This window comes from Musca autumnalis, unplaced genomic scaffold (genome assembly GCF_047663935.1).
Source record: "Musca autumnalis isolate F117 unplaced genomic scaffold, ASM4766393v1 scaffold_1, whole genome shotgun sequence".
Taxonomy (NCBI): domain Eukaryota; kingdom Metazoa; phylum Arthropoda; class Insecta; order Diptera; family Muscidae; genus Musca; species Musca autumnalis.
This window is the reverse complement of record NW_027411644.1, coordinates 316,234,763-316,512,215: the sequence shown is the minus strand read 5'-3', so window position 1 is coordinate 316,512,215 and position 277,453 is coordinate 316,234,763. Positions and strand designations below refer to the sequence as shown.

The 277,453-nt window shown below is 37.3% G+C and overlaps 9 protein-coding genes and 1 long non-coding RNA gene across 13 annotated transcripts; 7 read left to right on the top strand and 3 right to left on the bottom strand.

Annotated features, from left to right (window-relative positions):
• The first annotated feature begins 208 nt into the window (after positions 1-208).
• LOC141391498 (uncharacterized) lies at positions 209-957 on the top strand. The gene is made up of 2 exons (XM_073964378.1): positions 209-301; positions 364-957. Exons 1-2 carry the CDS (start codon positions 251-253, stop codon positions 796-798), a joined length of 486 nt encoding a protein of 161 aa, XP_073820479.1. The 5' UTR covers positions 209-250; the 3' UTR covers positions 799-957.
• A 20,891-nt stretch (positions 958-21,848) lies between these two features.
• On the top strand, positions 21,849-37,004 carry LOC141391497 (uncharacterized). Its single transcript, XM_073964377.1, has 2 exons — positions 21,849-21,968; positions 36,507-37,004. Exons 1-2 carry the CDS (start codon positions 21,930-21,932, stop codon positions 36,858-36,860), a joined length of 393 nt encoding a protein of 130 aa, XP_073820478.1. The 5' UTR covers positions 21,849-21,929; the 3' UTR covers positions 36,861-37,004.
• Positions 37,005-48,408: 11,404 nt separating this feature from the next.
• Positions 48,409-49,157, bottom strand: LOC141391495 (uncharacterized). Its single transcript, XM_073964375.1, has 2 exons — positions 49,065-49,157; positions 48,409-49,002 (listed from the first exon to the last, which is right to left on the bottom strand). The coding sequence occupies exons 1-2, from the start codon at positions 49,113-49,115 to the stop codon at positions 48,568-48,570; spliced, it is 486 nt and encodes a 161-aa protein (XP_073820476.1). The 5' UTR covers positions 49,116-49,157; the 3' UTR covers positions 48,409-48,567.
• An 11,713-nt stretch (positions 49,158-60,870) lies between these two features.
• On the bottom strand, positions 60,871-61,523 carry LOC141391496 (uncharacterized). Its single transcript, XM_073964376.1, has 2 exons — positions 61,376-61,523; positions 60,871-61,310 (listed from the first exon to the last, which is right to left on the bottom strand). The coding sequence occupies exons 1-2, from the start codon at positions 61,424-61,426 to the stop codon at positions 60,885-60,887; spliced, it is 477 nt and encodes a 158-aa protein (XP_073820477.1). The 5' UTR covers positions 61,427-61,523; the 3' UTR covers positions 60,871-60,884.
• A 10,583-nt stretch (positions 61,524-72,106) lies between these two features.
• Positions 72,107-108,059, bottom strand: LOC141389986 (uncharacterized). The gene is made up of 3 exons (XR_012409241.1): positions 107,867-108,059; positions 99,789-107,813; positions 72,107-72,370 (listed from the first exon to the last, which is right to left on the bottom strand). It is a non-coding gene; the product is annotated as an uncharacterized lncRNA (long non-coding RNA).
• On the top strand, positions 75,066-93,337 carry EndoA (SH3 domain containing GRB2 like, endophilin-A). Its single transcript, XM_073962350.1, has 2 exons — positions 75,066-76,976; positions 92,077-93,337. The coding sequence occupies exon 1, from the start codon at positions 75,610-75,612 to the stop codon at positions 76,723-76,725; it is 1,116 nt and encodes a 371-aa protein (XP_073818451.1). The 5' UTR covers positions 75,066-75,609; the 3' UTR covers positions 76,726-76,976; positions 92,077-93,337.
• A 9,695-nt stretch (positions 108,060-117,754) lies between the features above and the next one.
• Past1 (putative achaete scute target 1) lies at positions 117,755-173,363 on the top strand. 2 transcript variants are annotated; one of them, XR_012409240.1, is made up of 4 exons: positions 117,784-119,503; positions 162,949-163,087; positions 171,801-171,974; positions 172,043-173,363. XR_012409240.1 is itself a non-coding variant. In XM_073962349.1 (3 exons), exons 1-3 carry the CDS (start codon positions 118,279-118,281, stop codon positions 172,243-172,245), a joined length of 1,602 nt encoding a protein of 533 aa, XP_073818450.1. In that variant the 5' UTR covers positions 117,755-118,278; the 3' UTR covers positions 172,246-173,363. The 2 variants fall into 2 exon arrangements, 1 of the variants encoding a protein (XP_073818450.1); XM_073962349.1 differs by lacking the exon at positions 162,949-163,087 and having other exon boundaries at positions 117,755-119,503.
• A 10,813-nt stretch (positions 173,364-184,176) lies between these two features.
• LOC141392761 (transmembrane protease serine 9-like) lies at positions 184,177-214,745 on the top strand. Its single transcript, XM_073965730.1, has 12 exons — positions 184,177-184,328; positions 184,403-184,578; positions 188,413-188,620; positions 188,679-188,900; positions 193,469-193,564; positions 193,633-193,950; positions 207,051-207,223; positions 208,126-208,330; positions 208,406-208,454; positions 213,973-214,160; positions 214,234-214,329; positions 214,404-214,745. Exons 1-12 carry the CDS (start codon positions 184,262-184,264, stop codon positions 214,727-214,729), a joined length of 2,124 nt encoding a protein of 707 aa, XP_073821831.1. The 5' UTR covers positions 184,177-184,261; the 3' UTR covers positions 214,730-214,745.
• Positions 214,746-220,630: 5,885 nt separating this feature from the next.
• On the top strand, positions 220,631-241,076 carry LOC141389981 (serine protease grass-like). 2 transcript variants are annotated; one of them, XM_073962346.1, is made up of 11 exons: positions 220,631-220,902; positions 220,965-221,125; positions 221,217-221,379; positions 221,452-221,609; positions 224,301-224,469; positions 224,531-224,691; positions 228,948-229,092; positions 231,489-231,696; positions 238,737-238,930; positions 239,804-239,902; positions 239,972-240,972. In XM_073962346.1, the coding sequence occupies exons 1-11, from the start codon at positions 220,848-220,850 to the stop codon at positions 240,286-240,288; spliced, it is 1,830 nt and encodes a 609-aa protein (XP_073818447.1). In that variant the 5' UTR covers positions 220,631-220,847; the 3' UTR covers positions 240,289-240,972. The 2 variants fall into 2 exon arrangements, with proteins under 2 accessions (XP_073818447.1, XP_073818446.1); XM_073962345.1 differs by having other exon boundaries at positions 220,633-220,902; positions 221,449-221,609; positions 239,972-241,076.
• A 10,580-nt stretch (positions 241,077-251,656) lies between these two features.
• Positions 251,657-277,217, top strand: LOC141389982 (serine protease grass-like). 2 transcript variants are annotated; one of them, XM_073962347.1, is made up of 7 exons: positions 251,657-251,885; positions 251,958-252,118; positions 267,926-268,049; positions 268,107-268,314; positions 276,233-276,426; positions 276,558-276,656; positions 276,727-277,217. In XM_073962347.1, the coding sequence occupies exons 1-7, from the start codon at positions 251,816-251,818 to the stop codon at positions 277,041-277,043; spliced, it is 1,173 nt and encodes a 390-aa protein (XP_073818448.1). In that variant the 5' UTR covers positions 251,657-251,815; the 3' UTR covers positions 277,044-277,217. The 2 variants fall into 2 exon arrangements, with proteins under 2 accessions (XP_073818448.1, XP_073818449.1); XM_073962348.1 differs by lacking the exons at positions 251,657-251,885; positions 251,958-252,118 and adding exons at positions 264,180-264,280; positions 264,356-264,516.
• Positions 277,218-277,453: the final 236 nt, after the last annotated feature.

Sequence of the window (277,453 nt, the reverse complement as noted above, 5' to 3'; positions counted from 1 at the left end):
ACAAGATCAAACCACAACAAACCTATGGAAAAATGTATAACCTCTAATAGCCTCAGATAAGATCTATGTTATCTATTGTTGTCTTTGGCAAAAGTGAATGCGTAAACGGTAGCTGTCGGGATGACACAGATGCATACTTTGATAGGGATTGGATCGTCTATAAAAGCCATAACCATAGCGAGTATTAACATTATTCACTTAACAAACTTTCAAAGAGTCTCATCTTTTTTTTTCGATACAAGTTTTCAAAATGAAATTATTCTTGGCTCTATTAGCGATTTGTGCTACGACCTACGCTCAGGTAAAAATGTTCTGATACACTGGATTATCTTTAAAATAACTAAATTGTATACATTTCCTTAGGCCCTACCACCCGTAGGCATGTATAGCGGTTTCCCAGCATCATTTGCTGGGGTTTCGCCCGGACAATTCTACCAAACCATGATTTTGCAAAAGGAAGCTGGCAAACTTTTGGTTAGGCCAGATTTACCCGATGATTTGAGACAGCGTGTTATGGAAACTATGGCCAGAACTGAACAGGCATTAAATAAATGTAACGCTCCTGCTGAACCGGCTACCACTGTCGCAACTGGTCCTTCCACCGCTGCCGCAGCAGCTGGTCCTGTTATTTTACCCTGGATGCAAATACAATGTTCTGCATTGCAAATGAAGCTGTACAAAAGTCAACTGAAAGCCATCAAATATGAAGCCAATGCAAGAGCCATAGCTGCCAGAGCTGTTCCTGTTGCAGCAGTCGTTCCTGCTGCAGCGGCCGGTCCTGCTCCAGCTGCCATGTAAATTGTATATTAAAAATGAAAAAGTGTCGCTTAGCTTCCTATACTTCACCACTCTCAATATGAACAACTATTACAAATTATTTGAACACACCAAAAATATGTATTTAAATAGAATTTAATAATTGCAGAATAAAACATTAAAATATGTTTACTAATTAAATTGATTCTAATATGTAACAACAGCATAATGCTCAGAAGACAAGATATATACTCCAGCCTGTGTGAATTGAGACTTTCATCTATTGACGTCAAAAAGTTGTTAACGTCGAAAACGTCATATAACTGTATAAAACGTATAACAAGTTGTAAACGTCCCCCTATTTGGCCAAAGAAACGCCATAAATTGGTAAGTTCTGTATTTTTTGCGATCGTCACTGTCCAAGTTTTCGGGCAGCAATTTTTATTCCCAATAAACGTGATTCATGTAAATTGATGTGCTTTTGAAATATATTTCTATAACTTTCTTTCAATGAAGAGAAAATTCGTTTGATCGGCTCACATATCACTCTTTAATACGATCTTTTGTTGTTCTATCTCCGAATCTTTGTTTTGTCTGCCAGTGGCAAAATCGCCTAATCATCATGTTGGGATTTATTTTTTTCTTGCCAACCAGACGTTTTAGTTGGTCATCGAAGCCATTTTCCTGTAAGAAGCGTGGGGCCACACAATTAATACCCTTATGTATTTAGGGGGTTTCTGAATTTTGTGGTCTATTTTGAGCTCAAAAACTGTTGCGGAGGAGGTACCATTGTAGAAGTTGGTCAAAGTATAATTTAGAGCTTTTGGGCCACTACGTCAGGATGTATGCACTTGCGCGGGAAAACATAATATCGCTGTAAACAGAACCACAAGGCTTGGGATCAGTCATTAAAACAAAATCTGCAATGTTATCCCATTTTTTGAAATGCTTTTTCTTGAATAGTATCGTTCTTTTTTAACCTAGAAGCTTGAAATTTTGTATTTTGACTTTTAGGAGATACGACTTCGGGCATTTATGGTGACGATGTACCCCCGTTAGCATAAATGCTGAGGGTATAAAAAGACCAAAGAATCTAAAAGTGAAGCTCAGACATTAATGGTTCGTATGGCATTTCAAGAACTATTGAACCACTACCTCCAATATCTTTACGCATGGTTCCTCAGCAAATACTGATATACTAGGTCCAATGTCACTGGAATGGTATGCACACGCGCCTTGCACACATAACGTCGTGGGTTCGATTCCCCGGCCAGGCAACATCAAAACACTTTTCAACGGTGGCAAAATACCCGTCAGTAATGTTGGCGACATTTCCTGAGTATTTCAGCCACGTACAACTTCTCTACAAAAGTGGTGTCTTAGACACGCCGTTCGGACTCGGCGATAAACTGTAGGTCCCATATCATTGAGCTAATACGAATCGGGGTGCACTCATTGATATGAGAGAAGTCTCCATTGTCCCTTATGGGATGTTTGTGGAACAATTATATATACATATGTATGTAGATATATTATATGTCACTAGTGACTTTCAAATGACATGTTCTTACAAAATGTTTGAATTTCATACAATTATGTGAAGATTACAATATGCTGATTTTAAACGGAATAACGAGAGGTGATTCTTTACATACGTAACAACATTAGGCGAGTCTGTAAATGACTTATGTGCGGTTTCTAAAGAAGTCCTGGAAAGAATTGAAGAATTTAAGGTTGATGAAAAGATATGATCCGATCACTTCCCTATTTTAGCAAGGATAAATGTAAAATCTGACATACAAAGTGGAGAAAAGATGTCATTGTTGCCGAAACTTATTTGGAAAGAAAAGGATAAGAATACATATCAGCGAAGAATAAACATGAATCTGAACGTAATTGCATAGACACAGCAGATAACCCTTAAGGGAATTTGCAATGTGATAACAAATTCTTCACCAAAACAATAACAAAGATGAACAAAAACAAAGATGAACAAAAACAAATATGGTATAATATGGTATAATGGTATGGTATAATAACTGCAATAAAGCTGGTATTAACCGTTTCAATCTGCTCAAAGTATATAGAAGAACAAATGATGTGAAAGACAGAAGAAGATACATATCTGCACAAAAACAATACAAGATCATATGTGAATCTAGCAAATCTGAATATTACAAAACCATCAGTAATAAACTAAACTGCATAAGAAACTCCGGGGATGGTGGAAAATGGCACGAGAACTACGGAATAACCATGTGTATTTATGAATCTCGTTTCCGAATTTAATTAGCGTAGAATTAATTGTTCACAGTGTCTTTAGTATCTTCTGTGGGGCATATCAATGTACGTGTCTTACATTGCTCTCGAATCGAGCCATTATCACACGGTCAGGTATTGGTTTCCATGTCTGCAATGACCTCTTAGCGTTCTTCGACATTATCATTCCAATTCCATTTTACCACCATTTGTAACGTGACAAGTGTCACATACATACAATGACATCTACTGTCTTCCCATACCATCATAGTAGCAATGAGTCGATATGCACTCAGCAGAATCTCCATCTACGCCAATTACTCAATACACAATAATTCGCATTCACTTCATTCCAGTTGAGCCTTTAGTATTCCAGATTTCGCCGTTGAAGTGAGCTTCTTGCTATCCACCAAGGTGAGGTGTTGGTAAATTTTGGAAAGGGCTACCTATTGATACATTGCACACAGAGACTTATTGTTTACTGTCCCACAATGAAACTTTGATTTTCTCTCCCTCACGGAGGCTTCGGCTTTCTGTACCACACAGAGATTTCGGCTTTCTGTACCACACGGAGACTTCAGCTTTCAGTCATACACAGAGGCACCTTCTTTCTGTACCACACAGAGACTTCGTTTTCTTTCCCACACGGAAGCTTTGGCTTTCCGCCCCACACAGATAATGCGGTAGTCTGTCTCTCACAGTAATGTCGGTTCCCTGTTTATAGAGATACGTAGTAGTTTGTACGAGTTCGTAACAGTAACTATAGTAGCGTTAGTTAGTTATTACATCGTCGTTCCAGATCGTGATCAGCCGACCTCCAGAAATCATCAGTCAACACGTTCCCGATCATCACTAAATCGTAAAATTAACCAGCTTCATAGCTCCCGTTCATCGACAGTTCTCATCGATCATCAGCCAAGTTCACGATCATCGTCAGCCAAATTCCCGAAGTTCATCATATCGTCATCAACCGAATAATCAGCAGTCAACGCGTTCCCGATCATCGTTTAATCGTAGAACACGAATATCAAACAGCTTCGCCTTCCCAACCAGCGCATAACCCGATTGGCAATCAGGCTCGCCGTACCCGACCAGTGTAGATCCTGATCATCAACGCAGTTCGTCATTAAACGTTTAAACACCCCTTAATGTTCGTACGCGTAGCACAGCTACAAATCAGATGTTCACATGATCAAATCCAGCAGAGAGCAAAATAAAATAAAATAAGTAAAAAAGCGTTAAGATCGACCGCGCCGAACCTTTTATACCCTCCACCATAAAATATTCTGAACTAAAAGGGAATTATTATTTTCTTTCCGGACATATTCTGTGACCACTGATACCTAAATAAGGTAACAAATGTATATAGGAATGTCTTGAATCGGCTGGTAACATTATATGGGTATAAATCAAAGTGTGGACCTACAATGTTGACGGTTTTCGGTGGAGAAGTTTTGTGACCACTGGGAATCTCATATGTCGAATTACTAATAGTTCGGTTTAAAATTATCGCTAAAATCCTTAAAACACCGAAAATCGGGAGGTACCGTTATTTGGAGGCTATAGCAAAACTTGGACCTATATTGACAGTCAAGTTACAGTGCTACCGTTGAAAATTTCATGTTGCCTAGCTGCTTAAATGCCCTAGCTGGACTTAAATGCCCATCATGACTTGCTGCATTCGGTCCTCGGCAATGACCAGAGGGGCACAGTGTTGGCTGAGCAGATTGATAGCTCCACGTTTTGCACGGTCAATGAGGACGCCTCTACCAAAATTAACGGAGAGTATCACAGTCCGCTAGATATAACCATCGTGTCACTTGGTCTGATTAATGACGTCACTTGGCAATCATCTACCCATATCAGACCATCTCCACACATTCGTCAAGCTTGAGAAAGGTACTTTCAGAGAGTTCACTAATAATCGCTTCAGAACTCTGTTCAACACTTCTGATGTTCGACTAGCAGAAGGGACGTTTCGAGACATCTTCACTGCTGCAGCCTTTCGCCATATACCTGCTGTTTGAATACCCGAAGAGATAGCAAATTTCCCAGTAGCGACGACGGGATTTGCAAACGAGCGTGATGAGCTTCGTCGTGCCAACTCCAGTGACCCAGAGACAGGGAGCTGGCGTAGGAAGTTAACAGCTTAGTCGATGATCATAAGCGGAACAACAACAACAACGAATATGTCATGATAATAAACGATTATTAATCCACTAAAAAGTTGCATAAATATGGATGGTGCACGAAGAACAGGACGCCAAGGCTACGAAAACAAGAAAAACAAGATATATGGAATTGGAATCGTAAAGCAACAAATAGAGAGGAATGGAAATATTTTCTTAGTGCAGCTTATAGGACAAATGTTCTGTAGAGAGCCAACTAAGTAAGTATATAAACACTCATATTCTTTAAATATGAAAAACTTCTAACTCAAAGAAAATTTGGGAGTTAAAATACCTTACCATTTAAAACGAACTTTATTTCAAGATCTTAGTCAGCTTTACTCGACTCCAAATACGATACCATTTGCCACGGTTCACCAACGAATTATGGCATATTTAATTTCACTTAAATTGCAATTATTTTTACAAAACATTGCCAATTTTCATGCATCACTAACAATCTTTGTTTGAAGGCTCTCGCTCTCCGTTTCTGTCTCAAAAGAAAACAGCAACAACATGGCCACAACGATTACCAGCCAAACAAAACAAAAAAAAAACTCAGCAATGGCATGGCAAGCCAAAAAAGGCCAATTCAATAAGGCGTCAATTGCAGGCAGCGACAGTAAAAGTCACTCACTTCAAGTTGTAGTGTAGCGACAACAAGCGGCAACATCAATGTCTAAATATAAGAGTTTAGTAGCTACAGTTAAGTCATCATCCATTCTTCGAAAAAACGAAAAATCGAACAAACGAAAAAAACTGCCATACTTTGTTTGACCCTCTAAACCACTTGGTCTCCTACACTCACTCATAATATTGAAGGGAATGAGTGGAAGGAACGACCACAACTATGTACTTGAGCAGCAAATCCATCTAAATTGGCTTCACTACACACACACGTACGCAGTGCCATGGTTGCTGGTTTTTGGAGGTCCATGAAAACGGAACGGAAACTGCATTAAATAGTTGATGGCATTTTAGTGGCTCAGCTGCCAAATACGGATTTTTCTTCGAATAGCTTAAAAAAGGAAAATTTGATTTTTCTCCCTCTCTAGGAACTAACCAATACACACCCACGTTCACACAGCATACTACACCACTCAAGGCTAATCTCGTGAAAAAGAAATATTGCAAATAATACTCGCAAGAATTTTTGGCACATTTCACTTAACGTTCATCAAAAATTTGTCCCATTAACAAGAAAAAAACATTGAGGAGATTTATTCCAGGAACTACGAATTTAAAAACAAGAAAAATAGAAATACCAAAAAAATTAAATCAAATCTTTAAAATTTAGAGAATAAATACATTATGTGTACACGGTGCTCTTGACCCAACTTTAAATGAAAGGAGTTTACACCTGGGAAGTTTTCGCTGATTTTGAAACTACAATGTTCATAGATGAGAAAAATCAAAAAACAAAAAATCCCTGGAGCGTTTTTTAAATAAATCTCACATTTTTAGAGTTTTTTTACATTACTCTCTGTAATAGAGGGTAATAAATGAAGTTGAGCCAATGGGGGAATACTCCACTCAAACAAACGAAAATGAGATTGAACTTCAACAATAAACAAAACAAACAAAAAACAGCCGAGGCACGGGCGAATTGGAGCTTTGTTAAAAACAAAAAAAAAAACAAAGTTCCAATAAACAACCTCACAAGTAACTGTGTTCGTGTTCTTTTCAACTCACAGAATTCGAAGAATTCTTAGTTGATACGTGCTGACATGTTGCAAAATATTTTGATTTTGGTGTTTCTTTGGAAAAGCCGAAAAGTGAGTGTGATTCTCATTCATATGAGAATACTAGACACTTAAAGAGTTCGGTTTTTCGCTAAAAAAGGCATCATTTCAAAACTGAGAAGCCAATTGATAATTCCCTTCGCCGGGATGAAATCATGATATTGGTAGCGATCAGTAAAATTTTGCAACACTGTCAGTTCGTTTTGAAAAACATTACTCTCTGTAATAGAGGGTAATAAATGAAGTTGAGCCAATGGGGGAATACTCCACTCAAACAATCGAAAAAAAGTTTTTTAGATTTTCACACTTTTGCTTGGAAACCACAAGTCCTATCGAAATGAGATTAGAGAAAAGGTTGTAGCAGTGAATATTCTCTACAAGATTGTCCTTTATGATATTTTCGTAGGTATTACCGTTTTGAGATATAGGAGTTCAAATTGGAACAATTCACTGACTGTATCGTCTCCTTATAAAACAATGTTATGTACGGTGCGCCTTAACTAACATTAAATGAAACCCGCTTACATCTGGGAAGTTTTTGAGGATTCTGAAACAGCAATGTTCATAGATGAGAAAAATCTAAAAACAAGAAAAGCTTATAGGGCTTGCGGTTTCCCAGCAAAATCGTGAAAACCTAACAAACCCTAACAATGTGAAATTTGACCGCGATTTATTTATTGTTTTTTGATTTTTCTCATCTATGAACATTGAAGTTTAAGAATCTGCAAAAACTTCCCAGGTGTAAGCTCCTTTCATTTAATGTTGGTTCAAGAGCACCGTGGTGTAATGTTTTGATTCATGGAATATTAAACTTATTCTGAAACCGTAGCGTGATAGAAGACCAAACAATTAATTACACATGTCGTAGTTGAGCCTAAACTACCCTGGTTTGCAGTGGCAGCTAACGCTCTTCAACTGCCACAGATGGGGGATGTTCTCCGAGGATCGCATTCACACGGTAGTTGTTTATGGCATCCGCGACTGCATCTGTGTGAATGCTTTTAAAACCTGCTTGATAGCCCTGTTGATCTAGGGGTTATCTCTTGTAACGTTGGACCTCCCTTTCTAGATCATGAGGATCCCTACTAACATGTATTAGGGACGAGCAATCCAAAATATGGTGATTGGACGGATATTGCGGTAACACCCGAGCAAGTACTGCAACTTGAGCATGTCATTGAGTTGCTATACTGGAAGAATCTTTGTCTGCTCGAGTAGATGGTCCACTGAAGACATGAGGAACCACCTTGTTGCAGTTCTCATTTAGGCATTCTGAATATTTTTCCATCGCGGACCACACTGGCGCTGCATAGCTTACCACAAACCGACCTACCGCGTTATATATATAATCAAAAAGGTTTCGTCTCAACTTGTCGCAGATAGCTATGACATGCGTGGACAGTCGATGTGGTAAACAGAATGGCCGTAGATATAGTGACGGATATTTGCATATTCCTCACGTGGAAAAAGGTGGTAAGATCAGTCAAAGAGGAATCCAGCCTCTAAGTAACGACAGGTACCTGACGCCAAGATCGTACAAACATCCGCATACGTTACGATCTCAAGGGAAGGCTGAAGAACGAAATCACTTCCAACTGGCTTCCGGTATACTGTGGCATTGTTGCAAATTAAATTGCCGATGAGCTGACATGAACAGGATCACAGTCTCCCGATATTGAAATTGAGCATGCTGTGGATTCCCCACTGTGTCACTTCACCAATAAACTCAACAACTTCTACACAGATCTATCTGCTCGCGAATGGCAGAACGGTTTTGGGATCTCGAGGCTTATCTGGCCGGTTATTTCGACGCGTAGTCTACGGGACATGGACTTCTTGTTCCTGAATTCCACATACGACTGGCGTCCACACATTTAATTGATTTTCCGGAGAGTAGTCTGCTCAACATCTTCAAATAGCATGCAGTATCAAAGGCTTTTGATAAGTCAAGTGCCACTATGACTGTTCTATCGCACGGCTTGCTCTGGTTGTGTCCTCGACTTAGGAAGAATAAAGTCTCAAGGGACTTTGCTACGAGCGACAAAAGTCAAATCGGTCTTTGTGATTCACCTTTGCTGGCATTCTCGCTTGGCTTCAATAGCAAGACCACCCTCCCATTCTTCAGAATTCGGGAACTATGTGGAAGGCTAGCGACACGACTCATCCAGCTGTTTCAGCATTACCATGGATATTTCAACAGAGCCCGACGCGTTGCACGATTTAGCGTTCCTGATGGCATTCGCAATAAATTGTGGCTGAAATTAGGTCAATTAGCCTTCCCATGAATGATGAAAGTGCTTTGTTCAGAGATGATGAAATCGTTCGGTTTACTGATGGAGATAATTATGTGAAGATGGTCCAACCCATGAGAAACGACGGGTTGCCAAACGTGATTGAGATCCTACCTTCCTTTTTTCCAAGGTTCGAGAGTGATTTAAACGTTGCCACCAATTCAATTATTCCGGCTCTAATGCTGCAACTCCACCAACCTGTTAACTTGACACGATGAAGCTCATCGAGGTCAATTGCTAATACCATCGCTTCTGCTAGAAAATTTGAACTCACTTGAGTATTCATCGACCAACCTCTTAACATTCAGTGTTAGCTCCTTTATTCTGGGGGTGTTGGTACGACGAAGCTCATCACGTCAATTTTAAATGCCGTCGCTTCTGCTGGGGAATTTGGTCTCACTTCGACCAGCAGGTATATGGCGAGCGGCCGCAGTATTCATGATGTCTCGGAACGTCCATTCTGCTACCCGAATATCAGAAGGGTTGGACAGATCTCCGAAGCGGTGATTGGTGATTAAACCAATTAGCTTTCCCATGATTGATGAAAGTTCGGCGTTCAGAGGCGATTTAATCGCCTGGCCTGTGGATGGAGGCCATTACGGGGAGATGACCGTGCAAAACGTAAAGCTGTCTATCTACTCAGCCAGCATGACCTCTGGTCATGCCCGAGGAGCGAATGCCACAACTCATGATGAGCGATAATATCCACCAAGACCAGGCGGTTTTGATCTTCAAAAGCGGGCTGATGCTGGCTCTATAAGCTGGAGTACAGCTATTTATCGGCGGAATGTATACATTAAGTAATTCTACCTCGGCAGCTCCACACCTTAAGCAGTTCTAAACCTTTTTGCTACACCCATATATTCCATGTACGGGTCATTAGAGTCAGGCTTAGTTAGAGTCTGTATTGAACAGGCTGGTACAATGGGGAAGTTAATCCTCCACGTCCACTTCTGGTGAGATCCTTTCTCTGATCATGCCCAAGGAGCGAATGCCACAACTCATGATGTGCGTTAAAATCCACCAAGACCAGATGGCTATGACCTTTAAAAGCGGACTGAGTACAGCTATTTATCGGCGGAATGTATACATTAAGCAATTCTACCTCGGCAGTTCCACATCTGACTGCTACCACCATACATTTCATGTATGGGTCATTAGAGCGAGATAGGTATGTATTGAACAACTGGTGCAATAGGAAAGCTAATCCCCTACCCAAAAGTGGTGGTGGGTGCGATCCTTCCTCAGTACGTTGTGACCATCACAACGCTTTAAGCTGCAGTTGCTGTTGTGCTGGTTTCCTGCATGATATGTTTCCGATTCATAAAATCCGCTATTTCTTCGATCTTACCTCGGAGTCCATTGCAATTAAATTGCAAAAAGGATGCATTTTCAGGGATTGAAACAGCTTTGGCTGGTGTTAAGTGCTGATTGTGCGGCTGCTGTGGGCGAGTCTTGTATTCTGTTGGCGACGAAGAAGACTTACGTGGGTCTGTGTTCACGCAACATGCAGCAACATAGTTCTGCGTCCCGGCACGGACCAGAAGATTCACATGAAAAGCGATACAAATACAAGGTGGCAGCCGCTGTTCAGAACACCATCCGGTACTGAAGAACCCTCGCCGTGGGATCGCCATTATTGTAATTGATTGTTTTCTTGAGATTTGAACGGTGTAGTATCTATGGACCAGGGCCAGAGAAGAAGATAACAATTTGTGTTTCTTAAAAGTAAATTTACTTTTTATACCTTTAAGAACGGTTTCTTAAGAGTTCGTATGTTCTAGAAAGTTGATTACCGAGTTCTTAGGTTCATTTTTGTAGTTTAAAGTTTGCTTAAATTTTGAACGGTTTAATATCTGTAGACCAAAACCTAAAAAAACTACACCCTCAGCCACTGACCAAAAAAGTTACATCACTTCTTCACGTCTTCTCCCCCGTCTCGCCTGTGAAACGTCTCACCAATGTATGGAAATATATTAACATTTATCGATATCTCCACAGTATTTTAATTCCTCCCTTAAATCTTTCTCATTATTAATTCAATTTTATAGTTTCGCTTAAATATCATGAACAATTACAAAGTATTTTCCATTCATCATGTGTGAAAAATGTCAAAGTGACAAAGTTCACTTTCGAAAAAAAGGAAGAAAAATATTAAGTAGACGATTATTTCCACCTCGTTTTTCGGATTCATCAATTTCATGGAGTTACAGTTTGTCAAGTGGTAGATGAAATACTTTGGCGCCTTTTCCACATGCATCCGCATGCATTCACATCCTCTGCTCAAAATCTACTCACACAACTCAGACATTCCTCCAACAAATATAATTCGCTTAAAAATGCAGAGGATTTTAATGTGTCAAATGGAAAAACGAACGACACGGGAGAAAAACTTTTCACATTCGAAATGTTCACACGAGCATTTTATTGTAAATGTTAAGAAAAAAACTAATAAATTATTCTTCAATCTGCAGCAGCAGTGAAGGCAACAAAAAATCTGCAACGTTCAAATTGTAATTGTAGTTTGTATTACTTTTTTTGCTCACTCTTTTACTTCAGATTTAACAAAAACATCGCCGAAAAACAACATAAGGTTTCTCTCTTATCATAGATTGCAGTTGAATTGTACTTTTATTTTTCCTATCCTCGAGTCTGAATGCTAACAGGAACATAGTACAGCTCTAGCAGAGGAGATGAACATGGTTTAAATAGATGGGAAGCTTAAGCCAACTTTACACTGACAGTTTTGAAGTACCGTTGCAAAATCTGGGGCCTAATTATGGTATTCACGTTTCAAAATACATATTCAAACGTAGGGGATGGAAGATACCAAGGAACGGTCCTGACCGGTTTTAACATGGCAAAGCCCAGGATATATCTCGGTCCCTCTTTCATCTCCAGTGGACACTGACCTCCCCGTGGCGTCACCTGGGCAACTGCCTTTAACATCCGTTAAAGGTAGCGAGCTAACATGTGCCGCGCGTTCAGCCATAAGAACGTAAAAAACTTGGGTTTGGGCGTCGGGTTAGTAACCCTCCCCTAGAAAAAAAAAACAGCCTACTATGAAAAAACGAAAGAAAAGAAAAACAAACCCCTCTAAAGTTGACGAACCCCGCAAACGTTTTAAGGACCATGATCTGCGAATCTGCACCTGGAATGTTCGCACTCTTTATAGAGAAGGTGCAGTCTTCGCATTGGCAGACGTACTTGACAAGTACAAGGCCGATATTACTGCCATACAGGAAATACGATGGATTGGGAAAGGCGTCACAACAACACCTAAAGGTGACGCACTGTATTATAGCTGCAATGACGTAAAGCATGAGTTTGGTTGCGGATTCGTAGTTAGTCGGAGACTAAAACATCTGGTATCCAACTTCACCCCAGTGAATGAAAGACTTTGTGCAATTAGAATAAAAGCTAAATTCTTCAACATCAGCTTTATTTGCGCTCATGCTCCCACTGAAGAAATGGACGAACAGACCAAAGATATATTTTACGAGCGCTTAGAAAAAACATATGACCGTTGCCCTGCCCATGACATTAAAATCATTTTAGGCGATTTAATGCCAAAATTGGAAAGGAGAAAATCTTTGGCCCAACAGTCGGGAAATTCAGTCTCCACAGTGAAACATCTGACAATGGTATGAGGCTGATAGACTTTGCAGCTGCAAAAAACATGGTAGTTAGCAGTACCAGATTTAATCATCTCGATATTTATAAGGGCACCTGGCTGTCTGCAGATCAAAGAACAAGTAATCAAATTGATCATGTTGTGATAGATGTAAGACATTCATCGAGCGTGTTGGATGTACGATCGTTCCGAGGCGCAAACATTGATTCGGAACACTACCTTGTTACATCAAAGGTACGTACCCGTCTAAACGTTTCAAATAAAGTACGAACAGACACAACGCGGAAGTTGGACATCGATAGGCTGCAAACACAGCAGATAGCCACAAAATATTCCACTCAACTAGCCCAATTGCTTAATACGAGCACTCCTTGTCCCGATAACATAACAACACAATGGCAACATATTGCCCACTCCATGCAAACAGCCGCAAAATCCATAATTGGATTCCGGAGACCTCCACAAAGGAATTCATGGTATGACCAGGAGTGTCGTCCTGCTACTGAAGAGAAAAATGAAGTCCGAAAATTCTACCAAAGAGTGAAAAATCAAACAGATGGCTTTGGTACAGGCACATCCTCCTGTAGAGACCAGCAAGGTAATATGGTAACAAATACAGACGGATCATTTCTCCAATCTGCTGGTATCCAATAGTAGCGAAGACGATGATACCACAGATCCAATCCCAGAAGATGGTATAGAATGTATACCGCCCGGCCAAGATGAGGTAAAAACAGCAATCAACCGGCTGAATAATAAAAAACCGGAGGCGACGCGCTGATAAGGTGTATGCATCAGCTAGTTAGCACCATCTGGCAGGAAGAACGCGTACCGGACGATTGGAACCTGAGCATCCTGTGTCCCGTCCACAAGAAAGGAGATAAGACTGTATGCTCCAACAATAAGGGCATAAGTCTTCTCCCTATTGCCTATAAGATAGTGTCAGGGATATTGTGCTAACGACTAAAGCCAATGGTCAACGATATAATTGGACCATACCAATGTGGCTTTAGACCTGGCAAGTCCGCCATTGACCAGATATTTACCCTGCGGCAAATCCTGGAGAATACCCAAGAGATGCAGATCGACACATATCACATTTTTGTCGATTATAAAGCAGCATTCGACAGTCCCCTCCGATCAAAGGTATTCCATGCAATGTCTGAATTTGGTATCCCCTCAAAACTCATCCGGCTTTATAAGATGACTTTAACTGATACTAGGTCCACAGTTAAAATTGGAAAGAACCTCTCCGAACAGTTCAGTACCAAAAGAGGTTTCAGACAAGGAGACAGCCTTTCGTGTGACCTATTCAACATTTTGCTGGAAAAGGTAATACGAGATGCAAATGTCAAAAGAAATGGCACAATTTACACCAATAGCCACATGTAACTTGCTTCTGCTGATGACATAGACATCATGGGACGATCAGTAAAGGAAAAAACTGATACCTTTAGGAAGGTCGAAGCAGAATCTGCGAAAGTGGGTCTGGCGTTAAACGGCGAAAAGACAAAATTGATTGTGTCGACGCGCAAAGCGTCCATAGAGCTCGGACCAACTGTGAAAGTTGGTACCTATAATTTTGAGGTAGTTAAAGACTTCGTTTACCTCGGCACTGCCATAATCACAACAAACAACATCAGTTGTGAAATAAGAAGAAGAATTGTATTGGCCAACAGATGCTACTATGGTTTAAGTAAGCAATTTAGAAACAAAGCCACATCTCGTCAAACAAAAATAACACTATACAAAACGCTGATACTACCCGTGCTAATGTATGGCTTCGAAGCAGATAAGCCAGTGCTTGGTGTGTTTGAGAGGAAAATTCTTCGAAAGATCTACGGGCCGATTTGCGTTGACGGTGAATATCGACGTCGTATGAACCACCAGCTATATCGGCTATATAAAGACATGAATATAGTTAAACGTATCGAGATGCAACGATTGCGTTGGCTAGGCCATATCATAAGAATGAGCGATGATGAACCCGCTAAAAAGGCGTATGAATACATGCCACATGGCGGTGCACGCAGAATCGGCAGGCCTAAGCTTCGATGGAGCATACAAGTGGATGAAAAAATGAAAAGGAGCGGTATTCCAAAAAGCGAAGCGAAAAAACAGAGGGGATTGGAGATCTTTTCTTAGTTCGGTCTATGGAACAAGTGTTCTGTAATGGACCAGCTAAGTAAGTAAGTAAGTAATTACGGTATTCGATTCGATCGAGTATTTGCTCGTGAATGAAAAAATCGAACTATGAAAACCTATTCGCGCCACTAACAGTACATTTGGTAAGGTAGATTCATTAGCAATCTCTTACAACAATGTCAAAAAGTTTTACAAAAATAAGTCATTTCGTAAATTTTTGTAACACAACTTTATTCCGAAATTATAACCCAAAGTATTGTTCAACGAATTCAACAAATATTTAAATTTTTTAATTAATAGTACTGTGCAACATTTTCAAGGCAATTTTGTGCAAACAACTTCTAGTACGGTTTTTATGAAAGTACAGACCCAATAGATAAAAACCGTCTTTGGGTTTTGTTTTGTTAGATCGGGTTTGGATTTTATGGCCCTATCTAAACATGGTTAAATATTTTTAAATATTTTAAATATTTTTGAAACAAATCGGGGCTATATCTTTCAAACCAATGCGAATCTTTCCATGACATATGCAGCAAACTTGTATATAAGAACAAGAAGAAAGTATTTGCAAAAATAATGAACATGAATAACCTCATTTATTGCCTCAAATTTTATAATACATATATCTAAAAATTCTGTAAATCGTATATATTTCGCAGCGTACCTCCAAAGCGGTTAAATTTTTCTTAATGTTATCTTTGCGAAAAATATTCGCTGGAATGTAATACACAACTCTTCAGAACATATCATTGTTGTAAAATGTCTCTATCGCATTGTTTCTACCTATTATTCAACGACAATTTAATAAATATATCAACAATACATTGAAATTTCAAATATGAGAATAAACAGCTGTGTTGTTTGAAATATGTTTTATAGAAAGTATGATATGAAATACCCCCTAAAAATGAAATAAGTATTATACATGTTCTGAAAAATTGCTGAGCAAATTATTTGGCAAATTTTTGCGAAAGGTTGCTTGGCTCAACTCTCAATAGTTTGGCTGTAACTGACCATAATTCCAGAAATTATGTAAACTTTCATATATTTTTTAAATTTTGATGCGCTAGGTGCGGTTTTTCCTTGTTCGTTTATTTGACACTTAAGTTCTACTACTTTAGGGCTACAATATTGCAGACGACCGGAAAGCAAAATTCTTATTAGTATCGGAGATAAAGCCCGGGTCAATGGAAAAAAGTGTCGTTTTAGCCCGGTACAGATGAGGCCATAAAATCCAAGCCCAATCTAAAGACACGAAGACACGAAGACACGAAGCCCTACTAGGGGTTTTGTAGTCTCAATATGTGCTTTCAGAAAATGCCCACTAGAAGTTGTTTGCATTTTCAGTGTTGCACAGTGTAATTTTGTTTTTTTTTAGATTTTACTTAAAAATATACAATTTTTTTACCACCTACCTTCTTAATATAAGGTAACAGCAATACTCAGCTGATATATGTATATGTACATATATAGTCTCGATAATCCGGACACTCGTTAATTCGGACAACGCGGTAATCCGGACACTAGAATTTTTTACATTGTAGACTCTATAATCCGGACATCTCACATTTTTCGTACCTCGATAATCCGGACATCAATATTTTTTCCTATGTTGAGTATTAGATTTTTATTTATTTTATTCACGTTTTCATTCTTAGCAATAGCAATTGGTTACAAATAAGCCAAATTAAGTTTTTCAAAGTTTTCTGTCCTCATCTCGCCTTGTTGGCTAGCCACTGTTGACTCATTTATACAGTCAATATGGAATTAACTATCTGAATCTGTCGATTGATTTTTCTACCGTTCAACCCTTTATGGATGAATATGAAAGCAACAGTATTTAAAAGCCAGCACAAGGTAGTCTAGTTCCCTGAAAATTTGATGTTGCGTGTTCCTTTTCTCTAAAGGAATTAGTTCATTAGCCCTTAGATCAGTGAGAAAGTCCCTTGGGGGCATGTAATGTATTCCAAGAATATTTTAGCCAGAAATGTTTAAAACATTTAAAGCGTTGGGACTAACAGCTCAGTTTTTAGAACTAGATTTTTTAGATTCTCTAACTCACTTTTTGACTTACTGTCAAAAATCGGTAACATTAATGGCATGTTCCTCTAAGACGATTCGAATTCAAATTCGTTCGAATTACTACCAAACTCCTGTTGTTGTAAAAAATGTTTGTTTGCTTGAAAACAAAAATTAATCAAATATTCTCAAAGAACGGAAGTTCGAACGAATTTGAATTCGAATCGTCGAATCAAGCCATACAAATTATGAATGAAAAATTTAAATTAAAGTTGACAGCGTTAATTACCGAAATTTTAATTTTACCAAGTTTTGTAGGCAACGCAAGAAATGAGTTAGAGAATCGCACTACTTATATAGAAATTTCAATAAATTATAAAAAAAAAAACGTGTGAGTTTATTTTCATTCTTTGATATACAAAATTAAAAAAAAAAAACTAAAAAAAAATACACACCAAAAGTAGAGATGTTTTAGACTATAAAAATACACGGGAAATGTTACTTTATTACCCTGGAGGAGCAAAATTAGCCAGGATAGCTGCTCCTCGTTTAAAAATTGACACAGTCCGTGATATTTGCTTAACATGAATTCGTTTTACTTTGATGTCAGGTTATTATCTAGTAAACGTCCGCACAAAATTACAAAATTATATGTTTTTGTAACTACTCGGTAATCCGGACAATTCGATAATCCGGACATCGCCCAAACATGTGGTGTCCGGATTATCGAGACTATACTGTATATTATATATATATATACATATACATATATACATATATATACATCATATATGATCGATGTATTTTAGAGATATATATTTTTGAAGAAAAAATATATCATTCAGAAAAAACTATTTTACGCAAAGACTTCTTCATTTCAATGACATGTAACCTCCTCCAAGTCTTAACGACGTGCCGCACACTAAAGCACGGGACAACATTTGTTAATATGTGTGGTATTCTGTTAAATTTGGAGAAAAAAACTAAAGCCCTAATAAACATGGGATTTTTGATTTCAAAAACAAAATGTTCAAACACCTTCTCCTTTCTCAATGATTGTCCAGAAACCGCAAACATTTTTGCAAGAATTCTACTTTCTGCAAGAAATTATCCATTTAGTGGAATGATATGGAAACATGCAAATTGAAAACGGAACGCATTTTCATTCTTGTTTTTCAAAATATTCAATCATAATTAAAAATATTAGTTTTTTTTTAAATTCCATTTCCTTGTTTTTATACCCTACACCACAATGTGGAAAGGGTATTATAAGTTTGTTTTGGTAAAAATTCATGTAACACCGCGAAATATTCGTCGGAGACCACCAGTATAGTATACCAATCTTCATATCTCGACGAGATAAAGCGATTTTGAGATGTCTGTCCGTCCGTCCGTCTGTCCATTATAAATTGTAAACACGCTCCAGGCCGCAATTATGGACCGAGCGTCACGAAATTTTGTATGGAGGTCGGGTTCAGGCCAGAATAGATCCCTCTTCTTATTGGTGATGATCGAGAAATATTTAGCGGGTGAAATGGACCAAAAACATAATTTTTATCCAATTTTGTAGCGGCTCTGTAGGTCGCAATAATAGTCTTAACAACGCGAAATTTTAAGTAAGGTATGTGTATATGACAAAGAAATAGCTTGCAATATCTTTATTCCTAGAAGAGATATTCCCGGCAAGTAAGCTACACTTGGAAGACGATCTCTTGACCTTTACATTGATGCCATTTATGTTGATTTACGTGCTCAGATAACAGACTAATATATCCAGTTATTTGTTTGTAGTGCAATCAGAAGCACGCTAGAGGTCGCAATTATAGCACAATAGTCACGAAATTTTGCACGATGTAAGAGATTAGGACGAAGAACATGCCTACAATTTTGAATGATGCACTCATATTATCTAGTGGGTTAAATGGACCATTACTTTTGTATGAAAAATATAAAAAAAAATTATTTTTGGTCCATATTTTAATGCCTGGAGGGCATATACCGGCAAAGTAGCCTACATATGGACAAATAACTACTGACATTTCCCCTGATGCAAATTGCAATAATGTGTCTGCTAGATAACGGACCTACTGCCTAATATATAATGGGTTTTGTGTAGAGAACCACAATTTCCTCCCATACTACAAATTGTCTCTATCATGACAGAGAAATTTTCAGTTCAGTTGGATTTTTATACAAATATTGCAGCACGGGGTCGCTTCGCCACCTCTTTTATACCCTCAGCCTTTAGAATGAAGGAAATATATACAAAATACGACCAAAGATGTACCTCATCGAAATAATGGTTTTAGACCCCACAAATATCCCAGTAGAGACGAGTGAGGCTTATCTTATATCAACGGATTCATGTTATGGTGATATGTGACGTAGTTTTTATCGCTGAATCCGAAAGGCGTGTCCTATGTTGCCACTTGTAGAGAAGTTTTTCATGGCTGAAATACTCAAATATCGCCAACATTACTAAGGGGTATTATGCCGCCGTTGAAAATTTGATGTGGCCAGGCTTGGGAATCGAACACGGACATTCAACGTGCAAACTGGTTGCACATAGCTAATTACTAGAGGTGGTGGTGTAGGGTATCACATGGTCGGCCCCGTCCGACTATAGCCTTTGCTTACTTGTTTTTACATAAATCGATGACACTAACATTACAAACAAAAACAAAATTCTATATGGTTGTTGTTGAGTTGTATTTGTTGTAGTATTTACTTTACCTTGTTTGTTCAGTCATGCATTATGTGGAGGTTATGCCAAAATATGGACCTATACAGTCTGATTTATCGCAAGTAATGTTTTATACCTGTAATAATATTTTGTACCTTTAGCGAAGACTAAATACTAAATTTGAGGCATATTCGTTAAATAATGTGGCTAAAACTAATAAATTACCGAAAATCGGACATACCGTTCCATGGAGCTGTACATGAAGTCATGTGTCATGAAAACGTGGACCAATAAGAAGACTAACTTTCAGCCACTTCGGTAGTATATTGATGGTACAACCTTCAAAATACCGAACATCGAGAGGTACCTTTCTATGGGGGCTATATGAAAATGGGGGCTCTATACCGACAAATTTCTAGTGGAAATTTGTATACCCCCAACGAAGACTAAATACCAAATTTCAGCCATTTCAGCCTTCAAAGTACCGATTTTAACAGACGGAGAGACAGATTCCAACGAAGACTATGCAGCGAATTTTATCCATTCCTGTAGTTTAATGCAGCTAAAACCTTGAAAATATCGCAAACCATTCTACAGGGCTGAACATTTTCTGGGGGAAAGTTTGGAGCACTAACCGACTATAATCTGTTAAATTAAAACGCAAAATTATGAATGAAAATTCAAATAAATATTGACAACACTGTTGCTATCGGTAGAACTTTGCTACTATTTTCGCTAACTTACCGAATAATATCGTTAATTACCGAAATGAGTTAGAGAATCGCACTACTGATCAAGAATGTTGTAATTTATATCATACATGATCACATTTGGCACGGCGGTGCCGATGATCTTCGGCAATTTACACGCACACGACCCGAATGCACAGAAAGAGCGTACAAAAGAGAGCAAATGTTTTGATTTGTTATTGTTTTGTAGCTTGCGCGAATACAAACTTACTGACACACTGTTATAAGTTGCACATATTTTGAATACATTCACAAATTTCCATGTTCTCTTCTTGGTCATGTCTGATTTATATGGTATCTGACTAATATTTTGATGTGTTACAAACAGAATGACAAAGTTAATTATACCCATCTTATGGTATATATAAAATTTTTGACGAAACTATATTAAAACGTAGACCGATATAATGGATCAACACCAAAGAACCTCGCTCCCGAAAATGTGTAAAGGGTAACGGGATTTCCACGAAAAATTTTACATCAGGGAAGTTACGAGCATAATTACTACTCACAGTAGCTACGATTGCTTGAGTTTAAGATGAAAGATCTTAATCATAGGAGAACGAGAAGATATATATATGGTTATATTCATACTGCACAGTTTACTCGAAATATCTCTTAATGTACATTCTACATCGTCTTAAATGTTTAAAATCAAAGATTAAATTCTCAAGTGCTATTGATCTCTGCAACGTGATCTCAAAGAATAGATATTTGGACTCAAATGATCAAATTTACCCACGTCTGCGAGACGAAGATCGCCGAGCCCACTAGTCATATATATTTACATATATATATTTTAAGTAAATGTTTATTTCTTTTGTTACATTAATTTGCTCCGCAGCTTGAGAAAGGTCTAACCATAATATTTTTGATAATGTTGTCAAAACATCCGAACATTTTATAATATTTATTGCTAGCGAAAAAATAAAATAAATATTTTTCTTCTTGTAATTTATTATATTTTAATATCTATACAATGTTTCCCAAGATAAATTCTGAGTCATGGAGGATCTATTTAAACGACGTAAAAATCATACTCACCTTTTTTAATTTTAATACAATCTATGAGTTGACATAATGTAAACGCAAATCGCAACAAAAAAAATAAACATAAAAGACTAACAAGTGTCACATTTTTTCACTTCTCCTAATTCAGTCGTTGATGAAGGCGGGAGACGGTGACACAAAGTAAATATAAACACGGCGTAAATGCTTTGTACGAGACAGGTGCAGACTTTTTAGTCTTCATCTTCTTCTTCCCGCCCATGATTATAATTTTTTTTGTTTTCTCATAACACTGTCTGTGATATCTAATCTTAAGTTAATAAAACATCTCAGCAAAAAAAAATGAATGGAAAGGTCCGAAGATTCAAAAAGATAAAGTAAACGTTTCTATCAGAAAATATTCAGTACATTTTAATAAAGTCGGCCAGACCACTAAGAAAGCAATTGGGAACGGAAATAGCAAAAATACACCAACATGTTGCAAATTACAACAGCTTCTTTGTTACTTTGTGTGGTGAGTGAACATTTAATTAATGAATATACTTTCTTTGCAATCCTCATATAAAGATGGCAATTTGCATATCGGCGAATCAAAGGATTTGCATTCCTAATTGGGAAGATACTTTATTGTAAGAAAATTTATCGTGGAGAGGACATTAGGATGATTATTAGTTTTTATTATTATGCCACAATAGCAGTTATCGAGTCGTGGCAATGAAAATTTACCAAATATTTGTATCGTTATACTTAAAGCTAATAAAATGGTTCGGAACAGGATATTAGCTGAAGTTTAAATACATTACATTAAGATATCAACTCGAAATTCATACGATGCCGATAATCACCAAAGATCTTTTGGTGATTTTTTAAAATATAACATCCCAGAAATATCGATCCAAAACCAAAATCGCTGGGCGACCAGCTATATGCAGCGAATTCACTCATAGTAATTTTTGAATCATGGCCCCTCGGGATGACTTACGAGAACATTTGTTCCATAGGCCGAACTAAGAAAAGATCTCCATTTCTCTTTATTTTTTGCTTCGCACTTAGGAATACCGCGCCTTTTCATCTCATCATCCACTTGTTTGCGCCATCTATTCCTTGGCCTGCCAATTCTGCGTGCACGGCCAAGCGGTCTGTATTTATACGCCTTTTTAGCGGGTTCATCGTCGCTCATTCTTATGATATGGCCTAGACAACGCAATAGCTGCATCTCGATACGTTTAACAATATTGATGTCGTTGTATAGCAGATACAGCTCGTGGTTCATGCGACGTCGATATTCACCGTCAACGCAGATTGGTCCGTAGATCTTTCGAAGAATTTTTCTCTCAAACACACCAAGCACTGCCATGTCTGCTTGCGCAAGTACCCAGGCTTCGGAGCCATACATCTTCCAACTTCCACACTCGGTCCGAGCTCAATGGACGCATTGCGCGTCGACACAATCAACTTGGTCTTCTCACCGTTTACCGCCATACACACTTTAGCAGATTCTCCTTCGACCTTCATCAAGGTATCAGTTACTTCTTTTACTGATCGGCCCATGATGTCTATATCATCAGCATAAGCAAGTAACATGTGACTATTGGTGTAGATTGTGCCACTTCTTTTGACTTTTGCTTCTCGTATAACCTTTTCCAGCAGGATGTTGAAGAGATAACACGAAAGGGTGTCTCCTTGTCTGAAACCTCTTTTGGTACCAAACTCTTCGGAGAGGTTCTTTCCTATTTTAACTGAGCTAATGTAATTTTGCAAAGCCGGATGAGCTTTGCGGGGATACCAAATTCAGACATGGCTTGGAATACCTTTGAACGCAGAGGGCTTTCGAAGGCTGCTTTATAATCGACAAAAAGGTGGTAGGTGTCGATCTGCATCTCTTGGGTCTTCTCCAGGATTTGCCGAAGGTTAAATATCTGGTCAATGGTGGACTTGCCAAGTCTAAAGCCGCATTGGTATGGTCCAATTATCTCGTTGACCATAGGCTTTAGGCACAATATCCCATAGGCGCACAATATCCCTGACACGATCCTTTAGGCAATAGGGAGTAGAGTTATGCCCCTATAGTTAGAGCTTACAGTCTTATCTCCCTTCTTATGGACGGGGCACAGGATACTCAGGTTCCAATCGTCGGGTACTCGTTCTTCCTGCCAGATGGTGCTAACTAGCTGATGAATACACCTTATCAGCATGTCGTCTCCGGTTTTGAACAGCTCGGCTGGTAAGCCATCGGCTTCTGCTGCCTTATTATTATTCAGCCGATTTATTGCTGTCCTCCTCTCTCCTTTTCTCCCTGTATCTCTCGTGCGCTACGCGTTGCTACGGATTGTAAAAGTAGCCCTATATGCCGCATTTTTCTCTTCGGTGGCAGCACGACACTCCTGATCATACCATGGATTCCTTGGTGGAGGTCTCTGACATCCAAGTATGGATTTGGATTTGCGGCTGTTTGCATGGAGTATGCAATGCTTTGCCATTGCGCTGATATGTTATCGGGATGAGGAGTGCTTTGATTAAGCAATTTTATTTCTTGTTTTCTGATCTGGAGACAGCCAGGTCCCCTTATGAATATCGAGATGATTAAATCTGGTACTGCTAACTACCATGTTTTTTGCAGTTGCAAAGTCTATCAGCCCATACCATTGTCAGATGTTTCACTGTGGAGACTGAATTTCCCGACTTTTGGGCCAAAGGTATTCTCCTTTCCAATTTTTGCATTAAAATCGCCTAGTATAATTGTAATATCATGGGCAGGGCAACGGTCATAAGTTTCTTCTAAGCGCTCGTAAAACATATCTTTGGTCAGTTCGTCCTTGTCTTCAGTGGGAGCATGCGCGCAAATAAAACTGATGTTGAAGAATTTAGCTTTTATTCGAATTGCAGCAAGTCTTTCATTCACTGGGGTGAAGCTTGATACCAGATGTTTTAGCCTCAGACCAGCTACTAATCCGCAACCAAACTCATGCTTTACGTCATGGCAGCTATAATACAGTGCGTCACTTTTAGGTGTTGTTGTGACGCCTTTCCCAATCCATCGTATTTCCTGTATGGCAGTAATATCGGTCTTGTACTTTTCAAGTACATCTGCCAATGAGAAGACTGCACTTTCTCTATAAAGAGTGCGAACATTCCAGGTGCAAATTCGCAGATCACGGTCCTTAAAACGTTTGCGGGGTTGTCAACTTTAGAGGGGTTTGTTTTTCTTTTCTTTCGTTTTTTCATAGTAAGCTGTTTCTTCTAGGGGAGGGTTACTAACACGACGCCCAAACCAAAGTTTTTAACGTTCTTATGGGTGAACGTGGCACATATTAGCTCACTACCTTTAACGGGTGTTAAAGGCAGTTCCCCAGGTGACACCTCGGGGAGGTCAGTGTCCACTTGATATGAAAGAGGGACCAAGATAAATCCTGGGCTTTGCCATGTTAAAACCGGTAAGGACCGTTCCTTGGTATCTTCCATCCCCTACGTCACCCCCCTCTGGATGACACTAATATTTATTTAAAAAAACCCAAATATCGCTTTTGAAGCTTATTTTAGTAGACTTTGAATTGGCGACTAAAAATCGAAAATCCAGTTTTAATTGAAAAGTCGACTTTGGTTTTTAATTACATATCAGTAAGTCTGTACCGTTTGCAGGATTGAAACGGTTTCAGGATTACTAACATAGCAGTTATTTATGGTCTCATTACCAGAAAATATATCTGAGGGTCCACAACATTATCGTCGTTGGAAGCGAGATGCCCCACAGTCTGCTTAACAGTCACAAACGCAGCACCTTAAATCGCATATTACAGTTGTAATTACAGTACATTTGTTCCATAAGCCGAACTAAGAAAAGATCTCCATTCCTCTCTTTTTGTTGCTTTATTTTCCCAATCTGGGCTATGGAGTTTTCTGATGTTATATTTAACTTGTTCGCTCCATCGAAGCCTTGGCCTTGCAGTTCTGCGTGTGCTGCCACGCGGCCCTTATTTATACGCTTTTTGAGGATTCTGATTCTTATGACATGGCCTAGCCAACGCAGTCGTTGCATCTCGATACGTTTAACTATACTGATGTCGTTTTATAGTTGATACAGTTCGTGGTTCATAAGACGCCGACATTCAACGTCAAATCGGATTGGCATATAGATCTTCCTAAGAATTTTACCCTCGAACACACCAACACGCTGCTTTATCTGCTTGCGAAAGTAATAATGCTTCGGAAGCATACATTAGCACGAGTAGTATCAGCGTTTTGTAAAATTGTATTTTTGTTTTCCGAGATGTGGCTTTGTTGCTAATTTGGATTAAGTAAGCAGTTTAACTTAACACAATAATCTAAATTAGCATCTGTTGGCCCTTACTATTCTTCTTATCTCACAGCTGAGTCTATGACAGTACCTTCTTAAAGGTAGCAGTTACTTCTATACTGATCGGCCGATGATGTTTGTATCGGTGTATTGGTGTAAATTGTGCCATTTCTTTGTTAACGTCAAAATCCTGGGTCATAGAGGTCCTTGTTGACTTCTGGCAACACACGCACCACTCACCCATTTATACATGTGTTATGCTTTCTGTTTCGAATCATGTCGTGTGTGCTTTTCGGAATCTTCTATTTGTCACTCACTTCACTTTCTATTCAACCATTTTCAGATTCAGTCAGGTTTGCAAAACGTATACTTCTTTCGCAAATAGCGAAATTGTTAGATCCAGCCGATTTCTTGGTTTTCTCCATGTGTGATTTTAACAAACATTCTGATGCAGAGGATTTTGGCTTCTGGCATAGATTGGGATGATGCTTTATGTCATGACATAGTGTCTGATTGGCTGCTTTTCCAGACTAATTTTTCTTCCCTCAATAAAATCTGAATTCCACGCTGGATAGATTTCACTCCAGCCAGCAATATTAAATTTCATGGCATCTGTGACGCGTCGTAGAGCGCTTGTGCAGTGGCGTTGTACGTTTGCATTTCTTGCGGTGCTTCTATTTCGACGAACTTAGACCATTCAACGACTACAGTAGCTCCCTTAAAAACTCTGCCCATTCCGAGACTTGAGTTATGTGGATCAGCACTTCTTTCGGACATTATCGATATCCTTCTTCCACTTTTGAACGTTCAATCATATTCCATATTCTGTTGGACAGACTCCACAATTGTTCTTTGGTGATTGACTAAGCCACCTTGTTTATGCAAAAATTTCGTGGCGATTAGAGTTTCCAACATAATTCAATTTGTTGATTCTTCTAAGTGGCGTCGTGCCTCTTCCGAGACGAATCCTGCTGATCTGGCAAGCAGATGCGTTCTTCTGTCCGACTTAGTCGATAATCGGACATAACTCTAGAGAGAAAGTCCATTCACGCCTATTTTGCCGAATTCGAAGACGTTCTGAAAAGGTTATCTAGCCTATAGATTCATCTCTCATACGCATCCAAGGAATCGTTCCAATTCCTTCCCTCAATCTGTGTTTTGACTAGTAATGAACTAAAAGTGGAACCTCTGGATTCAAGTGTGTTAGAAAGCATTCTATTCGAACGAGCTCAATGCATTATGCGCTAAACGTTCAAGTCCTGCTTCTAGTTGTATTAGAAATAAGTATACCTTCATCGATCCAGAAGAAATAATTCATTCAAGTGGCCGCCTTTCTTCCACACCTGGATTGTCCTACAATGAGAAACAACCGATAATTCTTCCTTCCGGCTGTCATTATTCAAAGTTGTTGGTTTCATTCGTTAATTCGACCTCAGTACTGTATTGCTATGGTCAAGAATCTCATCAAGGATACTATCAATTAATGTAAAGCTTGCATTCTTTAAAGCAGCGTTGTCAGCGACAGTTGATGGCAGCCCTCCCTTAAGAAAGGGCTGAGTTCTCTCGTCCGTTCACTCGAACTGGTCTAGATTTCGCTGTTATCGGCAAAAATAGTAAAAATTAGTAGATTCTTGCAGTTTTGGAACATACCAATTGTCCACTGCATTCACATTCTGACAATGGTACATTTGTAAATGCTTCGAAGCTCCGTACTCGTAACTTCCCTCAGGTCGCTCGTTAGGGCTCACTTTGTAACTCAGCAACAAACGTGGGACTTCATTCGGCCATGTGCTCCTCACATTCACAATTACATGGTATGTGGGAGGCAGGGGTGAAAAGTTTCAAAGCCCACATCCGTAAATCCGCAGCAAATGAAAACACCAAGATTGGACGTCGGATGCTTTCCTGTAGAGAATGGAAAAGCTTGAAACAACAACCCAGAATTTTAAAGTTGACAATCTGCATTTCGTATAACCTTCTCCAGCAGAATGTTGAACAGGACACACAAAGGGCTGTCTTCTTTTCTGAAACCTCTTTTGGTATTAAAGTGTTCGGAGAGGTTCTTTCCAAATTTGACAGAGGAGTGAGTATCAGGTAATGTTATCTTTGCGGGGCTTTGCGGGGATACCAAATTCAGACATGGCTTTAAAACCTTTGAACGTAGCGTACTGTCGAATGCTGCTTTATAATCGACAAAAAAGTGGTAGGTGTCGATCTGCATCTCTTGGGTCTTCTCCAGGATTTGTCGCAGGGTAAACATTAGTGTTGGGGAATCTGGTTCGTTGAGCGGATCGATCTTTTTCATTCCGTTCACAAAAAAGATCCGGATCTTTCACTTTGTTCTTTGGCTATTTTTCGTTCAATAAAACATTTCAGTCTATAATTTTTTGTGAATATCGTTAGTTATCTGCATCAATATTCATTAGTCGTTTTATCAGTCTTTGGCCATTAGCGATCTAAATTAACGATATAAACGAATGTGCTGGACAGTGTGACCATTTTAGCCTTTTTGCAGCTAAATTTAGCATTATTTTTTTGTATTTAGCCGCAAAATTTCCATATGGCATTTAGCATTTTTCTTAGCATTTTTCCATTATAAATTTAGCATTATTTTATCCACGAAATCTGAGATATTTTAGTACTTTTTTATTTAAAAATCTTATAAATGTTGGTTGAATTGAATAGAATAGCTGTTTGAACAGCTCAAAACACCAAATTTTTCGTCTTTGCTCTGATTTAAAGGACTAAAAATGTGAATAAGCAAATAAAATAAAACAATTAAAAAACGTTAAGTTTGCCCGCGTCGAACTTGTTATACCCTCCACCACGAAACATTCAATACTGATATGGAGTAGTTATTTTTTCTTTTTGATACGAAAGTACCAATACCACTATTTTAGATGGAGAAGTTTTTTGACCACTGGGAACCCCAAATACTTAATAATTCAGTCATCTAAAAACTTGAAACCACCTGAAATCGGGCGGTACCGTTATATAGGGGCTATAGCAAAACTTGACCCTATGTACTCAATTTTCGATGGAGAAGTTTTTAACCACAGCGAATTTTAAATACCAAATGATATCCAATTTTGCCCGAAGATGTAAATAATAAAATAAAAAAAACCGATGGTGCCGTTATATGAGGCCATATGCAAAAATTGGGCATGTGTCCTTTATTTATGGTGAAGAAGTTGTTTAACCACTTTGAACCCAAATGACACCCAAAATAACTTTAATTAGCCGGTACCTTTTTATGGGACCTATTCGAAAACATGGGCTCTCTTTTTGGTGGAGAAGGTTTTTGGAACCTCAAATAGCAAATTATAGCTTATAAAATGTAAAATGTAACCGTTTTATAGGGGATATATTAAAACATGGACCGATCTAGTCCATCTTCGAAATTGACCTGACTGCAAACAAAAGACGCATCTTTTCAACAATTCAGTGCCCTATCTCAATTTTTGTGGATGCTAGAGTGATTACCACAGACGGACAGACATGCTTAGATCGACTAATAATTTTATCATGAATATATCACGAATATTGTCAAATATTTCATATTCCATTTCAGAAAAAAAGGATAAATTTTTTTCGCGCTACATCACCGATTTTTGATATGTAGGTTAAGAAAAAAATTCCCAGTATGAATCTGGTCGCGAGCCAATTTTTGGTTGTTGCGGAAATAAGTTATGGCGCTTTTATTTCGCTTTTTAAGAAAGAAAATATTATAAAAACGCTAATTATTTTAATTATCACAATTGTTACAAAAAAGTTCTCTCGAAGTGACTTCAGCGAGTAGATTGCATAATACCTGCAAAATGTTACACAGAATTCGCGGAATGTACATAAAATTGAGAAATTATTGAATATAAGTCAACTTTTTTCAAAATTAAGGCCCATTTAGTGGTCATAAAATTAACTAAAAATTTGTTGTGGATCAAAACTTCACGGCGAATCAAATGAGACTACAATCGTACATATTGGTGTTATAGTTTTGATGTTACAGCCAAAATAAGCACATATTTTGGCCAAAAAAGATTTTTTTATTTGACAAAATATTTTTTCACATGCATTATGTAGTAGAAAATATTGGAAAAATCTATAGGAATACTTCCTTCATTTTGTTTAAATCTCCCAATACAATAGACGGATTTTGCTTTATTGACATTCATATTAAAGCTTTCCCATTAGGGAAGGTAATTGGGTTGATGAGGATATATCTCAAAGCTTCTGAAATGGAAACAGAGGTCAAATAACCCATTTTAATTTATATTAATTTTAAAATACGTGTAAATCGCGTAATTATCAAAATCATTTTGTCCGCATGTGATTTTCATGTACAGCAAGACCATATCTTTTAATTTATATACATTTTACGAAATTTAATTTGAAGGCTAAGATGTAGCATTGGCAGCATCTAAGCACTAAAAAACCTATAAAATATCGCTAATTTGCGCAAAGTGAATAGAATTTTTGTCCGCATCCGATTTCAGTGTTCACCATGAAAATCTATATCGAAATATATCTATTTCAAGGCGATCAATCAAGAACCGTGGATGTAGCATCACACACTATTTTTTCGGATAAAATGAATATAGCTCCCTTATCAGTGAAGTTTTCAAATCTCTGTTTCCGCTAAAACGAAGATGCTCTACTAGTTTTTTCATTGCAGTGGAAACGAACCGTAGAAAACGTGACAAACTACGCGATATTTCCAAAAACAATTTTAGATGATTTTTCTACTTTGGAATTTCTTGTAACTCGCGTTTCAGTAGATGGATTTTAACGGGGAATGTTTTATTGGATCAGGAACGTAAAAAACTAAAATGTGCAATCAAGTACGAAGAAATCGAATGACAATTGTTAAAATCAGGCCCGAAAAATACGATTTTTAGAAAAATGTTCGCACAAAATGTTCGCATTTGGATACAGATTTCTATGAATCTGTGCAGACTACATTCACAATATACGTATCAAATAACTCAGAATCGCAAGTACTACAATCCTATATATGGTTTTTTTAAAAACCTGTTTGCGGAATGAAATTAGAAGATAATTTCAAAAAACACTGTAAATCTGGCTTCAAAATGTCAGCATCATTTAATGGTAGAAGCAGATGAAATTTTGAAAAGTACTTCACTAGTGAGATAATCCTTATTTAGTTTGCTTCTGCTTTTACTTTGACAGGAAACTCGAGAGAAGTGTGGTTTACTCACAAATCCAGAGAAAACAAAAAAAGACATGGTGGCTTCAACCCATTTTCATCAATTTTTTAACATAAATATAGCCACAGCTTCCACGCAAATTATCTTTTAAGGCCAATATTTTTTGCCACGTCCAAAAACATTTCATTTTATCCAAAAGTATTTAATTTGTATAATATACAATCACGAGTCGCGTGTTCTAAAAGGGTAAACCTTGGCTTCAGCTATGTTAAATTTTCAAAAATATTGGTGATATACGTTATGATTAGTTCAATGCGCTACTAACGGAAAAACGGACCTTGTATACCTTCTACACTGTGGTGGAGGGTATATTTTATTAAAAAACTAGCTGACCCGGTCCGCGTTGCCTGGCCCGTTTTTGAGGTCCCGGTATAAATAACTTTTTTATACAACGGATTTCTACAACCAACACACCAACTACTGATGCAGACCACAATTACCAATGTCATGTTTACCAATAATAATATCTGAAATTTCACGTTTTGGTCAAAACAGCTGTGGGGGAGGTCACCCGAGATCACTACTTCCCGTTATACTATAAGAATTTGCATTGAAAGCTGTTATTTCGATATTTTGAACAACTTTGGCTGATTTCCCAATCGATTGTTTTGGAATTTTGGTCAAGTGCCATTTCAAATTATCGGAATTTTACTGTGAAAATTGTGAAGTTGACCGCAATGTCTAACTTATTGAAGGCAGTGTTTATAGCGCTTTTAAAGACACGCGTATTAACATTAAGGGTATTATCTGCAATTATACATTTGTGAAAAAAAGAAAATTGTGGACCGCGATATTTCACTTACGCGATGACCATTCAGGGTCAGGGCAATAATTACCATAGCATTGCAAACAATTTTTAAACAATAGGTTGAAAAATATCTTCGATTTCACGTTTTGTCAAAAAAAATTTGTGTGGGAGGTACCCTGGTCACTCCACTGACCACTATAAAAAGTAGTTCAAAACCTATTCTCAGACCTACAAACTCCACATACAAAATTTCATCAAATTCGGTCCAGCCGTTTCGGAGGAGTTCAAAGCCGAACACCGTGACAGGAGAATTTTATATATACAGTATCGGCCAAAACTAAAGCACCCCCTCAGTAAATTTTTTTGAAATGATAATTTTTTTATGAAAACTAAATTATAAATTTATTTTTTATTTTTCTTTTTATTTATTTATATCTTTATAATTGAAAAATACAAAAATAAGGAGATCAGAATTTAATAAACAAAAGTTAAAATTCAAAAAACATTTTAGGTCGCAAATATAAGCGGACAAAACTAAAGCACCCCCCCATTTGAGGTACAGCAAAAACTATTGAAATCAATATTTCGTTGCTTATCCTCTATTCTGGATGACACAATCACATCTTTTAGGCATAAAGGATACTAAATTATTAATTATTGCAGGCGAAATAATCGGTTTTCGGAAAATTTAGCTTAAATCCTCAAAATACTGAAAATCGGAAGTTACCGTTATATGGGGGCTATACCCAAACGTGGACGCAGGTCCACGATTTTTGGTGGATATGTTTTGTGACCACTAAGAACCCTAAGTACCAAATTACAGCTAATTTAGTAGGAAAATGTGGCTTAAATATCCGAAATACCGAAGATCGGAAGGTACCGCTATAAGGGGGCTATACCAAAACATTAGCCGATATTGTTCATATTCATCCAAAAATGATGCTACAGCATCCACTAGTCAAATACAATACGCTTACGTTTAAAAATTAGCAAAAGAACGAATTGCAGAAGAACGACAGACGCCGGCTTATTCAGTAGACGACCAGCAAAAAAAAACCTTTCATATCGTCTAAAAATGAAGGAGCCAGACTGGCATTCGCCAAGACCCATTTGAACTGTTTTCCGATAAATCTATGTTTAATTTATAGTATTCAGATGGTAAAAGGCTTGGACCAAATGGGCAAACGTTAAATCCAAAATATTGCAAAGGCGCTGTAAAACATGGAGGTGGAAGGTTTTTGCTGGTCGTGGACTGAATAAGCCGGCGTCTACCGTTCTTTTGCAATTCGTTCTTTTGCTAATTTTTAAACCTAAGGGATTTAGTATTTGACCAGAAAATGCTGTAGCATCATTTTTGGATGAATATGAACAATATCGGCTAATGTTTTGGTATAGCCCCCTTATAGCGGTACCTTCCGATCTTCGGTATTTCGGATATTTAAGCCACATTTTCCTACTAAATTAGCTGTAATTTGGTACTTAGGGTTCTTAGTGGTCACAAAACATATCCACCAAAAATCGTGGACCTGGGTCCACGTTTGGGTATAGCCCCCATATAACGGTAACTTCCGATTTTCAGTATTTTGAGGATTTAAGTTAAATTTTCCGAAAACCAATTATTTCGCCTGCAATAATTAATAATTTAGTATCCTTTATGCCTAAAAGATGTGATTGTGTCATCCAGAATAGAGGATAAGCAACGAAATATTGATTTCAATAGTTTTTGCTGTACCTCAAATGGGGGGTGCTTTAGTTTTGTCCGCTTATATTTGCGACCTAAAATGTTTTTTGAATTTTAACTTTAGTTTATTAAATTCTGATCTCCTTATTTTTGTATTTTTCAATTATAAAGATATAAATAAATAATAAATAAAAAGAAAAATAAAAAATAAATTTATAATTTAGTTTTCATAAAAAATTATCATTTCAAAAAAATTTACTGAGGGGGTGCTTTAGTTTTGGCCGATACTGTATATAGATAACGATTTTAAATTTAGCATTATTTTTTGGCATTTTAATATTTATTTTAGCATTTTTAGCATTATTTTAATACTAATTTAGCTGCACCACTTTTTCAAATCTGGTCACACTGGTGCTGGATACGGATTAGAGATGGGCGCGTGCCTAAAAAATTGGGCACGAACACGGACCAAAATTTTTATGCACATTCACGCACAAACACGGCGTTTTTCAAGAAGGCACATTTATTTGTTTTTAAAAAAATATTCGTATGTATATTCGTTACAGAACATACAAAAACACAAAACACAGTTTTTTTCTGAGAAAACAGGGGTAAATGTCAAAAATGACTATAAAAACGCGACAAACTCGATTAGTTGCCAATGAGAGCCGTACCTCACAACATTTTTGCAGAAACGTCATCTAGTGGTATTTTTTTCTTAAAATTAATGACGAAAAGGTCATTGACGGAAGCGAGTGAGAAGGTCGAAGTGCTCTACGAAAATAATCCTCATTCGATTCGACTGAAGACATGTAATCTCAAAAATAAGCTAGAGCAACAGTGAACAAAGATATAACGCTAATTCTTGACGGCTTACAGGGTCTCTAGCTAAAACTTCATCACACCATAACGTGGAGGTTCGACTCAAGGCGGATCTGTCCTTTAGAGTTCTTAATATACTTACCAATGCCTTTCTTCCCCAAGAGGAATTTTCAGTGTCCCAGACTTTCATCTCCATTTTGTTGCACAGTGTAATTCGTGTAAATGTGGCATTGTAATTTCCTGCTTATCATATGTTCTCACTTTGTATATCAAGTAACATTGCTTTTACATTAGCTAATAAAAAATCATATTCTTAAACGACGGAAATGAAAACATCCCTATTAGATGTGTCATTGTTGGTACAAAGCGTTTAAGCAATGATTGTTTAGTTTTAGCTTTCAAATCTTTCATGAATTAAGAGTCAATGGTATCAATTGAGCAGACATTCAAAAGTTTTTTAAACCAAAGGGCAAACATGTGCATAGTAGGGTATTTTTCTGAGCTTAATGTATCGGAACACTCTTTTAATATTTTATGAAAACCCAATAGAAGTTCTAGAAATGAAAACTTTAAGTCAGATATACGATCCAACTCATTCTTTACTTACAAAATACTCTTAAACTCATTCTGGACTTGGTATATGTTCTCAAGCACAATATATGTTGAATTCCAACGTGTTCTTATATCTTGTTTTAACATTTTTGACAATTTGTTGTTTAGCTCCGAGTGTTTAAAATATCTTACAACGTTTTTTGGGCAGTCAATCATTTTTCTCAATTTGGGAAGAATATGTTTTTCAATAACATCATCCAAAGCGAATATATTGCGTTAACCCTCAGAGTAGTTTTTGTATTTGCTTCTCTTATGAACAAAACAAATGGCAAACAAACATCATCTTTTTCACTCATACTCTGGCCTCTCCATAACGGCAATAAGTACCAGACTACAAAAACGAAGCAAATAATTTTAGGAATATTTTGGTCGGTTTTATATACATCTTCGATGTTCGTGTTTAGTAAGGTATCTTGCACGACTTCTAAAGGGAGACCAAAAATTTAGCACGATCGTGTCACATAGTGCAGATCGTGTTTAGTCGTGTCGTGCAAAACCGTGTCGAACAAAAAAACAAGATCACGCACGGCCAAAAATGCATTCCGGCACGACACGCACAAACACGGCGTTTTTCGAGAAGGCACGAACACGCACTACTCACGGCACGACTCGCGCCCTCATCTAATACGGATCCGTTCGTTCTTTTCACGGAGTCGTTCCTTTGACCCGGTTCGATCATGAACGACACAACTCTAGTAAATATCTGGTCAATGGTGGACTTGCCAGGTCTAAAGCCGAATTGATATGGCCCAATTATTTTGTACTATAGGTTTTAGTCGATCGCATAATATCCCTCACACTATCTTGTAGGCAATAGGGAGGAGATTTATGCTCCTATAGTTAGAGCATACAGTCTTATATCCTCTCTTCGGGACGGGACACAGGATGCTCAGGTTCCAATCGTCGGTTTTGAACAGCTCGGCTGGTAAGCCATTTACACCTGCTCCCTTATTATTCTTTAGCCGGTTTATTGCTGACTTTACCTCATCTTGGGTGGAAAATGCTCTTTCTATATCCTGAGCACACTATCTGTATCAGTGACCAAATTACCTTGCTGGTCTCTACAGGAGGATGTGCCTGTACCAAAGCCATGAGTTTGATGTTTTACTTTTTGGTAGAACTTTCGGACTTCATTCTGGCTCCTACACATCTCGATTTTTTCTCACTCTCTCTTTTCCATTTCTCTATTTTTCCTGTGGATATTGTGACGTCAATATCCCACCGAAATTGCTGAAATTCGTTATTTAGTTCTCCAAGAGTTATAAAATATTCCAGAAGAGTATTATCAGTATAGGTCCGCGTCTTCCTATATCCCCATACAAGCGTACTTCTTGATTTTCGGTATTTTTTTAAATTTTAGCCACATTCTCTTACCGAAATATAGGAAATTTGGTATTTAGTCTTCTTTGAGTCTAAAAACTTTCCGTCAGATATTTGTCGGTATAGATCGACGTTTTGATATAGCCCCCATAGAACGGTGCCTCACATTGTTTTACCGGAATTGCTGAAATTTAGTATTAAGTCTTCTTCATACACGAAAGGAAACTAATTATTCCATTTTACTTCAATACAACTTGTGGTGGAGGGTATAACAAGTTCGGCCCGGCCGAACTTAACGCCGTTTTTACTTGTTTTATATTATTTACATCTGTTCTTTTATTTCTTTTCAGATTTCCATTAACTTCATTGTGGCAAATGGTCAATTGTTAAGTAATTCCACTATTCAAGATCCGGAAATTCAAGAAGCCTTACAATTTTCTCAATCAATTTTGAATACAGCTCAGTCGTACATTCAATATGATTTGCCCATCGAAGCCAGGCCAGAAGGTGAAGTTATTCTGGCACAGGTTAAACAAGGTCTAACTAAATGCGAAAATCTTATCGAATCGGCAGTTAACATATGGGAATATAAACAATGTGCCAGTATTTTACTACGGGATGCAATGGCTGCTCTATCGTCGTTGCAAGGCAAATATCGACCATATGCCGTTTCGTCTGCTGCACGACCATCGTTATTTTGGTAAAATTTAAAATAATTAACTTTTTCATGGAGCTTATAGTTGGATGTATGGTGTTGTATAGTTTGATTAAAATTAGTGTCCATATATGTATATAAGTTTAAACATATGCAGAAAATATAATACAACCTAATGTTTTGAAATTGTTTAGATTGTGGTTTTTAGAAATTGGATTCATTTGCTGAAAATCATTATATTTTAAACATCGATAACCCAGCCTTCAAATGTCCTAGATACTAATCCTTAGTTAAACTGTTAATATAAGATAACAATTGATTTCATAAGCATACTTACCCACTAAGGTGACCCGATGCAGATCGTTTGACGAACTATACTTATGGCTTAGCATTATGGCTAAGGAGAGCACAAACACTTTGATACGATCAACAATGTATCTCATCGAAATAATATACATGTGCATATCTTAACTACATACATTGTAATGGGTTATTCGGCTCATGTGGTTAAAGTACTTATTTAAATTCTCATGGATCAACATTTTTAATATGACCAATAAAACTTCAATACCTCACCACTAATTTAAAATTGACATAATATTATTTCAGAATATATAATTTGAGAACCAAATGACATTTCCAAAAATAAGAAAAATATTAAATGGATATTTTAATCCAACATTTTTTGGGATTCATCAATTTCTTGGAGTTACAGTTTGTCAAGTGAGAGATTAAATACTTTGGTGCCTTTTCGACATGCATCCGCATTCATTTACAACCTTTCCAAACTTCCAATCACTCACTCATACGCTCACCCAACACAGTCTCTACTCGAACAAATGTAATTCGCTTAAAAATGCACAGGGTTTTAATATGTCAAATGAAAAACGTTGTTGGGGAAAACTTTTTACATTCGAAATGTTCACACGAGCATTTTATTGTAAATGTTAAAAAAAAACTAATAAATTATTCTGCAACGTACTACTGCAGCAGCAGCAGTGGTGCAGCAAACAGTTCTTGAAAGTTGAAATTGCAATTTTTCGTTGGATTTTCTTTGGCGGCAAAAGAAAGATGCTATGCGCATTAAGCAAATTTGTCACAATATGTACATTTGTCTCAAGTTTGAAAACAGGAATAATTTATGTTGGTCTTCAATGGTATCATAAGGTTAACTAACATTCATTGCTACCACAAATGCTAAGTAAAGTAGGCAATTAACATATTTGAAAACAAGTAGGAAAGTGTCAGTCAGCTGTGCTGACGGAGATATACCCTCAGCCACTGACAACAAACAACAAAACCAAACAAAACACAAAAACTATGCCGTATATAAAATATATTGATTTCGAATCATGAGCTTGCTTTAAAATCTGTAGGCACTGTAATGTGGGGCTATGCCAAATCATTAACATATACCAAAAATTTTTAGTAATTAAACTTCTTCATAAAGGACTCGAAATATTTATTTACTTTAAACTAAGTTTGGAATAAATTTTTGAAAACGTTTTGGAGTTACCTTGCGCAATAGCCATGTGCCGGCAGGGGTTTGGAGCTTTTGGGCCATTATTTCAGGAAGTGTTGTCTTATTCCGGAAAAAAGTTGGATCGTTGTAAAGGAGGCCGCTAGAACAACCTACTGGAAAAAGAATCAAAAGATGCAAGAGCAGCTCTTAAACTTCACATTATCCGAATTTTGTGTGGAAGACACCCAAAGGAGTGGACCGATATAGTTCATATTCCAACCTTATACAAATACTGGATGAAATAATACGATCTTCCAAGTCTACACCAATCAAAAACTCCCTGCGTGAATTATCTTGGGGATTCGCAATTTTGGTTGGTGCCGTAAGGGTTTCTTGGAGCTTTTAGACCAATATCTCAGGAAGTATGGACTTGCGCAAGAAAAAAAAAATACCGTCGTAATCGAGCCGCAAGGATAATCTACTGAACAAAATTTGAAAACGGTCCAAGAGTATAGCTAACGACGTTGAACACATCGGTATATCTCATTTGCCTAGGTGGCAAAAAAAGCGGTGTACGCGATAATAATTCTCGAGAATCAATTGAATCATTGATCAAATCAATAAGAAAGAGAGAAGAATGAATTTTTCTACGATGTTTAAGAGTTTGTAATCCAAATAACAAACACTTAGAAATGTAAGTGGGAGCGCAAGCAGAGGGAAGCGATTTTAAAGTTTAAATTTAAAGCATGTTTGGTAAAAACTCGTTGAATTCTTTCAACGCGAGAAGTATGGGTTATAACCAGTGTTGCCGAATTTGACGATTTATCGTCATTTTGCCGATTTTTTGACCCAAAATTGTAAAATGACGATTTTATGGCCTGAAATGACAATTTTTCACGTATGCCAAAATTGGGTGAACGAAACCAGGATTACTACATTTTAACCAAAATTTACCGAAAGAATTTCAGGGAAAAAAGTCTTGCAAACTCGATTTTATGAGCTTTTTTAATGTTCTGAGCATTTCCAGCCAGATTGGCTATTTTAAGTACATATCTGGACTACAGGTAGTTTGCCTCACATCCAATTTTTGTGAATGGATAAAAATAGTCTATCTTACTTACTTACTTAGTTGGCCCATTACAGAACATTTGTTCCATAGACCAAACTAAGAAAAGATCTCCATTCATCTCTGTTTTTCGCTTGACTTTTTGGAATACCGCGCCTTTCCATTTCTTCATCCACTTGTGTGCTCCATCGAAGCTTAGGCCTGCCGATTCTGCGTGCACCGCCATGTGGCATGTATTCATACGCCTTTTTAGCGGGTTCATCATCGCTCATTCTCATGATATGGCCTAACCAACGCAATCGTTGCATCTCGATACGTTTAACTATATGCATGTCTTTGTATAGCTTATATAGCTCGTGGTTCATACGACGTCGATATTCACCGTCAACGCAAATCGGCCCGTAGATCTTTCGAAGAATTTTCCTCTCAAACACACCAAGCACTGCCTTATCTGCTTGCGCAAGCACCCATGCTTCGGAGCCATACATTAGCACGGGTAGTATCAGCGTTTTGTATAGTGTTATTTTTGTTTGACGAGATGTGGCTTTGTTTTTAAATTGCTTACTTAATCCATAGTAGCATCTGTTGGCCAATACAATTCGTCTTCTTATTTCACAACTGATGTTGTTTGTTGTGTTTATGGCAGTGCCGAGGTAGACGAAGTCTTTAACTACCTCAAAATTATAGGTACCAACTTCTACGGTTGGTCCGAGCTCTATGGACGCTTTGCGCGTCGACACCATCAATTTGGTCTTTTCGCCGTATACCGCCAGACCCACTTTCGCAGATTCTGCTTCGACCTTCCTAAAGGTATCAGTTACTTCCTTTACTGATCGTCCCATGATATCTATGTCATCAGCATAGGCAAGTAACATGTGGCTATTGGTGTAAATTGTGCCATTTCTTTTGACATTTGCATCTCGTATTACCTGTTCCAGCAAAATGTTGAAAGGCTGTCTCCTTGTCTGAAACCTCTTTTGGTACAAAATTCTTCGGAGAGAAGAATAGAGTCATCTTACAAAGCCGTTCCATTGCATGGAATACCTTTGATCGGAGGGGACTGTCGAATGCTGGTTTATAATCGACAAAAAGGTGAAATGTGTCGATCTGCATCTCTTGGGTCTTCTCTAGGATTTGCCGCAGGGTAAATATCTGGTCAATGGTGGACTTGCCAGGTCTAAAGCCACATTGGTATGGTCCAATTATCTCGTTGACCATAGGCTTTATTCGTTCGCACAGTATCCCTGACACTATCTTATAGGCAATATGGAGTAGACTTATGCCCCTATAGTTGGAGCATACAGTCTTATCTCCTTTCTTGTGGACGGGACACAGGATGCTCAGGTTCCAATCGTCGGGTACGCGTTCTTCCTTCCAGATGGTGCTAACTAGCTTATGCATACACCTTATCAGCGCGTCGCCTCCGGTTTTAAACAGCTCGGCTGTAAGCCATCCGCTCCTGCTGCTTTATTATTCTTCAGCCGGTTGATTGCTGTTTCTTGGCCGGGTGGTATACATTCTATACCATCTTCTGGGATTGGATCTGCGGTATCATCGTCTTCACCACTATTGGATACCAGCAGATTGGAGAAATGTTCCTTCCATATCCTGAGCACGCTGTCTGTATCTGTTACCAGATTACATTGCTGGTCTCTACAGGAGGATGTGCCTGTACCAAAGCCATCTGTTTGATGTTTCACTCTTTGGTAGAATTTTCGGACTTCATTCTGGCTCCTGTACATCTCGATTTTTTCACACTCCCGCTTTTCCATTTCTCTCTTTTTCTTGCGGAAAAGACGTTTCTCTTCTCTCCTTTTCTCCCGATATCTCTCTCGTGCGCTACGCGTTGCTACTGATTGTAAAGTAGCTCTATATGCCGCATTTTTATCTTCGGTAGCAGCACGACACTCCTTGTCATACCATGAATTCCTTTGTGGAGGTCTCTGGAATCCAAGTATGGATTTTGCGGCTGTTTGCATGGAGTGGGCAATATTTTGCCATTGTGTTGTTATGTTATCGGGACAAGGAGTGCTCGCGTTAAGCAATTGGGCTAGTTGAGTGGTATATGCTGTGGCTATCTGTTGTGTTTGCAGCCTATCGATGCCCAACTTCCGCGTTGTGTCTGTTCGTGCTTTATTTGCAACGTTTAGACGGGTACGTACCTTTGCTGCAACAAGATAGTGGTCCGAATCAATGTTTGCGCCTCGGAACGATCGTACATCCAACACGCTGGATGAATGTCTTCCATCTATCACAACATGATCAATTTGATTACTTGTTCTTTGATCTGGGGACAGCCAGGTGCCCTTATGAATATCGAGATGCTTAAATCTGGTACTGCTAACTACCATGTTTTTTGCAGCTGCAAAGTCTATCAGCCTCATACCATTGTCAGATGTTTCACTGTGGAGACTGAATTTCCCGACTGATGGGCCAAAGATATTCTCCTTTCCAATTTTGGCATTAAAATCGCCTAGAATGATTTTAATGTCACGGGCAGGGCAACGGTCATATGTTTCTTCTAAGCGCTCGTAAAATATATCTTTGGTCTGTTCGTCCTTTTCTTCAGTGGGAGCATGAGCGCAAATAAAGCTGATGTTGAAGAATTTAGCTTTTATTCGAATTGCAGCAAGTCTTTCATTCACTGGGGTGAAGCTGGATACCAGATGTTTTAGTCTCCGACTAACTACGAATCCGCAACCAAACTCATGCTTTACGTCATGGCAGCTATAATACAGTGCGTCACCTTTAGGTGTTGTTGTGACGCCTTTCCCAATCCATCGTATTTCCTGTATGGCAGTAATATCGGCCTTGTACTTTCCAAGTACGTCTGCCAATGCGAAGACTGCACCTTCTCTATAAAGAGTGCGAACATTCCAGGTGCAGATTCGCAGATCATGGTCCTTAAAACGTTTTCGGGGTTCGTCAACTTTAGAGGGGTTTGTTTTTCTTTTCTTTCGTTTTTTCATAGTAGGCTGTTTTTTTTCTAGCGGAGGGTTACTAACCCGACGCCCAAACCCAAGTTTTTAAAGTTCTTATGGGTGAACGCGCGGCACATGTTAGCTCACTACCTTTAACGGGTGTTAAAGGCAGTTCCCCAGGTGACACCACGGGGAGGTCAGTGTCCACTTGAGATGAAAGAGGGACCAAGATAAATCCTGGGCTTTGCCATGTTAAAACCGGTCAGGACCGTTCCTTGGTATCTTCCATCCCCTACGTCACCCAAAAAAAATAGTCTATCTAGTTTTGAAAAATGTAGGAGTCCAGCTTCCTTCCCTCTTTAAGCGGACAGCTAGTCCATCAGTTTGGATGACAATTTTTATCGATTTTAGTGTACTTGGATAACCGACAAGCATGGACGGTTACACGGTCAATCAGTCGACATTTGAGGAAAGATGTCATTCATAACTGGCACTGTTTTTTAGCTTGCTGCATTACTGCAAACTCGATAACCATAGGAAAAACTCTCATTTTGTGAAAGCTTTTTATTGCGGTATTTAAGTGAAATTGAGTTATATTTCCTACTGCGGGCTGTATATTTTATACAGTCAGTCTTCTTGTCATAACTATCAGCGAAAAATTCGCATTAAACGGTAACCAATCCTATTTTTAGAGCATGTCGACGATTTTTGACGATTTTCCAAATTTTATTGATGATTTCACGATTTTTTTTTTGACGATTTCCGATCACAAGCTGTCGGCAACGCTGGTTATACCACGTGAATGCCAAATTGAAGCATATTGAACTCTAGATCTCACAAAAGCGATGTAAATAACTTTTGGAGTATAAGGATCTGAAAAGTCCTCTCAATTCCTTTTAATAAATTCTAATGTCATTTATTTGTTTTGCGCACGCACGCAGTAAGTTAGGTATATGCTTTCGGAAGTATGTAATCAATATGAGGCACAAATGACGTGGCTGAATCAAAAACAACTCCAAGATCACGAATAGTTCCAACTATTGTCAATGTATAGGATGATGGAATTTATTATACGACATGTGAGAACATTTATCAAAATCAGCCTGTAGATAAACTGCGTCGAATAATGAATCTATTTTAGAAAAAATCTTCAGATCATCCAAATAAAACAGGAGATGGGGGATCTGAAGAAACAAGAAGAAATATCATTCAAGAACAAGGGGCCTCTACTGTGGAACACCAGATGCTTGAACATATGGAGTAGAAATAAAATCGGAAATTTTGATGGTAAAACTCACGCATAAACCCATTTTAAATTTTTATTTATGAGCATTTTTGACAATTTGGAGAGGTCCCGGGTTCGAATCCCGACGGGGGAGGAACAATTCTTTTAAAGTTGTTTTGGAATATTTGTAAAAAGAGGCTTACATCCTCCTCCAGGTGAAATCCATTCGAAGCCCCCTGACAACCTAGTAACCAATCTAGGCATAAACACCAACACATGAGGATAACACAAAATAAGAATGGCAACAGATAGCGCTACGTAGAAGGAAATGGTACCACTAAATAAACAAGGACCGCAACTACTGCACAAAATCAAGGATTAAGCCCCATCACCAAGGACATCATCTAATCATCATCCAATCATCTATTTACTTGGAATGACTTTTGGCGCAAAATTGGACGCGCTTTGCGCAATAGAATGTACGAAGTATTCCTGAAGTATCGACCAAGGGCATGTCGCTCTAAATAACTAGTACCACTAGAATAACTAGTCTTTTTTTACCACTAGAAGTTGAAAAATAAGCTAAAAACATATGTTCTATTTTTAGAACAGTTGGGTTGGAATTTATTTTCAATTTCAACACACTTCCTATTTATACCCTCCGCCATAGTATGGAGGGTATATTAAGTTTGTTTTCTGTTTGTAACTCATCGAACTAATCATTTGCGACCATATAAAGTATATATTCTTGATCAGTATAAAATTCTAAGACGATCTAGCCATGTCCGTCTGTTGTAATCACTCTTGCGTTGGCAATAATTGAGCTAGAGCGCTATATTTTTGCACCCGAGTGTCTTTTTTCCATAGGCAGGTCAAATTCGAAGATGGACTATATCGGTCCACGTTTTGGTACAGCCGCCATATAACGGTACCTCCCGATTTGCGGTATTTTATGGATTTTAGCTAAAATTTTTAACCGAGCTACATGTAATTTGACGTTTGAGGTTTCCAGTGGTCACAAAACATCTCCACAGAAAACTGTCAACATTGGTCCATGTTTTGCTATAGCCCCCACATTTAAGGATTTAAGCTAAAATTTTTAATCGAACTACCTGTAATTTGACGTTTGAGGTTTCCAGTGGTCATAAAACATCTCCAACGAAAGCTGTCAACATAGGTCCACATTTTGGTACAGCCTCCATATAACGGTATCTCGCGATTTGCGGTATTTTGGGGATTTTAGCTACAATTTATAACCGAACTGCCTGTAACTTGACTGTCAATATAGGTCCAAGTTTTGCTATAGCCTCCAAATAACGGTACCTCCCGATTTTCGGTGTTTTAAGGATTTTAGCGATAATTTTAAACCGAACTATTAGTAATTCGACATATGAGATTCCCAGTGGTCACAAAACTTCTCCACCGAAAACCGTCAACATTGTAGGTCCACACTTTGATTTATACCCATATAATGTTACCAGCCGATTCAAGACATTCCTATATACATTTGTTACCTTATTTAGGTATCAGTGGTCACAGAATATGTCCGGAAAGAAAATAATAATTCCCTTTTAGTTCAGAATATTTTATGGTGGAGGGTATAAAAGGTTCGGCGCGGTCGATCTTAACGCTTTTTTACTTATTTTATTTTATTTTGCTCTCTGCTGGATTTGATCATGTGAACATCTGATTTGTAGCTGTGCTACGCGTACGAACATTAAGGGGTGTTTAAACGTTTAATGACGAACTGCGTTGATGATCAGGATCTACACTGGTCGGGTACGGCGAGCCTGATTGCCAATCGGGTTATGCGCTGGTTGGGAAGGCGAAGCTGTTTGATATTCGTGTTCTACGATTAAACGATGATCGGGAACGCGTTGACTGCTGATTATTCGGTTGATGACGATATGATGAACTTCGGGAATTTGGCTGACGATGATCGTGAACTTGGCTGATGATCGATGAGAACTGTCGATGAACGGGAGCTATGAAGCTGGTTAATTTTACGATTTAGTGATGATCGGGAACGTGTTGACTGATGATTTCTGGAGGTCGGCTGATCACGATCTGGAACGACGATGTAATAACTAACTAACGCTACTATAGTTACTGTTACGAACTCGTACAAACTACTACGTATCTCTATAAACAGGGAACCGACATTACTGTGAGAGACAGACTACCGCATTATCTGTGTGGGGCGGAAAGCCAAAGCTTCCGTGTGGGAAAGAAAACGAAGTCTCTGTGTGGTACAGAAAGAAGGTGCCTCTGTGTATGACTGAAAGCTGAAGTCTCCGTGTGGTACAGAAAGCCGAAATCTCTGTGTGGTACAGAAAGCCGAAGCCTCCGTGAGGGAGAGAAAATCAAAGTTTCATTGTGGGACAGTAAACAATAAGTCTCTGTGTGCAATGTATCAATAGGTAGCCCTTTCCAAAATTTACCAACACCTCACCTTGGTGGATAGCAAGAAGCTCACTTCAACGGCGAAATCTGGAATACTAAAGGCTCAACTGGAATGAAGTGAATGCGAATTATTGTGTATTGAGTAATTGGCGTAGATGGAGATTCTGCTGAGTGCATATCGACTCATTGCTACTATGATGGTATGGGAAGACAGTAGATGTCATTGTATGTATGTGACACTTGTCACGTTACAAATGGTGGTAAAATGGAATTGGAATGATAATGTCGAAGAACGCTAAGAGGTCATTGCAGACATGGAAACCAATACCTGACCGTGTGATAATGGCTCGATTCGAGAGCAATGTAAGACACGTACATTGATATGCCCCACAGAAGATACTAAAGACACTGTGAACAATTAATTCTACGCTAATTAAATTCGGAAACGAGATTCATAAATACACATGGTTATTCCGTAGTTCTCGTGCCATTTTCCACCATCCCCGGAGTTTCTTATGCAGTTTAGTTTATTACTGATGGTTTTGTAATATTCAGATTTGCTAGATTCACATATGATCTTGTATTGTTTTTGTGCAGATATGTATCTTCTTCTGTCTTTCACATCATTTGTTCTTCTATATACTTTGAGCAGATTGAAACGGTTAATACCAGCTTTATTGCAGTTATTATACCATACCATTATACCATATTATACCATATTTGTTTTTGTTCATCTTTGTTTTTGTTCATCTTTGTTATTGTTTTGGTGAAGAATTTGTTATCACATTGCAAATTCCCTTAAGGGTTATCTGCTGTGTCTATGCAATTACGTTCAGATTCATGTTTATTCTTCGCTGATATGTATTCTTATCCTTTTCTTTCCAAATAAGTTTCGGCAACAATGACATCTTTTCTCCACTTTGTATGTCAGATTTTACATTTATCCTTGCTAAAATAGGGAAGTGATCGGATCATATCTTTTCATCAACCTTAAATTCTTCAATTCTTTCCAGGACTTCTTTAGAAACCGCACATAAGTCATTTACAGACTCGCCTAATGTTGTTACGTATGTAAAGAATCACCTCTCGTTATTCCGTTTAAAATCAGCATATTGTAATCTTCACATAATTGTATGAAATTCAAACATTTTGTAAGAACATGTCATTTGAAAGTCACTAGTGACATATAATATATCTACATACATATGTATATATAATTGTTCCACAAACATCCCATAAGGGACAATGGAGACTTCTCTCATATCAATGAGTGCACCCCGATTCGTATTAGCTCAATGATATGGGACCTACAGTTTATCGCCGAGTCCGAACGGCGTGTCTAAGACACCACTTTTGTAGAGAAGTTGTACGTGGCTGAAATACTCAGGAAATGTCGCCAACATTACTGACGGGTATTTTGCCACCGTTGAAAAGTGTTTTGATGTTGCCTGGCCGGGGAATCGAACCCACGACGTTATGTGTGCAAGGCGCGTGTGCATACCATTCCAGTGACATTGGACCTAGTATATCAGTATTTGCTGAGGAACCATGCGTAAAGATATTGGAGGTAGTGGTTCAATAGTTCTTGAAATGCCATACGAACCATTAATGTCTGAGCTTCACTTTTAGATTCTTTGGTCTTTTTATACCCTCAGCATTTATGCTAACGGGGGTACATCGTCACCATAAATGCCCGAAGTCGTATCTCCTAAAAGTCAAAATACAAAATTTCAAGCTTCTAGGTTAAAAAAGAACGATACTATTCAAGAAAAAGCATTTCAAAAAATGGGATAACATTGCAGATTTTGTTTTAATGACTGATCCCAAGCCTTGTGGTTCTGTTTACAGCGATATTATGTTTTCCCGCGCAAGTGCATACATCCTGACGTAGTGGCCCAAAAGCTCTAAATTATACTTTGACCAACTTCTACAATGGTACCTCCTCCGCAACAGTTTTTGAGCTCAAAATAGACCACAAAATTCAGAAACCCCCTAAATACATAAGGGTATTAATTGTGTGGCCCCACGCTTCTTACAGGAAAATGGCTTCGATGACCAACTAAAACGTCTGGTTGGCAAGAAAAAAATAAATCCCAACATGATGATTAGGCGATTTTGCCACTGGCAGACAAAACAAAGATTCGGAGATAGAACAACAAAAGATCGTATTAAAGAGTGATATGTGAGCCGATCAAACGAATTTTCTCTTCATTGAAAGAAAGTTATAGAAATATATTTCAAAAGCACATCAATTTACATGAATCACGTTTATTGGGAATAAAAATTGCTGCCCGAAAACTTGGACAGTGACGATCGCAAAAAATACAGAACTTACCAATTTATGGCGTTCTTTGGCCAAATAGGGGGACGTTTACAACTTGTTATACGTTTTATACAGTTATATGACGTTTTCGACGTTAACAACTTTTTGACGTCAATAGATGAAAGTCTCAATTCACACAGGCTGGAGTATATATCTTGTCTTCTGAGCATTATGCTGTTGTTACATATTAGAATCAATTTAATTAGTAAACATATTTTAATGTTTTATTCTGCAATTATTAAATTCTATTTAAATACATATTTTTGGTGTGTTCAAATAATTTGTAATAGTTGTTCATATTGAGAGTGGTGAAGTATAGGAAGCTAAGCGACACTTTTTCATTTTTAATATACAATTTACATGGCAGCTGGAGCAGGACCGGCCGCTGCAGCAGGAACGACTGCTGCAACAGGAACAGCTCTGGCAGCTATGGCTCTTGCATTGGCTTCATATTTGATGGCTTTCAGTTGACTTTTGTACAGCTTCATTTGCAATGCAGAACATTGTATTTGCATCCAGGGTAAAATAACAGGACCAGCTGCTGCGGCAGCGGTGGAAGGACCAGTTGCGACAGTGGTAGCCGGTTCAGCAGGAGCGTTACATTTATTTAATGCCTGTTCAGTTCTGGCCATAGTTTCCATAACACGCTGTCTCAAATCATCGGGTAAATCTGGCCTAACCAAAAGTTTGCCAGCTTCCTTTTGCAAAATCATGGTTTGGTAGAATTGTCCGGGCGAAACCCCAGCAAATGATGCTGGGAAACCGCTATACATGCCTACGGGTGGTAGGGCCTAAGGAAATGTATACAATTTAGTTATTTTAAAGATAATCCAGTGTATCAGAACATTTTTACCTGAGCGTAGGTCGTAGCACAAATCGCTAATAGAGCCAAGAATAATTTCATTTTGAAAACTTGTATCGAAAAAAAAAGATGAGACTCTTTGAAAGTTTGTTAAGTGAATAATGTTAATACTCGCTATGGTTATGGCTTTTATAGACGATCCAATCCCTATCAAAGTATGCATCTGTGTCATCCCGACAGCTACCGTTTACGCATTCACTTTTGCCAAAGACAACAATAGATAACATAGATCTTATCTGAGGCTATTAGAGGTTATACATTTTTCCATAGGTTTGTTGTGGTTTGATCTTGTCTTTGCTGTAGCTGTCATCCTTTGTTTGTAGAATGCACATGTTATATCCTACACCACACTGTGGTGAGGTTATTATACGTTAGTCATGCATCTATGTATTGATCTAAGAAATTTTCAGTGCACTTTGGGTTCCAACCAATATGGCGAGACTTCGCAAATATCAATGATGGCCTAATTTCACCGAGTCCGAACGGCGTATCTAAAGACACCACTTGTAAGAAGTTTTACATGGCTGAGGGTATATTAAGTTAGTTTTTTGCCGGTTTATAACGCATTGAAAAAATCATTTGCTACCCTATAAAGTATATATGGGGATTTTTGAGTGACACTTTTTTAAAAAGTGGTTTTGATTTCCTTTTTTTTTTGCTGTGGTGATACTGCTCATCACCAAAACATTTTATTTCAGATTTTTTTGACTAACCGCCTTGAGAAAGAAATACTTATACCTCCTTTAATATTGGTCCAATTTGAAAAAATCTTTATTTTTGTATTTTTTGTTGTTTTATCAACTATAATAGACAATAGAAAAGCTTGCACAGTGGGCTTGAATGCAATTTTCGCGATTTAATATTTAAAATAAATTTTTAACAATGACTGTACTCTTCGATTTACTTGAAAGTGGGATCAAATAATTACTATTTTTTCTAAATTTTTTAAAATTTGTCAATACAAATTGTCATTTATATCAGTGTGAAACATTAAGTGTGTCTGCGTACTCGATAATTTGTAATAATTATTACAAATTATTACTGAATGTTGTTTTTTTACACAAATGTTCAGTAAAAGAGAATGAATTGAGAAACTTGTTTTGAACTTTTTGTTACTGAGAACTTATAATTTTTACTGAAGGAATTTTGTTCAGTAACATTTTGTAGCTTTAGGCAGTTGTCAGAGGTTTAAAATATTCAAATATCATTATCGTAAATATTAATCAAATTGAAAATTTTTACTGAATGTTGTCTTTTTACTTTTTTAATTTTTTGCTTTGAAAGAGTATAAGATGCTTTACTCTCTAAAAAGAAGTTACTGAGTAATATTTACTGAGAAAGTACAAGGACAAACCTATTAAGTGTGTCTGCGTACTCGATAATTTGTAATAATTATTACAAATTATTACTGAATGTTGTTTTTTTACACAAATGTTCAGTAAAAGAGAATGACTTGAGAAGCTTGTTTTGAAATTTTTATTACTGAGAACTTATATTTTTTACTGAAGGAATTTTGTTCAGTAACATTTTGTAGCTTTAGGCAGTTGTCAAAAGTTTAAAGTATTCAATTATCATAATCGTAAATATTAATAAAATTGGAAATTTTTACTGAATGTTGTATTTTTACTTTTTTAATTTTTTACTTTGAAAGAGTATAAAATGCTTAACTCTCTAAAAAGAAGTTGCTGAGTAATATTTACTAAGAAAGTGCAAGGACAAACCTATTGGTTATTTTACAAAAAAAAAAAATAAATTACAAAAAAAAAAAATCAAGAAAATCAAAGAGTACCTAAAATGTGTTGGTTTAGGTTCAGGCCTTCATATAGCCCCCATAGAACGATAACTCCCGATTTTCGGCATTTTGAAGGTTGTGGCTGTGGTTATACATTTCTCTATTTTATTGACTTGTCTGAAGAGAATTTTAAGCATAAAAATTGTACATACAAACATTTATGTACCTATTATTGAAATATTTGCTGCGTAAGAAGAAAACATGTAAAATGCATAAATTTTGCATATGCAAAAATTTATGCATTTTGCATGTTTCATATGTTTCGATTGCAATGTAATCAGAAGCCAAAAACATGCCCAGTCCCAAAATTTGACATGAATCGGACCAAAAATAGGGGTTGCATAAAATTCGGCTGTCTAATAATAATCTGTTGGAGTTATTGAATACAATGTAAATAGCCCTAGCAAAATGTTCGATGCCAAAGATGCCATTCGATCATGGCGTTGACCCCAAAAAATGCTATTCATTTTTAGATCCAAAGCATGTAATTTACACCAATGCTTTGACATGTCATTTTCACCAATGCTTTAGCATGTCATTTCTACCAATGCTTTGGCATGTCATTTTCACCAACCCACGATGAGGCCGATGACAGGTTTTTGAGGCAAAAAATCACAGGGGTAAGCTAGACCTTCAAAATTTCGTGCAGATGTTTATAATCGGCCTAGAAACTAATCTGCCAAATTTGGTTAATATCGGTTCATATATAGATATAGCTCTCATATGATGATATTTGGAATATGTGGCGGAATTCGGAATGTGGAAATAAGTTTGCCAAGTTATTTTGAAATCGGTTCAGATTTGGATATAGCTCCCATATATATTTTCGCCCGATTTGAGGTATTTGGTGCAACAAACACGCAAATTCTGTCCAATTTCGATGAAATTTAAAATGTGTGACGTAATTAGGTCTAGAAAAAAGTATGCCAAATTATATCGAAATCGGTTCAGATTTGGATATAGCTCCCATATATTTTCACCCGAGTTTAGGTATTTCGTGCAGCAATCTCTATATACTCGTATGTCCAATTGTCATGAAATTTAAAGTGTCTGACGGAATTTGGTCTAGAAAACATTATTGAAACATCATATTGAAATCGGTTCAGATTTGGATATATCGTTCATAAATTTTCACAGTCGAAATTAATTGTTTTCTCATTTTAGTTGGTTGATACCGAACTTCCTTGAGAACATAGTTTAAATATTTTTCTTTTGACAAATTGGCCGAAACACAGGCGGCATGAATCAAGGGCTTGGTATTGTTGCTGTGTTCATAGGAGACTTCCGAAGCATGTTTTCTTCCTTCACTATAATCCACATTAGGTCGCCCTCTCTTCTTTGTATCATTACCTTGTTCTAGCGTAAATACTGTGTCGCTAGCTAACCATAAGCTTTCAAAATTTCTTTTCAAAATCTGTTAGAAGACATTGTCACCTTTCACCTGATACATATGTATCTTTACGAGAATACACCCCAATGCCGAAAGTTCTACTCCAAAGAACACATGGACGATTCCACAGACTACATCAAAAAACATCACTTACTGACACAACAATTTATAGACCACATCTAATATTACATTTATATTTTTAATAATAATCTTAGTCCCAATTTACATTGGGCGAGTTTACTTGCGGCAATTGTCATTTTGTAGGAGAGAGAGGTGAGGCATATGGTAACCCTTTGCCTCTCAGCACCCTCTCTCACCTACAAATTGACAATTGCCGCAAGTAAACTCGCCTAATGTAAATTGGGACTTAATTTACACACCATTACCCGTATTTTCCATTTTTAAAAAGTATATAATCAAGGCATATTTATATAAGGTAGAAGTGACAATCAGCTGTATTTCTACTTTTTTTGTAAATTTAGTTTTCAAAATGTAACAGGGTCTACTCATGAAATTTGAAATTTGCTACCAAAAAATACTTCTTTTCATCCTAAACGTGTAATAAAAATGACCTACGAGAGTTTTGAATGTTTTATATTACATTTTGATTCAAATTTGTTCTATTTTAGAGGATTTTCAAAATGTATTTATGTTTTTCCTGAAACATTTTTTTGGAACGACCCTATTATTCAATATTTTCTTTGACAATTAATTTTCAATAACAACAATGTTGTTTTTGTAAATTTGTTTGTTGTTGTAATTCATGCATATACCTTGTAATAAATGTACCTTGGTATATAATATCAACAGATCAGGTTTTGGCGCCAAAATACTTAAATTGTTTAATTACGACTGAATGTCAGAAATAAACGGAATGAAAATTATGACATCTTTGGCAGCTTGGCATGTCCCTGGGGACAGTTGCCAGATTGTAATTTCTATTGGATCGATGGAACGGGTTCAAATACTGATGAAAATATCGGATCTTTCACGACTTCCTTTGCATTGTTTCAAATCTTTCACGACTTCGTTTGAACCAACGCAAAAGATGCCATGAAATCACGTCATCACATGGAACCCCTTCCTTCAAATTTTGCTGGGTACGTAAGCTGTAAATATTGCCATTCATATTCATTGCGAATAAAGTTATCAAACAGACAAGAAGTGCGTTTCATTTAAACTCGGCAGCAAGAAAAAACAAGTGACCAAAGGCTATAGTCGGGACGGGGCCATGTGATACCCTACACCACTACCCCTATGCATAAACTTTTCACCGGTAAAAATTTCTTTTAGGCAATATAATCTGACTACCACCAAACATATTATGCCTCTTTCTCTCTGGGACCCCCATAAGCAACCAAAATTAGTGGCAATCCGATCAAAATTACGACCTGTAGCGTGATTGCAAAAAAATTAAGAATTGGATGCATTACCGACTATTGTGGTATCTCTCTTGTTTGACCACCTTCGCCAACCAACTTTACACCAATGTAAAGGTAATATTTTCTTCTTCCATTGACAGGCTTTGCCGTTGGAATACCCCTACTAAAAGCCGATATATTCGCAAAGAATAAAACTTTAAATTTGAGATTTTCCCCATTCCGACCCCTAAATATTATCCGACTATCACAAAAAATAATAGGCTTCCTCTGTGTGGCCCCTATTCGCCAAAATTTCGTGACTATCCGATCAAAATTCCAACCTGTAGCGTGATTACAAACAAGTAAAAAAGTATCAGTCGGCTTGGCCGACAGAGATAAACCCTCAGCCTATGTGAATTGAAACTTTCATCTACGGTCAGATCGAATGTATTTATGATCTTTTCATTATTTTGTTGCCTTTTTTGGACCTTTGAACTTGCCGACGAAAATATGGATTAGGATTAAAGTTCAAAAGTGTTGCAGAGGAGGTACTTAAAGGAATGGACCGACATAGTCCATTATGGAAGTGGATATTATTTTGGGAGTCATATCTTTTCGATAGATATCGCGCCCACTAGCCATTTCAGTGGGTCATCGTATAACTTATGGACCAGTATGCCAGGAAGCATTGAATTGTCCGGTTGATCCGTTCGAGAGTTGTCTTGGGCGCCAACCGGTACACACGGTGTCTCAGGGTTTTTTTTTTGCATATTTCAGGATATTTTCTTAGGAAGTTTGGATTTGCCCCTAATGAGACATGTTCCGTCGTAAGCGGGGCAGTGAATACAAGTTGCAACAACAAAAATCAAAGAGATTCGAGAACAGATCCTAAACTGAACTTTTCCGAAATTGTGTGTGGGAGGTACCCAAAGAAGTTTACCGATTGAGTCCCACTAGAACCTTATCTATCTATCTGGTAGAAATTTCACGATGTGCACAGTATGGACCTAATCGGTTACTCCCTTCAAGAGTTATAGTGCGCACAAATTTTCCGAACATTTCCGAACTTTTGTGGGGGAGGTACCGGAAGGAGTATACCGATATAACCCATCTTCGAACTTAAACTAAGTTTGGACAAAATATTGCGAAAGCCAAATTTTGGACCAAATCGGTTCATCCGTTCGAGAGTTATCGTGCGCACCAGCCAGACAGACGGACGGACATTGTTAAATCGACTCCAAATTGTCTGAAAGACATTTCGTCCAAACGTACTTTGGGCCTTAAACGATTATTTCGACGAGGCACGTTTTGCCCGTATGAAAGTGTATATACCCTCGTTAGCATAAATGCTAAGAAAAACAAGTAAGCCAAGGCTATAGTCGGACGGGGCCGACCATGTGATACCCTACACCACTGGGAATAACCTTTTCACAAATCAAAATTTCTTTATGGAACAAATAAACTTATCACACAAGCTTAAATAATAATAAAATAATTGTTTCACAAACATCTCAGAAGGGACAAGGGAGACTTCTCTCATATCAATCAGTGTACCCCCATTCATATTCGCTCAATGATCTGGGGCCCACAGCATATCTCCGAGTCCGAACGACGTGCTTGTAGAGAAGTTTTATATGGCTGAAATCCTCAGAAAATGTCGCAAACCTTACTGAAGGATATTTTGCCACCGTTGAAAATTTGATTTTGCCTGGCTGGGGAATCGTTTTGTAAAAAGGTGGCAAAGCGACCCATGCTGCAATTTATGTGTAAAAATCCAATTGGACAATTAAAACATTAGGACGCCATGTAATTTGCAATAATGCAACAACTGGGAATGGGAAAATGTGATTCTCTACAAAAAAAACATTATATGTATATTAAGCCGGGTTAGTAACCCTCCCCTAGAAAAAACAGCCTACTATGAAAAAACGAAAGAAAAGAAAAACAAACCCCTCTAAAGTTGACGAACCCCGCAAACGTTTTAAGGACCATGATCTGCGAATCTGCACCTGGAATGTTCGCACTCTTTATAGAGAAGGTGCAGTCTTCGCATTGGCAGACGTACTTGAAAAGTACAAAGCCGATATTACTGCCATACAGGAAATACGATGGACTGGGAAAGATGTCACAACAACACCTAAAGGTGACGCACTGTATTATAGCTGCCATTACACAAAGCATGAGTTTGGTTGCGGTTTTGTAGTTGGTCGGAGGTTAAAACATCTGGTCTCCAGCTTCACCCCAGTGAATAAAAGACTTGCTACAATTCGATTTAAAGCAAAATTCTTCAACATCAGCTTTATCTGCGCTCATGCCCCAACCGAAGACAAAGACGAACAGACCAAAGATATATTCTACGAGAGCTTAGAAGAAACATATGACCGTTGTCCTGCCCATGACATTAAAATTGTTCTAGGCGATTTTAATGCCAAAATTGGAAAGGAGAATATCTTTGGACAAACAGTTGGGAAATTCAGCCTACATAGTGAAACATCAGACAATGGAATGAGGCTGATAGACTTCGCAGCGGCAAAAAACATGGTAGTTAGCAGTACCAGATTTAAGCATCTCGATATTCATAAGGGCACTTGGCTGTCTCCAGACCAAAGAACAATAAATCAAATTGATCACGTTGTGATAGATGGAAGACATTCATCGAGCGTGTTGGATGTACGATCGTTCCGAGGAGCAAACATAGATTCGGACCATTACCTCGTTGCAGCAAAGGTACGTACCCGTCTAAACGTTGCAAATAAAGCACGGACAGACACAACACGAAAGTTGGACATCGCCAAGCTGCAAACACAACAGATAGCCACAGCATATTCCACTCAGCTGACCCAATTGCTTAATGATAGCGCTTCTCGTCCCGATAACATATCAGCACAATGGCAAAATATTGCCCACTCCATGCAAACAGCCGCAAAATCAGTACTTGGATACCAGAGACCTCCACCAAAGAATCCGTGGTATGACCAGGAGTGCCGTGCTGCTACCGAAGAAAAAAATGCGGCATATAGGGCTACTTTACAATCAGTAGCAACGCGTAGCGCACGAGAGAGGTATCGGGAGAAAAGGAGAGAGGAGAAACGTCTTTTCCGCAGGAAAAAGAGAGAAATGGAAAAGAGGGAGTGTGAACAAATGGAGATGTACAGGAGACAGAACGAAGTCCGAAAATTCTACCAAAGAGTAAAGCATCAAACTGATGGCTTTGGTACAGGAATATCCTCCTGTAGAGATCAACAAGGTAATTTGGTAACTGATACAGATATTGTGCTTAGGATATGGAAAGAACATTTTTCCAAACTGTTGGTATCCGATAGCAGTGAAGACGGCGAAGATACCACAGATCCAATCCCAGATGATGGTATTGAATGTATACCGCCCAGCCAAGATGAGGTAAGGACAGCAATAAACCGGCTGAAGAATAATAAGGCGGCAGGAGCAGATGGCCTACCAGCCGAGCTGTTCAAAACCGGAGGCGACACGCTGATAAGGTGTATGCATCAGCTAGTTAGCACCATCTGGCAGGAAGAACGCGTACCCGACGATTGGAACGTGAGCATCCTATGTCCAGTCCACAAGAAGGGTGATAAGACTGTGTGCTCCAATTATAGGGGCATAAGTCTGCTCCCTATTGCATATAAGATAGTATCTGGCATATTGTGTGAGAGACTAAAGCCTATGGTCAATGAAATTATTGGACCCTATCAGTGCGGCTTTAGACCTGGCAAATCCACCATTGACCAGATATTTACCTTGAGACAAATCCTGGAAAAGACCCAAGAAATGCAGATCGACACCTTCCATCTGTTCGTCGATTATAAAGCAGCATTCGACAGCCCTATACGTTCAAAGGTGTTCCAAGCCATGTTTGATTTTGGTATTCCTGCAAAGCTCATTCGACTTTGTAGAATGACATTAACAGAGACGAGATCCTCAGTTAAAATTGGAAAGAACCTCTCCGAAGAGTTTACTACCAAAAGAGGTTTCAGACAAGGAGACGGCCTGTCGTGTGATCTATTCAACATCCTGCTGGAAAAGGTCATACGAGACGCGAAGGTCAAAAGAAATGGAACGATATACACGAACAGCCACATGTTACTGGCTTATGCCGACGACATTGACATCATGGGTCGATCGGTAAAGGAAGTAACTGACACCTTTGCAAAAGTCGAAAGAGAATCTGCTAAAGTTGGTCTGGCAGTAAACGGCGTAAAAACCAAGTTGATGGTATCGACGCGTAATATGTCCATAAACACCGCACCATCTGTGAATGTTGGTACCTATAATTTTGAGGTTGTAAAGGACTTCGTCTACCTCGGCACCTCCATAAACACAACAAATAACATCAGTTGTGAAATACGAAGAAGAATAGTGTTGGCTAACAGATGCTACTTTGGGCTGAGTAAGCAGTTTAGGAATAAATCCACCTCTCGTCAAACAAAAATAACACTGTACAAAACACTGATACTACCCGTGCTAATGTATGGTTCCGAAGCATGGGTACTTGCTCAAGCAGATAAGGCAGTGCTTTGTGTGTTTGAGAGAAAAATTCTTCGAAAGATCTACGGGCCAATCTGTGTTGACGGCGAATATCGGCGTCGTATGAACATCGAGCTGTATCAACTATACAATGACATCAATATAGTTGAACGAATCGAGATACAACGATTGCGATGGCTAGGCCATGTTATAAGAATGAGTGATGATGAACCCGCTAAAAAGGCGTATAAATACGGGCCGCATGGAGGTTCTCGCAGATCTGGAAGGCCAAAGCTTCGTTGGAGCGAACAAGTGAAACGAGATATCACAAAGCTACATATCCCAGATTGGGAAAATACAGCAGCAAACAGAGAGGATTGGAGATTTTTTCTTAGTTCGGCTTATGGAACAAATGTTCTGTAAAAGGCCAGCTAAGTAAGTAAGTATGTATATTAAGCAGTAGGCCCGTAATCTAGCAGACACTTTATTGAATTTTTCATCAGGGGGAAGATCACTAGTTCTATTTCCATATGTAGACTACATACCGCCGGCATATGCCCTCCAGGAAATAAAATATAGACCAAAAATATTTTTTTGTATTTTTCATACAAAAGTAATGGCCCATTTCACCCGCTAAATAATATCAGATCATCATCCACAATTGTAAGCATCTTCTCTTACCTAAACTTTTACCTCGTGCAAAATTTCGTGATTATTAAGCTATAATTGCGAACTCTAGCGTGTTTCTGATAACGCTACAAACAAATAACTGGGTATATTAGGCTGTAACCTTTGTTATCTTATCATGTACACTAACACAATTGAAATCAATAGAAAGGTCAAGCGTTCCTCTTCCAAGTATAGCTTAGTTGCCCAGAATGTCTCTTCCAGGAAAAAAGGTATAAGCTGTATATTAAACATTTTCACAATTTTCACACAACAGTTTTGGTCCATTTAACCCTCTAAATACACTGTGAACACAAATTTTGGGGCAGGGTCTCTAGCAAAAACGTTATCACGTCATAACGCGGAAGTTCGACTCAAGGCGGATCTGTCTTTCGGGGTTCATAATATACTTTCTTTCCCAAGAGGAATTTTCGTGCCCCATACATTCACCTCCATTTTGTTGCACAGTGATATTATCTGATCGCCATCTCAAATTGCATGCTTCTTTTTTGTCATATAATCTTACCTTATTTAAAATTAAGGACGAAATGGACATTGAAAGAAGCGAGTTAGAAGGTCGAAATTCACTACAAAAATAATCCTCATTCGATTTGACTGAAGTCATGTCTTCTCAAAAATAAGCTAAAGCAACAGTGAACAAAAATATACCGCTAATTCCTGATGGCTTACAGGGTCTCTAGCAAAAACTTCATCACGTCATTACTCTTGTCATATACTCTTACCTTATTTAAAATTTCGAGGCGATCGGACTATTTTTGTGACCTACAGGGCAGCTACAAAATCGGATAAAAACTATGTTTTTTGGTCCATTTCACTCGCTAAATATTTTACGATCATCACCAATTAAAATAGCGTTCTATTCTATGTGTAACCGACCTCCATACCAAATTTGGTAACGATCGGTCCATAATTGCGGCCTGGAGTTTGATTACAATTTATAATGGACCGACGGACACACATCTCAAAATCGCTTTATCTCGCCGAGATATGAAGATTTGTATACCACATTGGGGGTCTCCGACGAATATTTCACGGTGTTACATGAATTTTTACCAAAACAAATTTATAATGCCCTTTCCACATAGTGGTGTAGGGTATAAAAACGTTGAATTTTCTCCACATAAGCTTTTTGCTTAATCCGACTCCTGAATATTATCCGACTATCTCCAAACTTAATAGGCTTCTTCCTCTGAGGTGCCCGCATCAAAAAATTCGTGACCATCCGATCAAAATTGCGACCTGTAGCGTGATTACAAAAAAATCAGAAAATGGGATGCATTACCGACAATTGCGATTTTTGGTTACCGACGAAAATCGATCAAATTAAAATGCAAAATTATGAATGAAAAGTTCAAATCAAAGTTGACATCACTGTTGATATCGGTAGAACTTTGAGACTACTTTTTATTGATCGCTAACTTACCGAATAATATCTTTAATTACCGAAATTATACGCATTTCAATTTTAACGATTTTTGTCGATAACCAAAAAAATGCGTTAGAGAATCCCACTACAGATGGGCTGATTAGTCTACCTTGGTAATTGTGCTATGAACAAAAATCAGCTGACTGGCATTTAAATCCTCCAAAGGTATGTATATATAACTGCAATGAGATTTGTACTGGATTTATTAAATCCAGTAGATGATTTATGGCTAGTGTAAATGAGCTATTACTTCTAATGACAAACCCTAGCTTTCCACCAAAATTCAGCTTTGTGGGAATTTTTGCTATTTCAACCTTATACGCATGTCAATTTTGACTATTTTGGACTACCAGGCCTTTATGAATTTATTCTTCTAAGGCAGACGAGATATTTTATTAATTTTGAAAGGGTATAGGAATTTATCATTGGAGCCAATGCCGAGAACGGATTTAAAATTTTTTTAATCCTCAGCCATTTGTATTCCTCAATGTGGGTACATGATCTTAGCCTCATTTCAATTCGTAAACATATTTTAATGTGTTACTTTGCAATTATTAATTCTATAAAAATACATATTTTTGGTGTGTTCAAATAATTTGTAATAGTTGTTCATATTAATGTGTGGTGAAGTAGTGGAAGCTATCTGGCAATTAATCTTTTAATATTCCATTTAAATGGCAGCTGGAGCAGGAACGGCAGCTGCAGCTGGAACAGCGGCAGTGGCAGCGATGGCTCTGGCATTGGCTTCATTTTTGATGGCTTTCAGTTGATTTTTGTATAGCTTCATTTGCAAGGCGGAACATTGTATCTGCATCCAGGGTGGAATGGCTGGACCAGTTGTTGCTGCATCAGTTCCAGTTGTTGCGGCAGCAGCTGTACCAGTTGCCGGTTCAGCAGGGGCGTTACATTTATTCAATGCCTGTTCAGAACTGGTCATAGTGTCCATAACACGTTGTCTCAAATCATCGGGTAAATCTGGCCTAACCAAAAGTTTACCAGCTTCCTTTTGCAAAACCATGGTTTGATAGAATTGTCCGGGTGAAACACCAGCAAAGGAGCCTGGGAAGCCAGAATACATACCCATTGGTGGTTGGGCCTAAGGAAATGTGCAATGCAATTTATGTATTTTAATGATAATCTAATGTGTTGAAATATTTTTACCTGTACATAGGCCATAACACAAATTGCTAAAAGAGCCAAGAACAGTTTCATTTTGAATACTTGTTTCGAAAAATATGAGATTCGTTGAAAGTTCGTTAAGTGATAATGTTAATGTTCGCGGTGATTACTGCTTTTATAGACAATCCAATCCATATAAAAGTATACATCTATGTCATCCCGATAGCTACCGTTTACGCATTCACTGTTGCCAAAGACAACCATAGATAACATAGATCTTATCTGGGGCTCTTCGAGGTCATACATTTTCTATCGGTTTGTTGTGGTTTCAAATTGTTGTTGCAGATGTTGTCATCTTTGTTTTCAGAATGCACTTTTTATGATATTGTTTTTTAAATATCTTTAGAGTAGCATTTCATTCATAATCTCGAAAATAACATGAACTGTTTTTTTGCAGATAATTTACGATTTCCTGTTGTAGACATAAATGATACACTACGACTAATTCAAAGAAAATTTTAATTGAATTTTACATTTTTAACCAATACAAATAAATATATCCACATGTGTATGTAGGTTAGTTTATGTTATAGGATACGCAATCGCCGTTGCTTGTTGCAACTTCACTCGGAGACCAGCGTTCCACTGTTCAGTCTATTCGACATCCTGACGTAGCCTGCAATACTCCCACTTGTCACAGATCTAATGATGTAATGACCAGTAATGACCCGTACAGCGTTCCTGATCTCGGATTTACGTAGTGAGAGGAGGGAGGCAATTCTACGTCATGAGATTGCCAGCCAGATTGACTTCGATGCCTTACAACCAGATATGTATTCTAAAATCTTTGCAGTTTTCTCTGCTTAGAGCTTACCGAGTTTGTCGAGGAAGAAGCAGCTAACGCTCCTCTGCTGCGATGGATGGGGAATGTTCTCCGAGGACCGCATTCACACGATAGCTCTTTATGGCATCTGTGACTGCATCCATGTGAACAACACCTGCTTGATAGACTTGTAGATCTAGGGCTTCTCTCTTGTAACGTTTGACCTCTCTTTCTAGATCATAAAGATACCTCCTGAGATGCATGGGTGGGGGGGTCCTATCCACCATATCGTGACTACGATGGCTCTCATGGAAAGAATCTATTTTTGTCTCCTAATGTAGATGGTCCACTGAAGACTGTTGCAGTTCCCAGGACGGCAGTCTGACAGGTTTGAATATTTTCCCATCGTGTTGCACTTATATTCACCGACCAAACTGGCACCGCATAGCTTACCACACACCGGCCTATCGTGTTATATGTGGTCAACAAGGTTTCTATATATTCACCCCATGTGCTGTCGGCTAGGGGCTTGAGGACCTTGTTCCTACGGCATGCTGACATGTTTGAATATTTTTCCATCGCGTTGCACTTAAGGCCTGCGTACATAAGCTGCTCTGCCTGATTGCCTTGCTTTCCTGCTTCATTTTTGACATAATACAAATAAAAGAATAAAGAAGGCCGAGGAAATTTCGAACTGGGTTGCCCTTTTCTCTTTTATTCTTTTATCAGAAGTAAGCAAGGTAAGCAGGCAAGGCAGCTTATGTACGCAGGCCTTTATATTCACGGACCAAACTGGCGCCGCATAGCTTACCGCAAACCAACCTATCGCCTTATATGTGGTCAACAAGGCTTTGCAGGCCTTTAAGGCCTGGGTACATAAGTCGCTCGGCTTTCTTGCTTAATTCATTTCTGGTAAAAGACCAAAGACCAAGTTCGACCTAATTGAAATGTAGTTCTGACATTTCCTTATTCATTTACCAGAAATGAAATAAGCAAGAAAATCGAACTGCTTATGTACCCAGGCCTTTGGAATTTTGGGGTAGTTTGTGATCGGAATTCTGCTACCATCGACCAGGACATTCAACTCTGTTCTCCATGTCGTGAACAGAGTGGCCATGTCGCCAAGATCGTACAATCATCCGCTTGCGTTACGATCTTAATGCGTCTGGAGGGGGCGGAATACAGGATAGGTAAAAGTTAAACAGTTCCGGAGATATCATCCCACCTTGGGGAATTTCCTGTTATCTTCTGGTTCCTAAATTCCACGTACGACTGGCATCCACACTTATAATTGATTATATAATGTTTCAAACATGGCCGTAGGGTTATCTGCTCGATGTACTCAAACAGCGTGGAGTGCTTGACACTATCAAAGACTATCAAAAGCCTTGCAATGCGCCACCATCATTGTTCTGGCACACTATGTGTGGAGATGACGTGCAGCGCTGTTGTCGTGCCCTGCTGCTTACGGAATCCATGCTGATGATCGGCAACTGGATGGCTATTTCTGACGCTGAGGAGGACTAAGGTCTCAAGGGTATTTACTACGGGCGACAAAAAAATCGGTTTGTACGATTCACCTTTGGGGCATCCTTGCCTAACTTCAGCAGTGGAACCACCGGGGAACGATGTGGCTGGTTAGCGGCAGGTTGAGAACTTTAGTGAGATAATCGACTTCCGACAAATTCAGCTGTTTCAATGTTACCATGAAAATTCCATCAGGTCCCAACTCTTTGGCTGATCTCAACATCATTCATTGTAAATTGTGCTGGTTCATCCTCGGCAGGAAGAAATCTAATGCGGCCTAGTACTCTTCTATTCGCTCACTCCCGGGGTGCTCCACAAACTGTCGATTGCCATAACTTGCGCACCTCTTCGGATCACTCAGCATAATATCGCCAAACGTGACTGAGGTCATACATATATTGCTTCTCCCCAGTGTTCAAGAGTGACTTATCCGTTGCCCAAAATTTACTTATTCCGGCTCCAACTCTTTGCATGATGTAGCCACTGGTTCCGCTTATGCACAACGACCTACCTGGTAAGCTCCCTGACTCTGGGGCCACTGGGGTTGGCACGACGAAGCTCATCACGCTCACTTGCTAGTCCCGCCGCCCGTGCTGGGAAGTTTGGTCTCACTTCGGGTACTCGACCAGCCGTGATGATGAGTCGGAACATCCTTTCCGCTACCCGAAAATGTTTGTTGGAGACGTTTTATGGCCACTGGGAATCTCAAATGTAAAATTCTCAAAATACGTATGGTCGGGAGGTACCGTTATATGGGGCTATAGCGAAACATGGACCTATGCGGGCAATTTTTGGTGGAGAAGTTGTGTGACCACTGGGAACCCTACATGTCAAATTACTGGTAGTTCGGTCAAAAATTTAGCAACAATTCTCAAAATACCGAAAATCGGGAGGTATCGTTATATGGGGCCTATACCAAAACGTGAATGATGTAGCACGTATTCGAACTTGACATACCTATGGGTGCATATACATTGCCGCTTCTGAGCGACTTGGACTTTAATTTACTTCACCCTAAATACGCCCGACAACTTACAAAGAGTTCTTAAACAGACATTGTCAGCAGTGAGAAGCATTTTCGGAAGTCCGGATTCGAAATTTCATCATGATTTTATAAACTTTTGTAAACTTCGAGTCGCCAAAACTTAAATTTTTCAGAAGAAATGCGGATATCCTGAAGGGGCAGCCATATTATACAGTGGTAAATATTATCTAAAGTAAATGGGAAGGACTCATGCGTAAAATAAACGATTCTAGGAGACAGTACTCTTCCAAAAATAAACTTGTTGAAAGAATATGTCAAGCTTTGTTAAGGCCTGCGTACATAAGCTGCTCTGCCTGACTGCCTTGCTTTCCTGCTTCATTTCTGACATAATAAAAATAAAAGAATAAAGAAGGCCGAGGAAATTTCGAACTGGGTTGCCCTTTTCTTTTTTATTCTTTTATCAGAAGTAAGCAAGGTAAGCAGGCAAGACAGCTTATGTACGCAGGCCTTTAGGCATTACACTTGACTATAACAAGAATCCTTGCCAAAGCAGGATACTTTTACTGAATATTACTGGAAGTACTTCGTTTTCGATATAGGGGGACTATTCTGAAATTCAAATGAGCCAAATTTTCTACTTCAATTTTTGAGTTTATTTTGCTTTCGTTGTATAATTCTTATATAAATTGGATTTGAATACGAATGAATATCTAAGTTTACTCAAAACACATGAAACAAAAAAAAATTGAGGTTGAGGTGTATAGCGTTCTAGCTCAATTATTGCGGATGCTAGAGTGATTACAACAGACGGACTCTGAATTCTACCCTGATCAAGAATATATGTATATAAGGGGATATCTGTGTGAAATCGTACACTTTTTAAAATGAGATTTTTGATTTTTTTATTGTAATTATTGCTGTGGTGATGCAAAACTTTTCAGTATATTTTCAGATTTTTTACCAACGGCTCCAGAGATATCGCGCCTTAAAAAATTTGAAGTCTGTAAAAACTATATGCAAAGAAATACTCATAACTTCTTTAATATTGGTCCAATTTGAAAAATGTGTATGTTTTGTTGTTTTATAAGCTATTTAATAAAAGATAAAAAAAAATTGTACAGTGGGCTTGGATGTAATTTTCGCGATTTCATATATAAAATCAATTTTTAACAATGATTGACCTCTTCGGTTTTCTTGTTTTTTTTTTTGTATTAAAATACGATCAATTACAACCATTTTAAGTCCTATTTGGTAGTGAGATTCGAATGATAGCTATTTTTCTTTTTTTTTAATTTTTCTTTATACCAGTGTGAAACATTTGTTACTTTACCAAAAAAAAAATACAAAATTAAATTTTTTTTTAACATTTGTTTTGTAGTTTTATTTAAGTGTGTTCTACACAGTATGTTTTTTACATATTTGTGCATACCAACTGTCACTTTTTACAAATCTGAATCTTGTACACATGGTGTGAACCATAAAGAAATTTCAATGCATCAAAGTGTTATGTGCATACGTATGTATATTTTTCGAATAGAACGCGCTCTATTCTTTTCTGTACAAACAAAGGTAAACAGATGTTTTGTTTGTACGCGATATAAATAAAGAAAACAACAGAAAACGAATGAAAAATAAAATTTTGCCGTGCAGATGGAATTACATATGGGCAAAAAAAGTGACAGTTGATATGCATGAATATGTAAAAAACATACCGTGTAGAAACCCCATTAGGAATTTATCTTAAACATCTTATACCCCGGTTACACTTAACCGGATTAACCCATTAGGTTTGGGTTTCAAATGTCAATTCCATAGCGCAAACGTCAAATAAATCCTCTTGAAGTGGGTTAAACTGGAAAAAAACTGTAATGTAACCGTACTATTAAAAAAATCATTTTTCCATTTTGAAAATCTTTCAAATTATCGCGTTTTACTTAATTGGGGTTAATGGAAATCCACTATAAAACGGCGATTGCTTTTGTAGGGATAACCTTCATTATGAGGATTTATTTGACGTTTGCGCTATGGAATTTAATTTGAAACCCAGTGGGTTGATTAAATCCGGCTAAATGCAAACGCACAGATGGGGGCGATTGAATAAACACCAAAGCATCATCTACATGTCATGGACATTCAATTAGCGGCATCTAACGATTAATAGTATAATCAACAAATATACCATGTCAGTTTGTGTTTTGCGTCAATGTGGCAACAGTGAATTTAAACGGTTATGTTTGAAATAATGAATCAATTAATATTTAACATTTTATTATTAACAACACTTATATTTTCTCCATAGTCTTTTTAACCATTTTTAACATAACACACGCCATACCTTTAATCATCCCTAACAAAATTACATAACAATTGTAAAATTTTCTTAAAATAATTTTTATGAATGAAATTACTTTTCCCTCCCTCCCACTCCAATGGAAAATTCTTATGTACCCTTTAGCCTTGTGACTACGTAATAGTACACTCTGTTAGTATGTACACACAATGTTATCGATGTACATACATTTTTACAATAAAATGACGACATTCATGCGTAGCAAAAATCAGAGATTTATCTCACATTTACAATGATTGTGGCAGAAACGTTTTTCTCACACAAAAGTGAATAGGCGCCCGCCGCCCCTTCCATTCTTGACATGGCGTCAGCATGTCTGGCTCTATATTTTTTATATATTAAAACCTTTTTCGCTTTGCTTCGGATTGTTTTTATTACTCATTATTTGAAATTTCCTTTTTGTAAAACTACGTGAAAGGAAAAACCACCCCCAAATCCCAAATAGGCCCACAAATAGTGGCCTTCATCTTGACATTTTTCTCAATGCTCAGTGAGAATGTTTTGATACGAGAGGATGCCGTTTATTTTTCGATCTACAGATCCATCCGGCCAGTTATTTTTCGACCTATAGATCCATCTAGGCATTTATCAAGAAATCAAAGCTTGTTATATGGTTTCAACGGCGAATTTGTTTATTATAGTGAATTTGAATTTTATATACAGTTTGTCAACTATATTATTGCAAACGATGAATTTTTACAAATTTAGAAGTTTAATTGGGAATTACTACAAGAAATTCTTTCAATAATGTTGGGCTTTTTGTAAATATCTGTTGATTTATCGGTTAATGACAACATCAAGCCAATAGATCCAGAAATCGGTTGGAAATAACGAAAACAACGGGAAAAAAGGATATGTACCTGGTTTTTGTGGTGTCAACTAAATAATTTCAAAATGAATTAATGTGCAATAAAATCGTGGGGTTTCCCCGCGGTTTTTTGCATTTAAAGATTTTTAAGACTTTTATGGTATGTGGACATTTAGATCCATAATTTTTGATCATAAATTAATTTTTGTGTGTGTAACATAGACGGTATCAGGGACGTACGCAGGATTTCATTTCGGGGGGGGCCCAACTTGACCAAAAATCATGAAAATTAAAAATGTTGTGTATCGTTACGTAAAGCTATTTTAAAGGGGTATTAATTAATTTTATGTATATTCAATATTGCCACAAAGTATATACATTCAAAAGAGAGAGATCGCAATATTTTAGATACAAGATTGAAATTTGGAACTGATTATAATATATCAGTCCTTGGATGAACCATATCAGACCACGTTCGGCATAGTCTCCTTACAAAAGTTTTTAACCAAATTCTCCAACAGAACTGAAGCAATAACTAAAAAATCTTTCAAATTAATATTACCCATATAGATGTAGGTTTTGGTGTAGCCCAGAATTTTCAACCACATTACGTCTTATTTGGCATTTTGGGTTCTAAATCCCGCAGCAAATAGCTTTCGAAACAATTTCCATATTCGAGGCTATTAGCATAGTTTTTAAAAATATCGTCAGTAATATGCATTTTGGAAATCATTTTGTTGCGAGAACTTCCATGCAAAAAGTGGTGAAAATAGATCCACGTTCGAACGCAGGGATTGCATTCGCGAATATGTCGAATAGATATATACATTGTTTGGAGGATATAAACAGTTCGATCCGAACATAACGCCGTTTCTTCTTTATCACACACTAACTTCAGTGCCATTAAAAAAGTTTTGTATTATTGTAAGAAAAAAATATTCTTTAAGTGCATATAAACACCAAAACTTTACTATTTTACAAGAAGTGATAGAGTCCGTGAAAGCCAACTAATAATTCAGAAAATTACATTAAAAAAAGAAAAAAAATATCAGGATCCGGGCGATGCAATCTATGACTCATAGACTCCGAATCCAACTCGCAGTACTGTTTGAGACTGCGCTAACACATGGTCGAAAAATATCTCTAAAAAAAGCTCGGCAACATTTTAGCTAAATCCTGAAAAAATAGTTTAAGACGAAAAAAATCCATCTGATACATCAATGGTTGTTGTTGCCCCTTCTTAGCCAATTTTTTTCTATAAATTGTATAACCAAGAAGTTTCAGAATTTGATATGTACGTAATTTTAGGATGTTTCGGTCAAATCGGATAATTGAAATTTTGTGTTGAAGGTATCTGAAGGAGTGAATCGATGTAATCCATATTCGAACCTACTCTAGGTCTCGAATAAATCGGATTGGACTTTGCTCAAGATTTTAGGGAAAATTTTTGAAGTCTGGTGTCCAAAGGAAGTTTGGACAAAATATTGCGAGATTCAAAATTTGGACCAAATCTGTTGATCTATCCGAGAGTTATAATGGGCACGAGCCAGACAGACGAACGAACTGGGATAAATCGACTCCAAATTGTTTGACGCGTGTTTCGTCAAAACATATGATTAGTCTAAGAACATTATTTCGATAAGGTACATTTTTATCGTTAGCCTAATGACTGAGGGTTCAATATCACGGTGCTCTTGAACCAACATTAAATGAATGGGGCTTACAACTGGGAAGTTTTTGTGGATTCTGAAAAGCAATGTTCATAGATTAGAAAAATCCAAAAACAAGAAAAAATCGCTGGAGGGAATTTTGAATAAGTTCACATTTTTAGGTTTCGCGATTTTGCTTAGAAACCACAAGTCCTATCGAAATGAGGCTAAAGAAAATGTTGTAACTTTGAAAATTTGTTTCATTTGTTCCTAGATTTTACCATATTTGAGATATAGAAGTTCAGGTCACATTTTTAGTTTTTTTTGTTAAGTTTTCACGATTTGCTTCAAAACAGTAAATCTTGTCGAAAAGGGACTTCAGAAAATCGTATAGCGGTGAAAATTCTTTACAAGATTGGGATTCGTAATTTTTTTACTCGGTTGTACCATTTTTGAGATATATAAGTATAAGTTAGGAAATTGTAGTCCTGACATTGTTTTATAAGGAGACGATACAGTCAGTGAATTGTCCAAATTTGAACTTCTATATCTCAGAATTGGTAAAAACTACGAAAATATCATTTATAAACAATATTGTAGAGAATTTTCAGTGCTACAAAATTTTCTTTGGTTCCATTTTGATAGGGCTTGTGGTTTCCCAGCAAAACCTAAAAACCCTACAAATTATTTTTTTTTTTTTATTTTCTCATCTAAGCTTCTTTCATTTAAAGTTGGTTCAAGAGCACTGTAATATACAATACAAATAACAGCAGATTTTAATACAATACCATATAACGAAAGTTTGAGCATTCATTTCGTTTACGGTTGTTTTCAGCTACAAATTTGTTACTGATAGGAAAAAATTCAGATGGACACGCTATTTGTAGCAGATATTATCACTTTATAATGCACAACAATACATTTTTCTCCATTATTTTATCCCACTGTTTAGCAACAAGTTTTGCATTCATTACAGAATTCCAAAACACTGGCATGGCATAAAGAAGGAATTCAGTTTTACTGGAAGTTTCTCTAAAAAGAGTATTCAAACAAAAAAAAATTGAATATTTCTTAGACAACTTGATGAGTACAGAACCTTCAGAGCAATATCAGTTTTCATTTGAAATTTAAAAAAAAAAAATTATTTTAGAGAAAAAAATCGTAATAATTTGTTAAAGTAGCTCAAAAAATTGTAGTCGACCAAACCATTTGGGGGGGCCCGGGCCCCCAGTGCCCCCCCCCCTGCGTACGTCCCTGGACGGTATATTCAGAAAAAGAGAAAGTCAGGTAAACGGTTTTGGAAAATATGCTACATTTGGTCTATTTCAATTATAATAATGGTAAATCCGTAAGATAAATCCCTAAAATCACCTTTCGTAAGCTGAGAAGTGTATGCAACATCATATACCGCACCGAGAAAGAAGCCAGGCTCAAACTGAGGGCGTTACATGGCAGGTCCAAAATAGTAACCACACAATTGGCTGTAGAATGATTAAAGAAATTATCGAAATAGCCCAACGCAGCATCAGAAAATAGCCTTTTCTAATTAAAAATGAATTTGGACTAAGTGTCACATTGGAAAGTCAGAAAAGTGCTACATAATAACAAGCGCTCATCACGAGTGACTAGGTAAAAGCCATTGACCTCCCATCACAATATATAGAAACTATTCAGACTGGTCATAGACAACTTTTCACGCCATCTTTAGTATTGGGATGGCGTTATATTTTCTGATGAGACTAAAATTATGTTGTACTATCACAATGGACCGCAAAAAGTATAGGGAAAACCCTTGAAAGCCATAGAAAACAAAAATTTAATACATACCGTAAAGTTCGGAAAACTGTCAGTTATGGTATGGGGTTGTATACCAAGCAGTGACGTTGGTAAAATCCTCATTTTGGAAGAAACTATGACAAAGGAGGTTTATTTAGATGTTTTAAGAAAAGCGTCAAGAAATTTGGGCCTGTTGGCCTTGACAATTCAAACAAATTGCAATATAAGTACTACCAAGACAACGACCCTAAGCATAAATCTAATTTATGTAGGACTTGGTTGTTATACAACTGTACTAAAGTCATTTGCATCCCGTTCCAGTGTCTAGACATTAACCCCATCGAAAATTCATAGGTACACCTGAAGTTAAAAGTCGGGAATAGGTCGACCACTAACCTGGGGGACTAAATAAAATGCAATAAAATACCATTGGAATATGACATTCCGAAACTTATTTTTTAAATTCAGATACGTTTACAAGCTGTTTTTGATGTCAAATATGGGCATACGATATATTAGAACCAACTTTTCGAAAAATACCGTGAAAAACTGAAAAGTTGTGAATTTTGCAAATCTTTAGTTGACAGTGCAAATAATGATTTTTACTCATTTTTGTTAATTTTAAGAAAATGTTTAGTGAAAATTAAGTAACTATTTATTTTATTATATTTATAAACATGTGTAAGAATTATATTGTTAACAAAAATATTAATAATGATATTTATTTATACCAATAATATGATGTTTTATTTAAAATATTGTAATAAGTTTGGTTTGAATTTAAAAAAAAAAATAAATAAATAAAATAAAAATAATTCAATTTATATTTTTTATTATATTTTAAAGAGACTCCTCTACAATCTTGTTAAATTTTATATTTTTTAATTGGTATTTCGGTTGATGGATAGTTGATAACGATTTCGGGATGAATGACGATTTCGGATGTTTATGTTTTTTGCGGTAACTGGTTATTCGCTTGGACAAAGTTGGGGCACCGACTCCATAAACCGCAGCCGCTCTCCTAGCGCTATAATTTTTTTTGTATGGCCAACTTCAACGCCATTTCCAACCTTTTATCATATTCCTCAATCGAAATCGACGTATATTCTGCGCTTGTTTCTGGAATAAAAAAAAACACAATATAAAGGTAATTAGAAATATTAAAAAAATAAATAATAAAATAATAATACCATATGCAATTTGCGCCCTGTGAAATCTATTAACTTCATAAGGAATCTCAGGATCTGGTACATTTAGCGAAGCTGAGGAAGATTTATTACCCACAATAAATACTTCAAAACACTCTAGTATATCAAAATCTTTAGTCCCACTGTATTTTAGTAAAGTACTAGACTGAAAAATCAAAGCTAACCGCAAAGGATCATTTTACGAGCTATACTCGATACCTGTTATTGTTGTAGCAACGCAAATATGTTCGTTCATGTATTATTTCAGTTATTAGGTTATGCTTCCTCCGTATCCAGGCTAAACATAAAGCTGGACCTGGACTGGAAGATAAAGCTGGGATCTAAACAAATGTAGAGTGTTGTGTGGTCTCAATTCACATGCAGGGCATAAGTTAGGTATCGTGGCATCAATTCGGGACCAATCTTAACAGGGCTAAAACCACTCGTGTTTGCCTTGGCAGCTGGTGTTCTCCTGCTGCGATGGATGGGGTGGCGGTCCCCAAGTACGGCATTCACACTGCGTAGCGACATATTGCTTTTTAAGAGCTCAAAAAATGAGTTAGAGAATCGCACTACAGTTATTCTGAAATTTGTATCTATATTTTCGGTCTAAATTGGTTGTTGGCATTTAGGATTCCTAGTGACTATAATCTTCTCCGCCTAAAATTTTGTACTATATACATACGTGGGGCACTAAAAACCTTCTGGCCTAGGCAACACGCAGTGTCGCCAGGCGTCATTTGATTTTTTTTTTTTTTTTTTGGAAAGTTTGACAGTTTTAGCTTAAGAGTACTCAGGACAGTTTGACATACGACCATGTGTTGTGTTGTTTACAGTGACTTGAAAAAATCACTTTGCAAAAAAATGGAATTTACTTGTGAACATTTTCGTCCTATAATTTTTCACAAATTTCGACATGGATAATTACGACGGCAAAGTGCATCGTGCATCCTATCAAAGACATAAAATACAACAGGCCTAGTCATTTTTCTATGTCTTTGATCCTATATCACTATGAAAAACTGGCTTAATGAATTCAGTCGTGACCACACTCGCAAAAATACGAAGGTCATGAGGGTTGCCCAAAATCGACCGTTGTGCCAGAAAAAAATAAGCCGTGCGTGAACGGATAATGCAAGATGGCCATGTTATATACCGTGAGATAGAGGCATCTTTGGGCATTTCTTCCACCTACTAAGTTTTGGTATTGCATGAACACCTGCCCGAAAAAAATGGATTATTCTCTCTGGATCCGGCAAAATTGGTCAATCGCTCAAAATGGCTCTTTGGATGTGTGCAGAAAAAATTTGTATAAAAAAAGTTGGGGTGCCTCAAACGACAATTATAAAATCGTCACAGACGAATCTTGGATCAATACATAGAAGCCCGAAACAAAACAGGAATGCACCATTTGCGTCTTCGAAAGCGAGCCCAGTCCAACGAAAGCTGTTCATGGAAGAAGACCTTCTAAGCAAATGGTCCCCTGCTTCTTCGGCAAAACTGACCGTGTGTCGACTATACGGCTTGACGGTTAATTCTGAGTGTTGCACTACAATTTGTTTGCCTGAAGTCTCCTGAGAAATTCGAAAAACGAACAAGAGAAATCGAATCGTTCTGCATCATGATAATGCGAGCTCTCACACATCGATTCAAACCAGCGCCTGTTTGACCGGACAAAACGGGGATCCAATGACTTCATTTGATTGCATCAAGAAAAAAAGGCGAGGTCAACGATTTTCGTCGCCAGAAGATGTTGTAAAAGTGTTCAAAAACCATGTTTTGGAGATGTCTCAATCAAGCCACTGAAAACAACCCAACACATATCCTACGTACGCTTATGCTTGGTTTACATTACGAAATCCACTCGATTTCAACTGTCAATTCCTTTGCGTATACGTCAAATGAAAACTCATCCGAAACCCATTGGATTTCATTTGATGTTTCAGCAAAGGAATTGACAGTTGAAATCGAGTGGATTTCGTAAATGTAAACAAAGCATTAGGCTAAAAGCTGTCAAACATTCCAAAAAATGTCAAATGACGTCTGGTAACACTGCGTGTTGCCTAGGCCAGAAGGTTTTTTAGTGCCCTTGGAAAACCACTGGTTTTCAAATGTCAATTCCATAGCGCAAACGCCAAATAATAACGACATCGCCCAATTTCAGGTACATATTTTTTGACATAAATAAAAATTTGGGCCGGCCGAACTTACTTACTAATTCTTTACTCGTTGTTTTATAAAAAAAAATGTATCTTTAAATAACTGTTTATAAAATGTATCGAACGGAGTGCATTTTTCATGACTCTGTGTGGACTGCATCGAAACATGCAGTGAAATCCTGATTCCACATTGCACCACTTCCAATTCTTTTTGCTGGGATGTGGACTCACTGTACACGAGTTGTGAAAAAGACACCCATTTCACAAAATTGTAGCAGCAGTTGTGGAATAAATAAGATTAATTGATCCTTTTTTTAGTCCTTCCCTTCCAAAAACCCTGTTTTTTACTTTTTTGATCTGTGCGAATTACTGTAGTATGAAATTGAATTATTTGCCACTAAGGCGGCTAACATGAACCACTAGCAACGGCGTCCATTTTTAACGCATCAAACTTCTTCTGACGGCTTTGTTCTCTAAAGAGTATCTTGTCAGAAGTTGCTCGTGAAAAATTAAATTGTGTAAACGTCCAGTAGAGAGTAAACCGAACTTGCGAAAAAAAGTAGAACACACAGAAAAACGGGAAGAAAAAACAATTAGCAATAAACGCCTAACAATAAAGAAAAATCTGAAATTATCTACAAAAAAATTGCACAATAACTAAATTTTAAGAGATAAAGTGAAAACATTACGAATCGGAAGTCAATTTATCAATAAACAAGAAAAAAAGAAAGAAAAATTAAGCTGAAGGTGATTGATTTTTCTCGTAGTTTGCTGCTACCGTTATTGTCGTTGCCGTGAGTGTGTGTATATCTCGTTCGTTCGTTGGTCAATTGGTGCTAGTGGAGGTATTAAGGAGAAATCAAGCAGAGCAAAAGACAAAAAACTGGCAGCAATTCAGTCCGCTGCCTCGTCGTCGTAGTAATAACGAAATATAAATCCATTTCTCAAGTCTAAACTAGAGACTGAACCTTTTCTCCATTGATAAAATTGCGAGACAGACGACAGCATAACCATGGCCTTTGCAGGATTCAAGAAACAAATTAACAAAGCCAATCAGTATGTGACGGAAAAAATGGGTGGTGCAGAGGGCACCAAACTCGATTTGGATTTCGTGGAGATGGAACGCAAAACAGATGTAACTGTCGAATTGGTTGAGGAACTGCAGGTGAAGACCAAAGAATTCCTTCAGCCAAATCCCACGGCCAGAGCTAAGATGGCAGCCGTCAAGGGCATTTCGAAATTGTCTGGACAAGCAAAATCGAATACGTATCCTCAGCCCGAAGGCCTTTTGGCTGATTGCATGTTGACTTATGGCAAAAAGTTAGGTGAAGACAACAGCGTTTTTGCGCAGGCGCTAGTTGAGTTTGGCGAAGCACTGAGACAAATGGCCGATGTCAAATACTCACTGGATGACAATATCAAACAAAACTTCCTGGAACCACTGCATCACTTGCAAATGAAAGATTTGAAAGAGGTTATGCACCATCGAAAGAAGCTGCAGGGACGGCGACTTGACTTCGATTGCAAACGTCGCCGGCAGGCCAAAGATGATGAAATACGTAGTTCCGAGGAAAAGTTCGCTGAATCGTTGCACCTTGCCCAAATGGGTATGTTCAATTTGCTTGAGAATGACACCGAGCAAGTATCGCAACTGGTAACTTTTGCCGAGGCTCTATACGAATTTCACTCCCAGTGCGCTGATATTTTGCGCGGTCTGCAGGAAACGTTGCAAGAGAAACGGGAAGAAGCCGAATCGCGTCCTAAACCGGAATTTGTGCCCAAAACCTTACTCGATTTGAATTTGGACGGACCGGGCAATGACACGGAGAGCTCGGGCACACCAGCCCACCACAGGGCGGCTGGTGCTTCTCCGCTGCCATCGCCTATGCGTTCACCGGCAAAATCGATGGCCACAACACCGTCGCGACACCAGATGCAGCCCTATTGCCAGGCGTTGTACGATTTCGATCCGCAAAATCCCGGCGAGTTGGGCTTTAAAGAAAATGAAATTATTACGCTTCTGAGTCGCGTCGACGAAAATTGGTTTGAGGGCTCAGTCAACGGTCGCACTGGCTACTTTCCACAATCGTATGTGCAGGTAGTTGTACCACTACCAAATGGTAATTAAATACCAAAAAAAAACAACCCAAAAGGATTATGAATGATGCAACTAAATATCGAAGACGACAATGATGATGATGAAAAAGACTCAATCTCAACAAAATACAAACATCCAAACACCATGAGGCTTTTTCTCTCGATAATGAATATAATAATGATATTAATGATGATGATTATGCTAACAATGTTGATTTATGCATATTATATAGCTTCAATGATTATGATGATGACATGCAAAAGAAAATATATATTGGAAATGTAAGTTTTATATAAGACCATCTTATATTGTATTATGTATGTATTATTTGAGAGGAAAGGGAAGAGTAAAAATTAAATTCATGAATTTGTTCAGTGTCTATGGAACAAAAAAGTAAAATAAATTAAAAGAAAAAAAGAATTGGCAAACAATAACTAATTTTTAATGAAACCAAAAAACAAGAAAATTAATTCAAATTAAATTATTACAAAAACAACAACTTTAATTACAATTAAATTTTACAATTTAAATGTTAATTATAAACTACAAAAGAAAAAAGAAACTAAAACAAATTATGAAAAAATTGAGATAAAATCTAGCTAACAAAAAAAATGAAATTTTAAAAGAATCCAAGAACACAATAACAACAACATTTAGTCAAACATTTTTAAAATGATAAAAAAACGTGAAACAAAAATGCTTCAATTTTTTGTGACAAAAAGAGTTAACGACATTTATAAAATACTTTTTGGTTATTTTTTAATATTTATTTTTGTTAGTTAATGTAACTAAATAGTTTAGTTAGAGTTTACAATAGGTTTGGGGGTGAATTTTCTAAGGAGATATTTTTGCAAATATGTGACGTCATCAATTTTATTACGATTTCCAGATTAATTGATCTATTCTGACTTTGTATAATCAAGTCTTATCGCAAAAATAGACAATTTTTTATCAGATTTCTAATACATTCCAGAAATGTATATATGTAAGGGTCATTATCGATTGATTACACGGCTTTGTAGTAGATGAGAGTACTTTGCTTTGTTTCAATACAAAACTATTATGCGAATATTATCTCTAGTCTTCATATGTTTATAGATGGTGTTATTTTACTATCTACTCAGTGGTGAACTCAACATAGAACATGAATGTCATTAATGCTTCAATTTTTTTCGGTCCAAGGAATCGGAAATTTTTTCGATGGCTGTTGACTGACAGGGAAGAACTGTCACATTTTCAAGCAATGGAAATTTGAGCAAAAATGATATTCATTTTCAATAGTTAAGTCACTCTATGACCGATCTTTTTATAAACACACCAAGTACGTTTGGCTTAGCCGATTTATCATATGTTGACAAAATCTCTCTAGCATTATGTCAGGGATCGAGGCATCTACGTTCTCCCTCCCAAAGTTCACCAAGACCATTATTGTATGCTACAAGAAATGCATGTCATATCTGAAAACTACTGACTGTCCCCTTGTTTTACCTTCGTAGTAATCAGAAGGCATCTACTGCTCGCTGATTTTCCCAACGGCAGCTGAATATGAATGATTTCTACTTGAAGGACACTCTGAAGGTCCTTTTTCCCTTTTCCTATGTATCCAATACACACCATGATCCACATGAGAGAAGGAAATTTACAAACAAAAATAGATCTGTATTCTAATAGACGAAGGATGCAATTCAAAATTTTTAGTACATCATAGTACTCAACTCTTCTTTTTAATTCCCTCAGTGGAAAAATAGAAATTGTTTTTGAAAGAATTCGAGTTTTGTCTTCATATCAGAAGATACTGGTTTCACTGAGAGCCCTCAACCCTGGGGTTTTTCGATTTAGTCTTTCGAACTAGAAAATATATAATATAATAAAATATACCTACAAAATTGCGGAGATATTGAACAGAATGTAATGATGTTTTTATGTTATTAAAAACATTGGTTGCTGGAGGATCAGCTGAAGCGGGTCTGTAACCAGCTGTGCTGTCAAGTCCACATTTCCACTTTCGTCAGATAGGTAGGTGCTATTTAGCATGTTTTTTTTACTATGTTGTTTTCTAGGTCGTTCTCTCCTACTACTTCGGTTCTGTTGGGCGGGCGAAGGCAGACTTAAAACAGCCATGGTTCTATCCTTATGCTATTCAGCTGATGTTTCTTAGACAACCACAACTAAGTCTGCTGGGGTACAATCGCTTGACCCTTGACGGCACATGGCTTGCGGTTGCACCAACATCTTCCATCGATTGCACCAACATCTTCCATCGCCAGGGTTTTAACTTGCAGTGATGCCGAGTCCACTTTCCACCATTCTTCTACTTCCACTATTGTCAGATTGGTTGTTGTTGTAGCAGCATTTAACCCTACGTAGACGCATAGGTTGGGCAGCCGCTGGCCGAAACACTATGGTTCCGGGTCAATCCGGTACGAAAGAACCAGATGCCGTGGGATTGTGTCAGATATGGTTGGAATAATTAGTTTTCAGCTGGAGCACAATCGTTTGCCTTTGACGCCATATGTTTTGCCGTCACACCAACACCTGTCGCCTATATTACGGTCCTTCAGAGAAACTGTCCCAAGGTTAGATAACATGCTGGGTCAAACCTATCACGGGTCTATTCCCAGACAGAGTTGTCACTCGAAAGATTTAAGAATCCCCAGAATTCTGAACGAATGATGAATTACTCCTGGAAACCACGTCCAGGGAAGTTGTCAGTATCCTGTTGGGAACCAGTTTACAATTTCTGGGGTCTATTCCTCTCTGTCTCTTCATATCTTTGAAACCCGAATGATTGAACAATCGCCAGGATTCAGAGTGAATGAACCAATCCTAGATGTTATGGCCAGCAAAGTTGTCACTATTCTTCTGGAGGCCCCCACGTACCCCTGGCTAATTTTCTTCGAACCATTCGTCTAAACCTAATGCACCAAAGGTTTTGGAACGGAGTTAAAAGACTAGTTGATAACATTTCTTCATAACCTTTAGATCATGGCAAACTATTGCTTGGGTGTGTGTGCCTGTCCATAAGGTGATGATTCTAATGAATCGACAGCATTTTTTGTGTTGACGTACAGTCAAAACCTTCGACTCTACCAACCGACTAATCGCATTGTAAGAGATCAACAATGTTCCTTCTTCTGTTTCCCAAATGATGCCGCCTTTGGTTCTTGGGTCAAAATGGTTTGCTTGTACCAATCCAGATTTTTTTATGAGCACGTCAAAATTGAGCATAACCATCACGTAGTGCGGTCAAGTCCTTATACAGGTATTTCAATTCGGTTCCAATACGACCTGGTGTGGGTTGCCTGTCCACAAAATTCTCGCCAGGTTGCTCGTGGTGATAGAATACGATCTGGCACTGTGTTCGACCTTCAATAGGTAACGAACCATCATGACTGTTTGATCCAACGGTTGATATGTTTAGCTTCAACTGAAATGCGTAGCTAATGCTTTTATGTAAATTTTTCTGAAGCTATTTTGATGCTGGGAAATGCTTTCTCATCAAGGGGAAAGGAATATTCGCTACCCGTGGCAGTAGTGTAATAGACGTGTTCGATTTGCCGTGAACACCCTGCAAACTTTTGAGGATTTGGGAACAACTTGTGTGGTAAATGATAAATTAAAACACAATATTGACTTTAACGTGATTATAATGCACACAGATGAATGAGTTGTAATGGCTAAATTACTAACTAAGAATTTACAGGACAATTTTGAAAAAATTTACCAAATTTCGGCATGGTCATCGCTAAAATTCATACATTCTTGACCAACAAATTTAACAGACAAGATTCGGTTAATCTGTAGTTTTCGTGAGATTTCTTTATGATTTGAAAATAATATATGTATGTATATGTACTTATTGTATATTTCAATTCTGTTTTTTTATAATTTTACTATTTACTTTTAATTGTTATTGTTATAATTGAGATATTCGAATAGTGCCTGACATCGAATATTTCAATTATATCACTAAACAATCAGAACCGCCCCCAAAAATCTATAAGAATTTTTTTAAATAATTCCTTAAACCTCTCAAATGTATAAAATATACAATTTATATTTTTATTATATAATAAGAATTACTTTTAATGTGTCCATTCCAAATGATTTTTTTTTTCTTTCTGTAATTGCCACAAATAACAAATTAGAGTTTTTCGATTTATTTTTTTAAGAATATACCCAACCTTTACCTAACTAAATGAGATAAAAGAAAATTGTATTATTTTTCTATAATATTTAAAATGTCTTTAAACAGCAATCCTCAAACTTTATACAGAACACAAGAAACTACCAAAGTGATTTTACTTACCAGTCTTTTAAATGTTTACAATAGCGGTATTCACTCATCGTTGTAAAGTGGCATTGTAGATCTTGTACATGTTGTTAATATTGTAGATCTACAAGTGTTTACAATACCACAACAACAAAATACATGAAAGTTTAATTTACCACAGGGTTGTTAATTTACTCGACCTAAAAGTCTTGTAAACATTCCATTGTACTTTTACAAGGGCTAGCAGGCAGCTGATTGTTGTGCCGTTACTTTGTTGTGAGTTTTATTTTATGTTGGAGTTTTGTTTTTTTGGTGGAAAAATGGGAAAAATAAAAAGAATAAAAGATAATAAAATAATGGAGGCCAAGAAAAAAATATTTTTTTATGAAAAAAGTGTAATAAAACTGAAACTAAAAGATAGACTTACGACGACGTTAAGATGCTTTGATTTGTTTACGATATTCACAAAAAAGACATTCACACTTCATTGTAAAAAACCCTGGTACATATAGTACATTAACAAGAGTTGTAAATCTACCACAATGAGTGAATACCGCTTATGTGTATTTTTGACCTCATTGTTTATTATATTTCTTTATAAGCAAGCAGTTATGTGGGTACCGCATATAAAACACATATTTTGGACGCATACCCGTTACACATCATTAATTTATATTTTTTATTTTATATAGTGGCCATATCTACAAATGATAAAACACCTTAAAAAGTATGGACATTATCTATTTTTTTCTTTTGATATTTTGCCAATTTTTCAAAATCAATTTTATGCTGACTAAGTCTGCATCATCAACGTCATTATTGTCACCATCAAATTTGTCTATATTCTACATTGCAGATTTACACAGTGCAACAAAAGGAGATATTTTTAATTGTAGGCTAAGAGAGAATCTACTGTGTCAAAAGGTTGTCTAAGCCATAAATTGTATTTTTTTTTCAAAAGTTCAGCTTTTAGAGGCAATGTATGTTTTATTAAAAAATCATACGTGTATGTCTAGTTACTTTTTTGTAGCTTAGTGTAAAACACATAAAATGTTATTGCATTTTTTTGTATTTAGTATTTTTTGTTTACTGTGGTGTGTCGCCTACAATTTTATAAATATATTTTATTTATAAATTTTGTTTTGACACATTCCCTGTTGTATTTATATTGAACATTAAAAAATATGTTTTAAAAAATCCCTTACTTTTTATTGCAAGCTGTGAGAATTTGATTAAAAATTAGTCCAATACTGAAATTAAATGACATTGAAAACCACACAAAAATCAAAACAGTGATAATAACTGTGTCTGATTACTCGATATATGTGTAACAATTATTACAACATTTTAACAGGTGCAAATCTCGGCCACGGAAATAAAATTTTCTTTTAAATTGTAATTTTTTTCCACGTAAACAATGCAATTTTCGGAACTTCAGAGGCCCATATCTCGGGAAGTATGGACTTTGCTGAAAGGAGAGAAATAGAAGATGATGTTATAGAAGAAAGTGAAATATTTAGGAGGATAGAATTGAAGTAGAAGTTGGGAAAGAAAAGCTTAATTGTTCATTGTGGTACTGCAAATTCTTCTTGCTGCAGCCATTTCAGACTCATGGCAAAAAGAAGAAGACTTTTTGGTTCGGTTTCACAGAAGGATGGGAGAGACTGGATCGTGTGTTCACCTGTTATCCGTAGTCTTTTGCTCGTGAGCATTGGACAGCGGCACAGTAAATGTTCGATTGTCTCTAATTCTAGTAGTGTATGTTTTGTAGCTTTTGGAACCGCTCTTGGCCCTATGGGCTAGGTTCCCATTTATGAAAATAAATTGAATAAAATTGAATAAATTGAATTCCTCCTCATCCTCACAAAGTCTACAGTAGTCGGCGCCTTCGGTTCTATCCCATTTATAAGACATTGCTCTGATATTGCAGTGACCTGTGATTAGACCAACTATTAGTCTGAGTTCGATCTTTTTCAATGAAAGTAGAGATGATCTTCTGCGTTTGGAAAAGAGTGGCCAGATTGCTTTGGAAACCCTACAACCAGTTTCGTTTTGCCAAATCTGGCTAGCCTTATTCCGATAGCCCTGTTCTAACAGCCGCACAAGGGTGGCTTGACTGAGTTTTCGATAATGATATCTTGTGACTCTGATCCGCGGCGTGCCAATTCATCCGCCATTTCATTTCCTACAATTTTGCAGGGACCCAACACAGTGTTACTGCTGATTTTAATACTTTTAAACAGTCCAAAACAACTGCAAACTTGATGGAATAGGACATAAGTGATTTGAGGGCCGCCTGACTATCGACGTAATGTTCTTAATCAGTTATGCAGCTTTTTTGATTGCAAAAATCTCTTCTTGAAAAACACTACACTCTTTATTCAACTTAAAAGAGAGTTGAAGATTGAGGATGTCGCTGTATACACCTGCCTCTGTTCCATTTTCCATCTTAGATCCATCGGTATAGACCTCTATACCGTCTAGTGGTGGAGTGTTGTGGGTGGGTCCAGGCTTTTCTGTTGGGAATGTCCACAACTATTTGCTCGAAGTTCATTTGTGGTGATATGTAGTCACTTAAATCCTCCTTGCTCGTTGGCACATTCGTTCGGCTGAGAATCGCAGCGTGGCCCTGTTGGGAGCCGCACCACTGGTTAAGCTCCTTGAGACGTAAAGCGCTCTAAGATGCCTGCTCCTCTACAATGAGATCTAACGGAGTAAGATCCAACAGCACGTTAAGGGGTGCCTATGGAGTGCTCCTAGCAGCACCAGTTATGAGCATTGATGCTGCTCTTTGGACTCTGTTTATTTCACGCAGATATGATTTCTTGCCTAGAGCATTCCACCAAACTAGAGCTCCATAGGTGAGAATTGGGCGTACGACTGTCATAAAAACCCAGTGTATGACTTGTGGTCTCAGTCCCCAACTCTTACCAATGGAGTTCTTGCAAGTGTACAGTGCTATTAGTCCTCTCTTGGCGCGTTCTTCGACATTTCTTTTCCATGATAGCTGATGGTCCAGAATTATGCCTAGATATTTGGCTTCCAAAGAGAGCAATAAAGTGACACCATTTAGCGTTGGTAGAGTGATTGTATCAATTTTCCTCTTCCTTGTGAAAAGGACCAGCTCTGTTTTAGAGGGATTTACCCCTAGTCCGTTCCGATGGACCAAACCCACTAACTTGATAAGGGCTCCTTGCATGAAATCCGATATGGTCTGAGGGAATTTCCCACTTATCATCAAAACAACGTCATCGGCGTAAGCGGTGGTTTTAATACGAAGTTTGTCAAATTCTTGGAGCATTCCATTGATCACTAGGAGCCAAAGTAATGGAGAAAGTACTCCTCCTTGAGGTGTGCCTCTGGGGAAAGACTTCCTAATGGAATTATAGCCGATTCGCGAATTTATTATCCTACTACTAAGCATATTGTCAATCCAACTGATTAGAGTGAATTATGGATTAACTCCAAATTGATGTTATTAAAGGCTCCTTCTATATCTAAAAAGGCTATTAACGTAAAATTTGAGTTGTCCATATTCCTCTCGATAAACCCGACAACATCATTTAGAGCAGTTTCTACCGATTTGCCCTTAGTGTAGGCATGCTGGGCAGAACTGATAGATGAAATTGGTAGTTTGCCTCTAATTTCAAGGTCCAATAGTCTTTCCAAAGTTTTTAGCAGAAAGGATGACAGACTGATCGGCCTATAGTCTATTGGAATAGCGTGACTAGGTTTTCCTGCTTTAGGAATAAATGTCACTGTGACTTCTCTCCATAGAACCGGAATGTATGACAAAATCAAACACGCCTTGAAAATACTCTCCAGAGAAGGGATAAGCAACTCAGATGCATTCTGCATCATCGCCATCTGGTCCGGGAGATTTATAGGGTTTTAATTCTAGTGATTCTAGCAATGACTAGTGATGATGCCTACAGCAATTCTGATTTGCGAAGTGATCGAAGGGATGCAGTTCTAGGTCCTGAAATTACCGGCCAGATTGACTGTGATACCTTGCATCCAGGTTCCTCCTACCATAACTTTAATGTTATCTATATCTGGAACTTATTGAGTTCGTCGAGGAAGAAGAAAAGAGGTGCCTTGAAACAGTTCTCAACCTGAAGGTCAGGGGACTGGGAACTCCTTGTTACTAGTTCATCTTCGGACACGATACACACCGGCTTCCGCGTCTTCTTCCATGCGTCAGAGGATCTATTGGACCAAGGATGGTTAGGCCATTGCCTAACAGCAAAATCCCCCATATGTGACCTTTTCCTATTTTTTACAATACAGATAGATGTTAGAGAGTAATAGTCTGCCCTCATTCGATGTTAGTGTGTAGGCTTGGTTTAGCGGGTTCAAATGCCATGGCCCGAAATAAGTCACAAGTGGGCGACTAAATCAGGCGGCCAGTACGCGCACATAACAGAGGTGGATGGTAATCATACGATAGGTTCTTATGTCCCCGACGACTTCATAAGTATGAATATCCGTCTCTCTTCTATCCTTGGACCTCCCTCTCTAGATCATGAAGATCTATTCTGCATGCCTGCGCGGCGGTACCTATCCACTAGATGGTGATTTGGATAGTTTTGCATATAGCATCCATGCACATATTGTATCGATAACATCCTGTTGTGCCGATGCACCCGCAAAATCTTAGTCTCCACGTGTAAATAGTATACTGAAGACATGAGGAGAGACCCAATGGTTGTTGTTGTAGCAACGCATGTATGTTCGTTCGTGTCTTATTTCAGTTATCAAGTTCCTCTGTATCCAGACTCAAGAATTCTGCAACCTGGACTGGTTGCGTCCATAAAGAATGTGGAGACAGGTGAGTGGGGGTAACTGGGCAGTTGAATTAATGCAGAGTATCGTGTGGTCCCAATCCACATGCTGGGCATATGTTGGGTATCTGGCGTCAATTCTGGCCCAATACGAATTGAGGCGGCTGCATCGTCCGGATCTTAACTGAGCTAAAACCACTCGTGTTTGCCTTGGCAGCTGGCGTTCTTCTGCTGCGATGGATGGGGGATGGTTTCCAAGTACGGCATTCACACTGTATCTTCGTACTGCTTGCGCAACCATGTTGGTGTGAATGCGATTCAAGCCTGCCTGATAGGCTCGTTGATTTAGCGGTTCTCTTTTATACCTTTGGACCTCTCCCTCTAGATCATGAAGGTCTCTCCTGACGTGCCTGGATGGGGGGAGCCTCTCCATTAAATCGTGACAGGGATGCTCACTGCGGTAACACCCAAGCAGGTACTGCATCGACAACATCTTATTGTGCTGACGCACCGGTAAAACCTTCGCCTCTTCATGTAGATGGACCACTGGTGTCATGAGGAGGCACCCTGTTGCAGTCCTCAGGGCGTCATTCTGGCAGGTTTGAATCTTCTTCCACTGCGATGCGCTAAACTTGGCAGACCACGCTGGCGCCGCATAGCTTACCACAGACCGGCCTATTGCATTGTAGGTGGTCAACAAGGTTTCATTGTCAGCTGCCCAAGTATTGCCGGCCAGCGACTTGAGCACCTCGTTCCTACTTCTGATCTTATTGCAAATAGCTGTGGCATGCGCGGACGACTTGAACATGCTATCGAACGTTACACCTAGTATTTAAGGGTAGTTAGTGGTCGGAATCGGTGCACCATCGACCAATATGTTCAGTGGGAGCCTCATCTCAGCCGTCCATGTGGTGAACAGCGTGGCTGTGGATTAAGCGGCGGATATTTTCATATTCCTCAGATGGAAGAACTGCACTAGGACAGCTATGTAGACATTTAACCTATCACATATGTCATCAACGGTAGGACCCGACGCCAAGATCGTACAATCATCCGCATACATCACGATCTCTATGCCGTCCGGAGGGTGTGGAATTTCAGAAAGGTAGAGGTTAAACAGTTCCGGAGATATCACCCCTCCTTGGGGAACTCCCTGTTTCACTCTACGGGTTTTGGACTTCTTGTTTCTGAATTCTACAAACGACTGGCGTCCACACATATAGTTGATTACCCAACGTTTCAAACATGGCTGGATGTTAGTCTTATCTACATCCTCGAAAAGCTTGGCGTGGTTGACGGTATCGAAAGCCTTCGATAGGTCAAGAGCCACCATGACTGTTCGGTCGCACGGCCTTTTCTGGTTCAATCCTTTACTGATATGTGTGGATATGGCGTCTAATGCTGTTGTAGTACTATGCATTTTCCGAAATCCATGTTGATGTTGGGCAACTGGAAAACACCTTCTCATCGTGGGGAGAAGAAGCGCCTCTAGGATCTTTGCTACTGGCGACAGAAGTGAAATCGGCCTGTACGATTCACCTCTGCTGGCATCATTGCCATGCTTCAGTAGCGGGACCACCCTGCCAACTTCCCAGGCATCCGGTACAACATGGGTGGCTAACGATAGGTTGAGAACACTTGTTAAATACTCAACTCCAGGTTCATCCAGCTGCTTAAGCATTACCATCGATATTCGGGGCGGGCCCAACGCTTTGGATGATTTAGCGTTTCGGATGGCATCTGCAACATCGGTCATCGTAAATTGTGGTGATACCTCCTCGGCTGGAAGAACTCTTATACGGCGTAGTACACTTCTCTTCGCCCTATCACTCTTGGGGTGCTCTATGAACTGCCGGTTAAAATAACACGCGCACCTCTTTGGGTCAGTTACTGTCACGCCGTTGAAAGTAACAGCCGTTCTGTCATCCTACTTTTCCGGACTCGAGAGTCATTAATCAGACCTGGTGCCACAATGGTGATATCTGGCGAGCTATGGCAGTTTCCTCTAATCCTCGTAGGAGCGTCTTCATTCACCGCGCAAAACGTGGAGCTATCGATTTGCTCTGCCAGCGCTGTAACCCTCTGGTCATTACCTAGGACGGAGTGCAAAAGCTCATGATGAGCATTGAAGTCCCCTAGCACCAGACGGTTATCGCCCTCTAAAAGCAAACTAATATTGGGCATATAACGCCCATTAAGCAGCTCTACTTCGGCAGTACCACACTATACTACTACCCCCATACACTCCATGTATGGGTCACTAGAGCCAAGCTCAAGCGAGATAGGTCTGTACTGGACAGACTGGTGTATTAGGAAGGCAAGTCCCCAATGGTTGTTCTTAGGGCTGCATACTGGCAAGTTTGCAAGTTTTTCCATTGCGTATCAGTTACGTTGTCAAACCACACATTAGCGTAGCATAGCTTACCACAGATCGGCCTATAGCGTTGTATGCAGTTAAAAGGGTTTCTTTATCTGGTCCCCAAGTGCTGCCGGCTAGGGACTTAAGGAACTTGTTCCTACTTCTCATCTTAACGCAGATATCTGTGGCATGAGCGGAAGACTTGTATAACCTATCGAATGTGATCCCAGGACTTTGGTGTAGTTAGTGGTCGGAATTACATTACATTCAGTGGCAACTTCATTTCCGCCGTAAATGTAGTGAACAGTGTGGCGGTTGACTTCTGGTTGAGACCTTGGCTAATATGTATAGAAATAGAGTGCAGCGCTTTTGTGGTACTATACTACATCCGGAACCCGTGTTGATGATCGGCAAGGAATAACACGCTCTGATACTGGCGACAAAACTGAGATTCAGGTAATCGACTCCTATTTTATCGCCTTTGAAATTCCGTCAGGTTTGTACCTCGGATAACATCTAAAACATCACCCATCGAAAATTGTGGTGTTTCCTCCTTGTGGTGGAAACCTTTTCGGATATGTAACAACCACGCCGTTAAACATGGCAGATGTCCAATCACCTTTTTTCCAGGGTTAGGGTGTTTTCCACAATTTACTTATGCTCCTTTTTCTGCTTGTACTCACCGTTGACTTCCATTGTCGACTCCTCGGGTCGCTGCGGTTCATACGGCGAAGCTCATCACGCTCATTCGCTAATCGTGTCGCCTTTGTTGCGAAATTGGGCCATATCCCAGTTATAAGACCAGCAGGAATATAGCTAGCGGCTGAAGCAGTGATGATGTCTCGGAAATGAGTTGGAGAAACGTCACTTAGCCCATACTAGTTGTTGTTGTTGTAACAATGTTTTATTATAATGTTTGTATGTTCGTTCTCCTGTTCAATCTGGCTCTGGGTCTATCTCCAGTTCCAGGAAGTTGGCTACTTCGATGTGATGTAACCACAGATCCACTGGAGTCAGATGAGTAGGCTTGGCGGGGCAGTTGAATAGGTGCTTAGTATCGTACGGGCCCATGCCGCATACTGGGCAGATGTCTTGCACGGTGCGATCGATTCCCGCCCAATAGGAATTTAGGCGACTGCAATATCCCGAGCGTAATTGAGCCAAAACTACTCTGGTTTGTCGTGGAAGCAGCACACAATAATTACGTATAGTCTTAGCAACTGTGTCCGTGTGTCCGCTGTTCAAACCTGCCTGATATGCCTGTTGATCTAGAGGTCCTCTCCTATATTGTTGGACCGTCGTCTCTAGAGCGTGAATATCCTTCTTGATATGCCTGGGTGTATCGGTGGCCAGCAGATGGTGATTGGGATGGCTCTCACGGTAACACCCGAGCAAGTACTGCAACGGTAGCCTCTCATTATGTTGTCGTACTGGAAGAATCTTTGCCTCCTCATGTAGATGGTCCACTGTAGATTTGAGGAAGCACCCTGTTGCTGTTCTCAGGGCGGCGTTCTGACAAATTTGAATCTTATCCCACTGCGTGTCACGTAAATTCGGGGACCAAACTGGCGCCGCATAGCTTACCACAGACCGACCTATCGCTTTTTACGTGGCCAACAAGGTTTCTTTATCTGCACCCCAAGTGCTGCCGGCTAGGGACTTAGGACCTTGTTCCTACATTTCAGTTTATCGCAGATAGCTGTGGCATGCGCGGACGACGTGAAAGTGGTGTCGAATGTGACCCCTAAGATTTTGAGACAGTTTGTGGTCGGAATTCTGCTCCCATCGACCCTGATATTCAACTCTCTTCTATACTGCGCCGTCCATGTGGTGAACAGATTGGCCGTCGATTTAGTGGCGGATATCTGACGCCAGGATCGTACAATCATCCGCATACGTTAGGATCTCAATGCCGTCTGGATGTGGGCGGAATACAGGAAAGGTAGAGGTTAAACAGTTCCGGAGATATCACCCCTCCTTGGGTAACTCGCTGTTTCAATCTACGGGGCTTGAATTTCTTGTTCCTGAATTCCACATATGACTGGCGACCACACATAATGTTAGTTGATTATCCAACGTTTTAGACTTGGCCGGAGGGTTGTCTGCTCGATGTCCTCGAACAGCGTGGACTGCTTGACAGTATCAAAGGCATTTGATAAGTCGAGTGCCACCATCACTGTTCTATCACGCAGCCGCTCCTGGTTGAGTCCTCGACAAATATGTGGAGATGGCGTGCAGCGCTGTTGTCGTGCTGTGCTGCTTACGGAATCCAGGTCCAACGCTTTGGATGATTTAGCGTTCCTGATGGCATTCGCAACATCATCCATTGTAAACTGTGGTGGTTCATCCTCGGCAGGAAGAGATCTAATGCGACGTAACACTCTTCTCTTCGCCCTGTCACTCTCGGGGTGCTCAACAAACTGTCGATTGAAGTAACTTGCAGTCAACGTAACGTCGCCAAACGTGACTGTGGTCCTCTCATCCCTCCTTCCGGGGTTCGAGAGTGACTTAACCGTTGTCCATAATTTGCTTATACCGGCTCTAATGTTGCAACTCGTCAGGTGATTTAACCACTTGTTCCGCTTATGTTCGCCGACCAGCCTGTTAACTTCCAGTGTCAGCTCCCTGACTCTGGGGTCGTCGAGGTTGGTTCGACGAAGCTCATCACGCTCATTTGTTAATCCCGTCGCCTCTGCTGGGAAATTTGGTCTTACTTCGGGTATTCGACCAGCAGGTATATGGTGAGCGGCTGCAGCATTGATGATGTCTCGGAACGTCCTTTCCGGTACCCGAACATCAGAAGGATTGGGCAATTCTCTGAAGCAGTGATTGGTGAACTCTCTGAAACTCGGCCAATCAGCTTTCCCATGATTGACCGAATGTGCGGCGTTCGGAGGTGATGAAATCGGGTGGTCTGCCGATGTAGGCAATTATGTATTTTGTTCGTTGTTCATATTGTATAATTTTTTGGGGAGAGTTACTTCAGTGCTTTCCCGAGGCCTTCTAAAGGGTTTATAGTTTTCCATCTAGTTTCAGCCGCTCCTCTTGGAGTTCAGACGCTGTTTGCTGTCGCTTTACTTAAACACAAACGCAGCTACCTGTTGGCCCGCGAGACGCATTTGATTTCTGTCTTACCATCCATATCTGGGAAGCATTCCCCTATCCCCCACCTGGGGACGCGTTCATTAGAGGGGTTACAGTTTCTTGACGAATAGTTGGTTCAATTGTCTTTGCTGGATTCCATTGTGAGAGTTACTAGGGCACATTGCATCAGTTCCGATTGCGTAGGCAACATTTCTCCACTAATTAGGATGATAACATCATCTGCATAGGCAATGCTTAAAGTTGGGTAATCTAGTTCCTAATTCCTTGTACTAGTTCCAAAACGTATGAGTAACATTATATAATGTAACGTGTGATATTAAGTATACGCAGTTTGTTTATAGAAAAAGTGTGGGCATTAGAACTGTAAAGTGAACTAAATAGTTCCATATCAATATCAATGAGTCATTAATTGGAAGAAGGCACATATTAGGGAAAATATTGTGTTAATCCATTGTCCAGGGTTCCTGATTTTGGTAAGAACCATTTATGGATTACTTCCAAACAGGGGAATAATGGAATAGACTTTTCTAACTATAGAAATATGGAAAATAGGAGAAACCTTATTATCTGTTATGTTTTCAAATGGTTTCCAACCATTAAAATAGTTACCCAGCTCACCCGGAATGGTGTTGAAATGCATTTCTTCATTGATGTTTTAAAAAGAGTCTTCTCAAACTCCACCTGTTAAGTCAACATTTTAATTGTTCAAAATGTTTAATGTCATCGTTGAAATCAATTTTGCGCATTCTTTGCTCAAAAATACATATACATGCACACATATAATATAAATATTTTTATTTTTGTTGTTATAATTTTTTAATTTATTTTTCTTTTTCTCTTTTTTTGCTTATCCTTTACAGATTCCATCATTCGGCCCGATATTGCCATATCCATAGTATATAAACAAATTATTGCGTTTTTAAATAATTTTTTTGTTTTGTTATTCATATTAAAAATTAAAAATATTTTTAATAATTTTAAGGCCTACCACCTTAGACATAAGGATTATTTTGCGCTTATTTCCATCACATACCCTACATTACCTGGTAACTGCTTGTTTACAAGGCAAAATATTTATGCGTTTTTTATATATACAAAAAATAAACCAATAAAAACAAATCAAATCAAAATTCTATGGTCCTGATCCTCCTTTTCTCCTTTACTACAACAATTCTCTCTACCTTTATTAATTATATTATCATAAATGTGTGTTGTTTATTTTGTTATTTATTATTATGTATTATTAAAAAAATTATATTAAATTATACAATATATGGAATTATTAAGGCTAAAAATTTAAATTAAAATTAATTATTAATAATAATCTAAATTATATACATGTATATTTATTAATAAAAACAAGAAAAAAAAACAATAAAAAAAATATATTTATTATAAAAAACAAAGAAGACAACAAACTCTTTTGGGAGTTTTTAGGTTAACCCAAATAGACAAATGACAAATGGTCAATAAAAGGCTCCTAGATAAACAAACACATAACGAAGATTAAGAAAAAAATGAAAACAGCAACAACATATAACACCTAAAACAATACCTTATTTATTATATCTTTAAACGAAAACCCAAAAATTACCAATAACTTATAATTAACCAAAAAACAAATATTAACAAAAAAAGACACAATACCAATGTCTAAAACCTTTTTCCCATCTCCCCCTCCTAAAATTTAACAATAATAAATCTGAATGGACAACAACAAAAGAAAAATAAACAAAAAACCAAACAGTCTCATGTTGGAATATTAATTATACAACATTATTATATATTATACACCTATTAAACTACTTATATAATATCTATTAAACAATTAAATAAAATAACAACAAGAAAACAATAATATTTATAATATAACAGCAACAACAAAATAAACCTATTAATGAACAACGTTTGGACTCATGTATGGAAAAACAGAGATATTATATTAACAGAGTTTCGCTAAGGAGGTATATCCTTAATCCTTATTAGGCCTATCTATACAACAACAATAATAAAGAAAACAATATACTCCGCATAGAATTACAGCAACAGCAAACAAAAGAAAAAGAAAAAAAGACAAAGACAAGAAGTAAAAGCAAAACCACAAAATAAAAATAAAACAAATTGTGTATGATTTATGATATAATGAAATAACGGTACTTTTTGGGATTTAAACCACAAATGAACTCAAAACAATAATAATTGTAATTTTCAAATAAAAAAGAGATAAATAAATTAATAACAACAAACATAAGAAAACTAACACAGTTATATTTATTAAAAGTAATATTGAAACAAAAAAAAAATAAAACAAACAATTATTATTAAACAATAGTTTTCATTTTGTAGAAATATTATAAACGAAAGAAAGTTTAGTTACCATTGCACACTGGTCCCAACCTGCGACAAAAATCGAAAAATCGATATCAGCAAATCTCTGCGACAATTCAGCAAATTTTCTCTAAACATATTATATTTTAACCCATTTCGTACTTGGTGTTCGAATTTTCGAACAGTAAAATCACTTTTTTCAAAAAAATATTTATGGATGAAAACGGTTAAATTTTAAACAAGTTTTGGTATATGTATAAAGTCTAATCTGTCAGCAAATAAAAAAATTGTTCCCTTGAAAACCATCGATCAGTGTTTTTTCAAACTTGTGAACTCTATTAAATCCAAAAGGCACAATTCGCCAAAAAAAAATATATTTTAAAATGATAAGGCCATGTTTATATTATAGACTTTTGCATGGTTAACCTTCATAATGAGGATTTATATGACGTATACGCAAAGGAATTGACATTTGAAACCCAGTGGGTTTGTTAAATCCGGTTAAATATAAACATACTATAAGTTCAGTGGAAAGATCTGTATAATCGGTAAATTATTTTAGGTTTAACGCGTATTTTCGATTGCCAAAGGATGCCGTAGTTTACATTGTGGAAACGTTAAAGGATGACTTCAAAGTAAGTTAGTGCGTTGCGTTGAGATTTTTTGCGGAGGGAAGTTTACAAAAGTCCCATGACAATGATTACAACAATTACACTGCTCAATCTATATTGTCGAACGTATTGAAGGAAGTTGTCCACTTGATAGATGACAAATTGTGACAAATCGTTCGAAGTTGAAGGAGGAGGAAAAAAGACAAAACAAAAATCATTTTTAATCAAAAAAGAAATTCCCTGGTGTAGTCGGCTGTATAGATGGAACCCATGTGCACATTGGATTTGCACTCAATTTATCAATTAATATTTCAAACTGTTGTTATTTTCACCATATTTTTTGATACAAAAAACTAGTTAGTCATGCAAATAATCAAGAATTGTTAAGAAAATATTTTTTCCTTTCAATTTTAGTTCTTGTTTCTTCGAAAATATTCACTGCAACTGAAAATAACTGGTTGCTGGTTCGTCAACTGAGATTCGCAACTTCAGTTGAAGGTAGCCATACATAAACAGCCCTATTCTGAACGCATGGGAGTTGGGAATTTTTTCCCATTCCCACATTTTCGTATTCTGAATAAAATTTTGTGGGAGTTTTTTTCCCATTTCCCATCTCCCCTCATTCTGAATGAAGTTCGAATTGGGAATTGGTTCCCATGGGAAAAAAGTATACATTCTCTATCTTGAATTGTGGGAGAATTTTGTGTCTTTTTGTGGGAAAAATCTCCCCAGCAAACAGTGTGGGAGTTTAAAAAAAAAAATTCAAGAAATTTCATATTTTTATGAAATTTCATATTTTAAGACATCTACACGACAAAATTATTGCAAATATTTATAATCGCCATGTTTTTGCTTAATAAAAGCATACAAAATGTACTGTAAAATATGTCATTAGTAACTTCGGATTTTGCATATTCTTATATGATACAAAAACCTGCAAGAATCTAACATGTTTTACACCGATAAAAAATTTTCCTTTATGTTATCGAACAAAACAAAAAAAAGTAGTAAACATTAGTAGATTTTTGCAGTTCTGGAACAGACCATATGTATTGAAATACAAGAAAAAGAGTCACGGTTGATTCTATTAACGCAGCACAGCAAGTAAAAACAAATCAATTTAAAAATTTTTGGCAATAATTATTAAAATATATTGGAAAATAACCATAATATATACAATCTTTACAACTTTTATTCATTTTCGTAAAATAACCTTCGGGTTTTTTAAATCAGACGACTAACGTTCTATTGAAAACGTGTTAGTCTTCTCAACGACACGACAACGATCACACAAACGTGTACATACATATATGCTAAATTATTGCAATGTTATTCCATTTTCCGAAATGCCTTTTCTTGAATAGGATCGTTATTTTTGAACGTAGAAGCTTTAAATTTTGCAAGGCATGAGTTTTAGTTTTAGATTCAATCAAAAACTTTATCATAGCGATTATGAATCTTCACGTAGGGAGCTACTCACAAGTGAGTTGCAGTTCACTTTCACCTGCTCGAGCTATTATGATTGAGCAGGGAGGAGCACAAAAAGTGAACAAGGGTTGACAAGTCGGAAAATGGAAAATAATGGCGCGACTTGTGAACCCTTGAAATAATAATTTGTGTTGCCATACCGTCATTTTTTGCACAAATAACTTTGAGATTAATTAATTCTTATTTTTTGTATAAAAAATAAATAAATTTTCAAATTAATAAACATTTCTAGCAAGAAAAATGTCAGTTATTAACAATCCACTGTAAAAGAACATGGATATTGGTAAAAGAAAATACAACATTAAAACAACATGGCAACATCTGCAACAGCTGTTCTTTTGTTTTGGCAGATATGTGAAAATTGTTTATTTACACTGAAGAATTCGTGAAATTTATTGGAAAATCGTAAAAAAGTGAACAAATGTCGTTTAAAAACGTCATTAAATGGCTACAATAAGTAAATGTTTAATGTTGCATTTTGGGTGATAACAGAAATGGCAAATTCTGAGGAATACCAAGGAAATGAAGTGGAAGTTGTGTTTAGCACCATCTCCCATTCTTACCAAGACTGCGACCCCAAAAGATCCAAATCGTGTACATTACTCTCTCTAGGAATAACAATTGCAGACATGGGTTGCTCCTGATTGGGTCCTTGTATAGTTGTGAGCCGCTTTATGCAGAATGTACCTTTTTGATCTGTCCATACCTGAAAACTCGATTTAGGCCTTCCTTCACTGATACATACCACGGGCAACGTTTTAGTTACAGTACTTGCTCGGGCATTACCGTGAGATAGGGATGGCTCTCACGGTAATGCCCGAGCAAGTACTGTAACTAAAACGTTGGGTGGGTTGGCCCGACACACTAGGTCCATCAAGAATGATCTTCACGTTCTAGAGAGGGAAGCCCAACCATACTGGATAGAATCCCTTGCTCAAAAAGCATTTCAAGTAGTTTTGAATAGCTTTCACATAGTCGCAGGTTCTAATGTAAACAAATATAGTGTGAATAAAGTCCACAACAAACCAGAGTAGTTCTTGCTCAACTATACTTGGGATATTGCAGTCGTCCAAATTCTTAGGCAAATATTGATAGCACCATGCACAGCACTCTGCGTCTTTTAATGGTGCGATGCCAAACCTAGTCATATAACTCCAGTGGATAGTTACATGCCATTCTTGGAACTGAAGGTAGACCCAATTTTGTACCAAATTCTGAAAGAATTCAGAGATTCAGACCGAATTCGTAAAGAACTCTGAAAAAATGTTAGCGGTCAATGTCCTAAGCTTTAAAAAACAAGAACATTCGTTTTATGCAACTATAAACATTATGGTAGAAATTTATAATAATGATATTTCTTTCTTTTTATAAGAATAAAAACAAAAACGCCCATTTGTTTTTAAATTTTTAAGTTGACCTCAAACCAAATTAAAACCAAAGAAAATGGCGTCCAAAGGTCAACAATAACCTCACAACATAAAAAATCTCTTATTATTTTTTGTTACTTTCAACCTAAAATACAATTAATTGTCATTACAGATACAAAATATTCGTATTTTTTAAAATAAATGTTCACACTTAAATTTTTTTGTTCAACTCACTTTGATTTCGGTAGTGAGAAATTTCAGCAGAAATTTGCCTCTTTTTCTCACTTTTGTTACATTTGTAATAGCTAATTTTTTCACGAACGTGAGTTTTGCTCACCCTCTTGTTGTTTATAATAAGGGAACAGTGAGAACATAACATCACTCACGGCGATATGATGTTTATAATAGGGGAGGAGGCGAGAAAGAGAAAACTCACGGTGTGAGGCCGTTCATAATTGGGCTGTATTTATTTTTTTTTTTTTTTTTTGAGATATGTACGTCTTCTAAATATGTAATAATCGAGAAACATATCCGAATTTATATTTTTGAATTTTTTTAAAAATATGCAAAATACGAGTTCTAGCGATCATTAGGAATAAGTAAAACTAGCGATATACGCGTTAAACCCCTAAAGGGCTGTTTACACCATCTATCAATGTCATATGAGCTGTCATTTCTTTCACCCATTCGACATTCTCTATGTTTGTCAAAATTGAAGTCATCCATACAACTTTCAATTTGTGCGTTCATACCTACAAGTCTTATTTTTGTATGACATAACCTATAAATATAAAAACAGCTGTTTTTGTCATTGTTTACATTTATTGTTGAGTTACAAATTTGCGCAAATTTTTAATTTTGGTTGAAGGAAAATGAATATCTAGCATGTTTGTTGTGGTAGAATAGGTTTTTGGGGTTATAGAGGCATTCATGTTTTGCCACAAAGCAATAATTTCCAACACTGCTCTTTTCGACCCATCGATCTGAAAATAACATTATAAACACCCTTTATTTACTTTTCTAAAGACTTAAATATACATAACTTTCCATTTTTTTTAAGATTTTGTTTTTCAATTTTTTTTTTGAGAATGCCAGAAAACAGGTGATAAATTTATGTTTACATACGAGAATGCCATATCAAATAGAGCGCTCCCTAAATGAAAAATTTACATATGAGTTGCCAAATCATTTTGATAGATGAAAACTTTCATAGTGGTCACACTATGTGTACAACATTCGCAGGTAGAAAATTTGACATCTCATACGACATTGATAGATGGTGTAAACAACCCTTAACTAAAATTATTCCGAATCAACATACAATTTTTAAATTCGTTGCAAACTTAAAAAGTTCAAGTGCATTATTAATTGGCCTTATAAGGCTTCCTATGTATTGATATTTATAATGAAATGAAAAGTTCCTATTACTTTATACACAAAACTTATGTTTGCCTTCTAATTAAAAAAATGCTTACACCAATTCGCAAATTCTGAAGAAAATGTGCTTATTAGAACAACGCCACACATCGTTGACTCCATTCACTTAAAAAATCCATAAATCAATGCACGGTTGTTGAATTAAGTGAGTTGTGCTTTGCTAATCTAATTCAAAAACCGCGAATTCAATGCAAATAGGCATTTTCTATTACAAAACAAAATTACAGCTCCCAAAAGTATGCTATAGTAATTTGGTGTCACTGATTTCGAATTTCGAAATTTCAGCTCCCATCTTTTGATGTTCCCACGTCGTTGAGAATATGGAAAACGTGGGAATGGGAAATTTCGCTCCCATGGGAAACAGTTCCCATGGGAATGTTCAGAATAGGGCTGAAAGTAATTTTGACAACTGACGACTCCACTCAACGATAATTGCTATCGACAATCGACCCCTTTATCTTATTGTGAAGAAATATGACATAACTGTGCGACTCCTATTGACAATATCTGTCAATTTAAACCCATTAACGCTGTTATTTCGGTGTCCGCGGAATAATTTATAGGTTTTCTTTGGTGAAAAGTGATGTGAAAGCCTTACTTTATCGACTTAAAGAAAATTCGGCGTTAATATCTCAAAAGTTTGCGAAAATAAAGTACTGTTCTATCCTGATGACCAAAAATAAATACCTATTTTTCATAGTACTATCCGAAAAATGACCAGAAAATCATTTCGCGAAGAACTAGAAACATGATAACTCTGGACGATAACTCCAGCCTTTGTAAATCGTCTTGTTTAGTCTAGGATGACAAGCCCCATAGCCATTTAAGGTTCCTGCAGTAGGTTAAGATGGCTGTGGGGCTATGGAGAGAAAGTAAGAGAGATACCATCCCTTGTGTACAGATTTCCCCTAAAGAACGAGGAATCCTCAATTATTTGTTCTAAATCACAGGCGTAATTTAGAGCCTTGAATATTGTAATATTTGTTGCCACCACAAGTATTTAAATATTTACGTGATGTTGGTTTGGCACAATAAGAAAAAAAGCACTTTGACTTTATAATAAAAACACTGCCAGACGACAGATTTTATTTTTTGATTTTGTTTGGGGGTTTTGGTTTAGGTTTTTAAATTTGGCGATCAGGGCGATCTTCACACTTCACGACTTAGGTACGAAAAGTGGTTAGAGATGGGGCCATATCGATCATTACAGATCGATATCGATCAAATCGTCATCGATGGATCCTGTCTCCATTGGTGTGGATCGCATTGCTGGATGGGGTCGAACTTCGACATCCTCCCCCCCCCTTGCACGGGTGCAACCTTTATGATGGACGCCATTACCTTCATTTGGTCCGCAATCTCCTTCAAAATCTTCTTTGTGCATTCCTCTTCAGACATCTGAGGCTCCATCTTTGGCACTGCTACTTGAAGAGTGTCCTGTTGTTGTCGTAGTTCGTTGTTGGTTTTGCCGCTCTGTTGTTTGTTTGGACCTCGATTGGCAGTCTGTTGGCTGTTGCCCCGCTTCTAGTTGTTGTTGTTGCCTCGCTTCTGGCTGTTGTTGTTGTTTTGGGGGCGATTGGACATCCTTTGGCTGTTGTAGTTATTGCCCCACTGTTGGTTGTTGTTGGACCGCTGTAGGTGGTTATTGTTGCCCCGCTACTGCTGTTGGTTCTGTTGTTGTTGACCTCTACCAGTTTGCCTTTTCTTCTTCGATTGGAGGGCCCCTTGGTTGTTGGGATGCAGCTAGGTATGATGCCTCACCCTGCATATCAGGCATCTTCCGGAGTTGCAGTCCCTCAAAAAGTGGTCCCTAGACAGACAGTTGAGGCAGTATTTGTGAACTCGAGCCGCATATAACCTGTCCTCAGGAGTCATTCGCCTGAACATCGCGCATGACTTGAGCTGGTGACGTTTGAAGCAGACGAGACAGTTGGGGGATGCTTCTTTCGGACCATTCATGTTCTGGAAAGAGATGTAAAGAGCGAAACACACAAAGGGTTTGACCATACGATATATGGTCCGTTAATAAAGTGGGATCTTTCCAAAACACATAGACGACACTTTGAACTACTTGTTTTCTACGGGTAAGACTGATAACTTGGAGATAGGCCTCGTTATTATGCCATCGGCAGTTTTTATATCTGCCACCCTGACATGTTCGTCGTCACCTATGTAGGTCATTACTACGCGCCCCATTTTCCAATCGTTAAGGGGTAAGTTGTCCTCTTTGATGAGAACAAAGTCGCATTTTTCTACATCACGTTCGGGATATTGTCATTTATACCTCTTATGCAGTTCTTGCAAATATTCAGTTTTCCACCTCCTACTGAATTCATGATGCAAGACCTTGAGCTTTTCCCACCGATTTATATCCGAGATATTATCTAGGGGTAATTCTGGTGCGAATAATAAGGGACCCCCTCTAAGAAAATGAGCAGGAGTCAAAGCTTCTAACTCTTCAGGATCTTCGGATAAGAGAGAAATAGGACGCGAATTCAACACACTTTCTATTCTAACTAGAATCGTAGTGAATTCCTCAAAATTGTATTTTTGCTGGCCAGTTAATTTTTTGAAATGAGCTTTAAAACTCTTTACTCCTGCCTCCCATAAGCCACCCATAAGTGGAGCACCAGGAGGAATAAATCTCCATTCAAACCTCGAAGCGCATATTTATTAGAAATGTCTTTTGCTGAAATCTTGATAAAAATATCGAATTCTTTCAACAGTTCCCTGCTCGCACCAACAAAATTGGTTCCGTTATCAGACATGACACATTTTGGCAAACCTCTTCTTCCTACAAATCTCGCAAAGGTAGCATGGAGCGCATCAGACGTTAAACTGGTACACGTTTCCAGATGTATTGCCTTTGTTGCGAAACACACGAAAACACAGGCATATGCTTTTTGAAAGGGTGAATTTTTTAGGTTCCTAGCATTAACCTGAAACGGACCAGCAAAGTCCACACCTGTATAGGTAAATGGCAAGGTAAGCATTGAACGTTCTAGAGGTAACGCCGCCATCAATTGTGTTTTGACATTTTGTTTGTGCTGAACGCACACTAAACATTTTTTAACGGTTCTTCCCAATCGAGGAATATAAAATTGGCTTCGAATCGTTGACGTCATTAGTTTGGTGTCGGCGTGCAATGAACAAAGTTCACGAAAAGACCACATAAATGTGAGTTTGTTGGTACAATGATTGGAAATCTTTCATCGTGTATCAGCCTATGTTTTTGTCAGTTTCTTCAACACTCTCACATAGCGTACAATGCTCAATTTTGTTGTCCTCCAACTTGTCATAGATCTAATGCCACGGTGCAGTGACCGGTAATGGTGCCTACAGGTCTATATCGGACAATTCCTTAACAAAAGTTCAACATTTTCACTTACATATGTGCAGCTCAAAGACTGACCGGGGATAGTTTTGAAATTTTTACTGAAGGTGGTTCTTGTGATCCTGATTTGAACCATATTATTTATCCGTGTGGCAAGTCCATACATGCGATATAAAGACACGATAACAAAGGAATGATTACTTTGGCCCAAACTTTGGGCATCATAGTAGTTCTTACAAATTTTATTCAAGTTCAAAGATGATTCTCCTATCGTGAGTTTAGATATTTTTTCAATCAATCAAATTGCACATTATTTTAATTATAGCTCTGTTCCTTTACGTGCAAGAATCTTACATTTTTACCACTTTTTACTCGAAAAACGTTCCTTTACTTCAGACACAACACAATTCATATGGGATCAGTTTACAACTTTTGCCACTTTTGCCGGTTTTACCATTTTCAAAAGTAAAGGAACAGACCATATGTTAAGATAGTGGTCCTGTGCGAGGGTTTTTAAGTTTTCGTTTCAAATTTAGTCTGAAATATGTCAAGAAACTCCGTTTACCACTAATGAAATAACAACCGGGTTTTCATATGACAAGAAAATCTAATATCACTATCCACTCTCGCCCAATTTAGCAAAATATTCACCTAACAATATTCCAAGGTATAAATTTATAATAGTTATAGTTTGTTTCCAAAGAAACAATGGACAATGTAAGACATAAAACTAACTGCAACCATACTTATTGAATTTCTTATTGTTTTCCCTCCATTGTTTGTTTCTAATATCACAGATCGATATCATAAATGTCTATTAAATTTTCTATGTCTGGAGGGAAATGACATTATATAAGAACAGCAGCATTGCATCAGATAAATTGACCTCAATCCTTTTATGTCCTAAAAGCTACCACTTTCAGGCTGTTTGTTGTTCTTCATTGAAAACACGTGCTGTTTGGTGTTAAAACCACCCCCTATTTGTTGGGGGTATAAATGGAAATATTGTATATTGTATTTATTTATGTATGTTTCTTTGTACATGCTGATATTAATGTAATAGCAGTGTTTTTTTTTAATGCGGTTAAAATTCAAAAATTTTAAATTTAAACATTTAAGTAGAACTAAAGCTTGGAACTTTATTTCCATACGTTAGTGACACTGTATTTGTAATTAGTATCAATTATGGTATCATTCAACATGGCTAGTATATGACAATTACCCTGTTGACTTATTTGTTTAATTTAGTATTTATTAGTTTTTGGTTTTCAATCAATAACAATTTCCACTTACCCCTTCCTCTGTGTCCTGTTTGTCCTTATTTTCAATAATCGTTGCCATGTGTTAAATAAGCATCCCCTTTTGTCCTTTTTTGTTGTTACGCAGAAAGCACGTTAACATAGACATGGTGGATACATTTTGTGGGCGTCTTCATTCATCGTTTTGCTCCATTACATTTAGCTGTATTCTAGCTTAATGTGTATGGTGGGGTCTCTTCGTTTTGTCCACTGTATCCTTGCTTTGCGTAAAGGTTCCTTGTTGACATTGGCAATGAATGAAATGTGAACGTGTTTGTATGTATGTACATACGATTTTATATCGGATACATACAAACAATAATAAAATCATATAACCATACATATATACATGTGTATGTATGTACATATAACATATATGTATACGCATATGTACAGTATTAAGTTCATGTAACTTATATACTAATATGTCCTTATGTTTGTATATATTGACATACATAATTTCATATCATGTTGTTTTGTTCTCCTTTTGCCGCCGTTGCTGGGTTTCACATCATGGCAGTTTTGAAAGTAATCATGACTAATTCCTATTTGTTTTATGTGCTTCTCACATCCTTCCATCATCCATAATGCGAACAAAGGATGAGCAACAGCATGAATGTACGAGTATGTAAATATTTCTACAGAGTAATACTTTACTAAAGGCATTAGTTGGAGGTCATGATTGTGGAAATCAAGAATTCATGAGAGAAGGCCACCAGTTATAAAAGCTAAAGCCTTAGTAAGGACATATTTGACCTATTTTGTCATATATGAGCACAAAATTGCGTCTAAGTATTTTCTTGTTATTTTTATCTCTAGATATTTAATTGGAAATAGTATGAGAAATGGTCAGAAAGAAGATTTAATGGGTATGGTATGATTGCGCAGTCGTCGCTTGCAGGTCTTTGTTTTCAAACGGTTTATTTTTAATGGAATGGTTGTTATAGAAAATAGTGTCGCAGGATGGAGCCATTTGCAAAGATTTCTTCGCAGATTTGAGACGTCATTGACTATATACAGTGAGCGTCAAAATAAAGTTGCCACTTCTTAACATTTTTTGATTGCATTATTACACGGACATAGAGATATTATACGTATAACATATAAATGTAACTTTTTTAGGTATTTTGTGGTGAATTAAAATCCAGAAAATATTAGGCCCTTCCAACGTTTCTATAGGGAATAAATGAAGATTGCCAAAAAAAACCCAAAATTTGACGCGTCAAAGTTTATACTTTTGCCAAACTCAAGATTTTTCTTATTTCTTTAACAAAATGAAGGGATATTTTGGTTTTTGAATTTCTTTTTATTACATTCGATCCTCCAAATAATAAATCATCGAGTCTTTTGGTGTAATCCGGCGATATTTCCCACCTTTGGACCCGTGGAACCGCTTTCGTGTAATTTTTGTAATTTTTTAACTTTCTGTCGAATTTTTTCGGCAAGTACTCAATGGATTTGAAGTCTAGAGACTTCAATGAGTGATCCGATATAATATAGCAACTTGTTATTCATAAATATGGGCGAATGCGTCAGATCCCTGCCCATACGTTACGTAAACTTTTGGTATTAGCCCCATTCCTCTAGACTAGGGTCTTTAATATCGTGTCAATAAAGGTGGAAGATATTGTTCTCATATTCCGGAACCCATAAGAGTCATTTATCCTCACTCTGTTACTGTCATGGACCCCCTGAACATACAGAAGACTTCTCAATATTTGATTGTGTATACATCATTCTCACCGTTAAAATCATTGTTCATACTTTTTGTACAGTTTTGCCATTTTTGTCAACCAATCTGTGAAAATGGTCGGAATTATTGAAGAACATCGTTTCCTACACAAATTTTGCTATAAAATCCGCAAAAATGTCGAGAAATGCATAGGAAGCTTTCAATGATGGGAATGTGGTAGATATACATAAACAGTATGCAGTCTTATATATATTCAGGGGGGGCATGACAGTAACGGGGTGCGAATTAATAGCTTATATAGGTTCAGGATTATGAGAATAATATCTTCCCCTCATATTGACACGATATTCAAGACCCTAGAGGAATGGGGGCTAATACCCAAGGTTTACGCAACATATGGGCAGGGATCTGAAGCACTCGCCTATATTTATGAACAACATGCTGCTAGATTTGACTCCTATGTATATGGGATCACTCTTTGAAGTCTCTAGACTTCAAATCCATTGAGTACTTGTCGACGGGTCCAACGAGGGAAACATCGCCGGATTACACCAAAAGACTCGTTGATTTGTTGTTTGGAGGCCTCGAATGTAATAAAAAGAAATTCAAAAGCCAAAATATCCCTTTATTTTGTTAAAGAAATAAGAAAATTCTTGCGTTTGGCAAAAGTGTACACTTTATTTTGACGCGTCAAATCTTTGGATATTTTGGTAATCTTCATTTCTTCATTTAGTTTTATTATTTTATTTTCTTCTTCCGTTTGGCGATCATCATTAGGGATTTCTGACATTAAATAAAACATAAAAACATTAATTATATAAATGTTAACAAAAATACAGTAACTGGTAATTACTGGGTAGATTCCGTATTGCGACGCGAGTCGTGTCGCGTTGCCAGTTGCAATTTTTCCATTACGTATGGCAAAAGTCGCCCGACGATGTCAAATTCTGTCGCCATAAAGTTCATTTTCCGGCGACAACAAATTAGCTGTCGCCGTGCATTTTTGCAAACGAATAACAACGAAAAAATGAAACGTAGATCACATTTTCATTTATTTTAAGTGAATTTATTTAATATTTGGTTCTTCAGTACTTATATTGGTAAAAACAAAACAGCAATTTGAAATGCTGCTTAAAAAATGAAAGCCCACCGAAACGAGCTCGTGGAGTCAGACTTTTTGGCGAAACTAAAGCCACTTTTGATGAGGTGTGGAAGGATGTTGTGGAGCAATTAAATAGTTGTGTGCGTACACCAGATGAATGGAACAGAGTATGGACACATTTTAAATCCAAACGAAAGAAAAAAATTTCTTTAAAAAAGAACATTACAGCTACAGTAGGTGGACCATCACAAGAAATATCATTGTCGTCGATGGAGCAAGCGGTAGCAGACTTACTGCAAATTAATATGGTTTCAAATCCTGCAGGTGCGATCTACGGAATTGAAGAGACATGGGATGATAATAACAGTGAAATTGGACAATCTGCTGAGGTAGAAAATGAAAAACCTCAAAATGAAGTAGAAATTGACAACGTACTTGCCAACTAAACGTTTAAACTAAAAACTTTTCTAATTAATTAATTGGATTAATCGAGCTAATATGGCCTAAGGAGTTTTTGTATTGAAAAATGAATTCTAGCGAAATACCACACACTCAACCATTACGCTACGATCGTTTCGCCTGGTGGTTTAAGCCAGGCTCATCAGGCGTATTTTGAATGCTAATGGCTAGAAGACAAAGGCTGATTTTGATAACTTCTATTTATACAAACATTTTTACAATTTTGTAATTATGAAGTATTTATGGAAGTCTTTTTCTTTATCAAGTCACCCTAGTGTCTTGTCTAGGAATCATTTTCTCAATACATACACATAGCGTAGCGTAATGGTTGAGTGTGTGGTATTTCGCTAGAATTCATTTTTCAATACAAAAACTCCTTAGGCCATATTAGCTCGATTAATCCAATTAATTAATTAAAAACTTTCATAAATAATGGCCTTCGTCCTAAAAAGACAATAATAAATAAAAATCTTCACAGCAGAGCCCGGCTGCCCCGGCTGAGGTTTGAACCTGGGTCCTCTCCAACAAACAGACAATGTTGTCGAGATCTCAGCGTTCTAAGCCACTGCCAATGTATCATATCAACAAACTAGTCGACATGATGCCAATGTATCATATCAACAAAACTAGTCGACATGATATCCAAAACTTCAAAAACTGAAGGCATTACAATTCATGAAGGAAACCCCCCTTTGATTGTATATGTGTATGTATTGAGAAAATGATTCCTAGACAAGACACTAGGGTGACTTGATAAAGAAAAAGACTTCCATAAATACTTCATAATTACAAAATTGTAAAAATGTTTGTATAAATAGAAGTTATCAAAATCAGCCTTTGTCTTCTAGCCATTAGCATTCAAAATACGCCTGATGAGCCTGGCTTAAACCACCAGGCGAAACGATCGTAGCGTAATGGTTGAGTGTGTGGTATTTCGCTAGAATTCATTGTTCAATACAAAAACTCCTTAGGCCATATTAGCTCGATTAATCCAATTAATTAATTAAAAACTTTCATAAATAATGGCCTTCGTCCTAAAAAGACAATAATAAATAAAAAACTTTTCTATTCAGATATAAATGGCGAACATCTTCCTTTGGTCCCATTATACAAATGTACGTGTGTTCCGTCAATGCACCCGACAACGCCTGGAAAATTTGTTTTTGAATAAAAATAATTTTTATTTTGACGCGTTTCCTCTTCTGTTAATTTGGAAACAATCCAAATTGTACACAGTTTTTCCTCTATTAACTCCAGAACTTCGCTTAATACCTTTTACAATGTGGGTTGAGCCATCCCGAGGTTAAAGTCATTGCCATGAGATTTTTGTAAGCTTCCTTCTGCACAAAACATTAAAGCAGCACACACTTTAAGTAGTGGCTGTATTGCTGTTGATCTGTGGGTTTTTTTTGAAGTCATTTTTAATGCCTCCACTATATAAATAACAGTGTATTTTGGAATCCGAAAATAGACTTTAAACCTAAAAAATTAACAATTATTTTGATGAAAATGTTGGAAACCAAACAAACTCACAAAACTGATGGCAATTCTAAAGGATTAGATTTATCTCTTAAGTGTCGTCTGATAGATGCTACGTTAACTATATTTTCTTCATTGTCATCAAAAAATAGTTCCACTGAGCTTATCATTTTAGAAAACTATAACTTTTGTGTACAGCTTGTTCTGATATTTTTTTCTAAGTCCTAATTTACATTGGGCGAGTTTACTTGCGGCAATTGTCATTTTGTAGGAGAGAGAGGTGAGGCATATGGTAACCCTTTGCCTCTCAACACCCTCTCTCACCTACAAACTGACAATTGCCGCAAGTAAACTCGCCTAATGTAAATTGGGACTAATTTATTGAAATCAAAACAAAAAACGCTCCGCTACATCGCCGATAACTTGTTATCGACGATTATTTTACATCGCTTTACGTAGTGCGGTTTTTAAATTTTGTCACAGAGACGATAGACGACGCGACATGACTCGCCTCGCAATACGGAATCGGCCCATACATTTAATAAAAACTTCACTTTCTTTCTAAAGCACAGGTGATTTGCTACTGAAGCATTTTAGAATTTGTCTCTTAATTGCTGTGTCTTTTGAACATAGATGGATAGGCTTTCTCGCACGCCAGCGTTGTTGTGGTTTGTTTCTCTTTTTTGTTGTTACAACATAAATAAACATTTACATGTTGTTTTGTTATTTTATTTTTACTAGGCGTTTACACAAGACAGACTGTCTGCAAATACAACTCTGATTTACTAATACATACAAACATTTGGCTAGTTGCCTCGGCACTGTCTGGTAATTTTCGTAGACAGTAAACATGGACATTTTTGAATAAATGAAAACAAAACTATTTCAAATAACAAAAAAGACAACAGGCAAGTTTACCTTTTGGCATACGTTGGACTTGTCACCATTACATTCAATTTTATAAACCATTTGATTTTTATTACAGTGTTTTATTTAACATGCTTTGGTCCGTTTAGTTCGAATCTGGTAACTCATTTTTAACACAGTTGCAGTCATGGCAGAACTACCAGGTAGTGGTATCACACCAGCTGATCAAATATGAAAAGTCAAATCCCTTTATAAAAAAAAATTATTTTTGTTGTAATTTCCCAACAACATAAAGACATTTTTGACATAACATATTCAAAATTTTACGATGCCACTACCTGGGTAATTGTGCCATGGTTGCAGTTGACCAATCGAACTAATGGGTACTTTACACGATATGTATTTTACATATGGGTTGTCACTTTTTATATACAAAATGTATACGCAAAGTGACAACCTATATGTAAAATACATATCGTGTAAAGTACCCATAAAACTTTGCACACTTTTCAGATTTAGATGACAATACATGAATATGAAAGTTCTGTTCCTTTACGTGCAAGAATCTTCAAGTTTTACTACTTTTTACTCGAAAAGCGTTCCTTTACTTCAGACACAATACAATTCATACGGGAGCAGTTTACAAATTCTACTACTTTTGCCGGTTTTACCATTTTCAAAAGTAAAGGAACAGACCAGAAATTAAAACAAAGGTTGGTCAATTTCACAGTGTTTTAACGTGTTTTATTTAAATTGCATTTCAAATCTGGTAACTCAATTTTGGCACAGTAGCAGTTGACCAATCGGACTAAAACTTTGCACACTTTTCAGATTTGGATGACAATAAATGAATATGAAATCAAAACCAATATTAGTCCATTTTTTAACATTTTTGCAGTGTTTTACGGTGTTTAGGAGGATTGGCGTTTTTTGTTTGGGATGACGACTTCTATTTTGTTTTTCAAAATAGTCAGGCTTAATCCCATAGTCGTTGTTTTAATATTTTATTAAAACAACTTTAATTTATTAGTGGGAAAAAATTGGCGATGTTTACCAAGGGGTAAGGCAGGGAATACTATAGTTTCAGATCTCGCCACAGATCTTCATCAGTTCCCTTATTTCTTGTTTTTCAACAAGAAACTTTTTATACCCAAGTGTCAATTGCTAGCTCAAATAGATACGTGCGCAAAGAAACACTCTGATCGAGAATTTCTCACTACCTAAACTCTAGCAACTTCACTTGCAACCAAAACCGGTGTTTTATTTAAATTGCATTTCAAATCTGGTAACTAAATTTTGACACAGTTGTAGGTGACCAATCGGGCTAAAACTTTGCACACTTTTCAGATTTGGATGACAATACATAAATATGAAATTAAAACGAAGATGGGTCCATTTTACAGTGTTTTAACGGTGATTTATTTAACTTGCATTTCAACTCTGGTAACTCATTTTCAATACGGTTGCAGTTGACCAAACGAACTGAAACTTTGCACACTTTTCAGATTTGGATGACAATACATGAATATGGGCCCAATTTTTCCTACAGTCCCCATATCGCGGTACCACCCGATTTCAGGTATTTTGAGGGTTTTTGTCTTCATTTTTGCCCGAATTAGATGTCATTTGGCATTTCCAATGATACAGACATTTCCCCACCAAAAATTGTGAACATAGGTCCAGGTTTTGGTATAGCCCCCTCATAGCGGTACCACCCGATTTCAAGTATTATGAGGATTTATCTTCATTTTGAGGCCGAATTGGCTGTAACTTGGCATTTGGAGTCCCCAATGGTACAGAAACTTCTCCACCAAAAATTGTTTACTAGTTCCAGGTTTTGATATAGCCCCCATATAGTGGTACCACCCGATTTCAAGTGTTTTAAGGATTTTATCTTCATTTTTAGCCAGAATTGGCTGTAACTTGGCATTTGGAGTCCCCAATTGTACAGAAACTTCCCCACCAAAAATTATGGACATAATTCCAGGTTTTGATATAGCCTTTATATAACGGTACTACACGATTTCAGGCATTTTAAAGATTTTATCTAAATTTTTGGCCTACATTGACTATAATTTAGTTCTCAGTGGTCAAAAAATGTATTTACTAAAAAGTTAAAAATAAAATATAATTTAAAAAAAATTAAGTTTTAGTGTTTTATTTAGAAATGCACTTAAAACTAGGAAATAATTTGTCACTTAGCCTCAACAAATATATTCTTTCTCATGATGCAATCTCCCAAATAAAACGCTTGCATTTAAATTATAAATGGTGGCACAATTAAACGGCAAGCGTTTTATTTGAGAGATTCCATCATGAGAAAGAATATATTTATTGAGGCTAAGCGACAAATTATTTCTTAGTTTTAAGTGTATTTCTAAATAAAACACTGCAACTTAATTTTTTTAAAGCTACGCCCACACCTTCCAATATTTTGACAATTTTGTTTGGTTTCCTTACCAGGCGTTTACACACAGACAGTATTGGCAAGACAATAACAAAGTTACAAACCATTTTCATCAATACATTCATTCTTTTCTCTATACATATTTAAAAATTTATAAATGTATTTGTGAAAAAGGTTTGTATTTTTGCTATTGTATTGTCAATACTGGCATTTGTAAACGCAGGGTTATACCCTATACAGACGGCAGCGTTAATTAAATTCGTGTATTATACACCATGGTACAATAATACAGGTAGCATTATCAAGCCAGCTGATGGTAACATAATGTGTCAATTGCATTGAATTGATGTCAAATTTTGACGTCTTATGTTGCCAACAATTGTCGATGCGGCTACCTGTGTATTTGTACCATGTTATACACATTCTTAATGCACAAAATCAAACTGAATTTATGGGGCATTTAGGTATTTCAATATGGCAATACCGTAGAAGAGAGCCCATATCCATATGAGAGAGAGAGCATATTCATATATTCATGCTCTGAGACACAATTTACATAGCAAACAACAACAAAACAGTTGTTTTCCAGCAATCAGTCTGTCAAGCATTGTTGTCCAAAATAAATGAGAGAATTGATGGGAGAGTAATGTCCCTTTGTTAAACAACGGCTGACATAGCTCTCATTTGAATTCGTTATTCTCTATTGTTACGACAACGTGCAGGCGTTGACATCAATAGCTGTGTCTGGTTACCCTAAAATTTGTAACAATTTGTACCAATTGTTGCTGGAAGTCGTCTGTTAACACAAAAAACCAGCAAAAGAGAGCGATTCGAGAGAGACATTTTGACAGTTCTTTCACTGAGAGCTTGCAAATTCTTGCTGGACAAATTTCTTCTAGCAAGCACTTGCAAGCTCTTCTTCTTCCTGAAAACAATCAATCAGCCGTTTTTAGTTTTTTGTTGATTTATGTTTGTGAACATTAAAAACAATTTTATTGTGGAAATAACATAGTCTAATTGTATTGTTTTATGGAGAACAAATTTGTAAAGTGGAAAAATACTTTTTTGTTTCATTTTCTTTTTTATTTTTAATAAAATACAACGTGTTTGCTTCCTTTGTTGGCGGACAAATTGTTCTGTTTTGGCAAGTCAGCTGATTGCTTGCTGGTTTTTGCTGGGAAGGTGTCTGTTTACTTTTTACAATTTTCTAGCAAAAGAGAATAAAAACGCCTTACTCTCTGAGAAAGTTCTTGCTGGACAATTCTTGCTGGGAAAGTAACCAGACAGACTTAATGCTGTCAAGTTAAAATTAAATGCAGATCATAATGCAAATTAACGCTGCCGTCTGTCTAAGGCAGGTATCGGCACTGATACAAACGCATTGTTTGCGGTCTCACGCATACGACTCTCTCTCGCTCTCTTCACAAACAGCGTGTGCGTTAATGCATTGCTAAAATTAAAAATCATTGAAACAAGTGATAGCAGAACCTTCTTCATTGACTTTTGAGCTGAGTGGTGGTTGTTCTGTTGTTATTCTCATCAAGGGCACGTGTGCCCCTTTTTGCCGGATGCTGGTCTAGGATATTAGTTACTTACCCATTAAAATATTTCCTGGCAGTTCAGTTTTCTGGAAATTAACGAGAAAATTCTGCCGATGTTTAAGGCCAAGTTCATGATCTTATGATAAACATGTCTATATGTAACTGCTAAACCTAAATAACGACGGGGCGTACACAAATATTTCACCAACCTAGCAAAACAACGCTCTCTGAGCGTCCGTATTACCCAAATACGTTGAGTCCTAAATCACATTTAAAACACAAAATCCGCGACCGAAACTTACTTAAATGTTTTCATTCGTAAAACAAATTATTTTCCTTTGCAATGAATTGTATTTCATGTTTTGTTGGGCTTTTGTTTTTAAAATACACATACATACAAACAATAACGTTCTGTCAAAGTTAAACTTTTTCAACTTACACAAAGTATACGCTCGACGTATTTCGGTAGTTCGCATAAGAATACATGTGTTCTACTTTTTTCACCACACACGCCCTGGGTATACGTCCGTATATAGGTAAGGGCCTAACACTTCACAATGGATGTCTAACTTTTTGGTTTGGAATACATCCCTGCGGGACTTTTCTCAACCGGTTTACAAAATAGTTAGTTAGAAATTCATTATTCTACAACTAACTAGAAATAGGGTGAAAAGTCATCGATAGATCAACCAGATTGAAAACTAAAAAATGGAGAACTGACTATCTCTGCATTACTTTTCATCTAGTTATTAACCAGTTGGAAAATAGTCGGCTACAAAGCAATTTTTCTACAACCAACTATAAATTAGTTGAAAAGTCATCTAGAGATCAACCAGTTGAAAACGTTAATGTTCAATAGTGTGTTTTTGACGCAAATAATTCTTATATACACTTTCGTAATTATTTCGATATAAATGCAACATACAATTATACAAGCTAGTTTTGATAGACTCGACATACAAAAAGAGGAACAACAAGGGAACATAACTGAGAAACAACTGGTGTCAAAATAAGAAGTCAAAGATAAAAGCAAAAAGGAGATTTAAAAGGAATAAAAAATAAATAAAAACTACTTTTTTCTCTCTCTTTAAGACAAAAACAACATTTTTAAACTGACTATAAAAAGTCAAAAAATAGTTAGATATAAATTAGTTAAAAATAGTTGGTTTATAACTAGTTAAAAGTAATGCAGTGATGGACAATTGTCCACTGCCTACCTCATCCCCATGTTAAAATAGTTAGTTGGCGTAAAGGAAAATAGTCAGAAAATAACTAGTTGTTATTATTTTTAAACTAGTTTTAAATTACTTTTAAACCAATATGTTTCCCCGCATGGATAGTCCACTTTTACACAGCAGACTTAAGTGTCGAATTTCTTGCTCTCCGTTCTGTCTTCATGTTGTATTTTTTTATTTAGTATTTTTCTCCAACTGCAGTAGAAAAAGTAACACTATTGTGAGTAGTTACTTAACGGTCAAAATGTATTGTGAATTATTCATATTGTCGATAAAAGTGTTTCATTGTTAGTTGTCGACAATAGCTTCGTTCCCGTACTTTTTAATAGTAAAACTCGTAAAAGAGAGAACAGCAAAAAATTTGTTGTCACACACAAGTTTTTTGAAATAGTTCGGGAACGGAAAAATGGAAAATACGTAAAAAAAACTGGAACAAATGTCAAAGTCGGTGTATCAGCCAATCAGACGCCGGCAACCATGTTACTATTTTTTTACTCGCCCAAATTTGTCGTGTAAAAAGTTTTTAAAGAGAGCGTCATTCAGCGCCATTTTTGTTTAAAGAGAAGTGAACATTTTACAACTTTTATGTGTACGGGAACGGTTTTTGGAGTAAAATGTGTAAAAGTCGTAAAAATTGTAAAAACTTTTTAGTTCTGGAACACAGCTAATAATTGGTCTGTTCCTTTACTTTTAAAAATAGTAAAACAGGCAAAAGTAGTAAAAGTTGTAAACTGCTCCCATATGAATTGTATGGTGTCTGAAGTAAAGGAACGCTTTTCGAGTAAAAAGTGGTACAACTTGAAGATTCTTGCACGTAAAGCAACTCTTATGCTACACGCTGAAACTTTCATACGAAACTTTCCCATTATTTTGGCGTTCTTAGGTCGAGTTCCCCATTACAGTAATTTCATAAAATTACTTTTGTATCGAACTCGATCTTTGAACGCCAAAATAATGGGAAAGTTTCGTATGAAAGTTTCCCATTATTTTGGCGTTCATAGATCGAGTTCCATACAAAAGTAATTTTATGAAATTACTGTAATGGGGAACTCGACCTAAGAACGCCAAAATAATGGGAAAGTTTCGTATGAAAGTTTCAGCGTGTAACATAAGAGTTACGGAGCTAATGTGACTTTGAAATTGCTCTGTCTGGTATCTCGATATTTAGTCCCAATTTACATTGGGCGAGTTTACTTGCGGCAATTGTCATTTTGTAGGAGAGAGAGGTGAGGCATATGGTAACCCTTTGCCTCTCAGCACCCTCTCTCACCTACAAACTGACAATTGCCGCAAGTAAACTCGCCTAATGTAAATTGGGACTTAGTAACATTTTTTACTAATGGCCTGTTTCACTAAGACGACCAAACTTCTGTTTTTTGAAAAATATTTGATTCATTGTGTTTTCAATCAAATATTTTTTTCTACAACAATAGGAGTTTGGTAGCAATTCCAACGAATTTGAATTCGAATCGTCATAGAGCAACAGGCCATAAGTCTTCTGCCAGACTATGCAAATTTTCATTAAAAACGTTTTGCCATTTTCTTCCAAATTTTCATTGACGTCTACACTAGAGTTGTGCAAATTGAACTATATTGAACTACCTAGTTCACTATCTAGTTCAATGGACACCGGTCGTTTCTTTGAACAAAATGCGTATACTTATTATTTCACGTTAGTTTGTTTGATGTTACTCATACGTTTTTGAACTAGGATATTGAACTAGGTCGTTCAATTGCCCAACTCTAGTCTACACACATACATGCAAATTTTGATATTTTCATTGCTTTGCTTTGTTTTGAGAGTTACGAATTTAAACTCAAAAAATAATTTCAGATTACAGAATCTTGTGTACAGAGTTTCACCCCCTTCACACCTCTTACATATATGCTCTGTTCCAGAACCTGCAAGAAGCTACTACTTTTTACTATGATAACATATTTTCCTTTATGTTATCGAAAAAATAGTAAAAATTACTAGATTTTTGCAGTACTGGAACAGACCAATAAACTCATTTTCATGTAAATGAAAATGTTCATAGTCTGTCAAACCTGTGCTACACTCTGAAACTTTCATACGAAACTTTCCCATTATTTTGGCGTTCTTAGGTCGAGTTCCCCATTACAGTAATTTCATAAAATTACTTTTGTATGGAACTCGATCTATGAACGCCAAAATAATGGGAAAGTTTGGAATGAAAGTTTTAGCGTGTAACATAAGAGTAAGTGATGGTTTTTGATGTAGTCTGTGGTATCGTCCATGTGTTCTTTGGAGTAGAACTTTTATTTCTCGTAAAAATATGTATCTGGTGAAAGGTGACAATGTCGGCTAACAGATTTTGAAAACAATTTTTGCGTATACTTGCGAATAAAAAAATTATCAACTTCCAGATTTCGTAAAACTTAAAAATTTGGATATTTTTTATTTTTGGTTGGAAAATCAGCGAAAACCTAAACACATTATAGAATGGATTTCTGCAAAATTTAATCGAGGTGTCAAAGACAACTTCATGACGGAAGTTTAAAAGCAAATTTATAATATTTGTGCACGCCTTAACCAAAAATGGATAAAAAATTGGAGGTCAAAAAGTCGTGTATTACAATTTGAAAGCTTATGGTTAGCTAGCGACACAGTATTTACGCTAGAACAAGGTAACGATACAAAGAGGAGTGGGCGCCCTAATGTGGATTATAGTGAAGGAAGAATACTTCTTCGGAAGTCTCCTATGAACACGGCAACAATACCAAGCTCTTGATTCATGCCGCCTCTATTTCGGCCAATTTGTCAAAAGAAAAATATTTAAACTATGTTCTCAAGGAAGTTCAGTATCAACCAACTAAAATGAGAAAACATTTAACTTCGACAGTGAAAATTTATGAACGATATATCCAAATCTGAGCCGATTTCATTATTATGTGTTAATATTGTTTTCTAGACCAAATTCCGTCAGACACTTTAAATTTCATCACAATTGTACATATATAGCGTGATTGCTGCACGAAATTCCTAAAATCGGGTGAAAATATATATGGGAGCTATATCCAAATCTGAACCGATTTCGATATAATTTGGCATACTTTTTTTTTAGACGTAATTTCGTCACACATTTTAAATTTCATCGAAATTGGACAGAATTTGCGTGTTTGTTGCACCAAATACCTTAAATCGGGTGAAAATATATATGGGAGCTATATACAAATCTGAACCGATTTCAATATAATTTAGCAAACATATTTCTAGACCGAATCCTGTCACACGTTTCAAATATCTTCGAAATTGGACAGAAATTGCGGGTTTGTTGCACGAAATACTTCAAATCGGGCGAAAATATATAAGGGAGCTATATCCAAATTTGAACCGATTTCAAAATAACTTGGCAAACTTATTTCCAGTCCGAATTCCGCCACATATTCCAAATATCATCATAATTGGGCAGAATTATTTTTGTTGTAATTCCCCCAACAACATAAAGAAAGTTTTGACATAACATATTCAAAATTTTACGATGCCACTACCTGGGTAATTGTGCCATGGTCAATTCAATAATTAGTCTATGATTCATGTCAAAATTGTTCACAATAACGCATTGCTGTGAATTGAAAGGTAAACAACCTTTTGTATGTGATTTTATTCACAATAATTAATTTTGACAACTGGTGTGATAAACATCTGCATTATCTTCTTGCACGCAGAGTGGAGTAATTTCATTGAAAAATTTCATGAAATTAGGTGTTTCGGAAGTCAGCCTCAATAGACACCCTGTTTCATGTTGGTTTTCTGTGTGTTATCATTTTACTTCGAATGCCCCGATATGAACAAATGTCATTTATACCGGTGTCGATAAAACCATTTCTTATCAGCTGTTTCTGCACACGTCGATAACGATGTTCCTCCATTACTGTCAAAATCTGAATGACGTATGATTCTAGTATTTTTTTTGTCAGAGTTGTACAAAAAATTTCCGTACGTGTCGATTTAGTTAAGCGGACGGGTCGGGAGTGTTCATTTCTAACAATTTTAATTCCAATCAGAAATAAATTTTGCTTCTAACTAGAAGAAAATACCCATCCCAGCAAAACTAACTTTAATTTATCAAAATTTTTCGTTTTACTTTTCGAAGCAATTAAAATTAGTTTTTCAAAAGGCTATCAGACGGGAAGAGAGCAAGTGGTAGTGCTGGTTGTGTGTGTGGAAAGAAGAAATCAAAAAGCATAAAAAAGAAGTGACGGAATTTGTCCAAAAATAAGTTATCGTTCGCCTGCCTGTCGTGAATCATAAAACAAACAACTAAACCTAAAGGCAGTGTTTAATTTTGGGGCGGTACAGCAAAAAAACAGTGCTATCCGGAAAACATTTAAGTCGAAGTATTTCACTTTATTGCGGAAGAAAGAAGTCATCAATAAAAAAGAGTTTGCAAAATGTTTAGTTTTTTGAAACGCGAAAAGAACCATCAGGAGGTTGTGGAAAATGTTATTGGGGAGCTGAAGAAGATATACAAAAGCAAATTGTTGCCTCTCGAAGAGCATTACCAGTTCCATGACTTCCACTCCCCCAAACTGGAAGATCCTGATTTTGATGCTAAGCCCATGATTCTGTTGGTCGGCCAGTATTCAACAGGTAAAACAACTTTCATTCGTTACTTGTTAGAACGTGATTTCCCTGGTATCCGTATTGGGCCTGAACCTACGACCGACCGCTTCATTGCTGTTATGTACGACGACAAGGAGGGTGTTATTCCCGGCAATGCTTTGGTTGTTGATCCCAAGAAACAATTCCGTCCGCTAAGCAAATACGGTAATGCTTTTTTGAATCGTTTCCAATGTTCATCGGTCAATTCGCCAGTATTGCAGGCCATTTCCATTGTTGATACTCCTGGTATTTTGTCGGGTGAAAAACAACGCATTGATCGTGGTTATGACTTTACTGGTGTTTTGGAATGGTTTGCCGAGCGTGTCGATCGTATTATACTGTTGTTCGATGCCCACAAGTTGGATATTTCCGATGAATTCCGTCGCTCCATTGAGGCTCTGAAGGGACACGATGACAAGATACGCATTATCCTCAACAAAGCCGATATGGTTGATCATCAACAGCTGATGCGTGTCTATGGTGCTCTTATGTGGTCTTTGGGTAAAGTTTTACAAACTCCTGAAGTTGCCCGTGTCTATATTGGTTCATTCTGGGATCAACCTTTACGTTTCGATGCTAATCGCCGCCTATTCGAAGATGAAGAGCAGGATCTCTTCCGTGATTTGCAATCACTGCCTCGCAATGCTGCATTACGTAAACTCAACGATTTGATTAAACGTGCCCGCCTCGCCAAGGTACATGCCTTCATTATATCTGAGTTGCGCAAGGACATGCCATCTGTATTCGGCAAGGATAGTAAAAAGAAGGATTTGATTAAGAATTTGGGTCAAGTCTATGATCGTATTCAACGTGAACACTCTATTTCACCTGGCGATTTCCCTGACATTAAGAAAATGCAAGACGTTCTACAACATCAAGATTTCACAAAATTCCATTCGTTGAAACCACATCTTTTGGATATTGTGGATAATATGTTGGCAAAGGATATTGCCAAATTGATTGAGATGATACCACAAGAAGAGATGTCACTGGTTTCGGAACCCATGGTTAAGGGTAAGTTGGAATTTATAGAAAATTTATAGATTTTGTTTTAATATAGAAGAGGGTGGGGAGTATCTGTTTAAAAATCAAGAAATAGATATAGACATTTGGAACTGGGGTCTCAGTTCTGCAAGTATTTAAGTCGTTGTAATATTTTGTTCCTGTTTCAATGAATACTAGGTATTCTACTTTATTACAATTTATTTTGTAGAATAAAATAGACATAAACTTGGAGCTTTTGCTTGTCATGCATAATTTGCACCTGAGAAATGCAATTTTATTAACACATTGCACTTTTCTTTTCGAATACTTGTCATTTCCAAATGAATCATCATTGCTCGTTCACACGTGAATTGTCACATAGATTTGACTTTTGACAGGCTGTAAATACTTGAAAATCTGAAAGATTTGATTAAATTTTTTAATATAATGGTTTCGCGTTTTGTCAATCCTTATATACCTATAGCTGCGGAAAAATTATAGCACCACTGTTGTTGTAACATTATATGACATTTGTAAGTTCGTTTATCTGCTTAATCCAGATCTGGGTCTATTTCCAGTTCTAGGAACTTGGATGCTTCGATGGGATGTAACCACAAACCCACTGGAGTTGTTGAGTGGTTTGGCAGGGCAGTTGAAAAGGCGCAGTGTGTTGTTGTTGCAGCAGCGATTTATATTATATGTTTGTATATTTGTTCTTCTGCTTAATTTGGCTCTGGGTCAATCTCCAGTTCCGGAAAGGGGCACTTGTGCGGGCCTCTGCCGCTTGCTGCTTTGCACAGTGGCGTCCATCCTTTCCCTGTAGGAGTTTAGACGGCTAAACTTTCCTGAGCGTAGTTGAGTCAAAGCTACTCTGGTTTGTCGTGACAGCTGACGCTCCTCAGCTGCGGTAGATGAGGGATGTACTCCAAGGACTTTATTCTCACTGGCCTTAGCTATGAATGCTATTCAGACCTGCCTGATATGCATATTGGTCTAGAGGTTCTCTCTTGTAATGCTGGACTTCTTCTAGATCATGAAGATTCTCCTTGACCTGCCTAAATGGGCGTGGTCTATCCATCATATGACGATTAGGACGGTTCTCACGGTAAGACCCAAAGAAGTACTGCAACCATAGCATACCATTGTTTTTCTGTAGTGGAAGAATCTTTGTCTCAGGTAGGTGGTCCACTGAAGACATGAGTAGGCGCCTCTTTTAGTTCTCAGGGCGGTATTCTGACAGGCTTGAATATTTTTCAAGTTTTCTTTATCAGCACCCAAAGTGCTGCCGGCTAGGGATTTGAGGACATTGTCCCTACATCTTAGCTTGTCGCAGACAGCAGTGGCATTTGCGGACGACTTGAATTTAGGGACACTTGGATTTGGGGATAGTTGGTGGCCGGAATTCTACCATCGACAATGGCATTCAACTCTGTTCTCACCTCAGCTGTCCATTTGGTAAAAAGAGTGGCTGTAGATTTAGTGGCGTGAAAAGGTGGTAAGGTAAGGCAGTCAAATAGGAGTTCAGAAGCCAATATCGTACAATCATGCACATACGTTACGATCTTATGGCGTATGGAGGGGGTGAATTACAATACAAGTATATTTTAAACATTTCCAGAGATATCACCCCACCTTAGGGATCTCCCTGTCTCACTCTACGGAGCTTGGACTTTTAGTTCCTGAATTCCATGTACGACTGGCGTCTTCACATTTAATGGATTATCCAATGTTTCAAAATTGACAATATCCCCAAAGGCTTTTGATTAGTCAAGCGCAACCATCAATGTTCCATCACACGGCTTGTTCTGGTTGAGTCTTCGACTAATTTAATTATTTATATGTGTGCAGATGGCATGCAGCGCTGTTGTCGTACTGTTGTGCTGCTAACGGACCCTATGCTGATGATCGGCAACTGGATATATATTTTTGACGCTGGGGATGAGTGACTCTCAAGAGTCTGCTAAGGCCAATAAAAGCGAAATCGGTCCGTACGATTAACCTTTGCTGGCATCCTTGCTCAGGAGTAGGAACACCCGACCCATTTTCCAGACCTCGGGAACGATGTGTTCGGCTAGCGAGAGGTTGAGAACTATTGCGAGATACTCGATTCCCGACACATCCAGCAGTTTCAGCATTAGCATGGAGATTTTATTAGGGTTCAACGCTTTGGATGATTTAACGTTCCTAATGGTAGTTGCAACATCATCCATTGTAAATTGTGGCGTTTCGTCCGCGGCAGCAAGAGATCTAATGCGACGTAGTACTCTTCTCTTCGATTGAAAAAACTTGCGCATCTCAGCACTTTGCTTGAGGTCCTATTATCCTTCTTTCCAGTGTTCGAGAGTGACTTACCATTGCCCACAAATCACTTATTCCAACTCCAATGTTGGGTTTGGACGGGCGAAGCTCATCACACCCATTTGCAAGTCTCGGCTCCTCTATTAGGAAATTTAGTCTCTCTTCGTGTATTCTACCAGCAGGTATATAGCGAGCGGCTGAGGCAGCGTCAGTTATCTCAGGATTCAGGAGGGAGAGATAACTGTTGAGGTACCTAGAGTTACCAGATCTGAGTTGGGATAGAGTCGATCTGGTCTCACTAGCTAGGACCCTCTCATCCTCGCTTACAGGAGGGGGTCTCCCACCGAGCACAACACAGCTCGTATAGGAGGAGATTTGGTCTTCAACAGCCTTTGTGTGTTTTTTTAAGGGCGTTTTTTATGTCATCATCTGATGGATTATGGGGATTGGGGGGATATTTGGTAGCTACTTACGAAGGTCGTATCTAATGGGTGTGGGTCTTTCAGAGGGGGGTCTATTGCAGCTCTCATGGTTGGGGTGGTCCCGTTTCTTGCATTTAATCACGTCTTGTTGTGTTAGGAGGGTACAGTGGGCACGGTGCTCTTGAAGCAAATTTAAATGGAAGGTGCTTACACCTCGGAAGTTCTTGCGGATTCTGAAACTACAATGTTCATAGATGAGAAAAATCAAATCGCCGAAGCGCTTTTTAAATAAATCGAGATTCAAGATGGAATTTTTAAGGGTTGTTTAGGTTTTAACGATTTTGTTTGAAAAACGCAAATGCTATCTAAATCGGACTAAGGCAGATGTTGTAGCTATGCAAATTCTCTACAAGATTGACCTTCATGGAATTTTCGTAGATTTTACCGTTGTTGAGATATATAAGTTCAAATTGGGACAATGTATTGACTGTATCGCCTCCTTATAAAAAAATGTAATGAAGGAAAATTCTCATATTAAACTTATATATGTCAAAAATGGTACAGCCTGGGTAAAAATTACAAACGCTAATCTTGTAGAGAATTTGCTCTGCTACAATATTTTCTTTATTCCCATTTTGATAGGATTTGCAGTTTTCAAGCTAAATCCTGAAGACCTAAGAAAAAAATCGGAAAGTTTGATCTGAACCTCTATATCTCAAAAATGGTAAAACCTAGGAAAATATTAATCAGCCAATCTTGTAGGAAATTTTCACTGCTACAACATTTTCTTTAGCCTCATTTCGATAGTACTTGCGGTTTCCAAGCAAAATCGCAAAAACCTAAAAAAACCCTAAAAATGTGAATTTTGATCGCGGTTTATTTAAAAATCTCTCCAACGATTTTTTCTTGTTTTTGGATTTTTCTCACCTATGAACATTGCTGTTTCAAAATCTGCAAAAACTTCCCAGATGTATGCGGTTTTCACTTAAAGTTAGTTAAGGCGCACCATGTATGAAATTGTTTTATAAGGTAGCGATAGAGTCAATGTATTGACCCAATTTGAACTTGTATATCTCAATAACGGTAAAACCTACGAAAATACCAGAAAGGTCAATCTTGTAGATAATTTTCTTGGCTACAACATATTCTTTAGTCCGATTTCAATAGGATTTGCGGTTTCCAAGCAAAATCGTGAAAACCTAAGCAATCCTTAAAAATGCCAACTTTAATCGCGATTTATTTAAAAAGCGCTCCGGCGATTTTTTTTTTGTTTTTTGATTTTTCTCATCTATGAACATTGTAGTTTCAGAATCCGCAAAAACTTCCGAGGTGTAAGCACCTTCCATTTAAATTTGCTTCAAGAGCGCCGTGTGGGATTTTACCGGGAGGAGTTTGGTTTCATGCTGTAGGTGGTTTTCTGGGGCCTTGGAGTGGCAAGGCCGTATTCTGGACCGTTGCAGCTGCAGTTCTTGTTGAGCTTGGTTTCCTGCACCACCGCGACCATGATATGCTTCCTACATATGAAATCACTATTTCCTCGCTCTTACCTCGGCGTCCATTGCAATTAAATTGCCAAAAAGAGCCATCAGGGATTGTGAAACCATTTCGGAGAGTAGCGTATTCTGATGACGAGTCAATGGTCGATATATGCATGTCCGTCCGTTCACAACGTACAGGTCGCATTTATTTCCGATTCAATTGATCATTATTTTAGCTATAGGAAGGACGCTATTGCTTTTGTTGAAAACCGGTTTAGATTTGGATATACCTCCCATATATATTTCGTCCGATTTGTGAGTGACCGAATTTGCTCTAGAAAAATGTTTGCCAAATTATATTGAATTCGGTTCCGTTTTGGATATAGCTCCCATATACATATATGTTTGTCCGATTTGAGATATATGGTGCACCAAACTAGCAAATTCTGTGCAATTTCGATTAAATTTGGAAAGTTTCACTGAATTCGATGTAGAAATAAGTTGGCCAAATTATATTAAAATGGGTGTAGGTAGGTATATATAGCTCTTATATTTTTGGTCGATTTGGGGTATTTGACCCACCAAAAACACTTTGTCTAATTTTAATAAAATTTAGAAAATTTGGTCAGGAAAAAAATTTCACCAAATTTCGAAATTGTGGTGTGTAGAGAGGGTATCATATAGTCAGTCGGTCCCGCCCAAATTTGATCCTTTCCTTACTGGTTTTTAACATAAGTGGTCCTTGTGGTCTTGATCACAATGAAATTAATTTTTTGTAGCAGAAGCCCATAGTGTTTGAGATAAAAACACCCTCATTCACAATCTATAATCACACTACTGGATTTCAAATAATAAAAAAATAATGCGCAAATTAATTCCAAGACAACTGACACAATTTTTGAAAACTTGAAAATTAAAATCATGGAGAATTGCAATTATTTTGGATTAAAATTTGTTTTACTGTCATACGGTGAAGTACTGTCTACATGTATTATTCCTGCAATAGGTATTGATAATATAATTTCCCATTCAAGTCCAAAAATCCCATTCAAACCTATTTCTCTGTTATTTTATATTTGATACAAAAAAAAGATAAACACAATCTGTAAACATCATATTGGAAAATTCTAAATTTCATGTATTCACCTGTGTTTTTTTCGTGTCTATGCTCTCTTGTGTACAAATGTATGTATAAATATGTGTAATTAAAAACCGCTGATATATGCTCTTTGTACTATCGCTTAAGCAATTGACCCAGTTAATAGTAAGTACAAACAAATGAATAATCAAAAAACGTATACACACATACATATACGCACAGATATGTATAAATGTTTATAAGACAATTTGTAATTACAATGAATTTAGAGTGAATTTTATACAACTTCAATGCAAGTTTGAAACAAGTTGTTGTTTTTAGGATTTGTGTTTTTGAGAAAGTTAAAAGATTTTGACAAAACATTCACTTTCAAGTGTTTCATACGTCGGTGTTTTTGCTGTTTTTAAAAACTCTTTAAAACAGCGTAAAGTTTGTTGTTTTTAAAAACGATGACACAATTTTCGGGTAATCTTTTGAAACTGAAATTGCGTTAGGTGCATGTAAATTGACCACGAAATCGATTCTATCTTTATCTCTCACAAAACAATTCCCCATCCATATGTTTATTGAAAATTGAGGTAGACTTTGATGATCACTTGTTGATTGCCGTATTGGTTGTTTGTTTGATGATAGATCGGCGGCGGCATTCGATTTTGTTACCTATTACCTAGACCTGTGATAGCAACAGTAATGAATGCATAAGTGCTTGTAAAAACTGGGAATGTATATTAGGGTGTACAATTAAATAATTAAAATAATTTTTATGGAGCCGAAGCAGATTAAGTCTAAACAAATTGCTATTTCAAATTGTGGAATATGTAATGTTTGGAGAAAATATTGAACAACAGTCTATAATTTTCTAATCAGGACCAAAAGGGTAACACTTTTGGTCCTGATTAGAAAATTATAGACTGTTGTTCAATATTTTCTCCAAACATTACATATTCCACAATTTGAAATAGCAATTTGTTTAGACTTAATCTGCTTCGGCTCCATAAAAATTATTTTAATTATATAATCTTCCAAAAAATGAAGTTAGATTTATACGTAATTCTGAATACATGATTTGCTCAACATTAAATTAGCACCCCACCCCACCCAAAGTTTATATCAGAATATAGACAATTGTTTTTTATACTTCTTATCTATTATTCGGAATACCCTTATATTCATACGCATACATGTGTATAGTTGAGTATCAATAGTTATTTATTTTTAGCAATTAGTACATGGAGTATTTATTCTCAGTTGCTCATCAACATCAGTTCAACAACAACAAACAAAAAAAAAACGCCATATACAACACTTAAATATTTGATGACGAACTTGAAATCGTCATTTGTCGTCTATGACATATAACCAGTATATATATGGTATTCATTCGTCGACATTTGATAAGATATTAAATGAAATCATATAGCAACTGTATGTAAGGAATGGCAACGAAAGGAAGAAGGAGCATTTTAAGGAAAATGACAAGACAGGCATTGAGTGAAATATCATGGAATAAAGTAAAAACTATAACGGACAGCCACAAAATTTGTAAACGTAAATGATATTCAGGTATACAGGATATGTAGAGAGTAATAACGGCGTTAAACTATAAAAGGTCTAATCTTCACATAAAAGGACATTCAAACCCGATGGATCATCTTAATCTCTAACAAAACAGCATGTGCATAAGTGCATATTCAAAACTTTTGAAACTTAACGGGCGAATTCGTAGATTAGTTTCTGCAACTTTTCTGTTACCCCCAGCCTTTAAGCAATCGAGCATATATACACTTCGATACTATCAAAAATGTTCCTCATCGAAATAATGGTTTTGGATCAGCATTGGCACACATTTCCTATGCTCATGAACCTAAAGAAGATGAACATTCGGTTGTTTTTATAACCTAGTGAAAAGAAAAATTGAAATAGGTAGACATCTGAGCATACACATCCAGTCCTAGAAAGCGAACCGCTACGACTGGGTGTGTCCATAGTGACTCCGGGGTCAGGTGTGATGGATTGGCAGGACATGCGAAGAAATGTCGTGTGATGTGTGGTGATTGGCAGTATTTTGGGCACGTGTCTGAGATCTCAGGAATCGGGAGAGATAGCTATTTAGTTACACAGCGATTATAGAGTGAAGTTGCGATAGTATCAATCTGGTTTCTCTAGGTTTGACCTTCCCTTTGTGGCTTATGAACAATGATGAGGGTGTCCTTTACCCAGCTTGTGTTTGACTACTTCAGGGCATTTGGTATGTCATCATGGGAGAGGTCTTGGGGGATGTTTTGGACATTTATTTCTTGATAGCATGTTGCCTCGTTAGTAACATGCAGTGGGATCTTATCGGAATTATTTTAGCTTCGTAATGAAGGTGTTTTTTCCGGGACCTTGGAATGGTACACGGTAGCAATACGCAGCAGTGCTGTAGTCTGTACTGTATGGAAGTTTCTCCATTGAGTATTGCTTATTCCCTGAGACCAGATTGTGGTTGCGTAGTCCATAAGGGGACTGACAATTGCTTTATACGCAGTTAATATGGTCTCTTTTTCCCAGTCACCATCTCAGCATCTATACAGAAGAGGTACTGATTATCGAAAGTGACACCAAATATTTTGGGGCATAAACTGCCCGCGGATATGGATACGTAATTCGGCATTTAACTCTTTTGTCCGCCATGTCAAGGTTGTAGCTGTGAACTTTGGGGCAGAGAACTTTAGGTTACGATTTTCGAAGAAATCTTTAAATAAGGGGAAACAGTTCTCGATGTATGACACTATGTCTCTAATGTCCCTGCCTATTGATGGATTGTGGATGTCGGGTGGATTGGTGTCCTTCGATATGTAAAAGTTGAAGGGTAATTCTACGCCCTTGGGATACCCCTTGTTTGTTTTTTTTATGAGATTTCTGTCCTTGGATTTCGACCGGCCAAATAGTTTGCCATCCATCTCTTGAAGTGGTTGGGGACAGAGGTCTCCACGTCCTCGTCTCTCAAGAGAGTGGTAGTCTTTCGACAAGAGAGAGATAGCTATTTAGGTACACAGAGATGACAGAGGGAAGTTGCGATAGTATCAATCTGGTCTCTCTAGGTTGGACCTTCTCTTTGTCGCTTATGAGTGGGGATCTCCCGCCGAACAAAACACTGATTGTGTACGATGAGGTGTAGTCCTTTACCAAGCTTTTGTGTGCCTGCTTCAGGGCATTTTGTATGACATCATGGGAGAGGTCTTGGGGGATATTTTGGAGCTCATTACGAAAATCGAATCTGACTGGGACGTTTATTTCTTAATAACATGTTGCCTCGTTAGTAACGTGCAGTGTGATCTTATCGGAATTATTATAGCTTTGTAATGAAGTTGTTTTTCCGGGACCTTGGAATGGTACACGGTAGCAATACGCAGCAGTGCAGTAGTCTGTACTGCCTTCAAGTTTCTCCATTGATACTTATTATCTAAGACCAGATTGGGGTTGCGTAGTCCATAAGGGGACGGCCAACTGCTTTATACCCAGTCAATATGACATCTTTTTCCCAGTCACCATTTCAGCATCGGGGTAGTTCCCTTAAATAAATCAACTAAGATGGGTAAAATACATAAAAGGATTAAAGTTACGGTGCAGGGAGTTAATAACCCAGTACCGGCGGTAAGCGTTGGTGAGATCACAAGCCACGTGCCGTCGAGATCAAGCGATTGTGATCCGGCTGTCTTAGGTGTGGATACCTTGGCACCTACAGCCGTAACAGCTACAAGTGCAGAAAATTCAATCCAAAATATTGTTGACGAACCGGAAATTTCAAAGGACAATGCTTTAGCCATAACTGCTGTAAATCAGTCCACGGCTGACAGCACCTGAGTTTTGGGCGGGGACGACCTACACGGAAATCTCAAAATGATTGGAGACAGTCTTGAGAGACAAGAGTAGGGAACTCCTTGACCAACTGGAGATACTTGTTCCGACCATGCCACCAGAGGACATGCTAAATAATCTTACCCTCATTGACGACGAACTGGACATTACGGTGATCCCAGCTGAGTCAACTAGGAGGTCTGATGATGACATGTCCACTGACGGTGATGTGGTCGAAGAGGTTGTGGACCTTGGTTCGCAACCCCCAACAAATCTGATCCAGTCTGGTCCTGTATCGGCACCCGCCGATACTAATCTTCGGAGGCAGATTGCTACTGAGTCAATGGATGTTGATGGTGAATCTAAAGAGGATCCATCAACAGCCACTGACTCTAAGTCGATGGCCAACGATGAGGAATCAACGGAAACTCCAACAATAGCCACTGACCCTAAGTCTTCGGCCTGCGTTGAGGAATCCGTCTCCTTGGATTCCTCAACGCAGGCCGAAGACTCGAAGAATTCATCGACGGACACCAACTTAATTGCATTATCCGCCAAAGCATGCAGATACGAGGCACTATAAACGTGCGATTTCGTATCTGCGCAAGTTCGTGGGAAGGGACGCGAACTCGCATTCAAAGAGGGAGATTACCTTCATCAAGAGTAAGCTCAAGTATGTTAGGAAATTCGAAAGAACTTATCCTAACGCACCCAAATGCGAACTCTTGGTGGACAAAATCTTCCTCCCAGACCAAAGACTCAAAAGAGCCTGCGGTGACAAGCAAAAAAGCGGAGGTGAAGTTTGTTGCTTCTGGCAACCTAAAGCTGTTCCGATGCCGAACCCGGATCAGAAAGGACTGGAAAAGGATAAGGGGCATAATCCGACACCAAAAGACTCTCGTAAGGGTAGTCAACTGGGGAAGATGACTGTCCCAAATCCGGATCCTACCCCACTGACGAGGGTAAAGCGGATGAACAAAAGGTTTCTGAGACCCGCGCAAGCCATTCGGGAGTAACGACGGGAGGGTCGACTGGGACACCATCGACTCCTGAGAAGGCGAACAAGTCCTCGCAGCCAAAGACTGTGAAGCGGGTTCGCTCCTCAGAAGCCCCACATCCTTTGCCAAAGAAGACGATGATCTCCCAGGCGTCCACCTCCTCGGGAAAAGCTGCTACCAAGGCACGTGATCAAAGACGTAGGAAACCCTACGACACTGAGGTAGACCAGGGTGACCGTCAGTTTGGCGGTGCCGTCCTTCAGAAGGGAGTTAAGGTTATTAAATGTCTCAACAGGAGCTCGCAAGAGTACCTTAAGAAGACCGTTAATGGCTTTAACGACCTTTGGGTGGGGTAAAAATTGCTGCGGTCTCTGTAGCAGAGATTCCATCTAGGAAGGTCTTCCCAGCATGGGTTCCCCCACCTCCCGTGGACAAGGAACTATCGTTGTGATCGCTGTCGTAAAGCTTTGTTTATATCGGATTCCAAAGCTATTATTTTGCAAACAATTTGTGACAAATAACACAAAAATTATATTTTAGTGACCGATGTAAACTTAGTTTTTCCAGATAAATCAAATGCTCAGTGAAGTATGGGAGGAGTATGGACTCAAGGACTTTCACTACAGGTGATAATAGTGGTATGGGGAGGTAAGAGTTACTTGTGATGGTGTCCGATTCTGTTTTAGACATTAAGTATATTTAGACGAAATCCAGTTCAGACAATTTGTAGTCAATTTAGCCGTCCGTCTGTCTGACTGGCTGGTGTGAACGCATCAACCAATATTTGGTCCTTGTAATATTTTGTCCAAACATAGGGCAAGTTAGGGTCCAAACATAGGGCAAGTTATGGCGGTCCACGCCTTCTGGTAGCTCCCTCCACAAAAGTTCAATGTTTTCCCCTAAAATTTAGTGCAAAATCTATCTTCAAGGCAAAGATAAGTTTCCAATATAGGCCCATCCCTTCAGATACCTCCTCCAAAAAATGGTAAAATTGTTCGCCAAAGTGCGGTTTAAAGATAAAGACATGTCTCGTATCGCTTTAACATTTCCACATTTCCATACCTTCTGACATAATGGTCCCAAAGCTATAAAAACCCTGCCGGCACCAACTAAAATAAGTGATGAGCTCGTTAACTTACGAATTGAGTATCCATCCGTTTTGAAAAATTTATTTCAAGCGTACATCAAGTTCTAAAAAGGTCTATATCGGACAACACCTTCGAGTACCTCCCTCCAAAAAGTTCAAAATGTATGCTTAAGGGCTGTTCGAAAATGGCTTAGCTTTGTCTGTTTGTGGTCTTGTTTGAAGAAGAAGGTCTATATCGATACCTTCGGATACCTCCCTCACAATGTTCAAATGTTCGCGTAAGCGGAGTTTAAGGGCTGTTCGGAGACTGTTTTAAAATGTTCATCGAAGGTAGTCCTTGTTGGTCTAATATTATTTTCTAGAGGAGATAACGAACGGTTCAGGGATATGGGTCTTACTACATATTCCGGGTCACTCCTTCATACATCACTCACACTAAAGTTTTAGTAGTCTGTTATAATAATAATAATTGTTCCACAAACTTCCCAGGCGGGACAGAGGAGACTTCTCTCATATCAACGAGTGCGCCCCGATGATATGGGACCTACTGTTTATTGCCGAGTCCGAACGGCGTGTCTAAGACACCACTTGTAGAGAAGCTGTACAAGGCTGAAATACTCAGAAAATATCGTCTACATTACTGAGGGGTATTTTGCCACCGTTGAAAAGTGTTTTATGTTGACTGGCCGTGGATGTGAACCCACGACCTTCAGCGTGCAAGGCGAGTGTGCATACCATAGCACCAAGGTGGCACCCAATTTTTATTCTGTGTAGACTCTGTTAATTAAGTCTCAGTGGAATAATAGTCCCACTGTTTACGATACCCATCCTACAAACGACTAACAAGTTACGCTGGAAACTTCCAGAATATTTTTTGACAAAAAATTAGGAATCTTGTCCGCTAACTTATCATTAATGTCGCCCCATTATGTTGTTGCAAAACTAAATAACCACAATATTGGATTGAAGGTTATATTTTACTTCTTTTATTTTTTACGAATTCATTTATATTCAATTCGAAATTAAAAATACTTTAAAAGTAACAGTTTTCTAAAACTTGGCGTAAAAACCACTAAAACCAGAAAGTGCATGACTCATCTCTTACCACCAAATAAACGAACCAAAAAGAAAAAATTATTCAAACTCATCAGCCACTTACTGCCGCCAACGTCACCGGTCGGTCGGTGGTACCTCCAAATAACAGCTCTTCAAAGCTCTACACTTTTTTACACATGAAAGCATTTCATTGCATTTACCACAATTTTTTCTCTAGTGGAGAAAAAAACGAAAGGTAACAACAACAAACAATTGTTGAACAAAAACAAACAAACCATGACTTTATAAATAAATTACATACAACCACACCAACGAACGACCACCACCTCCACCGCCTTTTTGGAAAAGCCACAATACTCACAAATCCAACACCACGTCTACCACCTCATTACTAGTAGTTTTTATTTATTTTTTTGCTTCTAATCACATTCCATGCTACGTTAAATATTTTAAACAATTTTTTTATGTTTTTTAACACTTTTATTAGTTGTCTTCCTATGCCGACAACTCACGATTTTGTCATAAAATCACCCTGTTTTTATTTGAATTTTATTTTAAATAGGAAAATGCCGTCTTGTATGTTTCATCATTGTAATAGTGCGGTAATTGGGGGGAACATTTTGTAATCTCTGTATTTGCATTGTAATTGTAACAAATTTTTAGAGATTTTTTTCGAAATTTAATTAATGCTAGAAGTGGTTGTTGTCGACAAACTTTTTCAAGTTTAATAATTGTTAAGATTTCTTGAATTTTTTCGTTAGTATGTGGGTTGTTGCTCCAAAGGGACTACTAAAGCTGTTTCCAAGGAACATGTGTGCTGCCTGATTCCATTTTTATCTAAATAATATTGAACCTTATTTCAACCTTTTATCTCCCTTGGTACAATTTTAAATGACTGAAACACTCGTTGTTGGTTGAGGTTTTTACCACGGTTGAACAAATGTTGTCCTGTCTGTGACTCGAGTTCCGGCATTCAGTGTGCAAGACGTGCCATGGTTCCACCAAATGTGTGCCTTCAGAGACGCACCACGCCTTCAAATATCTTGATGTAACTTCTTGGCTACCTTAAGTTTGATATGTTTACTATCGAATCCCTATTTCTAAAAGGTGGGAATTTTTGCCAGTAAAATATAAAATCTGACCTCAAAGAAGATTTTCCTTTAAAAAATAACAATTAAGAGGTCCAATGGAATATTTTTCCTCTGCGTGTTGGCTTCAATTACAACATGAGAGAGAATTCCTCTCTCTAAAGAATAACATGTAATGTCGCGTTCCCAGTTATAAAAGTCGTGCTAAATGAAATCAAAGGTATGTATTTTTTTAATTTTCTTTTAAAGTATTTAATGAAATTTTAGTACTGATTTTGCATTATGCATTATGCATTTTCTCTTTGGACTTAGTTGAACAAACCTCAAGTTTTTTTTTATGGAAAAAACAATGTCGATGTAGTTCAAGTTGAAGGTAATGGAAATAACCATGATGATTTGCTATAGTATATGTTATAGGGTGATTCCATTTGTGGTTCTTAATAATTTAAATATTTTTTTTTATCAATAAATAATGTAAGCAAATTTGTATACCTTCAGCCTTTGGCTAAGACCACATCGAAATTATGCTTTAGAACCCAACTATCTTTGAATGACAAATTTGGAGTCGATTTGGTCATGTCCGTCGGTTTGTCTGTTGGTGGATAACAAAATATTTTGAAAATGTGCAGTTTTTGACCCGCTCACGGATCGTTTCTGATGAGCTAACTGATTGTTTGGAATTTGGGTGCAATTTTTTGAGGTACAAGTTAATACTCCCTGAGATAATGGCCCAAAAGCACAAAAAAACCTGCCAACATCAGCTAAAGTGGCTGATGAGCACCATAACTAAGGGTAACTTTCCGATTTGACCGAAACTTGGCTAATCGAAATATTTATTCCAATATCTTTGCATGACAAATATGGAGTCGATTTGTTCATGCCCGCCGGTTTGTCTGTCTGGTGGATACGTCAATTATCAATTAGATAATGACCCAAAATGCACAAAAAACCCTGCCAACATCAACTAAAGTGGCTGATGAGCACCATAACTAATCGAAATATTTATTCCAAACGTACATCAAAGAATCAAGAAGGTCAAAAGTCATACGGTGACAAACTAAATTGGCTTGTGGCCATGATGAATATACAAAGAAATGACTAACATTGGTCCAATCTCCACATCGTAATAGTTTTCCCAAACTTAAATCAAGTTAGGATATGGACTATAAATGACAACTTCTTGCGGTAGTTCAAAATTGCGAGAGTTCAACATTTAAGGTTACCTACAGCCTGCGCAACTGCATTAGTGTAAATGAAATTCAAGGCTACCTGCTAGGCTCGTTAATATAGAGGTTATCGTTTGTGCCTTTGGACTTCTCTTTTCAGATCATGAATATCTCTCTTGACGTGCCTGGGTGGCGGAAGTCTGTCCAATTGATCGTAACACCAAAGCAGGCACTGCATCGACAGATCTTGTTGTGTTAGTATACCGGTAAAATGTTGGTTTCCTCATGAAGATAGTCCTCTGTTGTCATGAATAGGCAGTACTCAGGTCGGAATTCTGGCAGGTTTGAATATTCTTCCACTGCATACCACACTGGAGCCGCATAGCTTACCACAGATCGGCCTATTGCTTTATAAGAGGCCAACGAGGTTTCTTTGTCGGCACCCTAAGTGCTGCCGGCCAGCGAGTTGAGGACCTTGTTCCTACTTCTGATCTTGTCGCAAAAAGCAGTGACTTATACATGCTATCGAACGTTATTTCCAATATTTTGGGGTAGTTAGTGGTCGGAATCAGTACACCATCGACCAATATGTAAAGTGGGAGCCTCATTTTAGCCATCCAAGTGGTGAACAGTGTGGCAGTGGATTTAGCGGCGGATATTTTCACATATCTCAGATGGAAAACTGCACGTCGAACGAACGTCGATAGGACCCGACGTTAAGTTCGTACAATCATCCGCATACATTATAATCTCCTTGCTGTCTGGAGGGTGTGGAATTTCAAAAAGAGATATCACCCCGCCTTAGGGAACTCCCTCCGTAAGGGTCTAAGACTTCGTATTTTTAAATTCCAAAAACAACTAGCGTCCACACATGTAGTAGAATATCCAAAGTTTCAAACTTGGCCGGAGGGTTGTCTACTCGATGTCTTCCAACAGCGTGGAGTGATTGACAGAATCAAAGGCTTTTAATAAGTCAAGCGCCACCATCTCTGTTCTATTACAAGCCTTGGTCCGGTTGAGTCCTCGACTAATATGTGTGGAGATGACATGCAGCGCTGTTGTCGTGCTGTGCCGTTTTTCGGAGCCCATGTTGATGATCCTCCAGTTGCCGACCATCAACAAGGATTCCCTTTCTGTTCCTATGGAGGACTAAAGCCTTAAGAGTCTTTGCCACGAGCGACAAAAACGAAATCGGTCTGTACGTTTCACCTTTGTTGACATTTTCCAGACTTATGTAACAATGTGAGTGGTTAGTGAGAGGTTTAGAACTTTAGTGAGAACTCGACTTCCGGCACATCCAGGGTTCCCTTTCTGTTGCTGGGGAGGACTAAAGCCTCAAGAGTCTTTGCCACGAGCGACAAAACCGAAATCGGTCTATACGATTCGCCTTTATTGACAGTTTCCAGACTTAGGTAACGATGTGGGTGGCTAGCAAGAGGTTCCGGCACATCCAGCTGTTTCAGAATTAGCATGTAGATTCCATTAGGACCCAACGCTATAGATGACATTCGCAACATCACCCAGTGTAAATTGTGGTGGTTCATCCTCGGGAGGAAGAGATCTAATGCGACGTAGTACTTTCCTCTTGGCCCTGTAACTCCCGGGGTGGTCGACAAGCTGTAGATTGAAATAACTTGCGCACCACGTGACTGTGGTCCTATCTTCCTTTCTTCAGGGTTCGAGTGTGATTTAACCGTTATCCACAATTCAATTTTTCTGGATCCAACGATGCAACTCTTCAGATGACCATTTGTTTCGCTAATGCCCACCGCCCGTCTTGTTGATTTCCAGTGTCAACTCCCTTACTCTGAGGCCACTGGGGTTGGCACGACGAAGCTCGTCACGCTCATTTGCTAATTCCGTTGCCTCTGCGGGGAAGTTTGGTCTCACTTCGGGATTTCGACCAATAATTGTTAACGTCGCAACGTGTTTTCTGCTACCCAAACATCAGAAGTGTTGGGCAAATTTCTGATTGATGAAAGTGCGTCGTTCAGAGGAGATGAAGTAGGGCGATCTGCTGATGGAGACAATTGTGGGGAGATGGAGTGATTCAAGAGAAACGACGTCTTGCCAGGTGACAATATGATTATGTCGGGAGTTATTTAACCGTTACCCACAATTCGATTATTCCGGATCCAACGTTACAACTCTTCAGATGATCACTTGTTCGCTTATGGCCACCGGCCAACCTGTTGACTTCCAGTGTCAACTTCCTTACTCTGAGGCCACTGGGGTTGGCACGACGGAGCTCATCACGCTCATTTGGTAATCCCGTTGTCTCTGCGGGGAATTTTGGTCTCACTTCGGGTTTCTGACCAGCAATGCTTAACTTCGGAAAGTGTTTTCTGCTACCCAAACATCAGAAGTGTTGGGCAAATCTCTGATTTATGAAAGTGCGCCGTTCAGAGGAAATGAAATAGGGCGGTCTGCTGATGGAGGCAATTATGGGGAGATGGAGTGATTCAAGAGAAACGACGTCTTGCCAGGCGACACTATGATTATGTATGGCGAACTGTGGCACTATGCGCTAATTCAGGTAGGGGGTCCTCACTGACCGTGCAAAACGTAGATACATATATCAATCTGCTCAGCCGGCAGCACTATACCGCTCTGGTCGTTTCCGAGGACCGAATGCCATAACTTATGATGACCAATAAAGTTCCGAAAGCGGATTAATGTTGGACATATAACCTGAAGTACAGCTATTTATTTGCGGGATATATATGTACGTTCAGCAACTCAACCACGGTCCCATACATTTCATTTACGGGTCATTAGAGCCAGGGTCAAGCGAGATAGGTCTGTATTGAACAGACTGGTGAAATAGAATAGCTAATCCCCCACATCCACTTCTGGTGCGATCCTTCCTTCCTGCACTAATTCAGGTAGGGGTGTCCTCTTTGACCGTTCAAAACGAGATATATCAATATGCTCAGCCAACACTATACCGCTCTGGTCGTTTCCGAGGACCGAATGCCATAACTTATGATGGCCAATAAAGTTCCGAAAGCGGGTTAATGTTGGACATATAACCTGAAGTACAGCTATTTATTTGCGGGATATATATGCACGTTCAGCAACTCTACCTCGGCCCCATACATTTCATTTACGGGTCATTAGAGCCAGGGTCAGGCGTGATAGGTCTGTATTGAACATACTGGTGAAAAGGAATAGCTAATCCCCCACCTCCACTTCTGGTGCGATCCTTCCCTCCTGTAACCGTGTTGAGCTTGGTTTCCTACACCGCATTGCAATAGTTGTTGTGGACAATAGCTACGACTCTACTATTCTCTCAAATAGAAAATGCAGAGTTTGTCAGTTCGTAGAAGGGGCGGTGGTAAAGGGGTCGTTGGCTTGCATCCATCGTAAATTCAGCTTTCCGCTGGAACCATATCTTGGAAGTCCGTTTATATTAGGTTTAAATGATCTCTACAGTCACATGTCAGAATCGCACAAGAAGAAATTTACTTAACGATTGCGATTAGCTTGCAGCTTATCTCGGGTCAGCAGTGCAGCTTACCAGTTTATTTGGAGAATTTGTAAAGACTGGGGAATACGTAATTATAGCATAATCTATGTTATGATACACCGCGCGAACGGATGTAGATTACTGAGCATTTCCGCGATTTGTTGGAATGAGAGTGGGGCCATTATAAGTGGATGAGAAGCATCATTAATGTATTTCTTGTGCAGCCAAGTAAGTTCAAGTGTAGGATTCGTAAGTCGGATCCGATGAGGAAGGTTCCGCTTTTGAGGAAGGAGAGGGGGGGGGTTTGGGAACGACTCCTAAAATTAGATCCAGTTCCAAGATGGACAATGTCGGCTAATTACTACAGGTTCCAAAAGTTCAACACGTATGTACTTTAATTCAGCTTAAGGCTACTTCTCGGATCGTATTAAAATGTTAATAGCTAGGGGAAACCAATTCTTCCTGAGATATGGGATCGAAATGTCCCAATATCTAGGGTCACACGTATCCGCCTTTGTCGATTAGGTCGAACTAAGAATAGATATAAAAAGTCGACAATCTTTTTTTTCCATAACATCGGAGTATTTGTGGGGATTGCCTTATCGTTCCATTTAGGTTACCCTTTATCCAATTTATACAACTTTGCCCTACTCTAATTATACCTTGATTTTGTTTTTGCTCTGGAAAAATACTTGGATTTTCTTCATTTCAAAAATGCTTTTCATTTTTTTGTTGTTGTCGAAGGAAAAAGTGAATGTGGGACAAATTGCACGTTTCACCAAAAGCTGGCTTATTGGTGTTTCTCTTTTGCTTTTCTTGGTCGATACAAAGGTAAATGCCACCAAGTGGCCATTGTTATTAAACAGTTTGTGGCGTAGACATTTATGAATATTTCAAATAATTTGACCTTAAACTTAGACGTTAGTCAAATACCAGTTGTTAACCACAAATACAAATAACAGCTGTTGTTGTTTTTGTTGCTTTTGTTTTTTATTTGTTCTATTTCTGTATGAAACTGTAATTAACATTCGATTCGTCGTTAGATGAAAGTAAAAACATGGCAATTTATTGGATATTGATTGAGTTGCTTGTGTTATTTTTTCAGTAGAATGAGTAATGCACGGCAATTATTTTGGAATTGATTTTGGTGATGGCGACTGAAATTTTTCACGTGTATTTTATCTATACAATAGTGATATTTGAATCATTGTTATATGTGTTCTATGCATATTATATTATTTTGTGAATTCGAAACAAATTTCTGCTGCATAATGAAAATGGTAACACGCTTATTTATCTATTTTAAGCTGCCGCTACATTTTATCTAACTTCAATTAAAACAAACGCTCGAGAATGCTGACAAATTTTATGGTTTTTTCAAAAGAGAACCTTGTCCCCTGCATTTTTTGTTTCATAAAATCTCTTATCATTTGCAATTCAAACCCAAAGACAAATGAAAAAGTCACGCACTTTTAATAATATTTTGAAGCAATTCTAATAAAACAACTTTGTCTAATTCTTAAGTGTTATGCCTTTTCGTGTTCCTAACATTATTTTATAAGACAAAAGCAACAACTGTATCAACATTATAATACAATGTTCAACTCCAAATGGAAATGAAATACAAGTCTCATAAAAAAGCAAAAAAAGTGTGTCACTCGTTCTTCTCTTCTTTCAATAAAAAACATCATTTATGAAAACGAGGATTCCTCACATATTCACTGCCGACTGCCATAGCTCACATAATGCTTATCATCAATGAATGGTATGCTTTATCAGTGTCTGTATTTGTTTTAAGATTTCTTTCGTTTTCTGTTATAAAATTAAAATAAAAATAAAAACGCAAGCAAATAAAATGATTTTACTTTTTTTCTGTTTTATTCAATGTATTACATAACAGTTTGGAAAAGTAAAAATAAAATTAATATGAATATATTATGTATTTTATTCTGAGTAAATATAAAAAATAATTATTGGTCTCTTTCTGCTTGTCTCCAGCAAAAAATATCTCTCTGTTTATTTTGCTTCTTATCGCCATGACTGCTGTAAATTCCCGTACCATATAATATTGACAAGAGTGTGTGATAAGGTATTTCCCGCCTTGTTTTACGAGAATGGTTATTACATTTTTCAGAATACATATCATGACGTTTGGCTATACCATGGGCTTTGTTTCAAATTTTGTTCTCCTTCACTTAACGGCCCACTCAAATAGACAATGGAATATCAGAAATTCAAACAAAGCTGAATTTTGGTGGAGATCTCAGGTTTTCCATTAGAAGTAATGCCAGAAATGTCCTCATCGATCCCATGTAGGCAAAAGAAGCTCTTCGTGGTCACAAATCAAATTTTAAGGCTTTTTAGGATTTGGAAATTTTCATAAAAACGATGCGTCTAATAAAATAGTAACTAGAGTAAATGTTGTAGATGGAGAAATTCTTTGCAGTTTTTAAGGGGAGTATCCGTATTAGGGCGACAATTTGTTTTGGAATTCCTACTCCCTAATTTGTTTCCATTTGATCCAAAAACCTTATATATGAAACTTTATGGTGAGCGGTTAACGTTAGCCCGTGCCACCCAAGCAATCTATGTTTCCATAGTAATTTGTATGGGGCCAACGGTGCATTTTCAATAATATTATCTAAAGGCCTTATGCACATATTCAGGCGAACCGACTAAAAGAATCGGGGTAACCGGATTTTTTTAAATTTCTTTCAGAGTTAGGGTTTATTGCGCGACCCCAGTATGGGTTGTTTTCCAAAGCATTGTTGTAATGAGACTGCGAGAACTATCCGATCTCAACCTGTACATAAGCCTAAATGTTTAAACTTTTGTCAGGGACGTACTGCAAGAAGTGAACCGGTACAGTCCATCTTCGGATTGATGTTCAAAGATTGGACTAAATCGAGGACTCCCTTAAGAGCCATAGTTCTCGGCCGTTTTTACAGCTTTTGCGTAATGTCATGAAGCTGTAAACAGCACCACCCTTGGTAAAAAAAAAATTGAAAACGATCCTTAAACAGCTCTTGATGCAAAGTTTCGGGCAAATCAGATACTCAATTCCTAAGTTTTCGCTATTTAGGCATTATTTTATGAAGTACAGGCTTGCCCCTGAAAAAATTGTACCGTTGTGAAAGGGGCCACGGGAATAATCCGATGATATAAGTTTCATGCCGATCAGGCAAGAGTCCCTAAACTATACATCTGCCAAAAATTTTGAAAATTTGTGTGAGAGGTATTCGAAGCTGATCTATGTCAGAAGGAAATATTATTTGGACCCAATCGGTTACTCCATTCGAGAGTTATCGTGCGGAGGAGTACCCGAGGTACCCGAGTTTGCAGTGCTTGACAGTATCAAATACTTTTTGACTAAAGTCTCAAGGGTCTTTTCTCCAGGCGACAAAAGCGAAATCTGTATAATTCACTTTTGCTGACATCCTTACCTGGCTTTAGAAGCGGGACCACCCTGTCCATTTTCCAGACTTCGAGAACTTTGATGAGATACTCAATTGCCAGCTCCCCCAGCTGTTTGTGCATTACCATGAAGATTCCATGAGGGCTCAAAGCTTTGGAGGGTTTAGCGTTCCCAATGACATTCGAAACATCATACATTGCAAATTGAGGTGGTTCATCCTCGACAGGGAGAGATCTAATGCGACGTAGTATTCTTCTCTTCGCCTTGTCCTTCAAGGGGTGCTCGACAAACTGTCGATTAAAATAACTGCGGTCCTCTTCGGTTGGGTGCCGTGGTGCAATGGTATGCACAACCGCTTTGCGCGCTGAAATCCCGAGTAATGTTGGCGACATTTCCTGAGTATTTCCGCCATTTAAACTTCTCTACAAGTGGTGCCGTTCAGACTCGGCGATAAACAGTAGGTCGCATATCATTGAGCTAATATGAATCGTGTTGCACTCATTGAGTAGTAATCTCCCTTGTCCCTTCTCGGATGTTTGTGGAACAATTATTATTACCTCTTAGGCTCAGTCGCCAAACATGTCTGAGGTTCTACCTTTATTCTTTCCAGTGTTCGAGAGTAACGTAACCGTTGCCCACAATACTCTTATTCCAGCTCCAATTTTGCAAGACTTCAGATGATTTTCTCACGATACGTCTTCATTGACCGTACAAAACGTAGAGCTATTAATCTGCTCAGCAGCTCAGCTATGACCGTCTGGTCATTTCTGAGGATCAAATGCCACGACACGTGATGAACATTGAGTCCCCCAAGACCAGTCGGTTATGACCTTCCAAAAGCTGGCTAATGTTGGTTTGGACTGCAGCTATTTATAGGCGGGATGTATACGTTAAACACTCTATCTCGGCAGTTCCACACCTGGCTGCAACCCCATACATTCCATGTACTGGTCATTACAGCCAAGCACTTTCAGCTTACCTCCATCTTTCCTCAGTACGTTGTAACCATCACAAGCAGGGATGCCATCAGTTCCGAGTTAAAAATCTCTGCAGATCATAAAAAAATAAAAAATGCAGCGATTTTCACCTCGGAACATTAGACATCCCTGCATAAACAGTGGTTTTTGTACGTCAAAAATCACCATAAGTAGCGGGAAAACCATCAACTTGGTATCCCTGATCACAACTCTGTAGGCTGCAGTAGTTGTTGAGCTTGGTTTCCTGCACCGCTGCGAATGGTATTCTTGCGACTCATAAAGATTTCAGAACGAAACCGAAAGAAAATCATTGGGGAATTCGGAAGGAAGATATACTTCCGACATTTTGGTCCAAATTCGAAACGAAATCGGTTAAGAATCCCTTATGAAAATCTAATAGAGTATATAACCCTACTCGTTCTCTGATTTTAACATAGACTAATAAAAAGATAGACGAAGGAATACTCAATTTTGCGCTGTAAACCTACTCAAACACGAAAACTCAAAAAAGTTCGAAGACGATTTTTGCGGAAAATGGCAATATTTTCATGGATATTTTTGTCTGAGGATATTGTTCCCATCAAAAACTAACCCAATGTAGCCTTTTGCCAAAACAAAATATTTATTAACTTGTATTTTTTGGCATTTTATTTTGAGTACCTCTGTAAGCATACTCAATTGGAACATACTATGTTTTCTATGTTTTCATTAGTCTATGATTTTAATAAATTATCTTTCAGATATATTTAAAAATGGACAAAAAGATAACAACAGCCGTGCTAGGATTTCTATTTGATTTGGGGGCGCAGGAAATGCTGGAAATTTGATAGCAGGTTATCTAAAAATAATTTCCGTTTTCCGCTTAGATACAATGTATGCAAATATACATAATATAATTTCAAGCAAAATCCAAATAATATTTATCATATGATAGATAAACGAAAGTTTGTTGTTTTTGGGGTTCAATGTTAATGCAATTATCTAAAACAAACTATTTCAAAATAAATTTAAATTGGTTAGCTTGCAAATAAAAAGAAATTCATTGTCTATAGTTTGCAAACATTTATTGAGTTTATGCTTTAATTTGTTCTATTTTGTCGCCACACTTTATTTAATGTATTTAAATTTAGATGCTACATACATGGTGTTTCCATTGGCAAGCTGGCTGCTATCTATGCCGCCGCCTTGCTTGATTATAAAATATTCAGAAAAATTAAAACTGTCACCGTCACATAAGTAACTAATCTTGGGTTCAAACATAGACACACTATCTCTAGACCTCCTCCTCACACACATAAACCAGCATAGTTATCTTTTATTTACCTTAAAGGCAATTAAAGTGCTTTACTGGGGAGTAAGGAGGGGGGCATAGCAGACATAGAACCAACAGAAGAAGCACACACACCTCAAGTCGACGCCAAGCAATTGACAAACCAAACGAAAAAAAAGTGCAAAACCATTTTTATCAACGTTCTCTTTAATAAAAATTGGCGCGAAACTTGTGCCCCCATTCAAGTGCAAGTGTGAATAAATAATCATCATAAGTTTTATTTCAGCAGAAAGTAATCGTTGCTAAGCTTTTTTTTAACGACGACTATTTTCATGGACTTTTCATTCATTTCAAAGTTAAGCTTGATTTATAGTCCGCTGTTGTTTGAGCTAGTGATGTAAAATTTTGTGCCAGAGTATTGTAAGTGAATGAATAATCGAATCGAGATTGTTACCAGCTGCTGTTTTCGTGCTTTTTATTATGATGATAGCTTCTACAAGTTCTATACAGAAGATTGGAAGACGTTATTATTGTCAGAACCCTGAAAGAATTCCCATTATCTAATAATGGGTTTGATAGCCAGTAGCTATACAGTTGAAAAATTTTATGGTGCTCAAAAATCATTTTAATTAATCAAGGTAGGATTTTTTTAGAGTTTTTGCACCATTGTGTTGGAGTCATGGACTTGCCAAAACAGAACGTTCGCTCAAAAAAAAAAAAACAAACAAACAAAAAACTACCCATGAAGCAGATCAACTCTATTTTAATAACTATTTTACTGAGGTCCACTTATGTACTTATTTTATTTAAGCTTACGCTTACGTTTTCACTAATCGATCCTATTATTATGCAACCTACATTTAAAATATTTGAATTCAACGGTTAAAAATGCAACCGTGTACATATCTTGCAAATAATACCATTCCCATACAACTAATACTAGATGAGTAACTCTCTTCTCATGTGGAGTACTTAAGTGAAACCAAATTTAAATAAAGTCTTATTCTTTTAGCAATCATTGAAGGCTTATAATCAATTACCACGCTTGCCCAAGTTAATGAACTCCGATTTTAAGCTGGAGATAATAGCTAAATAGGGAGTCAAGTATCATTTTAATTAATTTTGTTGCTGTTTGGTTCTTTTTTACCCATTATTTTTAAACCAATGGTAATGTAGAAGGTAGTTTGTTTACATTACTTTGTAGTACATACATTTTTCTAAGTATGTGGGTTAGGCCGGGGCGATTTGTATGGAAGGAAAAAATATTCTACAAAAATGTTGTTCAGAACATTTTACGTACGGTTCTCATTGATGACCAATCGATATTTCCCCGATTTCACGGTCCTTTTTGACATTTACCCGGATTTTGTTCAGAAAACTATGCTTTGTTTTTATGCATATTCGTTATTGGTCTGTGGTGCTTCTAAAGTACCTACCATAAATAGCTCTTGTAATGACGGACACGTTAATAACATATTTGATTGGAGGATAGATCCGGTTATCTAAACCGTACCTTAAATCTTCTGAACAACATTTTTGAATATTTGGATGCTGTAAAATCTCGTCTTGTGGTACTTTTACTACGGTTCAAAAATAAAGGACGAAAAGGACGTGAAAGGAATTGAGTTAGAGGGATGAAATATTCTACAAAAAGATTCACCACCCGATTTGACAATAACGCTTTAGAGAGTTATAAAGCAATTTCCTCACAAATTAAGAGAGCAAAATTAAACCATTAATCACGCAATATCTCGGGAACTTGACCTATGGTGAAAATTTCCTTTTGGGTTCTTGGTACACTCACCAAGCGCTTTCATCTCCAAAAGTAATTTTCCCTCCACAGGCTTTGTGTCCCATTTTGTAGCACAGTGTCATTTATCGATATTTTCCGAAAAATTTGCACCTTCTAGAGGCCATAACTACCTGAAGGAGCGTTCCAATGCTTTTGCGATGTACTAGAGAGTTCTTCATTATTGTCTTGGCTACAATTGTTGTCTTTGTGCTGGATCGAAAATCTCAGTGGTTTGGTTGTTATATGCCATAATATCCAAAAATCCTTGAAAAAAAAACTTCAAGTCAAAATCCAGGGGCTCGATTTTCACCGTAGGCATATGGTCTAGTTGACTTTTTCGCTCAGTACAATCCCAAGAATCAGAAACTCCAGGCGCCCGTTAAGTTTCAAATCGCCCCACTCTAATGTGGGTCCCACATTTTTGCTGGAGTGTTGTTTGTTTATCTTTATATATAAAGTATATACAATTTTATTTACACATCACTAAATAATTGAAAAACTGGCACATATTTACCTAAACCACCAAATCTGGACATCTTCCAGTCGCTCTTTCACATTGTTTAAATCTCAAATTAATTTAGTTTCAAACCAACAACAACATTGAAATATCTACAATTAATATCTGACACAGGAAGAAAACGCTTATGATATAATCATAATTTGCAAATACTGAGATAGGCATACTCACACATACATATGTACATCTATTTATTCATTCTTAATGGAGATATGTGTAAAACGTTACACATTCGTTTGCTATTATTATCATTTTTTATTATTTAAATTTGCAATTTCACTTAATGTTTGTTTAAGAAAAAAAAAATGAGAAATGCACAAGAAGAAGAGGAATCTATTCACTTTTTTTCTCGTCATACCTCTCAAGTACAGGAAATTTAGATTAAGATGATGATAAAAATCTTTTTGAAAGTTTCAAGTGTGATTTGCTAGAAGTGCGCTACACATCACTTAAAAATGTTGAAAGTTTTTTCATCTTAAGTGATGTGCTTTGAAAATGCATGAAATTACGCAATTTTTATGGAATTCGGAATTCGTTAATTTTGACAATGTATACATTTTTTGGGGGTTGCGTTTTATTGAGGGTCCAGAAAGTTTTTTTTTAATATTAATTTAACTATAAATGTACACTTTTCCCCTCCGCATACGAGGAAAATGGCTCAAAAAAGACCAATGACAAATTGAAAGGCCAGTTATGCATTCTTACGCAGCATATTATGTTATAGATTTAATGATCTGGTAAAAGCGTTTGCTGCTCAAAGTTTTCCTCAGTAAAAAACATATGCTCCCACACGGAGGAAGAACGACCTCTCTAACATCTAATCTTGTAAAAATCTAAAAATATATATTGTTGGTACAACAATATATTTTGTGTCATCATAGTGCCTGACACAAAATATATGGTTGAAACAACAATACATATTTTTAGATTTTTACAATACACTATTTTGTTCTTAGAATATGATTGCTCCTACAATATCTCTTCTCTGCGTGTTGGCAGGACCCAAACATATGTGCAAAATGGGTGTAAACAAATATTTGTTTCGGTGCAAATAAATATCTGTTTGGGTGCAAATAAATATATGTTTGGGCATCATTAAGAAGCTTTTTATCACACTAGCCTACGAAAAACGTAATATCACTGTAAACGCGCCACTAGAAAAACCTTTGGTAAGAATGTCCAAAGGATCCACGAACCACACAAAAATGTTGAACATTTGTGTGGGTTGTACCACAAGGATTGGGCAGATAGGGCCCAAATTTGAACATAAACTAAGTTTCGACAATATTTAGAGATCCAAAGATTGGACCAAATCGGTTGCTACGTCTATGAGAAATCGATGGTACCATTTTAGCGAATATTTTGTGGGGGAGGTACCGGAAGGAATGGATCTATAAGAACACTTTCGAATTTCATCAAATATTCGAAGAAATATTACAATATCCAAAATGTGGACGAACGCAGTATTCGGTTCGACATCTCCAGCCACTACATATTGTGCCATAGGGTTTTTTACAACCTTCGGATTTTTTTCTCAAGAAGTATGGACTAGCCCCTGAAAAATTGTTTACTGTCGTAATTGAGGCAGCGAATGCAAGTTGCTTCAACAAAAATTAAAGTGATTCGAGAGCAGGTCTTATAGTGAATTTATCCACAATTTTGTCTGGGAGGTACCCGAAGGAGTAAACAAATATAGTCCATATTCGAACCTGATCTATATCTGGTAGATATATTAGGATGTGTAAAGTATAGACCAATTCGGCTACTCCCTTCAAGAGTTACCGTACGAACAATTTTTCCGAACATTTTTCAACTTTTGTGGGGGAGTTACCTGAAGGAGTGGACCGATATGGCTTATGGCTTTGAACTTAAGTTTGCACAAAATATAGCGAAGGCAAAATGTTGGACCGAATCCGCAGATCCGTTTGAGAGTTATCTTGGGCTCCAACCACTACACACGGTGTAATAGTTGTTTTTGTAGATTTTAGGCTCTTCTCAGGAAGTATTGACTTGCCCCTGATGAAACTTATACCGTCGTATGAGGGGCAGTGAATACAAGTTGCTACAACAAAAATCGAAGCGAATCGAGAGCAGGTCCTAAACTGAACTTTTCCGAAAAATTGTGTGGAAGGAGTGGACCGATTGGGTCCATATTGAAACCTCATCTAAGTCTGGTAGAAATTTCACAATGTGATAAGTATGCACCAAATCAGGTTATTCCTTTAAGAGTTATCGTGCGCAAAAATTTTCCGAACATTACCGAACTTTTGTGGGGGAGGTACCGGAAGGAATGGACCGATATAACCCATCTTCGAACTTAAATTAAGTTTGGACAAAATTTTACGAAAGCCAAATTTTTGACCTAATCGGTTAATCCGTTCGAGAGTTATCGTGCGCTCCAGCCAGACATACGGACGGACATTGCTAAATCGACTCCAAATTGTCTAAAACACATTTCGTCCAAACATACTTGGGGTCTAAAACCATTATTTCGATGAGGCACATTTTGCCCGTTTGTTAGCATAAATGCTGAGGGTACAAAAACGGAAAATGATTTTGCTTAGAAGATACCATAATTATATATTTTTACCAAACAGGTAATTAAGTTAGCTTTCGACAACCGGAAAAACTAGTGAAATCGGTTGAAAAGTAGATAGGTTATGCAATTTTTTGTGTTTTTACTTTTTTGTTTTTAATGCAAGTTCGTCCCTCCGTCCGTCTTTGGTAATTACTCTAGCATCCACAAAAATTGAGATAGGGAGACGAAATGTTGGAAAAATGTTTTTTTTTGGTTTGGGGCAAGCCCAGTTCGAAGATGGACTATATCGGTCCACATTTTGGATTAGCCCCCATATAACGGTACCGCCCGATTTGAGACATTTTGACGACTTTAGATACATTTTCGGACCGAATTAGCTATAATTTGGCATTTAAGATTCGAAGTGGCCACGAAACTTCACAACCAAAAACCACCTTTTCCTATAGCCCCCATATAAAGGTACTCACAATTTCAGATATTTTTACGTTTTTAGCTATATTTTCGGACCAAATTTGCTGTAATTTGGCATTTGGGGTTTCCAGTGATCACGCAACTTCTCCACGAAAATTATGAACATGGGTCCACGTTTTGTTCAAAATAACGTCGAAATACCTAAAATCGGGCGGTACCGTTATATGGGGGCTAAAACAAAACGTGAACCTATGTCCATAATTTTTGCCAAATTACAGCAAATTTGGTCCGAAAATATAGCTAAAAACGTAAAAATATCGGAAATTGGGGGTACCTTTATATGGGGGGCTATGTTCGTAATTTTTGGTGAAGAAGTTTCGTGGCCACTTCGAACTCTAAATGCCAAATTATAGCTAATTCGGTCCGAAAATGTATCTAAAATCGACAAAATGCCTGAAATAGGGCGGTACCGTTATATTTGAGCTATTCCAAAATGTGGACCGATATAGTACACTGGAAGCTTCCAAAGCTTCTTGTCACATACAGAAAAAGCTATTAAAATTAAGGGTCTGTTCATGGTAAATGAAGTTCCACCACAGTTTTTGTATGACAAGTTTTAGGAGGTGTTTACGTATTTCTAATGTTAAGCCTATGTATTGAGTTTTGTGGGAATCAAAGACCTATAGTAGAACAGAATTTTTTGTACAATACCTATAATAGGCCGGGGCGATTTGAAAACCTTAATGGGCCCTTCGCGTTTCTGATTCCTGGGGTTGAACTGAGCAAAAAAGTCTACTGGACCATATATATGTCTACGATGAAAATCGAGCCTCCCGATTTTGACTTTAAGTTATTTATCTACGTTTTTTGACATCTTGGCATATAACAGCCAAACCATTGAGATTTTCGAGCCAACACAAAGACAACAATTGTAGCCAAGACAGCAGTTAAGAACTCTCTAATACATCGCAAAAGCATTGGAATGCTCCTTCAGGCAGTTTTGGCCTTAAGAATGTGCAAACTTTTCGGAAAATGTCGATAAATGACATTGTGCTACAAAATTTGACCCGAAAAATATTCAAGTGTTCTGATGCAAAATTATATCGTGTTGGGATCCATGGACAACGACAATGCCTTTATTTCGTTTGGGTCACTTCGTTTTATTTTTTTATAACGGTAAAATTAGTGAAGATCTGGGTTCCTTACATTTTCAAATTTAAACGGGCATATCTTATTTTTCCACAACGGATTTCTTTTGATCCTTCTTCCTTTTAAAGGGGTAAATAATATATTTTGAATAAGCTATTATTGTTTTAAATCGGTTAACAAATGGCTAAGTTATAGTGGTTTATGTCTGAAAAACCTCACAAAAAACTATAAAGGAATTTCTCATAATTTTCAAAAATATAATGTTTTTTGTTTTGTTCAATATTTATTTTGATAATTATGAGAAATTCCTTTATAGGTTTTTTGTGGGTGTTTTCAGACATAAACCACTATAACATAGCCATTTGTTAACCGATTTAAAACAATAATAGCTTATTCACAAGACATTATTCACATCTTTAAAAGGAAGAAGGATCAAAAGAAATCCGTTGTGGAAAAATTAGATATGCCCGTTTAAATTTGAAAATATAAAAAACCCAGATTTTCATTACTTTTACCGTTATAAAAAAATAAAACGAGGTGACCCAAACGAACTAAAGGCATTTTCGATCTCCATGGATCCCAACACGATGGAATTTTGCATCAGAACTCTTGTATATTTTTCTGGTAAAATTTTGTAGCACAGTACCATTTATCGACATTTTCCGAAAAGTTTGCACTTTCTCAAGACCAAACCTGCCTGAAAAAGCGTTCCAATGCTTTTGCGATATATTAGAGAGTTCTTAACTGATGTCTTGGCTACAATTTTTGTCTTTGTGTTGGCTCGAAAATCTCAATGGTTTGGCTGTTATATGCCAAGATGTCAAAAAACGTAGATAAATAACTTAAAGTCAAAATCGGGAGGCTCGATTTTCATCGTAGACATATGGTCCAGTAGACTTTTTTGCTCAGTTCAACCCCAGGAATCAGAAACGCGAAGGGCCCATTAAGGTTTTCAAATCGCCCCGGCCTATTATAGGTATTGTACAAAAAATTCTGTTCTACTATAGGTCTTTGATTCCCACAAAACTCAATACATAGGCTTAACATTAGAAATACGTAAACACCTCCTAAAACTTATTTTTGGGTTAATATTAGTATTTCTCTGATTCGTTTATATGTTCTAGAAAATAAATTGTTGTTTGTTTAAAAGTATTTATAATATTATTAGGTTTTTTACCATATATTCAAATCTATATTAGTGCTACTTTTATCAGATTATGTAATAGAATTCCCTTTACCCAAGAAAAGGTTATTTCGATTTTGGTTTTGTGGTTTAGGTAAAAACAAATTGCATTGAAAGTCCCTTGCTATTTTCGAAATGACATATTAATCACATGAAGTTATTAAGCAGATTTTGTAGACTCTAAAAATAAATTTGTGGTACAGATTATGAGATCATAGAGTTTACAAAAATTATTATGATTTAAATAATAATCTGGAAAGTTCTCAGACAAAAATATCATCTTTAAAAATGATAAATACTAGATCCCCGACATTATATTACACATGGTTGTATTTTTGTAATTTTATTTAATATTGATATGATGATGTTTAATTGTCAAAAACATATAAAAAACTTAAGACTAATTACAATTATACCCCAAAACATAATTTCCCCATTCATAAAAATTATAAACAAAAACATAAAAATTATTTAAGAGACAAATATTAACAACACAATTCCATTTATTGCGATCAAATGAATCATTCCAAAATACTGACTTTGAAAAATCAATCGAATATTTTGCGATTAAAATGAGAACGGAAATGATCAACTTAACAAGTGAATTCTTTTCTTTGGCCTGCCATAGTCGTCAAATTGCGTCAACCGAGAAATAGATTGATTAGAACAGCAGCGAGCATATAGCCCTTTTTGGAATTTTCAAAGAAATTCATTCAGTTCGATTTCAAGTAATTGGGGCAAATAAAGTGTGTTCGTATCATTTTGAATAGTGTCGATGTTTTCGTTTTTGCTTTCGATAACATCTATACATAGAATTCGTGGTTCACTCTTTGACTAATGTCGTTTTCTATGGTAAATAAATATTTTATGTAATTACTTCTGGTTTATCAATGTATAAATAAAAAACACACCAAAACTATGAGTAAACATGCGTTGATTAATATTTTATCATTTGTTTATTTAAACTTATGAGTAATAAATTAATCTTTGAGTGCTATTTTAGTTATGTACACAAAGTACATAGAAGGAATGACCATAAGAGAAGAGTATGTGACACATTTTTCTTTGGGAATAAAAGAAGTAAAAGTAGGGTGGATATTTGGGCAGAAACATGTTTTGTATTTTTTAAGTAAGAAGAAAATAGGGGAGATTATGAAAAACGGTAGAAAAATTGAAGAACCGTGTATCGACGTTTTGAAAGTTTACTTCGGGAGGAACCCAAAAAGGGGATCAATATTTCTCGTTTTTACCATTTTTGGAAATATTAGGCCCAAGATTCCTAAGAACATTTTTGTGAAAAGTGTTAACCCACTACCGGCACTGTATAAAACTGTTCGGAGAGGCTCTTTCCTATTTTAACAGAAAATCGATTGACAGTTAAAGTCATTTTACAAAGCCGTATGAGCTTTGCAGAGATACCAAATTCAGACATGGTTTGGAATACGTTTTAAAGTAGAGGGCTGTAGAAGGCTACTTTGTAATCGACAAAAAGGTAGTAGGTGTCGATCTGCATCTCTTGGGTCTTCTCGAGGATTTGCCGCAGGGTAAATACCTGGTCAATGGTGGATTTGCCAGGTCTAAAGCCGCATTGGTATGGTCCAATTATTTCATTGACCATAGGCTTAAGTCGTTCGCATAATATTCCTGACAATATCTTCTAGGCAATAGGGAGAAGACTTATGCCCCTATAGTTAGAGCATACAGTCTTATCTCCTTTCCTGTGGACGGGACACAGGATGCTCAGGTTCCAATTGTCGGGTACGCGTTCTTCCTGCCAGATGGTGCTAACTAGCTGATGCATACACGTTATCAGCGTGTCGCTTCCGGTTTTGAGCAGCTCGGCTGGTAAGCCGTCGGTTCCTGCTGCCTTATTTATTGCTGTCTTTACCTCATCTTGGCCGGGTGGTATATATTCAATACCATCTTCTGGGATTGGATCTGTGGTATCTTCGTCGTCTTCGGTACTATTGAATATCGACAGTTTGGAGAAATGTTCTTTCCATACCCTGTGCACACTATCTTTATCAGTTACAAAGTTACCTTGCTGGTCTCAACAGGAGGATCTGCCTGTACCAAAGCCATCAGTTTGTTGTTTCACGCTTTGATAGAACTTTCGGACTTCATTCTGGCTCCTGTACATTTCGGTTTTTTCACACTCCAGCTTTTCCATGTCTCTGTTTTTTTTGTGGAAAAGACGTTTCTCCTCTCTCGTGCGCTACGCGTTGCTACTGATTGTAAAGTAGACCTATATGCCGAAGGTTTCTCTTCGGTAGCAGCAAGACACACCCGATCATACGATGGGTTCTTTGGTTGTTGTATTATTATTAGGTTTGTTGTTGTTGTAGCAGCATAGAAACCTACGTTAACCACAGGTTTGATGCTGGGTTGGCAGCCGCTGTCCGAAACACTATGGTTTCAGGTCAATCCTGTACAAAAGAACCCGCTGCCGTGGGATTGATTATGTTTGTATGTTCTTTCTTCTGTTCAATCTGGCTATGGGTGTATTTCCAGCTGCTTTGATGGGATGTAGCCACAGATCTACTGGAGTTAGATGAGTAGGTTTGGCGTGGCAGTTGAAAAGGTCGTTTGTGTCGTGCGGGACCATGCCGCATACTGGGCAGATGTCTTCACGGCGCGCTCGATTTCCCCCAATAAGAGTATAGGCGACTGCAATATCAATCATATAAACCTGCTTGATATACCTGTTGATCTAGGGGTTCTCTCCTATGTTGTTGGACCTTCCTCTCTAGAGCATGAATATCCTTCCTGATATGCCTGAATGTATCGGGCCCAGCCAGCAGATGGTGATTGGGATGGCTCCTTGGTGGGAGTCTCTGGTATCCAAGTATGGATTTTGCGACTGTTTGCATGGAGTGGATAATATTTTGCCATTAAGCTGTTATCGTGACGAGGAGTGCTCTCATTAAGCAATTGGGCTAGTTGAGTGGAATATGCTGTGGCTATTTGTTGTGTTTGCAGCCTACCGTTGTCCAACTTCCGCGTTATATCTGTTCGTGCTTTATTTGCAACGTTTACACGGGTACGTACCTTTGCTGCAACAAGGCAGTGGTCCGAATCTATGTTTGCTCCTTGGAACGATCGTACATCCAACGCGCTCGATGAATGTTTTCCATCTATCAAAACATGATCAATTTGATTACTTGTTCTTTGATCTGGAGACAGCCAGGTGCCCCTTATGAATATCGAGATGCTTAAATCTGGTACCGCTAACTACTCTGTTGTTTTGTAGCTGCAACGTCTATCAGCCTCATTGCCAGATGTTTCACTGTGGAGACTGAATTTCCCGACTGATGGGCCAAAGATATTCTCCTTTCCAATTTTGACATTAAAATCACCTAGAATAAGTTTAATGCCATGGGCAGGGCAAAGGTCATAAGTTTCTTCTAAGCGCTCGTAAAATATATCTTTGGTCTGTTCGTCCTTTTCTTCAGTGGGATCATGAGTGCAAATAAAGCTGATGTTGAAGAATTTAGCTTTTATTCGAATTGCAGCAACTCTTTCATTCACTGGGGTGAAGTTGGATACTAGATGTTTTAGTCTCCGACTAACTACAAATCTGCAACCAAACTCATGCTTTACGTCATGGCTGCTATACTACAGTGCGTCACCTTTAGGTGTTCTTGTGACGCCTTTCCCAATCCATCGTATTTCCTGTAGGGCAGTAATGTCGGGCTTGTACTTTTCAAGTACATCTGCCAAGGCGTATTCTGCACCTTCTCCATAAAGGTGCAGATTCGCAGATCCTAGTCATTAAAACGTTTGCGGGGTACGTCAACTTTAGAGCAGTGCCTGTCTTTAGTATTGTTGAGGTTACGAAGTTTTTCGGCAAATCACACACTGTCTTAAATTGCCAATGTTTTTAATACATTCACATTTTTGTGTACTCTCTTCTTGGTCGACACTGCTTTAGAGGGTTTTGTTTTTCTTTTCTTTCGTTTTTTCATAGTAGGCTGTTTTTTTCTAGGGGAGGGTTACTAACCCGACGCCCAAACCCAAGTTTTTAACGTTCTTATGGGTGAACGCGCGGCACATGTTAGCTCACTACCTTTAACGGGTGTTAAAGGCAGCTTCCCAGGTGACACCACGGGGAGGTCAGTGTCCACTTGAGATGATTGAGGGATCAAGATAAATCCTGGGCTTTGCCATGTTAAAGCCGGTCAGGACCGTTCCCTTGGTATCTTTCATCCCCTACGTTACTCCGGGGGAATAATATTTCGATGACGAACAATTTTTATCGTATCAAAGTGCATATACTCTCTTTAGCCTAAAGGCTGAGCGTATACAAATGTCATATCATAATAATAAATCCTCTAAATAATACATTCTCTAATATATATTTAATAAGATCATTAAATATATGTATGCTTGTATATGTATAATATATGTCGTGTTCATTCCCGAAAAAAAGAAAATATAAACTCATATAACATTACATTGAAAATCATTTATTTTTTGTTGATGCCCGCATTTCGTTTTTTCTAAACGATGTGAATGAACTTTACAAATCACATGCGGCACGTCTCATTGTATACGTATTTTTTCACACTCATTTTCTTTAAATCGTGTTTTTTTTTCGTTTGTTTGCCAGTCGGCCTGCCTATGCCTAATTTTATAAAATTAAAAGTTCAGTGACGACATTTCTTTTTTTATTGTTTTCTTTTGTTGTATGTTTCTTTTGTTTTTCTTTGATGACAGAACGGAAATTACATTGACATTGAAAAATCATTTAAATTAAATACATTTGTATTTATAATTTATATAGTTAAAAAAAAAAGAAATAAATATCGGCAAATGGTCGTAAATAACTTTTTTCGACACAATCATTTGATGTCTGGAGCGATTCTGAAACTCGTTTGCCGTTAACGGCAATATGCAATTATATAAATTGGCCTCAAAATTAAAATATGGCTTCAATTACAAAGCAAATAAAATAAATAAAAATTCGATAAAGTTCAAAGACAAAACTTTACATTGAAATCTCAAATATAATTCCAAGAAATTCACTTGTAATCTGAGCATATTATTTGAAATTTCAAAATATTTACTTACCACTTTAAATTCCATTTTTTCAAATTATAATTAAACATTTTTTATTTAATATATTTTAGTCATCAATACCCAAAATGCATACCTGAAATTCTTGAGCACATTTTATTTTTATTTTTTGCATTAAAACTCACATTTCCCTGCCATTCTTGATTTTCTCATATGAGCAAATGTATTCGATTGCACACTGATCGTCGGTCATGTGCCTCAAAAGCATGTTTTTATTTCTTTCAATTTTTTTTTTGTTATAGTTTTTGTTATTATGATTATTGTATTATATTGTTGTTAATAAGTTCGTTAACCTTTTTCGGTAATGAACTCAGTTTTGCTGAGTTTGACATAATTTCTTGAACAAATATGGTGGTCTGTCTTTCTTTTACAACGGTTTTTATGCTGGCGTTTATGTTATGCTTCTTCGTACAAATGTAACTTTGTGCAAAGTCATTAACATGGAATAAAGTTTACACATAAATTACGACAGCAAATATTTTTATTATTTTTAGAAGAAAAATAAATGAAAAAACCAACAACATTTCAAGCAATTAAATTTTTCGTAAATCTTGTACCTGATGTAAAATAAAAGGCAATTATTATTTTTTTTAATAATGCTTCCTTTTGAAATGACGACGGGGTTTTAGAGTGTAGCTTTCTAAAATAAGTTTAAGATAGATTTTCAATGTGTCAATGTTTTCTTAAAGTCGACTTCTAACACTGTGCAACAAAATGGAGCTCAAGGTTTGGGGGGTGGAAAATTCCTATTGGAGATGAAAGCCCTTGGTGAGTATATACAGAACCCCGAAGACAGATTCGCCGTGAGTCGATCTTTCGCGATATGGCGTGATGAAGTTTTTGCTGGAGACCCTGTAAGCCATCAGGAATTAGCGTTATATCTTTGTTCACTGTTGCTTTAGCTTATTTTTGATATGACATGTCTTCAGTCAAATCGAATGAGGATTATTTTCGTAGAGCACTTCGACCTTCAAACTCGCTTCCTTCAATGTCCTTTTCGTCCTTTATTTTAAGAGCCGCTATAAAAGTACCACAAGATGACGTTTTTCAACTTCGAAATGTTCTGCAAAAATGTCGGCCAGAAAATTTTAGGTACGCCTCTCATTGACAACAAATCGATGTTGTCACGTTTTCGTTTTGTGCATTTACCCCTGTTTGCTCAGAAAAAACTGTGTTTTGTGTTTTTGTATGTTCTGTAACGAATATACAAAAAAACAAAATATAGTATTTTTCTGAACAAAACCAGGATAAATGCACAAAACGACCACAAAAACTCGACATAATCGATTTGTTGCCAAGGAGAGCCGTATAAAATAAAGGACGAAAAGGACATTGAAGGAAGCGAGTTAGAAGGTCGAAGTGCTCTACGAAAATAATCCTCATTCGATTTGACTGAAGACATGTCATATCAAAAATAAGCTAAAGCAACAGTGGACAAAGATATAACGCTAATTCCTGATGGCTTACAGGGTCTCTAGCAAAAACTTCATCACGCCATATCGCGAAAGATCGACTCACGGCGAAACTGTCCTTCGGGGTTCTGTATATACTCACCAAGGGCTTTCATCTCCAATAGGAATTTTCCGCCCCCCAAAATTTCGGTTCACAGTGTAATCGATTGTTGCGTTTTCAAACAAATTTCGGCACAGCACCCTTAAAAGGCTACAACAAATGTAAGCAAAAATGCACTTAACAACGCACAGTGGTTCACAATTGTTTTTCCATGGTCAAAACTTTATAACTTTTGAACGGATAGAGATTTTATCGACAGATAACATAATCAGCTTTCCGATGCTTAAGAAACATTCGAATTCGGTCTAGTAGTTGCAGAGAAATTCAGGGTGAAAGTTAACCATTTGAGTTTTTTTCATTTATTGCATCATATTTTGATGTGATTTTGAGTGTTTTTGAGTGTTTTTGAGTTTTTCATACGTTCTAATTTTTTTTTTGATTTTTTTTTCAAACAAATTTAAATTTGTTCTAAATTAAAAAGAAGAAGAAGAAGTTTTCATAAAACTCGTATAACTCCTATAAAAACTAATATTTTTGTGGACTTCCTGACGAAAAATTCAGTAGATTTCGAAATATTGTCAAACGAATTACCAACAATGATCTTGAGCTTATATTTATCTGAATTCTATCTCTTTTAAGCGAAATTTGAGCAATCTTAAAAAAGAAATTAAAAATATTTGCCTACGACTTAACACCCTCAAAAATAATAACGGTAGCGGATGTATTTTCGCAGGTGATTGGAATAAGTTTTGTAATTTGCTACCTTGGACGGGGTATTTGGAGCTGTCAAAACCGATTCATAAAAAAAATACTTTTATGGGAGAGGTTCCCGATGGAGTGGACCTGTATAGTCTGCAAAAATCTTCTGTTGAAAATAGTGAAAATTTTATACTTATGTGAATACTTTCGCTTTTACTGGAGGTATTCCAGCCTGAAAATAAAAGCAGAAAATCTTACATGTACATTGCAGGGTATGTGTTGGCATCGTGCTATCAATTCGGGTCCAATACAAATTATTACAAGGGGGCAACATCGTCCTGGGGTCTATTACGGCATTCGATTCGACAAATTTATTAATGACAAAATCTAAATATTTGTTGAACAGCACGTTGAGTAATAATTTCGGAATAAAGCATCTACCTTAGTATATGTACGGCTGGTGGCGTAAATAAGTTTTCATAGTTCGATTTTTTCATTCACGAGCAAATACTCGATCGAATTGAATACCGTAATTTGGCCCCCGATCTTCACTGGGCTAAAACCACCCGTATTTGCATTGGCAGCTGGCGTTCTTATACTGCGATGGATGGAAGTTGGTATCCTAGTACGGCATTCACATTGTACCTTTGTACTGTGTGAACAACTACATCAGTGTAAATTAGGGTGGTGCGATTTGTGTGGAAGGAAAAAAACTTTAATGAGCCCTTCGCGTTTCTGATTCCTGGGATTGAACTGAGCAAAAAAGTCCACTGGACCATATATCTACCGTGAAAATCGAGCTTCCCGATTTTCACTTTAAGTTTTTTATTGACATTTTTTGGATATTTTGGCATATAGCAGCCAAACCATTGAGATTTTCGATTCAACACAAGGACAAAAATTTTAACCAAGACAGTAAAACGGAGTTACCCAATCGAAATAAATGAATTTTCGTTGTCCATGGATCCCAACACGATATAATTTTGCATCAGAACACTTGAATATTTTTCTGGTCAACTTTTGTAGCACAGTGTCATTTATCGACATTTTTCGAAAAGTTTGCACCTTCTCAAGGCCAAACAGCCTGAAGGAGCGTTCCAATGCTTTCGCGATGTATTAGAGAGTTCTTAATTACTGTCTTGGCTACAATTTTTGTCCTTGTGTTGAATCGAAAATCTAAATGGTTTGGCTGTTATATGCCAAAATATCCAAAAAACGTCAATAAAAAACTTAAAGCCAAAATCGGGAGGCTCGATTTTCACGGTAGATATATGTTCCAGTGAACTTTTTTGCTCAGTTCAATCCCAGGAATCAGAAACGCGAAGGCCTCATTAAGGTTTTCAAATCGCCCCAGCCTAGTGTAAATGCTATTCAAGCCGTTGATCTAGAGGTTCTCGCTTGTACGTCTCTCTTTAGATCATGACGTACCTGTCACTAAATCGTGACAGGGATGCCCACGGCGGAAAACCGAAGCGTGTGCTACATCGTCAACATCTAGTTGTCTTAATGTACGGGTAAAATCTTTGTTTCCTCAAGGTGCTGCCGACCATCTTGAGAATCTTCTTCCTATTTCTGATCTTGTCGCTAATCATTCTCTTTTTTATTCTTAAACCCTCAGCCTTTAGGCTTATACGACCAAAAATGAGCCTCATGGAAATAATAGTTTTAGATCCCAAGTATGTTTTGGACGAAATCCGTTTCAGACAATTTGGAGTCCGTCTGTCTGGCTGGCTGGTATGCACGATTCGAACCAAATATTGCACTTCGTAATATTTTTGCCCAAACATAGTTTATGTTCGAAGATGTGCCATATCGGCCCACCCCTTTGGGTACCTCCCCCACAAAAGTTCAAAATTTTTCTGTAAAATGGTGTAAACATAACTCTGGAGCAATTGATTTCGTGTTATTACTTCCAGATACAGATCTTGTTCGAATATGGACTAAATCGGTCCACTCCTTCGGGTACCTCCCACACAAAATTCGAAAAAAGTGAATTTTATGATCTCTCGAAACGTTTTGAGTAGGTTGCCCTAGGGGCCCTCTTTGTGACAGTACAATTTATTGGGACAATTCCATACATTCTGAGATAATGGTCTAAAAGATTGAGCAAACTCTGACAGCACCAACTAAAATGACAAATCCCCAAGAGAACTCTTACAGAGAGTTTCTAATTGGTACAAACTTTGCACATTATATAATCCAGTCATGCAGAAGGTTTAAAAATGGACTTGATCTGTTCCGTCCTACGGGTACCTCCCATACAAAATTTAGGAAAAGTGCAACGTGAGGACTTGTCTCGGATCTATTTGAACTTTTGCAAGTGGTTGTTTTCACTGTCTCTATTACAACGGTATATTTTCTAAAATTCTTTTAATATTTGTTTATACCCTCAACATTTAGGCCAACGAGATTATTGAAATAATGATTTGGACGAAATCCATTTCAGACAATTTGGAGTCGATTTACCCATCCATGCCCGTCTGCCTGTCTGGCTGGCTGCTGCGCACGATAACTCTCGTAGAATCAACCTATTGGTTCAAATTTTGGGTCTCGTAAATTTTGTCCAAACTCAGTTTAAGATCGAAGATGGACCATATCGGTCTACCCCTTCCGTTAATTACCCCCACAAAACTTCAAAAATGTTCCCTAAGATTATTCGCTAAACTAGGGATGTGGAAATATTGCTACCATGCATATATCAGTTTCGAATATGGACTATATCGGCCCACTCATTTGGGAAAAGTATAGTTCAACAGCTCTTCTCGAATCGTTTTGAATTTGTTTGAAACATGTTTGCCTTGCGGCCCCTTTAGCGACTGTGAATTTTTTTTTTTGGGCAAGTCCATACTTCCTGAGACGACGCCAACTAAACTAACCAGTGCCTAAGATATCCCTCGAAGGGAGAAACCGGTTTTGTCTTAATTTTATGCATCGTATTATTTCTTAGAGACTTGGATTACGTCCGAATATTGACTACATCGGAACACTCCTTCGGCTGCCTCCCACATAAATTTTGGAAAGAGTGCCGTTTAAGGACTCGTCTCGGATTGTTTCATTTTTTTGCATTTTTTGTCTTTGCGTTCCTTGTTACGACGCTACAATTTTTTTTTTTTTTGGGTAAAAGTCCATTCTTCTTGGGAAATTGGGAAATTGAATACTTTGATTTTTTATTTTAATGACAAATACCTCAAACTTCTTTTTGAAGCATTATCAGAGCCAAATATGTTGTCGACTGTGGTCAAATATAAAACATAAAGCAGAAGGCATCAAGCTGTCCTAATACTCAATTTTGTGGACTTCTATTTTATTGGAAATTTTGTTGTTTCTCGAGTAATCTAGAGGACATAGCTTTCAGGCAATCGATATACATTAGGACGGCCCAAAAACTACAAACATTTTTTTGAAAGGCCTACCTACCCCCTAAATTGCTTTCCATTTGAATTTTTATGGCGATCGACCAAAGGTGAATTTTAACGCATTTATGGTCCAAACGATGAAAAAACTTAAAAACGATTTCTACAAATATTTGTATAACCAAGTCGGCACCGTCACGACCGACTATAGCAACAAATGCTCAATGTGGCATACCGACTTTTACAGTTTGAAGAAGTTTGTAGTTTTTAACACTATTTTTTGAAAACAAAATTTCGAGACCATTTGAAAGCTTTTGTTATCCAGATTGTACTACCTTTACCGAAATACCTTGTTTACCCTCGTGCTTGTTTTTGTTTTCTAAAAACAGATTCTTTTGGAATTGCACTATATCGGTGCAGTTTATGAGCTTTTTGAAAAAAAATTAAGCTTGAGGGCTGTTCGAGGATGGTTTTCAAATGTTCCCTAAAATGCAACGTTGACTAACTAAAAGGGCTGATAAGCACGACAACTGTCGAAAGGAGTGAACGACATTGGGACGCCCAAATAATCTATTATTTTTCAGACTGGTAATTCAGACTTTCTAAGGAGTTATTCGGCACTTGTGACACCTAAATTTTTGCTAGATGTGTCAAAATTTTCTTGAAACCCTTTCTGAGTTGTGTAGAATTTTATTACTATTTCCAAAATTTTTAATACAATCAAAAATGTCTTCCCTATCTTTACGCTCCAAATAGTTAACCGCAATGGCCCAAAATATTATGTTTTTTCGATAAATGGTATTACTTGTGATTTATTATTTTTCTCCATAATATTCTCTAAAAACTATTTACTTATTCACTTATTCAATTTTAGAGCATTGCATAATTTATTTACTTAGTTTTATCATCAAAAAATGTTTTCTATGTATGTCGTTGGTGTCTTAAGATATTGGAGCAATTTCATAAACGTCTAAGTATCTGCTAACATGCTTATCACTGAGGGCCATTTAACTATTTGCTCTGTTCATAGTCTTTAAACGCTTGAGCTGGTCGGTAGGTAGGTAGATTGGCAACCCCCTAACCAAAAGTTTCCTTCATATGTTCTTCTTTCCCCCCTTCCTTTTCCCTTATTTTAGTTAATTTATATCACATGTTTAGCATTAAATTGCTAAATGACTTTGAAGGTGTGTGCCAGAGCGAGCAACTACTAGTGTCAATCAACTAGCTAGTAGTAGCTGCTCATATTTCCGACAGCTACTGAGTAGTACATTTTGCATAGGTGTTCTTCTTGTTGTGTCTTCAATTTCTTTTTTAGCATTTTATTGTTATTATTTTATTTATTTGTACTGTTGTCATTTTTTAGCGTATTCTTCTTTTTTCTGTTCATTTTCCTCCTCTATTTTGTAACCTAATTCTTTTGAAGTTCTGTCCATATCACATATTTCATGTCAGTCAGTTATTATATGACCAAGCTGTTATGGTTTATTTTATAACTTTATTACCAATAACTTTTTTTGTAATCATATTATCTTGTGCTTCTTCTACTTTTGTTTTTCAAACTTTAAACATTGTTTTTTCTAGAAATTATTCACTCCTCCCCTTCTCCGCAACGCTCACTTGAGATGATTGCGACTGCGCAATTAAAAGCAAGACACAGAATTCAAGAAATATTAGAAAAATTAAAGAATGCCGCTCTCATGAAATATGAAAAGTGTAAAAAGTAAGAAAAAGCTAAGTATTTTCTTGAATATAGTATTGTTGTTGTTTTTTGTAGTAGAATACAATAGTTGAAGAGCACGTATATTTATGCTTATAGAGAGCCTCCTATGTTCATAAACACTTTTGTAGTTTTAGATCTCTTTCACAAGGCATTTGACCACCAAAAACAAATTAGTTGATTGTTTTAAAACGTTTCACAAAATCCGGTAAAAATCGAAATTAGCGAATTGGAAGATTTGATAAAGCGGTATTTACTTTACTTAGAAGTGCTAAACTGGCCTTAAATTTATTAACACAATTAAATTCACTTCCTTGTCACTTTCAATGTTTCGTTTATTGGAAATTTGATTGTTCGTTCTAAAAATAGCCAAAGAATTTACAATTTATTAAAACAAAATTGGGGCATTTTTTCCTAGTCAATCGTTTGCAGCATTAACGTCATCAACAAATGTAGCAACAAATCACTAATCAATGGTTATTGGTAGTGGGTCACAAAGACCACTAGGTCGCCAGTACTTTTTTTATTTTTCTTTCTGTTTTTTCCTTCTTTTATTAAAATAAAGCCGCTAAACCCCAAGTACCCCATAGAGTGCAACAAAAAACGCATTTGTAATCCAATACCACTAAACTCCCATTGCCAATTGATGGAACGACGAACCACCACCAACCACGAGCAGTATTAAAATTGAGAGCATTTAAAAAATAGCAACATTGTGTATTGAAAAAAAGAAAAGAAATTATAAAAAACGCACAACTTTATTAAAGTCTATTGAAATCCATTCAAGCATTCACATGCATGATGGTTGTCGGCGGCGCACTTTTCTGCATACAATGCAGTCGAGTACACTTAAGAAAAACTGTTTTGAGTGCTCGCTCTACTCTATGATCGTCAAAAGAAACCACAACTATAACTTTGTCTATATTATTGCCATAAGTTGAAAAAAGAAAAATGAAAATGCGCCTATTTTATTCAAGTAGTTTGAAGAATTTAAAACCAGAATCCATGCCAACAGAAAACTGAGCTGCGTTGCTGCATGATGCTGCAGAGTGATCTTTGTAGTGTAGTGGAAAAATCGAAAACGACGAACACACGAAACATTTAATTGTTACTAATTGAAAGTTTGTGTGAAATAGAATTGATATAATGCAAATTGTTAAAAGGTATACAAAGTGTACAATAGGGTTATAATCAAAAAACGAGTCAAACTTTGTTTAACCTCCACCATAACTTATTTTTATACACTTAGCCTTTCGGCTAATGAGGAATACGATACGATTAAAATGTACCTTATCGAAATAACGGTGTAAGAAGTCAAGTATGTTTGGACGAAATCCGATACAGACAATTTGGAGTCGATTTAACCATGTCCGCCCTTCTGTCTGACTAGAGGGTCGATAACTCTCGAACGCATGTAATGTTTCGTCCATTTTTGATTAAGTTTGAAGATGGGTCATATCCGTCCACTCATTCGGATGCCTCTCCCACAAAAGTTCTAAATGTTTCGCTAAAATGGTGCGCACAATAACTCCCGAACGACTAGAGTTTTGGGTAGGGAAATCCCGCACCGGGAATTCTCGGTTTTATGGTTACGGGATTTTCCCGGGAAACAAAATCACATTTCGCGGGAAATTGGGAAATATCTTTTTAAATTTATCGCAACTAATAATGAATGAATGACTAAACTATGCCCGTCACTTCTATATCACAGAATCAGAATTCGATTAGATTTTACAGAATCAATAAATTACAAAAGATTTGGAAATAACTTTAATCTACAAAAGTGCTTTCAGGGAAAAAGTTATAAGAGCCATTCCAAAAACATGGACTATAACCACGGATTTTTATTCTGTTCCATTTAAGTGCGAAAGAATATTTTCTATTTTAAAGTACCATTTTTATACCCTCAGTCATTGGGCTAACTAAAGTGGGTCCGGCTGGCTGGCTAGTGCGCACGATAACTCTCAAACAAAGGCACCGATCAGGTCAAAAATTTGGCATTCGAGATTTTTTTAAACTTAGTTTAAGTTCGAAGATCAGTGGTCCATATCAGTGGTCCACTACTTCCGGTACCTTCCCCACAAAAGTTCAACAATTATGACAAAAATGGTGCGTTTCGTACGGAACTCTCGAAGGGAGTAATCGACGCGGTCATAATTTTGTATATGGTAATATTAGTTCCAGGCACAGAACGCGTTCCATACCAAATTCGGAAAAGGTGAATTTTAAGAGCTCCTCTCGGATCGATTTGAAAAATTTTTTTAGCAGTTTTTCTTTACGGCACCCTTTACGACGGTACAAATTTTGTAGGGGGGCAGTCCGCACTTCCTAAGATAATGTCTGAAAAGCTCAATGAAATCTTGACGGCAACACCTAAAATGGAAACTTGGAAAGATAACTCAGGCAGGAATTTTCTAATTGGTCCAAATTTTGCACATTGTATTATTTCATCTAGTCATGTATCAGGTTGGAATATGGACTATATCGGCCCAGCCCTTCGGGTACCTCCAACACAAAATTTTGGAAAAGTGCACTTTATCAGCTCATCTCAAATTGTTTTGAAATTCTTTCCAAAAATATCTACTTGAAGGCCGAGTTACGACGGCGCAACTTTTTTTGGTAGGGCAAGTCCACTCTTCCTGAGGTAAAGGCCCAAAATCTCAGAAAAAGCCTGCCGGTACCAACTACATAGCTACCTACCCTATGTAGTTGGTACGTAAGATAACCGTCGAAGGGAGAAATATACCACACTCTCTCTTTTAAATGTTTGGCAACATGCTTTGTTTGCGACCTCAGTTTAAAAGGTACAAATTTTTCGAGGCAAATCCATACTTCCTAAGAAATTTGCTCAACAACTCAAAAAGCCCCTAGAAACGTCAGAAGTATAGTAATATTGATATTTTTAAATTTCCAGGGAAATCCCGGATTCCCGGGAATGGAGATTTTATGATTCCCGTTTCCCGGGAAAGATAAAAACCGGGAAAACCCAAAACCCTACGAACGACCCAACCGATTTTGTTCAAAATTTGGTTCTCGTAATAATTTGTCTAACATAGATCAGCTTCGAATATGGACTATATCAGTCCACTGCCGCTTAGGATACACCTCCGAAACAAAATTTCAAAATTTTTGGCAGAAGTGCAGTTTAAGATTAATTCTCGGATCGTCATGATTTTTTTTGTAGCAGCTTGTGCTCGAGGTCCTTTTTAGGACGGTACAATTTTCTTCGGGGGTAAGTCTATACTTTCTGAGAATCCGATTTTGCTGAAACATTGCACATCGTGAAATTTCTTCCTAACGTGCATCGATTTCCAAGAAGGTCTATATCGGCCCACCTCTTCTAGTATCTCCCGTAAAAAAATTCAAAAATTTTGAACTTTATTCTTAAAGTTCTCCCAGTAATATGTTGGAAAAAAGGACTCATACTAAATTGGCTTCTCTTCATTTGTCTGTCAGCAAAGTCAACTGATACTTTTTTACTTGTTAAACCAAATTTCAGCAATTTCGTTTGAAAGATGTGCCAGAAACTTTCAAATACCGACAATCGTGTGGTACCGTTCTATGGGGGCTATATAAAACGTAGACATATACCGGCAATTCTCCGCCGGAATATTTTATACCCTCAAAAACGGCTAAATACTACGTTTGGATAATGAGGCTAAACCCTTTAACATTTCCAAAATCGGAGGTACCAACTGAGACTATATAAAAAGTTTGTTCTATTTTGGTTGGATAAAGCAATATCGAAAATTGGTCCTACCGCCTTTTCCCGCGCGAGGTATATGTACATATCCGCCTCTAAGAGCACTGAGTTGAATGTCATGGTCAATGGTAGCACTAACGGCACCTAACAGTATGTTTCACGTCGTCCGCACATGCCACATCATTCTGCGACAAGCTAAGATGTAGCAATGAGGTTCTCAAGGCCCTAACCGACATCACTTGGTGTTCAGATAAAATATTCAAACCTGTCAGAACGCCGCACAGAGGGGAAACATAGGCCTAAAGTTGCTCAAAACTCAAAATATGAAAATCGTTTTTTTATGAAAAAAATGTTGATAAACGGCAACCAGACTCTTTTCTACATTTGCTATAACCATCCTCGACTTTGTAAGATTAACCAATCCAATGCAGCAGTCGATTGAACTCAGCCATACTGAAAACAAAAAGTAAATTTTCAAAAACTAAGAAATTAGGTGGACATTAAAATGACATTATTTTCGCGAAAATTTATAGTTCTCAAGATTTATTGTTTTTGTACAGTCTCCGAACAAGATTAGCATTTAAAATTTTCAGATTGATTTTACATCTTTGCTTTTATTTAGTGGTGATACATATCCTCTTTATGAAAATTTTTTATGATAATTTTTAAGATTACTACAATTTCAATAGTGAAAAAGTCTATTTCCCCGTCGTTTCCCGACCATAGTTTCTTCTAATGTTTTATGCGCTTGAGTCTCAAATATCAGATTCAATCATAAAAAATTGCGCATATTTGCGCCATTCCGAAAAAATCTAATTTTTCTCAACTAAAATATGAAATATTTTTATATGGAATTGCAAGGTTTACTCACACTAAATTTTGTTCCGCCTTATAACCGGGGCTCTTATTTATCAGACTAAACCAACACCTATCAAATATGTTTGCATTATTCAGAAATATTCACGGCTTTTCTCATGTGAATTGAGAAAAAAAATAATTTAAGTATGTTTCAAAAAATAAAATTTTGAATGAAATATATGTATATGGGACTATATATACATCTGTACCGATTTGTTTGAAAATTGGCTCAATGTTTTTTTAGGCTAGTTCAGGTTGCATGTGTCAAATTTCAGTGATTGTGGTGCATTTTTATCTCACATCAGATGCGAATATATATGGAAGCTGCATCCAAATCTGGACCGATTTTCAGTATTTTCTATAGGATTAATCCTTGTACAGAAGATATGCTTTGTGCAAAATTTTATATCAATCCGACTATAAATGAGCTTTCTAGGGCTTTTGATCAACTTTTAACACAAATTTCCCCTCTGTGCGCCGTCATGAGAACTGCAACAGGTTGCCTTTTCATGTCTTCAGTGCAGAAAAACAGTGGTATGATCTCATATCAGTACTTGTTCGGGGGTTACCGTGAGAGCCATCCCAATCACCATATAGCGCAGACATGTTAGGAGGGGTCTTCATAATCTTGAGAGAGAGGTCCAACCTTACAAAAGAGAAACCTTAGATTAGCAAACCTAAAAAGCAGGTTTCAATAGCTTTCACTCAGATGCACATTGATGCCACCGTGCGAAACATCTGTCCAGCATGCGGCACAGGCCCGTACGACACACTGCACCTCTTCAAATGCCCTGTCAAAACTACTCAACTAGCTCCAGGAGCTTTGAGGTACAACCTATCGAAGCAGCCGCATTACTAGAACCGAATATTCTTTTGGTAGTCTGACGGACCCTCCACTGCTGTCGATCACCGCACAGCTCCGCTCCTCCCTACATTTATTCCTGGCATAAACAAATGGCTACTCAGCTCCGGTCACGGCAGCCATCTTCCTCTTCTGGAATGTCCTGGGCTTTTCTGAGTCACCGGTCATTCCAGAAGATTCTGCGTTCGTGATCACCCTCTTCCTGTCCGAGCTCACCTTTTTGCCCTCCGTCAAAGGGTTCTTTGGACAGTCTTCTCAGTGTGGGGTTTGAATAGATTTACTCGGGGACATTTGAGGGTGAGAAGTTATTTTTCTTCTTAATCGGTTTAGAGGTGTTTTGTTCCTCAGGAGAGGAGAATACTCTCTTGATCTCTATTGGATCATTCCGCTGTTCTCTGTTTAATCGCGCCTGGTTCTTCCTAAACTTTCGTACCCTAGACTGATCATGTCGCAAGTGATTTCCCTCGTTTAGGATAGAATATTATAACCATCCACCTCCTCCTATCCACCGGTTGCACGCATCCCGTAGGAGAAATGACAAACACCCTCGGGTTACAATTAAAATAAACAGACAGAGATATACCCTCAGCCTGTGTGGAATGAAATACTTTTTTCCCAAAAAAAGAAAAACTTATGTATTTAGGGGGTTTTCACAATTTTGGGCCTATGAACCACACAACTAGCCTACTTAAAACATAATATCGCTTTAAATAGGGCCAATAGGAAAACCTTTGGTAAAAATGTGCAAAGGATCCTCGAACAGACCCTTAACCACACAAAAATGTTGAACATTTGTGTGGATGGTACCACAAGGATTGGACAGTTAGAGCCCAAATTTGAACATAAACTAATGGGCCGATTCCGTACAGCGAGGCGAGTCATGTCGCGTCGTCTATCGTCTCTGTGACAAAATTTAAAAAATGCACTACGTACAGCGATAGAAAATAATCGTCGATAACAAGTTATTTTTATTTTATTTTTATTCGTTAGTAAAAATGTACGGCGACAGCTAATTTGTTGTCGCCGGAAAATGAACATTTCGGCGACAAAATTTGACGACGTCAGGCGATATTGCCATACGGAATCGAAAAACTGCATTCGGCAACGCGACACGACTCGCCTCGCTGTACGGAATCGGCCCATAAGTTTCGACAATATTTAGAGATCCAAAGTTTGGACCAAAGCGGTTGCTACGTCTATGAGAAATCGTGTGTATCATTTTAGCGAATATTTTCGAACTTTTGTGGGTGAGGTACTGGAAGGAGTGGACCTATAAGCACCACCTTCGAATTTCATCTAATATTCGAAGAAATATTACAATATCCAAAGTGTGGACGAACGCAGTATTCGGTTCAAGCTCTCCAGCCACTACACATGATGTCATAGGGGTTTTTTACAACTTTCGGGCTGTTTTCTCAAGAAGTATGTACTTGCCCCTGAAAAAACGTTTACTGTCGTAATTGAGGCAGCGAATGCAAGAGGCTTCAACAAAAACTAAAGTAATTAGAGAGCAGGTCTTAAAGTGAATTTATCCAAAATTTTGTGTGGAAAGTACCCGAAGGAGTGGACAGATATAGTCCATATTCGAACCTGATCTATATAGATATACGATATATTCGTATAAGGATGTGTAAGGTATGGACCAAATCGGTCACTCCCATCAAGAGTTATAGTGCGCACAATTTTTCCGAACATTTTTGAAGGAGTGGACCGATATGGCTTATCTTCGAACTTAAACTAAGTTTGCACAAAATATTACTTAGGCCATATTTTGGACCGAAACGGCAGATTCGTTCGAGAGTTATCTTGCGCTCCAACAACTACACACGGTGCCATAGGGGTTTTTTTGTACCTTTCAGGATATTTTCTCAGGAAGTATGGACTTGCCCCTGGTGAAACTTATACCGTCGTATGGGGGCAGTGCATACAAGTTACTACAACCAAAATCGTGTGCACAAATTTTCCAAGCATTTTCGAACTTTTGTGGGGGAGGTACCGGAAGGAGTGGACCGATATAACCCATCTTCGAACTTAAACTAAGTTTGATCAAAATATTACGTAAGTCAACTGAAACGGATTTTGTCCAAACATGCTTGGGGTCTAAAACCATTATTTCGATAAGGCACATTTTGCCCGTATGAAAGTGTATATACCCTCGTTAGCACAAAGGCTGAGGGTATAAAAATAGGATGGATTAGCTATTATTGCAGTATCTCCGCCAACCTTCTTTGTATCACTGTAAAGTTGATATTTTATACTTTACTCATCAGACTTTTCTTTTAGAATAGCCCTAATAGAAGCGAAAATATATTTGCATAAAATTAAAACGTCGGCTGTTTTTCCACAGACGTTTTTTCACCATTCCGACCCCTGAATATTATATGACCATCCACAAAATCTATAGGCTTCTTCCTCTTTGGAACCCCGATCTCCACCAAAAATTTCTTGATACTCATAGGCAGATCGTCATGACCATAAAAAGGTTTTTGCCCATTCCAATCACAGAATATTATTGGACCATCATACTCTTTGGTACCCACATCTACACAAAAAAAAATCGTTGTAATCAGAATCACAAGACTACCATTGATGAACATTTCAAAACTTTCTCAAAAACCCCTTAAACTGCACTTGAGCGAAATTTTCGAACTTTTGTTTAATATAGTTTGTCGGATATAGTTCATCTCCGATCTTGATTTCTGTTACTCCTTTCCATAGGTTTCCTCCCCATCAGCTACTTTAGTAGCTCTCCGAAGGATTTTTAGAGTTTTTGGGCCATTATGTCAGGAAGCATGAACTTGCCCTCGAAAAACAGTATATGGCTGTAAACAGGACCACTAAGTAAAAAATTCAAAACGATCCTCGAACAGCCCTTAAACTGCTCCTAAGAGAACAAATTTTGAACTACTTTGAAGGAGGTACCCGTTTGGAGGACAGTTTATGATGTGCACAATTTACCTCTGGAAGAACGGAATTGTCCCGTAAAAATGTGTACCGTTGTAATAGTGTCCGCATGGACAACCTGCTGCAAAAAAAATCAAAACTATCCGAGAACTATATTTATACTGCACTTTAGAGACAAATTTTGAAATGTTGTGTGGGAGGTCCATAAAGGCGTGGACCGATATTGCATTTTAGCGTGGTTTCCCAAAGGATTAATTTCATGATTAAATTCTTATCGTACACTATATGCTTATATACGCACCATTATTTTTATTTTTTAGTTATAATTGTTACAAATTTAATTTTAAATTGTTACTAATTAATGTTTGTCTCCTCTTCATTTCTTTTAGGTGGTGCCTTTGAGGGTGTTATCGATGATAATGTCTCGCCATTCGGTTATATGAAAGGTGAAGGCATTGATGCCGGTTATGGTGAACATGATTGGATTTGCAATAGAGATAAGGAACGCACAGATTCTATTTTCACTAAACTTGGACCCGTTGATGGCAAAATTTCTGGCCAAGGTAAGTGTTTCTACTTTATCAAGTATCAATTCAAATATTAACATTTCCTTTTTTTCTCCTCTTTACAGCTGCCAAACAAGAACTTATCAAATCGAAATTACCCAATTCAGTGCTTAGTAAAATCTGGAAACTTTCCGATGTGGACGGTGATGGTTTCCTCGATTCGGATGAATTTGCATTAGCCCTACATTTAATCAATGTCAAATTGGAAGGCAATGAATTGCCCAATGTGTTGCCTGATCATTTAGTGCCACCATCAAAACGTTGCTAATTTTTAATTGGTGTCGAATGTTGTAGAACAACAACAGCATCAGCAGCACTGTTACTCCCCCAAAACATACACACACACCTAATGTTTTCATGTTAGTTTGTTTTATTTTGTTTCTTTATCTTTAATTTAAAAAAAGAAAACACAACAAATCTTTTATAAGTCAAAAGAAGAAATAGCACAAAAATCGCCTTTGCATGCTTATTTAAATATATATTTGTTTGTTTTGGAATATTTAATATATTTTGTTTAAACTATTTTTGCCGAATATATCATCTCTAGCATTATGTAATTGTGTACATAGCACTGTAAACTAGGCCCAAAAACAAAACAAAAACGAAATTATTGAGAAATTAAATATATTTAAAAATTTAATTAATAAAATAAACCAGTCTTTTTGTTTCCTTTTTTCATAAAATTATGCTTTTTGTGTCAGGTTTTAGGGAAAAAATTAAATAAATTCTTATACAAAATAAAACAAATTTTACATGTGAAAAAAAAACACAAGATTGGCAATGAAAAATCTAGGAAAAAGCTAACGCACCTTATAATGATGACCAAACTTTTTTCTTCATCATTGGAAGTTAGTTAATTTTGGAAATAATCGTTGGAATTGCATACATATTTATATATACAATTTATACAAACTTAATTACACAAAGAAAATTCTAAATTATATTATTAAAAATATATATTATTGAGGTTAGACCCTAATAAAAAGTATCAGCGAAGCGTTATTAAATCCCAATATAGAATGTGCAATTTATTTTACCTTCTCCGTTCTTCTCGTTCCTTTTTCCTTTAATTCGTTTCTATTTTGGAAACCCACATTAGCTGTTCATTCATACTGTATCTGTATGCATGTATCCATCACGTTTTGTTTTTGTCTTTTTTTTCACGTTACTTTCTAAAATAGTTGGATTTGATATAAAGTATACAACAATAACTACAAAAATTGCCTTAACATATTTAATTTCTTATTATTACTTTTAGTAAATTAATTATTTAAAAAGAAAAATAAAACAATGATCAAGTAAAACAACTATAAAGTACGCAAAATAAGTGTAATATTTTTTTCAAAAATATAAATAAATTTTTTGTAAGAATAAAATACATAAAAAGAGTTGAACTTTTTTAATTATGGAGGGTAATTACTAATTGATTTTTAACTGAACATTTGTCTTTTAAACTGGACTTATAATCGATATTATTTTATTTGTTCCTTATTTTGAGATATCATCTGGCACTTCATTTTTATAACCTCAGCCTTTAGACTAATTATGGCTTTAGACACCAAGTATGTTTTGGACAAAATCGGCTTCAGAAAATTTGATGATGGGCATATCGTTGCACACCTTCGTGTAAATCCCCCCCAAAAGTAAAAACCTTTCGCTAAAATTGAGGCACGATTACTTTCGAAGGCAGTAAACGAGTTGGTCCATACTTTCCACTTCGTAAAATTTTTACTAGACATAGATGAGATTCCAATATGGACTCTAAAATTCCGGGAAAGTGCAGTTTAAGGCTGCTCGCGAATCAATTTGATTTTTTTTTTGCAAAAAAAAACTAGTATTCTCTTCCCCAATTACGACGGTACACGTTTTGTTTCAGGGGCAAGTCCATATTTCCTGAGAAAATAGCCCGAAAGCTGTAAAGCTGTAAAAAATAACTTACGAAATGAGTATCCGATTTGACCGAAAAATTGCATTGTACATTTCTTCTTAATGTTAACCTCCCAGTGGGTCTATATCGGATAATCCTCCTCCCATTATGATCAACCTTTCGCTTATGTGCAGTTTAAGGGCTGTATAAAGATAGTATTGACATTGTTACGGAAGGTACTCCTGGTGATCATGTTTTCAGCGATATTATGTTTTTCGTGGGCAACACCGTGCTTCCTGACATAGTAGCTGTAAATCCTACAGTGATGACCTAAAATAGATGGTGGACTATGTTGGTCCATTCCTTCATGCAGACCGGAAAAGTTCAATACTTTTGCGCTTTAATCCAAATCAAATTTATTTGTAAAAGGTGAGCATTTAATCGGAACGTCCACAATTGTTAAGATAAATACCCATAAAGTGTCGATATTTTATCACCAAGTTCATACGAACGAATAAAGCCATTATTTCTATGAGGGACAAAATCGGATATCGGTTGTGTAGTGTCTCAATTCACACAGGTTGAGGGTATATCTCTGTCGGCAAAGCCGACTGATACTATTTTTATTAATTTTCTTGTTGGATGATCGACGATTTTTTGCAAGTAAAAATAGAAATCAGAAAATTCGAACCCATACAACCATCAAATTATTAGAGTTGGCCAATCTCGTTCAATTGAACAATCCGGATCACTGTCCTCGTACAAAGACGAATGAGTGACATCATAAAAACCAATATGTGAAATTAAGTATACGTAGTTTTTTCAATGAAATTACCGGTGTCCATTAAACGAGATAGGGATCCGGATCGTTCAATTGAACGAGATTGCCTAACTCTACAAATTATGTGACAGTTTTGGCTGTTATTTACGTAGCTCATCATATATATATTGTAACATATACTTATACCGAAGTTATTGTAATTAAGAGACTAAGCTTTGCCATTAAACTTTGATTTTTATACCCTCAGCATTTATGCTAACGAGGGTATATACACTTTCATACGGGCAAAATGTGCCTCATCGAAATAATGGTTTTAGACCCCAAGTATGTTTGGACGAAATGTGTTTCAGACAATTTGGAGTTGATTTAGCCATGTCCGTCGATTTGTCTGTCTGGCTGGAGCGCACGATAACTCTCGAACGGATCATCGATTAGGTCCACAATTTTGATTTCGTAATATTTTGTCCAAACTTAGTTTAAATTCGAAGATGGGTTATATTGGTCCAATCCTTCCGGTACCTCCCCCACAAAAGTTCGAAAATGTTCGGAAAATTTGTACGTACGATAACTCTTGAAGGAAGTAACCGGTTTGATTCATACTTTGCACATCGTGAAATGTCTACCAGACTTAGATGAGGTTCCAATATGGACTTAATCGGTCCACTCCTTCGGGTACCTCCCACACAAAATTTCGGAAAAGTTCAGTTCAGGGCCATCTCTCGAATCGCTTTGATTTTTGTTTTAGCAACTAGTATTCACAGCCCTCCATACGACTGTACAAGTTTCATCAGGGCAAGTCCATACTTCCTGAGAAAATAGCTTGAAAGTTGCAAAAAACCCCTATGACACCATGTGAGGTGGTTGGAGCGCAAGATAACTCTCGAACGGATCTGCCGATTCTGTCCAAAATTTGGCCTTAGTAATATTTTGTCCAAACATAGTTTAAGTTCGAAGATAAGCCATATCGGTCCACTCCTTCAGGTACCTCCCCCACAAAGGTTCAAAAATGTTCGGAAAAATTGTTCGTACGGTAACTCTTGAAGGTAGTGTTCGATTTGGTCCATACTTTACACATCCTTATATATCTATATAGATCAGGTTCGAATATGGACTATATCTGTCCACTCCTTCGGGTACCTCCTACACAAAATTTTGGATAAATTCACTTTAAGCAACTTGCATTCGCTGCCTCAATTACGAAGAGTGTAAAAACCCCCTATGGCACCATATGTTGTGGCTGGAGATCCACTTCCATAACGGTCAATGTCGATCGATTCCTTTTAGTATCTTTTCCGCAAAACTTTTGATCTTTAATCCTATTCAAAATTTGTGTCGGTTCAAACGCCCAACATTTTTAAAACCCCCTCCCTTAGTACATACGTATTTTTGGACAAAAAATTGTTTCAATATACACAGGCTGAGGGTATATCTTGTCGACAAAGCCGACTGATACTTTTTTACTTGTTTTAAATATAACTTGTTTCTCTAAAACGTGTAGTTTTCTTGCAATCGGGCCTTTTTTAAAAGTGCCGAAAACTTTGAAGGTTAGTATTGGGGTATTCTTACATGTCAATCCCTTGCTTTTTTGATTGGGAAAATACTGTTACTACATTCCCAAAAAATCCCTGACATTAGATGAATGTTACATTTATGATTAAATGTTTAATTTTTCCTCAAAAGTCGAAAATTACAAAAAGTCGATCTTTTGAATTGCTTGCGTTTTCGGTCAATTGTGTGGAAATGCATAGGCCAAATAAAGCTTCATAAGCATGTAATTATAGATAACAGACAATACTATAACAAAATGTAAAAAAGCCCACAAAAATTTGCGAAAATGTCCGAGTTTTGCGTCAAATTGTGCAACCATTTTTGGTGGCGTTTAAACGGCCAGCTTTATTTGGGGTACACTGAAAGAAAAAGCTTCATAATATAACGAAATCTTACGTTCCATCAATGAAATTTGTCATTGATTTTGAGCCAACGTAGAACTTCATTGAATAAACGAAAAAAGTTTCACTGAAGTAAAATTAACGAATTTGTTCATTATTGCAATGAAAATTCTTCATTGATGCAATGAAATCTCTTCATTAATGCAATGAAACTTCTTCATTGATGCAATGAAATATCTTCATTAGTGCAATGAAACCTCTTCATTAATGCAATGAAACTTCTTCATTATTGCAATGAAATACTTTCATCAATACAATGAAATACTTTCATTAATGCAATGAAACATTTTCATTAGTGTAATGAAATACTTTCATTAATGTAAAGAAATACTTTCATTAATGCAATGAAGCCTTACGTTGCACGATGGGGCCAATAGCAGGTTTTCGAGGCAAAAAGTCAATTTTTGAAGTGAACAATTTGAAAAAAATAGTAACGGATTTCGATTGCCAACACTCCGAATCACTAAAAATAAAAAAATAAATCCATCTGGTAACATCACATAGCGACATACTGATCTGGCAATGGTGACATATTTTCTTATGCATCATTTTCCGACATTCATTATAAATAAGTAGTGAAAGCATTTTAGACGCCAACAAGAACATTTCAACATTTTTATATTTTTTAAACATGGAAAGCTCTTCAATCGGTATGTAAAATAAGATAGTGTTAACAAATAATAAAAATGTTATGTGTGGTAAATGTATTTTTGAGTTAAGATGTTATGTCTTTTTTGGAGTATTTTGCTTTGTTATACATGTGTTTTCTGGAGTATAACTTTTGAGATCTAGGTAGATCTAGGATATTATATATATGTGGTGAAAGGTATTAATGTGTACTATCATTTTGTGAAAAAATTAGCTGCGCCTATCTGCGCCTTTTCATAAAAATCTGATTTCAGATGTCGTAATACTTAAAAATATGGACATTTTTATGTTTTGGTTGGCGAATAATCGGAAACCCATTAATGTTACCAATTGGATTTCGGAAAAATTTAATAGACGTATATAATAATAATATATAATTTCAAAGATATCGCAAACTTTGGCTTTTGTGGCGGAATCTTAGCCGATTTTTACTAAATTTGGAACCTTTTTTTATTAACTTATAACAAACCACAGACAAAACCATGAAATTTGAACATATGTATATAGGGGAGCTATTTCTATATCTGAACCGATTTCAATATAACTTGACAAACTTATTTGTAGTCCGAATTCCGTAACATTTTCCAAATTTTATTGTAATTTGATGGAATTTGCATGCTTGGTCAATCATTTTCCTGAAATCGGGCGAACATATATGTGGGAGCTATATCCAATTCTGAACCGATTTCAATATGATTTGCCAAAAATGTTTCTAGACCAAAATCCGTCACACATTTCAAATTTCATCCAGATTGGACATACATAGCAGGATTGGTGCACCAAATACCTAAAGTCGGGCGAAAATATATATGGGAGCAATATCAAAATCTGAACCGATTTCAATATAACTTGGCAAACTTATTTGTAGTCCTAATTCCGTGGTATTTTCCAAATCGCATAAAAATTGGGCAGAATTTGCGTGTTTGGTCCATCAATTGCTTGAAATCGGGCGAACATATATACGGCAGCTATATGTATATATGAACCGATATGAACCAAATTTGGCATATTAGTTTCTAAGCCCATTATAAACATCTGTACAAAATTTGGAAGGTCTAGCTTGCCCCAGTGATTTGTTGCCTCGAAAACCTGTCATTGGCCCCATCGTGCGTTGGCTCAAAATCAATGATACATGTCATTGATGTAACGTAAGATTTCATTTATTTTAAGAAGTCATTTCATACTCACGTAATGCATACAAATTACGTCAATATGTTTAATTCATTTTATTGCAAATAGTTTTGACCATGGATACAATACGTCATTTTTGATTCCTTATGTATTAACTAAATACATAATTGATACCATTGGTCGTTGTCATCTGTAAGTAAAATTGAAAGAATAAACAATTTGTTACTAAATAACTAGTTTTCTACACAATAACTTACCTTCCTATTTTGCCATTTAGTCATCCACTGTGTACTTCCATGATGTTGGGATACAGCGTACAAAGTTCACACAAAACAACTGTACATATAAAAACTACATGAAATTAGTTTAATATTTGTATCTCCTTTTCACATTTAACACTTCATACCTACTTTCAACGAAGTTTATCAGGGCAATCATGAATAAAAATTCCGTGCGGAATTTGTTCCCTTTCCCCAATTTCACAATTTTTTATTTCCGTATTTAGGTCCAAAAACAGAATATTTTTGTTGATTAGGCAAGAATATTCCATAATTAGGAGATTCTAGCAGTTTTCCACGTTTTAAAACAATGATTTTTAAAGAATTTCACCTTTTTAAATTATTTTCCGTGCGGAAAAATTCCGAGGGAAATATTCATGATTGCCCTGTATGATCCTATTGGGCGTTGTCACCATTAAGTAAAATTGAAAATCATAAAAACTGTTAGTAATTTATTTGTCTTTATTTGTCGCTGGACACCAAACTCTTGGCATTTTCTCCGTCATTCCATTCTTCTTTAGATTTTCTATTGCTTGCATCTATTACAAAGAGAAAAACCAAATAAATGTAAATTCACTTATATAAACAAATGAATACACAAAACTTAACAGAAATAGTTTGTCCAATATTTACTTACTTACTTACTATTCTAAGTTAAAAACACGAATCGTAAAATTTTTATTCATCCGCACTTGGCGGTGTTATAATGTCAACTAAAACAATGTTTGTTGACAATTTGCTGATCAACTTTTTGGCAGACAGGGTTGTTTTGCCTAATCTTGTTTTCTGCTTGTTAAACGCACACACGCACATTCACACCGCACAGCTGGAATTTACTTCATAACAACAATGAAATACATAACAAGGAACGACAGAGAATAACCTACCGAGAGAATAAGCCTTGATACCCAAGTAGAAAAAATGAGACAAACATTTTAATGAGAATGAATATGTATGTATATCAAAGCCAATCGCTAGTAAAGCAAGTAAGGCATTTTTGTACAGCTACGCTTTTAGAGACGCTTCTGCTAATATTCGTACATACATATGTATGTTTGATGAATGTGATTCTATATCATGGCCCATTATACAGGTCCTCTCTCAAGCGAATTCAAACAAAAACAACGATTTGAAATGTCAAAATTCATAAACAAATGCGAAAAATTTGTTTTCGCCCACACGGAATATGTTGAGGCGAATTTCTTTATTGTCAATTAAGGTAGAAGCATACATAACATTTTATGAGAAAAAGTTGTTGACGCAGTTATTTTTACTTGGCGTAACAGAAAATACCAGCTGATCGATCTTTAACTGCCAAAATAAGTTATTGTAAATTAAATTCTAATACAAAACACAACAAATTTTGACATTTTACGTGTACAACATAAAGTTGATTTGTTTTCTTTTTCGATATATGTACATCTACCTGTTCCTCTACAGTTTGACATTTCTCTACCTCACAGCGAATTCAATTGACAAATATGAATTTTGACAGCTCAAATCAAAATCATTTGTTTTTGAGAGAGGGCCATGTTCTATATACACATATGTATGTACTTGGCAGATTTATAAATGTGTTCTGTTTATGATTGTGGAAAATTTAAAACATTTGTTTAATAAAGAAAAATAATTAGAAGAAAAATGATAATATAAGGGTCATAATATAGATATGATATCAGACCCTTTTTTCATTCCGCAAAATAGAATTGGGAACTTCAGAAATGTTTCAATTATTTAATGAAACTCTTGCATTTATTTAATGAAAATGTTTCATTTATTCAATGAAACTATATCATTAATTTTTGGAGCCAACTAAAAACATCAAATATATCCAATTTTCCACAATTTTCTTAAAAGATGTTCGAATACTAGTTTTTTTAAGCACATACTATTTAGCATAGTTTCAATACTCACATATTTTTTAAAATTTAAAGAAATTAGAAGTTTCATTACATCAATGAAATACGTTTCATTTATTCAATGAAACCAAAAATCATTAAATTTTAGTTAACGTAAGGTTTCATAGCATTAACTAAACATTTCATTGTATTAATGTAACATTTCATAGCATCAATGAAAAATAATCAATGAAACCCGTTCATTGATACAACGAAGCATTTTTCTTTCAGTGTAAGACTGCTCGCGAATCAATTTGATTTTTTTGCAAAAAACTTGTATTCGGTTTCCCCATTACGACGGTACACATTTTTTTCAGGGGCAAGTCCATATTTCTTGAGAAAATAGCACGAAAGCTGTAAAAACTACGGCCCCACGTTTTGTTGTTGGTTGGACCGATTGGGTCCAAATTTTATACATACAAACTTTACCAAACATTGCTTCAGTTCGAAGATGGGCCATATCGGCCCACTCCTTCGTGTAACTCCCCATAAAACTTTGCACGAAAAAAGTACATTGTAAATTTCTTATTAATGTTAACCTCCCAGTGGGTCTATATCGGATAATCCTCCTCCCATAATGATCAACCTTTCGCTTATATGCAGTTTAAGGCTGTATAAAGATAATATTGACCATGTTTTCAGCGATATTATGTTTTTCGTGGGCAACACCGTGCTTCCTGACATAGTAGCTCTAAATCCTACAGTGATGAACTAAAATAGCTGGTGTAACGTGACAATATGTTCACGTACATAATACAAAAACTATTACCAAGAAACGCCCCTACATACATCGTTTCGACAACACCTGACACCTTCGGGTTTCTCAGTTCTACAGGGCCTTCGGGTCATCTGTTCCATTCGGCACTGGACCTTCGGCTTTTTCAGTTCTACAGGGCTTCCGAGTCATCTGTTCCATTCGGCACTGGACCTTCGGGTTTTTCAGTTCTACAGGGCCTTCGGGTCACCTGTTCCACTGTTTGAGTAATAGTAGTACACTGTAGAAACTAGACCGCAGTCTTATACTAACACCGAGCGCCGAATTTATCGCGTCAATATCCGAGCGCCGTACATGTCGCCTCCCGAACACCGAAACCCGAGCATCAACACCCGAAGCCGTGTTCCCGAACATCAACAGCCGAACGCCGAAGCCATCGTTTTCCCGAGCATCAACAGCCGAACGCCGAAGCCATCGTAATCCCGAACATCAACAGCCGAACTTATCTTCTTCCCGATCATCTGCAACTGAACACCGAATTCATCATCTTCCCGATCATCTGCAGCCGAACACCGAATTCATCGACTTCCCGATCATCTGCAGCCGAACACCGAATTCATCGTCTTCATTGAATTCATTCTTATCGCATTTAAACACAAGTAGATTGTAAATTAGTATTTAATCAATAAATCCCCGATTTAGCCCCCAGGAAAGGGAGAATACTAGTCTTTTCATTTCGTAAGGTTTAGTGGGTCCTTATGGAGACCTTGGACGCGACTGAGATTACCCCAGCCGACGAGAAAACCACGTTACACTGGTGGACTATGTTGGTGCATTCCTTCATGCAGACCGGAAAAGTTCAATATTTTTGCGTTTTAATCCAATTTAAATTTATTAGTTATTGGCAAGCATTTATTCGGAACTTCCATCATTGTTAAGATAAATACCCATAAAGTGTCGATATTTTATCACCAAGTTCAAGTGAGTATAAAACACGTATAAGTCTGGTGTTCGTCATTTTGTATTTCCTGTGTTGTTTTTCAGTTGTTGCATTTACCGCCAACAACAATTCTCTAGACCTTAAATTACGCCTGTAATTTAAAGTCGAAATTGCAGATCCTTCGTCCTTTGGAGGAAATCTGTACACGAACAAATAAAGACATTATTTCTATGATGGACAAAATCGGATATCGGTTGTGTAGTGTCTCAATTCACACAGGTTGAGGGTATATCTCTGTCGGCAAAGCCGACTGATACTATTTTTTTATTAATTTTCTCGTTGGACGATCGACGATTTTTTGCAAGTAAAAATAGAAATTAGAAAATTCGAACCCATACAACCATCAAATTATTAGAGTTGGGCAATCTCATGAATCAATTGAACATCATAAAAACCAATGTGTAAATTAAGTATACGTAGTTTTGTCAATGAAATTACCGGTGTCCATTGAACGAGATAGGGATCCGTATCGTTCAATCGAACGAGATTGCCTAACTCTATAAATTATGTGACAGTTTTGGCTGTTAGTTACGTAGCTCATCATATATATTGTAACATACTTATACTGAAGTTATTGTAATTAAGAGACTAAGCTTTGCCATTAAACTTTGATTTTTTTATTCAAAATCTGATACGATTTTCAAAAAATGTTTGTAAAAATCGTTTTGAGCCACAATATCGTTATTACTGGTAAAGTTTTTCATCGATTGAACCATACTTGCGGCCTTTTCGTTAAAATTCACCTTTGGCCCCATATAAATTACTATGTAAACAAAGATCGCTCGATTTTGGCGATGTATATTTGAAAAATCATGACAAAACTCAGAAAACTTCGCAAAAATTCTTTGGCTAGAATGAAACAAACTCCACATATGCTCTGTTATAAATTGAGGCATTGCTATTAGAGACAAAAACCAAAACAAAATGTTATGTTAACATCCAAAAGATGGCGCTCATAGTAGTAACAAGGTGTGTGTAAAATTTGATGTTATGTTCTTTATTGAAAAGGAAAGTTAGGAAGGACTTAGCGACAACTCGCTAATTTACCGTAAAATTTTGTTAATTGCCATAAATTCGGTATCCTTTTTAATTTTACCGATTTTTTGATATTCAAAAATGAGCTAAAGAATCGCATTATGGGAGCAAAAAGTGGAATTTGACTGATCTCTTTGGCATGGGGAGAGAATCGGCTTTTAGTCGGCTTTTTTCATACCATAAAAAATGTGCTTTATCGAAATAATGGGTTTAGACCACAAGTATATTGAACAAAATCCATTCGTCCGTCTGTCTGGCTGATGCGCACGATAACTCTCGATCGGTTCAACATATTCGTAAAATTGCTTTCATGAAGATATGTATATAAGTTAAACATTTTAGTTCACATGTTAGGGTTGATTGATAATCGTTTGCAAATTTTTGCCGAAGGTACTCCTTTTTATATTATGTGTTTCGTGGGAAAGTTCATTATTCCAGAGATAATGGTCTAAAAGCTCTAAAAATTTCGACGGGTAAACAACTTAAACAGCTGGTTGTCACGGCTTCCGTAGCAAGACCACCCTGCCCATTTTGCAAACTTCGGGGACGAAATTGGTGTCTAGTGACAGTTTGAGAACTTTAGTGATATACTCGACTCTCGGCACATCCAGCTGTTTCAGAATCCAGCGAAATAGGTCAGTATTGAACAGACACCCGACACCCTTAAATCATTCCAATACGATTCCACCGATAAAGAAATTGTATTTCCCAAAATAAATATGTATGTATGTTGATCTATGTATGAATCAAGTAGACTTCTTGTTTTTTATGGCATAGCATTTTCATCGGTATTCCCTGTTTCAAGTGTATTACGAAATTATAAATTCAATTCTCTGCTACTCTCACAATGCGATGTGAGAGATCACTTAAACGACAAATAAATAATACAACGAATCTTGTTTATAAGCTCAGTTGTTGTTTGTATGGGCTCGGTGAAAGAACGAACCTTCATTGCAGAATTTTTGCAAATACCGAATGCAGCATGTTGTCAATTCGTAATTATCTTTTAATTGTGTGCGCCGGGTTTTTTGCTTATTTAGCAAAGGGACGTAAGTGCGATAGGAACTCTGTGATTGGTGATCAATAAAAAATAATTATTTCCTTGTTTTTATTTATCGATTAGAGGAATATGCCAGTGAATGTTCATTGCCCAATAATAAGACAGGTTTATGTATGCCGGTAAAATCTTGCAGACCTATTTATGAGACTTTACGCAAAGCGCAGGCAGAAAATCGTCAACTTACAACAGATGAAAGTGCCAATTTACAAAAATTCTTTTGTGGAACGATTTCGAATACGGTAAGATATATATTTTTAAATACTACCAATAAATCGAATAAAATTTAACTTCCTTCAACATCAAGGCAAACCAAAGTTGGTTTTTCGATTGACTACGACGAATGGAATGAGACTGATAAACATGACGGCATACATGTAAACAAGTTACCAAACTGTCATCAGATCAAGTAAAAAAAAAAACAATTAAAAAATATCAGTCGGCTTTGCCGACAGAGATATACTCTCAGCCGGTATGAGTTGAAACATTCCTCTACGGACAGGTCGAAAAGCGGCCACACAACCAAGATCCTTTTTCATATGTGTTTAGAGGGGTTTCTGAATTTTGCGGCCTTTTTTGCACGTATGAACTCTCCGACAAAAATATAACTCAAAAGTGTTGTAGAGGAGGTTCTATTTTGGAAGTGGATCTTATTTTTGGTAGTCATTTCTGTTCGATAGATATCACGCCCACCAGTCATTTCAGTTGGTCACCGCATTATTTAGAGCTTTTGGACCACCACGTCAGGATGCATGGATTTGTGCACGAAAAATATATTATCTCTGTAAACAGGACCACAAGGAGTATTTTCGGTATAAATTTCCAAAGGATCTTCCAACAGATCCTAAACTGCATTTAACAAAATGTTGAACTTTTGTGGGGGAGATTTTCTAAGGTGAAGACTGATATGGGTCATTTTGGAAGTTAAATTAAATTTGGACAAAATATTACGAAGGCAAAATTTTGGACCGAATCGGCTGATCCTTTCGAGAGTTATTGTGTTCTCCAGCCATAACACATGGTGCCATAGGGGGATTTTTTACAGCTTGGACTTGCCCTTGAAGAAACTTGTACCGTCGTAATACTTACTTACTTAGCTGGCCCATTACAGAACATTTGTTCCATAGACCGAACTAAGAAAAGATCTCCAATTTTCTCTGTTTTTCGCTTCGCTTTCTGGAATACCGCGCCTTTTCATGTCTTCATCCACTTGTATGCTCCATCGAAGCTTAGGTCCGCCGAATCATACGACGTCGATATTCACCGTTAGCGCAAATCGGCCCGTAGATCTTTCGAAGAATTTTCCTCTCAAACACACCAAGCACTGCCTTATCTGCTTGAGCAAGTACCCATGCCATAGTAGCATCTGTTGGCCAATACAATTCTTCTTATTTCACAACTGATGTTGTTTGTTGTGTTTATGGTAGTGCCGAGGTAGACGAAGTCTTTAACTACCTCAAAATTATAGGTACCAACTTCCACAGTTGGTACGAGCTCTATGGACGCTTTGCGTGTCGACACCATCAATTTGGTATTTTCGCCGTTTACCGCCAGACCCACTTTCGCAGATTCTGCTTCCACCTTCCTAAAGGTATCAGTTACTTCCTTTACTGATCGTCCATGATGTCTATGTCATCAGCATAAGCTAGTAACATGTGGCTATTGGTGTAAATTGTGCCATTTCTTTTGACATTTGCATCTCGTATTACCTTTTGCAGCAAAATGTTGAAATGTTGAAAGTCTGTATCCTTGTCAGAAACCTCTTTTGGTACTGAACTGTTCGGAGAGGTTCTTTCCAATTTTAACTGAGGACCTAGTATCAGTTAAAGTTATCATACAAAGCCGGATGAGCTTTGCGGGGATACCAAATTCAGACATTGCATGGAATACCTTTGATCGGAGGGGGCTGTCGAATGCTGCTTTATAATCGACAAAAAGGTGATATGTGCCGATCTGCATCTCTTGGGTCTTCTCCAGGATTTGCCGCAGGGTAAATATCTGGTCAATGGTGGACTTGCCAGGTCTAAAGCCACATTGGTATGGTCCAATTATTTCGTTGACCATTGGCTTTAGACGTTCGCACAATATCCCTGACACTATCTTATAGGCAATAGGGAGAAGGCTTATGGCCCTATAGTTGAAGCATACAGTCTTATCTCCTTTCTTATGGACGGGACACAGGATGCTCAGGTTCGAATCATCGGGTACGCGTTCTTCCTGCCAGATGCTAGTTAGCACCATCTGATGCATACACCTTATCAGCGCGCCGCCTCCGGCTTTAAACAGCTCGGCTGGTAAGCCATCAGCTCCTGCTGCTTTATTATTCTTCAGCCGGTTGATTGCTGTTTTTACCTCATCTTGGCCGGGCGGTATACATTCTGTACCATCTTCTGCGATTGGATCTGTGGTATCACCGTCTTCGCTACTACTGGATACCAGCAGATTGGAGAAATGTTCCTTCCATATCCTGGGCACGCTATCTGTATCTGTTACCAGATCACCTTGCTGGTCTCTACATGAGGATGAGCCTGTACCAAAGCCATCTGTTTGATGTTTCACTCTTTGGTATAAATTTCGGACTTCATTCTGGCTCCTGTACATCTCAATTTTTTCACACTCCCACTTTTCCATTTCTCTCTTTTTCTTCCGGAAAAAACGTTTCTCTTCTCTCCTTTTCTCACGATATCTCTCTCGTGCGCTAAGCGTTGCTACTGGTTGTAAAGTAGCTCTATATGCCGCATTTTTCTCTTCGGTAGCAACACGACACTCCTGATCACACCATGAATTCCTTTGTGGAGGTCTCTGGTATCCAAGTATGGATTTTGGGGCTGTTTGCATGGAGTGGGCAATATTTTGCCATTGTGTTGTTATGTTATCGGGACAAGGAGTGCTCTCATTAAGCAATTGGGCTAGTTGAGTGGAATATGCTGTGGCTATCTGTTGTGTTTGCAGCCTATCGATGTCCAACTTCCGCGTTGTGTCTGTTCGTGCTTTATTTGCAACGTTTAGACGGGTACGTACCTTTGCTGCAACAAGGTAGTGGTCCGAATCAATGTTTGCGCCTCGGAACGATCGTACATCCAACACGCTGGATGAATGTCTTCCATCTATCACAACATGATCAATTTGATTACTTGTTCTTTGATCTGGAGACAGACAGGTGCCCTTATGAATATCGAGATGATTAAATCTGGTACTGCTAACTACCATGGTTTTTGCAGCTGCGAAGTCTATCAGCCTCATACCATTGGCAGATGTTTCACTGTGCAGACGGAATTTCCCGACTGTTGGGCCAAAGATATTCTCCTTTCCAATTTTGGCATTAAAATCGCCTAGAATGATTTTAATGTCATGGGCAACGTAACGGTCATATGTTTCTTCTAAGCGCTCGTAAAATATATCTTTGGTCTGATCGTCCTTGTCTTCAGTGGGAGCATGAGCGCAAATAAAGCTGATGTTGAAGAATTTAGCTTTTATTCGAATTGCAGCAAGTCTTTCATTCACTGGGGTGAAGCTGGATACCAGATGTTTTAGTCTCCGACTAACTACAAATCCGCATCGTTCCATCGTATTTCCTGTATGGCAGCAATGTCGGCGTTGCACTTTTCAAGTACATCTGCCAATGCGTAAACTGCACCTTCTCTATAAAGAGTGCTAACATTCCAGCTGAAGATTAGCAGATCATGGTCCTTAAAACGTTTGCGGGGTTCGTCAACTTTAGATGGGTTTGTTTTTCTTTTCTTTCGTTTTTTTCATAGTAGGATGGTTTTTTCTAGGAGAGGGTTGCTAACCCGACGCCCAAACCCAAGTTTTTAACGTTCTTATGGGTGAACGCGCGGCACATGTTAGATCACTACCTTTAACGGGTGTTAACTGCAGTTCCCCAGGTGACACCAAGGGGAGGTCAGTGTCCACTTGAGATGAAAGAGGGAGGGACCAAGATAAATCCTGGGCTTTGCCATGTTAAAACTGGTCAGGACCGTTCCTTGGTATCTTCCATCCCCTACGTCACCCTGGGTCCGGTCGAACTTAACGATTTTTGACATGTTATGTTATATTTTTTTATATTCCCCAAGGTTCACGTTTGCTGTGCTGAATCTGATATTCAATTAAATGCTGATGGTTTGGAAATCTTAGAAAAACAAGATCAATGTGGCGTTTTCACAACAAATAAAATATCGAATGGCGTAGAAGCTGCACTGTTTTCGTTTCCATGGATGGCATTGCTAATATACAACGATACACGTGACCCCTACAAATGTGGTGGAGCCCTAATAAGTGAACGTAAATGAAGATAAACTAATAACATTTTGAATATTTATTTTTGCTGTTTTTGTTGTAGGTTATGTTTTGACTGCAGCCCATTGCCTTAAACCGGATTTGTATCTCGTCCGTTTGGGTGAACATCGCATTAGCACGGAAAAAGATTGCCTACCAAATGGTTTGGTTTGTGCACCACCAGTGGAAAATGTTGAAATTGAAGCGGCTATAAAACACTATTTGTATCGGAGATTTTCACACGATATCGCTCTGTTGCGTTTGAAACGTTCAATTGGAGTGCAAAGTAAGTACATACGAGTATGTGAAAGGATTTAAAAAATCGAAATCTTATAAAAATGTGTAATTCCGATGAAAAACCACCTGTTTTGTGCATTGTTTTTATGTTGATATGTTCGTATTTTATTCACAAAGCGTATGATGTAGAGTATACGCTCCATTATACTATGCTTTGAAAATGAATGACGGTCAGTTGACTGAAACCTCATTTTGTACTGAGCTATTCAGAAAAGTTCTTTTCTACTTAAACTGAGGACAGCGTATAAATCAATGCCTTTATAGTGGACATAACTATGATACATATCCATTTGCTTCACTGGAGTCTTCTCCAGAATTTGATGTAAGGTGAAAATGTGATCAATGATTTGCCAGGTCCGAAGTCGCATTTATATGTCATTTTAAATCCAATTACTTTTGTCTTACATTATTTTTTGCGGAATATACTAATGTTCTAATTATGAGGTATGCCTTCTCAGGTTTTGTAATATCTTTATGATTGCTCCTTTGTAGAATCTTAACATGATATCTATATCCGTTACTAGATTTTCTTGTTCGTCTCTATATTAGCATGTGTCTGACAAAAATATATCATTTGCGTAATGGCAGGGGACTGTTAGGATGATGTTCATCGTACAGAATTCGACAAGTTCTTAATTGAAACGCTTGCAGTATTTGTCTGCGATGTTTTTTCACGGGGAACGGGAGTATCCTTACAGTATGTGTTTTTGTCTGAAACAGTCGTTTTGGTACTAAACTGCACGAAGGAGTTCTTCCCTATTTTATATGAAGACCTCAGTTAATTTTGTCTAATAATAGGGTAAGTTTTACAGGAATACCAATTCCTGCACACATTTGCACTTTTCACAGATATATACACATTTTCTTTAATTCAGAATGTCAGAAAAGAGTATAGGGTAACTTCCTGGCGTTTAGGTAAAATTTAGAGTTTAGATGTATTCTAATACATGTAGTAAGACTTTGTGGCGAACAAATTTCTAGTATATTTTGATCTGTTACTATCAAATTTTAAAGGTGATTTTAAAGATTTATTGAAAAAGATGTCAAAAAGGTCCCTTATATAATTTTAGTAAGAACAAGTAAAAAAATATCAGTCGGTTTTGCCGACAGAGATATACCCTCAGCCTAAGTGAATTGGAACCTTCATCTACGGACAGATCGAACGTATTTAGCGTCTTTTCAGAATTTTATGGCACATTTTGGACATTTGAACTTGCCGACAAAAATGTGTATTATGATTAAAGGTCAAAAGTTTTGCGGAGGAGGGAATGGACCGACATAATGCATTACGGAAATGGATTTTATTTTGAGAGTCATATCTTTTCGATAGATATCGCGCCCACTAGTCATTTCAGTGGGTTATCGTACACCTGTTGGACCAGTATGCCAGGAAGAATAAACTTGTCCACGGAAAACATAAATTTCCAAAGGATCTCCGAACAGACCCTAAACTGCACTTGTACATAAATGTTGAACTTTTGAGGGGAGGTACCCTAAGGAGAGGACCGGTATGGGCCATTTTAGAAGTTAAACCAAGTTTGGACAAAATATGACGAAGGCCAAATTTTGGACCAACTCGGTCCCTCAGTTCGAGAGTTATTGTGCTCTTCAGCTACTACGTGTGCCATAGGGGTTTTTTACAACTTTCGGACTCTTTTCCCAAGAAGTATGGACTTGCCACTGAAAAAACTTTTGCCGTGGTAATTTAGACAGCGATTGCAAGTTACTTCAACAGAGATCAAAGTTAGTCAAGAGCAGGTCTTAAAGTAAACTTATCCGAAATTTTGTGTGGGAGGTACCCGCAGGAATGGACAAATCTAGTCCATATTCAACCCAGATCTGTATCTGGTAGATATATTAGTAGTTAAGTATGGACCAAATCGGTCCTTCCCTTCAAGAGTTATCGTGCGCACAATTTTACCGAACATTTTTGAACTTTTGTGGGGGAGATACCTGAAGGAGTGAACCGATATGGCTTATCTTCGAACTTAAACTAAGATCCGTTCTAGAGTTATCTTGCGCTCCAACCACCTCACACGGTGTCATAGGGGTCTTTTGCAACTTTGATGCTATTTTCTCAGGAAGTATGGACTTGCCCCTAATGAAACTCGTACCTTCGTATGGGGGGTAGTGAATACAAGTTGCTAAAACAAAGATCAAAGCGATTCGAGAGATGGCCCTAAACTGAACTTTTCCGAAATTTTGTGTGGGAGGTACACGAAGGAGGGGACCGATAGAGTATTGATTGATATTGAAACCTTATCTAAGTCTGGTACACATTTCAGGATGTGCAAGGTATGGACTTAATCGGTTACTCCCTTTAAGAGTTATCGTGAGCACAAATTTTCCGAACATTTTCGAACTTTTGTGTCGGAGGTACCGGAAGGAATGGACCGATATATCCCATCTTCGAACTTAAAATAAGTTTGGGCAAAATATTACGAAAGCCAAAATTTGAACCGAATCGGTTAATCCGTTCGAGAGTTATGGTGCGCTCCAGCCAGACAGACGGACGGACATTGCTCAATCGACTCCAAATTGCCTGAAACACATTTCGTCCAAACATACTTGGGGTCTAAAACCATTATTTCGTTAGCATTAATGCTGAGGGTATAAAAATGGAAAAGTGTGATGTACGCCAACCTATCTTGTATTCTTATAAATATGATCTTTTCTTCTTCCATTGACAGGCTTTGTCGTTGGAATACCTCTAGTAGAAGATATTCGCATAAGAATTAAACTTTGAATTTTTTCCACATAAGTTTTTTTCGCATTCTGACCACTGATTATTATTCGACCATCACCAAACTTAATGTGCTTCTTCCTTTGTGGTACCACCATTCGTTACGATCCGATCAAAATTGCGACCTGTAGCGTGATTACAAAAAAATGGGATGTATTACCGACTATTGCGATATCTCCGTTATTTGGCCCCCACACCAACCTACTTTGCAGCAATGTAAATATGAATTTTTCTACGTTCATAGTCAGACTTTGCGTTTGGAAAGTCGCCAACCAAAGCTGTGATATTCGTCATTATAACTAAAATCACAAAAATGAATAGTTGGGTTAAATTTGCGGTTATTGCGATATCTTCGTTGTTTGACCAACTACGACAACCTCATTTACATCGTTAGAAAGTTAAGTTGATATTTTCTAGTCTTATGCCAGGTGAAAATAAGTTTATATGCAAGAGGTGTGAAAGGGGCGAAACTCTGTACACAAGGTTCTGTAATCTGAAATTATTCTTTGTGTTTAAATTCGTAACTCTCAAACCAATGCAAAGCAATGAAAATATCAAAATTTTCATATGATTTCATATATGTGTGTGGACCTCAATGAAAATTTGGAAGAAAATGGCAAAAAGTTTTCAATGAAAATTTTCGTAGTCTGGCATAAGACCTACTTTCATTAGCAGGTTTTGCTTTTGGTATACCCCCTTATGGAAGCTGAGATATTTGCTTTGGAAAAAAGTTGACTTTTTTTGCCCATTCCGACCCCTAAATATTATGCGACGCTCAATAGGCTTCTTCCCCTCCGACCCGTAGCGTATTACACATAGCCAGAAGGACTCAGCTCGTCGATACAATCATTTTGGTATATATAAGTATGGTTATACGACGATTATTTTGATGCGTTACAAACTTTTTTGGGCAAAACCTCCCCACATAGTGTTGGTATAAATACACAAAAAAAGATAAAATCATCCTGTCATACAGACAAAACTAACGAAAAGTGTTTTTCACCACGGCATCGAATACTGAGAGAAAAGAAAAAAATTGTCGAAGAAAAGAGAAAAATAGTGTTTAGTTGACAAAAACTATTTTTAGATTTAACAAAAACAATTGTTGAAATTGAACAAAACGATTGTTGGATTCACATTACTACATACGGAATCAAACAAACTTCGCAATCATCGGTATTTTGATGGGTTTTCCTACAATTTTTAATCTCACTAGCTGTAATTTGACGTTTGGACCCGAATGAGAACTTGCAAATTTTTGCTGGGAAAATTTGTCCCGTAAAAATATGTAAGTTCGGCCAGCTGACTTTTAATCAGCTGTTCAATGTAAACAACTTGATACGTTAAAATTTTTGACCAAGAAAACTTCACATTTTTTTAGATTTTAAATAAGTCAAATGCAATTTTATAATTTCTGTTTTTGTTCCATTTGGTTTAAAATATCAATAGAAACAAAAAAAAAAAAAAAAAAAAAAAAAAAAAATTCATAATTTTTCGGAAATAGCTGACTTTCTTGCAAGTGTTTGGAAAATGTTGTTCGATAACTTTCTGCAATTTTTCTTGTTTGAGAGAGTAAAATTCACTGAGTGAAGTTGCTGGAACTTGCTGAGAAATAATTGCTGGGGAAGTTATCGTACAGACCTATTGTCAAAATATGAACGTTTCAGGTTGAGGGTATATTTTTTACTTGTTCTTATAGGGTTTAAATTCAGGCCCTTACCGAGTATGAAAACATGCTCTCAATATACCATTTTGTTGTCATTTTTAATGTTGATCAATAAAGTCTTCATATTTGCATTTGTTTGTATTTTCAGAACACATTCGACCCATATGTCTACCCATATATGATGATCTGAGGAGAAAAAGTCATGAACAATATGTGATATCAGGCTGGGGTCGTAAAGAGTCTGGTAAATATTACACTAAAATCTATTTTAAAGAGTTTATGTTTAATTCCATGTGCATTAATAAATTCCAGCACCCTTATCGGACGTACTGATGGCAGCTGTAATACCATTTGTCGAAATACCCGAATGTCAAACGGTACTACAAAGATATCGCTTACGCAGCAAATTAAACGAAAGTCATATTTGTGCTGGAAATCGAAATTTAATCGATTCATGTGATGGTGATTCTGGTGGTCCTTTAGGTTTTAAGGATACCTACAATGGACGGCCACGTTTTATACAATTCGGTGTTGTGGCATTTGGTGTGAATTTGTGCGGTGAAGGTAATACACCGAATGTTTATACAAATGTTTCTCATTACATGCAGTGGATTACGGATACTATTAGAAATTAATGTTGAATGTTTTTATTTGTAAATGCATTATTATAATTATTATTTTTATACATTTAATTAATTAGAATTAAAACAAAATGTAAAATATAAAATGAAGTACCAGTCAGTTTTGCCGACAGAAATAAACCCTCAGCTACAAAATCCGAGAAATTATCTTATGTAAGGGATATGGGAAATGGGATTGAATAGCAAAAGTATTGTAATTTTGCGGAGGAGGTTCTTGGATGAATACACCAACATAGCCTATCTTGGAACTGGATTTAATTTTGGGAGTTATTCCTTTCGATAGTAAGCCATTTTAGTTGGTATGATTTTAGGGCTTTTTTGTCGTTAAGCCCGAAAGCATGGGCAAGTCCATGGAAAAATATGTCTTTGTAATTGGAATAAATCTTCGAACAGCTCTTAAACTGCATTTAAGCGAACTCTTGAACTTTTGGTAGGGAAGGTACCCGAAGGTGTTGACCGTCAGTCATTTAAGTTCATAGAGGCAGGTTTTATACATCATCTCAGGAGGTATGGACGTAAAGACAAGTTACTGCAATAAATTTAAATACGATCCATGACATGGGATGTACCCGAACGATAGCATGGATTTAGTCCATATTCGAACCTGATATATGTCTGGATGAAATATTATTAGAAACAAATAATGTACAAAATTGGTTGATCTGTTGTGGGGAAGCTACTGGAAGGAGTAGAGAGAACCTCAATTTGCAAATAAAAGCAACTTCGGTTAAAAATTGTGGCTCAAAAAACCGCAAATCGGGAGGTACAGTTATATGTGACCTATGTTTACGATTTTTAGTGAAGAAGTTTCGTAACCACTAAGAACCTCAAATGTCAAATTACGACTGTTAAAATTATAGCTAAACCCTAAAAATACCGAAAATCGGGAGGTGCCGTTATATGGGAGCTATACCAAGACATGGATCTATGATGACGATTTTTGGTGGAAAGTTTTTTGACCACTGAGAACGTCATTTACCAAACTACAGCGTGTTCGGTAAAAAATTGTACTCAAATTGGGTGACGTAGGGGATGGAATATACCAAGGAACGCTCATGATCGGCTTTAACATTGCAAAGCCCGGGATTTATCATGGTCCCTCTTTCATCTCAAGTGGACACCCGTTAACACCCGTTAAAGGCTGTGAGATAATTGTGCCGCGCGTTCACCCATAAGAACGTTAAATAACTTGTTTTTGGGCGTCGGGTTAGTAACCCTCCCCTAGAAAAAACAGCCTACTATGAAAAAAACGAAAGAAAAGGAAAACAAATCCATCTAAAGTTGACGACGCAACGTTTTAAGGACCATGATCTGCGAATCTGCACCTAGAATGTTCGTACTCTTTATAGAGAAGGTGCTGGTTACGCATTGGCAGATGTACTTGAAATGTACAAGGCCCACGTTACTGCCATACAGGAAATACGATGGAATGGGAAAGGCGTCACAACAACACCTAAAGGTGACGCACTGTATCATAGCTGCCATAACATGAATTTGGTTGCGTAGCAACGTAGCAGCGAAGGCGACGAATATACCACAGATCCCAGAATCACAGAAGGTGGTATTGAATGTACACCGCCCAGCCAAGATGAGGTAAATACAGGAATAAATCGGTTGAAGAATGAGAAGGCAGCAGGAGCCGATGGCTTACCAGCCAAGCTGTTCAAACCCGAAGGCGACACGCTGATAAGGTGTGTTCATCAGCTAGTTAGCACCATCTGGCAGGAAGAACGAGTACCCGACGATTGGAACCTGAGTATCATGTGCCCCGTCCACAAGAAGGGGGATAAGACTGTACGATCTAACTATAGGGGCATATATCTACTCCCTATTGCCTACAAGATAGTGTCAGGGATATTGTGCTAACGACTAAAGCTTATGGTCAACGAGATAATTGGGCCAAACCAATGCGGCTTTAGACCACTGCCGACCAAGAAGAGAGCACACGTTGTCAGTGAATATCGACGTCGCATGAACCACGAGCTTGCTATACAACGACATCAATATAGTTGAACGTATCGAGATGCAGCGACTGCGTTGGCTAGATTATATCATAAGAATGAGCGAAGATGAACCCCCTGAAAAGGCGTATAAATACGGACCGCTTGGCGGTGCACGTAGAGTTGGAAGGCCAAGGAATATATGGCGCAAACAAGTGGATAAAGAGATGAAAAGGCGCGGTATTCCACAGTGCGAAGCGACAAATAGAGAGAAATGGAGATCTTTTCTTAGTTCGGCCTATGGAACAAAGGTTCTGTAATGGACCAGCTATGTAAGTAAGTAAATTCTCAAAATACCGAAAATCGTGAGGTACCGTTCTATGTGGTCTATACCATAACATGGACCTACTTTGACGATTTGTGGTGTAGAACTTTCGTGACCACAGAGAAACTCAAATGTCAAATTACAGCTACTTCAGTTAAAAATTATACCTAAGATCCTCCAAATACCGAAAATTGTGAGGTACCGTTACATAGGAGATATATCAAAACATGAACCTATGTTGACGATTTTTGGTGGAGAGTTTTTCCGACCGCTGAGAACCTCAAATGTCAAATTACAGCACGTTCGGTAAAAAATTTTAGCTTAAACCCTCAAAATAGGGAAAATCGGGAGGTACCGTTTTTTGGGGGCTATACCAAAACATGAACCTATGTTGTTCGTGAATACTGCGAATTTCAATTTCAGCTACTTCGGTTAAAAATTGTGGCTAAAATCCTCAAAATACCGAAAATATGGAGGTGCGGTTATATGGGGCTATACCAAAACATAGCCCTATGTTGACGATTTTTAGTGAAGAAGTTTCGTGTGTACTGAGAACCTCAAATGTCAAATGGAGGAGAATACGATTTGTAGTGGAGAACTTTCGTGACCACAGAGAACCCGAAATGTCAAATTACAGTTACTTCAGTTAAAAATTATAGTTAAAATCCTACAAATACCGAACATTGGGAGGTACCGTTACGTGGGGGATATATCAAAACATGAACCTATTTGACGATTTTTGGTGGGGAGTATTTCCGACCAATGAGAACCTCAAATGTCAAATTACAGCACGTTCGGTTAAAAATTGTAGTTAAACCCCACGGGAGGTACCGTTATTTGGGGACTATACCAAAACATGGACCTATGTTGACGATTTTTAGTAAAGTAGTTTCGTGACCACAGAGACCTTCAAATGTCAAATTACATCTAGTTCGGTTACACATTGTAGCTAAAACACTCAAAATACCGAAAATAAAGGGGTGCGGTTATATGGGGACTATACCTAGACATGGACCTATGTTGACGATTTTTACTGAAGAAGTTTCGTGTGTACTGAGAAATGTCAAATGGAGGAGAAGTTTCGTGACCACAGAGAACACCTAATGTGAAATAACACCTAGTTCGGTTAAAAATTTAGCTAAAATGCTCTAAATACCGAAAATAGAGAGGTGCGGTTATATGGGGGCTATATCAAAAAATGGACCTATGATGATGATTTTTGGCGGAGGACTCACATGTCAAATGACAGCTAGTTCCGTTTAATCTTATTGCTAAAATCCTCAAAATACCGGAAATCGGGAGGTACCATTATATGGGGGTTATCCCAAAACATGGTCCTATGTGGACGATTTTTGGTGGAGAGGTTTCGTGACCACTGAGAACCTCAAATGTAAAACAGCATCTACTTCCAAATCGTTTGATCCCTTCGCGATTTATCGAAAGGTGTGGACCGTTATGACCCATCTTCGAATTAAAGAGTTATCGTTCTCACCATTTTAGCGAAAAATGTTAAACTTTTGTGAAAACAAAAGTGTGCTCTGATATGACCCATGTTGGGACTTGATTCAAGTTTTGACAATCATTACAACCAACCAACACACTTACATATCTGCATGGTGTGCGCAGAAGGATGTACTTGCATCAAATCCATCAGTTGTTTGTTTTGTTCATCGGACGTCATTCTGACTCACTTTTCATGTTCTTTCTTTATCTATAAATACGTTTCTCTTATTAAGTTGCCCAGTATAGTTCGTTCTTCTATTCAGTAATAGCATTACGACACAGCGAATCGGGCGAATGGTAATTAATCTCCAAGTACTCAACAACCGTTTAATTGTTTGTGTAGTTTTAAAAGAACAATGCAAAATTTGATAAGCCATTGTGTAATTTAAATATTAAAAATATTTTAGCCTCCTTTTTGCAAACTTATGCCTCATTGTTATCAACAACAAAACCACGAAGCAATTGCTTTGTTCTGATAACCAGTTTCTGAGATTAATTCCCGACTTAATTGTGAAAAAACAGAGAAGGGGAATATGCACTCAGAAACGTGTTGGTCATTTGTTCTCATCGCAAAATGCCGGTTTTGTATAAACAAATGAGGTTCAGTGCCTAAGACCGGTAGTCCCGCAAACATCACTTTACGGTCAAGAACGTTGAAATTTCAAAAATTGTATGAGAATTAAAAAAATATGTATATAAATGTGCCCTGTATTTTGTGTGCGTCTTGTTTTCTGTAAACAATTTATAAACAAGCAATTCAAAAATGATTGACTTTAGATTGATGGGAAAACACGTGAATGTTTTCTTTTGTTGTAACCAAATAATAATAAAGAAAATAAATTATTATGCATAAATTGTATCACAACAACAAAAAGTGAATTTAAAAAATTGAAATTTGTTATTGTACAAAATTTGCTTGCCATTACCTGGAAATTCCTGTTCGTTGTGTTGTTATATGTGACCTTTAATTAGAAATAAATCAAATGAAAATAGTGGACAATTGTATTCATATATGATAACCTCCATCACCATATTATGATGCCGTTTTGATGGGAAAACCCCGATAATAATATTTTTAAACGATGTATTATCATCGCTTATTTGGCGTAGCGTCCGTCTGTTTGAAACATAATAGTAGGGTTGAGTTTCCAAATCAATCATCAAGTCTTCCGACTTCTTTGTAATAATGCTAATGCTGGTTAAGGCAGCAGCGTTTCTCTGTGGATGCAATTGGTTCGAGTACCATGTTTTCAACCATCGACTGCATAGGGTAAACTCTCCTGCTGGTGGCAATACTCATAGTTGGCCACTTTTGGAATAAAATTCACATAATAAAAAATTACTGTATATTCAACAAATTATCTGTTATATTTGTGTAAAATGTAATAAACAAGTGTGATTTGTTTTCACCTAGACACAAAATATTTTTTGTTCGAAAAATTGATTGGTTTTGCTCAAGCATTGTAATCGAATTCCAAAAATACCATATTTTGCTTTAAACATAGAAAACAAAAAAAAAAAAAAAAAATGCAAAATTCCGCAATATTGTAAAAATGAGCACTGATGAACACAAAAGATGAAAAGAAAACAAAAATTACGACCACTTATACAGGTTGTGCCTGAAATAACTCAACCATAAAAACCCAAAGAAAAATGAAACGAAAAAGAAAGAAATTAAAACAAGAATCTGATTCTTGGTATACATATAAAACAAATCAAACAAACAAAAATCACAAAAAATGCTTTTTCACCACGGCATCGAAGAGAACAGAATAAATTGTCCAAGAAAAGAGAAAAATATTGTCCAGTTGACAAAAACTATTTTTGAATCTAACAAATACAATGGTTGATATTGACAAAAACGATTGTTGGAGTCACAATACTGCATACGGAATCTAACAATATCTTTACAATACATATTTTGCTCCTCGAATATTGTTGGATAAATCACATTTTTTCTCTGCGTGTTTTGGGAATTACATGTTTCCATTTTCTTCTTTCTTCTTTATTTGCCATTCCGTATTCGGGTTTTAGCGATCATATAATTACATAATGATAATTTGGTATATTTAACAAATCAGTTTATTAATTTATATATAGGTTTCTGTTTTTAGCGGCATGTTTCCATCAGTGAGGACTTTTCAATAAAAGTATCAGTCGGCTGTGCCAACAGAGATATACCATGCCTTAATTGAAATTAATTCGTGCATTATCCACATTCTTAATGGACAAAATCAAACTGAATTTAATGCGTATTTGGGTATTTCAATATGGCAAAACCGTAAAAGAGAGTCCATATTCATATGAGGGAGAGAGCATATTCTGCTCCGAGACGCAAGGAAAACAACAAATTACAGAATTACCAAAAAAAAAAAAAAAAACAACAAGTAAAAAGTGTCAGTCGGCTTTGCCAACAGATATACATATACTCTCAGCCAATGTGAAGCGAAACTTTCACCTCCGGACAGATCGAATGTATTTAAGGTCTCTTCAGAATTCTGTGGCCCTTTTTGGACATTTGAACTTGCGTCAAAAATTTGGATTAGGAATTAACTGCACTAAGACACAAATGTTGAACTTTTGTGGGGCAGGTACCCTTAGGGAAGACCGATATGGGCCATTTGAGAAGTTAAACTAAGTTTTGATAAAAATGTTAGAAGATCCAAATGTTGGACCAAATCGGCTGATCAGTTCGAGAGTTATCGTGCTCTCCACCACTACATAAGGTGTCATAGGGGGTTTTTACACCTTTTGGCCTGTTTTCTCAAGAAGTATGGACTTGCACCTGAAGAAACTTTTACCGTCGTAATGGAGGTAGCGAATGCAAATCGCTTCAACAAAAATCAAAGTGATTCGAGAGCAGGTCTTAAAGTGAACTTATCCGAAATTTTGTGTGAGAGGTACCAGAAGGAGTAGACAAACATAGTCCATATTCGAACCTGATCTATATCTGGTAGATATATTAGGATGTGCAAAGTATAGATTACATCGGTCACTCCCTTCAAGAGTTATCGTGCGCATTTTTGAAGTTTTGTGGGGAGGTACCTGAAGTAGTGGACCGATATAGCCCATCTTCGAATTTAAACTATTTTTTGATAAAATATTACGATGGACAAATTTTGGACCGAATCTGCAGATCCGTTCGAGAGTTATCTTGCGCTCCAACCACTACACTCGGTGTCATAGGGGTTTTTTGTAACATTCAGGCTATTTTCTCAGGAAATATGGACTTGCCCCTGATGAAATTTGTACTGTCGTATGGGGGGCAGTGAATACAAGTTGCTGCAACAAAAATCAAAGTGAGTCGAGAGCAGGTCCTAAACTGAACTTTTCCGAAATTTTGTGTGGGAGGTACCCGAAGGAATGGACCGATTGAGTCCATATTGGAACATCATCTATGTCTTGTAGAAATTTTACTATGTGCAAAGTATGGACCAAATTTGTTACTTCCTTCAAAAGTTATCGTGCGCACAATTTTTGCGAACATTTTTAAAATTTTGTGGTGGAGATACTTGAAGGAGTGGACCGATATGGGTTATCTGCGAACTTAAACTAAGTTTGGACAAAATATTACGAAGGCCACATTTTGGACTAAATCGATTCATCCGTTCGTGAGTTATCGTGCGCACCAGCCAGACAGACAGACGGACGGACATTGCTAAATCGACTCCAAATTGTCTGAAACGCATTTCGTCCAAACATACTTGGGGTCTAAAACCATTATTTCGATGAGTTACATTTTGCCCGTATGAAAGTGTATATACCCTCGTTAGCATAAATGCTGAGGGTATAAACAGTTGTGTCGTTCCGTTTGTAACACATCGAAATATTTGTCGGAGACTAAAAATTAATATGATCAGCATAAAATTGTATGTCGATTTAACCATGTCCGTCTGTCTGTCTGTTGAAATCAAGATACAGCTCGCAATTTTAAGGGTAGAGAGATAGAGAATATTTGGTACAGACGTTTTTATTACTTGCAGGATGGTTGATATTGAAAATGGGATATATCGGTCCACGTTTTGATATAGCCCCCATAGAACGATATCTCCCGATTTTTGGTATTTTTAAGGTTTTAGTTTCATTATCCTTCCAAAATGGCTGAAATTTGGTACATAGTCTTCGTTGGGGGTATAAAACTTTCCCCCAGAATTTTGTCGGTATCGGTTCACGCCTTCATATAGCCCGCATAGAACGGTACCTCCCGATTTTCGGTATTTTGATGATTTTAGCTTCATTATCACACCGAAATAGCTGAAATTTGGTAATTAGTCTTCGTTGGGGGTATACAATTTTCTCCCAGAATTTTGTCGGTATCGGTCCACGCCTGCATGCAGCCCCCATAGAACGGTACCTCCCTATTTGCGGTATTTTGAAGGTTGTGGGCTCAATATTCCACCAAAATGGCTGAAAATTGGTATTGAAACCTCTTTGGGGGTACTCAATCTTCCCCTTCACATTTGTCGGTATAGGTCCACGTCTTCATATAGCCCCATAGAACAGTACCTCCCGATTTTCGGTATTTTGAACGTTATTGCCTTAATACTCCACCGAAATGGTGATATAAAACTGTTCCCCAGGTATATGTCTGTACAGGTCCACGCCTTCATATTGCCCCCATTCTCGTCTAAAATCCGTCGGTATAGGTCCCACCGAAATTACTGAAATTCGTAATTTAGTCTTCCAAGAGGTTATAAAATATTCCAGAACAGTATTATCTGCATATGTCCAGGTCTTCCTATATTTAAGTTTTAGCCACATTCTCTTATCGAAAAATTTGGTATTAAGTCTTCTTTGAGTCTAAAAACTTTCCGTCAGGAATTTGTCGGTATATATCGACGTGCCTCACATTGTTTTGCTGAAATTTCTGAAATTTGGTATTAAGACATACACGAAAGGAAACTATTCATTATATTTTACTTCAACACAACTCGTGGTGGAGGGTATAACAAGTTCGGCCCGGCCGAACTTAACGCCTTTCTTACCTCAGTTCGAGGCACAACAAAAACTATTGAAATCAATATTTCGTTGCGCATCCTTTATTCTGGATGACACAAACACATCTTTGAATTGACCGGGCCAATGGAGAACTTCTGCCGAATTGTTTTGGAATCACTCCTAAACCACTTCCCATACATGTTTTGGCTCGTTATCTCCCTGGAATGTCCATCTAAGTGGCATCTCTTCTTCAGCATAAGGCAACATAACGCCTTTTAATACATTACGAATCGTATCATAACTTATGATACCTGAAACAATCCTTAATTTCATTAATTTTATGAATTAGTCCAATTCTCTTCACGGGGACGAATAGTGCCCCAAGAGTCTTCTCAAAATGTATACGAATAGTCTCTGCTTGAGACTACAGTCGCGTGGCCAACATTTCAGGCTTCGGGTACAACATCGGTAACTAGCGACATACAGCGAGATCTAGTACGCAACTGGTTACCTGCCTTTTTAACGCATGGGAAGCTTGTAAATGGTAAAGGGAGATGTTAGGTATTTTTGGTCTTCCGTGAATTCAAACGTTCATCTATGGACAGATCGAACATAACCAAAATCCTTTTCGCCAAAAATTATTTATTCAGGACATTTTCAGAACTTTTAGGCATTTGATCGGTAAGAATTTCCAAAGGATCCTTGAACAGACCTTAAACAGGTGGACTTATGTTGACAATTTTTGGTGGAGAAATTTTGTGAATACTGGGAACCACATACGTCAAATTACAGATCGGTCAAAAATCCTAGCTAAAATCGGAGGTACCACTATATAAGGACTATACCAAAACATTGGCAATTTTTAGTGAAGAGGTGTTTTCACCACTGGGAATCTCTGAAACATCAAATTACAGGTAGTTCTTGTGACACCGAACCTGTCTCAGGTTTTGACACAGATTGCCATACCCCGCTTCTAAATCACAAAATATATTGAACAAACGAATGACAAATTATATGGCTGGAAAACAGTTCTATGTAGAATTTAAAGGTGCTAAATCACAACAAGTTCTAGTTCTACGTTGCAAGGGCTCCAATTCCACCAGTCAATGGTAACCTTATATTGTAGCACCACACAACTCTTCGGACCAAACAACACCGAATTAAATTTACCTCACCAAATCATCCTGACTACAATGTCTAGAACAAACCTCCTCAGAAAGCGAAACATATAGGGTCAAATTCCAAGCAAACACTTTCCCTATTAAACTTCTTGGATTGGAAGAAGAAGAATAAAATGTCCTTGACTAATTTTTAAATTCGTGTCTTTTTTTATTTTAGTACCTTCCTTCCGTATGTCTTTCGGGCTGGTACGTATGACGAATATTGAAATATTATCGCACGATAACTCCCGAACAACCGATGTGGTCTATAGTTTGGTCCTCAGAATATTTCTTCCAGACACCGATCAGGTTCGAATATGGACTTTATCGGTTCACTTCTTCGTGTAACTTTCGCACAACATTGTTAGAAAAATTGCAATTTAAGGAATGTTGCAATTTAATTGCAATGGACTCCGAGGTAAGATCGAGGAAATAGTAGATTTTATGAGTCGGAGGAATATCAAGGTCGCTGCGGTGCAAGAAACCAAGCTCAACAACAACTGTATCTTACAACGTTGCGATGGTTACAACGTTCTAAGGAAGGATCGCACCAGAAGTGGAGGTGGGGGATTAGCTTTTCTATTGTACCAGTCTGTCCAATACAGACCTATCTCGATTGAGCCTGTCTCTAATGACCCGCACATGGAATGTATGGGGGTAGCAGTCAGGTGCGGAACTGCCGAGATAGAGTTGCTGAACGTATACATCCCGCCGAGAAATAGCTGTATCTCAGATTATGTGCCTAACATTAGCCCGCTTTTGGAAGGTCATAATCGTCTGGTACTGGGGGACCATGATGCACATTAGCGCATCATGAGATGTGGCATTCGGCCCTCGGAAACGACCAGAGAGATACAGCGCTGGCTGAGCAGATTGGCAGCTCTACGTTTTGCACGATCAATGAGGACGCCCCTACCAGAATTAGAGGAGGGTGTCACAGCCCGCCAGACATAACCATCATGCATCTGGTCTGAAAAATGACGTTACCTGGCAACCCGTCATTGCCCTTGGATCAGACCATCTCCCCATAATTGTCTCCCTTAGCAGACCACCTGATTTCATTACCTCTGAACGCCACACATTCGTCAATCATAAGAAAGCTGATTGGCCGGGATTCAGAGAGTTCACCAATCACCGCTTCAGAGAACTGCCCAATCCTTCTGATGTTTGGGTAGCGGAAAGGACGTTCCGAGACATCATCACTGCAGCAGGCGCTCGCCATATCCCTGCTGGTCGAATACCCGAAGTAAGACCAAAATTCCCAGCAGAGGCGACGGGACTAGCAAATGAGCGTAACGTATGCGGATGATTGCACGATCCTGGCGTCGGGTACCTATCCTGATGACATCTGTGAGAGACTGTACAACTATTTGACCGATCTTACCACCCTTTTCCATTCGAGAAATATGCAGATTTCCGCCAAAAAATCAACGGCCACTCTGTTCACCACATGGAAAGCGCAGTTTGGAAGAGAGTTGAATGTCGTGGTCGACGGTAACAGAATTCCGACCACTAACTGCCCCAAAATTTTAGGGGTCACATTCGACAAACTGAAATGTAGGAACAAGGTCCTCAAGTTCCTACCGGTAGCACTTGGGGTATCTGCACCCTTGTTGACCACATATAAAACGATAGGTCGATTTGTGGTAAGCTATGCGGCGCCAGTCTGGTCCCCGAGATTATGTGATACGAATTGGAAAAAGATTCAAACTTGCCAGAATCTCTTCAAATCTTCAGTGGACCATCTACATGAGGAGGCAAAGATTCTTCCAGTAAAGCAACACAATGATGCTTTCGTTGCAGTACCTGCTTGGATGTTACCGTGTGAGCCATTCCAATCACCGACACATTCAACCTTTATAGGCAGATCAGGAAGGATATCCATGCTCTCGGGGGAGAGGTCCAACGATACAAGAGAGAACCCCTATATCAACTAGCATATCAAGCACGTTTAAATAGTATTCACACGGATGCAGTTACCAAGGCCTTAAGCAACTATAGTGTGAATAAAGTCCTCGCAATACATCCCCCATCTATTGCAGCTGAGGAGCGTCAGCTGCCATGACAAACTAGAGTAGTTTTGGCTCAACTACTCTCGGGATATTGCAGTCGCCTAAATTCTTATGGGGCGGAAATCGACCGTGCCGTGCAAGACATCTGCCCAGTATGTGGCATGGGCCCGCACGACACAAAACACCTTTTCAATTGCCCAGCCAAACCTACTCATCTAAGTCTAGTGAATCAGTGGTTACATCCCATCGAAGCAGCCACTTTCCTGGAACTGGAGATAGACCCAGAGCCAGATTGAACAGAAGAACGAACATACAAACATAATAACAAACACTGTTACAACAACAACAACAAAGTCGATGTTTCGGACTGTAATTTTCGATGTTCATAAAACATGTCCACTAAAAATTTTCAAAACAGGTCCACACTTTGACCTAGCCCCCTTCCGATTAAAGACGCTTTTAAATACATTTTTCCTTGGTCATAAAATATCTCCACGTAAAATTGTGGACAGTTCGGCCCGGACGAACTTTAAAAATTTTACTTGTTACAGTTTCGGCTGTTATTTGCATCTGTGGTGGGTCTGGTATTGTAAGTCAAAATATATATTTAATTCACTACTTAGATTTTTTCTAGTTGTGAGGTGCTCAATCCTTGCTGTTGAGAAACCAGACAAATTTGATTGTCGATTTCGAAGATATACATACTATAAAGGTTGCATCCCACGTTATAATTTCCGATGTACAATTCTCTAATGTTTCAATAGTTAATCTCTCAGTAATTCGTTCTCTGGCTTTTTATTTCATTCTTCACCTGTCATTAGTTGGCTTCATGAAGCATTTCTGTTCACCATTTTAAATTACCAAAAATAATAACTTTCACTGAATAAGTTAAGTCTCTCTTTTCAGTGGATCATACAATTTCCTGTGTATTACGTCCGTATGTATGGACTAAAATGAACGAATATGTCTAAAAAATACTTATAATAAAACTACGTCATAAAAATCGAAAAAATAATAAATTTCAAAAAAGAAAAAACGCAGCACACAAACTCATACATATATACCATTCCAAACCACCATCGTCGATATATTGATCATGTATCGAATAATAATAATTCTTTCGTTGATATCATCAAGTCTATGTCGTAAGTATGCGCTTGTGTAGTTGTGAGAGAAGCTTTTGAATACATTGAAATATCGTTTCATTTTAGAATATGGATCGCCGTGCACAACTTCCGATAATGTAGCAGGCATATGTGTGCCTGTCAAATCATGTAAACCCGCATATGATTTTTTCAATCAACTAAAGGAAAACCACCGTGAGATAACATCAAGTGAAAGAGAGGAAATACAAAGTTTACATTGTGGGACCTTTTGGAATGGGGTATGCTATACAGAGTTTAAGGGATTAAATATTGTTACGGAATTAGATTTAACTAATCTCCGTGTAGACGTTGTTTTATTCCCCAGTACGATTTGTACCAAATAAAACAGGGTTCGTTTTAGATTACGTTTCTACAATGCTTTATTTATTTTATTACGCTTATTCAGAACCGACTTTAATTACTAAGCACACAGCAAGTCTCTAGTTAGCACGCAGCTACTCTTTTACCGATCTGTTCAGTTCAACGCTTAAAACAAAACTCAACTCGTCATTGCCAGTTCCCCTGTATTTATACCCCAAAGTCTCCTTGGTCTAGAATTATCCAGAAAGTCTGGCAACACCTCGAATCCGTGCAACGAACACACAGACGCACATTCGCACTAAGCGAACAACCATACTCACATACATACATACATGGGGGGAATACAGGCGGACGACAAGCAAAGTAATGACGTAATTACAGCAACAAACAAATGCAAGAAAGAAGTAGCAACTAAACGATAATTACATGATTATGACAAAACAAAATAAAAGCACATTAATGAAAGGTAAAGTAACATCTAGAATAATGAAGAGAGTTCTACTTGGTAGTTGTTGTTGCTTAAATAAAGTAACTGCGTAATAAGAACTTTACGTTACAATTCAAATTTTTAAATTAACGGAAATTAAACTAAACTAACTTAAACCTATCAGTTACATTCGTAACAATATATACATACATATATGCTCTACAGAAGCTAATGTATTTTATGAAAGATTTTAAAGTTTTTGGCAGAGAGCGAAAATTAACTAAGCTCATTCCACTCCCTTCATACCCATAAACTTAGAAATCTTTCACGAAATATATCAGCGACTATCTTCGAAATTAGTAAATGATGTAAACAATGTTTTTTTTTTAACAGCCTCATATCTGCTGTGAGACATCAAAGGTTCAATTAAACCCGGATGGTTTGTCAGTTCTGCAAAATCAAACGTGTGGAGTTTATTTTCGAGATAAAGTTACATATGGTTATGAGGCAAGATTAATGGGTTATCCATGGATGGCGTTATTGGTGTACGATGATGAAAAAGATCCCTACAAATGTGCAGGTTCGCTGATAAGTGAACGTGAGTATTTTACAATGTGGAAATATGTAGTAGAGGTTTTCTTAAGTCGACGTTATTTCTCTTTGTTTCCTTTAGAATATGTCCTTACAGCTGCACACTGCATCAGAGGCAGGGAAATGAGCATGTAAGTATAAATGCAATTTTATAGCAAGCTTTTAATAGAGGGCGTCGAACCGAAATTAAGCTCTAAAAATTACATCAGCAAATCTCATTCGTGTATTGCAATTTGAGCATACATACTTTAGGTGTTCTGGAAAGCATTTCGTTCTCCAAAAAGTATCAAAAGTTCTACACAAAATTATAAGAGTGAAAGAAAAAAATGTGTTCCTTTTCCCTATTTTATATTTTTGGTCAATGCAGAATGCAGCAGCATGGTTCTTAAATTGTTTATATAGGCGGATTAATAGTCGACGAACAAGCGGTTTATGTTTTTCATATTTTTAACGAGCGTTCTCTAGGATTTGGCGTACAGTGAAGATTTGTCCTATTGTCGATTTCCTTGATCTAAAATCGCATTGGACCCGATAATTCCATTGACCATTGGTTTCACACAATACACCCGACAGCAGCCAAGGGTAGGACACGTATGCCTCTATGGTTGGCACAAACCGTCTTGTCTCCTTTCTTGAGCACGGATCGTACACAGAAAAAAAATCCGGCGATAAAAAAGCATATTGACGAAATTCGATAACATTATTTGATAACAAAGCAAAAATACAACTGATAAAATATTTCACATATTGACTAAAATATTTATCGATTTTTTTATATTGAACTGATATAATGGAATATCTGGAATATTTTGATAAATATTTTTGTCAATATGTGAAATATTTTATCAGTTGTATTTCTACTTTGTTATCAAATAATTTTATCGAATTTTGTCAATATGACAATTTTTTTATTGCCGGAAAATCGATAAATTTTTATTGAATCTTAGATTTTTTTTATCAAATGCCTAAAATGTTTTTTCTGTGTAGCAAACTGAGGTTTCAATGTTTGGATATACCTTCTTTCAAGCAAGGTTTGTTAATTAACTGATGCATACTCCATATCAGTATGATTCCCATCAGCTCCTGCATGTTGTATTGCTGTCATGACCTCACTTTCGCTAGGTGGTAAACACACAGTGGGATTGGTTCTGGAGTGTCTGCATTGCCGTAAATATACGATAACAAGAGCTTGATGAAATGCTCCTTCCAAATGCTCAGTACGCTATCTGTATCAATTATCATCATAGCTGGAGAATGTGCCTGCACCATAACCTTTAGTCTGGTGTTTAACATTCTGGTATTTTTCGGACTTCATTCTGACTTCAAAACATCTCGAGTTTCACACGTTCACGTTTTACAGCTCATTTTTTTACCCTCAACCTTTAGGGTGAAGAGGATAAATACAGTTTCATATGACCAAAATGTGCCTCATCGGCATAATGGTTTTAGACGACAAGTATGTTTGAACGAAATCCGTTTCAAACATGTCCGTCTACCTGCCTGGATGGAGCGGACGATAATACTCGAACGGATCAACCGATTGGGTCAAAAATGTTGGCCTTGTAATATTTTTTTAAATATTGTTTAGTTTCGAAGATTGGTCCATTTCTTCGGGTACCTCATCTACAAAAGTTCAAAATTTGTCGGCGAAATGTTGGGCATCATAAACCTCTAAAGGAGTAACTGACGTGGTCCATACTTTGCATTTCGTAATATTTCTACCAGATATAGATCAAGTTCGAATAAGGACTATATAGGTCTACTCCTTAGGTTACCTCCCACACAAAATTTCCAAATTTTTGGTACAAGTGCAGTTTAAACACACTTCTCGAATCGTCAAAAAAAAATTGCAGCAGATTGTGCCCGCCGTCCCTCCTACGATGGTACGATACTTCCTACTGTAATATCCCAAAAGCTATAAATAACCCCGACGTACATAGATTTCCATGAAAGTCTATATCGGAAAACACCGTCAGGTTCCTTAATCGCAAAAGTTCAAAATTTTCGGTTAAATGTAATTTACGGGCTGTTCACCAATCGTTATGAAGTTTTTTTTAACGAATTTTTTACTCTTTGCGTTGCTCCGACATAATATTTTTTACAGTTAGTTCAATGCTTGCTGACATTATGGCCCAGAAGCTAGAGAAAATCCTACGGCGACCAACCAATATGGCCCCGAAATATGCAAATATTAAGGGCCACTCCACCATAAACCTCCCGCACAAAAGTTTTTACCCTAATAATCATATTACATTTATGTCTACCACTCCTATTACACTGTGAACACAAATTTTGGGGCAGAGTATTATTGTTCTTTTGTCTTCTAAAAATATGCTTTTCCTATCTCCTCTTCTCCCAATTGGCGCTTCGTTTTGCTACTGACTGCAGAGTTCACGTGTTCTTCTCTTTAGAAGCCTTACGACACTTCTAAATTTTTAGACGGTGGTTTTTTTGGTGCTCAAGTATAGATTTTGTGGCAGTTTGAGGAGAGTGAATTACTCTTTGCCACTACGCTTCTACATTATCGGAAGAAGAAGTGTCGTCTTCCAGCATGTGGGTAAGTTGAGCGAATTAGCGGACATGTGTTGTAGGGTGACGTAGGGGATGGAAGATACCAAGGAACGGTCCTGACCGGCTTTAACATGGCAAAGCCCAGGATTTATTTTGGTCCCTCTTTCATCTCAAGTGGACACTGACCACTGAAAAAACAGCCTATTATGAAAAAACGAAAGAAAAGAAAAACAAATCCCTGAAAAGTTGACGACCCCCGCAAACGTTTAAAGGACCATGATCTGCGAATCTGCACCTGGAATGTTCGCACTCTTTATAGAGAAGGTGCAGTTTACGCATTGGCAGATGTACTTGAAAAGTACAAGGCCGATATAATTTCCATACAGGAAATACGATGAATTGGGAAGGGCGTCACAACAACACCTAAAGGTGATTATAGCTGCCATGACACAAAGCATGAGTTTGGTTGCGGATTTGTAGTTGCGGAGGTTAAAACATCTGGTCTCCAGCTTCATCCAGTGAATTAAAGGCTCGCTGCAATTCGATTAAAAGCAAAATTTTTCAACATCAGCTTTATTGGCGCTCATGCTCCCACTGAAGACAAGGACGAACAGAACAAAGATATATTTTACGAGAGCTTAGAAGAAACTTATGTCCGTTGCCCTGCCCATGACATTAAAATTATACTAGGCGATTTTAATACCAAAATTGGAAAGGAGAATATCTTTGGCCAAACAGTCGGGAAATTCAGTCTCCACAGTGAAACATCTGACAATGGTATGAGGCTGATAGACTTTGCAGCTGCAAGAAACATGGTAGTTAGCAGTATCAGATTTAAGCATCTCGATATTCATAAGGGCACCTGGCTGTCGCATAACAAGAAATCAAATTGATCACGTTGTGATAGATGGAAGACATGCATCAAGCCCAACAAACATAGACTCGGACCACTACCTTGTTGCAGCAAAGGTACGTACCAGATAAACGTAGCAAACAAAGTGCGAACAGACACAACCCGAAAGTTGGACATCGGTAAGCTGCAATCACAACAGATAGCCACAGCATATTCCACTCAACTGGCCCAACTGCTCAATCAAAGCACTCCTCGTCTCGATAACATATCAGGACAATGGTAAAACATTGCCCACTCGATGCAAACAGCCGCAAAATCAGTACTTGGATACCAGAGACCTCCACCAAGGAATCCATGCTATGACCAGGAGTGTCGTGCTGCTACCGAAGAGAAAAATGCGGCATATATGGCTACTTTACAATCAGTAGCAACGCGTAGCGCACGAGAGAGGTATCGAGAGAAAAGGAGAGAGGAGAAACGTCTTTTCCGCAGGAAAAAGAGAGAGATGGAAAAGCGGGAATGTGAACAAATCGAGATGTACGGGAGACAGAATGAAGTCCGAAAATTCTTCCAAAGAGTGAAAATAAAACTGATGGCTTTGGAACTGGCACATCCTCCAGAGAGAGACCAGCAAGGTAATTTGGTAACTGATACAGATAGTGTGCTAAGGATATGGAAAGAGCATTTTTCCAAACTGTTGGTATCCAGTAGTAGCAAAGTCGACTAAGATACCACAGATCCAATCCCAGAAGATAGTATTGAATGTATACCACCCGGCCAAGATGAGGTAAAGACAGCAATAAACCGGCTGAAGAATAAGAAGGCAGCAAGAGCTGATGGCCTACCAGCTGAGGTGTTTAAAACCGGAGGCGGCACGCTGATAAGGTGCATGCATCAGCTAGTTAGCTTAATCTGGCAGGAAGATCGCGTACCCGACGATTGGAACCTGAGCATCCTGTGTCCCGTCCATAAGAAAGGACATAAGACTTTATGCTCCAACTACAGGGGCATAAGTCTTCTCCCTATCGCCTGGCGGTGCACGCAGAATTGGCAGGCCAAAGAATGAAGAGATGACAAGGCGCGGTATTCCAAAAAGCGATGCACGAAACAGAGAGAACTGGAGATCTTTTCTTAGTTCGGTCTATGGAACAAATGTTCTATAATGGGTCAGCTAAGTAAGTAAGTAATACATGTGTTGTGTTTGCAGCTTCTCGATATCCAGCTTCCGTCGATCTGGTTTCTGTTTTTTCCATCTGAGGACAACCACGTGAACATGCGTATGTCGACGTGTTCATAGACAAATAAAAGAATAGACAGAGAAATTGTAGTGTGCTTGTTTTTGTAGGGGTCGCTCTGACAACCAATATGCAGTGTGTTCTCTCAATTGCATTTTGTTCTTGGGTAAATTGCAAGATTTTTTTGATTTTTTATATGAGGGTGTAGATCCGGCCAAATACTACTCACATATTGTCTTTTACCATCAAAAATGAATTGAGTATCTCTTAAACTGACTCAATTCGAATTCGACTAAGAGGATTTCTTCGTCTACACATTCATTAGTCTATGTACGTGTTGTAACCAGGTGCTGCTCGTTACCACGTTTTTTTGCGATCGATCAGCTCATTTCATCGTCAGATGTTCCCTCATGAAGGCTGAAATTGCCGACCGATATTTTCCCTCCCAATTTTAGCATTAAAATCCCCTAGTACATACTTAATTTCATGACGGCGGTTATATGCTGTCTCTTGGCGGTCGTAGAATATGTCCTTGCTCTGTTGATCTTTCTCTTTGGGCGGGAATGACCTCAGATGAGACTGGTGTAAAAGAACTATGCTTTTATACGGATTCTGGCAATCCTCTCATCAACCGGAGAGAATGTGGAGAGCAGATTATTAAGACTTCTATTTATCATAGATCCAACGCCTAGCTCAAGTTTCGTTTCATGGCAGCTGTAATACAGTGTACTATCGTTGTGATAATTACTTCTGCCCAATTCCATCGCCCTTGCTGTAGGGCGATAATATCAGCTTAGTACTTACCAGGTACATCCGGCAGGGCACAAAACTGCACATACTCTTTAAAGAGTCCGGACATTACAGGTGAAGATTCGCAGATCCTTAAAAACTTTATATGGGGTTTGTTTCTCTTTTTTCTTGTTTTTCATAGAAAGTTGTTTTTTGGGGTGGATTACTAACCCGAAGCCCAACCCTAGTTTTTAGCTTACGGTTGTCTTCTGTAATTTGAATTTTATTAATTATTATATTGAATAATTCGTTTCATTGTAGAATGTATGTGCGGCTGGGAGAGCATAACAAAACTTCAGCTGTAGACTGTCTTAAATTGGGACCAAAGACGATTTGTGCTCCACCACCCGTGGAAGTGGGCATTGAGGAATTTATTTTGCATCCAAACTATCGTTCTGTTTATAATGATATTGCCTTATTGCGTTTGGAACGAAAGGTAGCGCCGGATCGTAAGTAGTTTTATTTTCCATGCAATGCTTTATGATGGAGGTTAAAATAAATTTTCAAAAATTTTATTTTCAGTCCACATAAGACCCACTTGCTTACCCATTTTTGATGATCTACGGCAGAAAGAACATGAACAGTATGTATTATCCGGTTGGGGAAGAACTGAAACAGGTTTGTAAGCATTTTAGAATTAAAAAATGTGAACAAGATTTGGTATCATACAAAAATTCTTCTTTTTATTAAAGGCAATTCTTCGGATGTTTTAAAAGTGGCACTAGTACCGCGTGTCGATATTGCTACGTGTGAAAATCAACTTCAACCGTATCGTTTTCGTCATCATCTCAATACTAGTCACATATGTGCCGGTTCGAAAGATTTAGTTGATGCCTGTAAGGGAGATTCTGGTGGTCCACTTGGTTTTCTTGACATTTATAATGGTCAGTCGCGTTTTGTACAATATGGCATTGTAACGGTCGGAGTTGATAAATGTGGAGAGAAAAATGTTCCCGGAATTTATGCCAATGTCTCTCATTATATGCAGTGGATTACGGATCATATAAAATTAGAATAATATGTAAAATGAAAAATTAAATTAGTTATGGAAATAATATTTAAATAAAAAAGTATACAAGATTTTATGTAATCTTAGGTAAAAAAGTCATAACCCTAGTGCTCAGGATATGTAAAAGAAAATGTGGAGCAAAATCTTGCAATTAACCCGTAAAAATTGTCTTCGAATAATGTTGAGTTATTTGGTTTGATGTACAACGCCGCGCATTACATGGATATTTCTTCGTCTGTACATTAATTAGTCTATGGTTGCAACAATACAAAGAACAAGTAAACAAGTATCAGTCCGCTTTGCCGACAGGGATATACCCTCAGCCCGTTCAAGAGATATCGTGCATAGCATTTTAGTGACATTTTTTAAATATTGGGGGGATGTATCGGAAGTTGTGGACCGGTATTGCCTATCTCCGAACTGAAACTAAGTTTGGACAAAATATGACAGAGGCCAAAATTTGGACCAAATCGTTTGATCACTTTGTGCTCTCCAGCCATAGGGGTTTGTTACACCTTTTGGTCTGTTTTCTCAAGTATGGATTTGGCCCTGAAAAAACTTTTACCGTCGTAATGGAGGCAGCGAATGCAAGTTCGTGCGCACAATGTTTCCAAACATTTTTGAACTTTTATGGGGGAGGTACCTGAAGAAGTTGACCGATATGGCTTTTCTTTGACCTTAAACTAAGTTTGGACAAAATATTACGAATGCCAAATTTTGGAGCGAATCGACAGATCCGTTCGAGAATTATCTTGCGCTCCAACCACTACACTCGGTGCCATAGGTGTTTTTTGCACCTTTAAGGCTATTTTCTCAAGAAGTATGGACTTGCCCCTGATGAAACTTGTACCGTCGTATGGGGGGTGTGAATACAAGTTGTTACAACAAAAATCAAAGCGATTCGAGAGCAAGTCCTATACTGATCTGACGCGCAAATGTCTCTTTGAGAAAACGCAACTACAAAATTTACCAAGTTTGGATGAGAAATTGGAGTTTTTAGAAAACCACTTGCTATTGTCTTGCGGAGACACTGTGGAAAGAAAAAAGAGTCTTAATCATACATTTTCCTAGATCAAACACGAATTTAAACGGAGATGGCTAAAAGCTCATAAATTTGAAGAAGTTTTTATGAAAAACAACCAGAAGTGGCTGGAAGGCACTTTTGAAATACCAGTGCATTCTCTTAATCAACCAGCAAATCATTTTCGGATTCGAGCGAACGAAGCAAGAGAAGAAAATCTGAGGAAATTCGATCAAATGTTGATGATGAAATGATTATACATGCCGCACAAGTCGTATTGCAAACGGATGGAAAAAGAACTGCCTCAAAATTGCTCAAAGAAATAGGAAATTCACCAACAAAGGCTAGTAAATATAGAAAAGCTTATTCCATGACCAATGAAACAATTGCTCCTTTGACCCCGTTCCAAGCACTCAAAATGTTCGTAGAAGATTCGTAGATCTAACAAGACGACAATATGAAATAATAAGGGCAACTAACCCAAAGCATTACCCTTGTTACGACTTTTTGTTGAAAGCAAAACAAGAATGCTACCCACCAAAGACGGCATTCCGAGTAACGGCTACCTGCACAGAAATTTATTTACAATACCTAATGGATCATACTATTCAACGGTTATTAATCTACCTGGAAGAAGTGTTATCAACCCTTAACGAAATTGAAAGAAATTCATTAACGACCATTTATAAATGGGGGTGTGACGGGTCACAACAAGCTCGGTACAAACAAAAATTCTCGGGAGAAGCCGAATCCGATGCTAGTATATTTTTGAGTTATTTGTCCCACTTCAAATTATTTGTGTGGTAAAGAAAACAAAGTGTTGTGGCAAAACCCAACACCATCATCACCACGATTTTGCCGCCCCATCAGATTTCGGTATGTGAAAGAAACTACAGATGTAACAAAAAAGGAAATAAGTTATGTGCAAAATGAAATTAAGAACCTCACTCTCACAAAAGTAAATATTGATGGAAAAGAATTTGCTTATAATCACATTTTAAAAATTACCATGGTTGATGGCAAAGTTTGCAATGCTGTAACCAACACGACCTCAACTAGCCGATGCTATATATGTGGCGCCACTTCCAAAGACTTCAATAATTTAAGCAAAAAGGAACGAGATAAATCCCGATGCTCTTGAGTTTGGAATTTCGGTATTGCACACAAAAATACGTATTTTTGAAAGCATTCTGCATTTGGCATATAAATTGCCCGTGAAGAAATATGGCAAGAAAAGGACCCAGGAAGAAAAAGTATTAGAAGAAGAAAGGAAAAAAGAAATCCAAGAAAGATTCTGCTTAGAAACTGGGCTGTTGGTGGACATGCCTAAAACCAATTTTGGTAATACCAATGATGGCAATACGTGTAGGAGATTTTTTGAAAACACAGAATTAGCGGCGGACATAACAGGCATTAACCACGAATTAATACTTACTTACTTAGCTGGCCCATTACAGAACATTTGTTCTATAGGCCGAACTTAGAAGAGATCTCCATTCCTCTCTATTTGTTGCTTCGCACTCTGGAATACCGCTCCTTTTCATCTCATCATCCACTTGTTTGCGCTTGTTGTGTTTACGGAGGTGCCGAGGTATACGAAGTCTTTTACTACCTCAAAATTATAGGAACCAACTTCAACAGTTGGTCCGATTTCAATGGACGCATTACGCGTCGACACCATCAACTTGGTCTTCTCATCGTTTACCGCCAGACCCACTTTAGCAGATTCTCCTTCGACCTTTATAAAGGTATCAGTTACTTCTTTTACTGATCGGCCCATGATGTCTATATCATCAGCATAAGCAAGTAACATGTGACTATTGGTGTAGATTGTGCCACTTCTTTTGACGTTTGCCTCTCGTATAACCTTTTCTAGCAGGATGTTGAAGAGGTCACACGAAAGGCTGTCTCCTTGTATGAAACCTCTTTTGGTACCAAACTCTTCGGAGAAGTTCTTTCCTATTTTAACTGAGGACCTCGTGTCAGTTAAAGTCATTTTACAAAGCCGGATGAGCTTTGCGGGGATACCAAATTCAGACATGGCTTGGAATACCTTGGAACGCAGAGGGCTGTCGAAGGCTGCTTTATAATCGACAAAAAGGTGGTAGGTGTCGATCTGCATCTCTTGGGTCTTCTCCAGGATTTGCCGCAGGGTAAATATCTGGTCAATGGTGGACTTGCCAGGTCTAAAGCCGCATTGGTATGGTCCAATTATCTCGTGACCATAGGCTTTAGTCGTTCGCACAATATCCCTGACAGCATCTTGTAGGCAATAGGGAGTAGACTTATGCCCCTATAGTTAGAGCATACAGTCTTATCTCCCTTTTTGTGGACGGGGCACAGGATACTCAGGTTCCAATCGTCGGGTACTCGTTCTTCCTGCCAGATGATGCTAACTAGCTGATGAATACACCTTATCAGCGTGTCGCCTCCGGTTTTGAACAGCTCGGCTGGTAAGCCATCGGCCCCTGCTGCCTTATTATTCTTCAGCCGATTTATTGCTGTCTTTACCTCATCTTGGCTGGGCGGTCTCTGGTATTTAAGTATGGATTTTGCGGCTGTTTGCATGGAGTGGGCAATACTTTGCCATTGCGCTGATTGTTATCGGGCTGAGCAGTGCTTTGATTAAGCAATTGGGCTAGTTGAGTGGAATATGCTGTGGCTATCTGTTGTGATTGCAGCTTAACGATGTCCAACTTTCGTGTTGTGTCTGTTCGTACTTTGTTTGCTACGTTTAAGCGGGTGCGTACCTTTGCTGCAACAAGGTAGTGGTCCGAATCAATGTTTGCGCCTCGGAACGATCGTACATCCAACACGTTCGATGAATGTCTTCCATCTATCACAACATGATCAATTTGGTTTGTTGTTTTCTGATCTGGAGACAGCCAGGTGCCCTTATGAATATCGAGATGATTAAATCTGGTACTGCTAACTACCATGTTTTTTGCAGCTGCAAAGTCTATCAGCCTCATACCATTGTCAGATGTTTCACTGTGGAGACTGAATTTCCCGACTGTTGGGCCAAAGATATTCTCCTTTCCAATTTTGGCATTAAAATCGCCCAGAATGATTTTAATGTCATGGGCAGGGCAACGGTCATATGTTTCTTCTAAGCGCTCGTAAAATATATCTTTGGTCTGTTCGTCCTTTTCTTCAGTGGAAGTATAAGCGCAAATAAAGCTGATGTTGAAGAATTTTGCTTTTATTCGAATTGCAGCAAGTCTTTCATTCACTGGGGTGAAGTTAGATACAAGTTGTTTTAGCCTCCGACTAACTACGAATCCGCAACCAAACTCATGCTTTACGTCATGGCAGTTATAATACAGTGCGTCACCTTTAGGTGTTGTTGTGACGCCTTTCCCAATCCATCGTATTTCCTGTATGGCAGTAATATCGGTCTTGTACCTTTCAAGTACGTCTGCCAATGCGAAGACTGCACCTTCTCTATAAAAAGTGCGAACATTCCAGGTGCAGATTCGCAGATCATGGTCCTTAAAACGTTTGCGGGGTTCGTCAACTTTAGAGGGGTTTGTTTTTCTTTTCTTTCGTTTTTTCATAGTAGGCTGTTTTTTCTAGGGGAGGGTTACTAACCCGACGCCCAAACCGTTAACGTTCTTATGGACGAACGCGCGGCACATGTTAGCTCACTACCTTTAACGTGTGTTAAAGGCAGTTCCCCAGGTGACACCACGGGGAGGTCAGTGTCCACTTGGGATGAAAGAGGGACCAAGATAAATCCTGGGCTTTGCCATGTTAAAACCGGTCAGGACCGTTGCTTGGTATCTTCCATCCCCTAGGTCACCCAACCACGAATTAATACATAGATTTAAAATTTTATTAGAGACGATTTCAAGTGGACACAAAATAAATACAACAAAATTCAAAGAATGTACCTTCAACACCGTGCAAATGTATGTGGAATTATACGACTGGCATCCCATGACTCCAACAATGCATAAATTACTATTACATGGGGCGACGACCATCATAGATAATGCACTGCTGCCAATCGGTCAATTGTCGGAGAAGGCTGCAGAAGCTCGAAATAAACATTTTTCAAGGGAAGAATGCAACCGTGATATTTATCAAAGATTGCTTCTTACTTCAGATCCACTCATAAGTAGTGAAAGATCGTTAAAGAAAACTTCACACAAGATGTTTTCCAGTGAAGTTATAGAACTATTAGAACCTGCCGAGCTCCACACACAATCATGTATTGAGCACGAAGAAGTCAAGATAGAAACATCTTTTAATAAGACAATTTAATTTATTTATAATTTTTATTTATTTATGATTTATGAAAATAAAAAGGGTTTTTATTATAAAATATATGTTTTTCTTATTTATTTTGTTAAATAAATACATATTTTTTTTAAATACTGCCTTTCGAAGCCATTAACGCCCAAAAATATTTTTGGCCGCCTAAATATTTCAAATCAACCACTGTGCGCCGTGATAAATTTTCTAAGAGTAGAGATTTCTTCATTCTCACAGAAAGTGGAGGTACCGTCCCTTACGTTGATAGAGGAAACCACAAAATTATTGAGTGAGGTCATGATCACATTGGCATTTCTGTTATGAATGGTGCACAAAAACAATAACATTGTAGCGTATCAAATTTCGGCAGAAAATATTTCTGAAGAAAACGCAGTAGAGGAAGGTCTTTTTGGAGGATAACAGATTTCTGCAGAAAATTAAAACGATAACATTGTGCCAATGTTGTGATGCTTCCGTGCATTGTATTGAAAAGAAAGCCGAGGAGCTATGAATCATATTGTACGTTCTGCTTCAAGAGTAAACGTTCTGCTATAACCACCCAAAGTAAACTCTTATCTGTACTACAAACTAAAGTTGTACGCTGTTGCGGTCAAATAACATTTGTAGTTTTAGAAGACTTAAATCCAAAGCTAAGGTATTTCATTCGTATATATATTTACAGTTGGGCGCATAGCATGCTGCGCCAATAATTACGTCGTTTAGTATGTGTTTGATAAACTGCGACGTAGGCGTCATAATTAGGATTTAAATTAGCTGAAATAAACAATAAAGCGACCATAATTTACTCAGTCAAAATTTAACGCTTGAGGTGTATAGTCAGTCGGTGGGATGGATTCCCTAGAATATTTTATTTTCCTAATACTCGTTAGCATAGTTGGATGCCGTAAGTTTGTTCATTTATTGTTATCGATATGGCAAATTAATTTGACAATATTTTTCCAATAGAAGAACAATGCCTTACCCCAAACGAAACCAAGGGATTCTGTGTTCATTACACACAATGTGAATTTTTGAACAAATGGAATGTTCAATACAACAATAACTTGCCACCACATCTAAAGGAATATATTAGGCAAGCACAATGTTCCGGTCCGTTTGAAAAGGAGGTGAGTATTTATTAAACTTTTTTTACATTTTTTCTCGCCGTTTTTTTTTCATAATATTAAAAAATGTTAATATTACTATCTAATATTCTAGATACGATATTGCTGTGAAAATGAAACGCAAACGAAGCCGCAAATAATAACAACGACAAATACTCCCTGGTCCGATGCATACAAACCCCCATCAAATGAAGTGACTTCAACAGCCGGCTCAACTACAACTCAACGATCTATTCCCAATCAATTGAATATAGCAGGTATTTTAATACATTTCCTATCAATTGAAATTAAACGATTTCTCATTAAACATGTTAAACGTTGATCAGAAGAACCGTGTCTTACCCCTCTTAACATCAGTGGATTTTGTGTACATTATTCGCAGTGTTCCTTGCGGAACGATTGGATTCAAAAGTATGGAGACAATTTGCCAGTGCATGTTCAAGACTATTTAAATAAAGCAAAATGTTCCAGCGATCATGAAACGGAGGTAAGTAAAGAAGTTGGGCGGTTTAGACCTAAGAGATACATTGAAAAATTAGGAGTCTACCGAAGTCCCACGCATCCAACCATTATGCTATGTTTCACGGGTGGTTAGGCCGATCTTCGGGCATATTAGGATGTTGTTTTTGTGGCAGACGAAGGCAAAGCTTGGCAACTAGTATATATACGCAATTCATCAGATAAATGTATATGCGAAACTATGTCAGTTAATTGAAACTCCAAATTTTTCCTATAGCCCTGCTTGGTAATCCCATTTTTCAATGTTCACAAATACTATGGTAAGTTTTATTCCTACGTCATTAGTACTTGCTCTTCTATATCAGAAGATTTTGACAAGTTGATGGTGACTCAGAACGCTAAGACGCCGGCAACCTTGACACTCAGTTGTCGGGGACCCAGGTTCGAATCCCAGCCTGGCTCATGCTGAAATTATTTTTTATACCCTCAGCCTTTAGGCTAAAGAAGGTATTTACACTTTGATACGACCAAAAATGTGCCTCATCGATATAATGGTTTTAGACCCCAAGTATTTTACTACGATATCCGTTTCAGACAATTTTGAGTAGATCTAGCAATGTCCGTCCGTCTGTCTGTCTGTCTGGCAGGCTGGTGCGCACGATAACTCTCGAACGGATCAATCGATTCGGTTCAAATTTTGGGTATCGAAATATTTTGTCAGATTCGATTTAAGTTCGAAGATGGTTCGATATTCCCTACAAGAGTTATCGTGCGCACAAGTTTTGCGACAATTTTTGAACATTTGTGGGGGAGGTACCTGAAGGAGTGGAGCTATATGCACTCCTTCAGGTACCTCCCCCACAAATGTTCAAAAATTGTCGCAAAACTTGTGCGCACGATAACTCTTGTAGGGAATAACCGATTTGGTCCATACTTTGCACATCGTGTAATTTCTACCAAACTTAGATGAGGTTCCAATATGAACTCAATCGGTCCACTCCTTTGGGTATCTCCCACACAAAATTTCGGAAAAGTTCAGTTTAGGACCTGGTCTCGAATCGCTTTGATTTTTGTTTACGCAAAATGTATTCGCTGTCCTCCATACGACGCTGTAAGTTTCATTAGGGGCAAGATCATACTTCTTGAGAAAATAGCCTGAAAGTTACAAAAAACCCTATGACACCTTGTGTGGTGGATGGAGCGCAAGATAACACTGGAACGGATCTGCCGATTCGGTCCAAAATTTGGCTTTCGTAATATTTTGTCCAAACTTAGTTCAAGTTCAAAGATGGAGTATATCGGTCCACTCCTTCCGGTACCTCCCCCACAAAAGTTCGAAAATGTTCGGAACATTTGTGCATACGATAACTCTTGAAGTAAGTAACCGATTTGGTTCATACTTTGCACATTATGAAATTTCTACCAGACTTAGATGAGGTTCCAATATGGACTCAATCGGTAAACTCCTTCGAGTACCTCCCAAACAAAATTTCGGAAAAGTTCATTTTAGGACCTGCTCTCGAATCGCCTCGGTTTTTGTTGTAACCTCTTGTATTCACTGTCTCCTATACGAAGGTACAAGTTTCCTCAGGGGCAAGTCCATACTTCCTGAAAAAATAGCCTGAAAGTTGAAAAACCAAGCCTATGACACCATGTTTATGGGTGGAAGCTCAAGATAATTCTCGACCGCAAATGCCGATTCCGGCCAAACTTTGGCCTTCGTAATATTGTTTCCAAACTTAGTTTAAGTTCGTAGATAATCCATATCGGTCCACTCCTTCAGGTACCTACCCCACAAAAGTTCAAAAATATTCGGAAAAATGTGCGCACGATAACTCTTGATGGGAGTGACCGATTTAGTCCATACTTTACACATTCTCATAATATCTACCAGATATAGATCAAGTTCGAATATGGACTATATTTGTCCACTCCATCCCGTACCTCCTACACAAAATTTTGGATAAGTTCACTTTAAGACCTCCTATTGAATCACTTTGTTGACGCAACTTTTTGTTGAAGCAACTTACATTCGCTCCCTCAATTACGATGGTAAAAGTTGTTTCAGGGGCAAGTCCATACTTCTTGAGAAAACAGGCCGAAGGGTGTAAAAACCCCCTATGGCACCCCCATGGTCTATGTCGGTCCATTCCTTTAAGTACCTTTTCCGCAAAATTTTTGAACTTAAATCCTAATCAACATTTTCGTCGGTTCATACGACCAAAATTTTGAAACCCCCTAAACACATACGTTTTTTGAGAAAAAAATGTTTCAATTTGCACAGGCTGAGGGTATATCTCTGTCGGCACAGCCGACTGATACTTTTTTACTTGTTATTTTTGCCTTATTAAGGCGATGGTTAATTATAGTGACATTATATATAATAAAAAATAACTTCAGCATGAGCCAGGCAGCGATTCGAACCCGGGTCCACGACAACTGAGTGTCAAGGTTGCCGGCTAATACCGAAATTCGGGTGGTACCGTCCTATGGGCGCAAATATGAAACAATTGGTGGGAATTACTATAACGAAGAAAGATTTAAAAATAAAACAAATTTATAATTTATTCTGTCATTTAGGTATAGATGGTGGTGGTGTGGGTGGCAAACGTCAACTTTATAAACATTCATAATTATCAATGGCAAAAAAATCATCGGTCATTAAGATCGACTCTAACGAGAAATTAATTAGCAATTATTCTTTTGTTTGCTGTTTTAGGACCGTCTTTGTTGTGAACTAAAGATGGACATAGAACCAAAAATAGAAACAACGACTATCGGAATAACGCCTTGGAAATGGTGGAATAGAAATAGGATAACGGTTATCAGATCACAACCGTTGGTACGAACCACGAAAATACATGTTCCTGATCAATTGAATATGGAAGGTACTTTATAATCATCATTAAAAAGTGCATATACACAATTTTAAACGTTATTTATGTGCAGAAGAACGATGCCTTACCCCGCATAATCGCAATGGATTCTGTGTTCAATATTCGCAATGTCCCCTCCTACACGATGGGAATAAACAGTATAATGGAAATTTACCCGATAATCTTAAAAACTACATAGAAGATGCGAAATGTTCCAAAGATCATGAAACTGTGGCACGTATTAACTAGTAACGACAGTATATATTATAAGACATTTAAACTAGTCTCTTTTTATCGTATCAAACATATCTTACTTGATTCTGAAACATGTTTATCAACATTAATCGTAATCTTAGTGGGGACTAATAATTGTTAGACATCGGATTTTTGCATGTTTTTTATTTCTTATCCGATTGGACTCAAATTTTGGATCTAGGCGTTTTAAGTGAAAATTTTTCGATATTTGGGGTCATATCAAAAACATGCAAAAAATATGCAGAAAATATGCAAAATATATGCAAAAAATATTCAAAAAATATGCAAAATATGCAAAAAATATGCAAAATATGCAGAATATGCAAAAAATATGCAAAATATGCAAACAGATTTTGGTCGAAAATCGTCATTTAAAGTTGGAAAACCCGTAAAAAATAACTTAAAGTGTTCAAAACTAAGACTGTTGTCCGTTTAATGTCGATTTTTTTCAGCAGATTATTATGTTATTGAGACCGTTTACGATAGTGTGGTGTAGGGTATAAAAGAATGGTATTGTAATACCATTTTTTTATTATTAAACTATGCAAAAACATTAAATTTGATAAAATATCAAACGTTCTATGTAAAAATCAATATTTTCTTTGTCATAATTTGTAGCAGTGGGCTGTTTTTGTTCAAAGGGAATAAATCGATGACGGATTTTTTTAGGCGGCACCCGCATAAAGTGTTTAGTTTGGTCAGATTTTATGACTGTCAAAGTTTGAGCACAATTGGAATATGTTAACACGTGCCACTAGGGCCTCAAAGTTATGAAAATCTCGATTGTTTGGCTATTTATCGATTTCGGCGACCCATTTCTCTGGAATGGTTAAAGCTTTTTGTCCAAATTAAGCAATAAATTAAAGGCCATTCTGTTCTTAATATTTCTTGCTGAAAAACAAAATACGTAAATATTACTGATTTCGAGATAATAAAGCCAATGTCTCGAAAAACGTGCGAAAATGGAGACTATTAAAATTTTTTTTCTTAATTTTTATCAATTTTTGGAATGAAAACAAACGTCTTTTACATTTTGTTCTAAAAAAAATTTATTCGAGAGTCAGACATCATGTGCTTTTGGAGCTTTTTACTTGAAGAACGCTCTGCTATGTAGTTCGCAACTTTCAAGTTGTTTACCATCCTTTGCGCCTCCTGGAAATTCGGAGTTAATGTTTTATCTCTTGAACGACAAGAATTATGCCAAACCCTTTTCTAGGATTTTCGGCAGTTGCTGTTTTGGAAGTTTGGATCGAATATTTTTGAAGAAATTTGAATCTTTGCTTTGTGAAGATTTTTGTCGCCTTTTTGCTCTTTACGGCGTTTTGCACCGTTGGATCAAACAATGCCAGGTCAGCAAGTTCTGGACTAAGATACCACAGATTATTAATTATGTTGTTATTTCCTTTTTCTGAAATTTGTGTGTCAATGTTTTCATATTTCAATACGTTTTCAATGAGGTCTAGGTCTTGTTTTGATGCTAAACGTATCGTAGGATCTGAAGAACCATCTGTCCCGAAAACAATCAAGCGTGGCTTCAAGAAAATCGTAACTATGCAATTGTCATTGGCGGTGGACCCCTATAAGGTGTATAGGAACGTTACTAGTATCACCATGGCTACAGTAGAAGCTATCGGAGAGGATCCTTACAAATATAAGATCTCTAGAAATTTTATCCAACAGCGAAGAATAAACCGTGAAAAATAAACTCAACAGCTATTACCAAATATTCTCAAAACAGAGAAGAAAAAACGGGTTGCTGTTCTGGTATCACATGGGGGTAAAAAAAACAACTCCTAGGCGTTCCTGAAACTTACAGTAGCTCATGGGAGAAACAAGAACTAGCTGTGTACAAATGCCAGCTCGAGCAGATGTTAGGTTGAGAGCTTCTGTACCACCGTAACTTGTTAGAAAATTGTTGAGAGGGATTTTTGACTGCAAGTTTGGAAGCACATCCGGACATCAAACAAACATATTCAAGCGATTTCTATAAGAATAGTCTGCGATTGACAAATCCAAGTTCGAAGTAGGCGAGAGTGTTTTAAAACTACTGCCCAGCCCACTTCCCAAGAACAAGAGGCCGTAGAAGCACCTTGCGTTTAAATCGTTCGAGACTGGTCGCCCTCAGAATGTTTTTTCTTTTTTATTTATTTATTTGGTATCCCACACGACAACAATGAACAAGATAATGTTTATATAGATATAATATAGGATATATTGGGTAAACATTATCAATAGGTTAAAAAGAAATAGAGACAATAGATTGAGTTTAATACAAAAAATATTGAAAACGATATTCAGAAATATTTTTAGGTCCAAAACAAGACCTAAACCGAATTGAAGATTTACTTAATACGAAAGGCATTCACAAACAAATATCAGATAAAGGAAATAACAAAATGATAAATCATATGTGGTACCTTAGTCCTGAACTTATTGGTCTGGCATTGTTTGATCTGATAGATCCAAAAGACGACAAAAAAAGATAGAAATTTCTCCAGAAATAATCGATCCAAACTTACAAAAACCAACTGCGAAATTCCTAGAAAAAGGTTTACCAGGCATAATTACAAGTGAGACTTAATTGTTGTTCAAGAAATTAAACTTTAACTCCGAATTTCTTGAAAAAGATCCTGCAATTTGACCACAGAACATCAATTACCAGGAGGGGTAAAGGATGGTAAATAACTTAAAAATTGTGAGCGACATAGCAAGGAGTAGAGTTCATCACGAAGTTGTCATCTGTACCCAGATGGCTCCTAAACCACATTACGTCAGTCCCTTAATGCCCGTAATTTCAACGCGTAGTTATCTATGAGTTCACAGATACATATCTCCCGTGTAAGCAACATTTTATAATTTCAACGCATAGGTAACGTTACCGAGTCAAAAACGGCCGTGTTACTTACACCAAGGATTTTACCTGGTTAATCGTTGCCAATGTGTTAAAAGTTGTAAAACACTTCTAAGTGGCAATGATTTGGCGAAATCATGAATGAAAATCACCAATATTACCACATGATTTCAAAATTTACACGCCTCGGTAAATTGCATGTAGAAATTACCAAACGCTTAGGGGAAAAAACTAATAGGTAGCTACCTACCCGTTTACCAAGACGTTGAAATTACGGGCATAAGTAAATTAAAATATGTATGAACAAAATAAAAGTAAGCGTTTGTCATTGAAGCCATACAATGAATGTACAAATGTCCGTCTTTGTAAACAAAAATTGCATTTGAAAAGGGAAACGTTTGATGGATAGCGATGCCATTCCACGGCCGATATGTCTGATGAGTCTTTACAAAAGGCGAAACATGTCACATAATGGTGGTTGTGGGGGTTCGAATCTTCGGCTTTCCCTTTTCACTTGCAAACATCATCGGTCATTAAGCTCGACTCCAACGAGAAATGAATTAAAATTAATATTAAAATAGATCTTCGCCCTTATAGGCAACATTTTCAAATAAAGTAAAATATATTCGTTTTCATTCGCAAAAATTTGATAATATAGGAAGAAAAATCTTAAAATCTAACAATACTGAAATGTTTAAGCGGCTCCCCGGCAAAAGAAATCGATTTGGTCCTTTGAGTTAAAACCAGCCCAATGCTACAAATTAAATTAAGATGCTACAAAAAAGAAAATATTGCATTTTACATAAAACGTTTGCTATTTTATAAAATTTTATATTTTTACATAGTTTAATAATAAAAAAATGGTATTACGATACCATATTTGTATACCCTACACCACACTGTAGTAAATGGTCTCAATAACAAATTAATCTGCTGAAAAAATCGACGTTATACGGTCAACAGTCTTAGTTTAGAACACTGTTATGTATTTTTTGATGGGTTTTCTAACTTTAAATGACAATTTTACGACTTTTATGACGATTTTCGGCCAAAATCTTTTTGCATATTTTGCATATTTTTTGAATATTCTGCATATTTTTTGCATATTTTGCATATTTTTTTTGCATATTTTGCATATTTTTTTTTGCATATTTTGCATATTTTGTGCATATGCAAAATATGCAAATATGCAAAATAAATACGAAATATGACCCTGCCATTGAATTTATTTCTTTGAAACGAATTTTGGTCCAATCAGAATCTTCGTATCTTTAATATTAAAAAATATGCAAATATGCAAAATCCGATGTCTAATAATTGTATAATTAAATATAATTATTAACATATAATTTATGCATTCTATAGTTTCCGTTTTCCATTTTAGGTTCGTATTTGTTGTGAACTGGAGATAATTCCGACTATCGGAATTATGCCTAGAAACGCTCGCATACATGGGCTAAGAAATTTCACATCCATATCAGCGGAACACACAAAGGAAAACCATGTTCCTGATCAATTGAATATAGAAGGTACTCTCAAATTATTATGAAAATTACCACTAAAACGTCGATGCAATTTCTTGACAGATGTTTTAGTATATTAAACGTCAAACACGGTATTAAACGATATTAAACTCAAGGTATAGTCTAAACTATACTGTAATAAGCTTTGTAAGCTTTGTTCCAGAACTAAAAAGTTTTTAAAATGTTTACCTCTCCTACATATTTTACCCGTAAAAGCGTTCCCGTATACAAAAATATTGTAAAATGTTCACTTCTCTTTAAACAAAAATGGCGCTGAATGGCGCACTCTTTAAAAACTTTTTACACGACAAATTTGTGTGAGAACAATTGTTTTACAGTCCTCTCTTTTACGAGTTTTACTAACAACAAGTAAAAAAGTGTCAGTCGGCTTTGCCGACAGATATATACCCTCAGCCAATGTGAAGCGAAACTTTCACCTCCGGATAGATCGAATGTATTTAAGGTCTCCTCAGAATTTTGTTGCCCTTTTTGGACATTTGAACTTGCCGCCAAAAATGTGGATTAGGTATTAACTGTACTAAGACACAAATGTTGAACATTTGCAACGCAGGTACCCTTAGGGAGGACCGATATGGGCCATTTTAGAAGTTAAACTAAATTTTGATAAAATATTAGGAGATCCAAAGTTTGGACTAGTATTTTAGTGACATTTTTTAATTATTGGGGAGAAGTACCGAATGTTGTGGACCGGTATTGCTCATGAAACTAAGTTGGATTTGGAAGACCAAATGTTGGATCAAATCGGTTGAACAGTTCGAGAGTTATCGTGCTCTCCGACCGCCACATATACTCGTAGTGACATAGGAGTTTTTTACACCTTTCGGGCTGTTTTCCCAAGAAATATGGACTTGCCCCTGAAAAAACGTTTACCGTCGTAATGGAGGTAGCGAATGCAAATCGATTAAACAAAAATCAACGTGATACGAGAGCAGGTCTTAAAGTGAACTTATCCGAAATTTTGTGTGAGAGGAAGGAGTAGACAAATATACTCCATATTCGAACCTGATCTATATCTGGTAGATATATTAGTATGTGCAAAGTATGGATTTAATCGGTCACTCCCTTCAAGAGTTATCGTGCGCACAATTTTCCCGAACATTTTTGTAGTATTGTGGGGGATGTACCTGAAGGAGTGGACTGATATAGCCCATCATCGAATTTAAACTATGCTTTGATAAAATATTACGAAGGCCAAATTTTGGACCGAATCGACAGATCCGTTCGAGAGCTATTTTACGCTCCAACCACTACACACGGTGTCATATTGGTTTTTTGCTCCTTTACGGCTATTTTCTCAGGAAGTATGAACTTTCCCCTTATGAAACTTGTACCGTCGTATGGGGGGAAGTGAATACAAGTTGTTGCAACAAAAATCAAAGCGAGTCGAGAGCAGGTCCTAAACTGAACTTATCCGAAATTTTGTGTGGGAGGTACCCGAAGGAGTGGCCGTTTAAGTCCATATTGAAACCTTATGTAAGTCTGGTAGAAATTTCACGATGTGCAAAGTATGGACCAAATCGGTTACTCCCTTCAAGAGTTATCGTGCCCACAAATTTTCCGAACATTTTGGAACTTTTGTGGGGGATGTACCGAAAGGAGTGGACCGATATAGCTCATCTTCGAACTTAAACTATGTTTGGACAAAATATTGCTATTGCCAACTTTTGGATCAAGTCGGTTCATCCGTTCGAGAGTTATCGTGCGCACCAGCCAGACAGACGGATTGCTAAATCGACTCCAAATTGTCTGAAACACATTTCGTCCAGACATACTTGGGGTCTAAAACCATTATTTCGATGGCAAAATACCCCTGAGTGATGTTGGCGACATTTCCTGAGTATTTCAGCATTGTAAAACTTCTCTGCAAGTGGTGTCTTAGGACACGCCGTTCGGACTCGGCAATAAACAGTAGTTCACATATCATTGAGCTAATATGAATCGGGGTGCACTCATTGATATGAGAGAAGTCTCCCTTGTCCCATCTGGGATGTTTGTGGAATAATTATTATTATTACTATCAAAAAGTACGGAGACGAGGCTATAATTTCTATTGCAGATACATACAATAGGTCTGTACGACAACCTAATAATTTGTACAAATTTTACTGAATGCAGTTCGATAGCTAAATTGTTTAGTAAAAGAGAGCGAGTTGGGAGAGATTTTTGGAGAGTTCTTTGCTGGGAAAATTATCGTTAACCCCTAATCTGATGTGCGCTTGATACAAACATGATATGGGCAACACATAAAGCCACACACATGTATCCACAAAAATATTTTCACAATAATTTGAATCCTACAGGTTCATCATACTCATTTTTATCACAGGTATTTTATAGTATCTAAGCAAAGTCATGCAACGATTTGAAATCTCTTGTTATAGGTCTCAACATTTTAAAAAATCAGAGCTGTGGTTTGGATAATGGCTATCGTATTGCCAACGGTAATAAAACTGATTTGGCAGAATTTCCATGGATGGCTCTGCTGAAATATGTCGGACCTTCAGGAGATGAGTTTCGTTGTGGTGGTACATTGATAACCCAACGATATGTATTAACTGCGGCACATTGTATTAATCGTAATTATCAAATGTAAGTATACATATGTACATTTATTATCCCAATATGAAATATAAGGCCAGTTGCTTAACCAAATTGATCCTTGACACTTCCAACCTCCGTGTACCGGCATGTGGCTTGTATTTATACGACGTTTTATAGGGCTCTCCATCGATCCTTGACACTTCCAACCTCCGTGTACCGACATGTGGCTTGTATTTATACGACGTTTTATAGGGCTCTCCATTTTTCACTTTTATGACAGGGCCAGTCGTCAATGCAGTCGTTGTAATTCGGTACGTTTAACGATGTCGAAGCACAGTTTGTCCAAATTCAATATTTTTTGACAAAAATGCTATTTTTTTAGTTCCAAAAAAATTTAATTGAAGTGATGAAAATTTCGTTGCTTGTACGTTATATTTGAAGTAACGGCAACTATATCATGACCTTTTTTGTTAAAAATACCCAAAATCGCAAGGGGAGTCCTCGAATTTGTTGCCCATATTATCACGAGTTATTAGAATTTATTAATGGTTCTTTTTGCTATCCGTTAGAGTGAAGCCTGACGTATTAAAATGCGCTTAGAAGTGACTCTATTTGTGTTATAGTTCTGTAGTTTTGTAAGTTCTTAGGTGTAGATTTTTAATTAGACCCTTTTCAATAGGAAGTTCCACGAGGCTCCATTGTTCTTATGGTACACAAATTTAGAGGAGCTCTCGAACTATCAATTTCTCAATAGATAAATTACGACGCAGGGGATTAGACCCCCTAGTTTATGTATTTTCAGAATTTTACCTATAATAACACTGTACAACAAAATTAATTTTTTCTCAAAATTATGGGAAAACCGAGTAGATTATGAAAGTAGAGCTAAAAATATGAGACACGCGTATCGGCGTTTTTTAAGTTTACATCGGAAAGTAACCAAAGTAGACGGGGCAAGTTCCGCCCATTTCTAGTTTTTTCGAAATATTCTAGTACCTTGCATTTTAGGTGTATAGTGTCTTTGGCAAATTTACTGAAGCGGATGAGGGATTTTTTTTAAAAATTTTAACCCTCATGCGTTTTATCAAAGGGGTCTTTTTGGTCTTTTAAAATTTTACTATAGGTCTCATAATACACCAAATCTGCAAATCTATCTAATCGCCAGGAATCGTTAAAAATGAAAAACACGTTTTGGGGTTAAAGTCGGTCTTCATCTGAGTTTATTCATGTATCATTCATATATCATGCAAATATAAGTATAAATGTTTCTGAATAAACATGAAAATAAAAAAAAAAAATTCTTCCGTATTTTATTCGAGTTGATAGATGAAAGTAATATGAAACTTGGTTCTAGGTGAAAAATGTCAAAAGAAGAAAAATTCTACACAAAATTTCACTATGAGTTTCAGAATAAAATAAATATGTAGCTATACTTTTTCTTAAGAAAATAAGATTAAAAATGTAAATGAGAGAAAGTCAAAAAATGTTAACATTGATTAAACGAAGGTTTGCACTATTATAATACGCGAAATATTGAAGAGTTGGACCAAATTAAGTGTTTTTGATCGAAACTCAAAAATGTGGCTAAAAAAGTTAATTTGCGCGGAACCTATGACCGCGTAAGTGAATAAAAATAAAAATAGGTAAAAACACGTTGAAGCAAACGAGTTTTTTTACGTTGTTATTCGATTGCTGGTCAAACCGTTTAAAGTACGGATATCTGCCCAAAGAAAAAATAGAAGAATAAAAAATAAAGATTACACTTCTAATGTACCACTTTTCAAAATTTCCAAAGCATCCACGTTTTAAGGATGCTGACATATTGAAACCAGACTTTAGGTGTTTTTTGTAGTTTTTATATAACAGGGACGCGCATACGGCTTTTTCTAAGAACCATTAATAGGATTAATGTACTCGCGATTACGCATAATTTGATATGTATACTGACGATGTAGCCCACACAGCATCACAGTAATCCACTGCTAAAGGCCAAAATTTAGTGCGATATTTTTTCGAAAAACCCTATTTTTTGGGTACAGTATTTACAAGATCCTTTCGATTGTGCTGGGACCCCAAGATATTTTAGTTTTTTTGGCGATCCGGATCACATAAATCATAGATCGTGAAAATCGATCCAGTAGAACGGCAAAAACAGCAACTGCAAGAACCGAAAAAATTGCCAAAAATTGTTTTGAAAATATTTGGGGATTTAATCGCGTTTTCTGTGGATCGTTTCCTTGTCAATGAAGAAACTGGCACATCAATCGCGTTTTAGCGTTTTTATAAGATTTTTTCTTATAATCAGAATTGAAACCGTCATAACTTTTGCGTGCAATAACCGAAATTCGTATCTCGAACAGATTTGAGAATGGGAATTTTTTCTCAACCCATGTACCAAAAATCTTTCATGTAGCATCAAATTTTTTTTAATTTTTTTCAAATGGAATATTAAAAAATTTGACTTTTCTTCATATACATATATATGTATATATATTAAAACAAGTATGAAAAGTCTATAGTCGGACGGAGCCGACCATGGGATATCCTATACCACTATCCCTGGACAATCGCTCTCCACGGAATTTATTTTCAATGGTTGTGAAAATTAAATTATCAAATATCAGAGATGTAATGAATAATACTTATTACCAAAACCAAAAAGTTATCTAGCATGACAAAGACATTTTTATAGCAGGAAAGGAAAACTTAGTTCACACAAACTAAAATGTAATGAAACTCACTTATGTAGTACTACTACTTCCGTTGTTTAACCGCTACGTTATTGAAATTTTTATTAATTTCACACAAAAGTTTCAGTCCATTTAACCCGCAAAGTATTATCTGATCTTCACGTTGGTTTGTACGCTTCTTCTTCATCATAAACTCAAACTTTGTTTAAAATTTTGCGGGTTATTATTTTGACCTACAGAGCCGCTACAAAATTGGTTAAAATTTTGTTTTTGGTCCATTTCATTCCCTGAACATTTCACGATCATCACCAAAAACTAATCACCTCTATTCTGGCCCGAACCCATCCTTCTTAAAAAATTCGTTACAATCGGTCCATAATTGCGGCCTTAAGCTTGTTTACAATTTTTAATGGACGGACGCACATCGCTAAATCGCTTTATCTCGTCGAGATATGAATTTTGGCATACCAAATAAGGGGTCTAGGACGAATATTTCGTGGTGTTACATAAACTTTTGGAGAGACAATATGTAGCATGGGATAAAAATGTGGTTCTCTACACAGAACCCATTATATATTAGGCAGTAGGCCCGTTATCTAGCAAACACTTTATTGCAATTTACATCAGAGGAAAGGTCAGTGGTTTTTTCCATATGTAGGCTACTTTGCGAAATATTGGGGGTCTCCGACGAATATTTCGCGGTGTTACATGCATTTTTACCAAAACAAACTTATAATACCCTTTTCCACATTGTGGTATAGGGTATAAAAAACGGCGTTAGGAAATAAGTCCCCAATGAAATAACTCCCCAAACTGAAAATGAAATAAGTCCCCAAAATTTTATACACAAAACAACAACAACTATAATTTAAATTTTTGGGGATTTATTTCAATTTTCTGGGGATTTATTTCATACAAAAATTTGGGGATTTATTTCATTATGAAATAACTCCCCAAATTTAGAAATGAAATAAATCCCCAAAAATTAATTTGGGGACTTATTTCATTTTTCTAAAATTGCAAATTATATCCCACTGGACTTACCACGCAGTCGTTGTGCTTTCTCATGTAGTTATTGCTTATCAAGTAGTTTTTTGAAGAGCGTCTACTGATTAGTATGGAAGTCGAAATTATTGCCGCTGAGAAAAAAGTTCGAAGGTATTATATATTCCAAGAATGATTTACACACAACACCTGCATTTGCAGCATAAAAGGTTGCAAATCAAGAGTGAATGTGGAAGATGGAAAGTTTGTTTAACAAAAAAATATGGAGCTTAATCATTAGAATGAAGAAGGAGTATATATAACTAAAAGCATAGGGAAATATGATTGTGAAAGTAAATCGTTTTCGATGAATTGTAGTACGAGTAGTTGTTTGTGGGAAAAAGGACGTGTCTTGGTATCAAGTTAAAAATTCGCGCGAATTTTTAACTTGAAACCAAGACACGTCCTTTTTCCCACAAACAACTACTCGTACTACCATTCATCGTATTTGATCGTAAATTATTTTGTTGTGAAAATAGGTTGATATTTTGGTATGAAACCAAAATTCGCGCGAATTTTTGTTTCATACCAAAATATCAACCTATTTTCACAACAAAACAATTTACATTCAAATTCTTAATATTTCAAAGAAATAGATAAGTCAACAGAGTTATTGGAAAACGTTAAGATAACGGTGAAAATCTTTTTAACTTGGATAATATATGAGAGAAACGGTATGTGTACAAATGTGGTACCAAAAGTAAATATTTCCCAAGAGGAAATTCGAAAAGTTTGTTTTTCAGATGAAAATAAAATCTTTGAAAAATAACTCAATTGCAGAACAAAATAACGCCTTCAAGTGGCCTTGTTGCCTAGAAAATTTGTATCTTAATTGATGTTGTATAACTGTATATGTTATCAATTACTATTTTTGCTGCATACGAACAAAAAAACATAACAATCGATGAAAGTTTTTGGGAAATTATTTCATTTTTAAAATTGGGGACTTGTTTCATAATGAAATAAGTCCCCATATTTGGGGAGTTATTTCATTTTATTTTGGGGAGTTATTTCATTTCGTTGGGTAGTTATTTCATTTAAATTTTTGGGGACTTATTTCATTATGAAATAACGCCCCAAATTTGGGGACTTATTTCATTTTCAGTTTGGGGACTTATTTCATTGGGGACTTATTTCGTAACGCCTAAAAAACAGAAGCTTGGTAGTAGTTCGATCATGTATGAACTCGAATCGTATTAGTGATATTGTAATATAATGCCAATAACACAACAATGCTATACCTCAAATATATCATTGAAAAACAAGTGAGAAAAGGCTAAAGTCGGTACGGGACCGACTATGTGATACCATACACCACTACCTCTGTGCATAATCTTTTTCACTCGAAAACATTTCTTTTAGGGAGATACGAAAGTTTTCACCTATCTGGCTTTTATACCAAATGACTTAAGGCGAACTGAACCAAAAAAATTAATATTTAATTTTATATTTGACTACTATCGACATCACCAACATCAATAATCTTCTAGCTCGTGATGATCCGATCAAAATTCCGACCTGTAGTGTGATTGCAGAAAAAGTGGAAAAAATGGATGTATTGCCGATTATTGCGATATCTCTATTATTTGACCACCTACGCCAACCTACTTTGCATAATTTTAAAGATGAAATTTTCTACTTTCTTAGCCAGGCTTTGCTTTTAGATGGTCCCCAACCAAAAGTGTGATATTCGTCATTATTATTAAAATCGCAAAAACGAAAATTTGGATTCTATTAGCGACTATTGCGATATCTTCGTAGTTTGCTTTTGGAATGTCCTCAACCAAAGCTGTGATATTCGTCATTATAATTAAAATCGCATAAATGAAAAGTTGGGTTTTATTTGCGACTATTGTGATATCTTCGCTGTTTGATCACCTACGAGAACCTGCTTAACATCATAAAAAGGTGATATTTTCTACTTTCATTGACAGGTTTTGCTTTTGGTATTCCCCTTATATAAGCTGAGATATTCGCTTTGGAAAAAAACGTTGTATTTTTATCCAAATACGTTTTTTGCCCATTCCGACCGCTAAATATTGTCCGACCATCACCAAAATCTTCTTCCTCTGTGAGACCCCAATTAACCTTAAAAATTTCGTGACGATCCGATCAAAATTGCGACCTGTAGCGTGATTTCCAAAAAAAATGATTAAATGGGATGTATTACCGACTATTGCGATATCTCCGTTATTTGGTCACATACGCCGACCTAGTTTGCACCATTGTAAAGATGGAATCTTTTACTGTCATAGTGAGGCTTTGCGTTTGGAAGCTCCCCAACCAAAGCTGTGATATTCGTCATTATAATTAAAATCGCAAAAATGAAAATTTGGGTTTTATTTGCGACTATTGTGATATCTTCGTTATTTGATCACCTACTAGAACCTACTTTCCATCATTTGAAAGGTGATATTTTCTGCTTTCATTGTCAGGTTTTACTTTTGGTATACCCCATACAGAAGCTGAGATATTCGCTTGGAAAAAAAAACGTTGTCTTTTTATCCACTTAAGTTTTTTGCCCATTCCGACCCCTGAATATTATCCGACCATCACCAAAATCAATAGGCTTCTTCCCGTCCGGGGCCCCCATCAAAATCCAAAATTTTGTGACGATCCGATCAAAATTGCGACCTGTAGCGTGATTACAAGGTTCAAATCGTCTCAGCTCGTCGAGACATTCATTTTGGTATATATACGTATGGGTCTACGACCATTATTTCGATGCGTTACAAACTTTTTGGCCAAAACCAAATTATAATACCCTCCCCACATAGTGGTGTAGGGTATAATAAAATCAAATAGGTTATTACTTTTTATGCTAGAAAATGTTGTAATTACTCAAAATACCCAAAACATCTTAAGAGATTAGACATTGTCAAAGTGTGAAGAACGGAATGCATGACTCTGCGTAGACTCTGCCGGGTGGTGTCTGTTACCAGATTATCTTGCTCGTCTCTAAAGGAGGATGTACTACAGGCACCAAAGCCATCAGTTGTATGTTTCACTCAATGATCGAATTTTCGGACTTCATGTATAACTCCGTGCATTCCAATTTGTGCACACTTTTCCATTTGTGATTTTTTCCGCTGTCCAACTTCCACGTTGTGTCTTTCCGTACCTTTGAATACATCTGGTATGTATCTTTTTTACAACAAGGAAGTCATCTGAGTCGATGTTTGTTACTTGTATAGGTCGAACATCTTACCTTTCATATATCTCAATGTAATAAATTTGGTTTTTTTGTGATCACCTGATAGCCACGTTCGTATTTCGTTCAATTGAACTAGTTATTTCATGAATCGCACAACTTCATATTTCTAATTTGTTTTTTTTTTTCTTACCTTTTTACAGAGTTGCTGTACGGCTGGGCGAATATGATATTTCCCAACTAGAAGATTGTATGAAAAAGGGACCAATAACTCGATGTAATCCACCAGTGGAAGATGTTGGTGTAGAAAACATAATAATACATCCCGAATATAGTAAACGCTATCGTATAAATGATATTGCCCTGATCAAATTGAATCAAACTGTAACGTTTAAAGGTAAGGCAATCACGGTGCGCCTTTACTAACTTTAAATGAAAGGTGCTTACAAGGCTAGTTTTGTTAGATTTTAAGATTGCCAAAGTTTGAGAATTATCGGAATATGATAACACGTGCCACTTTAACCTCAAAGATTCCATAATAATTTGTATAGGGCCAAAGCTGAACTTTCACGAAATTGGTCTAAAGGCCACATTTATTGTCCAATCGAAGAGAAAATTTTACCAGTTCATTTTTTGGCTAAACAAGTAATCATACCAACAACATTGAAAATCTGCTGGATTGTAATGTTAGCAAAATCATGAAAACCTTAAAAACTAAAAATGTGAACTTTGGCCGCAATTTATTTAAAAGGCGCTCCGGCGATTTTTTTCTTGTTTTTGAATTTTTCTTTTAAAGTTAAAGTTAAGGTTTGTTTTCATTTAAAGTTAGTACGGCACTATTTTATAAGGAGGCGATACAGCCAGTGCATTGTCTTAATTTGAACTTATATATCTCAAAATGGTAAAACCTACGAAAATACCATAAAGGTCAGTCTTGTAGAGAATTTTCACTGATACAACATTTTTTTGGCCCTATTTTGATACGACTTGCGATTTCTAAGCAAAATCGTGAAAACCTAAAAACCACTAGAAATTTGAACTTTGGCCGCAATTTATTAAAAAAACGCTCCGTTCTTTGGATTTTTCTCATCTATATCTAGTTTCAGACTCAGCAAAAACTTCACAGGTGTAAGCACATTTCATTTAAAGTTGGTTAAGGCGCACCGTGCTATTGAATACCTATAGGTATTCGAAAACAAGAATAACAATTTTAGTTGTATATTTTGTTTCTCCACTTTAATGATAATATAATAATTTTCTTTTTCTACAGAACACATTAAACCGATATGTTTGCCCAATGATTTGAGTTATGCTCAGCCTCAACCTGATACGGATTTAATAATATCCGGATGGGGACTGACAGAACATGGTTTGTAGGATGCTTATTTGTTTTTTTAATTTAATTTTAATATATAAACGACTGTCATCTGATCTTTAGGATACACTTCGAATGTTCTGCTTAAAGCCCAAATACAACAATTCCCAATATCCAAATGCAATGCCGATTATTCAAGACAGTACAACGAAAAGCAATGTTTGTGTGCTGGTGACGAAGAATTTGGCCGTGATACCTGCAAGGGTGATAGTGGTGGACCACTAATGCAATTTGCTCCATACAATGGTAAAAAACGTTTCATTCAATATGGTGTCGTTGCATTAGGACGTGATCGCTGTAAATTGAATGATACTTTGTCCGGTGTCTATACAAATGTAAGCCATCATATGCCATGGATAACGCATATCATTGTAAGCTAAAATGTAAGTTGATGCAATTTGAAATTTCCAATGCTCGAATATCAAAAGGAAAATAAAAAAATAATTAAAAACATACATTTGGCTTGAATTACTGAAATCAGTCTCGTATTCTAACCCAGCAAAATAAATTGGAAGTAGTGCAATGTAGACTAGTTCTTTCACGGCATGTTTTTATGCAGTTCAAACGGAGTCGTGAAAAAGGCACTCCATTCCTCACATTTTAACCGCATTTGGATGCAATCCAAAGAATCACATCCATTTGTCACATTTTAACAACATCCGGAGGCAGTTCAACGGAGTCGTGAAAAAGGCACTCCAATTCCTCACAATTTAACAGCATCCGGCTGCAGTGCAAACGGAGTCGTGAAAAAGGCACTCCGTTCACTACATTTTATTAGCAGTTGTTAGAGATCCCTACATGTACATAAATCAGGTTGTACATCTCTACAGGCAGCGGAATACATTTCCAAAAAGAGATAATCGTGTTAACATTTCCAAACATTTGTTAATACAAACTAAATAATATTTAATTTGTGAACATTTTTCCGGTAACTCGCGAGAAGAAAATTTCCCAATTGAGGTCCTGTTGGAGTACATGTCGAAATCTTAACTGGTGATGGGAAGACAATATCAAACCCATTTAGCAGATGAAGCAAAAGCACTTAAGCTTGGATTAAATGAAGAGCGGAGGAAACACACATGTTTGCGATTGAATTCAATAGAGAATTTACATAATTTGTGTTAATTTAATAAAGTTATTAATATTTTTGTTTTACACAAATAATAAATGCATTTTATCTTGTTATTCAAAACACGTGCTCTGGACTGCCTCCTATTCTACCCCAAAGGGTCAGTTTAAATGCAATGCCAAAGGGTCAGTTAAAATGCAGTGCCAAAGGTTCAGTTAAAATGCAATGCCAATGGGTCAGTTAAAATGCGGTGCAATGGAGTGCCTCTTTCCGGGGTCACTCCCTTGTAAAAATCATGAGTGAAAATGCATAATTTGATGCACTTCCAAATCACTTGTACATATCATTTAACTGCCTCTTTGGAGGCAAACTTTTCGCTGGGAATATTTTGGGTTTTTACAGTGTTTTATTTAACTTGCTTTGGTGTTTAGTTTTTCTTAGTTCAAATCCATTAACTCATTTTCCACACAGTTGCAGTTGGCCAAACGAACAAAAACATTACACACTTTTCAGATTTGAATGACCATACATGAATATGAAACCAAAACCAATATGGGTTCACTTTTTTTCTTATAGCCCCCATATAGCGGTACCACCCGATTTAAAGTACTTTAAGGATTCTATATTCAATTTTAGGCCGAATTGAATTGTAATTTGGCATTTGGGGTTCCCAATGGTACAGAAACTTCCTCACCAAAAATGTTGGACATAGGTCAAGGTTTTGGTATAGCCTCCATATAGCGCTACCACCCGATTTCAAGTATTTTAAGGATTTTATCTTCATTTTCTAGCCGAATTGGCTGTCACTTGGCATTTGGAGTTCCCAATGGTACAGAAACTTCCCCAACAAAAATTGTGGACATAGGTCCAGGTTTTGGTATAGGTATTATATAACGGTATCACACGATTTCAAGCATTTTAAAGGTTTTATCTATATTTTCTGCTTAAATTAAAAAAAATTAATTACTGAAAAGTTAAAAATAAAAAATAATTTAAAAAACAAGTGAGCCAAGACTATATTCGGGTCGCGGCCGACTATGTGATACCCTACACCACTACCCCTGTGCATAAGCATTTGACTGGTAAAATTCAAAATATTAAAATTGGGATAGCTTACCGCCTTTGCTCTGAATGTCTTCATTAATACAGATCAATTTTGTTGAAACGCATTTAAGTGCATCGTCAGTACAACTCAAATAAAAATGGAAAAGTGGAATGTACGCCAACCATCAATAGGCTTCTTTCTCTGTGACACCCCCATCAACCTCCAAAATTTCGAGATAATCCGATCAAAATTTCGAACTGTATTGTGATTGCACAAAAAATTGGAAAAAGGGATACATTACCGACTGTTGCGATATCTCTGTTGTTTGACCACCTATGACAACCTACTTCGCATCGCTGTATAGGTGATATTTTCAACTTTCCTTGCCAGGTTTAGCTTTCGATATACTTCTTACAGAAGAGAGATATTCGCTTTGTAATAAAATGTTGACTTTTTCTCCAAATAAGTTTTTTGCCCATTCCGACCCTTGAATATTAGCCGACCATCACCAAAATCAACAGGCTTCTTCCTCTGTAGGACTCCCATTAACCCCCAAAATTTCGTAACGATCCGATCAAAATTTGCGACCTGTAGATATCTCCGTTACTGCGATATCTCCGTTATTTGGCCACCTACGCCAACCTACTTTCCATCATTGCAAAGATGGGATTTTCTACTTTCTACTGTTTTTGGAAGGTCGCCAACCAAAGCTGTGATATTCGTCATTATTACACTGTGCCGCAAATTGGATCTCAAGGTCTGTGCGGTGGAAAATTCCTTCTGGAGATGAAAGCCCATAGTGGGTACATTAAGAACCCAAAAGGAAATTTTCCCCATAGGTCAAGATTCTGAGATATCGCGCGATGAATTTTTTGCTTTTTCGCCTATGATGCTTGAGAAAATAGCTTTATATCTCTGTTTGCCGTTATTGTAGCTGCGTTTTGAGATTACTTCTCTTCAGTCAAATCGAATGGCGAATCTTTTTGTAGAACATTTCATTCTTCTAACGCAATACCTTTCATGTCCTTTTCGTCCTTTCTTTCTTGAACCGTAGTAAAAGTACCACAAGATGAGATTTTACAGCATCCAAATATTCCACAAAAATATTGCTCAGCGAATTTTAGGTACAGTTCTCATTGACAACTAATCGATATTGTCACGTTTTTATTGTCTTTTTTGACATTTACCCGGTTTTTGTTCAGAAAAAACCTATGTTTTGTTTTTCTGTATATTCGTTTTTTGTTATGTATTGGTAGGTAGATATACCCAATAGAAAATAGAGTCTTCGATGACATTTTCGTCGACGAATCGTTGATGAAATTTTATAAATTGTCATGTACGACAAGGTGCATGACCATGTCTTGCAATGTGTCGTGGCAACAAACCCAAAAAAATTAAAAAGCGTGCTATGAAATAATTGTTCACATATATGTAGATTGAAACATAAAAATTTCATTTTGTAATAAATGCAAGATAATAAATTCATCAAATTCTGAAATGAAGTCAATGAAATCACGTCAAAGAATGGTAAGTCAGAACAATTATATTAAGGAACTTTATACATAATTAAATTTATTTTTTTAAAACGTGTATGTAGGTTGAAGTCATGGAGAATTCTGAAAATTCCAGCGGTTTTAAAAGATGCGGTAGTGGTATATGGTAAGGTTATAGATTACATTAGTGGTTATGGTACATCATTGATTCATAATGTTTTCTTTTTACAGAATCCATAAATAAAGGACGTCGGTTGTGATGAGAAAATGAGGCGCAGATAAGTTCCAAAAAGGTGGATCGGAGAATATTTAGGAACTAATTCTTATTAATGTAATGCTAAGTTTACATTTACGAAATCCACTTGATTTCAACTGTCAATTCCATAGCTCAAACGTCAAATGAAATCTCATCTGGATTTCATTTGACCTGTGGTTTTGACAGTTGAAATCGAGTGGATTTCGTAGATATAAACCAAGCATAAGACAAAACATGTAAAATTACGTATTTTTATAATGTAATAAAAATAAAAATTTGACACACGACAACAAAACGAAATTGTCTTTAGTAGGGTCGTTAATGACAAATAGCAAGACAGTGTCTGTAAAGCTGTCGTCAACGAAATAACGGTTTTTTGTCTTCCAAGTCGTCATCGACGACAGCTTCGCTTACCCTGTCGCCCAAGTTGTCGTGCATGAATACTGGGACACTTGTGTGAAAATGTCATCAACGATCCCAAAGGGCTGTCTGCAAGGAGTCCTCAACGAATTGGAAGTGTCGTGCACGAGTCATCAATGTTTTCTTAAAGACACTTTCTACTGGGTACCCATTGGTTATCGCTTATATTGACATCTGGGATGTATCTGAAATATTTACCATATATAGCTCCCGATATGCTAAACACGTTAATGACAAATTTTCTTGGAGAATAGATCCGGTTATCTAATATTTTGAACCGGATATAGCGATATAAAACCCGGATTTTGTACCGATTTTAAGTAACCGATTAAGCTTATATGTATACCATTAGAAAGCTAATAAAATTGCCAATCAGGGAAAATAAATTTTTTGACAGCATCTTACCTGAGCTCGGTACTAAAACAAAAAACCCGTATTCTTGAACCGTTTTTAAGGAAAAATATCACTGTGCGTAAATATGAAGATCAAAGCTTGGTGGGTTAAATATTCTTTTTGCCGATGAAAGTGGATGAAGTTAATATTATGAACCCGAAAAGACAGTTATGCCGTAGGTCAAACTTCTGAGTTATAGCGAAATGGAATTTATGTTACGGGTTTATTGTCGTGCTCTTAAAGTTTATCAAGAATGTATGCATCACGCCATAACTCAGAAGTTTGACCTACGGCATAACTGTCCTTCCGGGTTCATAATATTAACTTCATCCACTTTCATCGGCAAAAAGAATATTTAACCCACCAAGCTTTGATCTTCATATTTACGCGCAGTGATATTTTTCCTTAAAAACGGTTCAAGAATACGGGTTTTTTGTTTTAGTACCGAGCTCAGGTAAGATGCTGTCAAAAAATTTATTTTCCCTGATTGGTAATTTTATTAGCTTTCTAATGGTATACATATAAGCTTAATCGGTTACTTAAAATCGGTACAAAATCCGGGTTTTATATCGCTATATCCGGTTCAAAATATTAGATAACCGGATCTATTCTCCAAGAAAATTTGTCATTAACGTGTTTAGCATATCGGGAGCTATATATGGTAAATATTTCAGATACATCCCAGATGTCAATATAAGCGATAACCAATGGGTATATCTACCTACCAATACATAACAAAAAACGAATATACAGAAAAACAAAACATAGGTTTTTTCTGAACAAAAACCGGGTAAATGTCAAAAAAGACAATAAAAACGTGACAATATCGATTAGTTGTCAATGAGAACTGTACCTAAAATTCGCTGAGCAATATTTTTGTGGAATATTTGGATGCTGTAAAATCTCATCTTGTGGTACTTTTACTACGGTTCAAGAAAGAAAGGACGAAAAGGACATGAAAGGTATTGCGTTAGAAGAATGAAATGTTCTACAAAAAGATTCGCCATTCGATTTGACTGAAGAGAAGTAATCTCAAAACGAAGCTACAATAACGGCAAACAGAGATATAAAGCTTTTTTCTCAAGCATCATAGGCGAAAATTCAAAAAATTCATAGCGCGATATCTCAGAAACTTGACCTATGGGGAAAATTTCCTTTTGGGTTCTTAATGTACTCACTAAGGGCTTTTATCTTCAAAAGGAATTTGCCACCGCACAGAAACCTTGTTGCACAGTGTTATTAAAATCGCAAAAATGAAAAGTTCTATTAGCGACTATTGCGATATATTCGTTGTTTGACCACCTACGTTGCAAAGGTGATATTTTCTACTTTCATTAGCAGGTTTTGCTTTTGATATACCCCATACAGAAGCGGAGATATTCGCTTTGAAATAAAATTTTGACTTTTCCTCCAAATTCTCCATTCCGACCCCTGAATATTATCCGACCATCACCAAAATCAATAGGCTTCTTCCCCTCGGGGACCTTCATCCACACCCACAATTTGGTGACGATTGGATTAAAATTACGACCTGGACAGGGTTTAGATGGACAGACGGACGGCTCAGCTCGTCGAGACTTTCATTTTGGTATATACATATGTATGGGTCTACGACCATTATTTCGATGTAGGGTATAATTAGGGTATAATTAAATTACAGTGTTTATACCCTCAGCATTTATGCTAACTTTCATACGGGCAAAATGTGCCTCATCGAAATAATGGTTTTAGACCCCAAGTATGTTTGGACGAAATGTGTTTCAGACAATTTGGAGTCGATTTAGCCATGTCCGTCCGTCTGTCTGGCTGGCTGGAGCGCACGATAACTCTCAAACGGATGAGCCGAGTTGGTCCAAAATTTTGCTATGGTAATATTTTGTCCAAACTTAGTTTAAGTTCAAAGATGAGTTTTATCGGTCCACTCCTTCCGGTACCTCCCCCACAAAAGTTCGGAAATGTTAGGAAAATTTGTGCGCACGATAACTCTTGATGGGAGTGACCGATTTGGTCCATACTTTGCACATCGTTAAATTTCTACCAAACTTAGGTGAGGTTCCAATATGGACTCAATCGGTCCCCGCCTTCGGGTACTTCCCACACAAAATTTCGGAAAAGTTCAGTTTAGGACCTGTAGTGCGATTCTGTAACTTTTTTTAATAACGAACCGACATCGGTAGTTAACGAAAATATTCGGTTGAGTTAACGAATGTCCTATTCTGCAACTTTATGTTACCGATTGTAGAAATCGTTAACTCATACCGACGAATATCGATTGGAAGGAAATGTCAAATATTATATTTTAATATTAATTAAAATATATTTTGAAGCTGAAAACATTATTTCGTCGGGAATACAAAACATTAAGCGTTTAAGAAGGAAACAATTCAAACTTTTGAAGGAATGTGGCTCAAATGTGTGTCTTTTGGATGGCTACGGATGCCAGTAATGAAGCATTTCATAAGATGTTTTTATTGTGTGTGTGATTTAAAAGTAATAAAAGTGATAAAACCACCATTAATCTTTTTAAAAGCGCAGTTGTATTTTTTATTTAAAAGTTGGGATCATATTTTGGGTTGTGGCGCTCTGTATCAAAATTCAGGTGTGATATGACTTAAGCCCCTTTAGTGATCGTGGATCCACGTTACCGTCATTTGAGTTTATATATTCACATATTCAATTCACGCCCACATTAAAAGAAATTTCTCATAACGGAGAGTATGAAAAGTTCGAAAATCCAAGCTTATACGCCATGTTTAGCATTCTGATTGTTAGTGATGCTGGGTTTAAATCTATGAGATTATCACAGAACAAAGTAGGTTATAGTAATACTCTTCACGTGTCACGTACTATTTTATTCACGTCACGCGCCTCCTAAAAAGATAGTGTTAAGGTCATTGGTATAGGTCTTACATAGCAGTACCACACTTGAGTTCTTTTGAAGCATTAGCTAACGTTTTTCCTCTTTAATAAGTAAAACAAAGGTTAGCGTAGTCTTCATACGTAGGGTAGTAGCATGGGGCAGCTTCGCCAATGTTGCGCCTTCGTCAGCGCCGATTTAATTGATGCTACATGTAGATCTTCCAAGGGAAAGTTATGAATTAAGCGAAGATCTACAACTTTCTCTTTGGTGATCTTTATGCAGCTTCAATAAAATCGGCGCCGGCGAAAGCACAACAGTGGCGAAGCTTCCCCCTGTTATCCTACATAGTTAACCCTTATGTAAATGCCTTAAAAAGATTTTTCTCAATAAGAGGGAATTTACCTTGTGTACCGTCTTTATTGACATAGCATATGTTCGTATAAAACGCCGTTGTTAAAAGAATTCAGCAAAATATTGCAATAATTTACTGTCGTTAAGACTTAACAACTACTTTTTTTGGTTGTTAACTTAACAATAATTTTCGGTAATTAACGACAAAATTTACCGACAAAAATTGTTAAAATTGGTTACAGAATAGCACTTACCGAAAATTATCGTTAACTACCGACATTCGTCGTTAATTCTGTCGTTAAGGAGTTACAGAATCGCACTACTGCTCTAGAATCGTTTTGATTTTTGTTGTAACAACTTGTATTCACGGCCCCCCCCCCCCCCCCCCCCCCCCCGTACGGAGGTACAAGTTTCATCAGGGCCAAAACCATACTTCCTGAGAAAATAGCCTGAAAGGCTCAAAAACCCCTATGACACCGTGTGTAGTGCCGATTCGGTCCAACATTTGGCCTTCCTAATAGTTTGTCCAAACTTAGTTTAAGCTCGACGATAAGCCATATCGGTCCACTCCTTCAGGTACCTCCCCCAACCTCCTGTTTACAGCGATATAACGCTTTCCGTGGACAAATTCTTGCTTTCTGGCATAATGGTCCAAATGTTATACTATGACCCACTGAAATGACTAGTGGGTGCGATACCTATCGAAGAGATATGAATTTGATAATGGACTATGTCGGCCCATTCGTTCAAGTACAACTTTAATCCTAATCCGCATTTTTGTCTGTAAGTTCAATTGTTCAAAAAGGGCCACAAAATTCTGAAAAGGTCCTAAATACATTTGATCTGTCCGTATATGAAAGTTCCAATTCACATAGGCTGAGGTATATCTCTGTCGGTAAAGCCGACTGATACTTTTTTACTTGTTTTGATTATTTTTTTATTACTGCATGAAAGGACAGAAAACCTCTTGTAGGTATTGTCAGTAAAGTTTTTCTTAGCGTATGCTACTTTTTCTTATTAGTTTTTATAGGTTCCCTTCATTATTCTAAATCGTGTGGAGGCTTGAAAATATGAACTTTACATTAAAAACAAGTAAAAAAGTATCAGTCGGCTTTGCCGACAGAGATATACCCTCAGCCTGTGTATATTTTTCCCAAAAAACTTATGTATTTAGAGAGGTTTAAAAAAAATATTGATTAGGATTAAAGATCAAAAGTTTTGCGGAGTAGATACTAAAAGAAATGGATCGACATTGACCATTATGGAAGTGGATCTCCAGCCACTACGTATGGTGCCTATGGGGTTTTTACACCCTTCGAGCTGTTTGCTCAAGAATTATGGACTTGCCCCTGAAAAAACGTTTACCATCGTAATTGAGGCAGCGAATGCAAGTTGCTTCAACAAAGCGATTCGATATCAGGTCTTAAAGTGAACTTATCCGAAATTTTGTGTGGGAGGTACCGGAGTAGACAAATATAGTCCATATTTGAACCTGATCTATATCTGGTAGATATATTAGGATGTGTAAAGTATGGACAAATCGGTCACTCCCTTCAAGAGTTTTGTGGGGGAGGTTTTGTGGGGGATGTACCTGAAGGAGTGGACCGATATGGTTTATCTTTAAACTTAAACTTTGTTTGGACAAACTATTACTAAGGCCAAATGTTGGACCGAATCGGCAGATCCGTTCTAGAGTTATCATGCGCTCCAACCACCGCACACGGTGTCATAGGGTCTTTTGCAACTTTCATGCTATTTTCTCAGGAAGTATGGACTTGCCCCTAATGAAACTTGTACCTTCGTATGGGGGGCATTGAATACAAAAAACAAAATCAACAAAACAAAAATCAAAGCGATTCGAGAGATGGCCCTAAACTGAACTTTTCCGAAATTTTGTGTGGGAGGTACCCGAAGGAGTGGACCGATTGAGTCCGTATTGAAACCTTATCTAAGTCTGGTACACATTTCAGGATGTGCAAAGAGTGGACCAAATTGGTTACTCCCTTCAAGAGTTATCGTGCGCATAAATTTTCCGAATATTTTCGAACTTTTGTGTGGGAGGTACCGGAAGGAATGGACCGATATAGCCCAACTTCGAACTTAAACTAAGTTTGGGCAAAATATTACGAAAGCTAAAATTTGAACCGAATCGGTTCATCCGTTCGAGAGTTATCGTGCGCTCCAGCCAGACAGACAGACGGACGGACATTGCTCAATCGACTCCAAATTGTCTGAAACACATTTTGTCCAAACATACTTGGGGTCTAAAACCATTATTTCGATGAGGCACATTTTCCCCGTATGAAAGTGTATATACCCTCGTTAGCATAAATGCTGAGGGTATAACAAGTAAGAACGGCGTTAAGTTCAGCCGGGTCGAACTTGTTATACCCTCCACCACGAGTTGTATTGAAGTAAAATGTAATAATCAGTTTCCTTTCGTTTGTGAAGAAGACTAAATACCAAATTTCAGCAATTTCAAAATTCGGAACTTCAGGAGGTACCGTACTATGGGGGCTATAACAAAACTTCTATATAACAAAACTTCGATCTATACCGACAAATTTAAGGCGGAAAGTTTTTAGACTCAAAGAAGACAAATACCAAACTTCCGATATTTCGGTAAGATAATTTGGGTAAAAACTTCTAAATACCGAAAATCAAGAGGTGCGCTACTATGAGGGATATAGAAAGACGTGGACCCATACCGACAAATTTCATATAGACAGTTTTATACCTGCAACGAAGACTAAATACCAAATTTTAGTAATTTCGGTGGATTATTCTGGCCACAACCTTTAAAATACCGAAAATCGGGAGGTACCTTTCTATGGGGGCTATATGAAGGCGTGGACCTATACCGACAAAACTCTGGGGGAAGTTTCATACACCCAACGAAGACTAAATTCCAAATTTCAGCCATTTCGGTGTGATAATGAAGCTAAAACCTTCAAAATACATAAAATCCTACGGTACCCTTCTATGGGGGCTATATTGAACCACGGACCTGTAATGTGACATTTTCTGGGGGAAACGTTTTGTAGTCTAATAGAAGACTAAATACCAAATTTCAGCCATTTCGGTGTGATAATGAAGCTAAAGCCTTCAAAATACCGAAAATCGGGTGGTACCGTTCTATGGGGGCTATATCAAAACGTGGACCGATATAGCCCATTTGCAATACCAAACATACTAGAAGTAATATAAACTTCTATACCAAATTACAAAGCTCTATCTTAAAAATTGCGAGCTGTATCTTGATTTCAACAGACGGACGGACGGACATGGTTACATCGACTTAGAATTTTATCCTGATCAAGAATATTTCTCCGATGAATATTTCGATGTGTTACAAACGGAATGACAAATTTTTTAATTTTTAATTATTCCCTCCATACTATGTAAGGTGGAGGGTATAATTAATGTCCCTACTTCCAATTTAATGAGGACTTTGAACTTTGGGATTGCCAGAAGGCTAAAAATTTCTTCGGCTTTCTCCCACAGTGGGTAATTTTAGAATTTCCCAACTCGCTTCTACTGCTGGTTATTCGAATCCCATGAAAAAACCCCTACTACACATTAAAGCATCAATTAACAGCTGATTCATAACGCGTTGTAAACGCATTACAAAACTTGTTTAAGAAAATAAAGGGTAATCGTATTTTTAAGTGACAACATCTTCATTACTTTCAACTACATTTCTTTATGTTTCATGTTGTTTTCAAACATTCTTCAACAAATTCAAACTAAGTTGAATTTTTGGCACTAACTTATTTTTATCATTCCAACAATTTTCCCCATTTGATTCATTGTGGTAACGTGCAAAAAACCTGATCAATTTGAATAAAATGCAAGGCAAGAATAAGCCGGTTTTTTGTTTTTTTCACGGCGAGAGACACCAAATGCGTTTTGTTATTAAATCAAAGATTACAATTGTTTTGCTTGCCGGCTAAAGCTCACAGTTTATCGTTGCTCTCTAAAGGTGTGACATTGGATATCAACAAAATCACGGTCAAAGTCATGAATATTTTATATGTTGTTTATTACATTGTTGTCTTTGTTGTGTCCAGAATATATACGGTGAATACCCGTAAGTTATAAAGAAAGTGTAAAGAAGTATTGGAAATTAATTTAAAATAAATTGTTCATATTTTGCTTTTAGAAGAACAATGCCGCACTCCAAATAATTCCTTAGGATATTGTGTACCTTATAATCAGTGTTCCTTCATTAATTGGCTACATCAAAGGTATAACGGAAATGTGCCTCAACGCTTTTATCCTTATATTCAGAAATTAAAATGTTCAAGAGACAACGAACCAGTGGTGAGTAATACAGTTGGACAAATTTATAAAACAAACCTAAAAATACAATACAACAACTTTCGAGTCGATACGTAAACTTGGGCAGGAAAAAAGAAATGATCAGCCAGCTATGCTGACTGTGATATACCTTCAGCCTATGACCAAAAAAGAAGCGAACACAGTAATTATGCCGTTTATAAAATATATTGATTTTGTATTAGAAGTTTTATTAAGATGGTTTTAACTCAATGGAAAATAGTCTATTCGGATTCTTTAGGCGGGAGTTGTTTAGTTTTATTAGATTTTAAGAATGCCAAAGTTTGAGCACATTCGGAATATGTTAACTAGCGTTATGACTTTTTTACAACCTCATATCCCTGTAACATATTTTGATGAACTTTTGTCTAAGATTAGATAAAATCTTAATTATAAGTTGATTCGACAAAAAAGCTCACGCACAAAAAGCTTTCAAAGTTCTCATACATGAGCTTTTTTGAAAAAAATTTGGAGTCACTTTAAGCGCATGTATATGGCTCAAAAAAAAAGCTTTAAAACCACACGACATAGCCAAAATAACACAAGCTTTTGTTTCTCACCAACTTTATCGTCATATCATAACATATATATCATTTTATATCATACATAACTTTATTCCATATATCATATAAATTAAAAGTGGTTTTTGCGTGAACTTTTTTAATATTTAAATGGAATAAACGTTATTATAGTTATTAATAGGTCAAATGTCATTCATTCATGCAACAGGAAATATTCTTTACGAGATTTATTTTTTTATTTCATAGGATTTTCAAAAAAACATTTTTTTCAAAGTGGTTTGTGCGTGACATTTTTTAATAATTAAATGGAATGAATGTTATTTTTGGCATTAATAGGCAAAAGTTCATTCATTCTCGCTACAGGAAATCATTTTTGAGAAAAAGGTCAAAAACACGTGCTACAATGGCCTCGATACGTTTTACTATATCAATCAATGCACTATAGGTAATTTGGCATGTTTTTGATTCAAAAATAAATAGCAGTGGGCTTATGGGATTTCAATACATTTTTAATGCTTTATATGCAAAAGTAAGCCAAAACAAAGAATTACTCGGTAAAATTCGGATATAGGGAACATATGATATGCAGTGGATTGGTGGCGGTGTGTACTTTCTGTTTTAAAAAATAATGTTCATCAAAATTGTTACAGCGGTAAAATCTTCATATATGATACAACCTAAGATTTTTTTACAAAACTATAGTTTTATATTATAGAGTTTTACAAAATAGTCCAACTTTGTCTGAAATTCTGCCACCGTGAATATCATCAGCAAAGGATTCTGAATCAACTACAGAATATACCATGTTGCGATTTTTTGTGTTTTTTGAGTTATATCAGTTTTTTTAAGGTGGCCTCCTTGCAGAAAAAATATATTTTATTAAATATTAAACACAAATAAAAAAATAATTAAAAAATTAAGTTTCAGTGTTTTATTTATTTATAAATGCATTTAAAACTACAAAATAATTTGTCGCTTAGCCTCAATAAGTATATTCTTCCTCATGATGGAATCTCTCAAGTAAAACGCTTGCCGTTTAATTTTGCCACCCTTTTTAATTTAAATGCAAGCGATTTATTAGAGAGATTCCATCATGAGGAAGAATATACTTATTGAGGCTAGGCGACAAATTATTTTCTAGTTTTATGTGTATTTATAAATAAAACACTGAAACTTAATTTTTTTAATTATTTTTCATTTTTAAATTTTTAGTAAATACATTTTTTGACCACTGAGAAGTCCATAACCAAATTACAGTCAATTTAGGCCGAAAATTTAGATAAAAACTTTGAATTAACTGAAATCGAGTGGTACCGTTATATGGGGGCTACACCAAAATCTGACCCATGTCCACAATTTTTGGTGGGGGAGTTTCTGTATAATTGGTAACTCCAAATGCCAAGCAACAGCCAATTCGGACAAAAATTTAAGACAAAATCCTCAAAATACCTGAAATCGGGTGGTACCGCTATTTGGAAAAAATGGACCCATATTGGATTTGGTTTCATAATTATGTATTGTCATCCAAATCTGAAAAGTGTGTAAAGTTTCAGTTCGATTGCTCAACTGCAACTGTGTTAAAGTGAGTTACTAGATTTGAACTAAATCGGGTGGTACCGCTATATGGGGGCTATAGGAAAAAATTTACCCATATTGGTTTTGGTTTCATAAATATGTATTGTCATCCAAATCTGAAAAGTATGCAATGTTCCAGTTCGATTGGTCGGTCAACTGCAACTGTGTTAAAAATGAGTTACTTAATTTTAACTAAACGAACACCAAAGCAAGGTTAATAAAAAACACTGTAAAAAGCATCCGATTTGAACTAAAAAGACATTTTCTTTAAATAAATATTCACCATAGCAATAATTTAGTTCTAACTACTAATCATAATTTCGTGATTTATTTGGCCTTTAAAAAACAATATTTATAAAGATCTTTTCGCGAATTAATATTTTAAACATACCAATGTTTACAAAAATCTTTTGGCGGATTAATATTTTAGTTCATTTTACCGTTTTTCTTTTTCTTTTTTGTTTTTCAAAATAGTCAGGCTTAATCCCATAGTCGTTGTTTTAATATTTTATTGAAACAACTTTAATTTATTAGTGGGAAAAAAATCTGTGGCGAGATCTGAAGCTATAGTCTTCCCTGCCTTACCCCTTGGTAAACATCGCCAATTTATAATAAATTAATAATAAATTAAATAATAAATTAAAGTTGTTTTAATAAAATATTAAAACAACAACTATGGGATTAAGCCTGACTATTTTGAAAAACAAAATAGAAGTCGTCATCCCAAATAAAAAACGCCAACCCTCCTAATTGTGAGACCGGGCAGCGTCGAAATGTTGTTTATTGCTGTAGTTACTACATACATACTATAGTGTAGTATGCAATACCAACAAATTAGTTATGTGTTTTTTTCGTTGAGAATCGACGAACGCATAGCAGTGGGAAAGATTTGGTTTTGTTTGCAAGTGAAGTTGCTCGAGTTTAGGTAGTGCCAAAGAAATTCTCTATCAGAGTGTTTCTTTTACGCACGTATCTTTTTGAGCGAGCAATTGACACTTGGGTATAAAAAGTTTCTTGTTGAAAAACAAGAAACAAGGGAACTGATGAAGATCTGTGGCGAGATCTGAAACTATAGTCTTCCCTGCCTTACCCCTTGGTAAACATCGCCAATTTTTCCCACTAATAAATTAAAGTTGTTTTAATAAAATATTCTTATTAAAGCTAAAAAATCTTATTAAAGCTTACGTTTAAATATCATATATTAAAATATTTGAAACAGTGCTTTAATACGTCGCTATCCGCTTGCACTTAAAAGGGGGCCTGTAAATCCTAACTAATTGTAAAAAAATTCTAATCGCGGGGTGACGATTTTTGTTCGTTAAAATCGTGGTTGTTTAACGATATTGAATGTGTGTACAAATATAAAGCAAAATTCTTTGGGAACAAAAAGCTTTGTCTGTTATAAACGTAGTTTCTTACCACTGAATATTATATCTATGTATTTGATTATTACTAGACATCGGATTTTGCATATTTTTTATTGATAAAGATACGAAAATTCTGATTGGGAAAAAATTCGTTTTGAAGAAAATTGAATGCAATGACAGGCTCACATTTTTTATTTTTTGCATATTTGCATATGCACAAAATATGCAAAAAATATGCAAAATATGCAAGTAATTTTTTGACGAAAATCGTCAAATTAAATTTGGAAAGTCATCAAAAAGTGTTCTAAATTAAGTTTATTGCCGTTAAACGTCGATTTCTTTGCAGATTATTATGTTATTAATTATTATTCCGCCACAGCAATAAATCTGGACTAAAAGACTCAGAAAATTTCCTATAACCCAGCCTTCTTATTACAACATAAGTTGCTTTCTAATACAAATTTGTTCAAAAACTCAATCAGAAATGTCAAAATGAACTTATCCAAATATGTTGATAGTTTCTGCTCGGCCAAAATTGTCTGACAGAATAACAAATGAGCTAAAAATTAAGACTAAGAAAATATTGAATATTACATAAAACCTTTCATATTTTACTAAAAACATATACAGGGCAATCATGAATATTTTCCTCTGAATTTTCCGCACGGAAAATAATTTAAAAAAGTGAAATTATTTTAAAATCAATATTTGTTAAAAGATGAAACCTACTAAATTCGCCTCATTATGGCTTATTCTAGTCGAATAGACAAAAATATTCCCATTTTGGGGATAAACATGGAAATAAAAATTGTGAAATTGGGGAAAGGAAACAAATTCCGCAAGGAATTTTTATTCATGATTGCACTGATAACTACATTTAAATTCCCTAACCCCCATTATTATGAGTCTTCTTTTGTTATAGTTTGGATTTACCGAACAGATTTATAGCGTTCCGGATAACTTAAAGTTAAAAGTGATGATTGAATTTCAAGGAGGAGCTTCAAGTCATTAACTTTCAATGTGAAAATTATATTTTTAATGCCTCCAAATTAGTTTATTTTGCATTTTCAAATCCATCAGATAGTAAAAGAACACATGTAATAATGGCCCTAAGGGTATTATGTCTTAGTGAATGAGTTTGCAACATGCAAAAGGAAACGAAATAGACCCACAGTTCCTTTTGATGATCTGATTTGATGATAGATTCGCACTTATCCGTCTGGCCATGTCTTCTTGAAAACAAAGTACAGGTCACATTTATTGACCAATTCGTATGAAAATTGGTGATTTTTTTGCCCTAGGGCGATCCCTATTTATTTTGGTAAGAATCGATTCAGATTTGGATATTGTTCCCATATATACAGTAAAACCTCGATTATCCGTACACCACAGGTTTCGGCTGTGTCCGAATTATCAAATTGTCCGGATTAACGAATAATAAAGAAAATAAATTATTTTCTATGATTTAATCACTCGTGGTAGTTATATAATAATACTTTTTTAAATTGTAATTGCTAATACCGAACACTTAAATGAAATATAGAAGTAAAAAGTGCTCTACGTGTAAACAAGTAAAAAAGTATTAGTCGGCTTGGCCGACAGAGATATACCCTCAGCCTGTGTATATTGAAACAATTTTTTCTCAAAAAACTTATGTATTTAGAGGGTTTTAAAAATTTTGGGCGTATGTCCCAATTTACATTAGGCGAGTTTACTTGCGGCAATTGTCAATTTGTAGGTGAGAGAGGGTGCTGAGAGGCAAAGGGTTACCATATGCCTCACCTCTCTCTCCTACAAAATGACAATTGCCGCAAGTAAACTCGCCCAATGTAAATTGGGACTATGAAACGACAAAAATGTTGATTAGGTTTAAAGAGCAAAAGTTTTGCGGAGGAAATACTTAAAGAAATAGATCGACATTGACCATTATGGAAGTGGATCTCCAGCCTCAACATATGGTGCCATAGGGGGTTTTTACACTCTTCGGGCTGTTTTCTCAAGAAGTATGGACTTGCCCCTAAAAAACTTTTACCATCGTAATTGAGGCAGCGAATGCAAGTTGCTTCAACGAAAATCAAAGTGATTCGATAGCAGGTCTTAAAGTAAACTTATCCTAAATTTTGTTTGGGAGGTACTGGATGAAGTGGACAAATATAGCATATATTTGAACCTGATCTATATCTAGTAGATATATTAGGATGTGTACAGTATGGACCAATTCGGCCACTCCCTTCAAAAGTTACCGTACGAAAAAATTTTCCGAACATTTTTGAAATTTTGTGGGGGAGGTACCTGAAGGAGTGGACCGATATGGCTTATCTTCGAACTTAAACTATGTTTGGACAAAATATTACTAAGGCCAAATTTTGGACCCAATCGGCAGATCCGTTGCGCTCCAACCACCTCACACAGTGTCATAGGGGTTTTGTGCAACATTCAGGCTATTTTCTCAGGAAGTATGGACTTGCCCATGATGAAACTTGTACCGTCGTATGGTGGACAGTGAATACAAGTTGCTAAAACAAAAATCAAAGCGATTCGAGAGCAGGTACTAAACTGAACTTATCCGAAATTTTGTGTGGGAGGTACCCGAAGGAGTGGAACGATTGAGTCCATATTGGAACCTCATCTAAGTCTCGTAGACATTTCACGAGTTGCAAATTATGGACCAAATCGGTTACTTTTTTCAAGAGTTATCGTACGTACAAAATATCCGAACATTTTCGAACTTTTGTGGGGGAGGTACCCGAAGGAGTGGACCGATATAATCCATCTTTGAACTTGAACTAAGTTTGGACAAAATATTACGAAAGCCAAATTTTGGACCGGATCGGCAGATCCGTTCGAGAGTTATCTTGCGCTCCAACCACTACACACGGTGTCATAGGGTTTTTTGTAACTTTCAGGCTATTTTCTTACAGCGTCGTATAGAGGACAGCGAATACAACTTTTACAATTTTTGAACATTTGTGGGGGAGGTACCTGAAGGAGTGGACCTATATGGCCCATCTTCGAACTTAAATCGAATCTGGACAAAATATTTCTATACCCAAAATTTGAACCGAATGCATTGATCCGTTCGAGAGTTATCGTGCGCACCAGCCAGACAGACAGACAGACGGACGGACATTGCTAGATCTACTCAAAATTGTCTGAAACGGATATCGTACAAACATACTTGGGGTCTAAAACCATTATTTCGATGAGGCACATTTTTGGTCGTATCAAAGTGTAAATACCCTCTTTAGCCTAAAGGCTGAGGGTATAATGAGGCACATTTTGCCCGTATGAAAGTGTATATACCCTCGTTAGCATAAATGCTGAGGGTATAAAAATAGTGGGATTTTTCTACACGGCAATCCGGACATTTTTAATGGCATTGCCCGTGTTTGTTTCTTTCCTTACCTTTTACCAATTTACTATGCAACAAGACTCAATTTTCCCAAATTACATAAAAAGCCAATCAGATTGTGAAAGTAGAGCTAGAAATATGACGTATTTAAAGTTTACATCAGGATGTAAGCAAAACACGAGACAGATGTGAAATTTTATTTTTTTTTTTTTTTTTTGGAAACTAAGATTCCATGAAATCTTTGCCTTTTAGGTGTATAGTGCCTTTGGCAACTTTTATGACAATATTGCGGCGAATATTTTTCTTTATATATTTATATCGTATACAACAAGACTAATGTGTTATAAAAGGTGTTATATCCTTGCTGAAACAATTTTTACGGCAACTTCTCCATTAAACAACTGTCAAAATTCGAAGCATTTGTAATAATTAGTACAAATTATCGAGTACACGGGCCGGTATAAGTTAATTAATTGTGTATACAAAAGGGTTATGACTTTTCGACTGTGTTATCAAACTTGTTTTCCTGTAGCAGGAATGAATGAACTATATTTTTTAGCATTCCAAATGATTTTCTAGCAGAAATATGTGAGTGGTTTTGTCATGTTGAAGATAATTCCAAGGTTCTTGACTTATTTTATCGCTACCACGCTATTGTGTGGTTTTTCTGAGTGATGTCATTTTGCACTAATCATTGGGTGTTCTTCATTTTGCTTATTATTCATCGTGGATGGGTATAACAATAATGCATTACTTTCGCCGAGGAGTGAACAATTCTGCATTAAGCGGTTGTATGCGTACAATATAGATCGATATTATAAAATTATGTATTTTTAGTGCATTAAACTAAAACCATGTCATCAATTAAAGTGGCAGTTAGAGCATTTTTCCAAACATATTCAAGATGGATATTCAAAACGTATACTTCTAAGTATAGTTATATTCCAGAACTTGGAATCGTAAGTAGTACTCTAGTACTTTTTTCCCTTTTTGTGCTAATAACAAACACTTTTCCAAAAACTAGAAAAAAAACTGTGCTTTTATTTAAACAAAAATTGCGATGACTAACTCTAGCTCCTTTGTTTTACTGCTAGACAATTTTGGCCGAGTAGAAACTATCACCATATTTGGTTACGTTGATTTTGATATTGGGTGCCGCCGTGGTGCAATGGTATGCACGCCCGCCTTGCACGCAGAAGGTCGGTGGTTCGATTCCCTGGCCAGGCAACACCAAACATTTTTCAACCGTGGCAAAATACCCCTCAGTAATGTTGGCGACATTTCCTGAGTATTTCAGCCTTGAAAAACTTCTCTACAAGTGGTGTCTTAGGACACGCCGTTCGGACTCGGCGATAAACAGTAGGTCCCATATCATTGAGCTAAATATGAATCGGGGTGCACTCATTGATATGGGAGAAGTCTCCCTTGTCCCGTATGGGATGTTGTGGAACAATGTTGTTGTTGTTGTTGTTGATTTTGACATTTCTGATTGAGTTTTTGAAAATTTTCCATTACCTACATTTGTATAGGAAGCAACTTATGTTGTAATAGGAATGCTGGGTTATTTGACATTTCCTCACCTTGTGAAAACTGGTTTAATTCGTATTAGTCCAGATTTATTGCTGCGGTGGAATATCTGGAGAGTCTCAATAACATAATAATCTGCAAAAAACTATGTTAAACGGCAAAAAACTTAATTTAGAACGCTTTTTTGATGATTTTCTATATTTAGTTGACGATTTTCGTCAAAAAAAACATTTGCATATTTAGAATATATTTTGCATGTTTTTGATATGACCCCAAATATCGAAAAATTGACCATCAAAACGCCTAGATCCAAAATTTGAGTCCAATCGGATAAGAAATAAAAAGCATGCTAAAATCCGATGTCTAATTATTACCAAACTCTTACAAATTGCGTCCAAATTCTGCTCCCAGTTTTAATCTTTTTTAAAATTTTTTATTTTGTCTTCGAAATTTTGATTTTAACTTCGCGAGTTTTGAATATTTTTGAAAACAAATTGCACATCCATAGAATTTGACATGTTCTTTCTTCGAATCAACTTAGAAAACTCGCGTTATTAAAAGAGCAAAAATCGACTATTTGCCTAAAACCTGTCGGTAGATTGGTACAACTCGTGGTTCCTACGACGCCGGTATTCACCGTTAACGCAAATTGCTACATAAATCTGTACAATGATTCAGATATCTACATATCGCTCATTTACTCAAAGAGTGACACATTTCAAAAAATCCAGTTTCGAGAAAAACGCGTTTTAAGTTGGCGATTGAAATTTGACTTCCCAACTTAAAAATATTATTACACAAAAACTAAAATCACTACTTGGACCATATTTTGCATACAGCTTGCTAGATATCAGTGTTAAATTTCGGTACAATATCAATCATGATTTGAAGTGTTTTAGTGCCTCATAACCTCGAAAACCTTTTGTGTTGAATTATTGGCAACTCGTAGTAAATGAGCTGTAACTCGTCGAGTTTTAGAGATATTAGCATGAAAATATAACACAAGATAAAGTGGAAGTCGTAGAAAAAATAGAAATTGCTAACTCAGAAAACCCATTTTTTGAATTATGCCACTCTTTGAGTAAATGAACGATATGTACAGGTAGTATCAGTGTCGGGTAGAGTGTGATTTTTGTTTGACGTGAGATGGATTTGCTTCTAAACTGTTTACTTAGACCAAAGTAGGATAATATTGACCAACATATTAGGTGTGTATTTTTACTTAATAAATGTTGCTGAAACATTTTTTCAGCAACTTTTCCTTTATAAAACTGTCAAATTATGCAACATTAGTAATAATTATTACCAATTATCACGTAAAAAGACACAGCTATTATTTATCTTTATTTCGAAATTGATTTTGTTTGTGTTATTTATGGCAGTGCCGAGGTAAATAAAGCCATTAATACTTCATATGTTTAGCCTTCGACGTCCACAGTTGGTCCGAGTCTACTGCATTTCTTGCGAGTTGATACCATAATCTTCGCCTTATAGCCGTTGGCTGCCAGACCTACTTTGACAGACTCTTTTTCAAATTTTCGCGTTGACCGACTTACTATGTCTTTTTTAATTGTATATAGTGCTATTTTTATCATGTTTATACCCTTCACCATAATAAGTCGATATAACCATGTCCGTCTGTGCGTCCGTCCGTCTGTTAAAATCAAGATACAGCTGGCAATTTTTAAGATAGAGCTTTGTAATTTGGTATAGAAGTGGATTTTACTCCTAGGATATTTGGTATTGGAAATAGCCCATTTCCAATACCAAATATTTCCAATAATATAGGTCGACGTTTTGATATAGCCGCCATAGAACGCTACCACCCGATTTTCGATATTTTGAAGGTTCTAGCCAAAGACATAGAAGAAATAAGACTAGATGTATAGAAACATTAGCCTTAACAGAAACAATGCAGGTTGCAGTTAATTTAAAATCGAAATTTAGGAGGAGCATTTCATGCAATAGTATCAGAAACGAAATTTATGAATTCAAGGATTTATTCCAGAAGAAGTCCATGTCAATTGGATCGTTAAATTCAGTTAAATTAGTACAAAACGTATAAAATAAAAAAAATTTATTTTACCATATGGCAAAATTACATTATTTTAAACTCAAAAGCCATTCACTGAAGAATGATAGCAAAAAATTTCTTATCTTGTAGTATTTATGTCTTAGTTCTAGCCTAATTATCACACTGAAATGGCTAAAAGTTTGTACTTAGTATTCGTTTGGGGTATAAAACTTTCCCTCAGAAATTTGTCGGTATAGGTCCACCCCTTCATATAGCCCCCATAGAACGATACCTCCTGATTTTCGGTATTTTGAAGGTTGTGGCCACAATAATCCACCGAAATGGCTGAAATTTGTTATTTGGTCTTCATTTGGGGTATTAAACGTTCCATATGAAATTTGTCGGTATAGGTCCACGCTTTCATACAGCCGCCATAGAACGTACCTTCTGATTTTCGGTATTTTGAAGGTTGTGGCCTCAATATTCCTCACAAATGGGTGAAATTTTTTAGTACAGGTCCACGCCTTAGTATAGCCCCCATAGAACGGTATTTTGAAGGTTGTGGCCTCAATATTTTGAAGGTTGTGGCCTCAATATATCACCGATATGACTGAAATTTGGTATTTGATCTTCAGTTGAAGTATTAAACGTTCTATATGAAATTTGTCGGTATAGGACCACGTCTTAGTATAGCCCTCCGTAGAACGGTACATCCCTATTTCCGGTATTTTTAAGGTTGTGGCCTCAATATTTTGAAGGTTGTGGCCTCAATATATCACCGAAATGACTGAAATTTGGTATTTTGTCTTCATTTGGGGTATTAAACGTTCCATATGATATTTGTCGGTATAGGAACACGACTTAGTATATCCCCCTTAGAACGGTACATCCCTATTTCTGGTATTTTGAAGGTTGTGGCCCCAATATTTCACCGAAATGGCTGAAATTTGGTACTTAGTCTTCGTTGGGGGTGTACAACTTCCTCCCAGAATTTTTTCGGTAAAGGTCCACGTCTTCATATACCATAGAACGCACAGTGGATCCACCCATTGGCCAAAAATAAAAAAATCAATGTCAAAATATTGGTACAACATCTGGCAACTCTGACAGATATGACATGGACCTTTTTAAAAATATATTAGTTTTTGTTTCATTCGAACGCGATCTTCTTAAGAATAGCTTCAAAAGTTGGAACATTTGACTAATATTTTTTGTTGTGAGTACAACCTATATTTTAAGTGCAAGTAAATATATTCAAAATATCGCGAAACTAATACGTAGAGCAAAATATTATAGTGGATTTTGAAGGAGAAGTTAATAGCTTTATTTTCATTAAAAAGTAGTGTTTTAGTGTGTTGTGGAATTCTAGTTATCTGCATATTTTCTTAGTGTATTTCGTAATGCTAATTCGATCATTTACTAAAATTTGACCTAAGGTTTTAGTCATGATATTTTGAACTTCTGTGATGATGAATCATTGATCAGTATATGATATTTAATGTTTAATTTCAGCAGTAGTGTATAACATTTTCTCATTCAATAAAACCCAACCACTACGTCACTAATTACGATAAGCTACATAATACAATTGTATAGTTATATATACAAATATGTATGTGCATACATACTGCTTTGTTCGCCAATTGAGAATAATACTTACGATGTTTACAAAATTAAGCATCCAAGCCGATATTATACTCAGTTATATTTAGCAATGCAAACGTAAAACTGCATTGATGGATTTCCATAAATATTTTATTCCGTTGCTACTGTTATACGAAGTTTATGGCCGTAAGCTTTTTTGGAGAGCATTCGAAGGCGGTATTTTTATAAACTAATAGACATTTTTGTATATTTCGGATATAGAAGAACCATGTCTTACGCCAATCAATGCCAATGGATTTTGTATTCCATACTCACAATGTTCCTTTCTATACGAATGGCATAGAAAATATAATGGCGCTTTGCCGCAACATCTTCGTGAATATATATATGAAGCAAAATGTTCCAGAAATGACGAAGAGGTGGTAAGTTTGGAGAATTAGTTTTATTGGACTTAATTATATTCGCAATCAGGTAAGAAATAACTAAAATGACCATGGATCTGTTCCGTTTGTTATGTTCGCATCCACCACATGTCAACATCGGTGAGATGTCGTTGATGGTGAGAATGGGTGCCCCGAGGTCTTAGTCATAGTCGCATCCATTACTACAGCGAAAGGAGTTATGTTGCTGTATACTGGGCCAGAACATCTCCCGGCGAGTCTCCAACTTTGACACCTCCGCAGTCTCACCAACAACAACAAATACAGCATCTTACACCACATGTTGTTGTTCACCGCCCCGGAAATGAATGGTTCCTGTAATTCAAAGGTCTCCGCAACAAAGCCAGTCGGATAAACATCGTGAGTACCGGGATCCAGGAAACAAAACTCACAGGTGACGAACTGTACGTTACAATGGTTAAAACGTTTTGCGGAAGGATCGTACAGAAAGCAGAGGATGGTGACTTGACTTCCCTATACACCAGTCTGTCCAGTGTAGATTTATCTCGCTTGAAATAGACTCTACATGAAGTGGTAAAGTGTGGGGCTACCGAGGTGCAGTTGCTTACTGTGTACATTCCGGCGATGTATAGTACATACCGCGGTCTAGTGCTATGGAAATTCAATGTTCATCATAAACTTTGGCATTCCGTCATATGCTCTGAGCGCCGTACTATTCTCAACCAAGGAAAAATTGATTGGCAAGGATTCAGAGAGCTGTCAATTCCCTTAGATCTTCGGGTAGCTGAGATAATTTTCTGGGGCATTATCACAGCGGTACACGATCACTACATACCTCTGGTCGAATACCTGAAATCAGACCAAATTTCCCAGCAGATTCGACAGACTAGCAAATGTCAGTGATGATCTTCGTCGCATGAACCCTGAAGACCTAAGAGATAGAGAACTTACTATTTAAGTAAAAGGGGCTAGTACGCGAACATAAGCGGAAAAGTGGCTATACCACCATTGACCAACCAACATTGGTACCGGAACGGCTATTACCATCAACGGCGTGACAGTAAGTGATCCGAAGAGGTGCTCTTGTTTTTTAAGCGGCAGTTTATAGAGAACTCCACCTTCAGGTCGAGAAAGTACCACTACAATTTACGATGGGCGATATTGCAGACGTCATCCAAAACGCGAAATCATCCAAAGAGTTGGGTCCAGACAGAATCTCAATGGTAATGCTTAAGTAACTGGATAAACCCGGAGTTGAGTATTTAACAAGTGTCTTCAATCTATCGTTAGCCACCCATATTGTTCCAGAAGCCGGGAAAGTGGGTAGTGTGGTCCCACTACTTGAGGCAAGCAAGGATGCCAGCAGATGTGACAAACCGATGTCCCTCTTGTCGCCAGTAGCAAAGATTCTAGAGGCACTACTACTCCCCATGATGAGACGCAGTTTCCCACTTGCCCTACATCAGCATGTATTCCGGAAAATGCACAGTCCAAAACATATAGAGTGAAAAAGAGAGTTCCTTTCTGAAATTCCCCACCCTGCATACGGTAAAGAGATCGTAATGTATGCTGATGATTGCACGATTTCGGCGTCGGATTCTATCGTCGATATCATATGTGAGAGGTAAAATATTCACATAGCTGACTTAGTGCAGTTCTTCCATCTGAACTGCACTAAGTTCACCCCCAGCACGGCTGAAATGATGCTCCACTGAACATATTGGTAGATGGTGTCCTGATTGCGAACTCTAACTATCACAAATTGGGTGTAAGGTTCAATAGAATATTCAAACCTGCCAGAATGCCGCACTAAAGATGTTCATGAGGAGACGAAGATTTTACCACTGCATCAGCACAACAAGATGTTGCTGAACAGTACCTGCTTGGAAGCTATCACCGTGAGCATCCCTGCCACAATCAATTGGACCCCAAGGGTATTCTTGGAAGAGGATAAGGGATTAACGACCCTGCGGAGGTGTAGGTGTGGAGAGTTGACCAAAAGGGTGTAAGTGCTCTGTGAAGCCTGTGTTTAGGCCGGTGAATACCGCCCACATCTTTGTATTCCACCATAGGGGCACACCTCAAGGGAGGTTGGAAATGAGGTGACAACTCCGTGATTTTCCACAATCAAACACCTATACAAAGAGGAAAATGAATTCTGCCGAAAGGCATCAAGATCAAGCCAGCACGATCTTGATTATGGCATTACTGGACAAGGATTTGGAATCTTGTGCTGACAGCTGTTGTATTCTGGAACCTGAGTATGCCGGGTTGAAACCTTACAGAAATGACTTTCAGGCTAATGTCAAAGTACGTTCAATGCTGGTCCCATTAAGTTGGCAGTGTAGGTTCGGATGAACATTCCCGTCAACCCTCACATGGTCCAAGAAATAGGAACTCATGGGATCTTTACGTAACTGCACTTTTTAGGAGCGAATATAACGGCTTTGAGTTGGGACTACGAAACCTAAAATTATTTAAGAAAATCCAGAAAACAAAAGAACAAACATAGGAGTTGAAGAAACCCCGCTAGGAAGATTCTCCGGGCAACGAGCCGAAAATATGGGAAGTGCAGATTCACCATTCGGAAGAAGTTCGGTGACTATAAAGACGACATCTTCTAATAATCAAGGTGAGGAACCGTCCAAAAATAAAAACTTCCTTAAATGGAAAAACAACGTCCACAAAGTTATTCAATCCATGATGCGACAAATGCAGATGGTATATTTAAAAGTAGCTGACAATCTGAGCAAAGAAGATGAGATACGTCAAATGGGTTAGGTAACCAACAAGCAGACCCAAACAGAAGCATGACTTAAACCTAAGCATGCAGGAACCCCAACAACACCTGCGTTGAAAAGAGGTCCAAAAACTCAAAGAATACCTAATGTCTTCTAAAAGAAGACCATAAAGACTTCTAATAGAAGACCATCATCATCTCTTCTATAAGACCTTTTATAAGAAGATTTTTTGATCATCTGAAATTATATAAAAACGACTTCCTGTTTTCTATAAGATGGTTTTCTTTAAAAAGGGCTTCTATAGTAAGACCTTTTAGTCCCCCTTAAGAAGACTTTTTATTTTTTTTTTTTGTTGAATTTCAGGACTCCATTAAGAGAATCTATTGATCTTTTATAAGAAGAAAGTAAACGTACCGCACTACTCTAAAGAAGACTTTCTAGTCGTCTACAAGAAGACCTGATGCTCTTCTTTAAAGAAGGTCTACGGAGTTCTTCAAACAGGATTTTAGTACGCTTTTTTAAGAAAACTATCTGGAAAATACTTTCAGGTATTTTATAGGAAGCCCTTCTGACATTCGTTTAAGAAGAGTCTCTGGAGTACTACGTATACTGCATTTCGCAATAGCCCGACATTGACAATTAACAATTAAAAAACAAAATACAAATATTAAATAAACATTTTATTCTAGGTACGTCTATGCTGTGAACCTGATGCAAACGATAAACCGATCGCAACAACAACCGAACAAACCATGGTAAATAGGTTTAATTTAAATCCAGCACAAGATTTCCACAGTCAATTGAATGCTGCGGGTACGTATAATTACATTTTAAAAATAAAAATCCTTTTTGACCTGAATTTGATCGTAGGTTTCAATATTTTAAGTAGCCAGCGCTGTGGTACAGATAATGGAAATCGTGTTGTGGGTGGTACCGAAACAGATTTGGCAGAATTTCCATGGATGGCTCTTTTGAAATATCGTGGACCGTCCGGTGAACAATTTCGCTGTGGCGGCTCATTGATAACCAATCGATATGTATTGACGGCGGCGCATTGTGTAAACACTGTGGATCCACTGTAAGTATCAACCAAACTCTTTGAATTCGATCGCTATGTATTAGTGATTAAAATATATCCCCAAAACATTTGAAAGGTCATTAGAAATAGGTACAACTTACAAAGAAATTTTTCGAAATTTCCCCTAATATAAGCAATTTTCAGAGCAAACTATAAGCAACTATAATTTTTTATTGTTTTTCGGGTAATTCCCATTCATAACAGAATTATAAACCATTAGAGAATGATCAATCATTCTCTAATTGAATGATTCAATATTTTTTAGAGTCATTATTAAGGTAAACACATCTTTTTTGTCTTCTTCTGAAATGTTAACGAGAACGTGTTAAAAACGATGTGAACTCGCCAAAATGGGACTCCCGTAATGTGTGGCTTAAATAACTGAGTTTTATTAAAACCTACGTCATTAGAGTGTAAGCGACATTATGCTGTACAGGTTTAATTTCGTTGTGGTTAATTTAGCAAGACAGCCAAGCTCGAATAGCACATGAATGAAAAAAACGTAGAACTCAGTGCAGGGTACTAACAGTTCAGAATAATAGCTGTGTCTTTTTACGTGATAATTAGTAATAAATACGGAAAAAATACCTGCATCAATATCAAAATATCTGTTTACGCTCGTGCCTAGACGTTGTTGAGTGCCACACTCTCTAATCTCTTCCTTGTGCCCACAAGCAAACAATAAATCCTGACGAATTTTGTCATGTAAGAAAAAAAAATATGAAAGAAAAAACCGAACGAAATTTAATTCTCCCAGGAGGTCACAGACATATGCCAAATCCTCGCGCAAATGCGTCAAGCTGCACGTGTCTGGGAGCTAGCACTTCATGTTCAGACAGTGTTTCAGAAACCTATACAAACAAGAAAATAAAAGGACAATTTGCTTTTAAGAAAATAACCAAAATTATACGTTCCAGCACGCACTCTATATACAAGCGAAAAACTACAACAAAAATCTAAAGAACGGCAATTGTCTCATTAATAAACTGTCAACCCATTAACCACCGTATAATGACTGCTCGTTTCCATTCCAAGATTTGAAATATCACGAAATATCACTACTGATTTGCATGGGAGACCTAAATGCTAAACTGGAAAAACAATACCAAATAAAGAACAAAGAAGGCAAAGGAGGAAGGCTTGTAGAGAGGGCAAACGTATGTACATTAGGGCTATAACCAAAAAAATACCACCACATAGCCGTGTAGAGCATGAAAAACTATTATGAAATACGGTGTCAATTTTTCTCTACCGCGAAAAAAGTTTCCGCACCAAATGCATTGAAGTTCTGTAATGCATTTTTTTTAATTTTATCTGTCATAACAACATATTTGCTTTTCATTAAAATTTTTATTTTTTTGTAATCTAATTTAAAATCATTATCAAAGCGTTCTGGACCAATTTGTTCTCAAATCGCGCCATTTCGGACCATATTAGGATTTTTTGACACTATTGCAATTTTTGGTTTTTCTTTATAAACTCGTGAATGTCCTATATATAGACATTTTAGGTCTACTTATTTTGGTCAAAATACTCTCACTTTAAGTGAAGTTTGTACGATATTAAATGGCTTAAATTATCAATCCTTGTATAAGTATTTAGAAGCTTGTATTAGCTACAGATCTTTGATATTAAATGAATTCAACTTTTGAAATCTATATGTTTAAAATGTATTAGCAAAAACAATTATTTTGATATGGCTTACAGCATTGTGCTAGCCAATTATAGATTATAAATCTAATTTTTTAATACATATGTATACATTAATCGTAATCTATTAATAAATAATAAATAATAATAATAATAACTCGTGAATTTTATGTTTATATTTTTTTAACCTATCGGACAAGGGAATATGGGGTCATTTGCAACGAATTCGCGAAAGTTACAGGCTGTTTTTGTTGAATTTGCTTGCGAGATTCGTATTTGTTTTCTACAAAAATACAACACCAGTACCATGTGGGGAATTTTGTCCTAATAATGAAAACGCGTTTCTAAGATCGATTTGGTGAAAAAAGTCTCCGAACCAACTTTGATTACTAAAACCCTTTTGATGCTTTTTCTACTTATAATTTTAAATTTGCTTTGTTTGAATAAATATGTATAGAAAAAATACAATTCTCACAGGCAAAGTCAACAAACAGCCTGTAACTTTCGCGAATTAGTTGCAAATGACTCCATATTCTCTTGGCCGATAGGTTAAAAAAATATAAACATAAAATTCACGAGTTTATAAAGAAAAACCAAAAATTGCAATAGTGTCAAAAAATCCTAATATGGCCCGAAATGGCGCGATTTGAGAACAAATTGGTCCAGAACGCTTTGATAATGATTTTAAATTAGATTACAAAAAAATAAAAATTTTAATGAAAAGCAAATATGTTGTTATGACAGATAAAATTAAAAAATGCATTACAGAACTTCTATGCATTTGGTGCGGAAACTTTTTTCGCGGTAGAGAAAAATTGACACCGTATTTCATAATAGTTTTTCATGCTCTACACGGCTATGTGGTGGTATTTTTGATATTTGCAAAAAAGTGCCAAAAGTTATATCCCTAATGTACATAGACGAGCTTGCGACGTTAGCTAGCCCCAATTTACATTGGGCGAGTTTTCTTGCGGCAATTGTCATTTTGTAGGAGAGAGAGGTGAGGCATATGGTAACCCTTTACCTCTCAGCACCCTCTCTCACCTACAAACTGGCAATTGCCGCAAGTAAATTCGCCTAATGTAAATTGGGACCTAATGACACAGCAAATAAAAATGATACCAAAACAGTTTATAATCTTACACATAAACTTATTGGAAAGAATGTTTCCTCAGACCGGCCATTAAAATCTAAAGATGGAACTCTCCTTTCGAATACCGATGATCAAATAATAAGATGGCGATACCACTTCATGGAAACTATGAACAACTATCCCGATATTCTCGAAGCAACAGAAACGACTGCACCACCTCTCCATATAAACACCAATTGTCCAGATGTATCTGAAATTGAAAATGGTATTAGGAAACTAAAAAAATAATAAATCACCAGGTTATGATCGTCTACCTCCAGAAATATTAAAATATTAATAAAATCTTGAAAGAAAAAAACTGCCAGAAGTCTGGTTAGAGGGAATAATACACCCCGAATCGTAATGGAACCTTCGTCGACTACACTCCTGCTTTCGAAGGCGTTTACCGCCAAAAAATATGGAGTATTCTAAACTCGCTTGCCTTCCCTAAAAAAATTGATCAATCTCATAAAATCGCAATACGAAGACTTTAAATGCGGAGTTCTACACAATGTCGGGTGTAAGACAAGGCTGCTTACTTTCACCTATTCTTTTTCTGCTGGTCATCGACAAAGTCCTCACTGACACAATCGATAACAAAAATCGAGGAATTCAATGGACATTAACGGAAAATCCAGAGGACTTGCATTATGCAGACGATATATGTCTTTTGGCCACCAAGCATTGCGACATTCAGTCGAAGATTAATGACTTAATAACACAGTCAGCTAGTGCAGGACATAAGATCAATATAAATAAAACCATAGCAATAAAGGCAAAATCCACTAACTCAAACCCCTTCTTTATTGGCGACGAAACGATCGAATTGGTATATGTTAGAAGCATTATTGCAATTGAAGGCGGTGCAGAAGCCGGCATGGAAACAGAATTGGCAAAGTAAACGAAACTTCCAATCAACTGCTAGCCATCTTGAACTCTTGCTATATTCAAATCAAACGTTTTATACATACTACTTTACAGGTGCAAAACTTGGCTGACAACAGCAGCATTAAACTCAAAGCTACAGTCATTTACAAATCGATGTCTTCGGTGCAATACCGGTCCAATAACAATAACACTGTGTGTCATTTTCTGAGTCATGGTTTATTACCCACATTCGAGGTCGAATGGATTTTATGTGTTCACAATTATTATTCTTTAGGACGAGAGGTATAACTTTGCCTCCACGAGTAATCCCAAATTCCAAGCGGTTTAGAAGATGTGCCTGACAAAATGATCCCTTTTGACATCAAAGTCTCAGGTCTTTGGGGGCCCATAACCCCAAAAGTTGAAGTGATAAGGAAAAACGCCGGGACACGAGTATTATTTTTGGTTGTTGTTGTTGTTGTAACAGTGTTTTTGTTATGTTTATATGTTCGTTCCTCTGTTCAATCTGGCTCTGGGTCTATCCCCAGTTCCAGAAAAGTGGCTGCTTCGATGGGGTGTAGCCACAGATCCACTGGAGTTAGATGGGTAGGTTTGGCGGGGCAGTTAAAAAGGTGTTGTGTGTCGTGCGGGCCCATGCCGCATACTGGGCATATGTCTTGCACGGCGCGATCGATTTCCGCCCAATACGAATTTAGGCGACTGCAATATCCCGAGCGTAGTTCAGCCAAAACTACTCTGGTTTGTCGTGCCAGCTGACGCTCCTCAGCTGCGATTGATGGAGGATGTACTCCGAGTACTTTATTCACACTATAATTGCTTAAGGCCTTGGCAACTGCGTCCGTGTGAATGCTATTCAATCCTGCTTGATATGCTTGTTGATCTAGGGGTTCTCTCCTGTATCGTTGGACCTCTCCCTCTAGAGCATGGATATCCTTCCTGATCTCCCTGAATGGGCCGGGCCTACCCACAAGATGGTGATTGGGATGGCTCACACGATAACATCCAAGCAGGTACTGCAAAGAAAGCATCTCATTGTGTTGCTTTACAGGAAGAATTTTTGCCTCCTCATGTAGATGGTCCACTGAAAATTTGAGGAGGCACCTTGTCGCTGTTCTCAGGGCGGCATTCTGGAAAGTTTGAATCTTTTTCCAGTTCGAATCACACAATCTAAGGGGACCAGACTGGAGCCGCATAGCTTACCACAGACCGACCTATCGCGTTATACGTGGCCAACAAGGTTTCTTTATCTGCACCCCAAGTGCTGCCGGCCAGGGACTTGAGGACCTTGTTCCTACTTTTCAACTTGTCGCAGATAGCTGTGGTGTGTGCGCACGACGTGAATGTAGTGTCGAATGTGACCCCTAAAATTTTAGGGCAGTTTGTGGTCGGAATTCTGCTACCGTCGACCACGACATTCAACTCACGTTCAAACTGCGCTGTCCATGTGGTAAACAGAGTGGCTGTTGATTTTGTAGCGGAAATCTGCATATTCCTCGAATGGAAAAAGGTGGTAAGATCGGTTAAATAGTTGTTCAGTCTCTCACAGATGTCATCAGGATAGGTACCCGACGCTAGGATCGTGCAATCATCCGCATACGTCACGATCTCAATGCCGTCTGGAGGGGGTGGAAGACATGAGAGATAGATCTTAAACAGTTCCGGAGATATCACCCCACCTTGGGGAACTCCCTGTTTCACTCTACGGGGTTTGGACTTCTTATTCCTGAATTCCACGTACGACTGGCGTCCACACATATAGTTGACTATCCAACGTTTCAAGCTTGGCCGGAGGGTTGTCTGCTCAATGTCCTCAAACGGCGTGGAGTGCCTGACTGTATCAAAGGCATTTGATAAGTCAAGCGCCACCATCACTGTTCTATCGCACGGCCGTCTCTGGTTGAGTTCTTTACAGATATATATGGTAATGGCGTGCAGCGCTGTTGTCGTGCTGTGCTGCTTACGGAATCCATGCTGATGATCGTCAACTTGATAGGTATTTCTGATACTGGGGAGGAGCAAGGCCTCAAGTGTCTTTGCTACGGGCGACAAAAGCGAAATCGGTCTGTACGATTCACTTTTGCTGGCATCCTTGCCTGGCGTCCGTAGTGGGACTACCCTGCCCATTTTCCAGACTTCGGGAACTAGCGACAAGTTGAAGACTTTGGTGAGATACTCGACTCCCGGCTCATCCAGCTGCTTCAACATTACCATGGAGATTCCATCAGGGCCCAACGCTTTGAATGATTTAGCGTTCCTGATGGCATTGGCAACATCATCCATTGTAAATTGTGGTGCTTCATCCTCGGCAGGAAGAGATCTGATGCGACATAATACTCTTCTCTTCGCCCTGTCACTCCCGGGATACTCGACAAACTATCGATTGAAATTACTTGCGCACCTCTTCGGGTCAGTCAATGTAACATCGCCAAACGTGACTGAGGTCATATCTTCCCTTCTTCCAGGGTTCGAGAGTGACTTAACCGTTACCCACAATTCACCTATACCGGCTCCAATGTTGCAGCTCTTCAGATGATTTAACCATTTGTTCCGCTTATGCTCGCCGACCGACCTGTTAACTTCCAGTGTCAGCTCCCTGACTCTGGGGTCATTGGGGTTGATACGACGAAGCTCATCACGCTCATTTGCTAATCCCGTCGCCTCTGCTGGGAAATTTGGTCTTACTTCGGGTATTCGACCAGCAGGGATATGGCGAGCGGCTGCAGCAGTGATGATGTCCCGGAACGTCCTTTCCGCTACCCGAACATCAGAAGAATTGGGCAATTCTCTGAAGCGGTGATTGGTGAACTCTCTGAAACTCGGCCAATCAGCTTTTTTATGATTGACGAACGTGCGGCGTTCAGAGGTGATGAAGTCGGGTGGTCTGCTAATGGATACAATTATGGGGAGATGGTCTGATCCAAGGGAAATGACGAGTTACCAGGTAACGTCAATTGTCAGACCAGGTGACACGATGGTTATGTCAGGCGAACTGTGACACTCTCCGCTAATTCTGGTAGGGGCGTCCTCATTGACCGTGCAAAACGTAGAGCTATCAATCTGCTCAGCCAGCGCTGTACCTCTCTGGCCGTTTCCGAGGGCCGAATGCCACATCTCATGATGCGCATTAAAATCCCCCAGGAATAGACGATTATGACCTTGCAAGAGCGGGCTAATGTCAGGCCTATAATCAGGGATATAGCTATTTTTCGGCGGGATGGATACATTCAGCAACTCTATCTCGGCAGCTCCACACCTGACTGCTACCCCCATACATTCCATGTACGGGTCATTAGAGACAGGCTCAAGCGAGATAGGTCTGTATTGGACAGACTGGTGCAATAGGAAAGCCAATCCCCCACCTCCACTTCTGGTGCGATCTTTCCTCAAAACATTGTAACCATCACAATGCTCTAAGCTGTGGTTGTTGTTCAGGTTGGTTTCCTGCACCGCCGCAACCTTGATGTTCTTCCGACTCATAAAATCCTCGATCTTACCTCGGAGTCCATTACAATTCAATTGCAAAAAGGCTGAATTTTCGGGGATTGGGACAACAACGGCTGGTGTTAAAGGCTGCGTGTGCGGTTGTTGTCGAGCGGACTGTGGGGGAGTTTCGTAATCAGACGACGAGGGAGTCTCGTAATCCGACGACTAAAACCTTAACCTCATTATCACTGAAATGACTGAAATTTGGTATGAAGTCTTCGTTAGGTATACACAACTTTCTCCCAGAAATGTATCAGTACAGTTTGTATCAGTACGGTACCGCCAAATTTTCGGTATTTTCAAGGTTTTAGTCTCATTATTGCAACGAAATTTTGCTGAAATTTAGCAATTCTTTGGGCCTACATTTTTTTTCGCAAAAATGTGTTAGTACTCGTCCACATAGAACGGTACCGCCGGATTTTTGGTACATTTTGGTAATCGAAATGGCTGAAATTTTGTATTTAGTATTCGTTAGGGGTACAAAACATTCAAGCTGACAATGGTTGGTACAGATCTATGTTTTGATATAGTCCCCCTGTCCATTTTAGGTATATTGAAAGTTTTTAACCGAATTATTCAACCGAAATGCCTGAAATTTTGTGTTTAGTTTTTGATAGCGGGTTCTCAGATTGGAAGGTAAACGATACCGCCCGATGTCCTTTAAAGGTTTTTTTTGTCGAAGTAAAGAAATTCTTATTCTTCATTTGGCATATTCCACTTAATGTCTTTCTTACTTACTTCCATCTACTTGATTTTTTTTTACAGCGTCGGTGTACGTCTTGGCGAACATGACACATCGACCGAGGAAGATTGTGTAAAAAGGGGTCCAAAGTTAAAATGCAATCTACCGGTGGAGAATTTTGGTATTGAAACAATTGTATCACATCCTGAATACAATAAACGGGAACATGTCAACGATATTGCCCTAGTTAAATTGGATCGAAATGTTGAATTTAAATGTAAGTAAATAATTTAAAACCTTTTTTAAGTTCAGTTGGTCATCTCGTCCCAAAAGATAGCAATAATAGTGAGATTTCACGAACTTTCGCTTAGCTAACCGAATGCTTCAATAAATTTTAATTTTTTCCAGCGCACATTGAACCCGTATGTTTGCCAATAAATTCAAATATTTTGCGTACACGACCTGAGGATGATTTTCAAATTTCTGGTTGGGGTTATACCGAGCATGGTAAGTTAAATTCGAAAATATACATATTTCCAAATAATTATTTAATATCTTTGTTTCTCAAATGTTTTAGGTCACACATCCAATGTTCTACTTAAAGCCCGAGTAAAACAATTACCTTTATCCAGCTGCAGTACAGCCTATTCAATACGACTAAGTGACACGCGACATTTATGTGCTGGAGACGAAACGGTTGGCCGTGATACTTGCGGTGGAGATAGTGGTGGACCGTTAATACAATTTGCTCCATACAACGTAAAGAAACGTTTCATCCAATACGGAGTGGTGGCATCTGGTCGCTATGCTTGTAAATTTGATAACAAATTACCCGGTGTCTATACAAATGTTAGTAATTTTATGCCATGGATAACGCATAATATTGTCCTCTGAAATTTCTAAATGTAAGAAGTGTATCTTTAAGTAGTTTATGGCATTAAAAATAACCATTCAAAACTTATTATATACTGTAAAAATATATTAGGAACAAATATAAAAAAAAAAAAACAAGAAAGAGCGAACTTTTTATTATATTAAGGTCGCAAATACATTCGTTATAATTTATAATTTATTTTGTTTTGATTTTACGCTAAGAGTATGTTTACACAAGAACTTTTTACCACGGCAAATATTACTGATTTGATTTATTTGACATAAAATGTATGAAAATATTGTGTTAATGGACACAATTAGTAATCACGTGTCTTCATAAAGGATAATACAATGGACAATGGTACATACAGAGATACGCACTTTAGCTTATGTACGCATAATACAAAGGTACATATGTATATATCTACATA

What these genes read in the sequence shown, in the direction of transcription:
- LOC141391498 (XM_073964378.1), top strand. Translation starts at nt 251, where the DNA reads ATGAAATTATTCTTGGCTCTATTAGCGATTTGTGCTACGACCTACGCT. An exon ending in GTGCTACGACCTACGCTCAG is followed by an intron (nt 302 to 363) that starts GTAAAAATGTTC and finishes ACATTTCCTTAG; the next exon opens with GCCCTACCACCCGTAGGCAT.
- LOC141391497 (XM_073964377.1), top strand. Translation starts at nt 21,930, where the DNA reads ATGTTGCAAATTACAACAGCTTCTTTGTTACTTTGTGTG. An exon ending in CTTCTTTGTTACTTTGTGTG is followed by an intron (nt 21,969 to 36,506) that starts GTGAGTGAACAT and finishes ATTTCTTTTCAG; the next exon opens with ATTTCCATTAACTTCATTGT.
- LOC141391495 (XM_073964375.1), bottom strand. Translation starts at nt 49,115, where the DNA reads ATGAAATTATTCTTGGCTCTATTAGCGATTTGTGCTACGACCTACGCT. An exon ending in GTGCTACGACCTACGCTCAG is followed by an intron (nt 49,003 to 49,064) that starts GTAAAAATGTTC and finishes ACATTTCCTTAG; the next exon opens with GCCCTACCACCCGTAGGCAT.
- LOC141391496 (XM_073964376.1), bottom strand. Translation starts at nt 61,426, where the DNA reads ATGAAACTGTTCTTGGCTCTTTTAGCAATTTGTGTTATGGCCTATGTA. An exon ending in GTGTTATGGCCTATGTACAG is followed by an intron (nt 61,311 to 61,375) that starts GTAAAAATATTT and finishes ACATTTCCTTAG; the next exon opens with GCCCAACCACCAATGGGTAT.
- EndoA (XM_073962350.1), top strand. Translation starts at nt 75,610, where the DNA reads ATGGCCTTTGCAGGATTCAAGAAACAAATTAACAAAGCCAATCAGTAT.
- Past1 (XM_073962349.1), top strand. Translation starts at nt 118,279, where the DNA reads ATGTTTAGTTTTTTGAAACGCGAAAAGAACCATCAGGAGGTTGTGGAA. An exon ending in TTCGGAACCCATGGTTAAGG is followed by an intron (nt 119,504 to 171,800) that starts GTAAGTTGGAAT and finishes CATTTCTTTTAG; the next exon opens with GTGGTGCCTTTGAGGGTGTT. An exon ending in TGGCAAAATTTCTGGCCAAG is followed by an intron (nt 171,975 to 172,042) that starts GTAAGTGTTTCT and finishes TCCTCTTTACAG; the next exon opens with CTGCCAAACAAGAACTTATC.
- LOC141392761 (XM_073965730.1), top strand. Translation starts at nt 184,262, where the DNA reads ATGTTGTCAATTCGTAATTATCTTTTAATTGTGTGCGCCGGGTTTTTT. An exon ending in ACGTTCAATTGGAGTGCAAA is followed by an intron (nt 188,901 to 193,468) that starts GTAAGTACATAC and finishes TTGTATTTTCAG; the next exon opens with AACACATTCGACCCATATGT. An exon ending in GATTACGGATACTATTAGAA is followed by an intron (nt 193,951 to 207,050) that starts ATTAATGTTGAA and finishes GTTTCATTTTAG; the next exon opens with AATATGGATCGCCGTGCACA.
- LOC141389981 (XM_073962345.1), top strand. Translation starts at nt 220,848, where the DNA reads ATGGATTCCCTAGAATATTTTATTTTCCTAATACTCGTTAGCATAGTT. An exon ending in TGATCAATTGAATATGGAAG is followed by an intron (nt 224,470 to 224,530) that starts GTACTTTATAAT and finishes ATTTATGTGCAG; the next exon opens with AAGAACGATGCCTTACCCCG. An exon ending in ATGGGGACTGACAGAACATG is followed by an intron (nt 239,903 to 239,971) that starts GTTTGTAGGATG and finishes TCTGATCTTTAG; the next exon opens with GATACACTTCGAATGTTCTG.
- LOC141389982 (XM_073962347.1), top strand. Translation starts at nt 251,816, where the DNA reads ATGAATATTTTATATGTTGTTTATTACATTGTTGTCTTTGTTGTGTCC. An exon ending in CAAGAGACAACGAACCAGTG is followed by an intron (nt 252,119 to 267,925) that starts GTGAGTAATACA and finishes ATTTTATTCTAG; the next exon opens with GTACGTCTATGCTGTGAACC. An exon ending in TTGGGGTTATACCGAGCATG is followed by an intron (nt 276,657 to 276,726) that starts GTAAGTTAAATT and finishes CAAATGTTTTAG; the next exon opens with GTCACACATCCAATGTTCTA.